This window comes from Microtus oregoni, unplaced genomic scaffold (genome assembly GCF_018167655.1).
Source record: "Microtus oregoni isolate MIOR12 unplaced genomic scaffold, Mior012 000022F_ref0000154, whole genome shotgun sequence".
NCBI classification, from domain to species: domain Eukaryota; kingdom Metazoa; phylum Chordata; class Mammalia; order Rodentia; family Cricetidae; genus Microtus; species Microtus oregoni.
Genome location: NW_024543081.1, coordinates 28,938,425 through 29,218,080, shown reverse-complemented (window position 1 = coordinate 29,218,080; position 279,656 = coordinate 28,938,425). Strand labels below are relative to the sequence as shown.

The following is a 279,656-nucleotide window of genomic DNA, read 5'->3' as shown; positions in this document are numbered from 1 at the left end:
CACACACTCCTGGTCCAAGGCTCGTTTTCAGCCAGTGTTGTTCCTTAGCTGCACATTTTGTTCTTGCACTATCTTCAGCTAGGGTTCGTGTGTCCTGAAGGTTCTCCCACAGACACAGCTGATGGTGGGTGGTCTGGGCCTGATAGGGTCTTGACTTCTGCTTCAGTTTTTGCTCCCACTGTCTAGAAGTTTACTTCAAACCCAAATAAGCTTTTAACAGTTCAAACACAGTTCTTGTTCAAGCTTTTTAGACTCCTGCTTGAGAAATCCGTATTTTGTGGCCAAGATTGCACTAAGGTACTTTCTGTATGTTGGTTTGTTTGGTTTGGGGGGTTGGGGGGAGTTTGCATGAATCATCATCATCTTAGCAATTCTATGGATTGCACAATTTGATTAGTTTAATCGCATTCGTGAGGGGAAAAAATGGTCTTCAGAATTAGGGTGGTTGTTCTTCAAATGCCAAGGTCACATTGCTAATGACCTCATAGAATCCCAGCTTTGGCTGACACCAGAAACCTGCTTTCAGATCCCAGGCCTGCACCGCCTGGAAAAGTCTCAGTGACATCCAATTCCAAGGGTTCTCAAATAACAGAACACCCCTGAGATGGGAAGGCTGAAAAAACAGAATCATGGGAAAAATTTTTCCTTGAAATATATGTTATAATTTCAACACCATAAAGTAACAAGTAAACAACAGCCTCACCTCTTTTGACCACAAACAAGGACATCATTGAAAGTAAAAGGGGTTGTTTTAAACAACTAGGTCTTGTCTTCCTAGATAAACCAGGGTGTAGGTTCACCATTTCACAGGGGAAGGGACCCCGGCTCAGGAATATGCAAACCACAGGGCAAGCACTGGGAAGGGTACTGAAACTCTCGCAACACTAGAGAGACCTGAGAATTCCATGGATCTCCCTGTTTATGCCTCCCAGTACTGAGTTGGAAATTAAGAGCAACACATCCAACACTTTTACATGTCTTAGACATAAGGCTCAAGTCCTTATGGCGTGAAGCTTCAAGCACTTTACTTACCGGCTGAGCTATTTCCCCAGCTGAGACCCCTCTTTTATTGCGAGGCTCTATCCATCAGACCTAGGATCCACCCTCATCTAGTATGACCCCATTTTAACAAATGACATCTGCAAAGATGTGGTTTCTAATAACATAGTGTTCTGAAGTTCCTGGTGGACATGATTCGGGGAGGACAGCTCCGTCCTGGGCAGATGGAAGAGCCTGCATTCATGCAATATAAATCTGCATTGGGTCTCGTGTTAGAACTCAGAACAATTCTACGATCAACTTCTAATGGGAAAGTGCAACATAGCAATAATCCATATTGGAAGCTGAGAATGCTCACACACACACACACACACACACACACACACACACACACACCTGAAATTCACCCATTTAGAAACTGGAGGTAGGAGGATCTTGGGAGCTCAAGGTCAGTCCAGATTATTTAGTGAGTACCAGGCCAGTGAGGACTCTGCCGCAAGACTCTGACTCCAAAGCAAATAATCGTCACCACTGCTGCCTCCCCTCCCACCATCATCATCATCATTATCCTCATCTAGGTTAAACTTCTTCACGAGGGTAAAATGAGCTCAGATTGTTGGAAGAAATTTCTTTCCTGCATGAGGTCCTTTGCACATCCAACCACACCCCTTCCTTCCCTTTTTGACTTCACTTTCTCTTCCCACTCTCTGCCCACCAACACCTCCTCTCTTCTTTGGCTCCTCCTAGCAGCCTTGAATGTCTGGCTTGACAGCAGCTCAGAGGCCTGCCCCATATCTCTCTCCCTTGTGTGTGTGTGTGTGTGTGTGTGTGTGTGTGTGTGTGTGTGTACTTCCCACCAGCGGAGAGCACTCTCTTTTCCTTGTCCCATAACTCTGTGCCTTCAAGGTCCCCAGAAAGCTGAACTAAATCTGCAACCCTTGTCAAATATCTTAGCCACATGCCCTTCAGACTGTTTTCTCCGCAAGTCTCGAGCTTCCTCATCTCAACTCCTCGCTCTTGGGCCTTCCTCTTTTTTGGTTTTGGATGTCAACTTATTTCGGGTGAAAAACTGGCTGCCATCAGATCGGCTCTCCTATGTGCCAGACATCTGTGTGCCATACCCTTCTCATGCGAATGTCACCCACGTTCTCTAGGGTTCTCTTCATGGTTTGTCGAAAGTCATGCAGCTAATTCAAAATGGAGTCACACATCAAAGCTGGGTCCATCAGATCCCAGCACACATTTTCTTCTTCCCTCTGCTGCAGTATTAGGAAAATGGCCCTCAGAACTTTTGATTCTTCAACAGGCTCCCCAGTCAATCTTTCTCAAAATACACACAGGGCCACTCACTGGGTATGTTCTGTTCTTTTCTCTTCTCCTTTTGAAAATGCTGTTTTAAATTTGTTTTGCTTTGGTTTTTTTTTGTTTTTGTTTTTCAAGACAGGGTTTCTCTGTGTAACAGTCCTAGCTGTCCTGGAACTAGCTCATATAGACTAGGCTGGCCTCGAACTCATAGAGATCCACCTGCCTCTGCCTCTGCCTCCCAATGCTGGGATTAAAGGCATGCACCACTACCGCCCAGCTTTAAATCTTATTCTTTGTCAGGATTTCATTGTTGGCTATATGCTGGCTTTGAACTCAGGGCAATTCTCTTGCCTCAGTCTCCCAAATACTGGAATTACCTGGGTAGGCCATCCCACTTGGCTTATTCTGCTATTTTCTTGATGCTCCATAGACTCCCTGAATTTTCCCTAAAATCACTGGGGTGGCTATTGGTAAGGACTGCTGGCAAAGAGGAATGCATTATCAACCTGTCAATCACTTCCAAGTCATTTTTTTCTCATGGTAGCTGCTTTGAGTTTCTAGACATGACCATTTAAGTCTGAAAGTGCAAACTCTTCAAAATTGGAAACTACTCTTGGTTGGCAGATTTCCACAAGGCTTGATTCAGCATGTTCTGCATGCTGAGGACAAGCTGCAAAACACCCTCAAACCACTCGCTAAAGAGCCTCACATACTGACCCCCCCACACACATATTCATGAAAACTTCTTGAATTTTCATGAACAAACCTGTTCTTTTCTGCTTCTTTGTACCCGCTGCTCCTTCTGCCAGACACCTCTTAAATGCACCTATTGACCTGTTAGCTCATTCTCCAAAATATCTGAGCTTCAAGGAAGGCACTCTATCTTCCTCTGTTCGAGGGCGGGGTGGGGGGACATCTGAACCCTAAAGTAGCCCTGGTTATCTCACATAAAAAGTGAGGGGAAGATGTTAAAACCTGGGCCTTTCCCCAAATCTACTAGGTTGAATTCTCTAGGGTGGAGCCTGGGAAAGGCTCACCTTAACAAGTTCCCTGGGTGCTTGGGAAGATCCTGGGCTGAGCTTCCCAGAATTGAGTCATCGCTTCTTCATCTTCACAACTTCTATCCTGCCTGAAAGCCAAGTGAACAAATGTTTCAGGGATGCTTGCTATGCGCTCAGCCCCACGTGCATAACACAGAGTCAGCTCATGCAATGGTTACCATAACTCAGACTATATGGAGACTCTTCCTAGCACTATGTTGTTAAAGGCGAAACCGAGGCACGGAAAGATTAAGAAACTGGTTCAAAGTCACCCATCAAATAAGAGCTGAACTCCCGATTACCCCCAGTATTTCCTGACTTGGTGATGTTTGTGGATTTCTTTCCTTAAATCACCTTGCTTTAGCATGTATATATTTCAAATCCAGTGCAAAAATCTGTGAAAAGGGAGACTTTGGGATGTTTGCACACTGTTGGCTACCCAGGAACTGGGCAATGTGAGAAAGGATCACAGTGAGTCCGTATCTGTGAAATGAATGAATGAACCCAATATAGAGGTTGGGTGCTGGTTCCACTTATCCCTCATACTCACTAAAATGATACTGACATTAACATTTAAAAGTGTATGTGCCACTTGGTACCTGTATATCCCAGGTATGAAAACCTCTGAGCTGGAATTGACATCTCATTGTGCTGACTATAATTAACTGGAAATTTTCTATCAAGGGTATTAAGTTCCTGTGCACAGGGACTAGAATGATTCCTCTTGTTATTGGATCAAAGCCAGCTGAGTAGCATTCTTGCCTCTTGCCAGAGAGCAGGCTACCGGGTTCATTCCAATGCATGCTATAGAGTGTTCTTTCAAAACCTTTGAGATCTAAAAGGTAGTGGCTAGATTTAATGGATGGTAAATAATAAAAATAAGGGTAAGGGACCTGGATTAGTGCAAAAGGAGGAGTTTTTGGCTTGCCTCTTAGAATGGGAAGATCTCAGGCTCCCCTTTGCCCGGCACTGTGCACAGGTGACCTTTCTCAAGCTGAACAGAGAAAGATTATGTCATCATTGTTCACCAATGTATCCTTAGGATTTTTCTGGTGCCCAAAAGAAAGAAGATACTCAATAAAAGAAACCATAGGTTGCTGGGAGTTGTAGCACATGTGTATAGTCTCAGCCATTCTGGAGACAGAGGCATGAGTCTACTGCAAATTTATGGATTTGAGGCAAGCTTGAGCAATATAGCAAAATCACAGTTTCAATAAGTCTATGCACATGTTTTCTAGAATGCAGACTGAGATGGGAGTGGGCTGTCGAGCCGGGAAAAGGCAGCCACACAAATTCCTAGTGTTTTGAAGCTGTTGTTTTGTAGCCAAAGCTGACCTCAAGCTCATGATCCTCTTGCCTTGACCTCCAGAGTAGCTGGAATTATAGTCATGTGACCATGCCCTAATTATCTCTCTCTCTCTCTCTCTCTCTCTCTCTCTCTCTCTCTCTTTCTCTCTCTCTCTCTCTCTCACACACACACACACACACACATTTGAAATGTTGTATCATGTAGTCCAGGCTAATCTCATACTTAGTGTGTAGGTAAAGCTGGCCTTGAATTCCTTATCTCCCTACCTCCACCTCCAACAATTTTAGATGATAGGTACTCACCATCATACTTAGTCTCCTGCTCAAGAATTTTTAAAATATGTTCACCTATTCACTATTTAAACACTTTCACTTACTCCTAGAAGGGGAAATTTGCATAGCAATAGACAACTGATATACCCATTTAAACAAATTGTTCTATCGAGGTAGCAGGTTCTGTGCTATTGGACATGCCTAGCTTGCTTAGGCCCTGGGCTTGATTCACCAGCACTATGTTAGATCATAAAGGATACGTTGATAGGTAGCTAAGTAGATAATAGGGAAATAGAAAGATGATGGATAGACAGTGAGATGGGGGAGAATAGACAGTTCCCTAAGTATAGTCATACGGTGTGTATTTTAAAGACTTGTATCTCATCACACTGTTGGAATATGGTAGGGTTACCTCTCCTATCCCCCTTTGTTAGGTTTGCCCTCTGAGCAGCTTTGGTCAAAACAAGGTGAGTAGACCTGAGATTTGATGTTTGGAGGCAAATATTTTCAGATGCAGTACATGTACCACCATGAATGTACCACTTATTTCCTGTCTGATAGTCCTGGAAATCTTGCAGCAGCATCATTGTGTTCCTGGCTCAAGAGGACATAAAACAGACACCGAGTTAGCCCAATGGAAATAGACATTACAAGGAGGAAATGAAACTTTTTTGTGTGTCAAGAAGATTCCAGAGTTGTTTGTTACGGTAACATTGCTTTCCTTTTTTTTTTCCTTCAAGACAGGGGTTCTCTGTAGCTTTGGAGCCTGTCCTGGAACTCACTCTGTAGAACATGCTGGCCTTGAACTCACAGAGATGCACCCATCTCTGCCTCCTGAGTGCTGGGATTAAAGATGTGCACCACCATTGCCCAGCAGCTTTCCTTGTCTTCACTGATACAAACCACTAAGTCTCTTTGACTGCTAATATTGCTGATTTTGTTGTTATCATAGTTCTTGTGTTTAAATCCATGACCTTGTACATACTAGGTAAGTGCTCTACTGCTGAGCTACATTCCCAACCCTCAGTTAAACTCAAATCACAATTAATCTCAGCCTTTAGCTATCAGTTATTAGCTATCGTCATTGTTTTCCTACATGATTAGTAATTTTTACATATAGTCTAAAATAAACCTTTCGATATATGCTACTGCATACTAAGGATATTCATCAAGGACCATCAATTCTTTAAAGTTAGCTTTACGGCGGTTCATGACAAAACTTCTGTCTCATCGCCAAATAGCTCTGTCTTAGAGCACGGAGGCTGCAATTATTGTATTATTCTTAATACATTGATTTTATTTTAAGCTCCAGAGGTGTTAAGAACAAATAACTGAAAATGTTATTTTCTTTCCCTGGCAGCTGGAAAGCTTGGAGGCAAGTTTCATCCCATCTACAGCAGGCACGCAAGACTTCATGACTCCTTTTTCAGTATTAATTTTGTCCTTGGCTTTGTGGTATTTTCCTTACCCCTTTTTCTCTTCTTTCCTTACCATTGCTTCTGATTTTAAATAAGTTCTTTTACATGTATTTTTTTTTATTCAGTAGATGGGTGTGTGCCTGTGCCACAGCATGGTGTAAAGATCACAGGAAAACTTCTGGAGTCAATTCTTTCCTTCTGCTACATCTGTCCCAGGAATCACATTCAGACGGTCGGGTTTGATAGTATGCTCCTTCAGCGCCAGAGCCATTTCATCGGCCCCATAGGCTCATGTGCTTGAATGCTTGAACTCTGTAGGTGGAACTATTTTGGGAAGGATTAGGAGGTGTGGCCTTGTGGGAGGAGGTGTGGCCTTGTGGGAGGAGGTGTGGCCTTGTGGGAGGAGGTATGGCCTTCTTGGAGGTCTGTTACTAGAGGTGGGCTTTGAGGTTTTAAAAGCCCTGCCAAAGACGCGATAGTTCTGCTCTCTGAGGCAGACGCAATCAAGCTCTGGCCCAGGATGGACTTAGGCTAGAATCTTCCCGGTAAGCGCACCTCAGTGCTACACACTTTATTAGAAATGGGCTAGTCCAGGTGCGAGAGTTAGCTGAGTAGAGGCTATATATAATGGGCCAAGCAGTGTTTAAAAGAAAAAATAAATAAAAAATAAAAGCCCTGCCAACTCCAGTCTTTCCCCCTCTGCTTACTGCCTGCAGATCGGGATGTAAAGCTCTCAGTTACAGCTCCAGGGCCCCTCTAAACAGTCAGCAAGCCTCCAATTAAATGCTTTCTTTATAAGATTTAATTTGGTTATGGTGTCTCTTCACAGCAGAACAGTAAACAAGATACCCCTTCATTCTGATATCTTAACTCACACCTCACAGCCATTTTAATAAGAGGAGAAAAGTAAGGAGGTTCTAGATAGACATAATGTCAAAGTGCCTCCAGTATATTATGTTAAGGCCAGCAAAATGGCTCATTCTAGTAAGGGCATTTGCTGTAAAGCCCGAGGACCTGAGTCTTGGCCTTACCACACCATAAATAAATAAATTTCATGAAATAAAAATATTTGCTAATGCCATAGATTAGTGCTCATCTGAGTCCTAACTAGAGACACCGCTGTATGTAGTGGATGATGATCAATACAGAAACTCATAACTAATCAAAGCTCTGGGAACAGTGAGTGCTGGGTGCTAAGATTTAAAAATGGGACATCTGTGTCACCCCCCTCAAGGCTCAGAGAACATTGGAGTGGAAGCAGAAGGGAAATGAGAGCCAGAGAAAGCAGGGAAGGGTGCCATGAAATACTGTCTTCTTCCGGACATGACATATTCATTGTTCTCGTGAACTCCCCGGAGCAGTGCCTACCTGCGCAGGCATGCCTACCAACATCCCGTCATGGATCAGGGAGAAGCTCAGCCCTTTCGCCTCCTTGAGACATTTAATGATTGCTGGCAAGAAGAGGTGCAGTTATATTCCTCAGTGATGTGGCCATTGCTTAAGTAAATACCCACACACACGCTCACACACCTTCTTTTGATAATGAATGAAACTAGAGAATAGGAAGATAAAGAGGAAGAAGAAGGCAGCAAAGGGAATAGGCCTTAATCCCTCAGACCAATAAGGTTGGAGAGAAGAACTCTTTGCAAAGGACAGAGGGGTCAAAAGGATGAGCTATATAATTCACAGGGCCCAATACAAAATGGAAACAGCCTATTGCTTGTTCATAGAGTAATAATCTTCAGGTGTCTACCTCAGAGCATTAAGCTAGATGACAGTCTTTCTGTGTGGGGATCCTACCTATGTGTGACCACCTCCTGAGGACAAGTGATATGCTGTCATAGACCAGGGGAATGAAGTCTTTCTCAGCCCACATGCTGGATCATGATGGCTAGCAGGAGCCAGGTATTTTCTAGTAGCTGAAGCCTGTTTCTTGGAAGTAAACAGAGCCCAATTGTGTACAGTTTTCCAGTCTGCATTAAGAGTAAGCAGCTGTGAAAGCTAAGGTAGCTCAGCCTAAGTTCTCAGAGGAATGCGCCTCATGGCTTCAGCAAGCCTCAAAGAAAGCATAGCCTGCTCTCAGAAGGCAGAGAGGCCTCAGATCCTCTAATGGGTTTGTTCCGAGTCTGGTCAAGGCGGCTTCCGCTGTGTACCTGGGAACGTAGCAATTTGTTATCAGCCCGTAAATGCTTCCTGATCCTAGCTCTAGGTAAACCCTACAATTTCCAGGCTATCTTCGGGGATAAGCTTAATTAGGATGTACATGTTTTGTATCCTGCCGCTGTGATGATCTCAGCCATCAGCTCAACTATATCAACTATATTTAATTTTTTTTTAACATTTGATTTATTTGTTTGTATGTTTAGTGTGTGTGAATATGTGCAGGCAGACACACTGGCATGTGTGTGGTCAGAGGACAACTCAAGGCAGTTGGCTCTCTTCTTGCATCTTGTGGGTCTCGGGAATCCAACGTAGGTCATCGGGTTGGCAGAAGGCACCTTTACTCACTGAGTCGTCTCACTGGTCCAGCTCAATTACATGTAAATGGCACCTGTTCATGGACAGTTTACTGGGGAAAACCCTTGCTGATTGTAATTTTACATGTGACGGAAAGGTATGAGCATGTGTGTATGTACGTGTATGCATGTGTGTGTACATGTGCATGTTTGCATGCATTTGTGTATGTGTATGTGCCTGTATGCATGCATGTGAGTGTATATGTGTGTGCATGCGTATTTACTCATGCTCACATACTAGCCCTTTTATGAGAATTGTCCATGTATGGATATGAAAAGGAAAATCCCTCTTTTCATCATCTTCTGTACATATCTGTTAATTGTACACGCACCCCTTTGGAAGTTACTTTCCCCCAGTGGAAACCAGCCTGTTCTAAAGGATCGTCTTCCAGAAAAGAGAGAAGAGGAAGAAACATCTCTTTGCCTGGACACTGCCTTATCATGTCGGGCTCTGTGATGTCCATGCGAACTCCTCCTGAGAACCTGAGCGCGAGTCGGGGACTGTGATAGGGAGACAGCGAAGGCTGTGTGTCACCTGCTGCCATCACAGGCTGCTTGCAGAGTTAACCATACCGTAACTTCTGGGTGGACTGAGGCTGCCTCAGGAAGGCAGGAGCTACAGCAGCTCCATCCCCTTCTGTTGATTTTCAAATGCCAAGAGGAAAGGCCAGGCTGCTCTCTTGCCCGTCTGCAGCTCAAGAAGGGCAGCAGGAAACCCAGGAGAGTCCTTGACCTTCCTGGATTACCTCTCTGGGTAGACATCCTGTAGCTTGTCCTGACACTTGGTACAGCTGAGCAAGCAATGACAGTCGTGTCGGAAGATGAATTCTGCCACGTAGCAGCTGTGTGGCTTGGAGAAGTCATTTAACTACTCAGAGTCTTACTTTGTAAATCGAGACAGTTGTAACCAAAGCATTTCCAATGCTGGGGCTGAGAGAATTTTTAAATGCATGAACTTTGTCTTAACAATTAGATGTCGAGATGTTTATCTACAGGAAGTGCAGACACAAGGACAGAAGGACAGAAGATGAAAATACGGATCCAGGGAAACTCTCTGATGGCCCTGTTATACTATCCCAATTATTATAATGCTAAAATAACTTAGTGTCTGAGTGTATGGAATTTGTTAGATATTTTTTTGTCCCTCGTGTAATAATGTGCACAGGCATTTAAAATGGATCCCAAGATCTCTGCTTGTTGAGTTAACTCTGTGATACTTTACCTTCTATATGATACTAATGGGCCATCTCTGGTGAACTGTATTTCAGGGGCTATAATGACACTGGTTATCTTTGGTATCTTTTGAGATTTTTTATCCAGGAGTATTTGTAATCCCAACACTTGATAGTCTGAGGTAAGAGGATCAGGGTTTTGAAGCCAGACCAAACTATTTCAAAGCTAAACTATCTCACATACAAAAAAGACAAACAAAAGTCAAGTTTTTACTTTGTGCTTGGTTTGACTAAGTAATGCTTGTTTCCTATGAATCACAACAAAATGACCAGCATGGCATAAGATCCTAAAAGGGCAATAGTGGCTCTCATTCATGGTGGTAACCAACGGCTCCCTAATTAAACTTAGGGTCCACTTAACAGGTGGGAAATCATGCCTGGTGCTGGAAACCCAGCCGACTCCCTAGGGCTAATGAGGTTATGGGCCTTAGGGGCAAACCTACTACTGCCACTTTACTAAACCAGCAGAATTCCTACCTGCATTCTCAACCTTTTACTAATAGCCATAGATACATGGAGCTCTCACCCTTCATCAAAGAAGCTTTGCTCTGCAGTGGATGGAAACCATTGTAGAACTCTACAGCTAGTTAAAATCAGATACCAACTGATCACGGACTATGCAGCCCCAATGGATATATCTACAATGCAACTCCCACACATAAGGCTCAGGGAACACGACAGAAGAGAGGGTGAAAAGATTTCAACGGCTAGAGGTGTTGTATGGAGGAGCGGCGGGCTGTGTCCCGCTGCCTGGCTAGCTCATACCTGAAATATCCACACAGAAATTGTATTAATTAAATTACTGCCTGACCCATTATCTCTAGCCTCTTATTGGCTAACTCTCACATCTTAATTTAACCGATTTCTAATAATCTGTATCGCCACTTGACTGTGGCTTACCGGCATGAGTCTAGCCAGCATCCTTCTGGAACAAGAGAACCATGGCATCTGCCTGTCTCTGCTTTCTTCCTCCAAGAATTCTGTTCTGTCTTCCCCGCCTACCTGAGTTCTGCCCTATCAACTAGGCCAAGGCAGTTTCTTTTATAACCAATGAAAGCAACACAAATACAGAAGGGCCTCCTACACCATAGAGGACAGGAAATGACAACAAAACTACACCCTGCAACATCCCAACAACGTGGCTACCTAAACAATGACAGCACCAAAAGACATGCCCATGTGGAAGAGGGACAGCTCACAGGATCCCAGCCTTCGACCATAAACCGCAGGCGGCTAATGGCAACTGAGAGAGGAGAATCAGTCTTCCCTAGGAATAAATTCTGACTGGTTATCTAATACAAAATGGTCAGTACTGAAATCATATACACAAGCAACACTAAATGGACTCAGCGGGTTGTATTGATATACTTATGCATATATGTATACATAAAAATAACCAAATAAAAAGAGACCATGAATTTGAAAGGGACTGAGGGGAGGGATATTGGAGGTGCTAGAAGAAAGGGACATTGGAGCAGCTGGAGGAAGAGGATAGAGAAAATGATGCAATTATATTTTAATTCATTTTTTTAATTAAAGTGTAAAAAAGTTTCTTGGTTACTGAAAATCTACAAATAAACAAAATGTGCATTATTATATAGTTGAAGACATGGCACATGATGGTCTTCCTAAAACGACACCTGACCTCTACCACAACAAGTAATCCAAGAGATAGTAAGGTAGAAACCACAATACTTTTCTGATCAAACCCCCAGAAGCCACACTCATCACTTCTGCCATAGGTTGTTGATACATACACCTTTCTCATCTTGCATCAGAGAGAATACAGAAATGAATGAGGACATGAAAGCAGCCATCTTTGGGGCTGGATATTCCATATTTCATGTATATGCCATAACCATACACATGAAAAGTCTTCTGAAAACCATTGATTGTTGTCCAAATGAGAGGGACCTTAAATTTTCCCCTTCATTTTCCTCAGGACTCTATGTCCAGCTATTGCTACTTGGACTGACCCATACTGTATCTGATATCAGAGCATTGCTTACTGGGGCTAGGAAGTGTTGTTAGCTTGCCAGGATGTAGACTCACTTAGGAGCTGGGCTTCTGGGCATGGCTGTGAAGAACCATCTTGATTACCTTAATTGAGGTGAAAAGACCCAACCACTATGGATGACGTCATTTCCTGACTGGGTCCTGGATGGTGCAAAAGGAGAGGCAAAACTGAGCAACAGCAAGCATTGATTTTCTCTGCTACCTGAATGTGGATACAGTATGTGACTGGCTGCTTCACATTCCCTGTGGTAGACTTTCCTCCATGATAGACTGTGAATTAAAATAAACACTTTCTCTAAATTGCTTCTTTTGGAGTATTTTATCACAGTAATAGGAAATAAACTCAGACCTTTATTATTGATTTATTATTATTGCTTGTTATTTATTATTTATTAATTATTGTTGACCTTCACTCCTTTTGCTTCTGTCCTTTGATGTCTTGAAGTGATCCCAGAGAAAAGGACAGAGGGCTTACCACACTCACCAATCCAGGAAGTCCCTTAGGCTAGAATCTCTGTGTGTTCTTCTTTGTACCTCAAGGGTTTAGCACTGGCCTGCTTAGCAGCTGTTAAATACTTGCTTGCTGTCTTCACTGAAGACAGGGAAACCCATGACATGGAGTTGAATCTAAGTCCACACCATGAAATGGAAACTATACCTGACCCTTGCTAAAGAGCCAAGAACCTGAAATTAGAAAGATCATGGTTCTAGAGGAAACCCTACTGCTGTTATTCTGAGAAAGGAACGGGCTAATCAAATGGCTCCTGATAATACTGAGAGTTCGGTGTGTTGTGCAATCCTCATCAGAGAAGAGTGATTTCAGTGGATGGTAATTATCACAGAGACATGCATGATGGGCAGAGAGTGAGACTTTGGAGCACTCGGCTCTTAATGGGATATCTCCCTCCAACCCCTCCCCTCAAGGATCAGACAGGGATAGGGGTAGGGGGCAAGTGGAAAGATTGTAAGAGCCAGAAGCGGTAGGTGATTGCTGTCCAGGCACGGCAGGCCTGATGCATATATGAACTCACTGAGACTCTAACAGCATACACAGGTGCAAGCCAGACACCATCCCACCACCGGGAAGGAGGAGTAGACCCAGAGTCCCATCCCCAGCCTCAGAGCTATTTGCAGTTGATGTCTGCTGGGAAAGGGAAACTAGTTTCTCCAATGGAGTGTCACTGGGTCTATCAACCACATTCTATAACAGGCCCCATGCCCAGATTTCCTGCTTATTTGTTTGTTTCTTTGTGGGCTTTGTGTTTCATTTTGTTTTATTTTGGCATTTCTTGTGTTACTGTTTTGTTGTTTTGATTGTTTTTTCTTTGTTTTGAGAGAGAGAGAGAACATGCAATTGGATAGGTAGGGAGGTAAGAAGGATCTGTGGGAGGGGAAAACATGATTAAAATATATTAAATATATTAAAAATATATTAAAAGAATTTTTAAATTAAAAAAGGTAAACCTGCTTCTGCTTAAAGAGGTGAAAGTGACCAATGGCCAAAGTCATCTCCCAACCTCATCAGAGCTTGTAGTACAATTAATAAAAACCCAGAGGCAGAAATTGGGGTTTAATCTGAAGAACGGAAAAGCAAAACAGCCAGCCACTGGCTCTTATCTCTACCTCAGCCTAAAATGGCAATCCTGCCTCCAGGAATCTCAGAATGAGACTGTGTATGAGAGCTGTCTCCTCCTGTTTTATATTCCTCTCTTGTTCTGGGATTAAATGTGTGCACCACAAACGCCCAGTTTCTATGGCAAACTAGTGTGGCTACTGAGATTAAAAGTGTATGCCACTACTGCCTGGTCTGTAAAATAGATCAGTGCAGCTGTTATAGTCTCTGAACTTCAGGCAAGTTTATCTATTAAAATACAAATGAAAAAAAATAAAATATAAAAAAAAACCAAAAAAATAAAATAAAATAAAATAAATACAAATGAAATATCACGACAAGAGTTTATGTCCTTTGTTCTGTCTGCTGTCAGTCCTGCCTGAATTTGCTTCTTGCCAGTTCCTCTGGAATTTTTCTTCTTGGTTTCCTGGAGCAGATATGCTTGAGCTAATTGATTTGGGACAAGTCCCTTAATATTTCTGGACCTCAATTCTCCTACGTCAAACAGATAGCAATACTTCCTTCTAGCATTAGTAAAAGCTGAAATTAAGGCTGTCAAGATAATGCACCTGCTCCCAAGCCTACTAACGAGAGCTCAATCTCCAGGCCGTACGTAGTGGAAGGTAAGAAATTATCCCTGGGCCTCAAGTATGCCATGCAAGCAGTCTGCCAACTGAGCTTCAGCCTCAGCTTCCTGTTCAAAGGCTTTGATGTTACATATTGTACTTTCCCATGAAGCAGCTTCCAGGATTAATGTTGTTGTTGTCGAAGACCAATAGGAATTCTGAATCTGAATTTCATTTTGTTTTATTGATGTGTAAAGTTTAGGGGTCTACTTTCCCCCACCTCAGCTTAATTTTTCTTATTGTGAAGGCTCACACAGTCTACTCAGTAGGCAGTGGTGTATAGAGGTTAAGGATACAAGTTTTGGAACCAGAAAGACTGGAGTTTGAATGGTTTTGCCAATGAAATTCAAAGTTTTCAAGTATAAACTGAGTATAGAAATATGCACACATTGACAGCAATATCAGTTACATAGTGTTCCGTTACAAATCATCCCAGAACTGGAGGATGCCATGGCAACTGTTATTTGTGTTGCTCATGTGTCTACAGTCCGTGCTCCTCATGGATGGCTCTGCCGTGGAGCTGGGAGGCCACCTGGAACTGGGTGCTGATGTCTTTGGCCTTCTCTGTTGGGTTCCTGGGTTTCTCAGGACCTGATGACTTGGTTCCAGAGCTCCAGGTGGACACTGAGCTGGTTTTTGTGACCTTGCCTAAGAGCATGCAGTGCTGCTGCTCTTGGGATTATAGGTACATCTAGATTTCAGAAGTGCCCACTAGTCTGGGTGTTTGGGGGTTTTAGACAGGGGATCTCTATGGAGTTTGGGCTGGGCTCACACTTAGAGGGTTCAGCCTGTCTTAGCTTCATGCATACTAGGCTTAGAGGGTTATATCATACTCAGCAAAAGAGCCTTCTGATTTCTATCATTCCTTTAGTTTTATTTTATTAATTCTTTCTTTCTTCCTTTTCCCCTTTCTTTCTTGCTGATTTATCTTATGTCTCTCTGTGTGCACGCCTTATTGCTATGTGTGTGTGTGTGTGTGTGTGTGTGTGTATACGTGTGTGTGTGTCTGTGTGTGTAGTGGAAACACTACTTGACAGAAGAAATTGTATGCCAGATATAGCTAATTTCTGTGACCAGTTTGGAGAAGGGCAGTTTGCCACAGAGTTATAAGAATTTAAAAACTAAATGAATTCTAAGTGTTTATGTGCATAGTCAAGCATCTGATTACTTGTAGGTTGGTTGCCATGGGCACATAAAACCAACATTCTCAGGGACTGTGTATTGTTGTTTCTCTCTCTCTCTCTTCCCTTCTCCCTCTCTCCCTTCCCTACTCTCTTTACATTCCAGTACTGAGAGTTGAACCCAAGACATCAGTCATGCTAGACATGATGTCTACCACTGATTTATAGTCTCCCCAATCAGAAGGATTCTGATGACCTATTCTGCTAGTATCTGAACCACCCCTTTGTTCACTTCCCAAGAATAATAAGAGTGTGTCTGTGCTGACATTTTCCTTTCCCAACCTTTCTCCTCTTTCACTACTTTTTAACTAATCATGAAAGTTGCCAGTGACAGGCAATATTGGGTGGCATTGTTTAACCACACACCATTGGTCTCATCGCTGAGATAAACAAACTCCCCTGAATGGTTTGGCCCAACAAAGGTTATCTATATCAAGTGAAAGAGGATATTAAAGATAAAACAGAAAAAAAATAAAAAAAAAATAAAATGAAAATAAAGATAAAACAGATAAGCCCTGCTGCTCAAGCTCAAGGTTTGGCAAGGCATCTTCCGAAATCAGTCTGTTCCCACTGCAGAGATGCCAAGCAACAAGTAGAGTTTACTTTTTTCTACTTGGTTAGAGCTAGAAATAATCCTCCAGAAAGTCTCAGAGGCAACATGGCGCTCACTGAGGTCACTGAGCAAGCTGGATGCTAGATCCTACATGAAAAGGTACTCAGTGTCCACACTCTTGCCATTTGGGACCAAACACATCTGACTTCTGCAGTGTAGCAATACCTTGACCAGCACCCACCAGATTCTAAAGCATCACCATTGTGAGTTTATGGCTCCTAAAATGCCTCCAGTCTTGGTAAATGTGGAGATACAAATCCCCAGCAAAGAATTACTAGACTTAGATACAGGTCCTCTAGTTATCTACAAATCTATCCAGCATTTTGGCAGGGGCTAAGATAATTTATAAATATTAAGTTTAAGTTTAGCAGTTGAACTAGTAGGTCTTTAGTCATGTTTTTTGTTTGTTTGTTTGTTTATTTGTTTTAAAGTCAGTAAAGCCAGGCAGTGGTGGGAAACATGTTTAGTCCCAGCACTCAGAAGGCAGAGACAGACAGATTAATGTGAGTTTGAGGCCAGCCTGGTCTAAAGAGTTCCAGGACAGCTTCCAAAGCTACAGAGAAACCCTGTCTTGAAAACCAACACACACACACACAAGTGCCAGTAAAAAGACAAGTGTAGAATGTAGAACATTTTTTTAATGTAACAGGTCTGAGTCATTAAAGTCAATGTCATTAAAGAAAAGACATAGAGGTGAGTTTATAATTTCAAAAAAGAAGCGGGCGGTGGTGGCGCATGCCTTTAATCCCAGCACTTGGGAGGCAGAGGCAGGCGGATCTCTGTGAGTTCAAGACCAGCCTGGTCTACAAGAGCTAGTTCCAGGACAGGCTCCAAAACCACAGAGAAACCCTGTCTCAAAAAACCAAAAAAAAAAAAAAAAAAAAAAAAAAAACACTTCCAGTGTTGCCTCTGACTGGGCCTATCAGAGAAAAGCATGATTATGGAAGATATTTGAAGAATTATTCGGAAAATCGAACTACTCCATGATGGTTCTAATTTAAGTATGAATATAATGCCGGGGTAAAATAATGTCCTAGGGTTCTTTGTGTGGTTGTGGTGGCTTGATTGTAGGTTGGTTGGCTTGTTCATCTTTTTTTAAAAAGTATTTTTATGAGAGAGGGTCTCACGTAAGCCAGGCTGGAATCAAACTTTCTATGCAGCCAAGGATAACCTTGAGCTCCTTTTTCCCTTTCTTCAATCTCCAGAGATTTGGGTGTACAGGCATGCACCACCATGGCCAGCTCAAAACAGTGTGCATGTTTAGAAGACACGCACATCTGAAAAAAGTCATACCCCATGCATAATTCTCTGGCTGCTTAGTCAGGAAAAGCGAGCAGAAAGAGCAAGTGTTCTTTAATGATGACTCTGCACAATACATTTGTGTGTGTATGTGTTTATATGCGTGTGTCTGTGAGTGCACATGTCTGTGTTTATATGCATATACATGCTCATGCGCATATGTGGAGGACAGAGGTCAATATCCAGTGTCTCCCTCAGTCATTCTCCACCTATTTATTATTATTATTATTGGTTTTTTGGAGACAGAGTTTCTCTGTAGCTTTGGAGCCTGTCCTGGAACTAGCTCTTGTAGTCCAGGCTGGCCTCGAACTCACAAAGATCCACCTGCCTCTGCTTCCTGAGTGCTGGGCTTAAAGGCCTGCACCACCACTGCCCAGCTAAAATTTTATTATTACTAATTATACACATGTCTATGTGTGGATGTGTGCACAAAGCACCCATGGAGGGTAAAAGGATGGGATCCTTCTGGAATACAGGCACTTGGGAGTTGAATGATGTGGGTTCTGGAAACTGGACTTGGGTCCTTTGTAAGAACAATTTGAGTTCTTACCGCTGAGCCAGCTCTCTAGCTCTAGTCCCTCCACTGAATGCTTGCTTGCTTTTTTTTCTTCTTCCTTTTTTATCTTTTTATTTTAAAGTGATTTTTTGAGACACAGTTTCTCTGTGTAGCCCTGGCTGTGCTGAACTGTGTAGATCCCACAGAGATTGGCCTGCCTCTTCCTCTAGAGTGCTGGAGTTAAAGGTGTGTGCCCGCTACCACCCAGCCTCACCTAATGCTTTTAGAGATAGGATCGCTCACTGAATTTGAAACTCCTTGACTCAGTCAGGCTGGCTGGTAAGTCTCTCACACCTCCTCTCTCTGGCTCACAAGTGTCTGCCACCACACTCAGCTGCTCATTCGGATGTTGAAGATCTAAGTGCCACTCCTCCTGTTTGTATGGCAAGCATTTTGCCAGCTGAGCCATCCCCCCTTCCTCGAATCTGTACTCTCTTTTTTTCTTGCTCTTCTCTGCATTTGAGGATGGTATTAATTAAATTGATGTGGAAGAGAAAATGATTGGAAAGTTTCCTGGAATGTGTACATGAACCTCACAGCATTTTGTCCACTAGGAAAAAACATTAGCACCAACTCAATTATCTGACCCTAAGCAAAAGCCATGTGTGGTGATCATTTAGATAACACACACAGCTTCTAGCCAACCTTCTGCTGACAACCCCAAATCTGCCCACTGGATTGAAAATATCCTCAGTCAATCAAGAACAAAGGCATGATGGCACATGCCTTTGTTATCTCAGCTCGTGAGAGACTGAAACAGGCGGATTGTGAGCTTGGAAACAGCTTGGGGAACCTAGTGAGACTCTGTCTCTAAAAATGAGGAACAACGGCCGGAGAGTTGTCTCAGAGGTTACTCTAGAGGACCCACGTTTGAGTCTCGACACCCACATGACAGATCACAGTTACCTATAGCTCCAGTTTTAGGGGTTTCAGTGCCTTCTCCTAAACTCCGTGAGCTCCAGGCACACATGTGATGCACATACAAACATGCAGGCACAGGCACAATAATCACTAACTTAAAACAAGTAAACAATCTTTAAAGTTTAAAAAGAATGCTGATGGAGGAGGAGGATGGTGATACTGTTGAGCATCACCAACATCCTGCAGTCATAGTTTCCATAAACCACTGGCTGACTCCAAATCCCAGATATCTCTCTTTTCTTGTTTAGCCTAAAGCCCTGAACCGTGTGATCATGCTCGTTTAAATGGAGAGGGAAGAATCAGACAGACTTTCCAGCCTGCATTCATTGCTGAGTCAGTATGGATGTATACATACACCACTGCAAACATGAGCCACAGGCCAGGGCACGTATGGACCGTTATGAGAAAAGCGCACACAGAAAGAACAAATCTATATGCTTTTGTAAAAGCCTGCATTGTTTTAAATGATAGGAAATGAGCTTGGCCTACTACAGTCGCTAGCACCTGTAATCACAGGAGGCAGAGAACGGAGACGAGAAGATTGCTTAAAAAGTTCAAAGCCAGCTGGATGGTGATGGCACATGCCTTTAATCCCAGCACTCAGGAGGCAAAGGCAGGTGGCTCTCAGTGAGTTCGAGGCCAGCCTGGTCTACAAGAGCTAGTTCCAGGACAGGCTCCAAAGCTACAGAGAAACCCTGTCTCGAAAAACAAACAAACAAACAAAAACAACAACAACAAAAAGAAGTTCGAAGCCAGTCTGTTGTATATAATGAGATCCAGGCCAGGCAAGGCTATCAATATGACCCTGAACTTAAAAAAAATAAAAGGTACAACCCAAGTGGATGTATCAGCCACCTGCCTTTGTGGATACAGGAGCTGTAGTAAATGTCAAGATCCACTGATCCTATTGGCCTTTCTGACCACAACATCCATTGCCCTGGCTGCCAGAGATGCCTGCTGCCTCCTTTTCTGAGCTCCCTCCTCCAGGGTCACGGCCCCTCTCCCAGAGTTGCCCACATCTAAGAATGGCAAGACACAGTCTGTTGGCCTGAGCTCATCTTCTCTGACGAATGGCCATCTTACAGAGCGTTCCTTTATCCCTATCTTCCCTTATCCCCAAGATTCAGACTAATGAGCCTGAGAACGTGCACCAGGGAGTCTGCTTCCCAGAACCTGAAGGCAGCAAGGGTACTCTAGTGAAGGCTGCTCAGCCGACCCGCAGCCTGAACCGCACAGGTACCTTCGGTGTCCTGAGACAGGCTGACTTTGAACTTCGGATTCCGTCCTCAACCCTTGAGTCCTGATACTAGAGGAGTGTGCCCCACACTCAGCCTCCCTTCCACTTCTTTTTTAACTGAAAGAACAGCTTTCTGAATCATTCGTGATAATTACAGTCACTATCTACAAGTGAATGCTTTTGATATAAGACCCACCTCAATGTGGGAGTTCAAAGTTGTGTAACCACTAAGGATGTCGGTATGGCGAGCCTCAGAAAAATGTAAATCAGTTTCCCTCAAAACCCAGCTATACATTCTTGGGCCTATACCCAAGCTCAGTCTGACTCATTTGCCTGCCCTTGGGACCCTTTTCTCTTATTGGGTTGCCTTGCCCAGTCCTGATATGAGGGTATGTGCCTACTCTTATTATGGTGTGCTTGGTTGATATCCCCAAAAGGTCCTGTTCTTTTCTAAAGGGAACCAGAGGAAGAGTGGACTGGGGGAGAGGGAAGGGCTGGGGATGGGAGGACTGGGAGGAGTGGAGGAAGGGGAAACTTCTGTGGGGATGTATGGGAGAAGAGTAAAAATAAGAAGCAGAAAGATGCCCAGCAATGCTCCGTAACTTGATCCTTTCTTCCAGCCTCCACTGACATCTTCTCTGGACGATGTTAAAATGACTGAATCACTGCTTCGGTTTTTTACTTCTGGCATCCCATTCATCTAGCAGCTGAGTTATCCCTTTAGATGCTAGCATAGCCTACTTACAATTACTTAATGGCCTGCATCTTAATTATTACTGCCTGCATCTTACATCTCTAACTACACTCTGGGAGGCTTAAGCAATGTAAAAATATTGCTGCAGAAGAAAAATGTTATAGCTGGGTGGTGGCGGTGCACACCTTTAATTCCAGCACTTGGGTGGCAGAGACAAGAGGATCTCAGTGAGTTCAAGGCCAGCCTGGTCTATGAAGAGAGTTTCAGGACAGCCAGGGCCATCACACAGAGAAACTCTGTCTCGAAAAACCAAAAAATGAAAATTAAAATATTAAAAAAATCTTTGCTGCCTTTTGAAGGCTACAAGTCCAAGGTGAAGGGGATAGCACAGCAGTTCTCTCTAAGTCCCTGAAGTCCCGTCATTTTCTCTCAGCTCTTGGGGTCTTTAACATGTCCTGATTTGCAGATGTACCCACCTGGTCTCCACCTGCATGTTCAAGTAGCATTTTTTAAAAAAATATTTTAGCATTAATTATGTGTATCTGTGTAAGTGTCTGTGGGGGGTATGCACAAGCATGGGTACAATGCTCTTGAGGGCAGAAGAGGGAGTTATAGGCAACTGTGAGTCTACAGATGTGGGTGCTAGGGGTTGAACTTGGGTATTTACAAGGATGATATGCACCGTGCGATGATGGTGCACACCTTTAATCCCAGCCCTCGAGAGGAAGAGACAGACAGATCTCTGTGAGTTTGAGGCCAGCCTGGTCTACATGAGCTAGTTCCAGGACAGCTAGGACTGTTACACAAAGAAAACCTGTCTCAAAAAAATTAAAAAATAAAAAATAATATGCTTGCTCCCTTAATATCTGATGTCTCTCTACAGCACAAGCCTCCAGTGGCATTCTTCCTCTGCTTCTCTCATGTCTGTACCCCTACCCTCTGTGTGTGTGACCAGTTTCCCTCTTTTTATGAGGACACCAATCATACTGGAGTAGGACCTACCTTTTACCACTATGACCTCAGCTCAGGTAATTACATCTGCAGTGACTCCTACCAAATAAGGTCTCCTTCTGAGGTACCGAGGGTGAGGACTTCAATACTTCAATATATGAACGGGGTGTGGGGGGCATGATTCAACCCAATAAATCCTCATCTCTGCTTTATTTTCTCCACAGCCGTCACCGCCTTCTAATGGATGGCATGGCTCCTTTGCTTACTAAAGTATCTACCCTTCTCCATGAAAGGTAAGCATCAAGACAGCAGAAATGTTTTTCGGGGGTTGTGCCCATTTGTCTAGTTTTGAGAACGTATTATACAGTCCAGGTTGGCCTCTAACTCATTGTGGATCCCGGGGATGACCTTAACCGTCTGCTCCTCCCATCAGCAACCACCCAAGTGCTGGGGCTGGGGCTGCAACTTGTGTGTCATGACGCTGTGTGGTGCTCGGTAGCGACTCCAGTACCTCATAGATGGTAGGAAAGCCCTTCAGCAAGGGAAGCACATTGCCGGGCCTATTGGTTGGTTTTGCTCATGATTGTATCCTCCGTGCCTAAAGTTAACCCCAGCAAAAGACAGTTCAGAGAGACATATTTGCAGACCAAATACCAAGAAAGAAAGAAAATGTACATTTCTTACCTCCTCCTTCGCAGCTCGGGCCTGTGGCAGGAGCTCCAGGCTAAATAAATCCGTGGACTCTGAGACCTTTTGAGCTTTTGCGAACATCAAGAACAACCACGTGCAGTCCTTTTCCTATCGCTCATGGAAACTGAGACCCAAGGGGCCAGGGTTTAATTCAAGTACATGGGAGGAGCAGCAATCAGTTCTCTTTCCTGTCCCCGCTCTGCACAACTGCTGACTTTAGTATATGTAATTTTCTCAGGAGTCCAAAAGGGCTGCAATGACAATTTGAAAGCAATCAGGTCCTTTGTGTTTGACCAGTGACAGATGGGCGCAGGCTATTTGCTCTAGATAAACCGAGTTAATCAAGACATCAAAGACTTCCTACTTGATGGGCTAGTCCAACCAGATTATGATATTCGGGGCTGATGGGAATGCATTATAAAGGCAACAAACCAACCCAATGGGTCTTAGCTATTTATAAGGAAATGATCCTGCTTGGGAGAACCTGCACTTCTGGTTTGGGACCAAGAATTGCTCAATATAGACCTTACCTTGGGGCGAGAACTCAGAACATCTTCCACCTGGCTCAGGTTACTGGAAAGGTAGTGAAAAAAAAGTCCCACTACTCTCCAGTAACAGCTCGAAACAACACAGTGCCCATACCAAAGAAGCCCCAAAGACATCATCTGAAGAAAAAAAAAAAACCCACAAAAAAAGAAAAAAAAAAACAGCTTCCAAAACATTTTACCTCCTTTTCTTTCTATAGAGTGAATTTAATTATAGACTCTGCAGCTGACTGAGTGACCTTGAGCTAACCGCTGAAGCTTTTGGTGTCTCACTATCCCTTCTATAAAAATAGGGTTAATGATAGTGTTTACTTTATCAATTTGTTGTGAGATTTCAGTGTGGTTACACACAAAAAGCACTTGGACATGTGCTCAGCCAGTAATAAGCTCAGTTCGTGTTGCTATAGTGTCTTCATCTAGTCATTTACTCGGCCAACCTAGGCTAAGGATTTACTTTTGAGTTCTAAGCTCTGTGCTGGCTTACGCGGATACAAAAAGGCAAAGAAATTGTTCCTACATCGGGGCATGCAACAGCCGAAAGAAGATATTGGCAACCAGAGACTTATAGATCACTGAAATGACAGGCGTGTGCAGGTGTAGGTAATTTCAGTGCAAAGGGTCCATGGTGATTATTATTCCCTGAAGGGAATGAAAGACTCACCTCTCTCTCTCTCTCTCTCTCTCTCTCTCTCTCTCAAGCAGCAGGGAAAAGAATGCTTATTTTAGTGTTCAGCAGACCTGGGATGGAACCTTGACTTTGATAACTGCTGAGACTATGAGGGTCAGATTTTAAACATCTCCGAAATTTAATATTGTCATATATAACTTGGTATTTATGAAAACTGCTTATTGTGTCTTTCATATAGGGTCTGACGAGGCAAACATGGTAAGCAGTATTGGTTTTTTTTTTTTCAGTATCATATATTTTCTCTCTATATTTAGCTTCTCTGTGGGTAGAATCTATTTTTAGGTCTACTGACTTTGAACTTAGGGGTGACCATTATTTTGATCAATTGTGAATATGTGTGAGCAGCACCCAAGTGTGAAGCACACCGGAGCACCATCTTTAAATACATGGATGGGTGTTCTCAGCACCCCTCCTGCTTTTATAGCCTGCTGTGAGAGCTTGTCCTCAATGGGCGTGTCCATCAAACCAGATCTGGCAAATAGGAAGGCTTAGCTGAAGAGAGCCTCAGCTGAAATGTACATCTGCAAAAAAAGAAACAAATCAGCCAGGCGGTGGTGGTGCACGCCTGTAATCCCAGCACTTAGGAGGCAGAGGCAGACGGATCTCTGTGAGTTTGAGGCCAGCCTGATCTACAAGGGCTAGTTCCAGGACAGTCTCCAAAGCTACAGACAAACCCTGTCTCGATAAACCGAAAAGAAAAGAAAAGAAAAGAAAAGAAAAGAAAAGAAAAGAAAAGAAACAAATCACCAATGACTCTCTGGGATTTTTTTTTTCTGCAGAGAACTTTCTAGTACATTCATATATAACTTGTATTCAGTGACATATTTCCCCTATCTCTTACTCATCACAGACAAAAGGAAAAAAGCAGGAGAGCCACTTGAAGATGTTGAGGTGGTAACATTTAAACTGTTAGAAAATTCTTCAAGTGTAAAGACAAGAAAGTTAGATAGGATGCAGGTTAATTGGAATACGCAGCCATCTGAACAACAGATTCATTCACATTGCACACGCAAGTATTCCCTGAGTTCTAGTGAAAGGCATGTGGATGAATGAATTCGAACCTCCCAGAGCTGGCCAGTAACCTTCACCCTGTACTCACGCTCACTCCTTTGTGATTAGATTGATGACCTCCAGGTTAACTTGGGCGTCACATCCTGAAGATTCTGAGAAGTCCTCAGCCTTGTACATGCCAGAATGACTGTCTGAAAGAGCCGTCCTACCTCATGAGCTTCACTATGTAGCAATGGTTGGCCTTGCATATCTGATCATTTTGTCTCTACCTTACGAGTGTTAGGGTCACAAGTGTGTACTACCATGCCAGCCTTGCTGAAATTTTCATTCCTCAGATATATAGCAGTGAGTTCAATCTTAGCATGGGCAACAGAAGACCCTTCTCAACTGGTCTGGGCAGGAGTGGGAGGAATCAACTTCCTCCTTCCCAGAATTCTCCTGTTCTCATTACATCATTTCTATTTCCTGTCTGGTTTTTCTGCCTATACTTCCTGCCTGGTTTTCCCGCCTATACTTCCTGCCTGGCCAATCAGTGTTTATTTAAAACATGATTGACAGAATACAGAAAATTCTCCCACACCACAGATATATAACAGTGAGTTCAATCTTAGCATGGGCAACAGAAGACCCATCTCAAAAAGGAAAGAAAGAAAAATGTCAAGAAAAAAAAAAAAGAATTGGAAGAGGGCTGGCCCGCATGACTAAAACTGGTTTATAGAGGCTGTGTCGTTAGGTGTTGGCTAGAATAATAGTACTTTTGGGAGCATTTAACGGGGCTTAGGATCATCCTGGGGTTATATCCTTGTGCTACTAGACACAGTGGTGTGTGTTCAACTCCATTTAGACTGAGGCTGAGGCCTAGCATGAGGGCCCAGAAAGGCCTGACTGGACTTGAAGCCAGAAGAGGTTCTGTTATCATCTCTGTTAGGTTTACAAATCAAACTCAGGAAATACTGTTGCAGATGGACACAAGCCAAGGGGTTAAGTACTGACAGTTCCAATCAAATGTTTACTAGACAGTTACTGTATACCAAACACCACACACACACATCTCTAACTACAGAGCCTGTAATGCAAGAACTCAGTGAACGATGTCCTTGGTCCCGTATTTGAAGCACATAGCTATGAGCAAGCTGAGGGTCTGTGTGCTCAGTAACTCAATTGTAATAATGTGTGCGGAGAAGCAGAAACAGATTGCAAGCCGGTGATTTTTGGATTCCAAACTGGTGCTGTGACCACAAAAGCATTGATTTCTTTTTTTTTTTTTTTTTTTTTTTTTTTTTGGTTTTTCGAGACAGGGTTTCTCTGTGGCTTTGGAGCCTGTCCTGGAACTAGCTCTGTAGACCAGGCTGGTCTCGAACTCACAGAGATCCGCCTGCCTCTGCCTCCCGAGTGCTGGGATTAAAGGCGTGCGCCACCACCGCCCGGCTAAAGCATTGATTTCTTGTGTTAGCAAAATTTCAAAGATATGTAGGTGGTAGCTAATGTGCTTTAACCTGAGATTCAGAACGTTAAGGGACAGATTCTGTCTCTTCATGGGGTTCTAGAAACTTTGGGGAATAGAAATGGAGTGGTGTTCTAATTTAATTTGTTGCTGCTATGACAAAACACTGACCAAAACCACCTTGGGCAAGGACAAGGTTCCTTTAACTTATACTATTGTGTTTTAGGCCTTCACTAAAGGAGTCAGGGCAGGAACTGGGTGGTCAGAATGGGAGCAGAGGCAAAACTCCTCTGGCTTGTCCAGCTGGGAAAAGCCAGGTCTACCTGCCCAGGGCTAACACCACCTACAGTGGGCTAGGCCCTCCTGCATTAATTGTCAGTCAAGAAAAGATCTCAACACCCGGCGGTGGGGGCACACGCCTTTAATCCCAGCACTCGGGAGGCAGAGGCAGGCAGATCTCTGGGAGTTCGAGGCCAGCCTGGTCTATAAGAGCTAGTTCCGGGACAAACACCAAAGCTACAGAGAAACCCTGTCTCAAAAAAAAAAAAAAAAAAAAAAGGAAAGAAAGAAAAACGAAAAGCAAAAAAAGAAAAAAAAAATCTCACAGACTTGCCCATGGGCCAGCTTAACGGAGGCAGGTCTTTACCTGTGACTCCCTCTTCTTAGGCATGTCACATTGACAACCAAGCTTAGCCACTATCAGTGGATAGAGTGACAACCAAGCTTAGCCACTCATTGGTGGATAGAGTGTAGAAAAGCCAAGAAAGACAGGAAGGTGGTGATCATCAGAGCTAATCAAGCAGCCAAGAAAATTTGGTGGGAACAGGGAGCACGTGTCTAGAAGGGCCTGGTTAGAAATAGTTAATCATGAATAAGCGGTAAGATTCATCAAGAACATTTACCAAACTTTCCATGGCTGTGTACAGGTGGAACACCCGTCGGTTTTCCAAAAATACAGAAGGAATGAGAGTGCTGAGTCTACTGTCTGGGAGAAGGGCATGTATGTGTTCAGAAAGTGGAGAAAGGTCCTTCTAGACGTCCATCATGCAACAAAAAGACAGCGTGGGCAGGAAACCTAGATCCAGTCTTGACTGAGCCTGTAATTAATATGTGGTATTGGATAGGTCAGTTTTGCTCCCAGAGACCATGTGCAAAGAAAGGCCTCATCTGGTCAGAATCTGAGACCTTGTTTAGCTCTATCCGTCTGGTCATTGGGAATAGTTCATCCAAGCCAGGCCTCCAGGAGGTAGATATTCCAGTCTGTTTCTTTGTTGCTGTGATAAGACACTGAAAACAAGTCGTGGGCAGAAAGAGTCTATTGGCTTGTATTCCCCATTAGGATCCATCGCTGAGCGAGGGTCAGGCAGGAAAGTGGAAGCAAAGACTGAAGCAGAGAATCGTGGAGGGGTGTTGCTTACTGACTCCCTCCCTCCTGCTCAGCCAGCTCCTTCTACAACCCAGGGGTGGCACGGCCCACAGTAGTGGGTAGTGGGAGGCCCTCTTCCATTGATTAACAATTCAGAAAATGCCCCCAGACATGCTCACAGGCCAATCTGATGGAGGTGGTTTGTCAACTGAGGTTCCCTCTCCCCAGGTATGTCCATATTTCTGTCTAATTGACAAAACCTAAGACAGTAGATCTTTATATTAAGTATGGAGATCTTGACACTCTTGGAACTGTGATGGACCTCCTCTCTCTTCTTTCTCCCTCCCTCCCTCCTTCCCTCCCTCCCTTTCTCCCTCCCTCCTTCTTTTCATCTGTTTGTTTATTTAAGACAAAGTCTCATTTCCACAGCACCAGGAGAGCTTAGGTACAAACCCTTTTGGTGGCGAGGGAACTGCATATGTCCCTTACTTCACATCAGCCCACTGTGTAGCTGCTAAGGGAAGAGTCAGTAACACTGAAAATCGACTGTTTACTGGGTGTCAGACCCCTCCTTAGGGTCTGCACTCAACCTATGAACACTTATCAGTTTAATTGAGAACCTACTATATGCCAGGCTCTGGAGATGCAGAATGAACAGGACAGTCAGACCTCTTCTGAATATGGAGCCCCAGCTGGTTGCTAACTTTCAGAAGACTCAGGCTCCCTGAGTTTATCTCATCTCACGCTCTCAAACAAGGTGCGAAGTGGATGGTATCATTTTCTTTGCTCAGAGGAAGAAACTGAGACTTCTGTGACTGGCGGAAGGTACTAGGCCATCCCAGCTCAAAGCTTTCTGGCATGGAGCCCATGCTGACTTCATCCTATCCTGCAGTTTCTCAAAGTGAAAGCCTACATCCACAGAGAAGATGCCCAGAGAACTGTAGCTGATGGAGATATTGTCTGCGATCCCCAGTCGCTACCTTTTTCCTTGCAGCTGTCTCTGTCTTTTGATGTCTTTGGTATCTCAGGAGTCAGGTGTTCTTTGAAGTGCCTCTCTGATGTGGAAGACACCTGCCTTGGTGTGGGTGGAGACAGCAGCCAGGTGACAGTCTTCCCAGGAGTGAGCACCTGAACACTTACTAAGGTCAGGGTTGTGGGGTGGAACCTCCAACTGAGGACTCAGGAGCATAGTGCTCAGATCTAAATCATATGGTCCTAGTTCCAGTCAGTCATGGGTCCTTCTCATTACTCCTGCGCTGGCCAGTGAGACCAGAGATATAGAATTCAGCACTGGTGTCCCAACACCAGCATTTGGGCTGCTTCATAGGATCTGCTAAAACAACTGTGCATTCCATCTTCATAGTGCTGAGGACATACTTACAATCTCCCAGGAGAAACACGGCAGCATTTTATAGCCCAATAAAGCTAATCTTCAGGTTTTATTTTCAGAGGGGAAAAAGGGAACTATCAAAAACAACTTATGAAAAGAAAAAGAAAAAAAATCAAATCTTGTTTAGAGGTTATTCTTCAAATGACAGAAAGCTCAACTTCAGCTGACCAAACAGATGCTGGTCGCTAATTGGTACTTCCTCAGTCCCTTTGCTACAGAGAGTGAGAAGTCCCAGCTTCCCTTGCAGCTAGCAGATGCTTTGGGAAATTTAATCTTGAGACTGCTGTGCTGTAGGTTGGCTTTGAACTCCTAATCCACTTGCCTCTGTCCCCGAACTGCTACATCATAGGTGCCAACAGGGCAGGTGACCAAAGCTCCAGACATGGCTGAGGTTTTTCCTCTTCCTTTAGCCATGAGTGTGATGCCTATGCCCATAGCAGATACCTTCTAGCTGCAAGGAATCTGCTGCTCTGATCATAAGAAACCACTGAACCCAGAAGCCTCCATACTTCCAAGTAATGAGAATATAAACCATTATTTGCTGAAGCCACCTAGGAAAGATTTCATGCTATCTAGGTGCAAGAGCATTCCTAAGGGTAACCACTATCTTGAATAACAAAATCATTACTTTTTCTCTTTTGAAGGGGAGACATGATCCTTCTCTGTTCAGGATCCTGTACATTTTCCCTGGACCAGTTCAATTGCTTTCCTCTGATAAGTACTGGTCAAAATAAATCAGTCCATTCCTGAACTGATACCTAGCAAAGGAAATGGGATTCTATGCTACTCTTAGTCTAATCTCTAGCTAGAACAGATACGGGGGCATTGAGTTAGTCACATGGTTATTAACACCTTTCTGAATGTAAAAACAACAGGAATAAATCACTAATGAAAGGGCTGTTAGAGGTGAGCGTACCAAAATTAAGCATAATTTTTAAAACTTTCATCATAAGTACAGGGAAAACACAAATAAGACACGGGGGAATAATAGCTGCATACCATACACAATTTATATGGCAAATGAAGTGTTAATATTCCATAAACCACTTCTGAGAATTTACCCTAAGGACATCACTAAGGACATATGCAAAGATGGGGTCTCAAAGATGTGTGTGACAGTGCTGAATTTAATAATAAAATTTGCAAGCAAAATGAATTTCCAGCCATAGGGACCTGCTGAAGTAAAAATGTATTACGAACTTAAGGAGGAACGCTGTAGGCCTGCTAAAGACCAGTGATGCCACAATGTAGCTGTTGTCATGGAAACATGATCACCATGTATTATTAAGTGACAAAGCCGAGTGTAAATAATGTATATGACTTGCTTCCACTTTCCCGAAGGAAAGAAAAGCAGATGTGTGGGGTCTGTATGCATATGTAAGAGTCTAGGAGGGTGAACTAAGCATTCATAGTAAACATGGTCTCTTCTTAGCAGAGGGCCTATTTTTAAAGTTTCTTTAAAATTCTTTCTGCTTTGCTTTTGTATTAAAAAAAAAAAACAATAAATAAAGGCGCTTTTATCTGGGAACAGATACCAAAAAGTAAAGGAAAACTTAAACCAAAAAATAATGAGCAAAATATGTTCATTAAAAATGTCTAATCAGGCCGGGCAGTGGTGGCACTCACCTGTAATCCCAGTGCTCAGAAGGCAGAGGCAGAGGCAGGTGAATCTCTGTGAGTTTGAGGCCAGCCTGGTCTATGGAGTGAATTCCAGAACAGCTAGGACTGTTACACAGAGAAACCATGTCTCAAAAAAACAAAACAAAAATTATGTATATAGATAATCAGCTATTTGTACTAGCTCATGCAGGCCATTCTAGCATTTGGGAGGCTAAAGCAGAAAAATCAGGCATTCAAGACAAACCTGGGCTTTATATCTAGTCATAGGTCCACCTGATCTACACAGGAAAACCTTGTTTTAGCCAAAAGTAAATATGGTGTAATGAACCAATGCGCAAATGTATGAATGTCCCTTTTTTGTTATAAGTCAACAAGAAGTGCTAGATATGGTAGAACAGGCCTATAATTCCAGGATTTAGGAGGCAGAGGCAGGGAGTTTACGCAGTTGTGAGGTCAATCTAGTCTGTGTAGAAAATTCCAGGCTGATCAGGGTACTGTGTGATAGCCTGTCTCAGAAAGCAAAATGAGGTGCACCACATATGCATACACACATTATATTGGAGGACCTCCAAGTCCATTAAAAAAAAAAAAAAGGATACCATCATTGGGAACCCTGAGAGAGCCTTTATGAAGACAGGTCACCCACGGGCGGAATTTTAAAACTCCTGTTTTCATTAGTCAGGGGAATGAATTCTTTAATATCTTTCCAAAATATAGGCAACAAAAGTAAATTTAGACACATGGAATTAAGTCAAAGGTATAGCATAGTGGGAAACAGGGTCAAAAGATGGGGGATACATATGGATGAGAGAAAATAAAAAAAAATTATGTATGCCACCCCTTCAGTAAGACTTGTGCGTAAAATATGTGAGAAAGTCTCCTCAATAGCAAGAAGACAGCCCAATGCAAAATGGGCAAAGAACCTAAATACACAGTTTCCAAAAGAAGATTCTAACAGCTGTACAAAAAGGCACTCAGGGTCACTGCTCATCAAGGACTACAAATTAAAACCACAAATTAAAATTAAGACTTACGTTAAATGATCACTAACCCAAAAGATACAAGATATTAAGAAAGTTGAGGTGGGTGGTGGTGATGCATGCCTTTAATCCTAGCACTCAGGTGGCAGGGCCAAGTGGATCTCTTTGAGTTCGAGGCCAGCCTGGACTACAGAGCTAGTTCTAGGACAGTCAAGTCTACACAGAGAAAAAAATGTGAAGAGAGACTTTCTCATACTGCTGGGAATGATAATTAGGACAGCTTTTTATGAAAAATAACAGGGGTGTGCCTACAAAATTAAAAATAAAAAAATTTTAAAATTAAAAACAGAACTTTCCTAAGATTGAGCAATTCCACTTCTAGGTACGCATTTAAAAGCACTGAATCAGGAGGAGCTCACTAATTTGACATAGCTGGTTGGTAAGTGAGCTCCAGGGGTCCTCCTGTCTCTGCACCCTGCCCCACACTGAGGCCAACAGACAGGCAGGCACTACCATCTCTAACTTTTATGTAGGTGCTGGGACTCTAAACTCAGGTTTCCAGGCTTGTGCGGCAGGCACTCTGCTGACTGAACCAGTTCGGTAGTCCCCGGTTTCAGTTCGATAAAATGAAGAGTTTTGCAAATGGATCATGATGAATTCCCAACAGTGTGAAAAGGCTTCATGTACGGAGCTCACACGACATGTAACAGACACCAAATAATAAATTTTATGTTACATGTACCTGACTACAGCGAAACAAATAAAAAAGCGAGACTTGGTGCAATTCATCCAGAGCCATACGGTAGCAACAGGGTATAATGATTTTGCCTGACATCCGCCCAGTACATTATGTCCCTCCGAATTGGAGGTTAGAATGGCAAGTGCTCCCTGTAAGAGTCATTTTGGAGAGCTGGCTCTCTGACTGGCCTGGCCTTGCTTCATCAGTAGGCAGTTGTGTTACCACCAAGCACAGGGGTAGCAAGACAGGTGATAACACTCTGTAGGTGTTTGACCTTCGCCAAGACCAGTGATTTCTGGGAGCTGCAGCTGGCCTCTTTGATGTGAAGACTGAGAACTGAATGAATCTCAGCCCGAGGGCCCTTCAGGAACCAAAGAACCAAAGAGGAAGTGGAGGCTTAGTCAGAAAAGAGCTGTAGGTTGCCAAGCAGCACTGGGGCAAACATGACTACGGGTCATTCAAGGAGAAGATGGCCTAAGAAGAGGGTGGGGGAAGAACCACCGGAGGGAGTAGAGTTTGGCCTTAAATTGGACATTCTGGGTGAAAAGAAGCACGTGTTTTGTGTAGACCACAGTGTCTATAGCACCTCCTCCACAGATATCAACTACTTAGAAGCCGTTACTGGGAAGAGGATTGAATTTGGAGGTCTGCTGCAGAATCCAGAAGGAAGAGAGGCAAGGCTTTTGTTCTAGAGCCGTGACTGTTAGTATAAGAAGGACAAGGGGGTGACTCCAAGGGACCTAGTCACCAGACATTGGTCAGAAGGCTGTGCCATAAACACTCCTGAGATGTTCTAGAACAAAGATAGAAAACTAAACCCCAGAACTTTGCTGAGTATTTTCTATTTATTTATTTTATTGTTTTGAGATAGTGTCTTGCTGGGTGGCAAATGCTTTTAATCCCAGCACTCGGGAGGACAGGCTCCAAAGCGATAGAGAAACCCTGTCTCTAAAAACCAAAAAAAGAATTTTTCCTCCTTTCACTTCAAACACTCTTCTGAGCTGGGTGTGCTAACTACTGCTCAACGTGTAAACTACTACTGAATGAGTATCTTGCTTGAAATGGTGTCGCATGACTATAATCCCAGCACTGTGGAGGCTGAGGCAGGAGCGTGAAGAGTTCAATGACAGTTTATGGTCACACAACCCCGAACACACCAACCTCATCTGATGTTGGAAGCTTAGCAGGGTGGCATCTCGTTAGTACCTGGAAAGGGAGTTCTAGGCTAACCTGTGCTAGATAACAAGATTGCCCAAACTAGAAAGATTATATTTTCTCCTGAGACTCCTCCCATGCACTAGGGACACTGAGGCTAGCTACCTGATGATATGCTATCAACTATTAATAGCTCAGAGACAAGGACTCCCACTGTCTACTCACAGATGCATTTTCCTCTCTTGTTTCACCTCTAAATGACCAGTCCCAATCCCTGGTTGCTGAGATGCAGAACCTGGTTCTAATCCCTGCTCCTCCCTTCACTTCCTTATCCTTGTTTATCCGGTAGTTCTGTTCTCCACTCCACGTCCAGTACTTCTCTCTATCCCCAAGGTGCCCTTTCTAGTCCAGCCATCTACCGCTACCTCCTGGCTGGACTCTTCTGATCAGACTGTATTGAAATTCATTCATTCCTTGCAAGACAAGCTGGACAATGTCTCTAATGGGCAGGATACCTCCTGTCCCAGGACTTCTCATAAGAGCTACAAGGCAAAGGTGAAACACTGAGCATGGAATACAAGGCCTCTTGGATCCAGCTTAACCTTCTCTCCTCTGACCTTTCCTAGGGACTCTGTACTCTAGTTTACGATTCTTGACAGTTTGTTCTCTTTGCTCAAATGCCTCTCTGGCAAACAGACAAACTCAATTTCATTTTCCAGGTTTCAGCACAGGCCCCTCCCCTCTTTTCAGCTTTTGCCAAGTGCAGGCCTCCCTGACTGCTTCCACATCTGGTCCCAAGCCGTTCCTTTCTGATCTCCCATGAGTCATTCACCCGCTCATGGAGCCACCCAGGTTCATGGAGCTGGTGCGGGAGACGGGTGGGCAGCTCACGAAGCATGGTTCTCGGCCTAGCAGAAAATTGCCTGCAACTGTTGGCCTGTCTTGTTCAGTGAGCCTTGACTGAATGCTGGATCACCTTGTTCTTACGCACCTGCACTGCCAGGCCTTTCCCCTGCTCTTCTCCTCAGAGTCAGATTAACTGGAGTCTAATCCCTTCTGGCTCCATCCCCCTCTATCTCTTGACCTGGATTTGTTGTCTCATAAGAGAGGAGGAGCTCAGTCTTGTTTGAAGGTGGAACATAGGTTTTACACAGAGAAGCAGATGTAGAAAAAGGAAGGACTGGTCCCGAGCTGGGATCTTTCACTGTAGGCCCAATCATTACAGCCACAGAAGTTATAGTATGGAATGGAGGGGGGGGGGGGGGGAGCAACTTGGAGACAGCATTACAGCTCACAGGCAGCTGAGGAGCAAAGCAGAAAAGAGCTAATGCCATGGGGGAGACTGCCTGTTCTCTCCATGGGAAAGGGGGCTCCAGTCTCCCCTTCTGCACATTTCTGAACCCCTGGAAGATTATTTAAGAAACTAATCTTAATGTCATGAAGAGATATTTAAGATGTAGCCATTCCTTTGGCTTCACGTTAGTGTACTTACCTTCTAAAAAGATTTTAACTGATAGAGCCCCTGTCCAGCCTGCATGAAGTCCTGACTTTAAACCCTAATAAACACTAATGAAGGAAGAAAGGGAGCGAGGGAGGGAGGGAGGAAGGGAGGGAGGAAGGAAGGAAGGAAGGAAAGGGAATGGCTGAGGTGGCTCAGCAGGTTAAGTACGCGCTACCAAGTCTAATGAGTTCAATCACAGGGACCCACATGCTGGAACGAGAGCTCCAACTCCTACAAGCCGCCCTCTCACCTTCACATATGTTCTGTGGCCTGTGTACATAAATAAATATATAAATATAATCAAAAATTTTCTTCTTCATTTTTTGTTTGTTTGTTTTCTTCAAGACAGAGTTTCCCTGTATAGCCCTGTCCTGGAACTCACTCTGTAGATCAGGCTGGCCTTAAACTCAGAGATCTACCTGATTAAAGGTGTGCGCCACCACACCCAGTTTTAAAACCTTCACTTTGTAGCTAAATGAAATTCTACGGTGGTGCACACCTTTAATCCCAGCACTCGGGAGGATCTCCTATGAGTATGAGGTGAGCCTGGTCTACACAGAGAAACCCTGTCTCAAAAACAAATAAATGGCCGGGCGATGGTGGTGCACGCCTTTAATCCCAGCACTCGGGAGGCAGAGGCAGGCGGATCTCTGTGAGTTCGAGACCAGCCTGGTCTACAGAGCGAGTTCCAGGACAGGCTCCAAAGCCACAGAGAAACCCTGTCTCAAAAAAAAAAAAAAAAAAAACATGATGATGCTATTTAAAAAAAAAAGAAAGAAAGAAAAAAATTGATAGGCTGATTCAGAACATGAAAGGCAATCTGAAACCAGGGACCTACCCACATGAAGGGATGAGAGAACATTCCCTCCGCAAAGTTGTTCTCTCACCTCCAGACCAGAACATCTGCATGCATCTACACACACACACACACACACAAATATGTGTTTAAAAATTCAATTCGAACCAGGCGGTGGTGGCGCACGCCTTTAATCCCAGCACTTGGGAGGCAGAGGCAGGCGAATCTCTGCAAATTCAAGGCCAGCCTGGTTTACTACAAGAGCTAGTTCCAGGACAAGCTCCAAAGCAACACAGAAACCCTGTCTCAAAAAAAAAAAAAATTAAAGTCGAATAATATAAACACCGCATTTAAAAATAGTTTGAGAAAATGACATGAAAGAGAAAGATAAAGTTATTTTTGCCTTATCTGTCTCATCCATGCATCAGTTCATATGTCTACATCGTCTGTCTGTGCCTGAACTAATTTCTAGAATTTGTTAAATGTTCTGAAAGCTACCCCCAGCTAATAGTTTACTTTTTCTGTATTTTTGTGTAATTTAAATATTTTAGTATATATATAGCATCACTATTGTAAGAAGAAAATTTCCTTTAAAATTTTTATTTATTCATTCGTTTGTTTTAGAGACAGGACCTGATGTATACAAGCCCGGCCTCCAAGTCCACGTAGCTAAAGACAACCTTGAACTCCTGATCTTCCTGTCTCCGCAGGGTCTTCAGGTCTGTGCCACCACACCTGGGTTTATATGGTGCTTGGGATCAAACTCAGGGTTTGAGCATGCTATGGCTCCATCTCTGTCCTGAAAGTGACTTTAGAACAAAATTAGAAGCAGATACATTACAGCTTTTGTTCTGGATAGTAGTGTTATTAAAAATACTTTCTTCTGTGAAATTCTACTAGGAAAAAAAATTTAAGATAAAGTTCCATAAAAGGAACTTTATAAAAGACAAAAAATAGGAGTCTAAGATTAGCACAGCAGAATTCAGTCTAGAGAAGAGCAAATGGGTTCAAGATCAAAGGTGAATCAGCCTGGGTGAAGGTCTTCAGTCCTGAGGGTCTCTAGTGTACAGGACTAACGGAAGGTCCAGGCAGCATCTGCAGGATTTGGTACTGACATTGCCTTTGAAAACTGGGCCTCAGAGCCTGTGGTTACAGCTTCCCAACGTCGCAGCAGGTTGCTTGGTAAATGCTGGAAGCATTGAAAGTGCCTACAGCAAGCACCCTGTGTAGACACTGAATTTCAGGACCATCTTCGTTCTCTAGCGGATGCAGTGGATAACCTTAACCCAGGGATCTGTTCAGCCGCGCAGAGTTGAAATGAAGCCGTCCCAGCGCGATTATTCGCGCATATCGCGCTGGGGCACGCGAGAACGATGAATTTTCTTTTCAACGGACAAATGTTCGTGTGGCTAAGAAGCCACGAAAAGAGAGGAGATTGAAGGCATCCTAGAGGAGCAGAGGCGACAAAGACTCTCTAAGAGGTTGGAGTAATGTGAAATGTTCTGTACTGGGTGGAGAGTGGGCCCTTATTCCTTTCCACAGCTAATGGTATCATATAGTCACGCTTACCGCTTTTCACTGGACTCAGGTTTCCGTCTACGGTCTGCATCTATCTCATGTGTCATTCCCCTCCCCGGTTGTAGCAGGGTACCATTCTGGGCTGAATGGTAGTAGTATCTTGTACCCGTTCAGTCCCAGATTTAATAAAGAGAAAACAAAGTACATGCGTGCCACCCACACCAGCCTTCTTTCTTTGGAGAGGCGTTTGGGCATCCCAGAGGTTAGTTTAATGCCCTGTGTGGGCAAAGAGTGGAGGATGCTGCATAGACAAGTGGTCCTCTCTCAGCTCAGGTTCGCTTAGTACGTGAGTGCGTCCTTCTCGACAGACCTGCGGATGGTGGTTCCCAGGGTTGCTCGCAGGTTATGGGATAGAACAGATTCAGGGGTCTTCTATTGGAACTGGTAACTTCATTTCCAAGCAACTTGGTCCTTTTAATTAACAGGAATTTCCTTTTCTATCTGAAAAGTAGGAAGATTGCTAGTGGTCAAGGTGAAGGGGGATGGGGTGTCTGCTCTAGAGAGGAACAGTGGGAGGGAAGCCGCCTGACATCGCCTGAAAGTACCCGCTGGCTGCGTGAGACCAGGGTATGAGTGTGGCCAGAACCCCCAGAACCCCCAGCCCAGGGCGGACAGAGTGTGTTCTCTATTAGAGCCATCTGGGCACTAGGCAGCCTTAGTGGCATGCCGCCTCGGTTGGGTCCTCCTTTCAGGCGTGGTGCCTTCGTTTTCTGGGATAGCAAGCAGAGGGGTGAGCAGGACCCCGCAGGCCGGGGACCTTCAGGCACCAGAAGACCCAGGACACACGCGGCTCGCCCGGTGGCGGTGGCGCGCGCTTCTCCCCCTCCCCCGCGGTCGGGAGCGAGCCGCCGTGACGTCACGGGCCACCCGCCAGCCCCGCGCTCCACCGGGCAGAGCGCGTGCGGCCGCCGAGCACATGGACCCGCTGGTCGAGCGGGCTCGGCAAGGCCGGGATGAAGAGGAGCTGCGAACCAGGATCCGACCCAGTACCCCCAAAGCCCCTCGAGTGGATATCCACGCGGAAAGGATGTTGGCAGTCCGGGTGACCTGGGAGTCATGGCTGAATCCACCCTCCCGTAAGTTCCAAGTTTATCCCCAGGAAACTCTCGAGCCTGGGGATGTACAGTCTGGATAGAAGAAAAGGGCTTTTGGATTCACTTTTCCTCATCACTAGACTCGAGACCGCCAGAGAGTTTGGGTTGGGGTGAGGGGTGTGGGTGCGGGGGAGGTTACACAGAATGGCCCTTGCATAGAGATAGTTCTGGATTTATGCACTTGATCAAAAGCCCATTTCCTCATGGCTAAAAAGAGACGCCCCCCTGCAATCAGCGCTGATTTGGGGCCGCTGATGTGGTTTGAAGGCCTCATTTGCGAAACTGGAAGTCTGAGTGATGCTCCCTCCATCCTTGGCCAGCCCTCCTCCGAGACAGCCCCTCAGGGCAGAAAGAAGGTGATCTAAAACTCCCAAACTGCGTCAGGAAACTTTCCCTGTGTTTGTACTTCATTCCTGTGTCTGTTCAAGACCCCTACACCCTCAGCATGCTAATTCTCTCTGGATGGGCAGCTGATTTAACTAGATGGGCCCTTCCTTGGCTACTATTTTATGCTCTGCACCCACAGTGTGGTGTGGGAGAGCGGCGCAGACTTCCAGGAAGCGCAGCCATGAAGCTACATGTGCCCTTGTGTGGACATATCATGGATTTTTTTTTCTAGGTTTCAAGCCTGCCTTAGTCTATTCTTTTAAGCTCTTGACTTCAGGATATTCTAGAAGATTAAGGAGAGAAAAACCACTTAAGAGGGTGTAGGGACAAGAGAGTGAGGTTTCTGTTTTCTTTCTGCTCTTGTGTTTTTGAGGGGCTGTTGTCAATTGGCCTAGAGAAAGCCATGGCAGAGTGTGTGCCTGTGTGTGTGTTTGGAAGGGCCAAGGATCCAGTCTTCTGTATGTTGCCCTGCATGTGGTAGGATGTTGCACGCCTGTTTTGCATATGGGCAGTGACAAGTTGGGGCTTGTTCACTTGCCACGGTCCTGTGGTCATAGCTAGTCCTTCTACAGCTCCAGCCAGTCGGTGGGAACGGGTTTGTGTTCCATCCTTGGAACTCGGAACTCCGAGTGGGATTTCCTCCAAGATTTATCAGGAGCCAAACTGTCATGAAAGCAGAAGGACAAATGGAATCCATGACTGGGGAAAACCTCGTGGCCTGCTCTCCAAGGTTGGAAATATGGTGGTTACATCTTGGAGGTGAAGATGTTGCTTGTGCCTTCCAGGCTCCACTGGGTTCATGGTGGATTTGGTGAGACGTCAGGACTGGGTTAGGGCATTGTGGGCTATCATGCTGGGGACCACCCTCCTCCCCCAACTGTCTGGGAATAACGGGTAATGGGACTGCCTTGTTCTGCCTGGTTCAGGGTGGTTGCATTCTCCTGCTGTCCCTGCCTTGAGTGCAGAATTTTGCATAAACCAGTTGCTCTTGAAAAGTAGAAAAAAAGGAATCGATTTCATTCTTTCTTTGGTTTATTTTCTTCTCTTTTTAACAACCACCACTCCACTGACTCATCTTGCTCTGCTCCTGTGGCAGCAGCTTTCAGAGCTGGAAGGGTCCTCTCTTGTTTCTGACGTTTCTGGGGATTTGTGGGACTGGTCCTCTGAAAGTCTGCAGAATTCTGAGCATCTCCATGGATTCTGGTCTTGTCTTCTTTTAACGTGGATGGCTGGCAGGCAGCCTGTCTGGTTTCTGAGGCCTATGCTTGCCATGCCTGGGACCTGTAGTCTGCCTGATCTAGGTGCTGTCCTTAGGTACCTCAGCTGTTGACTCTCTTGGAACACAATTCCCTTCCCTTCCATGTGAGTAGCCCTGAATTTGTTCATATCAGGGCTTTTCTGGGGATATTGAGGGCTTGTACACACTCTCTCTCGTTCTTTCTCTCTCTATATATATACATCCCTAGCTCCCTCTTAAATGCATAAATTTTAAAAATTATCTATCTATCTATCTATCTATCTATATATATATATATGTACACACACATATAAATATAGCCTGCAGAGTCCCTATAATATTGCTTGTGTGCACATGTGTTTAGAGCTGACTTCGTGGGATTGGGTAACCTAGTAGGGACTCATCCATGGAGAAAACCAATTCTTCCTCCGTCAGCAGCCATTAACTCCCCATCTCAGGGTAAGGTTTTGTGATGTTTGCCCCATTCACATGGGCATGCAAATGGGCAGTGTGGTCCCTGTTCCTTAGACTAACTGAAAGCCAGCAAATGGCTATACTTGGATGTGTTTTAATACCACATGGCCTTTTCCTTCTCTAGTTAAGTGAAGATATAACATTCTCCACCCTGCTGAACCCCCAACCCCTGCCCCATCTTCCTTCCTAATGTCAGTTTGGGAGGTCACGAAGAGACTGAGATTTATCTTCCATGGTATGTCTCACATCTGTGTTGGCATATTGACTCACAAACGGGAGCAGAACAATCTGAAATAAGAGTACCCAGGCAGTGGAACCAGCTCTATGGGTACAAGTGCTTTCCTGGCAAGTTGGATGACCTACTGAAACCCACGGTGGAAGAAGAGAACAGACTTCCCGGCCTTGTCCTTTGACCTTTCCAGGCATGCTTCGGCATATTCTCTAAATCATGCGGTCTCTCTACATACATACACACACATACATTTTTAAAAGACTAGCCTTTGAAGCCAGGTGTGGTGACTCGTGCCTATAATCCTAGCATATGAGAAATTGAAGCAGGAGGATTACTATGAGTTCAAAGCCAGCTTTGGCTATAGGCCTGCTTGAATTCCAGTGTGAAGCTTGTCCGGGAATTTAAGTATCAGAAAATGAAAACAAAATAAAAACAGATTAGTGTCCGTGAAGTCCTGGTGACAAATCATGCTGGCATCTTTCTAGAAAGTATCCGAAGTTCCATGTCTTGTAGAAGGCTGCTACAGAGTTCTTTGTTCTGCTAGCAGGGTACTACCCATACCTAGCCACGTGGAACAACTTTGGAGATCAGGTCGTAGGTGGGTGGGATTTGGGGCTGTATGGCTGGAGAGCACCTGAGTTCTTTGGTAGTGACCTGGCTGTCTGATTTGCTTTTCTGACACCAAGTGATCTCAGGAACAATATGTAGTCATAGTAACGAATAGGAACAAGGACAATAGCGTGGCAGTGACTTTCAGTTTCTTTAGTATGCTAAACTTATTCTTTGACTTTGTGTTGTCCACAACTTTGCAAAGTAGTGACGAGAGTGTGCAGCCCTCGTGGAGTTCTTTTTATGGGTAAGGTTGTGTGTGTGTTTGTGTTAGCTTAGGCTGGCCTTGAACTAGCATCTTGTCTGCCTCGGCCTCCTACCACTGGAATCATACCAATGTGTATCTCACCATATTCAGGCTGCTTTTAAATGCAATCATGTTAAATAGGATTATTACCATCATCAGTTTTTAGAATCGGAACACAGCTGGGGGCTAACGGTGTCACCCTAGACCTTGCCGCTAGGCGATAGCAAAACAAATGGGATTTAGATCAGGGCCATTTGGCTCCTTTCAGGAAGTCAGAAAATAGTGATGTGAAGAGTAATCTAAAAGCTGGCCCTTGGCCTTGAGCGGGAAGCCCAGTGTGCCCTGCCTGCACACCCGGCTCGGGTACCTGCAGAAGCAGTTGCTTTTGAGGAGATACCTCTGTTCAGCTGCCTGTCTTTGCTGTCACGCACAGCCGGCTGAGATAAGAAAAAGGGTTCAATGCCAGAAGAGTTCTCTTGGAAGGGGTCCATTGGGGCCTCTCCCCTTGGATGGGGAGAGGTTGGAAGGGGCGAGGTGGGAAGGGGTGAGGTGGGAAGGTGCAGGCAGAGTCTATGATCATTAGCAAACCGGCTTTATCCATGCATCCTGCTTGGCTTTGTGACCAGAATCATTCTAGCACTGTGTCCTGAATTGAATTACTGGTGACTTTACAGCAGGAGGAAGCTGGAGCTCCCTTCATATTCCTAATGTGTCTCTCGGTATCACTAATGCTTCTCTCTTCTAGGTGCTCTCGCTCTGAGCACCAGCCTCTCCGTTAGGGGTGTTCAGGGCAGGAGCTTCAGCAGGACAAAGATGGTGATGGGCCTTCCCTGCACCTATTTTTAAGAGAAAAAACACTGGCTTGGAGCCCACGTGTCCCTTCCTTCTAGCCGGCTCTCCCTCCTTCCTCCCCTCTTTCCATCCTTTTCTTTTTTTCTTTCCCTACTGTTCTGGGGAATCCAGCCCAGGGAATCAGGCATGCTAGCCAAATGCTCTCCCCTGCCCGATCTACACTCTTAGCCTATGGCCTTATTAAGTCTTTTACTTTTCTGTTTATTTTATTTTATTTTGTTAGATAGTGTCTTTCTGTAGCCCTGGCTGTCCTCGGTCTCTATGTATAATTGATTGGCTTCACGCTGGCAAAAATCTACCTGTCTGTTCCTCCCAAGTGCTAGATTCAGGGCCTGGGTTACCACACCCAGACTTTTTTTTTTCTTTTTTCTTCTTTCTTTTCTTTTCTTTTTTTTTGTTTTTGAACCAGGGTTTCCTATATTCCCCATCCTTCTTTCTCTTTCCAGAGTGCTGGAATAACCAATGTTTGTCACCACATTCAACTCATTCTTTTTCCATGCTAGAATTCTGTTACTTTGGTTTGTTGCTTATAGGCTGTTCTTTTTTTTTTTAAAAAAAATGATTTATTATTTTTATGTGTATGAGTGTTTTGTCCTCAGGTGTGTGTGTGCAACATGTGTACCAGGTGCTTGAAGAGTTACAGACAATTGTCAGTTGTCATAGGGTTGCTGGGAATCGAACCCCGGTCCTCTGGAAGAACAGGCCTTACTCTTAACGACCAAGTTGTCTCTCCAGTGCCAGTTTGTTTATGTGAAGCCAGGGCTCTGCATATACCAGGCAAGCGAGCTGTAGCACTGGCGATTGACCGCCTCCTGTTTTGATCGATGGGGAAGCTGTTTCATTTGCCTGCCTCTCTTCCATCACTGACCTTAAACTTCTCATGAGTAGGCTGCCTGGTGCTTACACAGCCCTGGGCCTTTTGGGAGTCAGGTTGCACTTAAGAACTGCTTTTTCGTCAAGGAAAAGGGCACCTGCTGCCTCTACTGATACTGCCTTTTAGGTGTGAAATGATTTGACAGGGTGCCAAGGGAAGCCTTTTCTCTAAGGAAAGGACACTTCAAAAAGGAGGAAGCCAGATAGAGCTGCAAGAGGCAGCCTGGGCTATATAAAGGAGTAGAGTGTAGGACAAGTATGTCACCTTGGTTTCCGTGTTTGTAAAATGGGGTGACGAAGCGTTGAGCTGCTGGGAGGCAGAAATAATAATCAGAAAGAGGCCTTAAAGGGCAGAGGACCTGGGGTCAGCACCCTCTCCAATCAAAGCTAGCAAATGATATTACTCTCACGGGGATGGAACTCTATGACATCATGACTATGAGTGCGTTTGAATGTTCAACTGGACCATTCTGGGTCTGAGTCCAGATCATGATGTCGGTGGCTGCACCCATCGGCATTGGAAACACGTTCTGGCTGGAATAACATAGGAGAAGAAGCCAGCTGCACGGGTGTTAGTTCAGAGATTGGAGGGTGCACCCTCAGAGGCTCGATTGCCTTGCGCACAGCCGAAGAAAGCTCGCTGTGCCACCGTTTATTTCAATGCGGCACAGGGTGGTTATGCCCACGAGGAACAGTGCCCAGCACTCAGCGCAGATGTAAGCCCTTGAGTAAAGGCCATCCCTATTGTTTATTATTCTTCAGGGCTGTTTGCCTGGTGATTCACCCCTGCTGTTTGCTGCTCTTTCTAGCATGGCTGGAGTGACTCATTCATTTACTGAGCACTTGCTGGGTGCCAGGCACAGTCAAGCTGCTGGAGAACCAGCAAGTGTAAATAAGACAAAAGTACGTACCATCCTATGGCTTCCATTTTCATAAAGGTCACACAAGAGAACACGGGGGAGGGAGGGAACGAGGGAGGGGGAAGGCATGACGTCAGTGCCACGTCGGCCTAGTACCCTCTACTAAGAGCTGGTGGGTGCTCAGCGTGTGTCCTCTCGGGCCTGGCACACAGAGGGTATCACGTAAGCACTACCTGCTGTGTTTATCATCATTATCCTGCCCCTTTGGAGGCTGCCTTGTAAAATGTCAGTCTTCCTTTCTCCCAGTTCCTCTGAGTTTTCCTTCCCTTCATAACAGTTGCCTGCCTGCGCCCCCCCCCCACCCCACCCCCGCCCGGTGGACTGCATATGTGTCTGTCTTTTCCCAGTAAATGGTTAAACCCTTTGAGGCCGAAGACTCACACCCACTCAATCTCAGGCACTTGGGATATGTTCACTGCAGGCCTGTTCCATTCCAGCGTGTTTCTGTGCTAGCCAAATGTTATAGCAAGATGAGGCAGTCGGAATTTTGCGCACGGTAGTGACACTTGATGTGTTTGTGAGGGGCGCGATTCCACGGAGCCCAGCAGAGGAACGTTAGCATCTGGAGGACTATCGGGGTGGGCTGCGGACGGATGCTGTCTGGATAGCGCGGTTCCAGGGAGAAGCTGATGCTGCTGAGCTGTCCTGCAGGCTGAGGAGCTAGGGTGCTCGTGGGGGGTCTGTGTGCTTTAGGCCCCAGGGAGAGAAGTCAGACAGGCCAAGGCCAGGATGGAAAGTGAGACCTGGGTACAGCAAGAAGAAGAAGGAAGGGCCCAAGGAGAGCCAGGTGACAGTAACAGAAACGGAAACCAGAGCCACGTGCTACCGCGCTTTTCGGGAACTCTGTAAAAGGTTTCATTGTTTGTTTGTGTATGTTGGGGTGTCTGAATATAAGTGTGTCTCTGCGCATGTGTGTGCACGGTACGTGTGCAAGCCAGGGGACATTCCTCAGCTGAAATTCACCTTTTTTATTTGTCGGTGGGTTTTAAGGCAGGATCTCTCATTGGCCTGGAGTTCATTGAATGGGCTAGGCTGTGAACATGTCTTTTTAATATGGGTTCTGAGGATCTAACTCAAGTTATTATGATTGCAAGGCAAGCGCCTTATTGGTTGAACTCTCTCTGTAATTGTCTTAGTTGGGGTTTTATAGCTGTGAAGAGACACCATGATCACGGCATCTTTTAAAAAGGAAAGCTTTTAATTGGGGCTGGCTCACAGCTTCAGAGGTTTAGCCTATTATTGTCATGGCGAGAAACATGGCGGCACCCAAGCAGACGTGGTGCTGGAGAAGGAGTTGAGAGTTCTACCTCTGGATCCTCAGGCAGCAGGAGACTGTGAGCCACATTGAACGTAGCTAGTGTCACTCCCTATGAGCTAAGCCCTCAAACATGAGTCTATGGGGGCCATTTCTATTCAAACCACCATACTAATGCTCTTTTTTTTTTCTTCTGAGACCAGGTCTCTGTGTATAGTTGAGGCTATAGATCACTGTGTTACCCAAGGTGGCTCCGACCTTGTAGGAAGCCTCCTTCCTCAACGTACCAAGCGCTGGGATTACACACATGCACCAGGGCTCCTAACTGAATGCTGTTACTTTTTACCCAGTGAAAGAGGGATTCACTGAAAAATGCTCCTAGGCAGCCAAGCGATTTTGTCCAATTTAGCTTTTTAAATCAATGCGCTGGCTTTGGTGGAAGAAAGGAAATCGAGGTTGGAAGTGGAGTGTGCGGAGCCAGTAGACAAGCATTGTGAATACTTCTCTAGGCTGTGAACTATTAACGAGGCTGCAGGAATGGGCTGCTGGGGAAGACCTCAGCATGTGTAAAATTCCACCGTCCAGTCCGGGAGCCTTATGTGTCCTGAATGTTTGACATGAGTTTGAGATGTGCTCTCTGTTAAATACATAGAAGGTTTTTGAAAGCACAACCAAAACGGATGTAAATTCTGACCAGTACAGTTGGAAATGTTGATTGGATACCGATAGGTAACAAATGTAGATGTCTTGGGTTAAATGTAATATGTTAGTAAAGTTCATTTAATCTGTTTCTTAACTTACTTTTTGTGGCTACTGGGAAGACTGAAATTATACTTGGCTTGGGTGGTATTTCCATGAGACAGGTCTGAGGTCTGGGAAGCATTCAGTGAATGGTATGAATGGCAGACATGGGATTCTGCAAAAGGAAAAACCTTACCTTACTTCAAGATGCTCTCAGGAGGCTTGATGTAGCTCCATTACAGATTGTTTATTAGGCAGGCAGGAGGTCCTGGGCTTGATTCCTAACACTGTGTACAGAGCCAAGCACACCTCTAATCCCAGAACCCAGGAAGTAGAGGCAGGAAGATTACTGTCATGCTCAAGTAGTTCATTGAATAAGAGTTCATTGACCGACCGGGCGATGGTGGCTCACGCCTTTAATCCCAGCACTCGGGAGTTCGAGACCAGCCTGGTCTACAGAGCTAGTTCCAGGATAGGCTCCAAAGCCACAGAGAAACCCTGTCTCGAAAAACCAAAAAAAAAAAAAAAAAAAAATTCATTGACCAGGCTAGGCTCTGAACACCAGAAAGCAGAAGGATCTACTGTCCTGCTCACAGTCATACTCAGCTGCATACTAGATTTTGGCCAGTCTGGGATACTCCAAAAATAAAATAAATCATCCAGGGAAGAGAAGGAGGACAAAGGTAACTGCCGATGCATTCGAGGGGAGAAGGCAGGCAGGTGAATGAGATCATCACCATGGATCTGCTGAAGCAGAGAAGCCTGGCCCGGGGCAGGAAGGGATGGGATGTCTTGAGTCTTAGCTGGATCCTTTCCGGCAGGAAGCAGTGATCTGACCGCTAAGCAGCCTGGGTCATGATGTACTAAATGGAGATAGGAAGTGAGATGTCTGGAGAGAGGTAAGAAAGTGGAGCACAATCTAGGTCAGCAGTGGTCAGGCCGATTGCGGTGAGGCCATCGAAACGGGATCTTTAAAAAACAGTGTCTCGGCAAGGGACAGTTTCCCAGGTTCACATTCAGAAAGGTGCTTGGGAACATGTGGAAGGTGGGCTTCAGGAACAAACACCAGACTTGGGGATTCCGGACTCTTGGTGGACACAGCTGTGATTATTGGAATTGAAATTCTCTTCCTCAAAGAAATATGAATTGACCTGTAAAACCCTGAAGGAGGGCTGGGATTCGCTCAGTGGAAGAACATTCTCCTAACATTCCTAAGACCCCAAGTTCGAGCTCCAAGAAACACCCACCCCCACCCCCACCCATGGAGGGCAGGGAGGGAAAGAGGAAAACGCTCTTTTAAAAAATCATTTCTGGGGGGGCTGGAGAGATGGCTCAGAGGGTAAGAGCACTGGCTGCTCTTCCAGAGGTCCCGAGTTCAATTCCCAGCAACCACATGGTGGCTCACAACCATCTGTAATGAGACCTGGTGCCTTCCTTGCCAGCAGTACATTGTATACTTAATAAATAAATCTTAAAAAAAAAAAAGATAAAAATCATTTCTGGAGTTAGGAGTTTGGCGCAGCAGGAGAGCACTTGTTTGTCCTGGGCAAGGCTCCGTATGGATTCGATTACCAGCACTCACAGCGCATGCACAGAGATAGATACACACACACACACACACACACACACACACACTCACAAAAGAAGTAAAACTGAAGATTTCTTCAGTTGCGTACGATCAATATTATCACGGTTTTGTCTTCTTGCTGTTGCTTCTTTCTTAGATAGCTGCAGTTACCCCATGCGTGCTTAGCTGCTGACTTCTGCTCTGTCATATGCATGGCTGAATATTATTTATGTACTGTTCATTTAACATTATAGGTTGAATAACATCTCTGTTCAGTGACTACTGCGTTGCTTAATATCTTCTTTGATTTGGTTCCATTTGCTTGGACACTAAGCTTTATAAACACCGTTAGGCAGATGGATTTTTTTTTTTCTGTCTTTGACCAATCACTTGACTAGGGTTTTTGTATTCGAACATCTTAAGTATGTTTAGAATTTTAGGTAACTTTGCTGTGTTCTGGGGACATATTGCTCCTATCGGGGGTCCACTAACTTGTCTTAAACATGTTTTGTGAGCTATGTACTAGAAACATCTTTATCTCTAGCCCATGAATCTATAAATCTCTCTTTCAGATAAGTTTTTCTTACGAATCCCAGGCTAGCCTCAAACTCATTATGAATTCTAGACTAGCCATACACTCCCATTCTTCCTGCCTCATCCTCTCGGCTGCAGACACTGTAGATTGCACCATCGTTCACCTAGTCTACGGAATTTTCTTCACCTCTCTTCGGCAACGGATGTTTATGGACACCTGTTGTATCCTGGCTGAGTGCTGGGCTCCACCTTGGGTGTTCAGGAGTCCCCAAAGACAGTGTGGTACTGATACCGAAGGGACTTATTGCACGTGAGGGAGACAGGCAAGAAAGCACAGACACGAAGGTAACATTGTTGTAAAGAACATATAATAATGTAATATAAGCAGGAGGGCTGTTGGCAAATAAAGGCACCGATACTGAAGTGCTGTTTGAGGAATTGGTGGCGGGGAGGCACAGAGCATACAGTTCCCAGAGAGACAGAACACAGGAGACAAGCCTGATAAAAAATCGCAAACTATGATAATATAAAAAGTTAGTAAAGGCTCGGAAGATGGCCATCTTGATGACCTGACTTTAATCCTTGACCCCAGAGGCCACGAGAGGGAAAGCAAGAAGTGATTCCTGCAAGATGTCCTCTGACCTCTACAAAAATGCCATGGTCCATGATCTCGTCCCGTTAATAACTAAATGTGAATAAAATGTAACAAAGGCTTGAAAGATATTTGAATTGTCTGCAATATATTACAAAGTACTGGGATCTAGTATGTATATATAGTATGTATATGTATACATATATATATATATATATATATATATATATATATATATATATAGAACACCCCTAAAGTCAATAATGAAAGGCAGACAGTCTCTACAGCCAAGTGAGCAATAGATTTTAAAGCTAGTCACAAAAGCAGGAAGCAAAAGGATGATTAATATGAAGAGATTCTGCAATTCACTTCTAAAATCAGGTTTATGGAAGGGGGGTGTTAAGAGGAGAGTTCTCCTTTGTGTGTGTGTGTGTGTGTGTGTGTGTGTGTGTGTGTGTGTGTACACTACCCTGTGTTTTGGCAAATGCAGACAGTTCTGTAACACTGTCAAGTCCTATGTCACTATCAAGACCTTGGCCACATCTGTCATCCTCAAAACCCCTTCCTATTTCTTCACTGTGACTCTCCTTTGCTCCAGCTCCGGCTCCGACAAGCACGACTGTGCTCGTGACCTTTCCGTGTTGCCCTTTTCAGAATAGCATGCTAATGGAGCTGCATAGGCTGTGGTCTGCCCAGATTGGCTCCTTTCACCCAGGCACCGTGCGTCTGGGGAGCGTCCATGTGGTTCCCTACCTAGCGGGTTGGCAGTTTGAACTCGGAGGAGCAGCATAGTGCTGCGTGGATGTCCCATATTGTGTGAACCCCTCCTCTAGGGGTACGTACTTGCAAGAGCTATGTATTATGTATTTCACGTTTTAAAAGGTCCCCAAAATAGAAAGTCTGACTCAAGCCTTGCTGTGCCTGTGTGGCCCAGGATCCTGGAGCCCAGCTAGTGAGTGTGTGAGGTCACTTCAGAGATCAGTTTAGCTGCATGTCATGAAATTGAAAGCACATGTACAGCCCCACTCAGAGGTAACTAAGGATTCCCAGTGTGGATTGCAGTACTATTTAGAGATACGTGGAAAAGGATGTGAATGTGGGCTGGAAGGGTCTAGAATCCAGAACAAGTCTGCTGTCAAGATCTAGGGTGAGAGGGTGGGGCTGGGAGTGAGCACCAAAGCCTCCTTGAATGTATTTTAAATGTGCTCTTTTCTTTTCCTTGTTCCTTCCCCCAAATCCCTTCCTTGTTTTCTTGCTCTCTTTTGGGGAAGATTTTTAAATTTTTCTTATAATTTTCTGATTATAATCATTTCTTCCTTCCTGTCTCTCTTTCTAAGAATCCCTTGTACACCATGCCTTGCTCTCTTTCAAATTCGTTGGCTCTTTTTTTTTTATTAATTGTTGTTACATGCTTATGGGTATATGTATGGTTTGTGTGTGTGTGTGTGTGTGTGTGTGTGTGTATTCCTAAATATAAAAAAGATCTCTGTTTGACCTGTATAATGTTGCTTTTCTGTGTCTATTTTCAGGGCTGACCTCTTGGTATTGGATAACCAGATGGTGTGTTATGGAAAACAGATATGGAAAAGACTGTTTCTCCCACTCACCATTCCTTAGTTACCTGTATTTCTTTTATGTAGGGTTGGGGCCTCTGCGCTTCCTCCCATCCATGTTAATCTGTCTATTGTCCTTATTCAGCCCATGCTTGGGTAGTCCTGTCAGTGAATGGACATTCCTAGGAGATACATCTCACAGGAAACTTCTTTCTCCAGCTCTTATTATATTTTTTCCTACCCTCTCTTCCACAGTGAACCCTATTTTTAGTTTTTTTGAGACAAGGTTTCTCTGTAGCTTTGGAGCCTATCCTGGAACTCACTCTATAGACCAGGCTGGCCTCAAACTCACAGAGATCTGCCTGCCTCTGCCTCCCGATTGCTGAGATTAAAGGCATGTGCTTCCACTGCCTAGTTTATAGCTTTGTATTTTGACTGTGTTTTTCTTTTATTTTGGCTCTTTGAGATAGGGTTCCTTTGTGTAGCCTTAACTGACCTAGAACCAATTCTGTAGATCATGCTGGCCTTGAACTCACAGAAATCCACCTGTCTCCGCCTCCCAAGTGCTCAGATTAAAGGCAAGCACCATCACCGCTGTGCAGTGGTTGTGGAAGTTCCCTTGACGGAGGTGTGGACTATATTTATCTGTGGATATAGGGACAAATGATTAAGGATTATGATGGTTTAGTAAAGTGGCAGTTATAGGTCCTCTAACAGGATCGATGACGTCACTAACCCTGGGTAGTTGGCTAGTTTTCCGGTATCAGGCACGAGTTCCTCTTGTCGAGCAGGTCTTAAGTCTGATTAAAGTGGTTACCACTATGGTATGTATTCCACTATTGCCCCTTTAGGGTTATTGGGCCATGCCAGTTGCTGTTGTGGTTCAGAGGGGTCATAGCTGGATAGGACTGTTGGTTGCTTTCTCCTTTGGAAGCTTCCATAATGCCGTCTGCTACCATGAAAGCTTGTCTTCAGGGAGGAGGGTTTCAGGTCAATTCGAGCTAAGAGGCGTCTAGACCTGAGTCTGACGTGTATGGTATCCTCACTTGGGACATAATCTTGCACTATGGCTCAGGCTCTCCGAAATTCCCTCTGTAGGCTTTGAACTAGCAGAAATCTCCCCACCTCAGCCTTTCAAGTGCTGGGGTTATCGGTGTGCATTTCCAGTGTGTCAACTTGACACAAACTAGAGATACCTCAGAAAAGGGAACCTTAATGCAGAAACTGCCTTTAGCATATTGGCTTGTAAAAATATCTGTGGAGTATTTCCACAACTATTAATTGGTGAAGGAGAGCCCAGCCCACTATTGTCTGTACCATCCCTAGGTCCTGGTTTGTATAAGAAAGGTAGCTGAGCAAGACATGGATGATAAGCCAGGAATCACTCTTCCCTATGGACTCTGCTTCGGTTCCTGCCTCTTCCTATCTTGTAGGGGCTCTAGCTTCTCCCAAGATCCCTGGCTTCCCTTGAAATCTGGAAGCCAAATTAGTCTTCTTTGTTTTAGTCAGGTTTCTGTCACAGAAACAGAAACCAAACTAGAACAGGTGCATGTCTTAAAAAGCTGTGTCTTTAGCTGGGTGGTGCACACCTGCAATCCCAGCACTTGGGGAGAGGCAGGCGAATCTCAGTGAATTCAAGGTCAGTCTGGTTTACAAAGTGAGTCCCAGGATAGCCAGAACTGTTACACAGAGAAACTCTATCTTGAAAAGCGAAAATAAAATAAAATAAAATAAAAAAATATATTTTTAATTGGCACAAAAATTATGCTTATTTATTGTGCGCCATATGGTATTTCAGCAGGTATTGACATGTTTGACTCTAAGTAGGTGTTTCTCCTTAGAGATTGATCCATTCTTTGTGGGAAAACATTTTTCTTCTAACTGTTCTGAAATACATCGTACATTGTTGTTACCTATAGTTCCCCTCTGAGCCACAGCACACAGAACACATTTCTTCGATCTACTGTGGTGCCCACAGACTTGGCTACCCTCTCTCCCCAATGCTCCCCAGCCTCAAGAGACTACCACTCAAACTCAAGGACATTGGCAGAAGAGTAAGGTCATTCAGTATCTGCCTGTGCCTGTCTTATTTTACGTAACACCTTGTTTCCTTCAGTTCTGTTGAATGGAAGATTGTAAATGGGTATGAGGGCATATACCTGGAATTTCAGCACTTGGGAAATGGAGACAGGAGCTTCAGGGTTGCAAGCTCGGCTTCAACTACATAGAGAGTTCAAGGCCAATCTGAGCTAGGTGAAACTTTATCTTAATTTAAGAATAAAAATATAGCCAGGCAGTGGTGGCTCACGCCTTTAATCCTAGCACTTGGGAGGCAGGGCAGGTGAACTGTGAGTTCGAGGTCCACCTGGTCTACAGAGCAAGTTTCAGGACGGGTTCCTAAAAAGAGAAACAAACAAACAAACAAACAAAAACACAAACAAACAAACAAAAATGAAGAGTATAGACACATACATACATATGCACAGACAGGCTCCTTTTTCATTGCTGGATTGGGAATAGACTGGCCAGTCAACAGTAGAAACCAGACAATTTGAGGGTTGTGAAGAAGCACCCAGCTTGGGGGTGCGGGCGTGTGGGGATCAGTGTGCTGTGTAGTGGAAGAAGGGAAGAAGATGAATTCAGCATTCATTCTGGAGTCAAGAAGAACTTCTGCTTGCATGGTGACATTTGAGAGATTCTAGATGGGCCTGGACTGGAACCAGAGAGAGGCCCTCTAAAACGACCTGTGGTACTCCAGTCTTGTCCTGAGGACTTTGGGCAGGAGTGAGATTAGAATGGATTGTCAAATCCCGTCTGCCTACACGGCCAGCCCAAGGTGCATATTCTTGTTTCTGTGCCTGGGAGAGCATTGGTTACTCTCTGGCTAGATGTTTTGACTTTTCCCAGTTCCAAAAGGAAATAGGAGCCGGGCGTTGGTGGCGCACGCCTTTAATCCCAGCACTCGGGAGGCAGAGGCAGGCGGATCTCTGTGAGTTCGAGACCAGCCTGGTCTACAGAGCGAGTTCCAGGACAGGCTCCAAAACCACAGAGAAACCCTGTCTCGAAAAACCAAAAAAAAAAAAAAAAAAAAAAAAAAAAAAAAAAAAAAAGAAACAAAAAGAAATAGGAAAAGGAAAAGGCCGGTGTGTGGAAAGTCCCCTGGAGTTTATGGAGAGCACTGGAGAGCGCTGGTGGAGAGTGTGGCTTTTGTTGCCACCGGTTTTGTTCCACAGCCCTGTCCTACTTAAATTGTGACTCAGGGTTTGGCCCGTGCCTTGCCGTTGGGATCCCTGCAGTCAGTCTTGAGCTTTTAAAGAGACCAACCACTCCTGCCTTTAGAGAAGCCCCTGAGGCTGAGGCCAGACTTCCTTACCTAGCCTGACTGGTACCTGGAGGACATAGCCCAAGGGCACCCAGGCTTCCTCCAGCTGCTGAATCTCCCTCAAGGGCTGCCTTCCCTTAGCCTTCTTGGGGTGGTCAGCTTTTCCAGAAGTGTGCACTGGGGTGAGGTTGGGGGGCCAGGAGGAGGCTGCAGGCCTTGATTGCTGTTGCCTGATCTGAGCTCTGTACGCGCTTAGCTGGCTGAGTCTGGCTTTGGCTTCTGTCCTTCCGGTAGGGGCCAAAGGCTATATTTCTTCCCTATCGCAACTCCAAACATTCCTTACGTGTTTGCTCTGTTACAAAGACATTCCCTGCATGCTTATTCCTTTAAAAAGGAAAACCAAAGATTTTTTTTTTTTCAACTAAAGTCTGTGAGTGCGAAGGAGAGAGATGTGTTTTAGTATTTGTGCCTTATGGATGTGTGGCGCCATGTGAGGGGGTTTTGAAGAGAGCATTTGAAACCTTCCTGACACCTATGACTTTGACAGCTCATTGATGGCACACACACACACACACACACACACACACACACACACACGAAAACTCTGGCTAGCAAACTCTAAAGCCCCTACTCTGCTCCCCAGCTGCCTCAGGGAGGGGCATCTTCCTGTGTCCCTGCTCGCTTCCCACCCTTCCCCTTGGAGCAAACTGCACCCTGAGGTCGCTCACTTAAAGGTTTTTAATGACTTCTTGCTGTTAGTTGGGTGCCTGCTCACACTGACTATTTATTGAACCCCTGAATGAATGGTTTATAACCCAGGCCACCCCAGTTGAACTTTGGAGGCCAAGTACTTTTGTCCTGAGGATGTCCTTGGCTGAGGTCACAGCAGAAGCGGCCAGACAGTGTAGGTTTGAACCATTAGGAAGTTTTGGAATGATGGGATTCTTCCCGAAGATTTATCTCTGTGCATACTTCCGAGTTTCACTTCTCACAATTGCACAAGAAGTAGCCAGTCTGGGACTTGGGGGCTAAGACTCGGTCCTTTTTCCACTTCTGCAACAGGGGAACTCCTGGTTTCGCTTTATGACCCTGTTTAAGGGTCACCTCCTCCAGGAAGCATGCAGCCTCTCTTTAACCTTAGCAGCTTCTAAGTGCAACCCTTCCTAAGGCCTTAGTATGAGCTGCAGAAGCATCACGTCCCTGCAGGGCTTCAAGTCCACTCAGGAAAGCGAGCAGATTAGATACAGGTGTCCCAGGTGAGCCCGTAGTGTACGGCGCAATGGGAGACACTGACGGTGGAGCCTACTCCAGAAAGAGCAGCTGCCGACTGACTAGAACTCCTTCTACCTGCCCTTGCCAACCAAGAGGTCAAAGTAGAGCTTCTGCTTCTCAGGGCTGGGAGTTAGCACCGGGGTGCAGTGCTTGCTGAGAGTATGTGATGATTTGGGTTTACTCTTCAACAACCCCACCCCACCAAGGAAAACAATGAGATGGAAGGGGGCTTTAAAGTATGAGAACCTCTTGGGTTCAGCTGGGTGTGGTATACTGGGGAGGCAGAAGCAGGGAGCATGTGGGCACAGTCCACCACGAGGAGCATGTGGCATTTGCAGTCACGAAGCAGACAGGGCTAGTAAATACTGGTCCTCAGTGCACTGTCTCCATTTTACTCAGTTCAAGACTTCAGCCCATTGGTAGTCTTCCCAATCTCCCATCCAGTCTAGAGACTCCTTCATAGACTTTTTCAAAGGCCTGTCTCCTGGACGTTTCTCGATGTTGTCAAGGTGACGATCAACATTAACTGTCACACTAAATGAGCTACAACAAACCCCTCCTGATTTCAAGTATGTTCAACTGAGACTTTAAGGGAAATCATAGACCAAGCGAACAGCTGTTGTGGGCCAGAAGGTTTGCATCCTTTCAGACAATGGCTGTCCCCTTAGGTTGGCTGAGCCCCTTCTGATAGGCCATGATTCTACTGTCTGCACCCCCAGACCGCTTCAGCCAACAAGCTCCTGGTGGGTGCGCCCTACTTTGGGGACTGTGTACTTGAATGTTAACTCCCGTCCGGCACCTCTTGACGCAGAATTAACATGTCTTCCTTTAGAGTTATTTACCTGAGTGGGGCCACTCCTTCAGTTCCTTCCACACTTCCAGGCCAGGTAGAGATAGCCGGGAAGGCCACCACTTCCTACACTCTAGATAGCTCTGTTCATTTCTCTTCCATCACCACCTCCTCAACCCGTGCTGGGCTGTTTCTGCTGTGTGGGGTGTGGGTTGCTGTGAGTTTCCTGATGGCTCGGTGACCTTTCCCTTGCTGTCTGCTTAGCCACTGCGGATTTGACCTGCGGACCAGAATGATTTCATTTCTCTTCCCCCCGACAGGAAGAGATGACAGCAGGATCTCTTGAAGATGCAAACCAACCCCATGTCCTGAGGAAAACAGCCCTATGCCATTTTATGTGAGTTTTTATCATCTGTCATTTTATGGAGCTTTTTATCATCTTCCTGTGAGTTGTAAGAGGAAATTGGACAGGGAGACAGGAGGGAGCTTGACGCGCCTGCATCTGGAGGTATTTGAGATTGTCAGGGGGATAGTGAAGAGGAATCTGGACTGTTCCTGGAAGGTCTAGCCCTGGTCTTTAAGAAAGGTGGAGTGATAGAAAGGGTCAAGAGGAGGAAATTGTGTCATTAAGATAGTCACAAGTTGGGGGCTGCAGAGGTAGCTCAGCGGTTAAGAATGTTTGGCATGCTTGCAGAAGACCAAAGTTCTGTCTCCCAACACCTACATCTGGCAGATCAGAACTGCCAGTAACCCCACCTTCGGTGGCATCCAACACCTTCTGGCCTCTGTGCGCATAGCGCACATTCACACAGACACACAAGTACACGTGGTTTAAAAAGTAAAAATATATCTTAGCTAAGACAACAATAATCTGTTGTTAATTAGTATTGCTAACAACTTGAATACAAAGGCATGTAGATGTTAGCCATGTTTGCCAGCACTATTGCATTCTCACAAATGGTTGAGACTAGGGTCCCTACGCCGTGGTGGCAGTTTTCAATCTGAGCTGTTTGGGAGGTGAGGAAAGAAAATTTTGAGGCTAACCTCAGGTACAAAGTGAGCACAAGGCCACGTTGGGTATCATAGCAAAAGTCTGTTGTCTATTGTTCCCCCTCTTCACTCACTTCCCCTCTCTTCCTTTTGTTCCTTCTTCCTGTAGAGTACAATTCAATGGCTTTAGGTATACTCATTGCATAACCGTCCCTACTAAATATTACTATAGCCTTCTTCATTATCTGAAACTGAAGCTCTCTATCTATTAAGCACTTTCACTTCCCCACCAGCCCTGAAAACTGCTCTTCAGCTTTGTTTGAGTCCTTGACTCTGACTGCTCTCCTACGTCATCTCTGTGTCAATCACCATTTGTCCGTGACTGGCTTTGTTCACTTAGCGCAGTGTGCACCGTGCACCCTGTAGCGTGTACATCACATTGGTTCTTTGTGGAGACTGCCCAAGTATTTTGTGTGTATGTAGCACGCTTATTTGTTCAACTGTTGATGTGTGTTTAGGTTGCTTCTACCTTTCAAATATTGTGAATGATAGTGCCTTGAGCATGGATGTGTATACGAATTTTATGATCAACTATTAGGGGAATGATATTGTTTTTGATGATGATTACACCACGCTACATTCCCACCGCCAATACTCACGAGTTTATATTTTCCTTCCTGTCTCTATGCTTGGTACTTTTATTTATTCTTTCACTAATAGTCATCCTAATAAGTATAACCAGTGTCCTTTATCCATTTATAGTTTTGAGACTGGGCCTCACTATGTAGCCCAGGCTGGTCCCTGCCATTGCTGTCCTCCTACCCCATCATCCTGAGTGCTGAGATTATAGATGGAAACTGTAATCTCACTGTGGTTTTGATTTGTATTTTTCTAATGACCACTGAATGTCTTTTCCTGGCTCTGCTGGGTACCAGAAGAGCTTCTGAGAAACTTTTCTTGCTATTGTGGTTGTTGTTTTTTGGTGTCAGTTCCTTCCCAGATGCATGATTCTTGATAGTTCCATCCCATTTTGTGGGCTGTCCTTCCACTCTCTTGAGAGTATCCCACAGTGCAAAATCATTTCTGTCTTTTTTGTTTCTTTCTAGGGCATCGTACGTCCTAAACTGGCCTCAAATTTACTATGTAACCAAGGAAAAGCATGAACTTCTGATCCTCCTACCTCTACCTCTAAGTGCTGAGATAATAGGTACACGTCGTCATCCCTGGTTTCATATAGTACTGGGGATCAAACCCAGGGTTTTGAAAATACTAAATAGGCACATGAACTATATCTTCAGCCCTTCATTTCTAGTTTTGATAATCTTGCTTAATTTTGGTTGATTTTGATGTTAGGAACCTAGTTAAGGCTGTCTGTCTAACTTAGGGTGAGGGTCCAGATCTTGACCATTTAGCTGTGTTATCCTCTAAGGTTTTAGCCTCCTGTCTTTAATGTCAGATATTCTCACTAAACTAAGTACTATGTAGTTGTGCAGTCCAGGCTGGCCTTGAATTTAACTCTCCTGGCTTCAGCTGCTTCATTGTTGGTGTGGGCTACCAAACCTAGTTTGGCCTGTGTATCTTGTCCATCCTCCAAGCACCTCTTTACTGGATGCTCTTGGTCCATTTTGCATATTTACAGGAGGGATTCGATTTGAGCAGCTGTTACCCTGGACACTTACTCTGTGTGTGAAATTATCAGCCGAAGGCCTTTCCAGGGTTGTACTGGAGTTCTTGGATTCACAGATTCTCTAAGTTGGAAGGAATTTTTTTGGCTCAGGTGTTGGCCCTCATAGATAACCTACAGGAACACCCCTGGTGGGATGGTTTAGACTACAGTTCTTTGGTTGAGAGCCACAGAACCTCTCGTATTTTCCTTATTGCCTGTGTCTCAGTATCTACCACCAAACTGAAGATAATATTAGGTCCTTTTGGCTTTAGAGTGTTTTGTTTGTTTGTTTTTTTTTTTAAGATCTTGAAGTCACAGATCCGTGGGCCTCTGCCAACTGAGGGCTAGGATTAAAGGCCTGCACCACCGCACCCAGCTAGTTTTAGATTTAAATGTGTGGAGCCTACAAAGCCTTTAACTTCGAGACCAGCAGAGTAGTCTGCTACTGTCTCAAGGTCACTTTCAGATGCCATTTAAAGACACAGTAAAGACCCAAGGTTCACAGTAGGGCCAGGGGATCCTAGAGGCTTGGCCCTGGCAGTTTCTCCTCAAGGTAGGCTCAAGATGGCCTGCAGATTCCCAGTTCATCTAGACTCTGCTCTCTGCTGACCTGGATGGCATTTTTCCCTCCTCTGAGATTCTCCCATTTTAGGCAGGGATTTGGAGCTGTTAGTTGTCTCGCTCCCGCTCCCCACTCTCCAGGAAGATTACTTTGCTGAGCTCTGAGCTTGGCTCACTCCCCTCAGGATAACAGATCAATTGAGAAACAGATGTCTACTTGTGCCCTAATAGAGTTGCTTCAGGAATCCCTACCCTTTCCCCCATCCCCTTGATGGCCCTGCTCAGGTCCTGTGCTACCACCTGCCTGACATTCCACACTGGGGGCCCAAATTACCACCCACCTATCTTCCAGAGAGGGACCCAGTTTGTCCCCCGGGGAATTAATCATTTGGCTATTGCTTCAGGTCTGGAGCCTGGATTTCTTACACCTGGGGTCCTGCCTGGAGATCTGCATCTTCAGCCAGATGTCAGTAATTGCCCCCATGTGTTTAAGGCCAGAGAGCATCATGGGTGAGGCGCTGACTCCCGTTCACTCAGGCTTGCTCCGAGTGTTCCTAATATCCCTTCAAATTTCAGCTATAGTTACTTGTCTTTTACAGGCTCAGTTTGCCCGTCAGTAAAACTAGGAAATGAAGACGAGCCTTGCAGTGAGCTGCATGAGATTCCAAGCCCTTGGCACTTGTCTGTTGCCACCCAGAACTGAAATGTTCAATGAGCATTGACCATTGTCACCCTTCTTGTCTCCGCTGACTGGGTCCGTGCTGGTGGTAAAGAGAATTTACTTTATCTTTGTTGGATAAGGAAGTACATTCAAAACTTAATACCCTGCGAATCCCACTCTTTAACTTCCGGTTTCCCCTTCTTCGCCTGGGAGTCCAGTTCCAGGAAGTCGAGATTTGTGTGTAGAATGAGATCAAGCACTTTCTTCCCCTTTGACCTCTATGTCCTCACTATCAACTCTGGTCAGTCTTGGCTGTTGGAAGGTTCTGCTCTTAGCACTTCATTAAATCTGTAGGTCCATCCTTACAGCCATTAATCGGGTAGGTGTTGATTCCCGTTTCCCATTCTAAAGGCAGGGAAATGGAGGCAGGGCAGCTAGATAACATCCCAGCATGAGAAGCAAATCACCAGTGGTGCCAGAGCCCGCATTTGCAGCCAGCTGCCTCTTGTTAGAGCTTCTGTGTCTCCACCGGTGGTCTGCCCTTCCGCCTAAAGGCCATCTCTATCTCTGGGGCTCGAGTACTTAGTCGCCAGCACTGAAGACCTCTGGGCATCAGAGTCTTTATCAGGGCGCCTACGGCAGGTGTGCTGTGCAATCAAGGAGGCCTCTCTGAGGTGAGCTGAGACCTGGAGACTCAATTGGAAGGCTGCAGATCCTATCAGGCATCCTCTGGCAGCTCCTAGTGCCTGTTCTTCATTCTTGTGGAGAGACACAGGACGATCATAGTGCAAAGGGCAGAGCTTGTTTGGGATTTGGGACTGTTGGCCTTTCATAGAGGTTTCGGTGGCTCCAATGGATTCTGCTCTCCTCCTTTTCAGATTCCGGCGCATGGGTCTACCTTTAGAAGGGAAGTGCAGGTGAACCACTCATACCCAACTTTGTCCTGGTCCGAAATGACAAACAGATGCCTTTTTGCTGGTTGGGCCTTTAGGTAGAGGGAATGGATTGGCGGGAGACTCATTCCAGTAACTACATTCCAGTGTAGGCCATGCACAAGGGAAACTTCTATGCAATACTTCTGATAGTAAAATTACATCCTTCTGTCCCCACATACGCAGTAGAGTTTTTGTGGAAAGTTGCTTACAAGCGCAAAGCCTGGAACAAATCCCATTAAGAAGAGTTTGTAATCTTGGTCTAGAAATCCCACAGCCCTAGCTCCCTAGGACCCGAGCCTACGACTAAGACCAAATTGTGACCAACCAGGACAGTACAGGGTTGCATGGACCTTATTTACATGACAGGGCTTCACACTAACCTCGCAGAACTGCACCCTGGTGAATTTTCGGTACTCCGGTCATTGTCCAGTGCCCTGCCCTGTTGCCGGGCTTGATACACTGATAAAGGGTTCTTCCTGTTCTTGTTGAAGGATTAATTAACTAAACCACCACCTGCCAGCCACCCTTCCTTTCTATCCTGGTGGGCATGACTGTTCCCCTGCAAGTTCCCACTGCTGAGATCATAAATCAGGCTTTTTAAGGATAAGCAGCCCGCCCAGCTGTGAGGAGTAGAAGCTTCCAGATGTTCCAGTGCTGGGCAGCAGAGAAAGGTACACGATAGAGTCTCCTGGAAAGCTACTCTGCAAGATGGGCAATTAAGTTTCAGTGGGTTGCCAGTCTTTCCCAGGAGGCCTAGCTCTTGGATCTCGCTGCAGGCAAGGAGGCAATATTTCAAATAGAGGCTTTTTGGAGAACTTGAAGAAGCATCCTAGGTATTCTGAAGGGGCTGAGCAAATGTTAGGTCTGTTGGTTTCTTGATGCAGGTTGCCTTGAACCCAACGGTAGACAGACCAAGTTCACTGTCATGCCAGTGTCCAGAGACACAAGGACCAGGGAAGTTGGGTTAATTTAACTGTAGGTAAAATTGTGCTGCCCAACAAGGTAAAACACAGTCTTGTGTGGCTGTGGATGATCTAAGGTATTTCCTAGTTTAGGTCTGGATTGGACAATACTATGCATATAAACTAACTATATTTTGTAGACTTAGAAAACGATAGACGGGCGTTGGTGGTGCATGCCTTTAATCCCAGCACTCGGGAGGCAAAGACAGGCGGATCTCTGTGAGTTTGAAGCCAGCCTGGTCTACAGGAGTTAGTTCCAGGACAAATACCAAAGCTACAAAGAAACCCTGTCTTGGAAAACCGAGAGAGAGAGAGAGAGAGAGAGAGAGAGAGAGAGAGAGGGAGGGAGAGAGAGAGAGAGAGAGGGAGAAACGGCTGCCTTGATGATTTGTTTTTCATATTGATTACATGTTGAAATGAGATGTTAGTGTGTTCCGGCAAAGGGGAAATAAATAAATTGATACTGTGGATTTCACCTGTATATTTATTGATATTTTTAGTGTGACTGTTAGAACAAATTTAAATTACATATGTGGCATGCATTATCTTTTCACTGGATACTGACAAGCAAGTCGGATACCCACGCAAATGTCAGTTTTGCTGGCTACACCCTGCACAACCCTATCTAGCCGACCTCCTAGTTCCACATCAAATTGCCTGGGTTTGAGTCATGGCTCTGACGGTATTCAGGGGTGGTATTGGTTCAGATGTTTCCATTTCACTTGTCCACCTGCAAAGTTAGTACGGCACTAGTACCTGCTGCATAGACATAGGAAGATTAAATGGCACAGTTCAGGTAAAGTACTTAGAGTTGGGCCAGCCTGTGAGCTCCGTGGGTCTTAGCTGACACAGCTGTTTTTGTGCCGGTTGATTTAGAAGCTGAAGACACCTAGGTGGGAAGATCTAATATATGGGAACCAGACAAGGGAAGAAACAAGAAACCAATGTAGTGGCGAACGAGGTAGCTCATACTCAGAGTACTAGCTCTTGGAAGGTGGAGGCTGGAAGATTAGGAGTTCAAAACCAGCGGCAGGCACATAGTAAGTGCAGAGCTATGCGGGTCAAGAGAAACTGTCTCAAAGAATGAAACAAAACAAACAAAACTCAAAAACAGCAAAGCAATGCGGCCACTTCTCCAGGGATAATGGTTGTTAGACGGAGGAATGCTGAGCCTATCGGGCCAAGTAGGGAATTTGGATAGCATCTTCAGGGTTCATTTGGGTGGTGTCTGGCCCACTCTCCTATCGCAATGCCGTGTGCCAGGAACCTTTGATTTACTTAATAATGGCCCTGGAGTAGAACCATGGTGTTGCAATTTGGATGTGCCACAGATAGCTGGGAAGGGCTTATTTTTAGAGCAAAGGTGAAAAGACAATGGCACCCCTTGGTCTCTGAGATCTGGTGTGGTTCTTGTTGATCTCCCATCAGGCCTGATGGATGTATTTATTAGCCCTTATCACGCGGTATGAATGTAAACACAGCACGCATAGTGCTCTGCACCGTCTGAGATGTCATGTATGCACTGGGGTGTGTGTGGATCCCTCGGGGCTTGCTTGCCTGCTCCTTTCATTAAGGTTTCCTCATCTCGTTCTCCTTTTTCAGAGTTCCCGCTGCTTGCCTGTCCTGCGGACCTGCCCCAGTGTACAGAGATTCTATGGTTTGCTTCCTTGTTCCCTCTATTCTGCCAGGTCAGGATACTTTTTTTTTTGGTTGTTGTTGTTGCTCTTTTGCTTTTCAAGACAGGGTTTCTCTGTGAAGCTTTAGTTGCTCTTAGCTGTCCTGAACTTGCTCTGTAGACCAGGCCTGCCTCTGCCTTCTAAGCGCTGGGATTAAAGACAGTATGCCATCACCACCCACCACTGCCTTCTTGTGTCATTCTGATTTTTGTTTTGTAGGATCATAATCTGAAAATGTAAGAGCAAATGAGTAAATTCTTCGGTCGATGTCCTATCTTACATGTTGCTTGTTTTATCCAGGGTTGAGTCATTGGGATTTTGTTTGTTTATTTTGTTTTTCCAAGTAGTGCTTATATTTACTGCATCTTTTTTTCTTTAATCTTGTTTTTGGTAGGAACACGGGAAATGTTAAACACTTAAGGAAAAAAAAATGACTTTACGCACACTTTGTTGCATTTTGTGTTTTTGTGCGTATTTCTTGTGAGCTTGCTCACACTGATAGTGACCAGTTGCCTTGGGTTGTTCTCCTAGTGCAATGTACAGGGCTTCTGGTGTCCTTTGAATGCAATGCTATGTTGCACGAAGCCACAGCGCCTTGTGTAGCCCAGGCTGCTCGCAATCTCCTGATACCCTCCTGTTTCAGCTATTTTAGGCCTAGGATGACAAGCGTGAGCCACCAAGTCCAGCTCTGGGTTTAGACATTTTTGGAGAGTCTGCCTGAGATGAAGCTGATGACTCCTTGGAGCTGGCCACTGCTTCTAATATTCAGTATTATGAGAGTAGTTCCGGGGAGCCAGAGAAGTTTTCTATCCTAAGTCAATGGTGTTGAGTGGGAAGACCCCTGGCCCAGACCCAATGTGTCTTCAAGTGAATTTCGGAAAGCCACTTAGCTTCTGTTAGCCTTGTTTGCTCATGGGGAGGAAAGGAGGTGACACCATTTTCTTCAGGATGACTGGGCGAGGGGAAGGTGAGACCGTGCACATCTGAGTTCCGGGTTGGGTTCTACCATAAAATTCGATTTCAAATGTGTTAATAGACACAGTAGCATAGGTCATAGACGCCAAGCCAAAGAGAAAGTTAGATGTTTTTGACCCTTTCTAAAGGGTCAGTCGGTTTCCCATTAGTGTGACGAAACACCAGAAATAATCTACTTGAGAAAGAGAAACAGCTTAAAAGCTTGACAAAGTGGTGTGCACCTGTACGGGGTTGCTCCGGCAATTGAGGGAGGAGAGTCGTGTTTTTGAGGCTACCCTCAGCTGTGTAATGAGACTTTTATTTTTAAAAGAAAGACGTGGTGGGGGAGGGGTGGCTGGTATCTCAGGATTATTTCTTCAAGCCAATCCCTCCTTTCAAGGGCTTGCTGCTCCCTAACTTCTGAGTAGGCCCCGCCCACTATCTAATGGTTACCCTGCCTTGTAGTAATGCCTTCCTGGGTTGTGTGGAGCTGAGGGCCCAGGCCCTTCGGAGGGCAGGGCCACATGCAAAGAGCATACTAGTATTTCCTGCAGCTTCCCAACCTTGCTGGCGTGAAGACTAATGTCTCTTCTCCCGCTGTGCCCGCACCTAAAATGATGAGTGCTGGAGAGATGTACCCAGGTCCCCTCGGGCTGCTCCTTCTAGTGAATTGACCTGGGGCTAATTGCTTTGCTGAGACTTTGAGAAAACAAAAGCTTTCCATGGAACACACATTACTACAACTCCCAGACTCCTGGTGAGCGCATGTGTTGATCAGGATGCTGCCTGTGGCTTGCGTGGCCCAGTGCGCAGCCCTGGAGACTCTTGGTTGAGGTCGGTCACCTCCCATGGACCCAGAAGCCTCTACTTCCCCTTACTGAGTCCACCTGGGCTGCATTTTAACTTCTCAAGCTGCCTCGTGCCTGGCTTCTGGCTGGATTTTTTGATAGTTAGGAATCGTCCAACGTCAGAAGGGACCCATCCAGGCTTGTCATTAGACAGACAACAAAGTGAGGGTCCGGATGGGGAGGGACTATTTTGGAAGCTCTTACCGTTCCCATGTGTATGCAAAGGACAAGCGCGCACACACATGCACATGCACACAAATTTATACCCAAACATGCATACATACATGTACATGGCAATCTGGAAGGATGTATATGGAGGTGATTGTGATCGTGGTGGCTTGCAGTAGGAGACTTCAGAGACAGCAAGGATATTTCTGCTTTACTGTGTAACTTTGCATGTCTTTCTCCTGTTGGAAAACGTTGCCATTTGTATTTTTTTTTTAGTTTTTCAATGTGAGGAAGCATGACTTTTTTAGGGGTGTGGGGATGGGGAGTCTCACATAGCCAGCCCTATGTAGCCAAGGACGCTTCTGTCTCCACCTCCTTCATGCTGGAATAAAAGGCAGGAACCACATCCCTGGGTTTGTGCATTTCCGGGCATCAAATCAAGGGCCTAGTACATGCCAAGCAAGCCCTGTACTGCACTCCATTCCCAGACATGGGACACAAGTTTTTAGAAGTTCACCAGGTAATAAAGGATAACATCTTACTAATTCAGGCTTTTATGGAAGTCCTAAGAATTAAAAAAAAAATGTATCTATTCTAAAACTGCCTCTCTGAACCCAGGTCACCTGGCTTCTTGGTCTGAAGGCTTGGTAGCACTAATTTACACAACCTTTGACCCTTTGCTGACTGCTCATCTTCTCCCCAAAGCTGCCGGCCTACACTGCAGTCCTTTGGTATTGCTGGACGGTCTGAGTTCAGACCTCCTCCCCAGCCCGGCTCCCTTGTATGGCAATAGTGCTAAAGGAAGGTGCTCAGTATGCTCCTTTTCCTCCGTGGAACCCAGATCTGTTCCAAAAATCCAGGGCTTCTCTGCCAGCACGCCGGTGCTCAGCTGCTTCCAGAGGCCCCATGCAGTATCGGAAGCTTCTTGGAAGTATTTTCCTGTTCAATTCTGGCACCTAGCATAACCCCCCTTTTTAACCTCTGACACTGAATGTCAGGGCCCATTTGAGTTCAACCCTTGGTGGCCCTTTCAGGGACAGGAACAGAAAGCCTGAGCCCCCTACCCCCTTCCTTCCTCCTGAAGGCCTTTGATCTTCATCTTGGCACAAAACTCCATCCCTCTCCCACACCCCCAGCTCCATTGTTGCTTTTGGTAGGCCAGGCTGTTAGGGACCCGTTACTGCGCTGTGGAAGCCATCTAGTTCAATAGCGAGCAATATTTCACTGCCCAATAGCCAATTCAGGAAGCATAAATGGGTTTATGGGCTCCCTTTCCACTTCTCCATTTAACATAGAAAGACCATATTGATCCGCAGTGGGGGAAGGGATGGGGCGGTGGGTTCCACCCTTTCTTGGCCGAGACCATCCCTGTGTTGTACTGAAGGCCGTTTTGAAGCCTGCCCATTCTTTTCACGCTCAAAGAGAACCGATGCACAGCGTGGCAACGGCGTTTGAGGGGCTCTGCAAAAAGCTCAAAACAGTCTTGTCTGAGAATAACAATGGCGAAGAGAACAAGAGTAAGCAAAGGTTATGGCAGCAATCACGGACAAGAGCCACCGCTGTAAAGTGGGGTCCTCTGCCGCCTGGGCTGGGGAGCCTGGAAGCCTCTCTTTCTTCCTCCTCTTCATGGCACCAGCCTTGGTGATGGTTGTGTTTCGACTTGGCCAGAGGTCTATTTTGAAATCGAAACGAGAAAACAGACAAGCCTTGCTTTTATAATTGCATCAGAAAGCTTACGTTTATCCTCTGCGCACTGTTTTGAGAGCCCAGACAGGCCGAGTTTTTCTTTAGACAAGGGGGCATGGGGGACGGACACTTGCGCACGCGCACAGAGAGAATGACTACACTCATGTGGATAGAACTGGCAAACCAGCGATGGGGTGATGTGTCCCGCACCCTGTGTTTTACCCGCTCTCTTGTGACCAGTGTGTGATCCTTGGAAATGAAAAACAAACCGAGAAGATGGGTTGTTTATTCCTGTTAAAAATAATGGCCTACCAGATGCCGTTCCAGGATCTGCACCTCCATCAGCCGCTCAAGGCTTTTGGATCTTCTGCCCAGAATGCCGCTTTACAAGTGGAACTTGTTGGCATTGGAGCCAAGTATAATAATAATGAGTCAGGTCCGGACTACAAAGGGCCCTGTGATGAGCAGAAAGTAATTATTGCACACTGCAGATAATAAAACCTTTAATAGATACTTAGAAATAGATACATATACATACATATTTTAATGGGTGGTCTCAACAACCCAAAAAACCACATATCACCAATGCAGAATCCAGCCTCCATTGCCTGGAGGTTGTTCGGAGAGGATTGGAAGCCTGTTGGAGGAACTCCCTGGTAAGCAGTACTTCCCAGACACCTATCCCACAGGAGCTGCCAGAGGTCTTGCAAGCACGCAGGCTTCCAGGCACTACCTCTCAAGACTCTTCACTCTGCGTCTGGTCTCCTAAGAGAGTGGCTTCTCACCCGGAATAGACTTGGCTTTCTTGGAGCTAAATGAGGTCTGTATCTCAGCTCACCATTTACCAGCTTTGAGAAAGGACTAGCTCCTCTCCTGCCCCCATCTGTAACCTGAGAGCGAGAATGCTGCCTTAGCTGGGCTAGGACCTCAGCCTCTAAGGAGGTACCGTGGCGTCTTAGGGCTGCCACCTCCAATGGCCCCAGACTGCTCAGTGATGCTCAGTGCATATATTTTTCTTTTCCACAGTAGTAGACCCCACTCTAACTAATTGCATAGGGACTCTATTTTCTGAATGTGACCATAGCCTAAATTCTGTTTACATAAGGAAATTAATGGGACTGGCCTTAACTCCCCCCCCCCCCCTTATCTTTTGGTTTTTTCTAATCAGGGTTTCTCTGTGAAATAGTCCTGACTTTCCTGGAACTCACTCTGTAGACCAGGTTGGCCTCGAATTTACAGAGATCCGTTGCCTGTCTCTGCCTCCTCAGTGCTGGGATTAAAGGTGTGAGATACCACCTGCCTACTTTGCCTTGAGCTCTTAATCTTCCTACCTCAGCTTCCTGAGTTCTGAGATTACGGACAGGTATTCCTAAACCTGGCCTGTTTTCTTCTTTATGCTTTTATTTCTTTATGGTTTGGATTGTGCGCCTCATAAAGAGAGGTATTGGATGATATCTGTGTTCCCAAGGAGCACTCCACACTGGCCATCTCCCTGCACTCAGTGCAGACATCACTAGTTGATCATGACCTCCTTTGCCTTCGATTCTGGGCCCAACCCCAGGATTGCATTTTAGGAAGGCCAGAATCCAGTTGACATGAATGCATTCTAGCTGCAGGGTTAAGTAGGTTCCTGGACCATGATCCGGGTTCAGCAAGGGATATCTGGAATGATCCAGTCACTTGTAGTCCCTGAAAACACTTGAGTGAAGGCCTTGTTCACTGTAGTCAGTCTTGATTTGACTTACACTTGAATGCAGTGAATAGAGTCCCTACGTTAGCTAGACTAAGTCTAGGGCGGTTTAATATTCATGGAGTGAGCGGAGAGTGTTTGGGGTACAAAAATATGGTACTGTGCTGGGTGGTGGTGGCACACCTCTTTAATTCCAGCACTCAGGAGGCAGAGGCAGGTAGATCTCTGAGTTTGAGGCCAGCCTGGTCTGCAGAGTGAGCTTCAGGACAACCAGAGCTACACGGAGAAAGAAACAACCCAGGAACAACAACTATAGCAACAGCACTGCTGACCAGAACCTGGCAGGAGGTGCAGAGCAACAACCAAGTTGCCCCCTTCATCTTTTGGTCGGCTGTGGGCCAAGCTCTTGGCCTTCTTGGGTTGGGATGATGGCTCCTTTAGCAGGGAATGACAGGGAGTGGTCGCAGCCTCTAGGGAAGGCGCAGTCCTAACCAGCATCCTGCTTAAGTGGCCTTTGCACGTGGAATCCTGGTATCGCGGGCGCCCAAGGGCATGGATGAGACAGCTCAGGTAAGGGCTGATTTACTGAGATTGTGCCTTCAGTTTTGCTCAACAAGCAAAGCCTTCCATCATCTTCTCTACCTCCCTCGGCCCTGCCCTGGGTATCTTTAGAAGCTGCCCGCTTTTCTCTTGTGGAATGTGACAGGCTCCAGGGACCAGCCAGCTGTTCCTACCTCTGCTGTTCAGTCCAGCCCAGTGATGAAGTAATATCAATTCCCCTCTTTTTCCTCCCTTTTCTTCCTTTGTCTCGTTAGAGCTCAAATCCAAAGCCTTGGACATCCTAGACAGTGCCTTACTGCTGAGCTTATGCCCCAGGCTCGGATCTTTCAGCTTTAGTACGGTCCTTCCCATCTTAATCCTGGCCTGTCAAGCCCCAGTGCAGGAAGTGGAGTGGATCCTGCAGACATACCCTTTTCTAGAAGCTATATTGCAGCTCTCTCCATGTTGACTGGGCCTGGCCCTGGGCAGAGGTGAAGTCTTACCTGGGGGACACACCTGGGTGTTAGTAATGCAGGTAGTCACCCAGTCCAATGATTCTCAAATGGAGTGGCCGTTGCTGTGACCTGGAGGGCTCATGCAACCTTGGAGCCTCATCCTTTGGATGAGAGGACTGGTCTTCTACAAGCTTATGGGTGACCATGGAACCAAGAACCTCTTACTTCACTGCAAGTGTGATCTAGAATATTCTCCCTCTAAATAAGCCCCCCTCCTGCCTCCACCCTGCTTAAATCTCACTGCCCAGGTGCAACTGCCTACCTGGAATACTTCCACTTTGGCCTCCTCACGACCTAACCACTCGAAAATTGCTAACAAGCCCCTTCCAGTCTCTTCAAACTATCTGTTTCCTTGGAGTACAATTCAGTGATGGACCCTTGCCTAGCTTGTGTAAGGCCTGGGACTCTATCTCAAGAACTGGAAAAAACAAAAAAACAAAACTCCGGGAATGAGTTTTATCCTTAGCACTAAAAAAGAAACGATTCCTGAAACCGGCAAAGCTAAGCCCTCTCCAGAAGTCCTCTTGCCAGCTCTCCTCTCTTGAAACGCAGAGCTGAGTGGTTCTGTGGGTCTCCAGTCTCATGTCATTGTCCCTTTTCTTGTGACTCAGCACTTTGGACTTTGGTTAGCTCACCTGCCCATTTCTACCTATTCCAGGACCTTTGCACTTACTAAGAACACGCTTCCCCTCGCTCTGAAGAAGGCTAACGTTTCCCCTTCCTCTCCTTATCTTCCTCCTCCTAGAGGAATTATTACCTCCTCATCATCCCCATAGGCCTATTCACTAACCTCCATCATTTTCGGCCATCTGACGCTGTTGATTTCAAACCTGCATCACGGACAGCGTGGCGGCTCTAACCAGTGGAAAGAGTAAGCCTGTGCAGCTTACTTTGCCTCTTGTTTTGAACAGGATTCCTCCCCCACAAGGCTGAAAGCTGACTGTTCCTCCTTCTCTAAGGTGGGCATTTACGGGGTGATTTGTAAATCACTGAATGAGTGGAGCTGGAAAGGGCCCCACGTTAGTGAACATAGCTTCTCTCAGCCAGAAGTAAGGCCTTCTGAGGGCTGGTTGCTTGCAGGGCAAATGCCAGGGCTCTTGGGGATCTTGCGCCCTTTCACCACCAACTGACAGCCCTGCTTCCCTCCAGCCATCACCTGAATGAATGCCTGGGCTTCTGGGTGGGGGCAGCAAGTGAGCACAAAGAAGCCTCAGGCTGTCTTCCAGCTGTGCCTGAGATTCCACAACTGCAGCTTGCTTCCTCACCAGCTGCTCACAGGCTTGCTTGATCCCTCCCCGCCCCCCCCCCCACCTCATTTCTTTGCTTCTGTTTTTTTCTTTTTGAGACAAAGTCCAGGCTGGCCTTGAAGGCAGGGTGAGTCTTCTGCCTCCGCCTCCTAACTGGCGGAATTGCAAGTGTGGGCTGCAAGTGTGGGCTAGAATGCTTTAGTAAAAATGAGTTTTGATCTTTAAAGGGAAAAAGAAAGTCTTCAAGATAGACCTCAGCTGCTGCTGTCACTTATACGGGGACTTTAGTTTTCTTCTCTTGTTGGGAACTGATCCTGCATTATCATGTATGCTAATCGTGAGTTCTACTGAGCTCTTTAAAAACTGCTTTAAAGTTTTCTGGGTTGATATTTTGGAGAGGTTGTGATATAGTGTATATTGTTCCCTATTGGTTCCTGGGATCCCTACACCGATTCTTATTATATTATTTCTTTAAACAATTATTTTAGTTTAAAGAGAAGGGAAATCCAGCCCTGGTGGAACATACCTGTAACCCCAGAACTTGAAAGGCAAAGGCGACAGGAGGTTTGCCATCCTGGACCACAGTGTGAGACTCTGTCTCCAGAAGCCAAAGACAAAGGAAAGATAAGGGAAGGAAGGAAGGGGGGGAAGGAAGGATAGAGGATAGAGAGAGAGAGAGAGAGAGAGAGAGAGAGAGAGAGAGAGAGAATGATTGTGAACATGAGCTTTCACTAAAACCTTGAATGTCAGGTGGAAGATCTTCCTTCTTTTTTTTTTTTTTTTTTTTTTTTAGGTGAGGTCACATGTAGCCAGGTTAGCTCATATAGCCAAGAATGGCTTTGAATTTCTGATCCTTTACCCTGCAGCCAAACCTTTCCGTTTTTCTGGTCTCTTCTGGGCTGATCCTGAGGTGGGAGGCCGAATCCAGTTAGAGGAGGATCTCTTCGCAGGCCATTGTTGGGATTCTCACTGTGTTCGAGCCCTCGTTCCTGACCTTCCTTGGGCCTTCTTGGCTCTGCTTTGTGCTGGGTTGTGAACTTGTGATGCAGTTCTAAAGGGCTCTGGCTGAGTGTGGAGACAAGGCGCATGCACATGCGTTCCTTAGGAATTTTGGGCAAACTCTGGTTGCCTTTTCCAAAGCACTTGTCTGGGGAGACTGAGCACGCTAGCAGCAACGTGATTCTGGCACACGTCCTTTGAAGGCCTGTCACCGGGGACTGCTGGGAGGTAAAGTGATTGGTCCAGCCGATGACACGTGGAACAAAGCCATGTTGTGAGCCCAGTGACAGTGATAAAGGTAGCTTCTGCTTTCCCTGCATCATGTGCTAGGTTCTGCTTTCTGTCAGCTAAGTCATCTCTTACAGTCGTCCTATCCATCTAGCTATGCTCCATTCTAAATATTATCATTTCATTCTACAGATGAAAAAAAAGAAACCAAAACACCAAACTCATCCAGCCCAGAGAGATTGAGTAACTCGGCCTGAGGTGGCCCAGTTAATAAAAGACGGAGATTCAAACCCAGATAGTGAGACCAGCAGAGAGTTCAAGGAAGCACTCAGATCACTCACAGAGCTGTGGGTGACTCAGGTTTCTCAGGAATCAGTTAAGGAGGGCTTAGTGATAGATGAAGATTTAGTAGCGGATACAGGGGATAGTGGAGCTTGAACTGGGAGGAAGGATTGCTTTTGGGGTTGAAATGAGGATGAACCTGTCATTGTTACATGAAAGGATCCCCCCAAATCCCACTCTGTCCTCTGATCTTTTGCTGGTGCTTCCCAGTACACCAGAGCCCAGATATAGGCCCCACCTGCGTGGCCTCTGGAAAGGATGGCCTAGATGAAGTGATTCTCGGCCTTCCTAATGCTGCAACCCCTTAATACAGTTCCTCGTGTTGTGGTGACTCCCCTCCCCTGCAACCATAACATTATTTTAATTAGTACTTCATAACTGTAATTTTGCTACTGTTATGAATCCTAGTGTAAATATCTGATACTCAACCCCCTCTGAAAGGGCCAGGTTATTCAACCCCAAATGGGTCCACTACCCACAGATTAAGAACCACTGTGAAGAGGGTTCCTTGGCTGTAGAGGAGTTAACAGGATGGTGGGAGGGGTCAGGATGAGTCAGAGAAAGAAGAGGGTCACTCTACTTATGGCCTTGGGCTGAATGTGGAAGAAGTCCCTGGGTGCAGGCTGGGACTGTTGTTACCCTCTTTTCTGTGGGATGGGAACCTGTGCCTGCCCAAGAGATCCCTCTTTGGAGGAAAGGGCTACTTCAGGCCAACTGCCTAGATGAGCCCCTGCCGGGCCTGCCTTTATATGCCTGCCAGCCTGTAACTGGCAGGAAAGAGAAAGGAGCTGTCTGTCTCTAGGGAGGATATTCTGGAAGGCTCGATTATCAGACCTCATTGTAATGCCACGTTTTGAGTTTTATAAATCGCTGTTGGAGTGGAAAACATTTGCAGGCTGTCCCCTGTGAATAGCAAATCCTGCCCAGAGCTCTGAGAGCCTTAAAACAGTGTAGAATGTGAGGAGATGAGACAGGGGCGTGGCTGCTTGCGCTGGATGTAGCCCATGCCAGGGACACTGAGGCTCTCAGCTTTAAGAGTGTTTTTTTTTTTGTTGTTTTGTTTTGTTTTTGTTTTTGTTTTTCGAGACAGGGTTTCTCTGTGGTTTTGGAGCCTGTCTTGGAACTAGCTCTTGTAGACCAGGCTGGTCTCGAACTCACAGAGATCCGCCTGCCTCTGCCTCCCGAGTGCTGGGATTAAAGGTGTGCGCCACCACCGCCCGGCGTTTAAGAGTGTTTTAACAGAAGGGTCCCACAGGGTGTGGTTGGCGCACACCTTTAATCCCAGCACTTGGGGGGAAGAGGCAGGCAGAGCACTGGGATTTTGAGGCAGCCAGCCTGGTTTAGAAAGCGAGTTCCAGGACAGCTAGAACTAGGACTGTTAAACAGAGAAACTCTGAAAAAGAAAAGGGGGGGTGGTCCCTAAGTGATCTTTAAAACCTAAGATGCTGCTACCCAGAGAAAGACAAATTGAAATGACTGTTCTTCCCCACTGAGACTACACTATACACAAGTCAGTAATGGACTCTTCTGCAATCCACGGGACAGTAGACACTCTGATGCATACCAGGAGGAGGGAATGTGAACTGCCTCTCAGATATGGTACTTTTTTTTTTCCTGTCCATATTACAAAAGCATGCATCCTTTGGCCTTCTTCTAATTTCCCACTGGTACCCTGAGCTATTTCCCCAGCAGATGTACCTGTAGATATCTGTACAAAATGACCTGTGCCCAAGCTGATTCATGGTTACATTTTCACAGCAGCAGAAGATGGGGAGCAATTTTGTGAATGGAAGATAGATTCAGGAAACGATGACACATGTTCCAGCTGGCTAGACGTGGGAAGGAAAGAGGAGCCCCCCGTGTGTGTGCGCAGGTGGATCCAGGGGTTATACTGTTGAGACCCAAGCAAGTGCAAAATCACGCCATTGTTTGCCTGAATAGAGGAGGGGGAACAGACAAGCACACATTTGCCCAAACTCCTTAGCCACTAAGAAGTTTATATAAGTGACGGTCTTTGTAGGCCAGCTCTGTGAGGATGTCAGAGGCTTCAAGAGTGGATAGGGTTTGTGGAGAGATACTCACAGGCCATGTGCAGCCCTTGCTTGTCACAGCCTGCCAAGAGGCTGAACTGTTAGGACCTCTTAAACAAATTCTGCAAGGAGTACACCTACAAAGTGTTTCGCCTACGCCAACAAGGTGGCTCAGGCTTCTCCCGTGTAGTGGCCCGAGCTCCATGTCTGAGTCTACACAAAGACAGAAGGAAAGAATTAACGTCACAGAGTTGTCCTCTGACCCCTACTTACATGCTGAGGCACATGTGTCCCCACCCACACGCACGAACATAGACACGCAATCACTAGTAATGAATAAAAATGCTGGGCCAGCACCCACCACAACCGTCCCCATGAAAGCCCTACCTAGGGCTGTAGTGGAAAGAAGGGGACCAACTGCCCGTGGCACAGCAGTGTGGAAAGGGCCTTGGGATGCCAAAGGGGAGAGAATGTCAGGTCCGGGGACAAGTAAAGTTGTCACCCAGGGTGTGGGTGCGGGTGTGGGCTATAGGGCAGGTCCCAGGGGTCCCGGTGTGTGATTAGAAGCTACTGGGAAGATGGCAGAGAGTCATTCCTTGTTGGTGGCAGCTGAGATCAGAGCTGAGGAGATGGGGTCTATCTGGGGAGGGAATGAGAAACAAGAACAGGATGTTTGGAAGAGCAGGTGTTACTGACTTTTGGGTCTGCTGATCTACGGCAGTGCCAAGGAAAGCCTGCATGCAGGGGTTTTTTTCCCCCCTCAAACCTCTGAGGACTTTTTCTGTTCTGGATCCCCAGAGTGGGCTGCGGTGTTCACTAACAGTGTAGGAAGAACTACTGTCCTCTTCCCCCTAGTCTTCCCGGCTTGCTGTTGTTGAGGCTGAAATGCAACTTGGAGCCAGCTGCCTTCAGAACAAGGTGTTCCCAGGAGGTGGAAGGACTGGTTTGTAATCAGATTAAAGCTGGATCCCTCAGAAACTTCTAGGTCCCCCTTCAGTCAGCTGCCATTATACTGTCTCTGCCATCGAGGTGAAAGGGGCTGGAAGAAGAAACAAGAATTTAGGAAGAAAGAAGGGAGATTGTGTATGTGTAGGGTGGGATACAGTCCCCCGAATGGGTACCTGAGCAAGGGCTGTGAGGGAAGGCAGCTAGGAATCAAGGTCAGGGCTAGATTCTAGCTGACTTTGCCACTACCCAAGAAAGCGCTGGCTTCTAAAAGCAGGTAATGTTGTCGGTATGGGAAAGAAACCCTTGTCATATCTGTGGCCTTCCTAATATAACATCAGAAACCTTTGCTCTTGGCTTGTCTGTCCTTGCGCTTTTGGTTATGGTGCCACCGTTCTTGGTTCAGAAACCCTGGAAAAGATGGTTAATGATAAAAATAACCGAGCACCCCCATGGTGGCTCGCGACCATCTGCACCTCCAGGCGAAACTAACTGCTCTTCTGGCCTCCTCAGGCACCAGGCTAAACATGCCCACAAATCAGGTAAATTAACAAGCAAACAAAGGAATGAATAAATAAATTTAATCTGGGCATGGTGACAAATAAATAAATAATAATAGCTGATATTTTTACAGTACAGACCTCTGTAGTTTGATACGAATATACAGCAACTGTGTGGACCTGAGTGTCAGCTTAGCGGATGTTTTCACTCACTGGGTTTGGTTTTGTGATGGGGTCGCTCTGTGTTGCCTATGTTTAGAACTTGTGGTCTCAAGTGATCCTCTTGCCTCTGTCGGAGCACAAGTATGTTTGTGCCTGGGTTTGTCTTCGCAGACAGGAAGAATGAGATAGATTTTCAAGATTTTTTTTTTCAACTTTTATTTCTGTGTATGTGCACATGCACGCAATGCCTTGGGAGGCCAGCAGGGGGCATCAGATCCGCTGGCGCTGGAGTTAAAGGTGGTTGTGAGCTGCCACGCCTGGATGTTGGGAACTGAACTCTGGTTTTAATCACTGAGCCATCTCTCCAGCCTCCAAGAAGAGACTTTACTTGATTTCTGTGAAGCACATGATGGTTTTCAGAGCACAAAATTAGTGTATGTGTGGTTTTATACAATACAAGACAGCTATGGGTATTCACTCCCTTAGGGTCATTTAAATTTATTTACTTACTATCTATTTGTTTATCTTTTGTATTTATGTGTGGGAGTGAGTGCCAGAGCACACATGTGAAGAGTACCACTCTGGGGAATTGCTTCTCTCTGTCTACCATGTAGGTTTTGGGGTTTTTAGGCTCTATGGCAAGTGTCTTTACACAATGAATTATGTGATCATCTTTTGCCAAAGAAATGTTCATGCAATTCCAGATATACAAGTAGCAAAATAAGTATATGAAGCAAAGATTTATTGTTAAGCCTAAAGAAACCGATTTTAGAGCAGTTTTTTGGTGTGCTTGTGATCTTATCATATATTGAAGTTGAAACTTTCATAGAATGCACTTATTTATTGTTTGCATAAAGTATGGCAGCTGTGTGTTTGGTCCTGCAGAATACAGCATCGTTAATGTTTTGTAGTTATTGCTAATATTTCACTTCACATAAATACACAGCAGGAAATATTAAAAGTATTTACTTACTATTTTTTTCAAGACGGCTTCTCTGTAGGCCTGGCTATCCTGAAATTCACTCTGTAAACCACACAGGCCTCGAACGCACAGATTCCCCTGCCTCTTCCAGGGATTAAAGGCATGAGCGCTGGGATTAAAAGTCTGCGCCGCTACCTCCCAGATAGTAAAAGTATTTTTAATGCCATTGTAAAAGTTGCTGGAAATCCCATCCTATGCTCATCCCAAACTTGTAATTCCTTCAAAATATATGTGAATGTGAGTGTGTGTGTGGTGGGGGGCGGGTGATAGGGAGGATAATCTAGGAGGATTTGGGAGGGGAAAGAATATGATCAAAAATATTTTTTAAGATTTATTTCTTTAATATATATATATATATACACACACACACACACACACACACACACACACACACACACACAGTGTTCTGCCTACATCTGTACCTGCATAACAAAAGATCTCATTTCAGGTGGTTGTGAGCCACCATGTAGGTGCTGGGAATTGAACTCAGGACCTCTGGAAGAGCAGCCAGTGCTCTTAACCTCTGGGCCATTTCTCAGCCCAAAATATATTGTTTAAAAAAAACAAAACTAAGACTGCAACTCAAACTTCAGTTTTCAAAGCTGTCAGTTTTAACCCAAAGCATGGAAAGATAAATGAATTTGATACTTTTATGTTGGTGACTAATGATAGAAGAAAACATATCTGTTTCCTATATTTTAACTACTGTGTTTCTAAAAGAATGGAAAGAGGCCGGGCGGTGGTGGCGCACGCCTTTAATCCCAGCACTCGGGAGGCAGAGGCAGGCGGATCTCTGTGAGTTCGAGAACAGCCTGGTCTACAAGAGCTAGTGCCAGGACAGGCTCCAAAGCCACGGAAAAACCCTGTCTCAAAAAACCAAAAAAGAAAAACATATAGGCATCCTCCTGAATATTAACCTTCAGCAAGCGATGAAAGGAGACAGAGACAGAGACCCACATTGGAGCACAGGACTGAATTCTCAAGGTCCAAATCAGGAGCAGAAGGAGAGAGTGCACGAGCAAGGAACTCAGGGCCATGAGGGGTGCACCCACACACTGAGACAATGGGGATGTTCTACTGGGAACTCACCAAGACCAGCTGGCCTGCGTCTGGAAAAGCCTGGGATAAAACCGGACTCTCTGAACATAACGGACAATGAGGACTACTGAGAACTCGAGAACAATGGCACTGGGTTTCTGATCCTATTGCACGTACTGGCTTTGTGGGAGCCTAGGCAGTTTGGATGCTCAACTTACTAGACCTGGATGGAGGTGGGGGGTTCCTTGGACTTCCCACAGGACAGGGAACCCTGATTGCTTTTCGGGCTGAGGGGGGGGGGACTTAATTAGGGGAGGGGGAGGGAAATGGGAGGCGGTGGCTGGGAAGAGACAGAAATCTTTAATAAATAAATAAATTAAAAAAAAAAAACCACCCACAAAGTATGGAAAACTTTGTATGTTTGGTAAAACACTGTACTTTTTAACATGGAGTATTCCCGAGTCTGAGGTCAGGTACTTCAGGTATGTTCATGGATGCTGACAAAACGTGTGGGCCAAAGTGCATGTGTGTTCAGGCTGCCCTGAAGTCATGTGATGCCCCCTGGGTGCGCCCTGCCAGAAACACTCTGGTCTTCCTGCTTTTGTTTTGAAGTAAGTGCTGGCTCTCGCATGGTCAAAACCCTTTTGCTTTTGATGACCGTTTTGTATCCACGTTTGGTTCTATGATCTCTCACGATTTGAGGAGCCGGAGTCTCGGGGCTGCTCGGAGTCTGTCTGATTTGGAAGGCCTGAAGCAAATAGGAAGTGAGGTGCAGAGGTTAGTACACGCATGTGGCCAAGAACCTAGCTAGGTTCGAATCTCCTTGTGAATGTAATTAACCTCCCCGGCCCTCCGCTCAAGTCCCTCCTCTAAAAATAAGAAACCATAGGATGTCTGTTTCACGGGATTGAGCTCTTTTATGAGTTAATGTGTAACAGTCAAATGGTTCCCTTTGTAGCCTCTCAGCAGGACTGTAACCAGGGTTTAGGGAGGGAAAGCCTGGAGTGCCAAAGCAGGGCTGAGCAAATTGAGATGTTGCTGGTAGCCATTTCTTACTATCAAGAAGGCCCTCCTTGCCATCCTAGGACTTGCTATGTAGACCAGGCTAGCCTCTAACTCAAAGATCCTCTGGTCTCTGCCTCCCATGTGCTGGGATCAAAGCTGTGTGCCATCATGCCCATCTTTCAGTGAATGACCTGGATGCTCTTTAGTGGTGATCCCACGAGGGGCTTGGCCCTCCCTTCTCTGGCACAGAGTACAATGTCTGTCTTGCACAGCCAAGCCCCTTTGACTTTGCCAATCTAGAGGATGCTGGGGAAAAAAGCAAGTTTCTTAGGCTTCTCTTGGTAGCCTGTATGGAAGAGATGCAGCAGAACCTTTAGAGGTCCCATTGGGAAGGGATGGAGGGGTAGATTAACTAAAAGGTTGCTGCTGCAGAGGGTTCCACAGTATTTCTCAGGGGTGTCTCGGCTCAGACTGGTTGTGGCAAAAGCTTTCTGTTAGGGTGCATTTGCTAGGGAAAGTGACCAAAGTTGAGTTCTCATAAATAAAGAAAGAAGGAAAAGTGGGAGGCGGGGAGAGGGGTGGGAGAGATGCAAGATGCTCTTCTCTTTGACTCTCTGTATATCATTCAGAATAATTCACACTGGAGCTTCCATCATGCCCTCTATTTTGCCCCTTTGTTTCCTGTTCTAGTATTGGCTCTTCTCTTCCTAGTTCCAAAAGGCTGGCAGACAGGCTTGCTGACTTCCTGGCTATCCCCACCCCTTCCCGGGTCCTGGATTCCGCATCCTTTCTCTCCCCGTGCAATGACCTCATCCCAGCTGGAAAGTGGGCCTCTTGTGGCCCCTGCCTATTTGCCCTGGTCCATCACATGGCCCTGCTGGGATGCCAGGTGTATGAATCGCAGGCAGTGGGCAAGTTAGGCAAGGGAGGGCATTCCTCTGGACTGAGCTGTGCGGGTACCTTGGCACAGGAGCCCCTGCTTCTAAAACCAGCTGAAAAGCCTGCCTATATGCCCTTCCAGTGGGCTGCTGAGTCATTGCCTGAGTCACACGCAGTACAGCTGGGTACTCAACAGCGAGCCCTTTGTGGAACCCAGATGGACTTTCCTGATTCTTGGGATATTGAAAGGGAAGTACGGCTTGGTGTTTGATCTCTGCTATCCTCAACGGCTCTTCCACCCGAATTCCTTTCCTGGCTTGTGCCTGTGGGCTGGGGAGTGATACACACCTCCACCTGGGGCTGCCAGCTAGGATTCAGAATCCAAAAGTTCAAATCAAGTCAGCGGCTGGGTGACAGGCACAGAGCCAGGGAAGGCAGGGATTAAGCGAGTTGGGGCAGGAGCGAATAGGGGCAGATTCCTGGGCCCTCGGCGTGGCCCAGAAAGATCAGCCAACTTTCTTGTGTCTTGTGTATTTTGGAAGCATCCAGAACCTACCTTGAGAATTCAGTCGTGTTATCTGGGGGGAACAGGTGCAAGAATTCTTGTGTGTTGGCATCTTAGAGCCTGCTTAATCCCACTGTCCTTACACACATTTGGTGGTTGAAAAGGGGTGGAGCAGGAGATGATACTGGTTCAGAGCAGAACCAGAAGCGGAAGACATCAGAAAATGTAGAATTTGATTGATGCTCAGACTTGCCTGACTCAGTTTAGCCCTTTCCCACTTTGTCTGGCTGCTGGAGTCTTCTTCCTAAGCAGCTGTCTTATAGGGCAGCAAGCCAAGTACTAAGGTAGAATAAAAATGACATTAGATGTCCTGGACTCTCTATGGTTGAGCTTGTGTGTGGAGCCCCAAGCTTGTCTCTGGTAGCGGATGGTGTCCTACTAGGGGAGGGGACAGCTAGGGATTGGCAGTGAGGACTTTCTTAAGGGCTATTGTATCTGTTTGGTTGACACTGGAGTTGGGGTCCCTAGATGACCCTTTGTGAAAAGGTGTTTGCTTGCGTGATTGTGCTAGCTTAGAAAATGCCTCTCGGGCTTGTGTTCTGCAAATATCCCTCTGCTTATGTGGCTTTGGCCAAGTCACCTCTGCTGGGAGTGCAGGTTCTAAAGCCTAAGTCCTTCCTGTGGGAAGGACTCTGTTATAGTTTCGCAGGTGAAGCTGATGAACCCACGTGCCAGTGTGGATGCAACCCACTTGCGGATGGATCCCAGTCTTTAGTGTTATGATGGACTGGGCCAGAGCCTCTGCCAGGAAACAACCCCTCACGCCCTGCCATGGGTACCAGATGGGCTAGACCTCAAAGATGTGTAGGGACATGTTTGAAGACATTCATCCTTTGAATTCACCTAGAATGCCAAATGCATCACTAGCAAGATGATTAAGAGACCATTGTTCCCTTCTACGGAAGGCGGTGAGTGAGCTGGAAAGAGTTTTGGGTATGGACGCTTTTGAAGGTGAGTACTTTAAATATTAGCACAGAGGCAGAAGGCGATGAGCAGTTTCTCTGACAGGGTGTTGCTGGCTGTAGACCTAGGCTGCTTCCAAACTTCTGATCCTCCTACCCCGTCTCCCTAGTACAGGTATAGGCCGCATGACCATGATTGCCCAGATTTCTGTTTTTGATAGAAGCTTTCAAAACTGGCATTGTGGCTGTCCAAGGACGGTGGACACATGAGTAATTTCTCATGAAATGTAATGTACAACAGTTAATTCTGTGGCCTGGACCTACCTCTTTGATCCTTTCTTTTTTCTTCTCTACCAGGGGACCTGTTTTTAGTGACGCTTTAGAGATTTTTTCTATTATTTATTTTATCTGTGCGTGTGCTTGAGAGTGTGGGTGCATGTGTGTGAGCATGTGTTTATGCCACCGTGCGCATGTGTAGATCAGAGGACAACTCTCAGGAATTGGTTCTCTCCTTGCATCATGCAGAATCAAGGGATTGAACTCAGGCTATTGGCCAGGATTGGCAACTGGAAAATAATTCTCAATGCTGCACTAAAGGAATATATTAACAAATATTATTTTTCATCCTCTTGGTAGAAACTCAACTTCACAATCTGATGTGATTGGCTGATCAGTGTGAACAGGATGGAGGGGGTCCAGGAGATCTGGACCTTTGTTGATGGAGGAGGTCTAGGGGATCTGGACCTTTGTTGAGGGATATGGACCATTGTTGATGGAGGAGGTCCAGGGGATATGGACCATTGTTGATGGAGGAGATTCAGGGGATCTGGACCTTTGTTGATAGAAGAAACAAACATTTTTCACAGCAGCGAGCACCTTTACCCATCAAGCCATACCCTTTAATGACACATTTAAATGAGAGACGGACAATTTCCCCCTAGTTTTGTAGTAGGTTTACTCATGTTGGACTATTTAAGATTGACCATTCAATCCCCTGATTTCATTACTGTGTCCGAAGAAGACACAGAACAGCTATGAATGGGGTTCTTTCCTTGTTGGTAGAAGGAAGACTGGGGACCAATTATTCTCTGTTTGTTCCACTTCATACCGGGCACAGTGGCACTCTGGCATGAGTTCCCAGGGCAAAAGCCTGGACCTTTGTGAATGCCTACATTTAGAGGCAACCCCAGTAGACTATGTTTGGCCATTGACCCCCCAATCCACCCCCTTAAGGAGATAACCAATGGTGCAAAAGTAGAGAGAGGACATTTATTAGTGTGGCCACACTGGAAAGAGGAACAAATAAAGGGTTCTAGTGACCCCCAAGACAGTCTTCTGGGACACTGATATAAACTTCAGGTTTTATTGAGGAAATATGGTAGTAAGGAGCAAGATAACCATACTATTAAGCAATCCTGGTCAAAGGATGGTGTGTTTGGTCATTGGCTCGCTCCAGTTCTGCAAGGTGGCCCATGGGAAGGCCTTACTGCTGTCGTTGCTGGAGGGAATCAATCTGATTCTTAGAAAAGATGATCACTTCTGCTTCAGTGTGTAGCCTTGGCATCATAAATAATCGCCCTTATCTTGTTTTTCTTTTTTTTTGGGGGGGGGATCCAAAGTAACTGCAGGTTTTAGACAATGACCTATATCTTATTTTTTAAAATATTTATTTATTTATTTATTATGTATACAATATTCTGTCTGTGTGTATGTCTGCAGGCCAGAAGAGGGCATCAGACCTCATTACAGATGGTTGTGAGCCACCATGTGATTGCCGGGAATTGAACTCAGGACCTTTGGAAGAGCAGGCAATGCTCTTAACCACTGAGCCATCTCTCCAGCCCCGACCTATATCTTATTAATCTTGAAAGAGTATGAGATCGCAAGACACATTCCCTGAACTGCACACACATCTATGGGTAGTATTAAGCAGATGACCCACACTAGACGAGATGGACAGATCAAAAATGAAGCAAGGGTTGAGCAGTGGTGGCACGTGCCTTTAATCCCAGCACTTGGGAGGCAGAGGCAGGCAGATCTCAGAGAGTTCAAGGTCCGCCTGGTCTACAAAGTGAGTTCTAGGACAGCCAGGGCTGTTACAGAGTATCCTAACCCTGTCTCTCAAAAAACAAACAAAAAGAAGAAGGAAGAGGGGGAGGAGGAGGAGGAGGAGGAGGGAAGGAAGAAAGGAAGGAAGGAAGGAAGGAGGAAGGAAGGAAGGAAGGAAGGATGCTAGGCTGTTTGTTATTCTGTGGCTAGTTTGTGGACCAAAGTGAACTGTCAATGCTTTTTATTTGTTTGTTTGTTTTTTTGTTTTTTGAGACAGGGTTTCTCTGCGGCTTTGAAGCCTGTCCTGGCACTAGCTCTTGTAGACCAGGCTGTTCTCGAACTCACAGAGATCCGCCTGCCTCTGCCTCCCGAGTGCTGGGATTAAAGGCGTGCGCCACTACTGCCTGGCCTGTCAATGCTTTTTAGCAAAGCATCATCTAAGTGGTTGTTTTAGCTCTGGACTGGAATAGCTTACTCACGGTCACAAGGTAACAGAGATGGAATGTGAAATCCGGTATGCTTTTGAGCTTGCTCATCTCCGTGCTAGTAAGCACCACTTCGCTTCACCTGAATAATTGGGAACCTTACAGGCAGGTGTACCGAAGAAGCTGTACAGTTCCCACAGAGATAGGCACCCCAGGCCTCCTGTATGCTCTGCACAGGTCTGTATCCTACCAGGATCCCCACTGGGCCATCTGGTGTCTAAGTGTTCCGTCTTTATACTGAAGCAGGAACAGGGCAATGCTGAGTGGAAGAAATCAGTGCACAAGTGAGATCTGGGTTTATCGACGTCTGGGGTTGAATCTTGGGTTTGCTATTCAGGTAACCTATTGTGACATCAATTTCCTTGTCTGTCAAATGAAGGTGACATATCATCTAGGTCAGAGATAAGAGTGAGGTTCTCATGCTTGAAATGACTGGGACCCAGAGGCCCTTGCAATCCTTTGCTTCTTTGTCTCTACAAGTAGACAAGCTGAGTCACAAGTCCTGAAGGAGATTGCTTCTTCTCCTCTCTTTACCTGTGCTATCTTGCCCTTGTATTATCTGGGTGCGGTGAGCCTCGGGAAGAATAATGTTCTGCCAAGAGATGGGTGACATCAAACCCTGTGAACACCAACTTTGACCTTGAACCCTAGGATTGGCTCACAGCTGCCAGTGGTGACGGGAACCAGGGATGCTCCAGGGGATATAGGGAAGGCAGTGTGTGAATCTGGGCAGGGCCATTTTCCGGAACTGTCAGGGAACTGGGTGAGCCTGTGTAGGTGAGAAGCAGGTTTGGTGGTGGAGGTGGTGCTGTCAGAAGCAGGGCTTTCCTTGGCAGAGCTCAGTTGCCAGTTGTGGGCGCTGGGGTACTGCATGGGATCAAGATAGTCTGTTCCGGGGCCAGCCCAAAGTCAGCTTGGTTGTGCCCAAATGTAATTCCAGCATGCAGGAGGCTTCAGGCATAAGGATTGTGAGTTTCAGGCTGGCCTGGGCTACCATCTCCACAATGAAATCTTCAGAAAACCAAGAGATGGCTAGGTTTCTGATGGTCTGTTTTTGGAAAAGATACTTGGGAACCTTGAAGCTGGGCAGACACCATAACAGACTGGGCAGGTAAACTACCGCTGGGTTTTCTTGCAGAGAAAGAGGTCCACCGCGAGGAGTTCTTTGTTCCTGCCCACTCAGTCACCTTGACAGAGTCATTTCTACCTTGCCATGTGACCATCTAATGGTTCGGGAACTTCTCACAGTGTTCATTACATAAAAACACATATCTGCTGCTGTTGCTGCCCACAGTCAAGAGTGCATGACGGGATTTCATAATGAATTTGCCACTTTGCTTATCTTCTTCTGGATCTATACCCATCAGGGTGTTTGCGAAAGTCATGGCTCTTCCTGAGAGTTTTCCTTCGGAGCCTTGTTTCTCCTGTGCTTATACACGTTATACTTGTACTTCCATGCTTGTGTCCTCACACAGTCCAAGTTCATTTTCCTCCAGCAGTTCTACTACAGCTTATTCTATTCCGCCACCTTTCTACCCACTCAGCCTTGTATCCAGCCACTCTTGCATGTAAGAGCACTTCTAATGACCCAGCCCTAGGGACAGAGACACCAGATGCCTTTCCTTAGCTGTTGTAAGGATCGTAGCTGACATGTTCACAATAAAACATGCATTAACAGGAGCAAAGCATAACATTTTTCTTCTTTTTCTCTTCCTTCCTCCCTCCCTCCCTCCCTTCCTTCTTTCCTTCTTTCCTGTCTTTCTTTGTTGTCGTTGCATTGGGATTGAACCCAGGGCTTCACATCTGCTAGGCTCTATCACTGAGCCACACTCCCAATAAAAACAAATGTGTTTAATTAAACTTGTGTATTATTTGGGGAGCCTTCAGAAATAGCCAAGGAAGCAAAAAGTTCAGAGGAAACTACTTTTACCCTTTGGTATGCACATTGTTGCAGAGATGTGATTGGATAGAAGTGTCTGATCTGATGACCACAGACCACAGGGTGCAACCGAGCAGCACATCTGCTCAGATCCCTTAGGCGGCTCTGCATGTGTCTTAGTGTTTCTATTACTGTGAAGGACACCATGACCATGGTAGCTCCTATAAAGGAAAACATTAATTGGGGCTGACTTACAGTTCAGAAGTGTAGTCTACTGTCATGGCAGGGAGCAAAGGCAGGCATCCATTGGTGCCGTAGCAGTAGCTGGGAGTTTTCAGCAGGCAGCAGGAAGAACCAGCCACTGGGCTTGGCTTGAGCTTCTGAAACCTTAAAGACCACCCTGATGACACACTTCCTCAAGCAAGGCCACAGGTCTTCATCCTTAGAAAGAAGGCTACTTGCAGTGAGCCAGTGGATGCTAGTTTCATTCAAAGCACCACAGCATCCATTGCTGCTTTCTAGATGTGAGCTGGACACCCCTGAAACGAGGGTGAGTGAGAAAGTTCATGGTCGTTCACAAGACAGTCCACATATGAAGTTAGAGGGGCATGCCTTGTTTTACGGCTTGCTTTTAGGAACAGGGACTCCTTGGGGAACAGGAATCCTGTGAATTTCTATGACTAAAACTGGGAGAATGAAAGGGAGACAGAATCAACAGGCAAGAAAAGGTCTGTAAGATCTTGTGTCTAAGTCTTTCTAAATACCTATAGTTGAAAGTATTCAGTCTCTCAAAGCATTCTATTTTGAAATGTGATTTTTCTAAACCCCTAAACACCCTTCTACTTAAATCCCTTCTCACCTAGCCACTGTTCCGTCTAGCTACCATTCCACACAGCTACCTATCCACCCAAATATCCTTGCACAAAACCACTTCCAGTTGGCATCCACACACTTGGCATTGACTAAGAGCCCATAAGGTCTCTCTGCTTATAGGGGCTGGAGACACAAGTTTAAAACTGAGCCATTGCAGTATTTCATTGTATTCAAAGGGTTCGTGAGGGTGAGTATTCAGCTTGGGGTGGGGGTGGCTAGGACAATTCCTTGAATGGAATCTTACATGATGAATTGGTTCAGTGTGACTGTGTGGGCAAGGGCCAGGAGGCGTCACTCCATGAGTAACCGGAGGGCCAGGCCACAGGCCTCTCAAAGGACCCTTGTTTAATTGTCAGCTGGTCAACCCAGTGGTCCATGTTCTTTCCTAGTTTCCTGGTGTAAGTTCCCCAAATGCGTTTCTGTTGTTGGACCTGTGGCTCTGTCCATCACAGTGTGGCAGATCACAGCTCCATCCCAGCTATGTGCCCAGTGGTGCACAATTTTGAGTGTTTTTCAAGACCATCATCCCGTACCTCACAATGGAGGATTCTGTAACAGGCAACCACACTTCTCTTTTGACCAGGCTTGTAGAAACTGAAAATGATTGAAGTGTCTAGAGCAAGTACCAATCTGTGGCTGCCTTTCATCTTTCACATCCTGCCATCTTGCTTCTAGATGGCCTCATATTTTATGCCAGTGCTCTCCCATGAGCTGCTGCATCCCCAACTCTGGTCTCCTATTTTAGAAAATTACTGTTACTCTTACTTTTATTAGTGTATGTATGTCTAGGCATGCTTGTTGTGGGGGTCAGGGGACAACTTTGTGGTTTCACTTCTCCCCTCTCACCTTTATGTGTATCCCAGAAACTGCGTTCCCACCTTCATGCTTGAGCAGCAAGAACCTTTACTCCGCTGAGCCATCTTGCCAGCCTCAGATAGCATATTGTGGTGTTTTAGCATGGTATCATGACAATATCCTAATGCTGGTCCCAGTTTTAGGGACATGAGCTGTGTGTCTACCATGTTCTCTATGCACCTATACAGAAATGGTGCTCCAAACCTAGTGGGTTTTTTGTTGGTTTGTTTGTTTTTTCCTATGAGTCAGGAGGATGAGCAGGTGAGCATCCTCCTGACTCCTTACCTGGGACCAGCCCCACAGCAGGTATTGTGTGCTCCCTGCTGCTGCTGACTCTTCAGTACCAGCTGCTGTGCTGCCGGGCTGTGAATCTTCCTTCTGCCTTGTAACACACACACACACACACACACACACACACACACACACACACAATGCATACTATTCCCCAAATGGCAGGATTGTTTTAAGAGGATATCTTCCCGCTGCCTGATTCTGTTGGAGCCCCTCTTTGTTTGTTTGTATGTGGTGGTGGGTGTATGTTGGGGACACTTGCTAAGTGTGAGCATTCTAAGAATGGTAGGGAGGTTCACTAAAGGAGTAGCTGAGTTAGAGAGTACAGGACAGCCCTTTTACCTAGTTATAAAGTGGCCAGCTGTGGCTGTAGCTTTTCCTGTTTATCACCTGTGCATGTTTTGCAAACTCTTCACGCCTCTCAGTGGTGTTAATGCCCCCCCTTAATCCGCCATCCCCCTTCCCCGCATTGGTTTCTAAGATCCCTCTGATTAATTTATGCTGTTGTTAGGGACTTGTCCCCAAGTCCTCTTTGTTAGGCATGCTTTTTCAGGAACCAATGCCTCCATTTCTATGGCGGCTCTATCTTTACAATTCTGCATCTAATTGTGGGGCCAAAGACTGTGCTTTGCAAGTGAATATGAGGACCTACCCATCCACAGCCTCCTTCCCGTTTTCCCCCCACCCCTACCCATCTTTCTTATCCATCTTCCTACCCACCCTGGAGCTGTCAATTAAAAATCCTCAGATCAATGGCCTTTTTCCCCCTTCCCTGTCTTCAGGCACACCAAATCCTGCTCACTTTAAAAAGCAAACAGACAAACCAACAAACAAAACCAAATTCCTGGGAACACTACCTCCAAGCTCTACTGTAGCTCAAAGCATCGCTCGAGCTTTCTCTGGCGATTGTGCCAGTGTTTGTACCATTGTCCAGACCCCCTTCGAGGCTCCTGTCTGTCTGCTTCCTGTGTAAGGCCAGCTGCTAGCACCGAGACTCAGAATGGAAAATGACCTGCCTGAGGCCATGGAGCCTGCAGGTAGTGCAGGTGTCTGGGCCCATATTTAATCTCCAGCTCTCCAGCCCTTTGCACCTGGGCGCAGGACTTTTCCCTGGTGCCTCAGGAGAATGGACTAAAGGTTGTCCAGCCAACAGGGGCTTATTTTCTGTGGTCTGTAATCATTGGCCATTCTGGGTTAATGAGAGTGTGGAGAGAACTAGGGGAAGGTTGGGGCAGGCTTCCAGGTGAGAACCTAGTGACAGCTGGCTTCAGCGTCCTTTGGGCCATGCCTGTCCCCTGAGAACCGTGTGGCTTCTCTAGGTGTCCATGGAATGCCACATCTGTTACCATACACTGAGCCACAAAACCAAACTACCGAACACTCTGCCCTGTGGGCCTAGAGAGAGTAGGCAGGAAAGACAGGTTCCAGGCTGGGGGGCTGGGGGAGCTGGCAGGTGACTTCAGGGGAGGATTAGAATTCTTGAGGGAAGAGGGCAGTGGAAGCTTGGTACAGGGAAGAAAGCCAGCCAGCTGGAGTTAGAAACAGGATCACTGACAACCCCCTGTTCCAAGAGTTTGGGCATGCTTTCTATCACTTGGAGTGAGAGCCTCGGTCTCTTTCTTGCTCCTCAGATGGAACTAGTGAGATATGTCCCCAGGTTTGTGACCGAGACTCAGCGATGGATGCTTCTTTTGGGGCCTTGCCAATGTCTCTTGAATGTTGATTGCTTTCCCTGCTTCTCTATAGAACAGACCAGAGCTGGACAAGTCTCACCCTTCCTCCCCCCCTCCCTCTCTTCCTCCTTGGCTCTCTCCTTCCCTCCCTCCCTTCCTTTTTAGTGCATAGTCATTGTGTACAGTAGCTAGTTTCCTGAGGACATTTTCATTTTCTTAGTAGTAGGGACTGATGCTAGAGTTGCATACAGGTTAGTAGCACTCTAGTGCTGAATTTACCCCACCACTCCTTCCCCTTTTGTTTGGAACAGTTGTGCTTGTGACTTTGTACCCCCGGCCTCTGAGTATCTGGGCTTACGGGCCTTGTGCTTCCAGACCTGGCTCCTTAGAAGCTTTTCATACAAGTGTGTAATGTACTTTGCCGATGCTCTCCCCACCCGCTGTGGGCACAGTATTTCCACAATGGGAACATTCCCAGTAGAGACTCTGTGACTTGAAAACATGGGACCTCTTATCCCTCAGAGTACCAGGTGTCTGTGGTGTAGTACCCGTGTGCTGGAAAGGACCCTTCTATGAAGCTCAATGCATCAACATGGACTAGATGGTTCCCCTGTGGTCCAAATGGAACCATGGAGCCTATGATCTATCCAGAAGTGAGCACCAGGTCACTGCACCCCAGGATAAGTTAGGCTCTTGCAAATGAAGAGGGGGTTGGAACTACCCAAAATTTGATGGGATAAAGGTGGGCCTTGTTTTCACACTGAGAGTTGTAGGTCCCAGTCTGGATCCTGATATTGAACAATAGCCTGAAATAGATGTGAATGACTGACAGAATTTTGTTTTTCTTGAAAGGTTTATTTATGTCCATGTTTCTGGAACGTTCCATGGCAAAGGGGTATTCAGTATGTGGTTGCATTTACAGGTAACCTTGAATAAGAGGTTATTTTGGGTTATTTAGTGGGCTCTGGATAATGACAAGAGTTTTAGGAAGTTGGCAAGGGTGAACCTAGAGAAAAGCCTTAGCAGTTAAGAGCACTTATCGCTCATGCAGAAAGTCGGAATTGATGTCCAAGCACCCACGTGGGGCATCTCACAACCCCACCTTCTAGAATCCCAGGTCCTCTTCTGGCTTTGCAGACCGCTGCACACATGGACATACTCTCACACAGACATAAACTGTTTTCAAAGCAATAAGTGGACAAGGGAAGTTTGAGGATATGACTGAGTTGGTAGAGTAGCTGCCTAGTATTCAGAAGACTCTATGTTCAGTCACCAGCACTATACAGAACAAGTACAGTGGTATATCCCTGTAATCGCAGCACTTAGGAATTCCAACTCATCCTTGGCTACGCACTAAGTTTGAGGCCAGCCGGGGCTATACAGACTGTCCTTAAAGAGAGAGGGGGGAGGAGGGAGAGGGAGAGGGAGAGGCAGACAAGCAGGCAGAAATGGGTCTGAGTACTGCAGTGTGTCAAGTTTGCTGGTTTAGAAGATGAGGGGATATTGAGCAGCCTCTAGAAGTTAGAAACGACAAAGAAACAGGGAAACAGAAATTGCCCCGCAGCCTCCAGAAAACAGTACTCATCATGCAGCTCCTGTTGAAAGGTAGGGAACATGTATCTTGGACTTTCCACTTTCTAAACTGTACACTAATAGGTTTGTATGGCTATAATTATCAAAACATCTGGTGGTCACCTTGGCATTATCCCACCGGAAGTGGATGCTGAAGCACCTGGCAGGAAGGTTCTTAGGGTATGGCAGCATCAGGTGTTATTTGAGTGTTATCACTGAGGCTCATGCGGCCAGTTTGATGGCCTGGTAGGATTTCCGAATAACCAGGTGTTGTGGATAGGTAAGATAAAAGGCCATGTGTGCGCATTACCTTTGCTATGATAGCCTACTCAGCCCTCACCTGGGCACCTGGCTCAGATGACCTCACCTAAAGCTGCTGGAAGTGTCAGTCCCTTCCCACCCTGCCTTATTTTCTTGCTCTCTACCACCTGTGCACTATTTCTTTGAGCATCTTGGCCATGCTTGGTAGGTGTGTTTTAGATCTGATGGACAAGCAGCTTTGGTTCATGGTCCCAAAATTGCCTTCTCCTTCCAGTAACTATGTCAAGTATGGCCCAGCTGTTGCCTTATCTTCCTCGGCTTCCTGTGTGGAGAAGGTGGCTGCCACCTTATCGCTACCCTTTCTTGCCCCTGACTTAAAGGATGCTCTAGGGCAGTCTGGGGGCGGTGGTATGGATCTAGGTGGCCCTGGTCCCGAAGGAGAACTCTGTGCTCCCTGAATTGATTTTGTGCTGCCAGTCTAATCTATCAAGCTCTCAGCCTTTACTGTCCTGGTGTTTGCACAGCAGGTCCTGCTGCTTCCTGTCTTTACTCCGTGTCCCCATGCAGCCCCCTGCCCCCATTCAGTGTCTGGTGGGAGCCTCCAAGCTTAGATGTGAAGTGGAAGATGAATGAAGAAGATCCCATGTCACAGAGCCAGTAGTGGGCTGGGCAAAGCTGAAAGAGGAGCACCGATTTGGCGTGCCCAGGGGAGAGGGGGAGCAGGGTGAAGTTCAGCTTGTGCTACAACCCTTCTGGGGGTGTCCTCTGCTGTTCTTCGGAGGTGTGGGTACAAACAGAGCACCTTGCCTGCCTCTAGCTCACCCAAACTGCCCATTAGGTTGGCTCCACTTGCCGTGAGTGATGAAGCCTTGGGCTTTGATAGAAGGAAGACCTCGTGGCATTTTCAGGACCACTGTATGTGAGGTTTGGGTTCTCCTCCTCCTGGGAGGACACGAAACACCCCTGCAAAGCCAAGCTCACCTGTCACCTGTACCGGGGCCTGGATTGCTTACCTTGAGGAAAGACACAGCAGCCCACATGCCCTTCTCAGACCTCTCAGGCTCGCTCACCAGAATGCTAGGAATGGCCAAATGCTGCCCAGGCTTGTGTTTGGCCTTAGCCAAGGTCAGCTTGTCTGGGAGGAAGAAGGGAAGGGGGCACTCTTGCTTAGTAAGGAGCAGGAGGAAGGGCCCCAGCAAAGCAGCCCGGTGAGATCTTTTATGTGCAAGCCGGACCCATCAGAAATTCTGCTAGGAGCCACCCTCATCCCTCATTTCCTCCTACTCCAGGAAGGGGTGCTGGGCCATTGATGGGGGCATAGCTTCCGGTCTCTTGTGAGGCTTACATTCCTCTGCAGTACCCTGGGGTTGCTTGCCTGCAGACACCTGGTTGGAATAACAAAGAGTGGGAAGCTCAGTGGCGGCTGCGGCCTGCCTCCTCCTCAGATCGGAGGATGCTCTGCTGGGAGGGGCTGGTTCTGCTGAGCTAGCATTTTTTCCTTGTCTTTCCTCCTAGGCCCTGCCTGTGTCTTTGACTAGAGCTGGGCTCCTGGAGAAACGTATATGCTGAGAACAATCCTTGAGGCTGTGCAACCTCATTGTTTATGCATGTGTTGTGGGGGTGGCAGGCAATTGATATGGGGACTGGCGAGACCAGGAGAAATGGACTAAAACCTCTGAGACTTGAAACTAAAATCATTGGAGATGTCACCTTTTATCCAGCGTTTCTTTTGTTGTGAGTGTCCCACAGGCTTGGGTCATGGGAGCCCTTCACGGCCCCATAATATAGTTAGGCTTGGCTGAGGGATGGGAAGGCCACTCTAAACCATCACAAGACATCATTAAAGGCTCCTTATGATGCTGTCTCAGATCCCCTCTGTCTTTGGCTACCTTTTTTCCCCCCTTGACCTTTGCAATATTTTCTTATTATAACATAAAAAATTATTCTGTCTAGCACAGAACAGCATTTCTACAGCTAGGTTGCTATTCTAAGCCTTTAGCAAATATTAACTCATTTAGTTCCAAGACGGCCTGGATGCTGGTATTAGGAGAGAAGTTAGTCCATGGTCCGAGGCCACACAGCAAATCCTAGAAAAGCCAGTATGGTAAACATAGAGGGTCTGGCATTCTTCACTCCTGGAAGAGAAGAAAACTTAGAAATAAGCACCGTGAGTATTTTTAGATCCCAGTGGGAAGTCACGAAGCTACCCTGGGAGAGTTTCACTGGATCTTTGTGTAGAACGATCAGTTTCCTCCGTTCCAGTGAGCCATGCATTTTTAATGGTCCCACATCCTTTCCTTCTTCTGAACACAGGTAACTTTATCATACCGTCCTTTTTACTTTGGAGCAAACCCCCATATTCTCTATGTGGCTAAGAGACACTGTTTTATGGAGGAGCTCCACCCGTCAGGTGAAGTCAGTAATGTGTCCAGCCCAGGACTCTGCTGATGGCAAAGATGCTGTGTGACTCGTGACTGGAGGGTTGAGCCAGGGGTTGCAATTAGGCTCCAGCGAATTGCAGGTTGAATATTACAGGTTTATGCTTTGAATATTGCCGACTGCCATGCAATGTTTAACCAGTCATTAGGAAGACATGAAGCTGCCATTCTTATCCGTTGTTATTAAATAATAATGGCGCTAATGCCATCGGGTCTTAATTAATTTTCATTCTCTAGTTTTAAGCTTTGCAGTATTTGCCTAAAATCAAAAGCCAAGTGGTAAAAAGATGTCAGAAAACATCACCAGCTTCCAACAAGCTCTCTCCTCTCTGTTCCCTTCCCCTTAACTTCAGGGCCCAGATGTTACCATTGCCGGCAGCTTCATGCCCTTGATTTGGAGAATGCTTGTCATCTGCGAGTTTTATTTTATTTTGTATTTTAGGGATTTATTTATTTTTATTTTACGTGCTCTGGTGTTTTGCTTGCCTGTATGTCTGTGTCAGCACCCTCGTGCTGGATCTCCTGACACTGGATTTACAGACAGTTATGAGCTGCCACGTGGGTGCTGGAAATTGAACCTGAGTCCTCTGGAAGAGCAGTCGGCACTCCTAACCATTGAGCCATTGGCTAGTCCATCTATCAGTTTTCTACAGTAAGAAACTGAGGCAGAGTACCCCAGTCCCAGGAACAAAGAGCTTCTCTCCCTCCCTTCCCCACTCTTCTTCTCTCTTCCTCCTTTTTCTGTTTTTCAGGCTAACTTCCTTTTTGTTTTGTTCTCTGTTTTTCAAGACAAGGGTTCTCTGTGTAGCCCTCAATGCTCTGGAACTCACTCTGTAGACCAAGCTGGCCCGGACCTCGGAGATCCACTGCCTCTACTTCCTGAGTGCTGGGACCACTGGCTAGTGCAGGGTAACTTTTAATTAACTGCTATCCTTCTGCCTCACGCAGTGTCTTGAGTGCTGGGTTTAAAAGAGGCTCTACCACATTCAGCCATTACTCTTCCCTTATGAGAAAAGGACACAGTTGGCCACAAATCTTACTTTGCATGAAGAACAATGGAAGGTTATTCTTGGTTGACAGGGCCCCTCCCACACTGGTAACCGAATTAGCCCCAGAATGTGCCATTATTTGGACAGGGGATCTACATACACGCATGTAGGGGGTAAGATAGGAATACAGCTCCACCCTGCCACCTCCATGAGCACAGTCAGAGATCTTGACTCAGGCCAAACTTAGGTTTATGGCTTCCATACTGAAAAGAATTTTTGGAGGAGTTTAAGTGAACCAGTATCATTAGTGTTATTAAAGATATCTTAATACAGGTTTAGGCCTGAGGGTTAAGAGAAAAAGAGGTGCTAGAGACAGAAGCAGGTAGATCTGAGTTCCAGGTCAGCTAGGTCTACAGAGGGAGTTCCAGTACAGCTAGGACTATAAACACACATACATACACACAGACACACACAGAGACACATACATGTACAGAGAGAGAGAGAGAGAGAGAGAGAGAGAGAGAGAGGAGCTAAGAAGAAAGTAAGACATACCCAAGAGAAAACATAGAAAAACAAGACACATCGCAGTGTGGTGCTGACTCTTCCAAGAGGGAGAACCCCCCCCCCCCCCACCTTCTCTCTTGATAAGGGAGATATGTGAACTGGCTCCAGAGATGCTGTGGGTGCAATTAGAGTCTGATAAAGTAAAACCAGGAGCCACCAGGGTTGCACAAGAAGCTGTGTACATGTCCTGTCCCAGTAACGGAGGTCCTTGTGAGATTCCTAGGAGATTGCAGTTGGGTGACTGGGAAGGGAGAAAAGCATCAAGGGGTTGCTAATAGCTCTGAAGTTCTTATTCCTCTGCTAACAAAGGCTGGGTTCCAGATTCAGGGGCTTCTTTTTTAGATCGTCATATCCCCAAGGTTTTCTTTGACTTTCTAGCGTGCCCTAGAATTGGATTACGGGTAATTCTGTAGCTAGGGAGATTGGTGTTGGATAAGGACAAAAGGAGAGAGGCAGTCTTCGGGATTCCGAGGAAAGGCCAGGTGATAAGAGCAGGTAGAGATAGGAGAGATGGTGCCACAGCTAGTGAATGGCAAGGCATGAAGGCTCTATGTAGGAAGATTGCTCCATAGAGCCTCCAGGAGAGAAGAGCCCACTCTTTCTGAGATGTAGCCTTCTCATCTCCAGAACCAACGGGATAATATGTTTCTCGTGGTGTGAGGTACCTACTACAGAGTGACTCTTTTGTTAAAAGAAACCGGCAGCAGTCCTTGCAGAATGCGAATCTCCTTGGGTGTGGAGAGTGGAATGAGAAAGTGGCAGGACCCTTCCCGCTTTGACCCACGCGCTTTATGCAGATACTTGTTAATGACTATGAAGCTCACAGCAAGACAGGTCATTTTGTTCCACATCCTCTGCTGGAGTTCTGAGAGCAATTGAAAAGACTAGACAACCTTCCTCTCCTGCTAGTGGAGCCATCTCCCACTGCTCACTGAGGGATGGATCTCGAGTAGGTGGTAAAACTGAGGGCTCCAGGTCAGAGAGCCTTGCCTGTGAAGTGCAAAATGGTTTGAGTCATGGCGATGGCCAAATGCTGCGATGCCTGTGTGGCCATAGTGCACAGTGGGGAATTTCAGCTGTGCTTGGTTGTTGTTTTGTCAACTTGACACAAGCTAGTGGTATCTGGGAAGAGGGAACCTCTGTGGGAGCATTTTCCTGATTAATGCTTGATGTAGGAGGGCCCAGCTCACTATGGACAGTGACATTCCTGGGTAGATGGTGCTAGAAGGTATAAGAAGGCAAGCCAAGAACCAACATTCTTCCATGGCCTCTGCCTCTGTTCCTGCTTCAGGTATCTTGGCCTCAGTTTCTGCCCTGACTTCCTCAAAGATGCACCGAGATTGAGAGCTGTAAAATGAAATAAATCCTCCCTTCCCCAGGTTGCTTTTGGGCAGTGGTTCATCATAGCAACAGAAAACAAACTAGGCCAGGCAGTGGTGGTGCCTTTAATCCCAGTGCTCGGGAGGCAGAGGCAGCTGGATCTCTGAGTTCAAGGCCAGCCTGTTCTACAAAGTGAGTTCCAGGACAGCCAAGGCTGTTTGTTATACAGAGATAAAAGAAAGGAGGGAAGGAAGGAAGGAAGGAAGGAAGGAAGGACACAACTAGAACATTAGTCTTTACTATTTAAGAAAAAAATTAAATTTATTTTTATTTATGTGTGTATGTATGCTTGTCTGTGTGTGTATACCACATACATACAACCACCCAAGGAGGTGAGTATTGAACACAGTTTCCTGCCCTGCAACAACAGCCTTGCTTTTCAGGGTAGGAAATCTGGCCTCTGAGAGATTATTTCAGTTCTGTGGCTATTTCCTAAATGGAAAAACACATACTTTCCCTCCTTCACCTGATTCTTGCTGCCTTATCATTTTGGGGTGTATATGCCTGCCAGGGGTACCCTGACTGGGTGGGCTTCTGCAAGTCTGATTTTGTTTTGTTGTTTTTGAAACTGGCCCTCATTGAACCTGAGCTGCTGGAGTATAGTCAGGGGTCTCCTTGACCTTCTGATCTACCTGCCTCCGCCTCCCCTGCATTGGTATTGCTGGTGTGCGTCCCACCTCTGGTTTACTCTGTGCCAAGAATGGTACCTGGTACCTGGGGCTTTGTACGTGCAGTATACCCAAGTCCTTGCCTTGTTGAGCTCTAAGCTGTTGGATTCCTGGTGCCTAGGATCCCATGCTTACTTCCCATCTGTTTGGAGTATGTGATTGCTTCTCAGTGTGTGTTAGTCATCTGTAAGAATGATAATTGGTATACATATTTTGGGGACCTTACATCTTACAAATATTTATTTGTCTCTCTGTGTGTGTACACATATCACAGTGCATATGTGGAAGTCAGGACAAATTGTGAAAGTCGGTTCTCTTCTACTATGTGGGTTCCAGAAATGGCACTCAGGTCATTTGGCTTGGTGACTAGCACCTTTAAATGCTGAGTCATCTTGCTGTCTCTTTTCAGTGCTTTTTGACCAACAGCCAGGAACTGTTCTTATGTACTCAGAGAAGAGTTTCTGCACAGTTTAGCTCTGGGTGCTTATGGAAAACCAAAACCATTCACAGTATCTGTAGCTTCTTTTCTGGTTGCATTAGAAGTATGTGCTCATCACAAGCAACCGCAGACACTACAGGGGTGTGGAAAGTACTATCCTCGTCTTTGGGAAAGAAATGGAAGGAGTCAGAGAACCTTGCATAGGAATCTTAGCCTGATGTCTACATTCTACATCTTCCTTCAGGTTGTAGCGGGGACAGGTCTGCCACCAGAGGAGATGGCGGAGTGACAAGGATGCATTTGTTGAAGTTGCTTCATTTGTGGGTTCAGTAGGGCCCCCGTCTTCTGTATTCCTGTCTGGGAATACAGCTGCAGGAGAGAGGAAGGATTGGAGATTGATCTCCTCTAACTGCTACTGCCTTGTGCCTGAAGTAACTGCTTTCCTCCTGGCTCCCGTTCTTCCCAGCCCTCACGCTTGCTAGAGTTGGCTGTCACAGCTATCCTGCCTGGGTTAGGTGAGGACACAAGGCAGCAGGCCTTCAGCCTGTGGTGCTGGTGGCATCCCAGGCCCTGGTCCCACCTCTAGCTTCTGGTGCATTCTTCTCATAGCTTCCAAGCAATTCTGGGCAGCCTCAGCTCCAGCGCAGGCGCAGGCCTCTTCCCAGATGTGCAGCCCTTCCCAGGGGACACTCACCTTGAGCCTAATTACCTGTTCAGCAGGCCTTGCGCAAGTCCCTTGAAGCCCCTGAGGGAATGACTTTTGCTTCTCCTTAACTTACTTGGAAGGTGAGCAGCCAGGAGACTCTAAAGACATCTTTCCTGAAGGTGCATCGTGGCTGCTGAGCAACCGTCATGACTAGTATTCATCTTGCGGATGAACCGCTTGCGGCTAACGGTAATAAACGCTTACGGTCTCTGTGCGGAAGGGGCCTGCTGTGCACACTTGCTCCTCCCTGCAGCCCTGTGAGAAAAGTTCATCCCATATCTGCAGGCAATGCTGCTGCAAGACCCTCAGTGGCTACCTAAAACTACGGCTGGTCCTATGACCTTTAGACACGGTTTTCCTCCGTAGCCATATCTAGGACAAAGTTTAATTTGTAAGTTAACTGTAACAAGAAATTAGTGTCAGTAGCTTATAATAGAGTCATTATAATAATAATAAATGCTCTTTAGGTGGGCAAGTTGCTTATTTCTAGAAATTTTCATTTTATTCGGCCATGAGTGACTTAAACCATGGAAAGGGCAGCTGTAGGTGAGTGGGGAGGGCGCAGGAAAGAGGCTGGACTTAGGAACACCCAACAGTCTTGCTGCTGTGCACAGTGAGCAATGGTGTAGACAACAGGATGCTCTTCACTGGGGTCTGTTGGCCTCTTTCCCAGTGGGATCTTCTGTCTCATCACTGAATAACCTGCATTGGTACAGTCATGTACATGGTAGCTATGTACAAATGTCTAGTTCTTCAACTAGACATCTGTGAGTGTGAGATTTTTTCCTTTATGGGGGGGGGGACTGGATCTAGGGTTCTGTACATTCAAAGTAAACGCTCTACCATTGAGTTCTATCTTTTGCCTAAAAAACAATTGTAGCACATTTGTTTATTTTATATGTGTGATTGTTTTGCCTGCATATGTACATGTACCATATGCATGCCTGGCACCTTTGGAAGTCGTAAGAAGGTATCAGATGTCCCCTCAACTGGACCTGTGAATGGCTGAGTCACCATGTGGATATGGGAACCACACCTAGGCCTTACAAAAGCAGTATGTTCACCAACTGAAGCATAATATGTTTCTTATGAGTATATTTGTTTCCTAGGGATGCTGTTATTGATGGCCAGAAACTTAACTAGTCATTCTCCAAGCACCCCCTCCCACACACACACACAAACACACACAAACACACAAAAAGGTCATGTAGCTCAGACTAGACCTGAACTCCCTATAGCTAACTCACCATGTGATGTGGGAGTGTCATATATCAATCTGTTGATTTCATTGGTTAAGCAATAAAGAAACTGCCTGGCCCTCATAGGTTAAAACATAGGTGGGTGGAGTAAACAGAACAGGATGCTGGGAGAAAGAAGCTGAGTCAAGGAGTCTCCATGATTCTCGCACTCCAGGCAGAGCAGGTTAAGATCATTCCTGGTAAGCCAGCTCGTGGGCTACACAGATTATAAGAAATGGGCTAGTCCAGGTGCGAGAGTTAGCCGAGAAAAGGCTGGATATAATGGGCCAAGCGGTGTTTAAAAGAATACAGTTTCCGTGTAATTATTTCTGGGCATGAGCTAGAGCTAGCCATGTGGGCGACTGGGTGCCGGGGATGCAGCCCCGCTGCTCCTATTACAACAACCATGGAATGGAGAAGGCCCATTAACTTCTGATCACTTTGCCTGGGTCACAGAAGTGCCAGGAAGACAACCATGTACGGCTCTGACCTGTTTTATGCAGGGCTATAGGTTGACCTCAAGGTCTTTATTCATGGTCAACAAGCACTCTTTTCTAAAATTTATTTTTATTTTATGTGCACTGGTGTATTGCCTGTATGTTGTCTGTATGTACACTGGTGTATGTCCGTGAGGTTGTCGGATGCCCTGGAACTGGAGTTTACACACAGTTATAAGCTGCCATGTGGTGCTGGAAATTGAACCCTGGGTCCTCTGGAAGACCAGCTAATGCTCTTAGCTGCTGAGCCATCTCTCCATCCCCTCAAGACTCTTACAATGAAGCTACCATCCTCACCTGAGCTCTTTAAGATTAAAAAGAAAAAGAAAGAAATCAAGATAGAATATTGATTAATCACTATCTCTGAACTATTTCAATAGACCAGCCTGAGCTTAAATTTGTGGTTTCCCTGCTTCAGCACTAAAGCATCTGAGGGTCCAGGCATTCCAAGTGTGTGCCAGCATGTCTGGTCTCATGATGTTCCCTGAACACTGAGCAGCTGCCAGGGAGCATCAGATGATGTAGACAGGAGGCTTTGTCATGGTCCTAGCTGCCCACAGCTTTAAGATGTGCGAAGCAACATGGGGCTCAGGATGAAGAGGGTACCTCTGAGTCCCCAGTGTTTTTAGAACATCCTACTTCTAGATATTGAATGAAGTTCATACTAAACCGATGGACCAGAGATGACAGTAGGCTTGGGGTTTAAAATGGATCATGTCATGCTGTAGGGGCACTGGGAAGGGACAGTGATGGATTCATTTTGGAGTCATTCACAAGGGATTATGGGAAGATTGAGCAAAGGCTTTGTTGGATGAGAAGTCCCTGTGGGGATGAATAGGTCCAGAAGAAGGTTATGGTGTGGAATGTGCTGTGTAGTGCTTGCTGGAATGGAAGGTCTAAGGGGCTGGGACATGGAGCCTTCATTCAATTCATCTGAGTATCATTCCTGTGACTCATTCTGCTTGTATTATCTGTAGTACAGAAATGGGACTGTTCCTGCCTGGTAGAGGAGTTAGGAGGTTTCCCTGTGATGGGGCGGTTGGTGTGCAAGGCCTCCAGTCTCCACGATGCTCTATGAATATGAGCTTGGGGAGTAGTGATCACTGTGGCCTGGATGCTGAGCAGGTTAGAAGCAGATGAGACAACTGGCCGTGTCCTGTGGTATAAAGGAAAGTCCTCCTCCTCGCTGCAGACCAACCCTTTCCTTTCTTGACCTTCCTGTGGTCTTCCAGCCTGCAGGGATCTGACTACTTTCTCTTTCAACTTCCTGTGGCCCAGAGGCTGCCCCTTTGACTCCTTCTCATACTCAAGGATATCCCGAGGTATCCTTGAGGTCCTGAAGAGAACGCCTTATACTTAGTGTTCTTAGTGGTTGGGGGAGAGCTGATAAACTTAGGTTTATCTCAACTTCTTTACCAGCTTCTCCAGTGGCAGTCGGAAATCCTTAACTAGCCTGGATCTGTTCTCCCAGCCAAGGGCTTAGAGGGCCCCCCAGGAGCTGCTGGGCCTGCCTGCTCTGTTCTGAGCAGTCCTGTAAATAAGGAAATCAAACCCTTTGTGTGAGACAGTTTTATTATATCTATGAACAAATTCTGAGGAAAAAAAAACAACTTAAAAGAAGGATCATGGTTTTTTAGAGGAACAGAACAGGTGTGTGTGTGTACATACATACACACATAAAGAATATATTATGCATTTAATAAATGCCATCAGAATGGCTTACTGGCTATGGTCCAACTAGTCCAACAATGGTTCTCTACCAGTGGAAAGTTCAAGAATCCAGTAATTATTCAGTTCATGAGACTAGGTGTCTCAGCTACTCTTTAGTATACACCAGAATCCTGAACAAGTAGGTCGTGATGCCACTGAAAGAGTGGACTTGCTAGCACGAGCAAGCTTCCTTCTTTCATGACCTGTATAGAGGCTGTCAGCAGAAGGTGTGGTCCAAATTAAAGGTGGGTCTTCCAAATGCAAAAGATCTGGATTTTGGGTGTATTTTCTCACTCCAAAGATCTGGATTAAAAGTGGATCTTCCCAATTCAAATGATTTCATTAATTAAAAAAAATCTTTCAGGCTGGACCTTGTAGCACAGAAACACCTTTTAATCCCAGCCATTGGGAGGCAGATGCACATGGATCTCTATGAGTTTGAGGCCAGCCCAGTCCACATAGTGAGTTCCAGGACAGCCAAGAAACCCTGTCTCAAACCCAACCAACCAACCAATCAACCAAAGCAAATAAATAAGTAAATAAATAGAAAATAAAAAAAATTAAAAAAAAAGAAAGAAAGAAAAAGAAAGTCCCTCACAGATGTGCGCAGTCATTTGGGTTTTGGTTAATTCCAAATGTAGTCAAGCTGAGAACGGAGAGTACCCATCACAGATTTAGCTCACTGTTTCAGAGGGCTAAGATCTTTGTGGGAGGAAAATGGGTCTCTTACAGCAACCAGGAAAAGGCAGATACCTGCTAGAGGCTGCCTGTCCCTTTTTTTTTTCCATACAGTCTGGAGCCTATGGGATGGAAATGCCTACATTCAAAGCAGATCCGACCCCCTTAGTTAATCCCACCTGCAAACACCCTCCCAGGCACACCTTAGTGGAGCTCTGCTGATCACTTCCCGTGCTTCTCCCTCCCTCTTTCCCTCCCTCCCTTTCTTTTTTCCTCCTTCCTTTCCCTTCCTCTTCCCCTCTCCCTCTCTCCCTTTCTTCTCTTTCTCTCTTTTTTTTTTTTCCAAGGCAAGATAGCCCTGGCTGTCCTAGAACTCCCTCTGTAGACCAGGCTGGCCTGGAACTCACTGAGATCCACTTGCCTCTGCCTTCCAAGTGCTGGGATTAAAGGTTTGCACCACCACTGCCTGGCTGTCTTTCTTTTCAAAGATTTGGTTGTAATACTCATCAGGTATGAGTGTTTCGTATGCATGTATGTATGTATGTGCGCCATGTGTGTGTCTGGTGCCAGTGAAGGTCAGAAAAGGGTGTCGCATCTCCTAGAACAGATAACTGTGAGCCACCATGTAGGTGTTGAGAACTGTACCCAGTTCTGAATCTCTATAGGAACAGCATCTCCCCGGTACCTCTAAGAGCTACTTTCAAAGGATGTGCCAGAGGTCACAAAGCCATGACCACACGTGAGGGGGACTCACATTCTGGCTTACTGCACCCAATTCTGCTTATTGGGTCACTTCATGTTCCATTCCATGAATGCGTAAGTGGGATCCTGAAGCAGCTGATCCCTGTTAATCCAGCACCTCGGGGAAGAAAGCAAATAAATCAAAAACGGAGTCTGTCTGCAGGAGGATAGTTACAGCATTGTCTGGGAACAGATGCTGATGTGTCTTCCCAGGGTGGGCGAGACCTGGTCCTCGCAATGCAAATGTCTTGGTGGCTGCTGCTTCTGAACTCCAGTGAGGGAGGGAAGATGTCTTCTTTGCTGTGTTTAAGAAATCTTAATTTTCCCAGTGAGAGACGGGGTGGAGGGCAGGGAGACTGATTGAACCTGACCTCCTAGGACGGTTTTCCAGCCCCTGCAGTCAGTACCGTGGTCCTTTGGCTGTGATGCCTGGGCAATAGAATTGACATCTACTGATATTAACAACACAGTGGAGAGTTCTAGAAGACAGAAAAGGGGAATGAGAAACTCAGATGTGTGTGCATACATATATTCAGTGTCAAGACATCCTCGGGGAAGAGAGGGGAGAACACTAAGTCATAAACACCGGGACACAAAATGAACCCCAGGGATTCCGTCCCTCCCTCTCTGGGGACTGCACCTGGGGCTGACCCTGTAGCTTGCAAAGCATTCCTCAGCTCACCTGTGTTCAAGGGGGTTGATCCACATAGGTCTTTCCTCTGCTGGTGTTGGGTAGGCCGGCACTTCTTACCAGTGTCTGCTTGCAGGGGTCAGCGAGGGGTGGGGTATCCAGGAGGGAGGGTCAAGAAGGAAGTGACACATTTGGACCTGATAGTCCGGGAGACAGAGAGGAAAGAGACTCAGCCAAGAGAAAGGACCTGAGGCTGTATTTTCTAGTGGAGGCAATTTCTGTGTCACAAAGTTAGAGCACGCTTCCTGATGGGCCTCCTCCTGGCTGCCTTCCAGGCCTGGCCAGCTGACTGCAGCAGGCTGTGAGCAGGCGATGTGAAAGGGCAGGGAGCCCCGGAAACGGCCGATTCTCAAGCCGGAGGGCCCGGTCCACATCTTTGATGACTCCTCAGCACGCTTGCCCAGAAAAGTCTTAAAAAGTTTAAACCCCCTCTGTACAGAGCCAGAGCACATGCACAGAAGTGGCCACAAAGAGCAGCTCAGTGGTTGTGGATTAGCCAGCAATGCCCTGTCTCACACCAGCTGCTTAGCGTCACTTTGTTTTGACTTCTTTCCCTCTGGTTATTTTAATTAACCATCGCTATTGATTTGGTTGCGCATAGCCTGGTGATGTTGGTGCACACTTGGCTGGGCAGTGGTGGTGCATGCGGAGGCAGGGGCATCTCTGAAATGGAAGCCAGCCTGGTTTAGAGGACAGCAGGGGTCTGCACAGAAAACCTGCCTGGGGTGGGGGAAACAAACAGAAAACAAAACAACAACAACGAAATGTGGCGGTTCGGGGTGGGTGGAGAGATGGCTCAGCCCTTAAAGGCTAGGGTCACAACTAAGAGTACTTTTTGCTTGTGCATCTGAAGATAACTTTGCAGGCTTGCCTCTTCCCTCGAAGGTTTTACATGGGATGTAGGGATTGAAGATTACCAGGCTTGTGGTCCTGGCTTCTAAGAGCACAGAGAGCTTTAACTCTTTTGTGTCCTTATCCATAGGCTTTCCTCTGCTGTCTTCCCTCACCCTCGGCTCTCTCGCCTAGTCCCAGTTACCTTTGTGATATGTGTTGTACGTATGACTGGAACGTGGTTTGTGCTCCTTGGATTCTGGGTGACCTTTTAAAGTCCATCCTGGAGCTGACACGCATTTCTGGAGTTTTCCTAGCATTGCTGGGAAGATCTTGGCCTTGTCTCCTGCTGGTCCTATGCACACATTGCCATGCACTTAGGACTGGGGAGCCTAGATCCAAAGGGCATGCCTCTACTCCATATAACTAGATGGTACATGACACTGTCCCTGTGTATTTCTCTTAAGCAGTTGTCTTCTGCAGAATGCCTGTCTGCTCCATTAAGTGGCTGGTCCTTGGGGGTCTCTCCTCTATATTTTAGCTCCATGACATGTAAGCAGTCGGTAATATGAGAGAAGCATTTGGGTTTGAGGACACCCGAAGCTCTCATGTAGCGAGCCTTATTCCCATGATATTTTCTGGCAGGTGAGGTCCTTTTTCTGGTGTGGTATCTTTTCTCCTGAGCATCCACGCTGCCTCTGCCCTTGGTCAGGAACTGCCACTTGACTATAGTAACGCTCACCTGGCCGTGTGATAATCCTTCCTCAGGTGACAGAACTTTAATGGACTTGACCACAACAAAACAAACCTGGTTTCAGATTTGCCTGTGGCCCTCAGTAAATATTTAATAATGTACTTTCCCTCTTTCTCCCTTACTGTTAACTGAGGCTATGGTGTTAATCACCCCACAACCTCCCCCTACCCTCGCTTCCTCCATATTTCTTCCCCTCTGATAGGCTGAATGGATTACAGGTTCCTCCCAGATGCTGCCCGGGACCTCAAGTTTCTTATCTTGGCAACCAAACAATGACAGTTTGTCACTCATAGCTTTTTGTGCGTGTGGAGGTGAAATGAGATTGTCCATGTGTAAAACGTCTCGGTTTTTAGTTCTAGCCATCTTGTGTGGGTACTCCTCACAGGGTAATGCAGACACTGGGTTGAGGCTCAGGCTTGGAAGACAGACTAGACTGCCTTGCTTCTGGCTGCTCTCTTACTGGTGTGAATCACCCGCAACTGTCTGTACCTCCAAGTATTATTCTGTAAACTTAGTTGGCAAATTCCAGATGGTCGCGGCATTTTACGGGATGTGGTAGGCCAAGGCTCCTAGCAGGATGAATGACGCATGCTCCTTGAAGGGCCATTAGTGCTCTCGGGTGGCTGGGGACGTCCAGGCCCCACATTCTGTGATTTCTGGGATAATGTGAATGCATTGGGTTGAGGAGACACAGATATAGTAGCTGGACCAGTCTGGAAGGACCTGGAAATTGCTGAATGAATAAGAGTAGTAACCCGCCCCAGGCACTGTCCTGGAGAAGCAGCTCACAGAGCCTGGCAGGACCTGGAACCAGGCCAGCCTTTTGTGGTTGCCTTTAAAAAGAAACAAAACAAAGACTGACTTCCGACCAGCTGACCCTAAGCCTCTAATCCTAGTAGGTTCCCTATTGGGACCTTTCAGACCTGCAGAGGAGCCTGGCTAGGTGCCAGGTCTGATCTTTAGTGAGCCCAGGCAAGCCAATAACTTGCCCCTCATCAACACCATGGGCACAGTCAGGTCCTAGTCTTCTCCCAGGCAGCTCTGTGGATCCTCCTGCAGCTAAAATGTCCTTGCCTGTGGGGGGGGAGGGTAGCAAACCACTTAGTGGCATTCCCTGAAGGTTTTTCTCCCGCCTCACCTTTTTTCCCCAGGCCTTCCGCTCACCTGTATTTGCTTGCCAGTGTCACAGGGACTATTTTTATCTTAGCACTTTTTGTTCCTGTGTCAAATATAAGAGAGGAGTGATGATTGCTCCTGTCGCCTGTGATTGTGCCAACACTGTTTCCTTCTCCCTCGTCTCAGGCATGACCTTAGCATGACTATGGTAAGAAGATGCCCTCCAGAAGACTGTGCTTGTGGACGACATGGAGCCCCACTTGGGGATTTTCTGAACCCTGTGGATTTTACAGTGAAATGCACTTGTGTGATGCTGGTGGATGTGGATTCCGGAAGAACTCACCTGGCTTGCCTTGGGATGCTACAAGTGGCCTAATGGATTCTTTCAGGCTGGATGCCCACTGGATGACAAGGACAGTAGCTGAGAAGACTGTATCTTAACCCTTGACTCAATGCGAATATTTGCTCTGATCTCCCGGACAACCTGGAGCTCCCTCAAAAATGTAAGTCCCCAAGACCCATTTCCTTTTCAGTGTCCCTGTGTTTTAGGCCAGGCTGTCCTGGATGGTAGTTGAGAGTTCTCTGTTGATGGGGCTGTTAGGAGAAGAGCTGCTGTCTTCTGTGTCCATTTATGTATCTGGCGTGATGCCAGGACCTTATGGGAGAAAGACAAAAAGTAAGTCTTTTTAAATTAAAGAAAATAACAACCATCGAGGTAGTGGTGCATGCCTTTAATCCCAGCAGGCGGATCTCTGTGAGTTCAAGGCTAACCTTAGAGCAAGTTCCAGGACAACCGGGACTGATACACAATGAAAACAAACAAACAAATCATTATTATCATAATCATCCATCATTATCATATCATAATGATAATAATAATAGTAAGGAGAATCCTTCCTGGAGCTACCCTTCTTCCCCGTGTTGATGGATATTTGTTGATTGAAGGTTCTTATTTCTCTTTTTGTCCTCTAGACTATAAATGTCTCAAAGGCCAAGGCTTGAGGAGGTTATCTCTGTCTCTGAGACTCAGTGGGTACCTGGCAGGTGGTCTCTCACACTGCAAAAAGGGTAAATGAAGACGTGGTGGTAAAGGCATCAAGACTGGCAACTCCACAGGAAAGGCAAACACAATAGACTCATTTCTTGGCTCTATGTATAGAGCTGAGAACAGCATGAGACCAGATGGTTAGTACCGTGAGACAGGTGCTGTTCTGGGTTTAAATTCCTACCACCCTGTGTGACTCAGAACTAGTGATAGTTGGGTGCCCCTCTTCAGCGTGGCTGAAGTTAGTAGTATTCTCTTCTATCATAGCGTTGGAATTGAGGCTCCCAAAGCAGGCATTTACGTGCAAGGCATGTGCCCGAAGCTTGACCCAGGGTCAAGGGCAGTGCCAGTGCAGGGTAGCTTCTGGGGAGGGTGCTGTTGCTCGGCCCTGAAAATATTCTGAGCACAGCAATGTAAACAGTGCTAGACTTTGCACCAGACACTGTGGGTTGTCCTGCACAGTCCATTAAGGGTCTTGTTTTGAAGCCTGGAGGAGGGCTGAGCTTTAGACCTGCAATAGGCAAGGAGAAGGAACCTTCTGCCAGCTGGAAGGAGGGAGGAGTGGACTTGACAACTGAGGTTCATGCCTCTGCAGTTCACTGGTTTGACCCCTGAGGTGTTGCAAAGTTGGTAGAACCTAGGGTTGTTCACTGGAGTGCCAGGCTACCCAAGAAAGAGTGAGTGGTAGCTCCAGTAGGAAGGGGCGGTGCTCGGGTCACCATTTGGCTGCCAGAGTGGCACTTGAGATAGAGGCTGCTTGGCATGGGCTTCTAGGTCCATCATGACAACAATAAACTCTTAGGCAGCCCTGCTTGAACTGCTCCTGCAGGCAGAGTCCACTGGTTATGCTATGTTGCTATTCACAGTTTCTGGATGTGCACCGACTCTCTGCTGGAGGAGTCTGAGAGCCTTGCTGTCTTGCTTAGAGGCCAGACACATGGTGCATTGCTGCAGCAGAGCTGGTCTGATGAGGTGGTGACCCCCATTGTGGATTTCTTGCAGCTCCACAAAGAATAGGCACGTGGTCCTTTGAAACAACTGTGTCATTTAGACCAGCAGTCCCTCAGGTACGTAGTGTGTCTCCACTCTGTATTTGCAAACCTTGAGGGTCATAACTTGCATAGGTGTATGCTTAGGAGAAGGCCAAGCTGGAAGCTAGAAGCCTGGCTGCTTGGTTTGTGCAGGACCAGTCGGGTCAGCTAAAGAGGAAAGATGTCCTTCTAAGTCCGAAGGGGCAAGTGTTGGGACTTAACTCCTGTGGTTGCTCTTAGGCCCTTAAAAGCTAGCGTCCTCTTCTCTCCACCTGAGAAAACCAGGCTTTGGGGACTCCTGCAGGCGTTAGGCACCAGGGCAGGGATGAGGCAGAAGTTGCATCAAGCTGGGAGAACAGCACTCAGTTTTTCTCTCATGGTCTTGGGGGGTTGGGGGTGGGGGGTGGTCTGTGCTTTTGGTAAGGGAAGCCCTGTTAGATAGGGTGTTTGGAGCATGGCTATGGATCTGCCTGACCTGAGGTGGTGAGTGGAGTCATTTCAGGGCGTGGCTGTTGAGACTCTTAGCCTCTTTGTGTCTCCATACCATCCCCCCATGACAGCTACACCTCACTTATCACATGGCCCCCAGCTCCCTTTCTCTTCTTGGATTGGTTACTCCCTAGCATAACCCTTTTGTGGTGGTTCTCTTTATCTCCTTCTTCTCACAAGAGGCTGAGTACCGGTAGACTCAGGCTGCAAAGAAACATGGAACCAAAATCCTGAGAAGTAAGACAGGGATTCGAGGCTCCATCCTGCGGACACGGATATAGCAAATATCACCATTTATCAGGCCAGCCTCTGTGCAGGATGCTTGGCCAACACTGAGGCAATATGTGTCAGAACAGAGCCGTGGGGTAGACACTGTTAGACGTCTGGGTCTGTAGTAAAATGGGCGGCGGGGCTGCGTTCCCAGGAAGATTCTAGCCCACGTCCATCCTGGGTCGGAGCTTCATTGCGTGTGTCTGCCCAGGAGCCGGGAGCATGGTGTCTCTCTCTCTGAGGTGTCTGCTCCCGAGAGGAGAGCTGTGGAGTCTGAGCTCACTTCCTCTTCCTCCCAGCGTTCTATTCTGTTTACTCCTCCCACCTATCTTCTAACCAATGAGGGCCAAGCAGTTTCTTTTTATTTAACCAATGACCTTCCTCCATCATGGGTCTGGGTCACTGTTGGAGGGATGAGTACAGAAAGGCCAAGTAGGTGTCCCCAGGGAACACCGTGCTGCCTGACTCCGCAGCCATGGAGACCGCCTGGAGCTGAGGATGTGACTTCTGCTCCCTTCTTATCCCCGCTAGAGACCATAATCTGGGGCAGGTCACCTTTTTTCTTTTGGTCTACATCCTCATTAGTAGGAAACTTGTGTCATTTTTCTCCTAAACCAAGGTGTTTGGGAATGAAAGGTCATCGTGTTTACGGGAATGGTCCTGTGACTGTGGGGAGCTCACGACATCGCAGAAGCAGAGTCTCAGAGTCTGTGCCATGGGTAGTTATGGGTCCTGCTTAGCATCTGGTGAGACTGTGGGCCATGGTGCTTCTCTCTGAGTCTGCAAGATTCCTTATGAGACGGATGCTTACCTTGATCGGCAGCAACACGCACACACAGACAACAGAAAGCCCACCCTACCAAGAGCATCTCATTTATACATCTTTCTTTTATGCGTCTGGGTGTTTTGCCTGCAGGTATGTCTGTGCTGCATGTACAAGCACTGCCTGCAGACCAGATACCCTGAAACTAGAGTTATAGGCAGTTGTGAGCTGCCCTGTGAGTGCTGGGAATTGAACCGCGGTCCGCTGGAAGAACGACCAGTCCTCTTAAACCACTGGTCCATCTTTCCAGTGCCTGGGAGCATCTTATAATCATGAGAGGCACTGATTGTAGGCACTGTGTGGGCCCTGTCCATTCTCTCGTGCACACTGGGCACCCAGAGTGTTCCTGTCAGCCCCTCTATTACAATAGGTTGAATCACATAGTAAATACTCCCCCTGTGCAGTCAGCGGCTGACTTCATCTCATTCACTCACTTCTCAGTGATCGGAGGCTGCTATCTCCCCCACAGCTTTATAGTGAGAATTAAATATAAGCACACATTTGGGCGTTTGAGTCAGTGTTTTTTGGCATATGACATGTACTCAGGGAATATTAGTTATTTTTAAGTAAAATGTTGAACTAGATTTGGAAGATCGAAAACACACAGACACAGAGAAATAAGAAAATGCTGAGGATGTGTCACGCCTCTCGGAAATTTGATGTTCAATCCCGGCTCTGGGTTTCCTAGTTAGCGCAGCCTGCTGAGTGGGTTATATTTGTGTCTAAATTAAGGTTTGGCAAACTTTTCCTATCCTGGGCTAGAGAGTAAATATTTTCAGTTTTGGGAGCCCTGCCGTTCCCTACCACTCATTGCAGCACTGCTTCTCCTTCTGGAAAGCCGCCAGTGGCAGTATGTAAATGAGTGGGTGTAGCTGTGTGCCAATAAAACTTTATTTACAAGAACTGGCCAAGAGCCCATCAGCTGTCATTTGTCCTTGGTTTAAATAAGGAAACCTGTTTGTCTTTGAAAGAGACTGCTCCTGGATCATAAACACTGGAGGGCAGCTTGTTATGAGATGTAATATTTGTGTGAAGCTGTGGCCACAGCAGATGGGCAGCCTATTTATTGTGTTTCACAGGAAATGTAAAAAAGGCCCTTACATGGGTAGTTCGTGTCGGCTGTGTCTTAAGCTGTGATGCTGACAGATAGTTCTTTTGATAATTCTGAGAAGTTATGTTAGAGTGTACATTCTTGTTTTTTTTTTTTTCTGCCCCCCCTGAGTTAAGAGTTTTTCTGTATAGTCCTGGCTATCTTAAACTCACTCTGTAGACCAAGACCAAGCTGGCCTTGTATTTACAGAGATCCACCTGCCTCTGCCTCCTGAGTGCTGGGATTAAAGGCACGTGCCACTGTCTCCCAGTTCGTTCTTAAGTGGACACCCAGTCCCTGGATCACTCAAGTCTCAATGCTCAAAGATTACCTTTGGAGCAAACTCGACTAGGGTTTTGCAGCTTTGCTGTTTCGGGGCCGGTTGATCTTTCTCCACTGATCTCTGCTTTGGGTGGGCTTTTCTAGCCACAGCCTGTAGGTATGAGGATCCCAGAGTCCTCTCTTCCTGTGAGTGCTCAGAGTTAACCAAGGGGGCAGATTTTAGGCATCATCTCTGTGACCGCCCACCCTGTCCCCAGGCCCTTGGATTCCCCAGTGAGCGAGGAGGCAGGCAAGGCTTATAGTCACGGGAAGCCTAAGATGTCGCCTGCAGTGGAGCAGGAATAGGCGGTGGCCACAGGAACCCTGGGTCAGAATGGGTGAGTAGGGTCTCTTCTTCCTGGTGCTTGGCTCGCTGGAGCAGGACAGGGCTCTGGGCTATTTAGCAAGACCTGCTGATTTGGAAGAATAAACATCCAGCCACAAGCTCTCAGCTTTCTTTCATCCCCAGCCATCAGAAACTTGTTGTTGCATGTTTAGGACACGTGAAAAGACTTATAATAGTAAAAAGAATTCTTCAGATGGAGAAATGCTCCGAGAAGCAGTCTGAATATCAGAAATTTTGGGCCCAACGAAGTGCAACAGCTTTTTGGTGGTGTGACCTCCAACAGATCAGTTGGCCTCTCTGGGCCTTCGTCTCCTCTCTCCTGAAGTTGGCTGTGGTAAAATTCGATGCACTGAATAAGCCAGGTGGAACTCTCTTCTTCAAGCTTGATGCGTAGCAAAACCCTACTCCGGCGCCACTTTGCCAGGTTCTGAGTTCAAGTCAGCTAAGGCAGCTCTTAGGACTTCTGGGGAGACTCTGACTTGGGATGACTGGCCAGGTGTTGTGATACTTGGGTAGTGTTCTGGTAGAGGCTCCACTCCAGCCCCTGGCATTCATATACCCAGAGTCTGGGGTGTTTTGGTAAAAGCTCCACCCCCAATCTCCCTCTCCCATCTCACTCTAAACCCTGCTGCATCTCAGAAAGCCGGCCAGTTGATGAGGCCTCCCCAAGATCTGCTCAAGATCATCCCCACAGGGTATTTAAACTGCCTCCCTCGCCAGAAAACAGACACACGGTTTTTCAGTCTCTCTTCCCTGTCTCCTCTCTGGGGGGTATGGAAGATCATCAGGCAACATCGTATCATTAAACCTGGATCTTTTCTAATTTGGTTTGATTTGATCTGATTTGGGTTGCTGCATAGGCGGAGAGGCTTATCGGAGTGCAGAAAGTGTTTGGGTAGGTGCCAGGGGGACAACTGAGTCATGGATGTGAAAGTGTGGGAGCCTGACAGTGCGTGAAGGGAGGACAGAGAGTTAGGGAGGAGCCTGGGGCGGCAGAGAAGGTGACTTGGCGGATTCCTTACAGGCCACGTAGCCCTTGCCCACCTCAGAGCTGGTGCCACACAGTGGCTCTGAGTGCCAATACCGCGCAGCCTTGTCCTTTCCTGCTACACTGGGAATCCTCCGGAGCGCTCTGGGCTCCTCCGTCTTCCGGTGGCTCCCAGAAAGTTTATCCTCATTCAGGAATTTGCTGTGGAATTTGGAGGACGGTTCTCTGTGTAATGTGAGTTATCTAGACCGTGGAAGTCACAAAGGGCCACTTAACAAATGCACTGTTCCCACCGACAGGATTAACACACGCCTAGGATGTGGCTTGTTTGCCTTGGGCCAGGGCCTTTGAAGAAATAAATGAAAACAAAACCCGAGACAGTGAGAAACCAGCCCGCTTGTGCTCACAGGAGCTCCGCTCTTGGACTTGGGTCCAGCGGGTCAAGCTTTGCTCTTCTGTTTCAGATCCACGTGGGGACCTTTGTGGACACCGACCGTGTCTTATGTTTCTGCAGTTCTTAGGCAGGTGGCACAGTGTTGATGGCTCCTGTAAAATCTGTCACTCAGCATTGGGCTCGGCTACATGGTGCTGTTGTCCGTTCATCCCAGGCTTTGGAGCTCACTTGCGGGATCCCACTTTTGTAAGCAGGCCTGCAGTGAGTGTCTAGGCACACAGCAGAATGTGTCCCCAGGGGTCCAGCATGTAGGGCACAACATATTTGTCATCTTCCTACATGTGACCACCTGGCTTTCCAGGCAAAAGGTCATCAGCTTCCTGAGTTCTTCTTCTCCCTGGCATCAGGAAACTTCTTAAGTGGGGAGGAGTGGGTAGTGCGTCTTCTGTGTTCCTGTGCTCATCAGTAGGGTCTGGTACCTGATCCTGCTCAGGATATGACTGTGTGGGCTAAATTCTGGAAGGAGACTAGGTAAATCCCCAGAGACACTCTGGAGCCTGGGCATGCAAGGAGCAGCATGTTGGGTCCTTCTGCAAGAACAGGAAAGGAGAGAGCAGCAGCAGTGGCGAGGAAGGGCAGGGAAGCAGTCAGTTTGCTGATGTCACCTATCCAGGCATGAAGGTTACAGGCACTGTTTCAGATCTGGTGTGCAGGATACCCAGGGCATGTGGAGAAAGGAGTGCCGCATCGGGCAGAGAGGTGAGGTTGCCATGGTGCAAATAAGAACTGCCAATCTGGGCAGGGTACACCCACCACACTGCAATCCCAGAGGAGCCATCCCAGTGGGAAATGAGGACTCCAGGACACTCCCCTGCTTGCCCCAGCCCAGGAACATTGGGGAAAAAAATGACTGAGGTTCCCCCTTGCAGGACATCTCAGAGGCTGTCAGCACAGCTGCTTGTAGAAAGTCAGGGTTGGAAATTGCTGGAAGGAAGTTCCATGCTGTGGAGAATTGAAGATAAAAAGGAAAATCAAGTATGGAAAACCAGAGAGGTGGTGGTGGTGGTGGTGGTGGTGGTGGTGGTGGTGGTGGTGGTGGTGGTGGTAGTGGTGTGTGTGTGTAATAATTAGAAATGGGGCTAATGTGATGTCTTCTCTTGCAATCTGAAGTGTCCTCCACAATTAAAAATAACATCATAGACCCTGGCCCAGTTGGACTGGACCAGTTTTGATGTCTCATGCTGCTTTGAGGCACAGGGCTGAGTTGCTTTATAGGCATCCCCCTACCCCTTGCTCTATTTGGTACATTCATAGATGGCATTGGCAAGGCCCTCTTGGCTTCTCTTCTGTTTGCTGAGCTTTACAGTCTCTGCTGGGGTGGGATGGCTACTGAGGATGTACCATTCACATGATGTACTAGCACCATGCCTGGGAGACTCCCCCCTAGAGGGGAGCCTTTCCTTCTGGACCCGCATTTCTTGTCCATGAGTACTGGCATTGTTCCATTGTTGTGGTCACTGTGTAAGCCTAGCTGCCTTTGAACTCGTGTTGATAGGCCTGCCTCAGCCTTTCAAGGGCTGGGATTGCAGTGTGGTGGGCGTACCCTGCCTGGATTGGCAGTTCTTATTTGCGCCATTGTTGTGTGACCAGTCAACCTAACTGTTAGTGGCAGCAGCCCAGCCTTTCACCTCATCCTAGATGCAGAAGATGAGCAGTTCTGTCCCCAGATGTGCTTTCCTGGAGCCTATCCTAGAGCTTGGGGGGCAAGCCCACTGCTCTCTGAAGGAACAAAGAGGAAAAGTTACCTAGTCATCCCGGGAGCTGTTAGAGCTAGGCCCTCTGCCTCCTGGGGTGGGGGTGGGACTGCAAGCGTGCAAAGAAGCAGGTGTCTTAGACAGGACAATCCCAGAGTGCTGATATTGCAGAAAAATGCTTCTCCATAAGACGGAAAACGTTCTTGAGAAGTCCTTCCTTAATTCTTCCGAGAACTCTCCGAGGTCGGCCCAGCCAGTGGTTAGCTCTCCAGATGGGCTGAATGATTAAGGAGCACCTACTAGTGCAGGGCAGGGGGCTGAGAAAACACTTTGTCCTACTGTTCAGGTACTTTTCAGTCTTAAATGTTTTACTGGCTTTATCTCATTGATTCATTGTTGCAGCCTCCAGAAGTGGTTTCTGTCTACATCTCACAAGTGAGGATACTGAAGTCCAGCCAGTCTCTCCCTCTGGGCTTCCTCAGCATCGCCAACTTGAATATTTTCTGTCTCATTAACCTAGGGTTGTGACTTGAGGAGGTGTGATCTGGGTTGCCCTGGTTGAATATCAACATGGTGTATTCAGATCGGGTCTCAGGCAAGTTACTCATCTGCTTGGCCTCTGTTTCTCCACCTGTAAAATGGGTTGTAAGAGTTTCTTTTCGGCGGGGAAGGGTTTGGGGTTAAATAGAATACAGTTTGGACAGCCACCACACAAACCAAGGGCTTGACAAAGCCTGATCATTATTCTTCTGGCTACCAATTTAACAAATGACCTATCAGGAGGGTCAGGAGCTTGCCAATGATCACAGTCTAGGACAGCTCTTGGGATGAGCCAGGCCAGTCTCCTTCCAGACAGGAGCTCCTTCCTCGCCCTTCCGCCCTTCCGTCACCACGAGATCAAGACCATAGTAGTAACTATCTGGGCTGTGTTTCCATAGATTCCCTGTCTTCATTGATTAACAGCGAGATAGGGGATGGGGTGGGGGAAAAATACCCAGCTGACGCTCGCGGACTTAATTAAGACTTTCCTGGGTTTCATTTGTTCTCTAGTTAGCACCAAGATAAATCCTCCAAATGGCTGGGAGGGTTTCATTGACAGTCCATTGTGAATTAACATAGCATTTGCATCTTCCTGGGGATGATAAATGCTTAGATAACAGCACACAACAGAGGGAAGGGAAAACTGGGGCAAAGTCAGGCTAGGCTGATCAGATCAGCCCCTTTGGTATGGTGAAGCAGCGATAAATGGCTTAAACAACGTCTCTGAGACCCTCTGCTTCCCCTGGTAGGCTGAGGGGGAGACTGAGGGAATGGGCTCTTTTGATGCTTGGTGAAGCCAATATCCTCCCGAGGCTTCTGTGGGCTGCTGTAAGCCTGTTTCTCATGCGTGGACCCAATGTCAAAGCCATGACTGTAGTGGTTGAAGGGGTAGGTGCGTGGGCCCCAATGGCCAGGATTTTACACGATTCTTCTATTTTATTGAACACCCCAATGTCCTGGGGTTCGATTTATTTTTCTAGCAGTTCCCAAAGTTGGAGGTTCTGTGATCTTCACATTACAAGTGTTGAACTGGAGTTGGGGTGGGGCTCAGCCCCCACCTAGCAAGGACTCGAAGCTGACACTTCTTCCCTGGAGCTCCTGCGCACACTTTTCTACATTGCTGCTTGCTACCACAAGTGTTTCCATTCAGTGCTTAAATGGCAGGCTGCTGCCTCTAGGTGGGCAAGCCTCAGGGGCCTCAGAAGACACTTCTCTGTAAGAGGCTGGGCCCTTGCTGCCTATGGAAGTGACTGGAACCTTTCTGTTTACAGTCCCTGTTCTCCTGGAGTCTCTAGACGTGATAAACTTAAGCCAGCCAGTGCTCAGGAGGGTGACGGGAAGTTGCACCTCAGCTCTTTGGGTCTGCTGGGAGACAGTGAATGCAGCCATGGCTGTCAGGGCTAGTGGAAGAGGAAGCTTGCTCCTCGCTCCACAGTTCAGGCTGCTTTTCCTGGATTCCTAGCTGATTACTCTGCCTCCGAGGACGAGGACGAACAGATCGAGGTCAGGAAGCCAGAAAACGCTGGACTTTCCCATCAAGTCCTCACCAGTTTAAACCGTCCCTCTTTCTTTTCCCTCCCCCTCCTTCTCCTCCACAGTCACCCCATCTCTACTTCAGACAAGGTGTCATGCATCCCCACTGGCCTTAGACTCAGTAGAGAGCAGAGAATGATCCTGAACTTCAGCCTTTACCTCCTAGATTGCTTTGGTTACAGGCAGGTACCACCATCCATACCTGGTTTCACGAAGCACTATGCATCAAATCCAGTTCTTCATACAACCTAGGCAAGCATTTCAGCAACGAAATTACACCCCCTGCCCCAAAGGACATCGTTTTCTCGATAGTCACCTTAGTGATTCTGTGTGTGGCCACGAGTTTACTGAGGATGTAAAGAGGGGCACACTTGGCGGGGTGGGGGAAGGGCGATAGCTGAAGAAAGGGAAAAGTACACATTCCACACCCAGCCTCTTCCTGACTCTGGATCCCGGGAACTGCAAACAAGGGGCTGATTCACGTGGCTGACTTCAGGGCCCCCCCTCACTGGAGTTGAGGTTCTGTGCCTTCCAGTGACGGGGAGGAAATTCCATTTTAGTTATTCCATGCTATGAGTTGTTCATGGCATTCTCTATCTTGATTTTAGGGCTGCCTCATCTTTTTGGAATTTGCCTTTCCCCCCCCTATTTTTCTTTCATTGGGTGATAAATTGAGGTGAATGCTTAGTACAATTCTACAGCACACAGTCATTCTTGGCATCCCAGGCTTCATGCTTTCAGGATGCTGGGCTGTTAGAGGCATGGATGACTTTGCCCTCTCCCTCATTCCGTGTTAGCTTCTTAACCCTTCGTGGGATTGCTGGTTGGGAGCTCTGTCATTTGGAGAGCTTGGATCTGTTACAACCCTTGGAGAGACTCCTTGGGGTTTAGTGGAAGAGCCATCGTAGAGTGTGAACTCATGAAGTGGTATGGAACGTTGTCTCAGAGGTACATTGACCCCATCACCTAAGGTAAATGTGTCTGCCATCAGTTAGACTATGTGGGGAACTTTCCTGACTCTGCCACCTTCTACTCTCCATCTGATCTTTCTTTCAAACCCAGCTATAGGGTCTGTAAAGCCCCCTGTGGCTTCCCTAGCAGAGTTCTGCTCTGGCCTCTTAACTCATAGTCCCTGGGCCTTTTTCTTCAAGGTGTCCAGTCTCTCCCATGAGATGGTGACCATTTCTTGGGAGAAGTAGTAGGTTTGGGTCTACTGTATATTCACAGTTCTTTATTTGGGGTCACTTCATGGTTGCTGAACAAATCTCAAGAGCACTGTTTGACACTTTTAAATGTGTATGAAAAGCTGGGTGGTGGTAGGTGCACACCTGTAATCCCAGCACTTGGGAGGCTCAGACCGGTGAATCACCAAGTTCAAGGCCAGCCTGATCTAGGGAGTGAGTTCCAGGACAGCCAGGGCTATGCAGAGAAAACCCTGTCTTGAGAAACAAAACCCTGTCTGTCCTGGACCACACAGGCCACTTTCCCATCTTACTGTTACTGTCTGTGAATCAGAGCACCACTGAGAAAATAAGTGACTGCCACCATGTTCCCAGGGGCCTTTCCATAAAGGCCTGCCTCCTGTTCCTCAAATTCAGCGAAACAGCAGCAATGTAGCATGGAGGTATTCATAGTGATGCATGGGGTTGGAGGCATTGAATTTCATGACCAATGAGCCTAGGAGCCTCGATTCTTTTTCTTCTCAAAGCCCCCTTTTCCCATTTAGAGAGTATGGGGTGATGGAAGTACCTTTCCTGGGAGATTGTTCCAAGGACCTTGGAGGTGATATAGGCACAATGTTCAGTACAGGCAAGGGTGTCTGTGGGGTGAGGGACAACTGATCATCGTAGCCCTCAGTGGGTGGATGGGATTTTTCAGAACCACTGTAGTGCTGGGCATGGAGATGTGTTTGTAATCTAGCTCTTGCAACTGAGGATCAGTCCAACCTGTGCTACATAGGAGGTTCAAGGCCACCTTGGACACATTGACAGCTGTAGTTGTTGTTGGGTTTTTTTGTTTGTTTGTTTTTTCTTCCCCTTACTCTTTATTCTTTGTTCTTTGGGGAGCCGGCCACCCAGCTCCCAGATAAATACATGGAGATGTATTCTTTCTTATGAATGTCTGGCCTTAGCTTGTTTCTTGCAAGCTTTTCATAATTAAATTGTACTGTCTATCTTTTACCTCTGGACTTTGACCTTTCTCTATTCTGTATACCTTTCTTAAATTTTTTCTTCTTCCAGACAGCTTTGAAGACTGTCCTGGAACTTCAGGTGAGCCTCGAACTCACAGAGATCTGCCTGTCTCTGCCTCCCAAGTGCTGGAAATAAAGGCATGCACCACCACTGAGGGTCTCCTTTACTTTAACTCCGTGACTTGCTGGCCCGATGTTCTCTGCTCCTCTCCCTTTTCCACTTCTCTCTCTTTCTTCCCAGATTTCTCCTCCTATTTATTCTCTCTGCCTTTCCACCCTGCCTGTCCTTTCTCCTGACTAGCTATTGGCCATTCAGTTTTTTATTAGACCAATCAGGTGTTTTAAACAGATGAAGTAACACAGTTTCACAGAATTAAACAAATGCAGCATAAAAGAATGCAGCACATCTTTGTATCTTTAAATAGTCCACAGCATAAACGAATGTAACACATCTTCAAGTAGTATTCTACAACAGACACCTGGGCTTAGTAAAACAAAACTGGAGGGAGGGAGGGAGGGAGGGAGGGAGGGAGGGAGGGAGGAAGGAAGGAAGGAAGGAAAGAAAGAAGGAAGGAAGGAAGGAAGGAAGGAAGCTGGAGGAGGCTGTGTGAGAACATTCATGACTCCTCTCCGGGACACAGAGACCAATTGAAGGGACAGGAGTATGATGAAAATATCGGGCCTAAAACTAAGAGTTTTACAGCCAGAGGGACACCCAGAGAGGGTGCTGGGGTTAGTTGTCAGGTTCCTGTGTATCTGCAGTACCCGGGAGGTGGGTAGATGGGTTCTTTAAAGACTAACTTTAGAGACCACAAGGCTCCTCTGAGCAGTAGTAAGGAGGAGGTTCAGATTTGGGGTCAGAATCCCTGCTTTTGCAGAATAGAGCAGAATCCTGGCCTGAAGCATTCTACAGTAAACTTTAAAGACTGCAAATTTCCTATCTGCCTTCTTTCTGTTTCTCTTTTTATTACTGTCTTCCCTCTCCTCGTGCCTGTGCCCCCCCCCCCCACCAGTCCTGAGGTTCCAGGGGCTGCTCCTGAACACTAGTCCATTGTTGCATCAGCGACTCACACTCTTGTCCCCTGCTCCTTCCTTCCTTCCTTCCTTCCTTCCTTCCTTCCTTCCTTCCTTTCTTCTTTCCTCCTTCCTTCCTTCTTTAACTTTTCTTTCTTCTTTTTTTTTTTTTGTAACTGTAGTGTTATTTTGTCCCTTTGGTATTTATTTCAAGAACCAAAGCAAAGATCTTTTGGTTAAAAATTACAAAACAAAACAAAACAGCACTCCTGAATTATCAGTCAAATCTCTTTGAACAGAAACCCCAGGTCTAAGAGGTGGCCAGGCTGTATATGAGTATGACTTTGTGTACAGCAGAGGAATCCCTTCCTGCCTTCCTGTCTGGTTCTTCCCATCCTGTTTGTCTTGTTGACCGCCTTATGCTGCTGAATCTCCTACCCATTGATCCAAGAAGCCCTCACCAGTGTGATCTGTTCTCTTAAATGGTTTCCTGAAAGTGTTAATTAGCTTCGTAAGAAATAATCATAGCTGACATTTATCTAGTGCTTATTAACTTCGAGGCAATTGAAATTAAGCCTCTTCTGTTATATATAATTTAACTCCTATAATAACCGTAGGAGATACAGTGTTAAAATTAATTAGTGCCATTTTTACAATGAGAGAAAAAAAAAAGAAGACCAGAGAGGCTAAGTGTAGTGTTTGAGGCACACAGCTGAAAATGGCCAAGCTGGTGTTCTAGCTCCAATGCCGGGCTCTAAACCTTGTGCTCTTGACTGTGGTATCAGAGTACCCGAAAGGTGGGGTTGCCAACATCAATTGGATGGTGGATGGGTTGACATTTGCGCTTGGTAAAACCCAACAGGAACCACTACAAACCATTTCTAGAATTCAGGCAGGTTTGCTCTCAGGAGCTTGGAGAACTGACAGAGATGTGGGTTTTGAGTCCCCCACAGTTTGTCCGTCCCAGAGCCAGGACCTAGAACCTGGAGCTGCTGCACCTTGAACGTCTAGCTCCTCTGTCCTGGTCTGACCTTCCAGAATGGGGGTAGAGCAGGACTTGGAATTAATTGAAGAGTAGCTTGCAGGCAGCTCTGGTCCAGTGCACTGTGAAACTTCTGCTCTGTGGCCAATTCTTGGTTCTGGACAGTGATCTCCTGGGCTGTGTCAGATGTGTGAAGGCCGAGGCATCTGTATTGGAAATTGTACTGGGGAATATACGTGTAGGGATTCATCAAAGACCCAGTTTTGGAGACAGATCTGAAGCAGCATTGATGGCACCCCTTTCCTGCACTGCCCCCCTTCTGGGCTTCTCAGGCTGTCAGGAAAGTTGAGAGCCTCCCTCTGTCCTTGCTAGGCGCTAGGCGATGGTGGTGCCGTTGGTGACACTTAAGCTCCCCTGGCTTCGAGTTCCCCTTATCTTAGGCTAAAGAAGGACAGAAAGAACAGCTTTGTGTCCGAGCAACTGTTTCAACTGAATCCTACCGCAGGTTCTGGGTGGGACATGGTTAGTGGTGGATAAAGATTGGGCGCGGCTCTTGTGGGGAGGTTGGTGGATGAGGCAGGGGTCCAGGGAAACTGCCTTTCAGAGAAGCACTGGCTTTGAATGCCCAAACTAGATGAGCTTCGGGGCCTCCCTCTCTCTGTACGAGAGACGTCACGCTGCAGCTGTTTTGTAGCCCGCATTCAGCGCACAGTGCAGTCGGTGACCTCCACCCCACAGAACCCTTATTTATGGAGGAAGTGTTTGTTTTGTTTCAAGTCATGTAACAAGAGCGAGGTGAGCGTCCAAGCGCTTCCCAGGCATCCCCAAGTGCTTTCCGTGTGCCAATGCGTGCCTGACCGGGATCTGTGCTGTTGTCTTTGCGCACGCATGCAAACCGGTGCTCAGAGGAGCTGAGTAACATACCCAAGGTCCACAGCAACCAGGGCAGGCAGCAGAGAACAAACCAGCAAGATTTACATCTCACAGACTTCTACCAAGGGAGCACAGCATCCTTTGGGGAGCTGCATCATCTATGGCTTGCCCAGAATGCTCAAGGAGAAGTTAAGTTCCCTTAACTCCAGCGTGAAGGAGGAGCTGCCTGAGAGTTTGCTGGTAATGGATTGAGCCCTAAATATGAGATCACTTTTACAGTTTCTCTTTCTTTCTGATTATATTGAGGAGCAGCTCCTATTCCCTCGTTGGTCAGCTTTCTCATCAAGGTGGCCCTAGGTAGTACCCGTGTCTTAGTCTAGCTTGCCATGAGGGGTTTTCCTGATACCCTGCCAGCAACGAACTCCTCAAGGGCAGTGACCGCCACCCAGCACCTTCTTCTGCAGCTGTCTAACCTACTGCACTAGGCCAAGGTGTGTCTTCAGGCATAGTGTAACAGTCTCTGTGCAAGGGCTGGAAGCTCCTGCCAGGGCGAATTTTCCTTCACAGCTCTTTCTGGGCAGCTGTTTCTTGATTGTGTGAGGTTTTTTTTTGGTCTATGGAGGAAATGGGAAACAGCTGACCACTGAGCTCTTGAAGTCACCCAGCAGGTTCCCTTAATCTCCATGCTCTATGTCTTCCAGAAGCCTTTTCTCTTTTTTACTTCCTCTCTACTCTGCCCTGGATGACCCTCTGTGCCTCAGTTTCCCCAAATGTACACAGGGGAGCATAAAAACACTCATCAGTGTCTTCCTTGGGTTGCTTGTCATGGTTAAACATGTCAGGTCCCTTGGTGGCACATGCCTTTAATCCCAGCACTCAGGAGGCAGAGAAAAGTTCGAGGTCAACCTGGTCTACAGAGTGAGTTCCAGGACAGGCTTCAAAGCTACAGAGAAACCCTGTCTCACCCGTCCCCCCGAAAATCCTATCCTGAAAGTGCTTGTATGCTGGACTAGCTGCAGGCTGCCATGACTGTTGGGGTGGTGGGGGCCTTGTTAGCTGTTCCCCTTTCAAAACAAGTCCAAACATTTCGCATATTCTGCAGAGAGCAGATCTAAACTCCAGAATCTCAACACCTCCAAGCATCCCCGTAACCTCTTGGTGAGGTGTGTGATCTGGGACGGAAGCCAAACGAACTGACATTCCTTTCATTCCTGGTGGGAAGTTGTGGGCCATCACTAGTAAAAACAGCAAGCCTCCTTTCTTGGACCCCTTCCTTTGGACTCTGCCAGGTTTTTAAGTGCATTTAGCAGACCTATGGATTGTACCCCTCAGTGTACAAGCTGTCGTGCTTTGTATTGACTGTGTGACGGACTGTCATTTATCCTATCAGACTGAAGCCCTAGGTGTTCCTGTGGATTTTTTTTAGCATGTGACTGTAGACAGAACAGTCTTGTTTTGGAGTTTTGCATAGTGGTGGTGGTGGTGGTAGGGGATTTGAGATCTAAAGTCCCGCTGATTGTAGAGCGAGCATGTTTGACAACCTTTAATTGCAAATCTTTTCTCTCTCTTTTTGTACCTGTTCATTCTTTTCTGCTCATATGTACATCCATCTATCTGTCCGTCTCTCCATCTGTACATCAGCTTATCTTACCCACCTATCTCTCCTTCTATTCTACCCATCCATCTTAACACTCACTCCTGTCATCCATTTACCCTTCTGTCCATCCTACCGTTTCATCCATACTTCTGTCAATTCACATACTCACCCATCTTATTTCTGCATTAATCTGTGCACCCACTCAAAAACTCATGGGTCTATCCATCTACCAACCCATTAGCTGCCCTTCTAACTCATCCGCGTGCTTACCCACTAAATTATCTGTTACTTCATTCGCCTGTCTGTCCACTTACCCACCCATATATTCCTTATCTGTCAATCCATCTGTGCACACATTCATCTATGAACCCGTCCATCCCTCTTATCTACACACTGGCCTATGAGACACTCACCTGTCCATCCTCCCACCTACACTTACTAGACTAGCCCTCTAGACTGGGCCTCTGGACCAGTCCTGAAAAAACAGAAAAGAGGAAGATGGATGCAGGTCTCAAAGATTCGGGTATGAGTAGGAGATAGATATTTGGATAAAAGAGGAAGCCCATATGTAGCAAGTACTGTGATTTAAAATGGTACAGGCTGTTCTAATGATGACAGAGGAGGCCGACAACCTCTGAGATCCCTTTACCAAGGATGAGGCCTCTCTTGCAAGAACCCCAGGCTTGTCTTCCTGAGGAGGGGCCCTCCGTTTCTACAACCTCAAGAGGTCCTTTTGAGCCACAGGAATCTGTGCTGGAGAGTTCCTAATTGCCGGCTTTGCTGCAGAAAAAGTGAGAAGGGAAGAAAGGAAGAAAGAGAAAGGCGGATCAGCCTTGCTGCTGTACGTTGAGTTTGTGGTTCCAGACCTCCGTTTTCTGGACCTGATTTGTGTGGGAGGCACGTAATTGCCCTCCTGCAGCCAGTGCTAGCTACAGCGTCTTCTGGCCGTGCTGACTCTATGCGGTGGTGGCGTCTGGCCCAAACAGACCTCCTCTCTGTCTCCTTGGTTAGTTTTCGGTGGCCAAGGGCAGAGCGGAGCCTGTGTTTCCACTGGGTAGCCACCTCGCACAGTGAAGCAGTTCAGTGAGTCTGAAGGTGTGCTGGATTAGGGCTCCTCAGCCCTGCTCCCCACAAGGGAGAGCACAGACCAGCAGACTTTCTAATGAGCAGCTCTGCTTGGCCCAGGGAAGCTGGAATATTGTGTGCCAGCGTGGGCAGTCAGATAGCTGACCGATGAAGGCATTGGCATTCGCCTTCAGACCTCGTGTTCCCTGCCGCTCTGCCTTTTGCCCCTGCTCTCAACACCATCAATGCTTCACCCGTCTGTGTTGGCCAGCCCAGGACAGCAAGAGCCATTGGATTCATTCAGACAGAGCCAATGGTAGAGAGAAAAGAACAGACGGCCCTGGAAGCAGCTTGTGGAGTGGGATGGCAAAGCCCAGTCATGGCCTTCCTGGGGTAGGGATCTGGATTAGTGTGTGAGCACACATGCTCCCCCTTCCAAAAGAGTCACAGGGAAAAGGCCTTTTGGAATTGGCACTGCCAGCTTCTCTGATTGCTCAGCAAACAGGAACTCGTTCATCCTCTCTGGTCTGCAGTCTCGGTGCAGATAACAGAATCATACTGCCATCAATGTCTATGCCTTTTCAGGTAGCTTCATGTGCTGCCTGAAGGACCCTGGGTCCTCAAGACAACAGAAAGAACCTGGGGACCAGGTTCCCATGACCTTTGGGGAGCTGCCTGGCTCCTTTGCAGGGCCTTTCTCTCAAGGCCTTACCAGGCCCACTATCCAAAAGCCTGGGCCTCTTATGGATTTGGCATGTTCAGGAATGGGAGGGAACCCCCAAGTTTTTACCCTATGGCCCACCATCCCTCTTCTAATTTTATTATTATTATTATTATTATTATTATTATTATTCTCCTGCCAGCTTGTGGGGATTTCACAAGTCAGGTGCCACTTGTTACGTGTCCCCAGCCAGACAGGGAGCATGTTTCTCCTTGTGACTAAACAGAGAGAGACACATCCACAGATGGGCGATTAACTCCACCCCCACCCCAAGGAAAACCATTTCTCTACCTCACACCCACCCACAGTGCATGCTCTGGTTACCCAGACACTGTGAGGGTCATTTACATCTGTGATTCTGAGATCATTCATTGCCCAGGGAATTGCACAGTAAAGCCTGAGTCACGGCCACATGAAAACCCGCACTCATGAACTCACTGCGAATGTCCAGTCCAGCCACATGGACACTCATCAGTCATGTACTGATTGCCAGCCCTTGTAAACAAGTGTCAGGAAGAGGATGAATAGCTAGAACTCGGAACTGACCTCCGTTTGGCTCACTCTCTGTATTAAGTGATACAGCAAATCCCCTTTGCCAAGCGAACTGAGTAAGTGCTGGGAAGGATCTGGGCTGGGTAGCTGCTACTCAGAAGCCCATTTTTCCACATTAAAAGATTTATTTTGTTACTTAAAAATTATTATCATGTATTAATTATTCACAGTAACACGTCTCAGTGTGTTTTGTACAACTATACTATTTTGATCACTTCGTTCCCTATGCCCTCTTTTGTTCCCCCTTCATTCCTGCTCAGCCTGATAAACTCAGTGGACCCTGATTATTCTCCTGTTCTTACTGTGGTGTGTGTCTGTTTATTTCCATGAATTTACTTGACATTGCTGTTACCTGGGCGTTTCTGCGCCTGTATATTCATTAGCCTCTCTGTTCCTCTTTGTTCCATTGATAATCCCTGACCACATGCCTATTTTCTAGAGAGGTGAATGAGTTAATACACAGGAAGGCTTAGAACAGTGCTTCCTGGCGGATGTATGGTAAACACTCGTTAAATGTTAACTATTGATACTGGTGTGCCTGGAACGCCAGCCGTCCCCAGCTGATTTGTGTGCTTGCCAAAAGTTAGTTGTGTTGGTAATTGCATATTACATAAACGGGGGAAGCTGGAGTTTCCCACGAGGTGGTCCCTGAAAAGCAAGCATAGTTCTTTGGAGAGAGTGGATAACATTACCAAATAACTTGGAGGCAAAACAGTTGGGAAAGAAAGAAGGCAGGACAAAGCTGTAGGGAGCCTACATTCCATACGTTACAGACGACTAGGCTTTGTGTTCCTGGGAGGAAACGGAAACCTGGTATTGCAGGTACCCACACCTGAGTTTGTTTTTTTTTTCTGGGAAAGGGAATTTGTACCTATAGTCAGTGGACCAGAGGAAATTCCTTCCCTTCCATTGGCTGGCTGACATGCAGCCCTCAGACAGCGGTAAGTCTTGGTGCTTTTCAGGGTCATCTACTCTTTAAACAGAACAGCAGTGGTGAAGTTGGGTAAGGACTTGTTTTCTCCAAGGCTGTTCAACTGCTAGAAACTGCCTACCAACAACCCAGATTTATGGGGTGGTTGCAGGGTTGGCAGGACTCTGTAATAAGATGGGGTACTGGTTGTGTTATGACGGGGTATAAAGAAGGCTGTTTGGGGGACCTTGTGTCCTAATGTGGGGAGGAAGAGCACCATCAATGGCACATGTTAAAATGTGGAGATAACCCAATTAGTGCTGCCTTGCAAACCTGAGGACCTGAGTTCAATCCCCAGGATCCATGCAAAGACGCTGAGCATAGCGTTGCATGCTCACCATTCCAGTGATGGAGAAACAAGAACTAAGGAAGATCACTGGGACAGCCTACAGACTACATGTTGAATTATAGGACATTGAAAAATCATTTCTCAGAAAAGATAAAAAAAAGGTAGATTGCATTGAGGAATAATACCCATGGTCCACTGGCCTCCATTTGCATCCATGCATATGTGCATGGGCACACACGCACAGCCATGCATGCATACATACACACATACATACAAATGTGCACTTGATGGACTCTCCACATGCATCCATGCATATGTGCATGGGCACACGTGCATACATAGTCATGCATACATACATACAAATGTGCACTTGATGGACTCTCCACATGCATCCATGCATATGTGCATGGGCACACGTGCATACATAGTCATGCATACATACATACAAATGTGCACTTGATGGACTCTCCACATGCATCATGCATATGTGCAGGGGTACACGTGCACACATAGTCACACATACATACATACAAATGTACACTGATGGGCTCACTATCCACAGAGAGAGAAGTGGTCAGGGACCTAGAGGAGCAACTGGAAAGAGGCCTGAGGGGTCCTTGCAGTATCACACTCAGCAGCAGAGCAGAAAGACAACAGCTCGTGGCAGATTTAGAGAGCGGCTTAACAAGCAGAGAAATTAAGAACAGGCCTTGGAGAACTGAGGAAGCCTGAAAGGTTTTCTGAAGAAGGGAAGGAAGTTTGCACGCTGTGAGGGACTGTGTGCAGAGCAAAGCCCCCACAGGCAGGAGAGTGGCTCCTGCACCGCCTCACAGCGAGAGCCCTGAGAAAGGGGCTTCGGCTTCGTGTAGTAACTGCAAACATCAGGTGTGAAGTCTGAGGCGGAGCTCACTTCATGGTTTGGACAGATTTAGAATACGTCATAGAACGCTCCTCCATGGCACCCCGCTAGGATGAGAGACAGGGGTCACTCGAGGTCACAGCCAGTGAGGGGCAGAGCTAGAAACAGCTGTTGGTGGTTAGTTTTTTTTTTTTTCTTTCAGAGTCGGAGTATCCTCCACCCCTCCCACACTTGTCCTACTTACTCTAAATATCTGGCCCTTATTTGAAGTGGCTTCTCTTTCAGTGGCATTTTTCTGAGGATAACAAGAGCTTCACCCTGGAGCTCCATTTGCTCTTCTTTCCTGGAGCATAGAGGACTGAACCCAGAGCTGCACATAATCGAGCAAATACTAGCTCTACTACTGAGCTCGACCCACCCATGTATTCCTTTGGTTTCTATGGTTTCCTCTGCCTAGATTTCTCCTCTCCACCTCTTCTACACCTCTCTGTGTCCTTCCGAGGCTTGCTTTATTCTCTTTCTCCCTCTCTCTCCCTCCACCCCTCTCTTTCTTTCTTACTGTTTTGTTTTTCATTTCTTTAAATGGCGACAACATCTCACAATGGACTTCAGGTTAGCCTTGAGGCCAAGATCCTCCTGTCTCAGCCCTCTGAGTGCTAGGATGATAATCATGCCCAGAACACCTGACTTTGAGGGGGACATTTCTACGTAGCTGTGAAGTCCCTGAGGATGAAAGACCTTGCTCGTCAGCAGTATCTTGCTAGCTCTGCTGCTCACACCTGTAGAGAAACCCAGGGTGGCCAGTGCACAGAGAGGTCTTACAGGGCTGGCCTCTCGTCTTTATTAGCTCCGGGCACTATTGTGTGCCTGGACTGCTGGCCCCTCCTGGTGCAAAGAGAGTCGGTGGGGATGCTTAACAGAACAGGAGTGACTTGTAGATGCTGGGAAAGCTGTTCCCTAACACAGCTGGTGGCATGACTGGTCACTGCATGCTAGCCACTTTAAGAGGTCACCAGGCCCCAAAGGGCGTCATGGGGTCATGGAACTGTTGGAATGCATCAGCCACCAAGCCTCTTCCCTGAGTTTTGCTATTCCATGTTTTGGGTAAAGTTTTGTAGTTTCAGGGGAAATTTTCTCACCTTGCCTCAGTTGTCGCTCAGACTGTTGTAATCTTATCAGATGACTCAGCCAATGAAGAGGGCCAGCGAATGGAAATGCCCAGCCTCACTCCCTGGTACGATTGAGAGCGGAGGCATACCTGGGCAACCATTGTCGCTGTGCCCACATGACACTTCTGACCCCAAACAGCCTCTTATAGTTTTGCATGGAAAGAAGTCAGAATGGTAGATGGGATGTTCAGTGTTTGATGAGATTGGTTCCTGTAGGCTCATATGTTTGGTTTCCAGTTGGTGGAACTGGTTGGGAAGGACTAGGAGGCCTTATTGGAAATAAGTCATTTTTGGGAGCAGGCTTTGAAATTTCAAAAGATTTGCTCCCTTTCTCTCTGCGTCCTACTGTGGGTCAAGAGGAGAGCTCTTAACGGCTATTCCAGCCCCTCACCAGCAGGACTCTTGCTCCTTGTAACCCAATTAACCTCTTTCTTTTGTTAATAATGGCGTTTGTCATGACAATAGAAAACTAAGACTGGAGCCCAGCACACCACCCACCTTTAATCCCAACATTCAAAGAGCAGAGACAGGTGGATCTCTTTGAGTTTAAGGGCCAACCTGGCCTACCAAGTAGTGAGTTCCAGGACAGGCTCCAAAGCTAGAGAGAAACCTGTCTCAGAAAAAAAAAGGGGGGGGGGTGGCCATCCGGTTGTTTTACAATAAGTGAAACTGAGCCCAAAATGTTCATAACCCAGCTGATAGAAGCAAGGATAAGATGTAGGGGATCAGCAAAGACCCTTGCTCCTCGAATCCGGGTGACCCGAGTTTGTTCTCTGAAACCCATGTAAAATGAAAGGAAAGCACTGATTCTACAAAGTTACACTTGCGTACAGTGACATGCACACACACATTCCATACACGCGCGCGCACACATACATCATGCTCATACATACAATGATAGGTTTTTAACATGCTGGGCCATCAGGCTGGTGAGTTTGTTCAGCTCAGTGCCCTCCCTGAGCCCGGGCACCCAATACGATGTAAGAATGTGGAGCGCTCGCTGCGCGTGCCCTGTCTCTGTATCTCTCACCGTCTGGACTACACTCATCATATACATAGCTTGTGAGGGCTTCCGTGGAAAGTGTCCTCCTCATGCCCCGTCCACTTCCTTCGTCCCGGAAATTGTTCCTGGCACATGCCGATCCAGTAGCTTTTGGTGACAAAGACTGTCTCCTCTTGGCCCGTGGAATCTGGGGTATACAAGTTCAGGAATCTCCAGAGCCTGGGGCACAGCGCGAGGCAGGAAGCCACTTCTACAGAGCTCCGAGGAGGAGACAGGCCATCCTGGTAACTGTCAGGCTCCCCGGTGTACCAGGCTCCTCCTGTTGTATAAGCAGCTGTCACCTCAGCGATTCTCAGCATCAGGCTTCCCAAGACCAGATTGAACATTAAACAAACAGTGACTGCTTTATAAATATTTAACTCCCACTGTTTAGGAATTGCTCGGGGCAGGAGACAAAATAAGAGTTCCTGACCGTCTGCCGCATGACTCTGTCGTGGTGTTGGACGGTGGGGGTCAGAGCTGGGGGTGGGTGGCTCAGAGGCAGAAGCACAGTTTCCCATGTTTGGGGGGGGGGTATGCATGGGGGATAAGTGTGTATGCACTCATCAAATTGTTTAAATCTATTCTAGAACCACCCTCTCAGTCAGCTGGGACCTGCCATTTCTGGTGCTATTGCTATAGCCCAGTGATGGCAGTCCTTATCCGAACCTCACCCTTTCCCCTTCTCCCTTTCTCCCCTCCCCAGCCCCATCCATCACGGAGGATCAAACCTAAGGCCTGGAGATTCAAGACACCACCCTGTTGTATATCTCCAGCTCCTTCATTTTTAAATATGTCAGTTTTATTGAGATATAATTCATATACACCCCAACCCATCCATATAATAGGATGCTTTCTATATATTCGTGGAACTTGAAGTTGTTACCACATTCGATTTTAGAACATTCCTGTCAATCATAGTCACTTTTCACATCTTGTCTCCCTATCACCTCTTATTGACACCCCTACCCCCACCCCCAGTTTTCTGAGTCCTAGGAAGTCATGGATCTACTTCCTGTCTGTTCTGAAAATGTCATAAATGGGGTCATCTGTCATATTCTGCTATGACTGGCTTCTTCTATTTTCAGAAATTCTCTCTCTCAAGGTTCTTCATGTCCCATCTGTCAGTCCGTCCTCTACTCTTTTTTCATGGGTGAATAATGTTCCACATGTGAGCATCACACACTTTGTTGACCTTGCCTCTGTGATGGACCTTTGGGGACAGCCACACTCTAGCTGAAGGATTACGACAGAGTTGACCCAGTATTGTGTGATGAAGGCAAAGCTGACCTGGAAAGATCTAGAAGGTCATGCTGAGGTGCGTGGTGGACATAATAAGGTCTCTTCGGTGGATAAGATGTGAGCTTTACTTGGCACTAACTGTATTCAGAGAGAGGCCCAGCTAACTCACAGTATTATATAATCCTGCTGAAGGGCTGCCTCCCAGAGGCTGCTCTGCTTTTCAGTTGCTTGGATGGGAGACTAGGAGATGTCAGTGTCCTTGGCTGATGGATTTGGTTTAGGAGAAAGGCGGGAGGAGGCACGGCTTCTTGTCCTCCTTACCTCCTGCAGGCTGCTGGCTGCAGGCACCGGGTCCCTGGCACTCACAAAGAGACAGGCAGCGTCTGGAGGGAAAGTCAAGAGTTTAAGCTAGTGTGCCTCCCGATCACCTCAGTCATTTAGCCATACTTCAGAGTGAGATGCTGTGAAGGCCTGCATTGGATGCCCCATGCTGGGCAGCACACGATGCCCAGATACCAAAAGTCCCAACATCCATCTTCTCTGAAGATAAGCTTTGTTTGGGAAGTTGCGTATTGCAGCTGACTCAGGGCCAAAAAGGCTGCCCTCTCCGACATCCACTGCATCCTATCCCAGAGCCTGCCTCGCTGCTTCCCAGCTTCAAACACTCTGCAGACAGATCCCCCCTTCTTGGTCCCCTCTGATGACTCTGTCTGGAGATCCTTGACCCTCCATCTGCGCTTCTCACTCCTAGGCCCAAGAGCTTCCTGGGTTGCCCTGGTGAGTGTTTCATTTTTGTTGGTTTTGATTTCCTCCTTTTCAGGCTAATCAGACACCAGGAAAGGTCTGCACTGAATCACAGTCGTGGCTGTTCCCCTGCTTCCTCTGTTCCTCCCTGCCTTCCCACTGAGCATCCTTTCCTGGGCCAGCAATGACCTCAGCAGCAGGCAGCCCAGCTGTGGGGACAAGCACCGTCCTGCTCTTCAGAAGCCAGGGACTGCCCATGTTAACTTGGGCCTTCCACTTCCCAGACTAGTCAGTCCACTGAGGCCTCCTTCTCAGCACTGATGGGAAGAGCCAGAGTGACACAGGCGGTGACACCGTGGAGTGATCACCTCTGCACAGAGGCTGGGACGATGTCCCAAAGGACTACTAGACTCTGCCTTTACAACCTTTGCCAGCTGGGAGATGCCATTTTGCCATCACTGCCCCTGTTTCCCTGGTACCTTCTTCCTTTTCCCTCTGACCTGTTGAAAGCCTTGTTAAAGGCCATGTTAAAATGCCACCTTCTCTTGGAAGCCCTCCTGAAGTGCCTGTGAGTGACACTGAAGCTTCTCAGCAGAGCCCTGAGGAGGAGGAGGAGGAGCTATGGGGTTGTTCTTACGCTGCTGCAGGGTGTAGAGGGAGATACACTGCAGGAGGAAAGCATGTTCGAGGGTCAGGTGGGGACTTTGCAATCAGTCACCTCCCCTTACTTGCTGGGTGACTTCAAGCAAGCGGCAGCTTCTCTAGATGTTGTGAGCAAGCCATAGGGCCACCCCGTGCATGCCAGGGCCTTTGTATGTGCTCAAGCAGGAGCAGTCTCTCACTGCAGACATGGGTCATTCTGCTGGAGGAGCTTCATGAAGCAGAGAGATGGGAGATAGCATATGGCTGGCAGGTGAAGGACATCTCCTGCTGCTATCGACTCTGTTGGGTCAGTTTTAGTGATGGTCCCTTCCCCACTCCTAGGGTGACGATGCCTGCTCCCCTAACCTGTCTTCAAGAGGAACCCCATTTGATCACTTAGCCCAGAATACCCTTCACCACTGGCATTTCTTCCTCTGAATTATCAACATCCTGACCCAGCCTGCCCTCTGGCTGTCAAGCATCCTTGTCTGTGCTATATATATATTCTGAGAGGGAGACCAGTTTCTTCTCAGGACCGTTCATCAGCACTGTTAACTGAATTGAAAAACACTGAAGAGTTAGTAAAGCTCAGGCTTGGGGTGTCTGTGAGGGTGTTTTCAGAGAAGACAAAACCCACATTGAATATAGTCAGTACTGTCCTCTAGGCTTTGGGCCTAGACTCAATAGAACAGGAAGGGTACGAGGCAACTAACTTATTCTCTGTCTCTCTTTCTTTCTGCTTCCTGGTTGCCACAATGTGAGTTGTTCTCCGTTACACTCTTGCTGTGATGGATCGACCATAAGCCAAGATAACACTTTCCCCCTAAAGTTGTTCCAGGTACTATTTGGCAGCAAGAACAATTGACCCCCCCCCCCCCCCCCCCCCCCGCAAAACTCTGTTGTGCCGGTCTGAAGAAATAGTCAGTACTAGCCTGCTTTCGCAAGCATCTCTTGAGTCACTGTCTGGCGTATCTCTACACCCCACCAAAGCCTAGATCCAGAGAGCTGAGCCTACAGGGCCAAAAGATTACTATGCCCTGGACACGGGGACCTCGGCTCAGTTTTGAGATTTGTCCACAGTAGAATTCAGCTTTCTCATTACCATCATCCCATCCTCCTGCCCCTCCCAGGCAGGGCACATAGGTGAGAGGGAGGTGACCAGTCACTTTCCACCTCCTGTCCCCCCCCCCCACCACCACCACTGTGTCCTTTGATGGGACACACTGCTTCTCCTAGCCTGCCTGGCTGTGGTGGCTGTGGAACGAGGCTGAGAATAAGCCTGTGTCCGAGGCAGCCCTCCAAATACAGCAAGGCTAGCCTGACCTTTAAATAGATGGGCTCCGAGCCACTCAGTTCCTGGAAGTTTGAAGAAAGTCAGCCTTTAAAGAGATGCGCCTTGCAACCTCAGGAAAGATCTGTGTGTTTGCAGAGGCCGTAATTTACTGCTGCTTTTGCAATTCATGATATGTGGCTGTGTAGCCGCTGGGAGCCAACATGCCAGTGTTAGGAGGGGGAAATCCTCAAGTATTTTAATATACCCCTGCTTGAAGCAAGATAAACATATGTATTGTGCTTCGTGAGAGAGGCGTGGTGGGGAGAAGGCAGAGGCCTGGCAAGGCTTGAAAGGTCCTTTTAAGCCGAACTCTGAGGGTTTTCTTTCCTCCTTTTTATTTGTAAGCAAAGCTGGCATGAGTAGATGATGCTGGGATCTACTTGGCTGCTTTGAAACTAGTGGCTCCCGAGACAGGCAGACTGCTCCGTCCCCTCCCTAAGCCATAAACCACCGCCCGCCATCTTGCCTCGTCCCACTAAAAAAATGAAGAAGCAAAGGCTGTCGTTACCCTTGACTGAGATGGCTGACTTTCTCGCAGGAAACTTTCCCTGTCACATCTCTCCCTTTGCCCCTTTGCCATCATGTCAAGGGAAGAAGGCTAATAAAGGTGGATGGCGGGAATTTGTCACATGGGAGTAGCTGACAGCTCGCATCGGGGAGATATGCTTCCATAAAACTGGCTGTTAAGCCTAGAAGTAGCAAGGTCACAAGAGGAGGGTGTTGGAATAGGACCAGAAGGAAGGAGATGAAGGGACGGGATATGACCCTGAAATCTGGACAGTTAGGATAGCTCGAGTGGGCAGTTGACAGATGTTAGTTACATGGCAGGCTCAACTTTAGGTTGTACCTTGAAGTCGATTTCCAGGGCCCTCGAGGTGGGGAGTCCAGGTGACAGCGTAGGGAAAAATGACTTGTCCCGCACCCCCAGATTTTCTGAAAATTTCTAAATTTGTTCTATCGATTAAAAAAAAAATAAAATCAACCAATCAGAAGAGGAGTTAATTCCCTTTCATGAAATCTCAAACAAACCTAGCTTTTGATTCTGATTCTTCAAACTTCATGGAGGATTGAGTTCAACCAGAGACCTTAAGCCCACTGTGCCTTGGCTTTTTGAAGAGAAGGTGTATGTGTTTTTGTGTGCGTGCATGTGCATTCTGTAGAGCTGGATGTGTTTGCAGACTCCATAAAGAATCCCCTTGCAGCCAATTCTCTCTTCCCTTCTGTACTACGTCATAGACTGCAACCATGTGAATTGACTCCATTAAATTTTTAGAATTTGCTCAATCCGGCTAGTGCCTTCTGGTGTGTGCAGGGTGATAGTTGTGTTTCTGACTGTCTCTTCTGCTTGCTGCTTGTGAGAGACACCCCTGTTCATGATCATTTTCAGAGTCCCTGGTGGACTTGAGCACTTTATTTCCCCTTGGCATTGCCAGGGACCCCCGTGCAAACTTTACAGCAGGCTCAGGACACTATGTCTTTCTTGTGCTTTGATTATCTGTCTTGGATGGGATGGGACCATGTTTCCCATTAGGACCCAGACTGGCATGTATTGAAGGTGTGTTTTGTACAGATGGAGACTGGTATTCTGTCTCCAGAGTGGTAGCCTAACCAGTGTGTACCAGGGCATGAGGGCATGTGAGTCACTTTCCACCTTGCATTGAGCCAAGGAGAATCCCCACCCAGACCTCCGTCCACCACTCTAATGCAGCTTGTGTTTACACAGTCCTGAGGTTCTCCTTCTCCTGTTTTTGCCAATCCCCAAATACGGCCATGGCCAGAAAGTGAGAAGGTGCCTCTTATGTAAGGCCCTGTGTGCTGGTCCCCAGACAATGCCATTTCCTTGCCTGGCCATGTGTGACTGCATAACACCGCTTGACTCATTTCCTTTGGAAAACTTGGCAGGGCCACGTTGCCCTGTTTCCTGCTTCTGTCACACAGATTCCTGGGAATACCACCCCTCACTGTGTTGCTGCTCTGGGGGTCTGAGATAGGAATGACAAGGAGGCTGTGCCACTGGATCCTTGAAATGGGTCTGCTAGAGATTTAGAGAGACAGCCAGAACTATGTTCAGAGTTAGGGTACCAGAAGAGGAATGGCAGACTCTCCCAACCTTTGTACTGAGAAATTTGGACATTTGTGACATTTAGAAGCCCTTACATGCTTCCTAAAACTATGGGGACCCCATTTTTGTGAGGCAGAATGGAATATCTGAAGGGGTTTGGGGAAGGTGAAAGAACTTTGCAACTCATTTTATATTTTTGAGACACTGTCTCATGTCACCCAGGCTGGCCTCAAATTCATTCTGTATAGTTGAGGATAGTCTTGAACTCCTGATCCTCATCCCTTCTTCACGGCCTGAGAGCTGGGGTTTGTAGGCATGCACCATGCAGACTGCTGGATTCATGATGATTACCCCACCAGCTGCTCAGTGGGGAAGCAGTGCTGGAGCAGGGTCAACAGTCACAGCTGAGGCAGGCGGGGCTGGGGTTAAAACAACATTGGAGGATTGTTTTGTTCTGCCTGAGCGGCTGTACCTGCATATGCTGGGGTCCAACCAGGCCCTATTCAAATTTTCTTTTCTTCATTTAAGCTTTTCTTCATTGAGATGAAGACAGCAGTACTCTTACCTGCTGGTTGTTCCCATGAACAACAGTATGCCCCTTTCGTCTCTGTCTTTTCTCTAGAGCAGCGGTTCTCAACCTTCTCGATGCTGTGACATTTTAATACAGTTTCTCCTGTTGTGGTGACCCCCTAACCCCAACCATAACATTATTTTTTGTTACTACTTCATAACAGTAATTTTGCTACTGTTATGAATCATAATGTAAATATTTTGGAAATAGAGGCTTGCCAAACAGGTCGTGACACTGTCCTAGAGGTTAATTTGATGCCTATTCAGAGAGGCCAGGTAGGTATATATTTCTCAGTCTCTCTGTCTGTCTCTGTCTGTCTGTCTGTCTGTCTATGAATGCATGCATGCATATATCTGTCTTTCCTATACACTAATCAGACAGATCACTCACTAGACAGTGTCTATTTTGTGCTTGGCCCTGGGATAGGTGCTTCCATTGAATTCTCAACATGAATTCATCCTGCATGTGGCAGGCTATTTATTTTTTGTCATAAAGGAATAAACGAAGTTTCAAAGAGATAAAATGCCATGTGTCTAGACATATAGCTAGTATGCATCAGAATCACACATAAGTCTACTGTCTGGCCTTTAGCCCATGGAAGGTGAAACAAAGGTGACCCAGTGACATGAGCAGGACCTCTGGCTGTGTGACAAGGGGAAGTTCTGAAGCTTGCCGAACTTCAGTTTCTTACCCAGAAAGCATCATGACCATGGCACTTACTTCATACCATAGCTGAGAATATACGCTAAAGCCAGGTTCCTCCTATAGATTAAAATGTATCTAGCATGGGTGCTAGGACCATCCCTAGTCTGGGTAGACTTGACCGAGAGTTCTACAGTCTGATGCTTCTGAAAGGGGTTGGCGAGGGCTGTGGACACAAGACAGGGTATGCTGTGAGATGTGGGCTGTTGGAGTTTTCAGGGTGTTGGGGGCTAAGTGAGGAGTGGCCCCGAGACAAGTTTTCTCCAGGCAAAAGTGCTTCCAGCTAGGACTCTGCCTAGTTGCACATATCCTGGCAATGCCCCGCTTTGCTCATAAACGATGAGGTTGTGGCTTCTGTGACTGCCTGGATGCTGACTGGTTGCCATCTCAATCTGGATGATTCTTGTATGAATGCTCCTTTCATGCCTTGTGCTGGTCTAAGAGACAGTGCTCCTTCCCCAGAGAGTCCATCCTCAAAGACCAGTAAGGAGAGGGGGCGGGGTGTGTCATAGCATCCTTTAGGACCAGTTGTGTTTTGTCATGAATCCGGTGTACAAGAACCAGACCACATTGCAAAGGGAACCTTTCAGAACCTTTTCAGATTCTTGCGCAGGACCACGCCCACTGTGTCACCTGGCTTGGCTCCACCTCTGCCTAGCCAGCTGTTCTATCTAGTAACCTCTTCTTCTCGGGGACCCTAGTGGCCATGGGTGTTCTTAATGACAGAGCCCCAGAAAAAAGGCGCCTCTGTGTACACAATCATTTGACCCTTTGGGGAGTTGACACAGAAGGTAGCTTTCAGGTAGAGGGGGAATAAAATACACGACTTTATTATTTGTGGAATAAAGTCGACAGACCCAACTACTACGCCACTGAGTTTTGCCTCCTGCATCCTCCTCATGTGATTATCTTACATTATTTGATTCCATTTCTTTTCTTCCCATGCTTATCTTCCATCCACAAATGCATGGCACCTGCTTGCCCACCTGTGATTCATGAGACCACTGGCCGCATCGTCTAGTTAAATCTTTATGTATGCAAGACAGGTCATTATCATTAATAGCTATCCAGAGGTCAAACTCAAGGTTCGGGAAGGCAAGATACTTTTGAGTCTCAGTAAGTGACGGAGGTAGAATTTGAATCCCAGATTCTTCATTACCCCAAATCATGACCTTTTACATGGCTGTGTCTGGCTGACGGCTCTGTGGACATCTGTACCTGGGTCTCTTTAGTTTCTTCTCACCCTGTTCTTGATTTGGTTCTTCCAAAGCAGCCTCGTTCTCCTCAAGACTGGAGCCAGCTGGACATCACTGGGTTTGTGTCCTCTGTATATGACCTCCTTGATTGTGTGCTCAAGGAATGAAGCCATGTGGAGAATAAGAATGTCCTCTTATAGGGGAGGGGTGAGGGGAATCCATTGACCCATCTTGGCCCCTCACATTGTTCTGGAAACAGTGCCCTTCACCTTTAGCAGGTTCAGACTGCCAGATGTGACAGATGTAGTTACCTGTGAGAGAAACTGGAAATAATTTGTTTCCAGAGAGGCAGTGCAGCCTAGAGGGCTACAGGTCCCTGAGGATGTCCCATCCTAGGATGGCGCAAGCCAACCTGGATTTCTTCTAAAGCACAGATGAAATCCCACCGCTTCCAAAGGCTGTACGGTCGACCACTCGAACACGGCTGTGTGACTTGACCACGGGACGTGCTCCTGAGAACAGGCAGGTTGGGGGTGTGAAGGAAAAGCCTTACCTTGCGCTTACATCCCGTGGTTTTACAAATGTATGCATTTGAAAGCTCCTAGCGAGACAGATGGCATGAACTCCAGCTGAAGATCCCTTTGGGCTTCTGACATTTGTTTTCTTTCGAGTGTTTAGAGGAAAATGACACCTTCAAAAAGTGATGCCATTTGTTCTGAGAGCTGCAAAACCATACTGCACTGAACAGAAAGATTTGCACTCTGCTGGACATGAGCTAAATTCCAACTGCATTTTTATTGCTTTGGCCTAGGGTCCTGCTGTGACAGGTGCATTGCTCTGTTAGGGATGATGTCAAGGATGGAGCCATGGGGGTGTGTGTGATGTAGAAATGCTGCTTTCTTTCTCTCTGTGATATTAGATAAGGGGCTGGAGGTGACTGCTTTCTCTCTGGAGGCCAATGCTTTATGATTGCTGAGGAGGAAAGAGCGCCTGTTCGGTGGTGCTCCCCCCCCCCCCCCAACTCGGCCTTCATTCTATTCAACAGTCATTAATGAAGGGTCCTCAATGTAATCTCAGCCTCGGCCTCCATGTTTGGAGCCACCCCCCCCCCCCAACGTGTCCCTCCAACCTTGACCCCCTCCGCATGAAAGGTCAACACCACTCCCAGATTCTATTTAAACTGCTCCCCAGAAAATAAACACGTGGTTTTTCCTCTTCCTCTCTGGTCACGTTGGCAGTCCTGTTGGCGGTTTCCCATTTCTCCTCAGGGCCACCTGGGAGCGCAGGTGTCTAATTAAACCTGGATATCTTTTAATTTGGTCTGATTCGGTTTGATTGGGATTATTTTGCATTGGCCTAGTGTCTTGGTTAGAGAATGTTCCTAACACATGCGGGGACTAAGTTAGGGTTCTTTGCCCTGATATGGTATGAATGGGGCATAGACGCTTTGTGGAGTGGGAGGAGCTGAGACATCAGAAGAACAGGTTAGATAGGATATGGCTCGAGGTGACTGGACAAAAGACACATTAAAATCATCTCAGACAGGTGCAGGATACACCGGAACTCCATGATCTTGGGCATTGTGTTCCACAAAACCTGCATTTTGTTCTCAAGGGCCTACTTGGCCTTTACTCTTTTGGCCACTTGTACTTCCTAGAGCCACCTCCTGCTACTGTCTGACACACACACACACACACACACACACACACACACACACACACACACAGTTATTGTGATGGTGCTTGTCGAGTTAGGCGAGGCTGAGAGTTGAAGAAAGTCTTACCCAAAGGCCTATTAGGACTAAGCGATGCCAGAAACAAACCTGAGGCCACATTGGAGGGGTTCTGCATTTCTGTACACTTCTCAGGTCCCCAGAGTCTGGAGGGAGATGGAGGGACGAGGTTTCCGTGTGGAAAGTTCCCTTCCCACTGGACCCTGCTCTTTCTTCACAGTCAATGATGGAGTATTATTGATCTTGTTAGCTATTTAAAAAGCTTTACAATAATAGTTACATAGATGATCACTTACTTAGTTTGCCTTCTGAGTGAAAGGTAGGCATTAGTCTGCCACCATGCCTTATTAGGGTTGCTGTGAAAATTCAGTCTATCAGTGCATGGAGAACACTCAGAATATTAGGTTAGACCCTTTGATATGGTCAGCATTCAACTTCCATGTATCCTCATTGTATCTGGTCAGTAGTACACACTCAGTGTATGTCTGCTGTCTTTGGGTGGAAATGATGTCCCTTATTCCGTGGGCACGCTAGGATCTCAACTTCCTGCTGAAGAATACACCTCTGTAATGCCATCTTTGTCCTGTAAGTGTTTATTTGAATGTTCTGACCATGAGCATCATGCCTCCGACGAATCATGGTTTCCGGATATGGGAGAATCCACATCTCTTCCCCATTGTGCTCAGTCTGTGGGCTCACGTTCCCATCGTCAAGCCCTGTTAGGTTACTTGTCTTCTAGCTGATGTAAAACACTCTCCACGAAGCAAACCTGAAGGAAGAAGACTGAATGACTTTGGCTCACAGTTCAAGAGTAACCCATCATCATAGGGAACTATGGTGACAGCTTGCCAGCTGCTCACAGTTCATCCTCAGTCAGGAATGGGATGCTGGTGCTCACCCTTCTTTCTCCTTTTTTTTGTGCTGTCTAGAACCCCAGTGTTGTGTGGTATTTTGACTGTGCTCTGACAAATAAAACTTGCTTGGAGTCAGAGAGCAGACCAGCCACCAGTTGCTTCCTACCTCTACTGAAGTTCCTTGATCCTCTTACTTACTACTTCCTGTTTCCTCTCTATCTCCAGTTCTCCAAACCTCTAGTCAGCTAGTGGCGAGCTCCAACCTCTAGCTCCAAACACAATCAAAACTTCACACATCAGTGACACTATCAAAATATCAGACAACACTCCAGTCCGTGGGGTAGCATGGCCAATATTCAGGGAGAGTTTGCTCACCTCATTTAACCTAAAAGAGATAATCCTTCACAGGTGTGCCCAGAGGCTCATCTTTTCAGTGATTTTAGATCCTGTCAGGTTGGCAGTCAGTACTAAGCATTGCAAGTTCCCAGCCTGGCCCTGAACTTGGGTCTTTTTCCAAAGATCATCCTACCGTGAGGTGTTCTGTGGGGCCTTTTGCCTATGGACCCATATTTGGGGTCAGAGTCATGACTCCCTTGCCACAGTCATCCCAAGCCCTAGTCTCCTCCCACCTTGGCAGACTTTCAGTTGGAGTGTAGTCCCGCCTTTCCCAGTTATTCCTAAACACACCAGTGTGCCTTATATGCCCCTCCCCCAACCACTTGTGAGGTATTGTTTTTCCGCATTGTGTTTGGAAGGGAATCTTTTTAAATTGCATTTCTTATCTAAACTTAACCCGGGTCTGTTTGCCTGGGACAAAGGAAAGAAATCAGTGCAGTTTGGTGCTGGCGAGCTCACAGCTGCCTCTCATTAACATATCATCTCATTTGCATTTTTGATCCGGCCCGGAAACTGCTGCTACTACGTCTCTCCCCTTTGACCTGTGATGGCCTCTTGAGGCTGGGAGGGGGGCAGGGTGTGCAGCCACCCATTCTACAGCTGTTGAACTAGACCCAGCGAGAGCCCAGGGCTTTCCTGTGAGTGATAGTTCCGGCGTGACTATGAAATCTCCATCTACCGTAGAGCTGACTCATCCTGGCAGCTGGCGTGTTTGTCATTTCAGGTACCCGAGCCTCCAGCTTCAGCATCTTTCAGGAGAAAGCAAAGTCCATAGTTCTGTGTCAGTCCTGCCCTGAAGCTGAGCATCAGCTCTTACCCATGGAAATAGTGGCTGTTCTGAAACTGTTAGGTCTGTCTGTGAGATTTTATGAGGCACCATTTTAACTCAGATTGCCATCCTATCTTGGGCCTTTCTTCTAAGAAAGAATAGAATGCTAGATGGGGCTTGGGGATTGGGGCCTGGGCATGCTCTCTAGGCCACATGGAGATGGTGAGATGACAAAGGTGACTCCATTTCTGCATTTGAGAAAGTAGTGCTTGATGTTGGTATCAGTGCTCATCCTAGCATGGGGTCTGACTCCTTGTAGGTCTTCAGGAATACTGCATGAAAGGACAGATTTCTCGAGCTTCCAGAATCATCTCACGGGATGAATTTCAACCCAGCTCTTCTCTGTGTTTGAACTTTTGTGAGGCTCTGCCTGTGCTAGCTGTAAAAATGGAGTGTGTTAAGTCTAATGCAAATTAGGAAGCAGTGTTGTAGTGAGTGGTAGAGACGCTTTCCTTGTTTGGCCTAAGGATGATCAAGTTGTAGTGACCTGTGCGAGATCTAAACTAAGGTGTCTCTGTCTCCTACTGTTGACATCTTGGATCTGATGGTTCAACACTTGGCTGTCTTGTGCAGTTTAATAGTCCCCACCCCCCTTTTCCTACTTCGTACCAGCAGCTCCACAAAAAACCAACCCTAGTTTTGACAACTCAACGTGGTTCCAGATATCAACTGTTCCCTAGTGGAAAGTGGAGAGTGCAAAGTCTCTTATTTATTGGAGACAGTGGGTTTGCAGATCTTGTGTCTCTTTAAACCTAGTAGTGCTGGCATAGACCCATCTAGAGAGCTTTGTGTCTAAGGACAAGTTGACACGTAACTTGGTGTACTATTTTCCCCTTGCTGTTACTAAAGGAACCTTTTATTGTGGCTCACTGTTTGATGGGTACAATTTATCATGGTGTGAGAGCAGTTGTAGTTCTGGCATCAGGAGCTTGACGTGGCTGGTTGCATGGCATCATAGTCAAGAAACAGAGACAGGTGAATGCTGGTTCTCATCTGGAGTCCTCATTTTTTCCCCCCTTTTTTAAAACTCAATACTAGACCCCAGTCCATGGAATGCTGCTGGTCAGGTTCATGGGGTTGGGATTTCATGCCTCAGATTTCTTTCTGTCAACGCCCTCACAGAACACCTAGAAGTCACCTACAAAGAGGACCCAAAATCTAGTCAAGTTAACAATTAAGATTAACCCCCATGCTTGGTCATGGAACATTTTCAGTGTTGGAAGCGAAGTTCATGCCTGTTGTATGAGAGGAACATACTTCTGTTTTCCTGATTGTGTGACCTTGAACATTTACTCAGCTTCCCGGATGGAAAGCCATCCCGTGTTCTCAGAGCTCAGACTTACATGTGACAGGAAAACAAAGTGGTGAAATGTTTCGTTTTCTATCGGTGCTCTAGAAAATGCTGGCAGTCTCTTTATGACTGACACAAACATCTTCAGGAAAAGGGCTCTCAGTTCTTGTGTGAGGTTCAGTTGACATTTTCTGTGTAGCCGTAGAGAAGAGATTCAGGTCCTGAGATCTGCGTCTGCATAAAACCAGCTTGGTTCAGGGCCTGAGCTCTGACTGTGGTTTCTATATCTACCACTTGCTAGCCAGCCTGAGACCTTGCCTGGCTTTCACCATCTCAGTCTGTTCAGCTATAAAATGAGGCCTAATAAGCATGCTAACACCACACAGTTAAACAGTTAGGGATTCAGAGGGAGCAAAAGGTCTCTCTGTGGCTTGTCCATTGGTCCTCCTTGATTCTAATCTAATAGTTGTTTCAATTGTATAGTTCTATTCTGGAGGTTCAGACATTTAGGGGAAACACAGTCAGCTTGTTCCTCTGTCCCCAGTGCTATGGAAAAATGATATTGGCAGTAGGAATGGTGGTCACAGGGACAGCTGGATGTCTCATTGGTAACGGTCAACCGGGTCCCTTTGAAGTGGTTTTAAGACCAATTTGGTAACTTGATTTGGAAAGTGGTATTGATGACTGGGAGGGCCCGGGCTGCCCATTAGCTGCTGTCTGGGTTGGCAAATTGGTTTAAATGGAATGAACGCGGTTTCTTCCTCCCCAGGGCTCATGGCTAAGGGCCAGGCTCTTTGTCAGGGAAAAAAATCTCCTGGGCAAAAAGACAAGTGAAAAGGTTCCCTGGAGCCTGCTGCTGTTTTTCATATGTGAATTCTGCTGTCCTCTGTGGGCAAGGCCAGGAGCTGATAACACTGGACAATGAGCTGGCCTGGGTGGGTGGGTGAGGGGCAAAGTAGTTCAAAGGGAATGGACAGTGACCAATGCTAGGCACTGCTTTTCCAAGGACTGCTTATCTGTCACCTCCCGATGAATGACATTATGCTTGATGACACCCTGGTTTCTTTTTCATTTCTTGTGTTTCTATACCAGCCAGTGTTACTGGGGTGAACTTTCCGGTGTTCCCTATGGGAGGCAAGTGTTGAAGCTTCTTGGGGGTTTACACAGGGGGGCCAGCAACACTGCTGCCTATGAGTCTGCTGAATATTTTCTATTCCCCACGATGTCAAGCTGTTTCCAGAACAGTCCTCCCAGTTTGTACCCCTACTCACTGGGTGCGGAGCCCCATTTCCCACATTATTGCACCCCTCTGTTGGGTCACAAGCTTGCCAGTTTGATGGGTTAGGTGCACATCTGCTTGGTTTTCTCATTGCCAGCGGTTAGGTGTCCTGTGTGTGGGCACTCACTATGTGTGAGGAAGGAGCGCAGAGGCAGCTTGTCTACTCATGGCCTTCCTGCCCCCACCTGCACGTCACTATTCACTGTACTTGCCAAGCGATTATTAGGTACCACGTATTCTAATGATTATATTAGGTACCTGCTATAGATGACATGTGCCTGGTGCCAGGGATATAGAGAGTAGCACGTGAACATGGCTCTGTTGTGGTGGGTGTAGAGGCAAAGGGGAACGGTATTAAGTATTTTTTAAATTTATTTTTATTTTATGTGTATTGATGTTTTGCCAAGGGTGTCGGGTCCCCTGGAACAGGAATAACAGACAGTTGTGAGGTGCCAGGTGGATGCTGAGAGGTGAACCCAGGGCCTCCGGAAGGACAGACAATGTTCTTAACCATTAAGCCATCTCTCCAGTGCCAGTATTAAGTATTTGTAAGCGGAAGAAGCTAATGCTTAGAAAACATCTTCTGTTCTCCTGAATGGTTTTAAGTAGCCTTGCCACTCAGCACAGAAAGGAAACCATGGTCTTGTCCCTCCTCTCTCTAGGAGAAAGTGGTGTTTCCCAAGGAGAGGAGAACAGAGAAACAGGGGAAACATAAGGGCAATGCTTTTTAAGAATGAAGAGAAGAGCTCTTGGTTGGTAAGGGCTCACTGTGTGCTCGACCCCCTGGGAAGAGCTCAGCCTATGGCCAGGCCACAGTGAACCTCCGGAGCTCACAAGGCAAACCTCGGTTCCCTTGATTCTTTAGTGGTCACTATGTCAACCGCTCAGCTTCTGTATGGAAGAGCTGGGCAGAACCGCGCTGCATACCCCTGTTCCTCTGAGAAGCTTTCGCAAGAGCAGCGGGCCCTGTGTGAACACCACGTGGTATATCCTACCTCCACAAGCATAGAGGCTTTGAATGGAATGCCGAAGAAAAGGAGCTGGAGTAGTTAAGTGACACATTTTCCGTGTTTCCTCATCCCTTGTAGAGAGCCGAGTTCTGTCACCATGGACGCTGGCAGTGGCATGTTCATGCCCGTGGCAAGCAGTCAGTCCTGAGGTGGAAGAATTACCTGTGAGATCCGGCTTGTAAACAGCACAGGTGAGATGGAGTTGTTTCAAGATGGGGGAGACCCATTCTTGGTCTCATGAGCCTGTTGGTCTCTCTGAGGAGACACATAGACCTGTCCCACAGTGGGAATGTGACTCTGGCTGGACCGAAGTCAAGGTTTTTTCAGAAACACTGGTAAGGTAATATATATCTATCAGGAAAGTTTTGGGAGAAGGTGATGGTTGCTACCTCCAGCCTAGTCTAATCGTGACCCTTAGAGTGTATGATGACGTCCTAGCCTTCCATCTCAGAATATGACTGTGATCCCAAACAGGGTCTTTGAAGAGGTGATTTTTTTTTTCAGTGAGGCCTCAAGTGTGGGTCCTCAGCCTGTGTGACTGGTGTGAGAAGAGGGTATTGAGACACACATGCCTTCCACAGAAGATATAGCTGAGGCTTTTGAGAGAGACGGCCACAGCCCAGGCAAGGGAAGAGGTCTCAGGTGAAGTGGACCTGGCTGAGTCCTGGTCTTGTGTAGATTGGTAACTTGAGAGCTATGAGGAAATGACTTTCCCAGCCTGCGATAATTTGTCGCTTCTGTTCTCTGAGAAAACTACAGTGACAGAGTGAGTCATTTTGCCTTTGTAGCCGTCTTTTGGTCTCAGGTATAAAAAGGTGCCTTGGACTGTCTGCCTCAGGCTGTGGGATCTAGAGCTGGCTTGAAGAGCTCCCAGTAACTGCTTAGGACCTTACCACAGGCCAGGCCCTCTTTGAAACCCTTTTGGAAGCTGAACACAGGACATCTTTTTGTGGGCCTTTTTGGGAGGAGATGCTTCCATTCCCCTTTACAGCTGAGTGAGGGGACCCCAGAACCCTTGACTGTCTTACCTGATGGTGTTCAGCCAGGAAGGGGTTCAGCATCTTAAGAACTATTATGTTGTTCTTTGGAGCCCCTATGCCCAACCCCTCCCTAGTACCTAGATTATAGGACACACACTGAAGACAGATTCCCAGAGATAAGACAAGATCCTGTATGTTATGTTTGGTGCACTGTAGACATCAGAAGCTGTGTGTGTGTGTGCACGTGCACGTGCCTGTGAGTGTGTGTGTGTGTGTGCACGCGCGTGCCTGTGAGTGCTCACTCTAGCACTCCTGTACTCTCACTGCTCCATCAGGCCCCTTTGCTTCTGTTCTCTCTCCTCAGACCTCATCTTCATTGACATTGGCTTTCATCCCAGAACTCAGCCTGGCATGCAGACCTGCCCTGTAATCTTCACACCTCACAGGGCTAAATCAACAGGGGGTGGCTTTTGGGAAATGACTTGTCCCTATGAATCTGTCCTTTCCTCCCCAGCTCCCTCTAATCTTTCTTTCCATGTGCAGTTTCCAGGGCCCCGGCCGGCATTCTCTGCCTCTTTTTAAAGAAGCACCTCTCATCGTTGACCAGTGTCCGACTCCAGGGAAGGGAGGGCAGCGCTAGCCCTGGACTTACACAGAACTTACGGGAAAATGCATCACCCTGAGCGTGGGCCTGCCAAGGCACCCACCCAAGCCAGCCCTGCCCGGGTTGGATGCACTGACCGCCTTAGTCACTGGCCAGAGACACTGTGCTTGCTGGAGCCTTAGTCTACTCCACCTCTCTGATGGCTGAGTTCCTGGAAAAGCTTTACGCCATGGGACGTGGGTTTTTCCCTCCTGCCATATAAGTGGAGCTCTCATCCGCTGGGCTCTTATTCAGTTCAGGGATTGTATTGAACCTTTCAGACATGGCTTGTGAGTGTGTGTGAACACATATGCATGCATGTGCCCATATGGGCGCCCGTTTGCATGCGGAGGTTAGAGGTCTGTGTTGAGTATCTTCTGCAATCTTTCTTTCTTTTTAAAAGATTTATTCTTCAGACCTTTAATTCCAGCACTTGGGTGGCCGAGGCAAATGGATCTGTTTTATGTTCAAGGTCAGCCTTGTCTACATAGGGAGTTCCACAAAGACCCTGTCTCAAAATAAATAAATAAGTAAATAAATAAATAAAATAAAAAGCCACAAACAAAAAAAATCCCTAAAACTCAAAGATCTGTTTTTAATATTTTTAATTTTGTTTATGTATTTTGTCTGTGTGTATGAGTGCAGGTACCCACAGAAGCCAGAGACTTTGGATCCCCTGGGGCTAGAGTTCTAGGCGATCCTGGTGGCTGATGACCTGGGGTCATCTAAAAGGACAGTGAGTTCACTGGACAGCTGAGTCAGTTCTCTATCCATAAGCCCCTCCCTCGCCACTCTTTATCTTTTAGAAAAGAGTATCTTGCTGAACCTGGCTGCTCCTGTCTCCATCCTTCAACCCAGACATTATAAGCATAGACTGCCATGCCTGGCTTTTTATGTGTGTGCTGGACATTCAAACTCTCGGATCCTCATGCTTGCCTAGAAAAAACACTTTACAAACAGAACCATCTCTTCCACAAGCCCAGCTTTTTATCGGATGCTCCTACTAATCTGATCTGGTCTCCTGACTAATTGGGGTGCCAGCTCTCAGCTTGGAAGCATGAGGACTCACAGGAGAAAGTACCTGGGGTAACTGAGTCAACCCAGGGTGGCACGCTGTCCTTGTTGGCTCCTTGTACACAGGGGAAGACATGGCTCATGAGTGCACGCAACAATAGACTTTGTAGCCACAAAGCTATGCTATTGTGCCTTCTGGGGAAGCTAAGCAGGGCTTCCTAGTGAAGCTAAACTTTGAGCCTTAGACTCCAGCCTGTGAGCTCCTGTTACCTCCACGCTGTCTCCACTAATAAAGCCTGGAGTGAGCTCCAGGGGACAGATTGGGGTCACCATGCATGCACAGGGAATTTACTTAAGGAGCCCGGCAGAAAGGAACTGCTTGCCGCAGGAGGCGGAGGTGACAGGGGATAGTCACTCAGGATGAGAGGACTGGAGGTGGATTAGGAAAAGACAGACATCAATCAGCCAATGGGAGCCCGCCCTGGGAGACCTCCTTCTAGTTATCACAGCTGTTTGTCTATAAGCCGTCAGGACTTCACCCTGGCTTTCTAGTCCCTCTCCCTATACACGGGCACAGGGGAGCAACATTTTGAGGGGCTGTGGAGCCAGGATGGTTCCCACCCACTCAGCACTTAAACAGTGACTATAGTACCCCCAAAGACATGATCTCACTCCATTGAGCAATGGCTTGGGAATCTAAGCCCCACTAGGCTGAAGGGGGAACTAGAACTTCCTGAGAGAGAGGAAGTATCAACCAAGAATGGTTCTACTTTACCTTCTACCCTGTCATGCGTTCTGAAATCCCACAGGTCTCCCTTCACAGAGATTTTCACAAGGGCGTCCATGTCATTCCAAAACCTGGTATTCATCTCAGGGGTAGACCCCCAGAACCCTGGGTAGGAAACCCAGAGTAGGCCCAGTGCCTGGAGCTCATGCAGGCCTTAGATTGGGAAAAAAAAAAAAAAGTGTCACTCCAGGTGTAATGGAGAGCACGGAACCCCAGCGTGGTCTGGAGGTGGGAACTGAATGCATATTCTCAGAAGGGTACTCCAAAAGGCATTGAGCAAGAATTTGGGTATAGCTCAGTGGGAGAGCACTTACCTAGCACGCAGGAGGCCCCGGGTTCAATCCCCAGCACTGAAACAAAACTAATGAAATAGAAAGCATTTAATAGAGGAACTCAATGACAACAGCACCCACCCTGCCCTTAGCTGTCACTTCCCTCTGCTATGCATGACCCTGCCTTGCTTTTTTTCTTGGCCAAGGGCTCTCTAGAGGAATACTGTTTACCCATCACTAGTCTGGGATACACAACCCGGAAACGGTTGGACTGGCGGGTAAGCCCAAAGTGTCCCTTCTTCTTATTTTGCACTGTTCCTTAGGGAAACAAAAAAGGATCCATTTAGTGTTGCTGTAGCAAATTTATTATTATTATTGTTGTTGTTTGTTTATTTATTTTTAAGGAAGGCAGCATTTCCACCTGTGCTGCCTGGCTTGGGAGGGAGCTCAGATAAAAAACAGATTGTGGCACATGCTGTGTAAGCAGCTCAGACAAAGCAGCCCAGCCTCAGTGTGCCCAGGGAGGCCGCAAGCCTGCAGTTTCCCTGTCTCAGCAGAGAGGCAGGAACCTGTTAACCTGTCTCAGGCGCTAAGAAAAAGATCGCAGTGAGATCACGTCTGTTGAAGCCCGCTGAGTTCCTGCAGCTCCCGTGCCGTGTTTCCTTATTGCTTACTCATCAAAATGATCAACCGGGCTCAGAACTGCTTTCTTCCCCTCTTCCGGTTCCTGGGTTCCTTAAGCATGTCAGTCGATGCTTCCTTTGCAGTTTGAAAATGAAGTGGTTAATCTAAACATTCTGTCTCAGAGTGACCTGGCACACCGTAGAAGCTTATTTGGGCTGTGTCTCCATCGAGACTGTGCCTTTCTGATGGCAGGTAGGCCACTGAAGTTCAGGCTTGAGGAACCCAGAGAGGTCACGTGACTGTGTGCAGTCAGTTGTATTTGCCTCCAAGTCAGGCCTTTTAGTAATCAGACTTGCAATTTCTAGATTATTCTGTTCAGTAGCAGAGCAGCAAATCTGCATTTCCTCAATGAGTGAAGGGAAGGTCTGCCCAAAAATTGGCCTTGTGAGGTCTTTAAGACTCAACATTAATTTTTTTAAATGCAAAAATCCCCAACCAGGCTACTTCTGTTTTTTTTTTTTGTTTTTTTTTTTTTTTTAAATTTTGACAGTCTGTGCACAGACCCAGTGGGAGGCCACCACACCAGAGAGAGGTGAAACTGCTCTATAAAAACCTCCACAGCACTGTTTGCAGGGAGTGGGTGGACACGCCGACCTGTGACCAGAACACAGTCCCGAATCTTCCATTACACTTCCAGAAACCTAGCCCTTTATATGCCTGGCTGGGAGATGAATGGAAGAACAGATAAGGACAGCTGACTCTGACAGACCAGGGCCTATGGGCCAACCACTTCTCTGGAACTATTCGAGTGCTGGATCTGTGCAGGGTCAGCGGCTCAGCCCAAATGCCTCCCCAACTCTCTCCTCCCCTTTCCAGTAGGAAGTTGAAGCTCAAACTCAGAGCTGTAGACCTGGGACTGAAACCTAAAGCTCTTGAGTTGAGAGGCTTCGACCTTCTCTTTGTCTGACTTGAATAAAAAGAAAACATACAAACAAAAAACCCAAAAAGAATTCTAGGTACACACCTTTAATTCCCGCACTCAGTAGGCAGAGGCAGGTGGACTTCTATGAATGAGTATGAGGCCAGCCTGGTCTACATAAAAGTCTAGACCAATAAGGGCTACATGGTGAAACCCTTTCTCAAAAGCAAATAAATAAATTGCTTGATTAATTAACAAACGTTCTGTCATAAGCCCATATCTACATGAACTTCTAAATGTCCTCTCTCTTTTCTAGATTGGGATTTATACTTTGGCCAGAAGGGTCAAAAGCTGCTGGACACATATCTTCTCCTTCCTGTAGATTTCTGGCAGTTGGAGATGCATGTAGAAATAGGCAAGGTTTGTCAAGAAGGTTGCCTGCAAAACTGTAGAGAAAATACAAAGCCTGAAATTATAATGGCCTTGAATACGCTTAGGGGCTGGCAGCAAGACCACTGATGCATGCAGCATGAAAACAAAGCAGAAAACAGGGCATTCACTATGTCTCTGCAAGGGCTGGAAGACTTGCTTTACGGTCATGCTGACCCTCTGTTGCCTTCCTCGTGGGCTTTAGAATCTTTTCTGAGACTCATTCCTGGGAGTGTGAGGAGCCAGGTAATGCCCATATTCGAATCATCTTAGGGTTTGCTGAAACAGTATGTAATCATGCCTGGGGCTGGCTCAGGCTTCACACCCAATCTGCCTGATCTTCCTCTTCCTCTCCTCCCTCTTTCTTCCCTTTCACCTCCTCTCCCTTCTTCCTTCCTTCCTTCCTTCCTTCCTTCCTCCCTTCCTTCCTTTTCTGCAGGGTCTTTTTATGCAGTTTTGACTGTCCTGGAGTATATTATATAGATCAGGCTGACCTCAAACTTGGAGATCCTGCTATCTTTGCCTCCCAAATGCTGGGCTCAAAGGTGTACCCCATCATACCTGACAGCATGTATTTGCTTCTCTGTTGTGTTTTCCATTACTTCTCCAAGAGGGGAGTGACCTGCCTCAACAGGTAACCAAACAGGGCCAGGATACTGATGCTGGTCATGCCTCTCTCTGCGTGTCTCTCTTTCTCATATTGTTTGTTGAGCCAGAGTCTTGCTACTTAGCCAGACAGACCTTGATCCTCCTTCTTCAGGTACAGGAATACTAGTATTACAGTTAGGTACCACAATTCCCAGCTAAGGAGTAAGGATTCAGACCCCTGATGAGCATCCCAGTTCCTTCACACAGCAGTGACTGAGCTTCTGTTTCTGCCTGGGGTGTAGCTTCTTCCTGGGAATTTTCATATGCCTGGGGTTTTATATGTGTTATCTCTTTTCTCTGATGCCACCGTGGGGACAGTTCTTCTGTTTTACACTCAGAATGACTGGCACAAGATGTGCAGGAATTTATGATGCTTCCAGAATTTAGTGAGGTGGCATGGTGCTGTGTCCAGACTGAACTGTATGATGTTTTTGAACAAGTGTGGAATTGGAGTTAGTGTTTTTAAGGCAGTCATCTAGGTGTAGTGAAATCATTAGGATGGGCCCATCTGGTCTGACCAGTGTTCTTGTTAGTTGAACAGTTGAGAAACTAGAGATGCTTGAACATGAAAAAGATAGTGCAGGGACAGTGAGAAGTGCCACGTGCAGGCAGGTCAAGGGGAGAGACCCTACTGCCACCTCGGGCTTAGCATTGTGAGATCTTAGATCTCTGCTGCTGAAGCCCGGCCTCTGGTGCTATGATATGGTGCCCCGGGTCAACAATGATACTTAGTCAATATCAGTGATTAAAACCATGATCTCTATTGGAAATGTTTTTATTTCCATTGTAAGTGACATAAACAAAATCTACGAACAACAACAGGCCATTCGGCTAGGGCTCCAAGTTACTAAGCTCATTGGCTTTGGGAGCATCTCAAGCTTGGTGTTGTACCTCTGAGTCTTTATCAGCATTGTTTCTATTTGGCAGGAGTCACACTTAGTTCAAGGACACCAAAACCAGGGACTTAGGTATTTCATACAAGGACTGCATTTGAAGCCATTTCTCAGGCTGTGAATTTACTCACTGTATTTATACCATCTTCTGTCAGAGCTAGTCTGGGTGATTGATCTTGTTTATGACCACAGCATACCACAGAAATGAAAAAAAGGCATCCATCTACACCCAAACTGGAAGCCTTGCCTTTAGCGGGCAGCTTCAGGTCGAAAACTCCGCTTACCACCCTCCCAACTCCTGAAGGAGGATCCTCAGTTATACTTGTTAAGGCTGTAGGTATAGCTGTGGCTGTGCAACCTCTATTCATTGCCGTCAAAGCCCATGTCTAGACCAGCCCAGTCGTAGCACTGGGCTACGCTATGCTTGTCCTGTATATGGCTACTCTGCCTCCCATGCTGTGATGGTGAGAGAAGGCATTGTAGCATAGTGAGGACGTCACCACCACTTCATGTTCTCTGTCAAAAAGGGAAAACTCTGCCCTGCGGGTCATTTCTTAACAAAACCTCTGCAAAAGATGAAAACAGGTCTACCCACACAATGCAGGGATGAGGGAGCAGCAAACAGATAACCCTTGTGGTACAAACCCCCTTCTCTCTCTTGGTTTTCAGAGGTCTCTTTTATAGACCAGGGCTCCCATGTGTCTATTCTATAGGAAAAGAGATTATGACTCCGGCAATGATGCATCCCATAACCCATTATTCCCCTCTGCAGGTGAGGGAGGGTGTGCCCTGACTCCTGTGACTCTGCCAGGTGTTCCTGTGACTGGAAGTTTGCACACACAGGTGCACTCCCAGGCAGCTTCCCCGAGACTTTCAGGAAAGTGGGGCATGGAGCAATCCCCAGGTGCTCTGCTGTTCCTGCTTCCTCAGGCTGAAACCTCAGGGCAGGGGACAGCTTGTGCAACCTAAGGACAGATGCATTCTCAGGTCTTGGCCCTGGTGTCTAATTTCCTGGCACCAAAGTTCCAGCTGCCTGGCCAAAGCTGAGTGTCCCAAACAGAAGCAAGGCCACATGTAAACCGGAGTGGCTGGGAGTGTATGGGGGTACGTACATGCAAAGTACCACATGGGGACACAGAGTGGCGTGACGGTCAGCTGATCTGAGTGAGGGTCATGGGGGCTGTAATTTGTGTAAATATAATCATTTAGTACCTTTGCTTACCAACCTTAAGGAGCTTCCTGCTTTCTGCTTTGTTTGATGCAGGCTTTGGGGAAGGCACAATTTTTCCACACTGACAAGCCTGGGGCTCTGCATAGGGAATTAAGATACAGACCAAGGATGATGACCAAAGGCCTGAGGACCCCAATCGCAAAGTGCAAAGTATCCTTGGACTTTCGGGATGGTGAGCGCATGTCTTTGTAGTCACGTGTATCTCGTTTCCCTGGTAGGAACACCAATTAGCTAGCAGGTGTGGGTACCATGGAGCCGCGCTCAGACTTAAGCACCTTATGCCATCCTCATGACTCACTCCGAGTTGGGTACCATGGAAACAGGCTCTTGGAGGGCATCAGTGAATACTCTGGGGCTGCATAGCTTGCGTAACGTGGCAGAGAACAGAATGTAGCACGTGGCCAGCATTCTCGTGGTATTCCCTTCCCACATATACTTTCAAGGCCGAAGATTGGGAGGAGTAAGGTGAAGTGAGCGAGCCTAGGCCTGGGTGTCTCTCTGGGCTCTGAAGGAGGAGGGAAATAGAGGAGATGTACATATCCACGTGAGCACATCTATCCATGGCAATCAGTGATCCTGCAGACTGTCTCTGACTGCTTGCTCCCCTCCTGGCATTTTCAGCCCCGTTCATGCGTGAAGTGGGTGTTTATGAAGCCACTCCTGAACCTCAGTTCTACGCTCAAGGCACACGGCCCTGAAGGTGCCAGGACTTTCTCTCAGAGAAGCCCTTGGTACCATAAACCCCTCAGGGAAGGAGGCAGGAAGTGCCACTTTGACTTCCATACATGTCTGTTAAGCTGCTTGACACTTGGAGGGAAATGATAGGATGGGAGGACTTTTGTCTGTGCTTGGGCCATCTTGTCAAGCCCTGGCAGCCCCCGCTCAGCCTCCAGAGAAGATTCCCCACTGAGTTTATTTCCAGGCCAGGAATGGCTTTCACCACACTGTGCCACACGCTTGCCTCTGTGAGCTCCTGCTGGCTCCTATCCTCCCCCACACGCCTGAGTAGTTCTCAGAATGCTCTCCTGTGTTCTGCAGTGTGCGCCTTGCAGGACAGGGTGCTTCCTGGAAATCTTCCTCATTCTTTCCTGATCCGCAGCTCTGCTTTCACTACGAGGAATCCTTATAGGCAGACATTCTGGCGTCCTCTCTCTTGTCCATCTCAAACCTAATTGCTGCAGTTCGCGAGTTGGAGGAGCCTGATTCCATGAAAGGGGGCCGTATTTGTCCCGAGGCCTCAGCTGAAGAGCAGTAGCCAAGGCTCCAGCCTCTGGTGGCCAGGCTTCTATGGCCCTTCTGGTCTTCTGCCTCCTGGAGGGCTACAGATAGGAGACACCCTTCCTGGAAAGACAACAGCTTGGGGACACTACAGATAAGGCCAGGCGGGTGTGCCTGGTCGGCCCCAGAATAAAAGGCTTACCAGGAGAGGTTTCTTAGGATTCCACCTTCCTTGAGGTGGGTCCTGCCGATAAAGATGCCTTTGAAGTTCCGTTGGTGGTAGATAGGATCTCTGTGGCAGAGCCTGTCACAGGGAGCCTTCTGGATGGCTGTCCCCAGATAGCCAGATCAGCAGGCCGAAGATAGAGAGAAAGACTTATCTGGAAGGGCCTCTGCAGGACTGGCTTTGAGGTACTTCCTTCCTGTCAGCCCATTTCTGGAGTCATTCTCTTCTCTGCAGATGCAGAAACTGAGGCATAGGTCACCATTAGAAAGTCCAGACGAGAGCGTTGATGTTTGTAGTGAATGTGGGTTCCACACTGTGGACGTTCAGTACATACTAAAGCTGATGAACACAAGCATTGTACCACATTTTGGGAGCCCAGGAATAGATCCCATACCCTTTCCCAGAGAAAATTCTGGGTCTCCTGCCTGGAAAGAGCTTAGATGGCCATCGCGGGCAAGGTGTGCTGGGGAACAGGGAAGCACGCAGCAGAACCTGCAGCTGGACTTGAGGGGCTAAGAAAGAGGTAGAAGGAAGGCAGAGCAAAGCGAGCAGGAACCAGACTCTGGTGGAGCCATTTGCATTTTGGCTGAGGGCAGAGAGTCATAAGGATTTTAAGTCAAGGCAGAGAAGGAAGAGAGTGGCCTCTTCCAAACCTGAGACTCTGCATTCCGGGGACAACATTGAGAAGGATGAAAGGTGGCCGTGAAGGCGAAAGTGAAGGTGTAATTTTGTAGTAGAGCACACAGTCCTGGTTTGATCCCTGAAGAAACACACACGTGAAGGGGTTTGGGGGTGATCTGGGGGGCATCTGGAGGGGCTGGAGGAGGAGGACCTATCCTGGGACAGACATGGGTGAATTGGAAATCCCTGACACAGAGATTCCACACAGTGCCTTCAGACATCATTACTTTCATTCCAGAGGCTGGGGTACTCACTGGCATAGGTGGCCAGCCTTTGAGAGTTCCAGCGTGCCCCTTTGTTCCTGCCCTAGAAATGACGTCCTCCACAGGTTCTAGAAGAGCGTCCTTGGAGGGGGCGAGGTCTGGAAATCTTTAGGGTAAGCTGTGCTTGTTCCTCGAGACTGCATATGGGGCTGGTTGCAGGCGGGATTCTTTTTTTGTAGGAAGGACTGTTCTCCTACTGTTGATAAACGCACAGGCAGAAACAGGGAAGGGTCTTCTCCTGAATAGAAAGCTGGACCTGAGGGCCTCTCACAGAAGGAAACCCATCCATGATTCGGCCTGTGGAGTGGAGGCAAGGTTTAGCTGCTAGTGTCTTGAAGAGAACAGATGAGGACAGGATCTTGGGATTAGACCTGCAAACATTAGTTCTTGGACTGCTGAGTTTCCCAGATCCTGGCCTCAGTCCCAGTACTGGGCACAAAGGGGTTAGGTCAGCCCTGAGGAGGGTGTGAGCTTCACTGTGTGCATTCCACACAGAACCCCAAAGTCTGCTCCTGTTGAAGCAGCTGTCACGAGGCTCAGGCATCTGCATAGGCACTCTGGGAAGAGTGTCCTCCATGTCCCCACGCTCAGATGGAGGTACCTCCTAAGGGCAGCACAATGGTAGCACCTCCCTTCCTTTAAAGATGGAAAGGTAGAAAATTCTAAGTTCTCCACTATTCCTTCCATCCCAGCTTTATCTATGAAGATGGGAGATAAGTTCAGGGTAGTTCTCAATTGCCCCAAGGCTACAAAGCTGCCTTATTGTAAAGTAGACAGGAAAAGTCTGCCTTTCCCTGGCCCTCAAAATGCAAAGTTATTGGTATAGTAAGGTCCAAGTATTCTAGAAGGGATCAAAAGGAAAAGCAAAGAGCAGTTTCTCAGCTCCCTTACAGTATGACCCGTCTTGCCACTTCCACCAGCATGGAGATCAGAACGCTAGCAGGCCTCCTGCTTTAGAAGTAAAGTTTTATTAGGATACAACCATTCCCATTCTGTATTTTGTCTATGTTGATTTGTTGCTTCAAGGGCAGATTCTAGTCATGGCAGCAAGCTTGTGTCCTATAGGGACAGAAGGAAAGGCCAGCCCTGTTGTAACTGCAGTTAAGACTCTAAGACTGAGTTCTTCTTTGTAGAGCATCAAGTACTTTGTAGGCTATTTCACGTTTATTATGATCGCCTTGAATTTCAGACTGGGATGGTAAGACGGTGAGTTGCCACTCACCCAGGCCTCCCTTCTCCCACAGGCTAAGTTTACCCTGCATTTCTTCCCTCCATCCCTCCCTTCTTCCCTTCCTCCTTTCCTCCCTCCCTCCCTTCCTCCCTCCCTCCCTTCCTTCCTTCCTTTCATTTTTCCCATTGCCCAAAAGCAGCTTCTTTATTAACCAAAGACAATAAAACATATTCATAGCATACAGAGGGGAATCCCACATCAGTCTACCCTTGGACTTCTACTCAGAGGCTGAGAAACCAGGATCATGAGTACAAATGTCTCCCAGACTGTTTACTGGAGTCCAACCTCGGCTGGATAACAAACCACATCTTAAGGGAATTTGTCAAAATATCAAAAACGAAATGAAAACAACAACCCCCCACCCTTTCCCTGCCAACCTTACTTGAAAAGAATGACCACACATTGCCTGATATTTAAAGGAACCACGGGCTGTTGAGACGGTGGGCATCCCACTTAGCACGTGGCAGCAGAAAGTACCCATCTCTAAGTGAAGTATGGCCCATCTAGTTAGTCAACTTCAATTTGTGGTCCTTATATTCCTTCTGTGGTCCTTGTTCATCTTCGATTACCCTGCACTGCTACGCCACTGCCGCAGCCAGACACAGCAGCTCCAGCCCACCCACCCTGCTTGGCTAGGTTTTCCTGTAGATGTCATTGTTTGGGGACTGCTGGGTGAGCCTTAGGGTTTGGAGAGCGTGGAACATGTCTCTACCCTTGGAATATCTGCAGCCTCTGCCTGGCCTGCTATATAAGTTACTTATATAAGTTACTTACTTTATGTTTTATATTGTATTACTGTGACAGCACACCCACCAAAAGCGAAGCACAGCAGGAAGGGTTTCTCTGGCTCGCCATGGGGAAGAAAGCATGATGGCAGGACCACAAGGCAGCTGGTCGCGCTGTATGTGTGACGAATACTGGTCCTCTTTATCCTATTCATTTAGTCCAGAATTCTGGCCTGCAGCCTGGTTCTGCTCATATTAGGGTGGGTCTTCCCCACCTCACTTAACCCAGTCTTAGAGACTCTCCCACAGCCCTTCTGGAGGCTTGTCTCCTAGGAGATCTAGATCCTGTTATATCAGCAATCGATATGAACCATTATTTCTGGCATCCAGCAGGATTTCAGTAGTGCTTTATGACTGGGAGAAGGATTCTAGCAAAGGAGAAAGTTGGGAGTCTTCGTGGTTGAATACAAGAGCCCAACTTCTGGAAACCATGCTAGCCTGCTTTGTGACCTTGGACAGGGAGCTGACTTTCTCTCTGTGCCTTCAATTTCCTCATGTGAAAAGTGGGGTAAACCTAGCACTGATAATACCGTGAGAGATACAGGCATGGCAGTGGGTCACGTGCAGGAAAGATTCTTGACACGTTGCCAGATTGACAAGAAACAGGCTATTACAGGCTCAGGGGCATTTGCGGCAGACTCCCTAGAGACAGAGGAGGAAAGAAGAAGCAGTGTGATTCTTTGATAGTCTTGACAAAGGAAATTCCCAGCAGGTGAGGGTGTTAGAGATGGAATAGCCAGCCTCCCCTCACCTCTTCTGCTCCTGAGAGAGCCAGTCTCCAAGCGGTTATCCTCTGTGGAATGTTGGGAGAGGCACGTTCTCTTCTGCTGATTCCTCAGCAGCTGCCACAGCAGCACCCAGCATGGCAGTGGCTCCAGCCAGACTTGGAAGCTTCACGATGGGGCGCCAAGTTCTATCATTGTCACCCCCCCCACCCCAACACTGGTCAGGTGCTTCCTTTGTCCTTTGTTGGGAAGTTACTTCCTCTGGCCAGCTCTGCTACTTTGGGAGAAGTCACTGAACTGAATAGGAGAGCAGGAGCCAGGGAACCCCTTGCCACTCGCCAGTTACCCACAGAGCGCTCTGCCTCTGTCCAAAAGCAGCTATTGAACTGTGGCCTAAACAAATTAAGGAGGACTCCTGCCTGCCTCCTGCTCTCTTGGCCCTGGAGATTTGGAGAGAAAGCCCTGTTGTTTTGTACGATTTGAAGCTGCCCAGTCCAGCCACACGGTTTAATCAGCCTTGAAATGGACCTTTATCAGGGTATCAGCCTGAGAATCAGATACCTGTCTGTGAGGAAGGCCAAGAAGCTGTTGCCTCTGGAAGGCCCAAGGTGACTTTGATGTCAGAAGGGTGGAGCACTTGCCTGTGTGTCTGCCCTTGCTGTACCTGTCTTTCCTCTATGTTATATGTGCATGGTCTGGAAAAGTCTGGATGAAAAAAATCAGGCCCTCCAAGAGACCTGAGACGGGAGAGTGGTAGGGAAAGCTACCAAAGAGGGAGAAGGCTCCAGCATAGTGCTGGCCTCTATGTTTACCCCCTCCACATTCCAGGAGAAAAGGTTCCAGACGGTCCCCATTTATGGATGTGAAAACAGTAGAGGTTTATGAGATAAATTGAATACGTCCGTAGGCTCAGAACTATTCTGCTTAGAGGTAGGACAGGAGTTAGGCGCAGGTGGAAAGTGCTTACCCCTGGCTTGGTTGTCTGCCTGGAGTTTGTGCAGATGACAGTCTTCTGGGATTCTAGCAAGAGCTGGAATTCCACTTGAGCCCCACCTCATAGGAAACCGAAATTCTCTACGCTCTTCAGCACCCCGGCAAAGGCCAGTCTTAGTTACCTTTCTGAAAACGGCTTCGCTTTGCGCAGGTCAGTGTGGAATAGAGATTTTCTGCAAACATTTGTGAGACTCAGTTAACATTTGATTACATACAGGGTTGGCTTTTTCTACAACCATTTGAATAGTGTGGGAAGGAAGGAGAGGCCTGGACCTCTCAAAGCTGAGGCTGTCAGAGACCGTTAGTGTCTCTGAGCACGGCAGGGCTCAGCAGGCTGACAGGGCCCATAGACGTCTCCTTTCTCACCCACATTCAGCTTTCTCTCTCTAGAGACCACTTTCCTGGCTCTGTGTGGAGGCTGGAGGACAACCTAGTTGTCATCTTGGGGAAAGCCATCAATTTCTTTGAGGCAGGATCTCTCATCGGTCTGAAGCTCACCAGTTCTGTTAGACTGGCTGGCCAGGGAACCCATACGATGCCCCAGTCTCTGCCTCCCTGGGGTAGGGGTTATATGTTCGCAGCACCATGCCCCGCAAGATGACTTTCTTTGACTTGCTCTTGGATGCTTTCTGAATTTGTCCATTTCTGGTATCCTGATGTTGCCAAGGCTCTGCGGTTGAGTCTCACATCGTATTCATATATTTTTAAAAATTTATTCCATTCTTTTAGGCATATGAGTGTTTTTGCCTACATGTATGTCTGTGTACCACGTGTGCCTGGTGCTTGTCTAGGTTAGAAGAGGTCATCCGATCCCCTGGGACTGGAGGCATAGATGGCTGTGAGCCAGTGCGTCAATGGTGAAAATCAAACCCAGGTCGCCTGTAAGAGCAACACACGGTTGGGTCAGAACCACTAAGCCAGCTCTCTAGCTCATCTTTTTTGTGTTTTTGAGATTTTTAGCAGTAAAGTATTGTCACTGCCGCCATCACCACCGTCGTCGTCGTCGTCATCATCATCATCATCATCATCATCATCATCATCATCATCATTTATTGAGTCAACAGTGTTGGCAAAGGCATCACCCTCCAAAGAAAGAAAAATGCTGGGAAAAGGAACTCCATAGCCACCCCTCTGGGCTAACTGGGTTATTTCAAATATCCACTGTGTTCCTTCCACACCTAATTAATAGTTTAATATAGGTACGGTGGTAGAGAATCGTTTGTGGTGTGTTCTGCATCTGGTAACGTTTGTATCTTAAACTCTGCTTATTCGCCTTAAAGCGTTTTGCAAATACTCATGGCTATCCGTGTGTTGCGGTTGGTTACACTGATAGATATATTTAAAATCAGTTGACAATCAAGGGACATCAATTGGCTCTTAGACCCCAGGGGACTGTGCACATCTTTGCATGTAACTTTTCTCTTCTTGGAAACCATTTGAGCACATTCTCAGTAGAAAGCTTATTGAGTCAAAGGTCACTGTTTTATGACTCTTGACCCATATTGCCAAATTGCTTTCGAATCGAACTGTTTACACTGCCTCTGTTAATAGGCGGACATGCCAGTTTTGCCACTTGTTCACGCCGACTATTATTAGCTTTTTTAAAAATGTAGTTTAATAGGCGTAAGATGGTCTCTTTTTAATTTGTATATATTTTTATCTAGAGAGGAGCTACTCTCCCCACCCCCCATCTGCTTGTTTACCAACTCTCTTTGGGAATGCTGACGCTGGCTGCTTCCAGAAACAAGTTCATTATTTTCCATGTGAATCCTTCCAGGCAAGCCAATGGCAACGCAGCCTTGACTTCAAGCGCATGAACTTCAACACTGAGCCTTCACGTATTTTTTTTTTTTTTTGGACGGATTTCAGGAGCTTAAAGGCCAGGACCAAAACAGCCTACTCCTATTGAGAGTTCTGCGTGAGGTCTTCCAACTGGCCCTCAGTCTCGGTGACTTTCAACTTAGCGCTTGATTCCTTTCTTTCTGCTCCCTGCTTCATCTGACGAGCAAGACAGAATTTTTCTGCAGAAAATCTTTAAGATACACCTCCTCCACTATTTCTGGTTTTCTTACTTTGGGAGAGAGAGGGGTGTGTCTCATGTCTTCCTGTTAAGCCTCTCTTTCTCTTTTTTTTTAATTTGAGCATCTGTTTGCGTTTCTAGACAGCTTTCTTTGATTTTTTTTCTCTCACTGTTTCACCCACAACATCCTGTGGGCTAGAAGCTTCTTCAGCACCTCGTCTCTGCTCTCTCTGCCCTGAAGCAACCTGGAGCACCCTTGCCTCTCTAGCTAGAGTCCCTGTCACAGAAGGAAGGCCCACACTAGTTGAAAGTAGCCCAGATAGCATTTCCGGACCTCTGTTGCCCCACAGGAAGAGTGGAGCCTGCCTGGGTGGTGTAGCGATGCCTGCATTCACCTGACTGGACTTGAGAGGAACTGGAATTTCAGCTAAGATTTGCAGTTTTCCTCGGGTACTATTATGGCTAGTCCTTAGCTGCAAAACATCTCTCTTTGGATTCCTCATGAGTGCTTTTTCTTGGATTCACTCCTGGGCTTCAGCATTTATGCCTTTGTTTTACTTTGTTTGAGGGAGAGTCTCAGGAACTGTACCCAAGGCTTTCCTTGAGCTGCTGATCCTCCTGCCTCCACCCCTCTAGCATTATGCATGCTTTTCACTTGAGATGTATATTACACACATGTGTATTCCTTCATGGTGAACCAATGGCAGTGCGACCTTGATTTCAAACGTGTGAACTTCAACATTGAGCCTTTGTGTGAAATGGTGTTTTTTTTTTTTTTTGACTGATGGTGATTGAAAAGACACATGAAAATCAAGAGGGACTTAGGGATCACTGCATAGTATAAGTCCTACCGTGATCACATGACATCTGTAGTGCATGCTCAAATCTGCCCTGCACACACTCCTTCGGTCTCATTTTTCTCTGCCATAGGAGCTAAAGTAGCTTCTTTCTTTGTAACCAGCGATCATGTGGTGAAGGCCAAGCTGGAGGCTGAGTGGCTCCAATGAGTGATTGCTCGCGGAGTGATCTCTTCTGTGATGAGAGGCATGCCTGGCTTCCTTCCTTCCTTGCCTGGGCTGATTCATAGGTTGATAGTTGACCCAGGGTCACTGAGAGCATTTGCATTTTCTAGAACCCATTTTCATCCTTTTTCCTCTCTTTCCTTCCTCATTTCCCCCACCCCACCCCAGTGTGTGTGTGTGTGTGTGTGTGTGTGTGTGTGTGTGTGTGTATTAGGGTGTCATAAAACTACTTAGAGGAGGCTGTTTGTGGGGCACAGGTTAGAACGCACAAAGCAGCTTTGGAAACAAAACAAAAAACAAAACAAAACCTGCCAGTAAGTTCTTATCTGTGTTGCTTAGACATGTGAACCTGGGCTGGATTCCCCCTTCACCGCAGCGCAGCCCTGGTAATGTGAGTCTAGGAGATTCTGTTCTTAGGGGAGCAGTTTGTTGGGGTTCCCTCTCCCTCTGCTGTGGATTAGACCCTGCACTTTGCATCCTTTGTGCTCTGTTCAGAGGGCTTTAAGGATGAAGACCTAAAGAACTTTCTTTGTATGGCGAAATCCTCATTGCCTGGAGTGTGAGTCTTTTCTCTAGGGCTTAGGCTTCCATAGGCCAAGGCTGACCTGTGGCTTCAGCTTCATCTTCTTTCCCCTGCCAAGTGAGTGTTCATGATATCCTAGCTTTCGTGAATCTTTTTTTTTCAAATATTTATTTATTTATTTATTATGTATACAATATTCTGTCTGTGTGTATGTCTGCAGGCCAGAAGAGGGCACCAGACCTCACTACAGATGGTTGTGAGCCACCATGTGGTTGCCGGGAATTGAACTCAGGACTCTTGGAAGAACAGACAATGCTCTTAACCACTGAGCCATCTCTGCAGCCCCTTCGTGAATCTTTAGTCAAAGGGAGGATGACCATTTGAAGTTCATGCTTTCCTAAAGCCCTCGGCCCTCTGATAGAAATGTAGGCCTTATCCACACAACTTATCTGGCCAAATGAAGGATGCTTTGGTTACAATGAGATGCTGCCCCATGCTTGCTTCATCTGCCTTGAATCTCCAGGAAAACCTCATGGAGAGTATGCGGACCCCTAGGGATTTGTGGCATATGATTGGAAAATGCAGCAGGAGAGACCTGTGACCTGGTGACCCGGGGTTCGTCCTTCCTTCCTTCCTTCCTTCCTTCCTTCCTTCCTTCCTTCCTTCCTTCCTGTTATTTGAAACAGAGTTTCTCTGTGTAGCCTTGACTGTCCCAGAACTCTCTCTGTGGACCAGGCTGGCCTCAAACTCACACATCTGCTTCTGCATCCCAACTGCTGGGATTAAAAGGCATGTGCCACCACCACCTGGCATGACCTGGGTGGCATCTTAATGACACTGGTGTCCACTTACCGCATCACGTGTAAGGCGATTACCGTGCACACAGATTCCTCTACGTTCCGTCCCTACAAACAATTTAAGGCACCTGAGTCCTTGCCCCGTGTTGCTGAGAAGCCCCAGGCTCAGAGAGGTGCACTCTGCTCTGTGCACCTGATGTCACACAGGAAGGAAGTAGTGAGGACTCTGCTGAAAGTCGGAGCTGCACTGCCTCCCCGCGACATGTGTCACCTGCTACCTAACACTGACATCAAAGTTTGCCCTGGACTTTGGTTCTTTGAGCTCTCATCCCTGCCTGCCACCTCTAGTGGCCCCAGCATTTGGCTGTTAAGGTACGTTCAGTGCAGGGACATGCAATAATAAGCCAAAGGCGGCAGTGTATTCTGGAATACCCTGTACTTTTTAGCTCCGTGACATCACCTGTTTCATAATGGCCTCAAGCAAACACCGCTCTTTTCTCACTGTCCTCCCCCACTCTTGTTTGCCCAAATCCCCAGCTTCTCACCGTTTCCCTTTCTCAACAGCTCCAAAGTGTCATCCTCAGAAAGGAGGTCACTCAGAGAGTCTGGGGTCTTGACGATCCATACCTTTTCAGCAGGGAGACTGAGGTCAGGGTCTGGATTTTCCCAAGGCTGGTCCTGCTCCTATAGTAGCTCTCTTCTCAGAATAAAGGCTCATGGTTACTCCCTCCCAAAGCCCCATCTGCTTCAGGACCATGGAAACCTAGGTACCCAAAGCAACAGTGGATGGCTCAAGGGGTGGCTTTGTCATCGCCTTCATTCTAGGAGCTTGATCGTTTCCTCTCACTGTAGGATCAAGTCTCCAAAGCGGAGTGATCTGCGGATTGGCTTCTGTGAGCTGTCCACATGGACCGCAGGAGCATCACGGTTTGCATTCTTAGTAACGGAGGCTATGGGTCTGAAATGCTGCCAATCTTTGCATTTTTAGACAGTCACGTGAAGCCAGTGTTTTGGTTCACAGGCTAGGCTTCCCACAGGTCAGGGAACCCTGATTGCTCTTCGAGCAGATGAGGGGGGGGGACTTGATCGGGGGAGGGGGAGGGAAATGGGAAGCGGTTGTGGGGACGAGGCAGAAATCCTTAATAAATAAATAAATTTAAAAAATAAAAGAAAAAAAAAAAAGAAAGGACCAAGATGACTAATACAAATGCCTTATACATCTTCCTCTATTCTTCCCCTTCTTTCAAGCCATATAAATCATAGTTGCCTCTTCCAGGAAGTTTTCCATGAGTATTTTAGTTGTTATCTTCACCGTTTAAGCATTACACAGCCAGATGTCCACTAAGCATCATGCATCAAGTATCAGATCATCCTGGCCAGGCATCTAAGCTATAGCAGGTATATAGCAGATATGAGTCCCCTGCATGTCATTACAATTATTCATCTGTCCATCCTGTCATCATCTAATCACACAGGGCAAGTTTTGCTTTTGTTTTCTTTTGAATTGGGCACGCGGGGAACAAAGGCGGACCATGTGGGTCTCTAATGGCCTAGGAGTTACACACACACTTAAATAAACAAGCGTTTGCACACTTCTCCTAGCTCCTGCTCACTGATGGTAGTTTTGCACCTTGAATCCTGAACCCTTGTTGAGGTCTTGCTCCCCCACCTAGGAATGGACGCCTACCCTACTGGGCTTAGAGCCTTTATTTGGTGGCAGAGGGCCTTGAGCACCCATCATTAATTTTTTTAAAAAAACAAACCAGCATTAAAAACCCTGGTTGGCCTGTAACTTGCTGTATAACCCAGGCTGGCCTGAACCTCTTAGTTTCTTACCTCATCCTTCTGAGTATCTGGCTCATAAGAACCTTTCTCCTGTATGCAGAAATTCTTCAGAGGCAGATTTGAGTGTGTAGATTAATAAGCAGGATGCTTATTCTGGGGCACATTAGGATCAACAATGGCAAAATTCAAGGAAGGAATCAGGATTGGAGGGAGAGATCAAGGTGTTGGCGGCGATAGAACAAAGCACAGCCTCGGAGCAGGGCACAGACCTGACGAGAATGCTCCTTGATAACTGTCCTGAATTGTGATGGCATGTGACTCTGTGGCCTTGCCTGGAAGGGTACTTGAGTTTGTCCAAGGATTCTTTATTCAGCTAAAGCTGTCTTCAAAGAAGCTGATAGCTCAGTGTCAACTAACTGCTTGGATGGATGGATGGATGGATGGATGGATGCATGCATGGGTGCATGAATGATACTTAACACATAAAAAGCATCCAGGATTTGGGGAAATATACTCATCTAAGCTTTATGGAAACACAGCGTGTAATTCATTCAGCAGGTGCTTACTTTTTGGGCAATGATGTACTGAACTCCTTATACGTGTCACGCATCATGGCTGCTCCTAGGAGGTCTATAATCAAGGTTTTTGTGGTTCAACATTGACTTCCTGGAAAAGTCAGCCTTTAGTTCAGAGATGTGATTTCCTGGACCATGTTCTCTGATCCAGCACTGGACTCAGTGTTTCCTTGGCCATCTAGGGGACAATTTCTTGAGATGAGGTGTAAATGGGTAGGTGAGGTCTCTCCGGGGTGGGAATCTCCATCATGACCCACCTGATGGTGCACCTGTGCACCATGGGGAACTCCCTGCTAAACTTACATTGACTGTTGTTTGACTTCCCAGTAGCCTGGAACTTCCCCCAGGGGTCCCATTGGCTAGGTGACTTTCCATCACTCGAGTGAGTGGAGGATGGAGCTGAATGGAAATAGTCTACACACTTTCTTCTGTGAGTCACCAAAAACTACAGCCTAGTGTGTGTGCCGCTGCTTGACTTACTTTTCCTGTATGTAAATGAGCTGTCATTATTACAGTTCAGTAGGCAGAGAGCCTACAGAGTGAATATGAGATCACTGACGTTTCCATGTGAAAAAGTCATAGAGAGAGCCGGGGTCTGTCTTCCTTTGTGAGAGCCCCGATGGGGAGTGCTTGGACCTGTGACTCTTTGGGAAGTGTTTTGTGGGTACGCTGTGCCCCATTTTCTAGCTCTTGCCTTTGCCCAGACATAGCAGGAAGTAGCCCATGTCTAGTGCGGGGTGGGTTGTTTTTATCTGTACAAGTCACCCAGGTGATCGGAAAAGCTTTACGGGAAAGCAATGGCTTTGATGTTCTGGGTGACAAGCCTCAAGTGTGATGGCAGGAAGGGAGGGTTTGAGGTTGGAGAAATGAAACGACTTGGTCGTGACTTCATCATTTAACACCCGTACGGTAGGAAGGTGCTTACAAAGGAAAGGTGAATGCAAGTGTAGGTATGAAAAGGAAAGTTTGAGGTGGACAGCTATGAGATGACATGGTTCTGATGGCTCAGGAAAATCTCCCAGCACCGTCGACCTTCCAGAAGCCTTCTTCCTCCCACACCCCCACCACATCCTTTGCTTCACTAGTGAGAAACTACCTTGCAGTCATGTTTATACCTGTTATCTCTTCTATCTTTCACACATGATATTGCCCTGACCTATGATGCCTGCTCAGGGAACGTGGCTCAGAAACGGGAGGTCTTGTACCACATAGGCTTTCTTCATAGGACGGTGGTGGTCCTCAGTGACCCCTTTGAGGGTGTCCTGTCTTTCAAATCTCAGTTTCTAGAAGGTACACCTTCCTCTGCCCCTCCCAGCCTCTCCTCTGTGGAAACCTGAGGTGCTGTTCCTGAAACTGCTGGGTCTTGGCTTCTTGAGCTCTAAAGTGGAAATGGTAGCAGCCCCTGCCATTCTCTTTGGGTTCCTGTGTGGAGTGAGGTGCTCACATACTGCCTGAGTTGAGTATCTTGGGGGTGACTTTCCTTGATGGCTTTTCCAGCTGTGCTGAGGTGTCAGGGACAGATGAAGTCACCTCTCAGTGATCAGATTTTTAACACCCTCTGGTGTTATCCAGAATGCTAGTTTAGTTGTTTGGAACCAGGTGTGCCCCACTTGTGGCCTCCAGGCCGTCTGAGTCTCGGGTTGGCTGTTAATGCAGACCGTCATCTTTGTAGATGGCAGCATCATATCGCAATATCAAAAGGTTAGACAGCTCTGTCAGATTTAGACCGTCCACCTTCCAAAAACAGGGAGATGTGCGGTGAGTGACGGTTGTGTTAGGGAAGAAGCCCGATGCTGTATGGGATTGATCACGGCTTAATGCTCAACGCTGCTTCTCACAGTGATGCATTCATCTTTTGTATTTGAAACAACGCAAATAGCTCGGTCCATTTGTTTTTCAGATCCCTTTTCTGTAAGTATCTAAGTCTCAGAATACTTGAGGCTTAGGAATTTATCAAAGAAAGATGTTTGCTTAGCCCCGTGTTTCTGGGCTTTGGGAAGTCCACGGTTGAGCAACTGCATCTGCCTTCCAATATGGGAGAAGTTGCTGGGTGAAACAGGTGCACTTGGGAGAGATCGGGGAGTAGGGGCAGCCTTGCTCCTGAAACAGCTGACACCGGAATAGCAACCACTCACTCGCCTTTGTGAGAATCAACCCATTTCTCTAAGAAATCTGCTTAGTAGGCAGTAGGAATAAATGAGTGAAGGCAGTTAGACCCTGAGAATAACAAAGTGCTTAGCAAACCTCTCCCGAGAGTCAGGCAGTGCGCCATCCTGCATGTTACTCAGCACACAAGAAGGTAACTGCTCTCTGTCTTTGAATACAAGGTAGGGCCAGAGAAGTTCTAATTTCGACCCTGGCAACCAGTGTCCTGTTGCTTTCACCTTCAGCTCTGCTGGATTTTGTAGAATTCCGCAAGCATGGGAGCCAGTGTTGGCCAACGCTCCTGGTACCATCCGTCAGTGTCTGGATTTGACCTTTTTCAGGAACTTCTTTGGGGAAAGCAATACATTCCAATATTTTTTTTAATTTATTTATTTATTAAGGATTTCTGCCTCCTCCCCGCAACCGCTTCCCAATACATTCCAATATTAAGCCCGCGCTCAGGAACTTCTTAGGCACACAGCCAATTATTAGCTTTCCTCGGCTGCTACAGGTGCCCCAGCCCACCACACTGATCCGTTTGCAGTGGTGTTTGGATGGACTCCTGGTCAGAAATCCACCCGTGGTCACTTATTTTCTAACTGGCTCACTGTTTCCCGCTAAGGGTGTAAGACCCGCTACCCATGGCTAGCAGGTGCTGGCAACCATCTGTGCAGCCCACTGGCCGCACAGTCCAAGCAAACAGCCAGTTGCCCCAGATGATGGAGCAAGTGCTGGGAGTAGAACTGGTGTCTCTGATGTGATGGATTGTATCTATGTTTTTGTCTCCATCCTTATCCCTGGACCCCTGCCTTACTCAGGCGTTTCCTTCCCATCTCTAAGTTAATTAGCCATTGTGTACCTTCCCTTTTCCTTGCACAAATTACATGTCAGTCTTTGGGCTCAGGATGAGGAGGAGAGGACGAGGGACCTGGCACATGCTTAGAATCCTGCTGCAGGTCCCAGAGCAGGAGGGCTAAAGATCGGGCACCTGATCAGCCCTCTGCCTCTTAACTCTTGAGGGTCTTGAGTGGCCTGGATCTGCTTGTCATGGACGCTGAGCTTTCTTTCTGCCTAGTCACAGAAAGTAGGGCATAGACTTTGGGGTCCAGTAGCTGATTGACCTTTTGCAATACCAAAAGGACTTTAGCAGACCCATGGCTTGCTTGGCCATGTCAGGTATGAGGAAGTATGCTAATGTCCTATTCTTGGGGACAGTGTTGGCAGGGATATGACAGGAAAGTGAGCAGCGGTGCCTGCTGCATGCTGGGTCTCTCCCCACCCTCCAGGTCCCCTCAACGTGGACAAAGGAGTCTTGTCTTCCTGCGTGCGTGCGTTCTTATCCCTGGCTCATTTCTGTAGGGGGTGTGCGACTCTCTAAGTTCTGTTTGTGAAGGCAAGAGTGAGACTTTTCTACTCTGTGTCCTGAGGCTTTGAACCCCCAGGACTCCATGCTTCCCCGCTGAAGCTCCCAGGAGAAACTTAAAGACTTTAGTTCCTTAATTTTTATAGATCATCACGCTTTGTATGTGGTTAAAAACTTGATTCAAAACACTCATCAATTTGACTGCCCTGGGAAGAGGTCCCTGTTTTTTTCAGCAGGAGCTAGTGCGCCATGTGATTTTTGTGTTCTTGTCCGTGTCCTGTTACCAAAGAGAGAGCCCACTTAGAAGCCAACAACTCAGCCAGCCACACCTATTTATTGTTCAGGGTTGGATGGCCTCTTTCAAACGCTGTCTGTTTGGTCCTGCCATTGCATATTGCTGTCCCCCACCCCACCTCAGCGTTGAGCAAACCAGGGCTGTGTGTTCCCTTAAGCCACACACCAGTTTGTCCTCCCTGGATAACTGTAGTGCCGTAAGAAGCGGGGAGACCTTTCATGTTGTCATCCTGTTAGGGGCCACCTAAGAAGTTAAGTCTCAAACATGCGCTTGGAAGCATCAATAACACCGGGCATGTCGAAGTATTCTGAACTCAGCTAGGACTCTCTCATTTTACACCAAGACAGAGCGGCTCAGAGAGCTGAAGTTCTTGCTGAAGCTCCCCAGAAGGACTTGCAAAACGGTAGCGGTAGGCTGTCCCCAGCCTGGTCTGATAAGAGCCCACCAACATCCAGGAAACTATGCTCCTGCCCTTTTAGGGTCACAAAGCGATTGCAGCTTGACACTAAGGCTAAAAGTACTTTCCTGGTAGAAATGCCAAGGCTGCGTGGGTGGCTGGCTGCTTGCTGAGTGCAGAGGTGCTAGGGACAAAAGGGTATCTTTCTGAGTCCGCTGCTAGTCAGCAGGACATTTCTGGGGAGGGGAATTCACCTCCATCTGCTGGTAACTGAACTCTGAGCACTGGCTGAATTAAACCACCCCTCCTTGTTTGGGAGGTGGGAAGTCACTCAGCCTTGCAGGCCTGTGGTACTAGCACATTCAAAGGAAGAATATGACTGACAGCCAGAGGGCCTCAGATGAGCAGATTACGGGTACCGTGTCTCTGGAAGAAAGAGGGGGAGGTTTTTTTAAGAGAAATATAAGCTACAAACCATGCCTGCTGCTCCCAGCTCCATGGCAAGGCCAGTTGGCCCGTTGCTCCTATTGTGAGGGCAAATTCCCCATGGAACTTTCCAGTGTCTTTTTTGCTGAGTCAGCGCTGACTAAGTCCAATCTCATTAGAGTCCTTACTGCCAATGTCCTGGGTAGTTTGCAGGAAGGGGAAAGTTTGCTCTACAGGAAAGGGGTCTCCCATAGCACATGGAATTGTGTAATGTGTCTTTCTCTGGGCACCACACTTTGATGTCATTATCCCTGGAAGGGCAGTAGAAGGCCTGTCAGAGTTCACTGGGCCAGACACCAGGGCCTGCTTGGGACTTTGCAGGTAACTAGGAAAGTTCTCACTTGGCTCCTAGGACCTAGCCCTTCCATGCTTTGTTCTGGACACTACTCTGTCCCTTCTGGCTACCTCCTGTAGCTGTTTCTACAATCATTGAGGTTAGGATTCTCTGTAGAGTGTAGGTGAAGTTTTCCTATCCTAGCAGCTGTTTCCCAAATAACCCACACTGAGACTTAATATTACTTATAAATTCTTGACCTGTAGCTCAGGCTTGTTACTAGCTAACTTGTACATTTAAATTAACCTGTGTTTCTTATCTACACTCTACCATGTGGATTAGTACCTTTTCTCAGTACTGCATGCTCGTCTCACTTCTCCCTGGGTCTGCTGGTGACTCCTCAGACTCCGCCCCTCTTCACTCCAGCATTCTCTCTGTCTCAGGCTGTCTCACCCAATCTCTTGCCCAGCTGTCCACCAATCAGCTTTTCTATTCACAGAGCAATGCATATTTATGATGTACAGAAGGATTATCCCACAGCAGTAGAGGGTATTCTTTGTTGTCGTTTGCATAAGTCACGATGCCTACAAATCCCATGATGCTAGATGAGTGCTTTGGCACCAGTGAATGAGTCCATCTGATGCAGCTTCCACGGCCCACAGCATTCCATTGCATACACAAGGGGCTAGGCACTGGACACAGGCTGTTATCAGAAAGAGGATAGGGTTCATTTTCCTCATCTCCTAGAACTCGTGCAGCCAGAGGAGTGAAAATGCCAGTAGGGAGGGGAACATGATTGATGGGTGATGACCTGGCAATCAGTGAGACCAGCCATCAGCTGTGGCCTTGTTGCCTATGAGACTTAGGAACATAAAGAGATCAAAACAGGAGGGAAAAAGGCCTCACATGGGCTTGGCACTAAGAATTGCTCACTGATCACTTTTTTTTCTAAGAGGGTCTACAACATGGCTCATTGGTAAAGACACCTGTTGCTAAGCCTGATAACGTGAATTTGAGCCCTAGAACCTAAATGGTGGAAGGAGAGAACTGACTCTCAGCCATTGTCTTCTGGTTTCCACATGTGTACGCCCATACTTGTGTATGCTCCAAGAAAAAGGAAAAAGGAAAAAAAAAAAACAATTGGTCAATAAATGCCTTTTTTTCTTTGCTTCTTGATTTTTTTTATTATGGCACTGACTGGACACAAATATACGGTTCAGACTAGCTTCAACTCAAGGAAGTCCTTAACTTTGTCTCCCAAGTATAGGATTATAGGCTCTTTCTATCATAGTGGGCCCAGCTTTTCCTTCCCTTGCTTTATTTATTTACTTAATTAATGAACCTATTGTTATTTTGTGTGTGTGTGTGTGTGTGTCTGTGTGTCTATGTATGTTGGTGTGTGCATGGAGGTCAGAGGATAACCCATTAGAGTTAGCTCTCTTGCTTTACTATGGGGGTTGTATCATTGAATTCAAGTTGTCTGGCTTGGGCAACACCTGTCTTTACCGCTGAGCCATTTTGCCAGCTCTTAGTTTTTATTTTTTTAAATGAATGAGATACTGCCTTCCCCAATCTGTTCAGCACGATACTAACCCATCTCTTCCCTCTTCTTGCTTATCCTAGCATACCTGTTCAGCATTCCAGAAGGATTTGAGGATCATCCTGTTCTAAAATAAAGCCGGAGTATTTGGGGGATTTGGAAAATTGAGGTAAGTGAGGAATGGTCTCTTTCTGAGCCTTGTGGAAACAAAATTTAACTCTGGGAATGGATAGTCTCTGTGGCAGAATTTGGTTTTAGTGTTCTTTATAGGTCTTCCTGTAGCAATTAAAAGAGCTTGAGAAGCTGGCTTCCCATTCATCTATGCCTTGCTCTCTCTCTCTCAGCATTTCTTCCATTTATTTGGCCAGTGTCTAGCACATGCTCTCTGCTTCAAACAGGAGAGCCCACTGCCTCCTAGGAGAATCAGTTGTGTTGATTTGCTGTGGACGACTGCCCTGGGAGAGCAACAGAAAGTGGGAGGGTCCTGTAATGAGGTCAGAACACACTTGGGGCACCCAGACTGTGAGATCTTCCTTTTTGCCTCGCATCATCTGTGTTTTCTCCTCTACCTCCATCCTGTGTTGGAATCCCACTAAGTCTGTGGCTACTCAGGTAAGGCTAAGACATAAAGCCCAAGGGCTTCCTACCAACCTATGTTTTCCCATCCTACCTGTCTGGGCTCCATTGAGTCTTGTTGAGCTCAGAGTATTATTTGGTAGAACTATGTATCCCATGAGTTTCTTCCAACTCGGGTGCTATGGACACTGGATGAAAAGAAGGATCAAGCTTAGTGAGTTATCAGCTATGCCAGAGGAAATGCCTCAGAAACAGAAGAGGATTTTTCTTGATTAATGACTTACAATTTATCAATGACAGCATGCCTTTATATGTCAGACCATTAAAAGTTTTGGTCTGCTGTTGTCTCTGTCTTTTTCTTAGCACCAAGCCTGTTTGGGCAATAACCTGTGAATCAATCTCCAGTGAATCTTAAGCAGATCTGAGCGCTCCCTAAACCGGACCACAGCAAGCAGTGTAAGGAATGAGCAGTCATACTGTGGCTTCTGCAGTCTGGTGTAACTTCCATCTCTCCTCTGGCCACTCCTCATCACCAGAGAGCTTTATCAGAGTTAGGGTAGTCTTGTTTATTCCACTACTCACACAGTCCCTGGTCCAGGGTAGGTCTCTCAATGGATGTGGAAATGATGAAACGCAGCAGGGGAGGGTGCTAGACGTTCATACATACATAGCAACGTGCTAGCCTTTTGTGTTCATCACTATTCTCTGCTGCTCCTCGAAGGCTGACCTATTCTCGAATGGGAGAGAAGGGCAGAGGGAGTCCAGTCAGCAGGGCAGAGACCCCTGAGAGCTGAGCAGCTGCCCCTTGCTGCCATGGCCATGGAAATAAATGTTGTCACCTACTTTCGGTGAACAGAGGAATGCCGTGGCAAGTCTGTGTGCTGGTGGAAAGGGAAGCATTTTCCTAGAATTAAGTTGCTAGGTGCAGGAAGACAGAGCAGGGATTGGGGTTCTCAGGCTCACGGTCCTGGGGCAGAGGTGCTCTGTATGAGTCCCAGTGCCCATATTAGTATTCATGCACCTAGTTCTGTTTGTGTTGAAAACGCTGCTGTTGCACCATGAGCCTGTCTGCCTATGGCTTGCTTCTGCCAGTAGGACAGCCATCCTTTCCTACCCATGCACCTGGCCTCTGTGAAATAGAAGGGCCAGGACCATGGAGTCCTTCTTGCTTGAAAAATAGACCAGTGCCCACTGGGTATAGAGAGCCACGAGGATCACAAAACCTGGCTGGAAGAATAGCTTCAAATGGGAAGACTTATTTCTTGAGACTCTTTCTGATGGCTTGCTTGTCTGGCTTCAGACCTCCGTATTTTTCTCTCTCACCCCACCCCACCCCACTAGTATCACTTTGGGCATGCCAGAGGATGGGCTCCTCCCCTTCTGGTTGGTGCTCTGGATGAGTATGTCCCTTAAGAGTTTGTGAGTTGGGACATTAAGTCCATGATGTACATACATGATGTATTAGAGAGAGCAACACCCAGGTGAAGTGTGAAGCCCTCATGAATAGTCCCCTCCCATTAACATAGAATGGGTCAGCTATTATGGCTCTTGACTCATCCCTCTCCTCTTCTTCTTGTGGATGAATTCACATCCCTTCTGTCTCAGTTAGGGTTTCTGTTGCCCAAAAAGCAAGTTGGCGAGGAAAGGGTTGATTAGGCTTATACTTCAGCATTGCTGTTCATCACTGAAGGAAGGCAGGACAGGAACTCAGACAGGGCAGGATCCTGGAGGCAGGAGCTGATGGAGAAGCCATGGAGGGGAACTGCTTAGTGGCTTGCTTCCCATGGCTTGCTCAGCCCATCTTCTTATAGAACCCAGGACCAGCAGTCCAGGGATGGCACCACCCACCATGGACAGGGCCCTCTCCCATTGATCACTAAATGAGAAAATGCCTTACCGCTGGATCTCAAGAAGGCATTTCCTCAACTGGGGCGCCTTTCTCTGATTACTGTAGCTTGTATCAAGCTGACACACAAAACCAGTCAGTACACCTTTGTACCCTAAGATACGTTCCAGACACCAACCAGATATAGTTATCTGGTCTTATGCTTTCCTTTTAGAATCATGAGCTAAGATGGATCCCTTTTTTATTAATAAACGATCAGAACTAAAGGCGCTGTATAGAAAATAGACAAAAGACACAGCTGAGTGACTTGTTGGCCTTTCCCCTGCCCTTTTGCCCCCAGCCCCCTCCAGCTTCTCTTTCCCCATCTACTATTCTTAGTTCTGTGCCTACTATGCCCTTATTGACCTCCTTTGGCTCTCGTGCTAGGACGTCTGTGGGCTTCTGTCTTCCTGCCTTTAGACATGAGCCCACAGTACTCATTAGCCACACGGTACACATGGAAAGAGTGTGTCCTTTGTTCTGTGTTCACAGTCGGAAGAACTCCTGGCCCTCCTGTGCTCTACCCTTGTCAGCATGACTTTTCGAGCCACCCCCAGGATTGGCCCATTTGTCTATTGCTATTTCTTGTGGTTTCATATTGAGGTTTTGGTGCATTGCATTTGACCCGGAGTATATTTTTAGTACTAAAGGCAGAGTTCAATGAACGTCAAAACACGAAGGCAAATGAAGAGGAAAGATTTGTATGTCTAGGGAAAAGAAACATGCCTAATTTTATCTCTTCTGATGATATCTGCCTCTGATTATGCCTGGTCACCGGCTTTTCTCCGTGATGCCCATCACTGTGGGTTCTGTAGAGGTGGGAGCAGCAGCTGGTCCTGCCCCTAAAGACAGTGTCACAAAGCGTTTGTGGGTGTCGGTCCAGCAGCTGGCCACACAGAGGACCATGCATCCCAGCTGTAACTAAAGCAGGAATTAGTACCAGAGTGAAGGCCTGACTGTGGGATTTGCAGGGCCTGTTACTGTATCTGCAAGCTCTGATCTGCCTTGCAGAAGCAGGCTCGTTTTTCTTGGTCTTCAGCCCTTCTTCCAGGATAATACATATTTAGTAAAGCTTCTAGATCTTCTCTCACTAACCTGACCCTTTGGCATCAGCACAAGCTCAAAGTACATGCCTGGGGACTTTTGGGTTGACAGAATTTTAGAATTCTGACTTTGGCCTTCAAAGTAAAGATTATACCCCTTTCCAAGCAATAGCTTTCCTGTCTGCTTCCAGAGGCAAAGCAAGCCTTGCCATCTGCTTAGGACTTCATAGTTCATAAAGTTTTTTTTTCCCCTCTATCCTGTCTGCTTTCTTTTATTGCACAAGTCTTTATTTTTTTATGGCTCTGTATTTACTGAGATGCCGTAGCATGCCACTGTGCAGGGTGCCACTGTGCAGGGTGCCACTGTGCAGGGTGTCTGCAGGTCTGGAGGAAGAGCTGCTGTTCCTGTACCTAGGGATTTCCCAAGAGCATGGCTACCATTTCCCCAGGCTGGAGTCTGGGGGAGATTGCATGGCCTGAGATCAAGCTGCTAGTTATGACCTTCACATGAAAACACAGGGCTTCTGAACCTAGCCCTGAAACCGACCAGGACCAGCCTGGTGCCCTATCTGTCTCCTGTCTTCTTCTCCAGCTGTGTGCCACATCTTTTCCTCTCCCCTCACTTCTCCTGCCCTCCTTTTCTGCCTCCTCTTTCCCTCTGCTCCCAGTTCGGTTTCTTCTGAAGATGAACAGCTTTCTCTCTCTACAATGCTTTTGTAGGAAGTGATCCAGTCATAAAGAGCTGGGCTTGGTACTTGTGTGACTTGCCTTGAGATCTTAGCCTCAGCTCTTATTTTGTCTGTTAGTACCTTTTGTGTTGATGGCAGGATGTTCCGGTTCTTTCCTTGTCCTGCTCACCCTTCCTGTGACAACTCAGCGGCTGTCGCAGGTTGAGGTGCTAACAGCAGATGACCTGTTTTCTCTATCATTGAAATATACCAGGTGTATTATTCAGGATGCACTGGTGAAATCAAACCAGTGGACAGTGAAGAGAGATGTGTATCTCTGTATCTCTGTCTCTATGGAGAAGAGTTTGTCTTTCATTTAAGCATTGACTCAAGCCATAGAGGTGGTGTTTTATCTATGATCTGCAGTGTGTATCTGGAGACTAGGCAACCGGTGATATGCATAGAGGAGCCAAGTTATACATCGTCTCTGTTCAGGTACCCAGGCAGAGATAAAAGGCAGCTCAATCTACCTGCCTCCTTATTCAGCTTTCTTGTCACCACTGGGTTCTGATTCTGGGTGAGCTGGGTGATGCCCACCCATGGCAGTCTCTCTTCTTCCCTCCTTGTTTGGAAACACCATCACCAAGCCTCCTTAGAAGTACCATTAATGGTTTCTCCTAGTATCTCCTGGCCCAGCCAAATTGACACACTGGGTAGACACAATGTATCTAACTATCCAAGTATCTTCTGGCCCAGCCAAATTGATACACTGAGTAGATACAATGTATCTAACTATCCAAGTATCTCCTGGCCCAGCCAAATTGATACACTGGGTAGACACAATGTATCTAACTATCCAAGCATCTCCTGGCCCAGCCAAATTGAAACACTGGGTAGCTACAATGTATCTAACTATCCAAGTATCTCCTGGCCCAGCCAAATTGAAACACTGGGTAGATACAATGTATCTAACTATCCAAGTTTCTCCTGGCCCAGCCAAATTAAAACACTGGGTAGACACAATGTATCTAACTAACCGTCTGGACCAGCTGGCTGACATCCATGTCAGGCCACAGGCTGAGGGCCCTCAGACTGCTGTGGACCCTAAGGCAGCCCTTTGCAATCCAAATTTTACATCGAGGAGACCAAGTTGAATCATCATGAGCTAGTATTGTCCTTATCTGGCTATGTCCCCGCTTTGATGTTTACCCAACACGGAGCCCCTACTGAGTGACGATATTTGTCTCATATGCACTCAGATGTCAGCTAGATGTTTAATGAGCATGGCTGTGTTCACAGCATTGGACTGTGGGGACTAGAAGGAGGGAGCTTTGGCTCTGGTCTTTTTTTTTTTAAATTTTTTTATTTTATTATTATTATTTTTGTTTTTGGTTTTTCAAGACAGGGTTTCTCTGTGGTTTTGGTGCCTATTCTGGAACTAGCTCTTGTAGACCAGGCTGGTCTCGAACTTACAGAGATCCACCTGCCTCTGCCTCCCGTAGTGCTGGGATTAAAGGCGTGCGCCATCACCCCCTGGCCTTGGCTCTAGTCTTAACCCTTGTGACCCATCGGATGCCTCACTTTTCCAACCTGTGAGCTCAAGGTGATGGAAGTTCATCTAAAGCTTTGGTCCTTCCTTCAAACGTGGGTGTGTAGTATCAGTCACTTAGCGCCTTCTCTGGAGACACACTGGCCATCAGCAGTCCCGCTGCAGTGTTGGATCCACTAATGAGCTGCTCTCTGTGCTGCTGGTGGAGGAGTCTGTGGCGCCAGGAACTGCTGATGGCGGTGAAGACAGTACTAGGGGCATTGCTTCTTGTACTAGTAAGACTACCTCAGCGGTATTATTTTGGGTGTCCCAAGCGCTCATCTCATCAACTCTTCAATCCTTATGCTGCCTATGCCAGATGACTTATTCAGGAATGTCTCGGCTATTGGACTTGTAGATGTTCCTTCCAGTGGCTCCACTGAAGCAAATGACTGGCTCCAAAGGACTGTAAGCCAAGTGGCCAGATATGGTCATTCAAAAGAAGATTGGAAGCTCCTATTTGCCTGTCCCTGATAGTGTCACTGCGGCAATACTTTACCCTGGCAGCACTCTCTCGCTCACAGATGTTCCTCTGTGTCCCACACTTGCATCAAGCTTCATCCCACCCCTAGTAGACACGATGTCCCGGAAGGGTTCTGGTACCTACTGCTCTGCCTCCCATTCTGAGAAGGTGTATTTGCTTTAATGTTTACTGTCCATCTGTCCCCTGCCCTTCCCACCATTTTCCTTCTTACCCTCTCCTATGTTCAATTCTTTCTTTCTTTTATTTGTTATATATACAGTGCTCTGTCTGCATGCTTTCCTGCAGTTAGAAGAGGGCATCAGATCTCATTATGGATGGTTGGGAGTCAGCATGTGGTTGCTAGGAATAGAACTCAGGACCTCTAGAGGAACAGTCAATACTTTCAACCTCTGAGCCATTTCTCCAACCCCACATGTTCAATTCTTGTCTTGCCCTTTCTTATCACTCCAAGGTAGTCCTGCAAAACTCCCCTTGATGATCCTGCTGTGTCTCCAGAGCGCCAATCATTTCTTTTAGTCACTTGAGATGGAATCCATATTCTGATTGGTCATTTGGAGACCCAAGAGTGTTTATTGCTACTCTCATTGTTAAACTACAACCCCCACAACTCCGTGCATTCCCAGCTTCCCCTGCAACACCCACTCCCTCTGCAGCCCATGCCAGGAAGTGCTGTTTCCCAGCTGCAGCCTATTATGTTCCGGTCCACAGGCTGGGGGGCGGGGGGTAGGGCTCACAGTCAGCCCCCATATTTGTAGCCTTCTGCACATAGTGGCAAGGCTTTGGGTTTTCCACTTCGCTGATCAGTCCCCAGGGTGGGCAGGGCTCCCGGTATGGAAGGGCATAGGAAATAGCATTGTCAAAATAGACCAAGGGCAGTCCTGACAGGGGAAATGAAGCCGGCTTGGGGAGAAGAGGAGGGCAGGTGCTTCTTGAGGGGGTTTCCTCTGCTCAGAGGCCCGCTTGCTAAAGGGCCCCCAGCAGGCTGACTGATACACTTCCTGTGACCCCATAGACCTACACAAGTCCTCCATCAGACACAAGAACTTCCTGTTCCCTGTTCACGTTCCAATATATACGGAGCAGAAAGGGTTTGCTGGCTTCTGCTTCCTCTTTGCCCCATGGCTTCTGTCTTAGTGCCATAATCAGTGCCCTCAGCCGTGTCACTGCTGAAAAATGGAGGGTGATTTCTCATGGTTTTGGAGATTGGACTTCCCAGATCATAGCATTCACATAAGACAAGGGCCCGCTTTCTGGCTCATGGCCAGCTCGCCTTCCAATTCTCACCCCGTGGGTTGGGTGAGGCTACTCTCTGGTGTGTTTTTCTAAGGACACTTATTGTGTGTTCCACGCTCATAACTTGATCCCCTCCCGAAGGCCCCATCTCTAAATGCCATCACCTTGGCATTGAGGGGGTCAACATTGAATTTGATGAGGTCATAGATACTCAGCCCACCGTAGCCCCCTTTGAAATGTCCCTTGAATGCGTTCTCCTTCCTAACCAGATATGTCAACAAAAGTTTTGTCACTCTAAAGCTGCAAGAATTTGAGTTAGTACAGCTCATCTAGTGACTCAGGCCTCTCCTTCAGCATGGTTGAATTGCATGACTTTGCATGCGTGACCTCGCCTTTGTCCATGTGTTAAATTTTTCCTACATGGCTTTATACCCTCCATCCATCTTATTCAATGAAGTGTGAAGATTCACTGGGGGCATACTGTAGTGAGGATTTTTGTTGCTGTGATAACACCATGGCCAAAAGCAAACTTGTAGGTTTATTTCCCCGCTTACAGCTTTGTAGACGTCATCCAGGGAAGACATGGCATGAACCTGGAGACAGAAACTGATTCCGAGGCCATGCAGGAGTGCAGCTTGCTTATTGGCTTGTTCCTCGTGGCTTATACAGTCTTCTTTCTTCCAGCACTTGAGACCAACAATCCAAGGGTGGCACTACTCCCAGTGAGCTGGGCCCTGCCACATCAATCATCAGCCAAGAAAATGCACAATAACCTTTTGCCATCCGCTAGAAGCATTTTCCCAATTGAGATCTCTCTCTTCCGAAATGACTCCAGCTTGTGTCAAGTTGACGTAAAACTAACCAGCACAGGGTGTATGCTAGTTTTCTAGGGGTACTTAACAACCCAAAACAAGCGAGATTGCTCAAGTCCTCTGGGATGCATTCCCATAGCTGTGGAGGCAACGAGCCTGATATGGCAATGTCCTTATGGTCCATGGGAAGAACTCGCTCTTTTCCTGTGGACTTCTGATGGCTGCTGGAAATGCTAGGCCTTCCTCAGCTTGCAGGCACGTTTCCCTAGCTGTTCGCCCCTGGTCCACTCTTCTATGTCTATGCTTCTCTTCTTATATGGATCAACTTTCCATCCACATCTCAAATACCACTTCTAACTTTGATCATGTCTGCAAAGACCCATTCCCAAGTAACACTGCAAGGAGTTCAGCTAAAATGTTAACTGGAAGTGGTACACGCTGCTCAACCCAGCACTTGGGACACGGGAACAGAAAGATCAGGGGTTCAAAGCTAGCCTCAATTACATGATGAGTTTAAGACTAGCTTGGGCTATCCAACACCTTGTCTAAACACTTCCATTTGGGAGTAGAAAAAGAAAACAAGATCTGTTTTTTTTTTTTGTTATTGTTGTTGTTGTTTTTTATAAAATATCTTTGGTTTTATATTTACAATGATGTAGACAGTCATATCTTCTTAGTCACTGTTGCATTGCTGGAAAGAGACACCATGACCAAGGCACTCTAACAGAATGAAGCATTTAATTGGGGGCTTGCTGACAGTTCCAGAGGTTAGTCGCTTATTGTTATGGTGGAGAGCATGGCAGCATGCAAACAGACTTGATGCTGGAGAAGTCCCTGAGAGTTCCATATCTCGACCCACCGGCAGGAGAGAGAGAGAGAGAGAGAGAGAGAGAGAGAGAGAGAGAGAGAGAGCCTGGGTTTGGCATGGACCTTTGAAACCTCAAAGTCTACCCCCAGGGACACACTTCCTCCAGCAAGGAAGTGTTCTAATCTTCCTCAAGTAGTTTCATCCTGTGATGACTAAGTATTCAAATATATGAGCCTATGAGTGCCATTCTTATTTAAACAACCCCACATATATAGGATTTAAAGCATAGATTGGGGGCTATGAGTGAAAAGGAAAGCAATCTTGGCCCTAATTTGGTTTATGGAGATGTCCTGTCTTGGTCTCTCCTCATTGCCGTGGCAAAATTCCCATTTTGGATGGCTGCAGCCTGAAATTTTCTCGGAGTTATGGATACTGAGAAGTCCAAGGACAAGGTATGAGCAGTTCAGTGTCTGGGGAGGGTATCATCTTAGCTTATGGATGTCTGCCTCCTTGTGTCTTCACAGCGGGGCCGAGGGCTCAGGTCTGGAACTATCTGGTATTTCTTACTCTCCTTTAAGGAAGAAATATTCATTTGCTTTCCATGCATGCATGTGCGAGAGTGCGTGTCGGGACATATATGGTGGTCAGAACACAGCTTGTTGGTCGGTCTTAGTTCTTTCCTGCCACCATGGCATTTCCTGGGATGGAACTTGGGTCCTCAGGCTAGGCTGCAGGCTCCTGCACCTGGAAAACTATCTTGCCAGCTCCATTTCATGTCTCTTCTTACAGGGATGCTTATCCTATGAGATCAGACCTCTGTCAAAGTGACCTCATGTCCTCTTCCTAACCTCTGTGGATATCTCGTCTCTCATAGAGTCTTACAGAGGTGGGGTGTCGTGTCAGTCAGGGTTCACTAGAGGAAAAGAACTGATAGGATGGATATATACTAAAGAAGGATTTGTTCGAGTGGCTTATAGGCTGTGGTCCCATAGTCCAACAACGCTGTCTCCTGACAGAAAGTCCGAGAACCTAGTAGTTGTTCAGTAGACCAGCTTTCTATCTTTATTTTAAATTTATTTATTATGTATACAATATTATGTCTGTGTGTATGACTGCAGGCCAGAATAGGGAACCAGACCCCATTACAGATGGTTGTGAGCCGCCATGTGGTTTCTGGGAATTGAACTCAGGACCTTTGAAAGAGCAGGCAATGCTCTTAACCTCTGAGCCATCTCTCCAGCCCCCCCCCCCCCCCCCCCCAGCTTTCTATCTTACCGGGACTCAAGTATATGTTGGGATCCCAAAGACATAGGCTCTCATATCAGAGGGAATGGCTCAGCTTCAGGACAGATGAACTTGCCAGTGAGCAGGAAGGCAGGCAGGCAAAAAGTAAGCTTCCTTTTTCACTGTGCTTTTATGTAGGCGGCCACCAGAAGATGTGGCCCTGATTTAGGGTAGATCCTCAGACTTCAGATGTTCCAAATCAAGAAAAATCCCTCGTAAGTAGGCCCAGATGCCTGGGTTTTAGTTAACACCAGATGTAGTCAAGTTGACAGCTAAGATTAGCCATCACAAGTTCAACCCAGGAATCGGCCCCTACTCCCACTTCTAGGAGTCTGTTTTCTGGAGATGGTGCTGGAAACTTTCATCCATTTTTTTTTTCTTTCAATTCTACAGCACACCAGAGCCTTGAGGATGGCTTAACTGGTCAATACCAAGTGCACAGCAGTGGCTACAGGGCAAACGTCATCATGTCTTCCTAGTCCAGGAGCCATAGGGGCTGTGCATCTATTCTGGTTGCTTGGATAAGTGGGACGTGCCGGGTTTCTCTTCGTAAAACGCTGTTCTTCTGACTTTCGATGTCTTGTTGGGAGGCTCTTCAGAGCCATGTTTTTATCTTATTTCTGATTGCATTTCCCCGTAACTAACTTTAGTGTTATCAAGAATTCTTTTGAGTCAGTTATTGTTATGTTGTTTGCCAATGAGTGTCTCTCATTGTGACTTCTGCATTTGCTAGCCAGAAGTCTACTATAAGGCAGAACTTCATTTTTCATTATAAATGCCTCTTATCAGGCAGATCTCTGTGAGTTTGAGGCCAACCTGGTCTACAAGAGCTAGTTCTAGGACAGGGTCCAAAGCTGCAGAGAAATCCTGTCTCGGAAAAATAAATAAATACATACTTCTTATTTATTGGAGTATGTACTTGTGGATTTTTGCTAAACTTTTAAAATCCATGAATAAACCTACATTGTTACCCAGATTTTCCTAAATTTGATCATTTGTATGTCCTTAAAGTTGGCTTCTGTAGCCTGTTTTGGTATTTCACCAACGTTTTGAGCTCTTTCTTACATTTTTGTCTAGTCTTACAGTATGCTTTGCCTGACCCAGCCTTGGAATCAGCCATGACTTCTACGATATTCTTACCTTCCCTAAACTAGGTAAGAAATAATTATAAGACAAACCTAAATTGAGAGACATTCTATGAAGCCATCCTTCTGAAGGCAAAGACTGACTGAAGAACAGTTTCATAGTAAAGCGACTAAGGAGGCAGGGAAATGGCTCATTTTACTGTGAGGACTTGAGTTCAATCCCCAGGGCCCATGTGAAAACATTGGGTTTGGTGGCACATGTCCGCAATCCTAGTGATGGTAAGATGGGGAGGGGAGTGGAGGGTGGATCCCTGGAATTTCCAGCTGACCTAGATTACCTGGAGGATATATAAGCCAATGAGAGATCCTATTTCAAACAAAAGGAGGGGAGGCACCTTTCATCTGAACACCAAGGTTGCCATGTGATCTCCACATTCATAGATGCCCGTTCCCCCCCCCACACACACACACATGCACATACTCCTCCCACACACAGAAGAGTTACTAAGGAGACAAGCATGATGACACTTGCCTGAAATCCTAGCACTTAGAAGGACAAGACGGGGGATTGCCATGAGTTCATAAATTCAAAGTCAAACTGGGCTCCATAGACTAGTCAAGGTCTCATTACATAATATTGTCTCAAAACTAAACAATAAAAAGATAAAACAATGAACAAAGCCACCCCCTATACCCCCTCCCACACAAAAGACTAGGAGACTCATCAGTTTGTGACTTAGGTCAGATTCCGTCCTTGGAAAAACCATTATTGCTAAATTTAAATGAAGGTTTTTAATTAGCCAAAAGAACTAATTTCCACACAAATTTATACCATCAATTTTTTTCTTTATTTATTTATACTTTTTTTTTTTGGGGGGGGGGAGAAAGGGCTTCTCTGTGCAATAGCTCTGGCTGTCCTAGAACTTGCTCTGGAGACCATGCTGGCCTTAGACTTACAGAGACCTGCCTCCCAAATGCTGGGATTAAAGGCTTATGCCACCATTTCTGGGTTTCACATAAAACTTTATAATTGTATTGTGATAATAATATAAGTAAGATAACAATATTTGTGAAGGTCTAATGCTATACAGAAATTTTCTGTACTCTTAAACATACCTTATAAGTATGACATTATTTCAAACTGAAAATTGAAAATTATAAGACACAGTGAGATCTGTGTGTTTAAGGGTAAATATATTCATCAATCAATTAATTAAAAAAGACAAGCTGTTGTACTGTTTGTCCTGAGTTAGCCTATTTTTTTTTTATAAAAGCAAGACAGGTCCATATAGTACATATTCATGTTTACCTAGAGAAATTTTAAGAAAAGCATGTGTTTCCTCTTAGGACACATTTCTGGGAAGTGTGATTGAAGGTGTGAGACAATGGAAGCTTTTCCTTTTTGAAAACGTTTTAAAACAAGCAGGTGCTGTTATTTGGGGGAATCATCAGCACCTGGGTTACATGGGTGTACACGCATGTATGTGTGCTAGGCTCTGATGCCCAGCTCCTCCCTCGAATGTATTTTCCTATATGCACCTACTATGCAAACACAGTTGCCAGAGGGATGCTCACACCTTTTCATTCTGTAAACTGGTTTCTCACATTCTGGTCCTTCTGTGGGTATTTTTATTCAAAGGTTGGGTGCAGTCCATGCTGGCACAGTGACACCAGCTCCCTTTATGTTTCTCAGGAGCCTGGCAAAGGTTAGACTTTACAAACTTTGTTCTTAACTCAGTATCATTTTATTCTCCCCAGAGGAGTGTACAAATTATAATTTGCTGTGTTAAGGAACTATGAGTCATTCAGTGCTTTGGATCTCAACTCAAAAAAAAAAAAAATTAGTGAATCGCTATAGTTCCTTTTGGATTAAAAAAGTTGCTACGTTTTTTGGTACTTACCCTGTGTCTCTGGGTGCATGTGTGTGTCTGTTTGTCTCCATGTGTGTGCATGCAGACAGGTACATGCATGCACCACAATTCAAGTGGAGGTCAGAGGACACCTCTTTGGACATGAGTTCTTGATGTGGGAGGATCTTCTGTTTTGTGTTGATTTCATTGGTTAAATAAAGAAAACTGCTTGGCCTGATAGGTCAGAGCATAGGTGGGTGGAGTAGACAGAACAGAATGCTGGGAAGAAGGGAAGTGAGGCAGATGTGATGAAGCTCTGACCCAAGATGGACGTAGGCTAGAATCTTCCCGGTAAGCTACCACCTCATGGTGCTACACACAGTAATAGAAATGGGCTAATCAAGATATGAAAGTTAGCTAAGAAGAGGATAGATAAAATGGGCCAGGCAGTGTTTAAATGCATACAATTTGTGTGTTCTTATTTCGGGTGTAAAGCTAGCCTTGTGGGAGCCGGGCGGGACGAAAAGCAACCTGCTCGCCTCATCACTACAAGTTCTCTCCTTCTATCCTGTGCTTAAGGCAGTCTCTCCTGTTACTTCATCCACTGAGCTAGTATGTGAGCTTTGAGTCTCCCGACTCTGCCTCCATCTCTGCTTGACTGGAATTAGACAAGAGTCACTGCTTGAGCTCATTAAATGTGGGGACGGAACTCAGGCTGTGCATCAAGCCCTTTTACCTCTGAGCCATCTCTCCAGCTTGAGCCTCTCAGGGTGTTTTAATGACCATGAGACCATGAGACTGCAGTTTCTGCAAAACTGCTTTCCTTTTATGTGTGAGGCAGGGTCTTGCCGGTAGTCCTGGCTGGCCTAGAACCTAATGTGCTGCTCAAGGTGGCCTTGAGCTTGAAGCTATCCTTAGGGAGTCTGCAATAACTGCACCACCTTTGTCCTGCGGTCGTTGTACTAGGTGGATTTAGTTCATAGACAAACTAATTTTTCTAAAGTGGGGTATTCGTGAGTGGAAGCAATGTCTCTAGAATGAGGGTTCTAATGTGCCTTGAGCTATTGCAGATGATGGCCACTGTAGCCTTTTGCTACTGTATGATGAAGAAACTCTATGAGCCACAGGCCCTGGATGCTCATCGTGTTAGCTCCAAATGAGCTGTCATTCTTGCCAGATCCTTTCCCCATTCAGGGGTCATTCTCTCTAGAACACTCTCTGCCACTCCTTGCAGCCTTCCAGACTGCCTATCACCCTTTGTAGTTCTGAGATGTGAGCTCCATTGTTTGCTTTCCTGGATCTTGCCTTGCACGGTGTCTCCATGGATGGGACTGTGAGCAGTGACTATACAGGTGGTTAGAATGGTAGCTGAGGAATCCCTGAGAATCTTCATCAAGCACACACTGTGCTGGAGGAATGTTCACTGTGTCATTGCTTCTCCCAATAAGCCCTTGATGTAGGGCTCGCTGTGGCCTGGTACCTCCAATTCACAGTCAACCTGACTAGGAAGCAGAAGGAAAGATGGATGACAGTCTTTCCAAAGAAGTGTTCACTTAGGTGTTTAAACTCTCCCAGTAGATTTTTGCAGAGTGGGACAAATTATTATCTCACAGAATTATGGCTATATTTCTGAGACATTCCAAATAGATGTTTGAACCATCATCAATGCCCATTACTCCGACCTCACTCTTGACATTATGAAACTATTCATGAAGTATGTGATTGTTGCTATCCACATTAAAAACCAGAAATATTAGATATCCACTTAATTCAGTAGCAGAAACCATTTGGGGAACCAAAGGTAAGGAAAGAAGTGGAGAAGCCAACTTTTCAACAAAAGCTAGCATTTGTCCCTTAAGTTTAGTCAAAGAAATGACAAGATGCTCAGAGATACTGTGATTGGAAGTTATTCTAGTACCACATAGTAAAGCAGCTCTATTTTTTTTTAAAACATTGATGCCATAAAGGGTCTGCTTCTGTGTGGTCTGCATAAGACATGGGTGCCAGGATAGGGACTTGTTTGCAGTTCCTTTCTCGGCTCCCATCCCCTCCCCCAGTGAAGTTGCCTCTGTGGGAGAAATAGTGGAAGAACAGTAAAGTCCCTTTAATTTAGAAGTCATTAAGAGCATACTTGTTGTTAAATGGACCTCTCACTAGAGCTCTGTGACTTTTCCGAATTTATTTTTGAGAAAATGACAGCATAGTGTGAGACCTTGGGAACCCCACTAAGGAACCCCCGAAAGCTTGGTAAGTGCAGCGGCCATGCCAACCTTTATGTTTGCTTTGTGCGAAAGTGAACAAAGACAGATTCACAGGTTATTGGGCAAATTACCATCCAGTGCACTTTCTGTCTTCAGTCCTCACCGTGACCTTGGGTGAACTGTATCCTGTTGAAGTCAGAATGCGATTTCTCTTTGAATTAAAAGTATGTGTGGTCGCCTGGTAAGCACGCTGCTGCAAGGTTCTGACACTGAATGTCGATGCGAGTTCGAACCACAGTGCAGTAAGACATACTTTGGGAAAGTCAACTGTTTAAAAGCCAGAAAAGAAGAAGGGAAAGATGCCAGTATTTACAAGGCTGGGCAGCAAGGATCATTTTCTAAGTATTGAATAGATTGACAAGAACACAAAGGGAAGCGGCAGTAGAGCTCAGCTAGTTTCCAAAGCACATGTCATTGGACTTACTGCTTACCATGCCTCCTGTGTGTGACTGCTGTGTTTCTTGTATGTTCTGTCTCAAGTTTGTGCCTCTACAGCAAGTAATTTAGGTGATTGATTTCTCTTTCTTTTCTTTCTTTCTCTCCCTTCCCTTCCCTTCCCTTCCCTTCCCTTCCCTTCCCTTCCCTTCCCTTCCCTTCCTTTCCTTTCCTTTCCTGACCTTGAACTCCCAATCCTCCTTTTCCCTCGGATTACAAATATTTGTCTCCACACCCAAACACATTTAAATGAGTGCAGTATTATCTCAGTGGCCAGTGGAGTGCAGTGTATTGTGTTCCTGCCCATTAAATCTATGCTAGGAACCTGGAGGGCTCTTTGCAGCATTTTATTCCACTTTCAGTTCGTGCCAGGCCTAGATTCAGTGGACCCAAGACTTGTAACCCAGTTGGTCAGCAATGTAGCAGCCAGTCTGTGCATTCGGTTTCTGTTTTACACACTGAATTTGACAGCATCCCCTGCACTTGAATGGTGAGTCATCTAATAAAGGTCGCCCTGGTTCCTAGTTACCTTTCCTACCCAAGAGGAGATTCACAGGTGGCTTTGAGGGCTGGTTTCCAGGGCCATTGAAGGCTCTTCTCAATCTGCGAGTGGGCCTCTGACATTTAGACAGCCCGTGGCCTACCTTTTAGAAAGTACTAATGTGTTTCTTCCGGAGGAGGGGCCTTGCTTTCCACCTGTGGTTTTACAAGGTATTAGTGTTGATTGACGGTTCTGGGCCACACACTACAGCTTGACCAGAGGGCTGTGAGCGATGCCTGACGACAGTCACCCTGCCTTATATCTAGTTCACTGGGTCTTATGCCTGTAGTAGAAGCAAAGGCCAGTTTCAGAAGGCTTTGTCTGCCGTGTTCATATTGCTCACTCTATTTTTTTGTTCTGTTTTTTTTTTACTATTTTTATTGTTTTTATTGAACTATACATTTTTGTCCACTTTCTTCCCTTCTTCCTCGCTCACTCTACTTAACGTAGTAAAGATGATAGACCGCTTCTGTGTCACCTTTTGTACGTCCTTTGTTATGAAATGCAGATAACCATTACCTTATAATAGGAGGGTTGTTGTAGGCTTTAACTCAGATGGCAGCTTGCTGGCACGTATTGAGGGTTCCATGATTACTTACCCACCCACCTAAACATTAAAGTACTCTCATTGCCTTGGAGTTAGGTGTTTTTTGTGTTTTTGTTTTTTTCCATTTTTGTTTTACCAGTATGATTCATTCACTCATTTGACTCAGTTCAGTGTAAAGAAGTTAACACATCCTGAAACTCTGTTCAGCACTGGAGTCCTGCCAGTGAGCAGCCCCTGGTACTGTTTCACAGTCTTCTGGGAAATGTAGAGGTATGGCTGAGGACAGGCTGGCATAGCTGAGTTGACAGTTGTCAGTGACCAGTGGGGACCCAGTGTCTGGTCCTGAAATCACCTTTAAATGGTGTTTCCAAAGTGAAAAGCTGTGTCTTTCTCGCCTACACCTCTCAAGACCAAATGCACTGTCTAAGCCAACAGGGTACACAGCCATCCACAGTGTGTGCCTGGACACAGCACAGACATTTTCTCTGGGAGGTTGTCTTCTTTAAGCAGTGTTTTAAAGTTCTTGACCAAAAGCCAGGCCTGTAGTACATGCCTTAAATCCCAGCACATGGAAGGCAGACACAGGAGAGGTTGAAGCCAGTCTGGTCTACATCTGAGATCCTGTTTCAAAGGAAAACAAAAGCTCTTGATTGAGTTTACACTCTAGAATCTTCTGATGGATGGCGGATGCCGTGCTTTGGAGTTGCCCGTGAAGGTCATGATTTTGCGATGTCCTCAGACTCTCACTGTTGCTAAAAGCTGACTAATTCGAAGCAGGGAAGTGAAGAGTTTTGTGAAATGTTCCCCCCTACACATTTGTCCCTACTGTCAAATCAAGTAGTTATTTCTGATAAGTCCTTTGGCTTCTGTGAAGCAGGCTGGCCATGCCTGGTCGTGGGTGGTGCTGATAAATGACTGAACAGACAAGGCGAATGAGGGTGGGGGTGACCTTCTCACCATTTCGAAGTAGCGAGGGGGTTGGGAGGTGGCTCGGCTAGTGAATTGCTTCTTGTATAAGCATGAAGAACCAGTGTCTTGGCGGTGTAGACAGTAGAACTTGTGTGACTCACTGGCCAGCCAATCTAATCAAATCAATGAACTCTAGGTTCAATGAGAGGCTTTGATAAAATAAACAAGATGGAAAGTGATTGAGGAACGAACCTGCTTGTAACCTCTGCCCTCCACATACACACGAGCACATATGTCATACACACACAGAACACATACACTGAAAACAGAAAAGGAAATGTTTTAAAACTCTAATAAGAAACCTTTGGGAATGTGTGGAGATGTCCATGACCACTGAAGACAGAGTTCTAGGTTGACCGACTGAGCTGATGGAGAGACAGGAACCTGGACAGCACAGCTAACTCAGAGTGCCTTGTTCTTTTCAGAATATTTTGCCCTGAACCCTTCTTCTGGACTTTGGGAATATTTGAGCTCTTGGCGTGCCAGTGCGTAGACCTTCTGGAAAAATTATGGACCCTGGAAACTTTCCAAGAGACCCATGGGCATCAACAGATTTCTAGCAGTATTTCCTTGTTGCAATTGATTGATTATGTGAACTTCAGTTTCCTCATCCGACGAAGGAAAGGAAAAGCAGACTATTTAGTTATAATGCCTGTAGATGCTATCACAAATGAACCTCAATATTGAACTGAAAATCACCTTCTTTCTTATGTAATAGTTGAAGCAAGGTGTTGCTGGTGAGCTGTTTTTCATGCAGAACCTTGGAAGTCGGGCCTCTTCATGTCACCGGCCTACCATCCCTAAAGCCTTGAAATTTACCCACCAGGCAGAGGGAGAAAGGGCCCATAGAGAAGGGCTACCCAGTTACTTTCATAAAACTTTTAAAAGACTAGTATACGAAACAAAACATAGCTAAGAGTGTGCCACACAATGCTTAAATGCACATAAATATAGCATAATGTTTCAGTCAAGGAGGTGATTCTGTTGCTAAATTCACATATCATTTTCTTTTTTTAAAATATTTATTTATTATGTATACAATATTCTGTGTGTATGCCTGCAGGCCAGAAGAGGGCACCAGACCCCATTACAGATGGTTGTGAGCCACCATGTGGTTGCTGGGAATTGAACTCAGGACCTTTGGAAGAGCAGGCAATGCTCTTAACCTCTGAGCCACCTCTCCAGCCCTCACATATCATTTTCTTGTAATTTTTTTCTTTATCTGTCTTGGTGTATATGTGCATGTGTGTATATGCACATGTGCATGCCATGTGTACATTCAGAGGACAATTTGGGCAATTGGTTCTTTTCACCACTGTGGGTTCCAAATATCCAAGTCAGCTTCTCAAGCTTGATGGCAAGCACCTTTACCCAATGAGACATCTCAATGGTCCCATTTATCATTTTTTATGGAATAAACACTCAAAGTATTTTTGCTAGCTTTTTGAAATTTGCAGCATGCTGTTACTATTGTTGCTTTGCTGTTTTTATTATCTGTACTCTTCATGCTATGCCATAGCAACAAGAACTCGTTATGCCTTCTAAGTATAGTCCAGTACACACTGCCCAGACTTTCTCTTCTTCCCACTCCACCCCCCACCCTGTGTGACTTCCAGCTCTCAAATTCTGAGATCAACCTTTTCCCGTTCTACCTATGAGTGATGCTCTTACAGCACTTGCCTTTATGTGCCTGACTTACTTTACCTATTATGATGACCAGTATCCTCTGCCTTCATCCTCCTTGTCCACAGTGTTTGTGGGTTTTTCTGTTGTTATTCATGATTAGTATAACATTGAGTACGCATGCCACATTTTCTTCATGCACTTGTATGATGGACACAGGCTTTTCTGTCTGTGGCTGTTGTAAATAAAGTGCTGCAATAAACACGGGAATGCAGATGTATGTTCCATGTGCTGATTGCATTTTATTTGGACACGTACCCTGTAGTGAGATTGTTGGATCTTATAGTCATTCTATTTTTAGCGCTTGGAGAAGCCTCCAATCTGTTTTCCATACTGTCTGTGCTAGTTTACAATCCTACCAACGTTGTGCAGTGGTAGAAAAGAATCTTTTCCTGAACACTCCTGCCCGCATTTATCTTTTCTTTTTCTGACAATAATTAGAATGAGATCAAATCATTTCGGTGTGACTTTGATTTACATCTCCTGGTCTTTGGTGGTGGAGAGTTTTTGTGTCCCTGTTGACCATTTGTTTGTTTCATTGGGGGGAACTGTTGACTTCTCAATGCATTTTTAAATTGGATTAGTTATCATCTGCTGATGGAGGAAGGAAATGATGTCTATGTGTTACTTTCATTGGTTAATAAAGAAATTGCCATGGCTCTGATGGGACAGAAAATTAGGTAGGTGGCATAGACAGAACAGAATGCTGGGAGAAAGAAGCCGAGTCAGTCAGTCGCCATGACTCTCCGCTCCAAGATGGATGCCCGTTAGACTCGTCCCGGTAAGCCACACTCAAGTGGCAATACGGATATTAGAAATGGGTTAGATCAATATGTAAGAGCTAGCCAATAAGAGGTTATAATTAATGGGCCAGGCAATGTTTAAAAGAATACAGTTTCTGTGTAATTATTTTGGGCATAAAGCTAGCTGTGCGGGCAGCCGGGTGCCAGAAACATAGCCCGCCGCTCCTTTTACAACAATCTGCCATTGTGTCTTTGATGGTCTTTATTCTGGCTGTCATTTACATTGTCAGATGCATAGTTTGCAAACATTTTCCCTCATTTTATGGGTTGTTTCTTTATTCTGGTGGGAGCTTCCTTTGTGCTTCCGTTTGAAATAATCTCTTTTGTCCACTTTTGATTTTATGTTTTATTTTTTTTTTATTATTTTTGTTTTGTTTTTGTGGTTGTATCAAACACAATTCTTGTTCCTTCTAATACCCTGAAATATGTCTCTTACAATTAAACCCTCCTTTTACTTTGAAATGACTTTATAACTGGTAAGAGACAAGAGATAGAAGTCTAGTTTCTTCCCTTGCCTGACAATGTTCACATTTATTGAGAATGTTGTCTTTTCCCTACTGGTGAGAGATCTCTACTCTTGTACTATTATTAAAATCAGTTGACTGATTAGGGATGGTGGTACCTACCTGTCATCTCAGTACTTTGGGAGGCTGAGACTGGAGGATTGCCATCACTTTGAGGCCAGCTTGGGCTATAGAGTAAGTTTTATGGTAGCAGAGTGAGATTTGGTTTCAAACCAACCAACCAAACAAACAAAAAACATCAGGCTGAAGGCATATGAATTTACTTATAGGTCATTCTTCTTTTCCCTTGACCCACATTTCTGTCTCTGTTTCCCCGTCCCTCCCGGGATATTTTGATTGTTATGACTTTGTAGTAGACTTTGAACTCAAGTATAATGTCCCCTGATTTGTGCTTTTTGTTTAAGATGGTTTTGACCTTTTGGAGATTTTTGTGCTTCCATACAAATTTGAGGGTTGTTTTCAAATTTTGTGATGAATGCACTTGAGATGTGATTGGGAATGGATTCAATCCATAGATTGGATTAACAGTTCAGCAATGTTGATTCTTCCCATTTGTGAACTTTGTCCTTTTTCTCTTTGTGTGCTTGAATTCTCAAGTGTGTGTATGTGTGTGTTTTGTTTCCTTGATTCTTTCTTTTTTCTTTATTTGCTACTGTAAATTGGATTGCTTCTTATATAACTATGTCGCATAGTTTGCTATCAGTATGTACAAGGCTTTGTGTATCGGTATTGTATCTTGCATCGTTCTTAATTTTTTTCTTAACTAACCGTTTTCAGTGCAGACTTTGGGGGTGTCTATGTGTACGTCATGCCATCTACAAATAACATAAATCTTACTTTGTATTTCACAACTTTTTTCTTCTCATTATCATTATTTTCTGGTTCTGGAAAAGACAGGACCTTGGGTATGATTAGTATGGGCTCTACCAACTGGGTTTTTACCTAAGTCCTGAACTTCCTTCATTTCTTTTTCTTGTCTCTTTATTTTTTGGGGGACTTACAGTATCATGTTGAATATAAATAATGAGTGTGGATAGCCCTGTCCTTTTCCAGATGTTGCAAAGTGTTCCGCTTTTTGTCTTTGTATTTTTTTAATGTTTGACTGATTACACATCATCTTTGTTGTGCTGAGTACATTTTTTCTATACTTAATGGTCCGAGTTTTAATGTGAACATGTGTTGAATTTTATTAAGTACCTTTCTTTGTTCGTTTGTTAAGAGAATCATGAGTTTTGTCCTTCCTACTGTGGATATGCTATCTCATGTTTATTGAATCTTCATCCTTGCTTCCCTGTAATGAGTCTTACTTGATCACAGTAGACAATCTTTAATGTGCTGTGTTAATGGCTTGCTAGTATTTTTGCACCTATGTCTTCAAGGTATCGGCCAGTAGGTTTGTTTATGTATTTGTTAGTTTTGTTAACTGGTGTAATGAGGCCTTGTAAGGTGAAGAAAATCCTTTTCTTCTTTTTTACTTTTTATTTTTTTATGAAGGGCAATAATCTCAGAAGAATTTGTAGTAGTTCTTTCTATGTTTGGGAGGTCTCAGTGGTGTAGCCGTCTTATCATTGACTTTTCTTTGGGAGATGCTATCCTATGAATTCAGTCTCATTAGTTATCGTTAGTTTGCTCTGGATTTCTGTTTCATTGGGATTCAATCACCACAAAGTGCATGTATTGAAGAATTCTCCAATTTTTTGCAATTCTCAAATTTGTTGGTAAATAGTTGTTCAGACCCACTCTTTAAATACTTCACCCTGAAAGTAGCATATAGTCATTTCCTTCCTAAAGGATAAACTAGAAGAGTTCCAGGATCAGAGGTGGTGGAGGTAGAGGTGGATTGTAGCCATTCACCATCCCACACAGTTTCCTTTTTAATGTTACATAAGAGTAAATGAGCCTGGATTGTGAACATACCCTGTTGGGGCATATTCTGCTAACTGCAGAATTCACTCCACTCTGACAGTGGATTTCCCCTCTGCTTTTTCATAATACATATTCATATTATAAGGTCATGAATTTTGTGCATGTACTTAGTAAATGAATTTGCGAATTCCTCAACTGGTGCAATTTTTTAATACTTTGGGTGGGTTTAGGGAGAGGTAAGTCTTCTTACTAGATTTATCAGTGCTTTACCAAAAATTGTAGACAGGTTTCTGACGGCTCTCACTAGGCTGCACGGGCACTTGTTCTTTATTAATAAATGTCCCTGTTCTTCGTGGACATTTACACACTAAGCAGCATCTCTGCAGCATCTGCAGAGAGTTTGACCTCAATGTTGGGAGCAGATTTCTGGTAATGAGTGTATTCAAGCACAAGGATAGGTTCCTGTAGCATAAAGGGGCTCATTCCTTTGGGAGCTTCCCTTAAATAATTAAAAGTATTTACAACACTCCCTGGGGGCCAAGGGCCAAGTAGTTGCCTGTGTGAACTTATTTTCATCCCAGCACCACCTTTAATGATACCCAGTCTATAGAGGTTCCAAAGGCAACAAAGGACAAGAGGCTCAGAGACCATGTAGCATACCTAACCATGTTAGCATACCTTGCCATGGAGATGCTGACATAGGCTCTGTCTGTGTTGCATTCTTTCTGGCCTCATCATTAGGGTCATGAAGGGATTTTTTTAAATTTATTTTATGTGCCTTGGTGTGAAGGTGTCAGATCCCCTGGAACTGGAGTTACAGACAATTGTGAGCTGCCACGTGGGTGCTGAGAATTGAACCCAGGTCCTCTGGAAGAGCAGTCAGTGCTCTTAACCGCTGAGCCATCTCTCCAGCCTCCAAAGGGATTTTTTTAAAATAGGTGTTCAAGATAAAGATATGAACAAGTCAGAGCAATTCCAAGGAACCCATTGTTTGGCGGAGGCTGAGGCGGTGTTATTTGTAGGATGAATAATGAAGGAGCATATAGTCAATTCTTCTTGTTTGTCATAGTTATGCCTTATAAAGGGGTGCCCGCACTGAGTTAGCCAGTCTGAAAGCATTGCCCCAGACGAAGCAGAGTTCTGTTCCTGCGAGCCTCTGACCCATGTGCTCGTCAGCCCTTCCACACATCACCTTGTTTGGTGCGTATCTGCTAAAGGTGCTGTGTTTTATGGATCGCATTCACCGGCGTTGAACCCCTGCCAAGCGGCAGCAGAATCGCAGGCTGAAGAGGCGTCTCTAGCACATACTTTCTTTGTGAAGCACATTGTAGCCTTCACAAGCTTGAAAACATCCGCTATCTCTCAAATACCAGGGAAGAAAATGTTCTTCAGTAGACCGTGGCAGAGATTCTTGTTTAAAGTCTAGGAAACAGGAGCAGACCAGTGAACCCGGCTCATTTTGAACTCAAAGAGAACATGTTCAGTGGCTTGAAATGTTCAGTGCGCTGTCGGTGGACACAAAGGACTGGATGATTACAAATACATTTAAATGAGTAGGTGAAATTTTAAATCCCTAATCTACAAATGAGAAGCTGAGAATATGGCTCATATGGTAGAGTGCAGGCCTAGTGAGTTAGAGTCATAGCACGGCATAAACTGTACACAGCTGTACAAGCCTGTCCTCCTAGCAGAAGCATTCAAGGTCATCCTTAGATACAAAGTGAGTTTGAGGGGAGGTGTGTTTACGTGAGACCTTGTTTCCAGAATAGGAAGTACACTCTGCGTTGTAATTAGACACTACTCCTCTCACTGCCCCCTGAGATGCAAATTTGCCAGAGCCGAAGCTGCCATGGAGGAGCTTGTCTAGAGCTGACTTTCTCCTTAAGGGGTCAGAGTGTGATGGGCATGTTAGGGTTGCCAGCCACGAAGTCTCTGTCAACTCTGCCAGTCAACTTTCCTGACTCAGCACAAAGTAGCCCCAGGGAATCTACTGTAAACACAAGCGGCGCTGCACCAAGAAAAGTTTTAGGTTTGCACACTACGTTTTTCACACTACATTTTGAATTTCACATAATTTTCCTATCACAGAATGCTGTCTTCTGAATTTTCTTCCAACTCTTTTAAAATGAAGAAACCACTCTTAGCATGTGGGCTAAAGCCTATGGTAGCCAGATTTATTCTGAAGCCTATAGTTTGTCAACTCTGATCTTCCATACTACTAGGTAGGGATGCTTGATCATTTAGACTAATCTTTTAAAAAGTATGGTGAAGTTTAAAAATTGCCGAAGTCCTACAACCTAGCATAGTTTTCCAAGATAGTACATACACACTCACGCATCAGCACATCCATCCTGTGGTCTTGGAATTGCACTTGTTCCGTTGAGAACATGTGGTCTTTTTGAGCCTTATGGATAGACAGATCTGCACCCCGAGTGTAACAGCAAACTGTGACCGGGCTACTTGTCTTTCACTAGCATCATTTAGTTCCTGTTTGGTTTTATTGCTGTTACCAGGCACATTGCACGGGTTCTTTGTGCTCAGAGATAATGCCGGTGAAGGGGGAGAAAAATAAAATGTGGTCATCAAGTTCATGCTCAACCTTGTCCTTGAAACACATAGAGCAGAGTAAGCTACACAAGCGGCTTGCATTTTGAAGTAGAGAAGACTTAGAGATGAGTGCACTGCACTTCCTGAGTTGGTAGTTGCCTTCTTTGTGTTCTTGGACCAGGAAAACTCCAGAGACCAATGGTCATCATCCTACTTATGGGTGGAAAAGCTTAGTGTCCAGGGTGGATGGCAAGGAGGGATGCAGGAGTCATACAAATCCACAAGACCTCACATCTAAGGATCTCTATGTCTTCAATTCTTTATCCTTGCATCAGGATCACCACATGCATGTTGCTGTCCCAGACTTTGTGTCTCTATGTCTCTGCATTCGAAGAACCTTCTCAAGGGCGCAAAAGAGGGATAAAAAGTGACTATGGAAGAAAATAGATGAGCGTCATCATAGACTAAGATGCCCGCTGTCAAGTTCGTGAGACAATCAGAATTGTTTTGCTCATGCAGCTCATGCAGTCAGCTGCCTCCAGTTATGAAATATGAATATGTAGCACCTGGACACCAGGTGCCTCAATTGTGTTGGCAGCCTCCCCAAGGCTGCTACACAATCCCCTATCTCTGGGAACCTCATCTTTCCCCATCAGCCGCGATGTTGTGGTATGTGACCGAGTGGCAGATTACCATCGTCATTCCTCTGTGCTCCAGGACCAGGTAGGATGCCAGCTATGATCATCTTCCTGTACTCAGGGCATTAGTTATGATCTATAACAAGGAAGATGAGTTGTAGAGAGTCTGCCCAGAATCCTGTTTTGATTATATGCAAAGACAGTAACTATGTATCTCACCATGAGAATTCAGAAATAGGTTAAGTGTGCTGGCACATACCTGGAATCCCAGCACTGGAGAGTCTAAGAGGTTTGAGGACAGCCTGGTCTATGTGGTGAAACTACATCTCAGCAAAATTAAAGAATAATTAAATATAACTTCAGTCTTATACCATAGGGGAGTGACTGAAGGCATTGTAGCATATCTAGTGATTGAATTTGTTTTCTGGGCATTTGAACATAAAAAAAAATGATGGGTTAGTGGGACTATATTATGGGGGGAAATGCTATGTAAAATTTTGAAGTGATGCGATGGTATGAAAAGCAAAGAAACATAAAACCACACCTAGGTCAGCAATAATGTCAGGCACTAGCCACAGGAGTGTTTTCCTGGGATATAGACAGCTGCGTTTTCTCATGAGTCTCCTAGAAACCACTGTGTCTAAGCTGACCCCGACCCTTCACTACATCTTCATCACTGCCTGTAATGCCATCCCTATTAAGCCATGTGATGGAATCCTCACTGCTATATAGAGTGACATCCTGGGTGCTTATTGCCCTCACCTGTCACAGAGGGCAGTCCTGGGGAAATGGTCCAGGGGAGAAAAGTCATTGCTTCAGTTGCTGACACCAATGAAATCTGGAATAGAACAAGGCGACTCTTCTAGGGGGAACCTCTGTGTGCAGTCAGCATCCTAAGGAGGAGCCTGCATTTTGGTATTAAGCTGTGTGGACTGGACAGAGTGGGTCATGGAGAGAGTTTCAAATGAGAAACCCTTGCATCCTCAGGATCAGAGGTTAATGTTGCTGTCTGGAGTCCACGCTATTTCTCTCCCACTTAAATTCCATGGATCTGACTTTGGGAAGGAAGAGCTGGTTCTGGAGAAGATATTGCTCCTTGATTCTTGGCAATCAAGTGTGATTCATGATGATGGTAGCAGATGGGTCCTGAGTTCAGCCAGCTCTTCCCTGATCTAGCCTGTGAACTAGCCTGAGCTGTCCAGTTCTTAGCAGTATGGTCAACACTGACCAGTCCTCTTGACCCGAGTGTTTCCAGTCTGAATGTGAGATTCAGGTCCACTCTTTTAGCACCAGTTGGGGGATCAGTTATAGAGGATGCTGCCACCAGCTTGCAGGAAGAGATCTGGGAAAATGAGAGGGCACAATGGGAAGGGGGCTCTCTTTTTCTTTTCTTTTTTTTTTAAATAGTTTTTATTGAGCTATATATTTTTCCCACTTCCCTTACTTCCTCCCTTCTCCCATTCCCCCTGGGAGGGGGCTCTATTTACAGTCATCTTTTATGTACATGGAAGATAAAGGAAAATATTGAAAATTCCCATAACAACACTGATTTTTAATACTTACTAGAAAGAATGACAAACACCAGGTTGAAATCCTCTTTGCTGCGTTTTGCGGTCGTTCCTCCGGCTGGCTTGGCCCTTTGTGCAAACCCACTAGTGTCCTGTTAATCTTCTCAGGAAGGGGAAACACCCTGAATGGGAGGCTCGTCTGCCTTCACAATGAAATAGTGCCATGAAAACTCATCGTTTCTCACATGCTTACACAGACTCCCAGATGTTTTTCCTCCTTTTGTGGAGGATTAGAAATCCATCATTACTTTGGTCCATCAATGTCCACTACATCAGCATGTGCAGGGCCACTTGTCTCCTTTCCCCCCTCCCTGTGATGGGCTCTGATGGAAGTTCAGCACGCTGTCCCAGGAGCATGGTTGGAAGGGCAGCATGGACTCTTCCTGGAGAGGAAAAGCAACAGCCCCTTGGTGCTAAGGGGCTACCTCCTGCTGCGCTGCCTGTGTCTGGATTTTGCTGGGTGCTCACTATAGCTCTGGCTTCTTCTAAACATGCTCTGCTAAAAACTCGCGACTTAGGCAAGTCTGCTGATGACATTGTTATTCTTGTTTAGTTCCAGTTCTCATGAGAGAATCTCACTTTTTTTGCACAGAGTTTCTCCTGATACCCTTCATTTTGTAATTGCCTCTGGATTTCCCTCTCTGCTGCGTTATTTCTTAGTGTTGCCTGTCCTTATGTAGGTGGTAGTGTCCATCACACCTTCTTGACAACAGCCTATTTTCTGTAAAGAAGCAGAGGTGTTCTGGGAAGCAAAAAACAGTTTCCCTCCTGTAGTAAGCTTTTTCATTGAGACCACCAGTCTGCAAGTAACAACACAGAGACTTACTAATTATGAAAGCTTAGCCTTAGCTTAGGCTTTTTTTCTAACTAGCTCTTATAACTTAATTAACCTGTTCCTATTAATCTACATTCTATCACACGGCTTGGGTACTTTTCCTCTGTTCCACATGTCTGACCCTTTCCACTTCCCATTTGCTGTCTCAGTTTCTCTTCTTCCCAAAGTCCTCTCATTCCCCAGAAGTTCTGCCTAACCTCTCCTGCCTAGCTACTGGCCAGTCAGTTCTTTGTTGAGCCAATCAGAAGGTGCCTTGGCAGAGACATATTTTCACCGAAAGATTATTTCACAACACCCCTCTTTCTAGTGTTTTAAGCTTATGAACAAAATATATCACACATGCCCAAAAGAACTTTGCGTACATTGTTAAGGTTACTAATCACTTTGGGCTAAGAATTAAGTTAAAGAGGTCAAATCTCTTAGCCCATCAGTAGCAGAGTTTGCTCTATTGGAAACAGCAGAGAGAAAGTATAAAGGAAGAGCTGGAGAGATTTAGGTGTGAAAGGGCTTTGATGAACTCTGCTTGGCTTCTTAATGTGAGTGCAAGCATGCATGGACTGGAGACAGGTAACAGGTCCTAGGGTCACTGACAACCTGCAGCACAGCAAGAAACTACGGCCTGCATCCTGCAATTGCAGGAAATGCACTGGACAATGACATGAACCAGCTCAGAGGAGAATTCTTCCTCAAGACTCCTGTTACAGCTAAGCCTATCTATGACTTAAACTCAGCTTTAAAGTCAGGGCCAAGAAACTCATATTTCTGCCCATAAAATGGCATGATATGTAGTTATGAACGTACATACATGCGTGTGTGTGTGTGTGTGTGTGGTTTGGCAGCTATACAAAACGTACATAGATCCTCAAGATTAAGAATGTTATAGGAGTTGTTTGGACAAAGCCTGGGCTCTGGCAGCCCTGACAAGTTAGATTCTGCCACTGGTTCTTAGGAGATAAAGAGACCCAAATGGTGAGAAATGAAATTTATTCAGTGTGGCCACATTGGGTATAATAAGTATAGCAACTGCAGCCTCTTGTACAATAGCTCTTAACTGAGTGTTCAATGGGGTTGCTTTTGCCCTACTTTAAAGTGAATGCCTCTAAGGATGTCAAGAATCTCAGTATTTTTAGCACTCTGTAGGAGTGGCTTCCAGTAAGTTTGAAGATGGGTCAAATATTGGCTAATATTTTACTGTATCTGATAGAGTATTGCTGTTCTGTTACCGGCAGTAGTTGACAAACATGGGATTTGTATGATCACAAATGTGCCGTGCAGTTAGACAGTCTCCTCATTTTCTGAATGAAGAACTTGGGGCACAGCCAGGCTAAAGGATGGTATGGTGTCCATTTGTAATGGTTCCCTAGAAGCTCACAAAGCCAAGGCGTAGGCCCAGTGCAATGATATTCAGAGATGGGATCTTTGCTGGTTGCTGCACCATCAAGGCTCTGTGCTTATCAATAGATTAACCTATTGATTCATTTAGAGCTTAATAGGGTTTGGGAGGGGGTAGAAACTTTAGGAAGTGAGGTCTAATTGGAGGAGGTGAAGGCTCTGGAAGGCCATATTTGGTCCTTAGTGCCTTATTCCCTCTCTTCCTCTCTCCTTCCTCCTCCCTCCCTCCCTCTCACCGCCTCCTGACCATGTATGTAGGGCAGTGCCTTCCTTGCCTGTGTCCCTCCATCAGGATGTTAGGTATGCTTTTTTTGTCACCAAGATGGAAAACTGACATGATGTGGTTTATTGAAGGCAGCACAAGTTAGTAACAGAGTTCAAGTTCAAACCCAGGCTCATTGATCTAGAGCCAGCAACCATGTGTCTACTGAGCTGTATGCCCAAGTCTTCTGTCCTCATGTTGGTCCATTCATCAGAGGCAAGGAAAGCTCATGACTCTTTTTAGTCTCTGTAAGGTCTCCTATGTCTCATAGGAAAGACTTCAGTTGTTGCCTAAGATAGCGTCAGGTGGGGAGTGAATAAGAGAACAACCATGGCTGGGACATGTTAAATGGAAGGTTGTAATCCAGTAATTCTCACAAATCCCACTGAACATAGAGAATTCACTCTCTCAATATGATATCGCCACCTTCCGCAGGATGTTCTGCCCTCCTGTCCAATCCCTGCTCCCAGATCTACCTCAGCACCTGAGGACTACAGCAGAGGTCACCTTGAAACCCGCCCACAGGCCTGACTTGCCAACTGTGATGTTCCCTTTGCAGTCTTAGATTTTCTCTGTGGGTTTTCCGCCGCCCATGAGTTTTTATCTTCCTTTGCGACCGTATGGTCCGTTTTCTTTCTCTGTTGCCAGGTTGAGGAGCCATGGAGTCGGGAGGGGAAAATATCTTTCCATATTCTACCCTTAAGGAGTCTTGCCAAACTCTTTCCTGAGGCTGCTGGATGGAGGCCCAATCCTGTTCTCAGAAGCCACGTCCACAATGAGCATCTACAGATGAGGAGCCAGTGCATGGCCCCAGCCACCCTGGACACAGAGTGACAGGCTCTCCCTGCCCTGGACTGTGCTTTGAAAGAGAGAGCACATCATGTCCTTGGCCCTGACAGCCCTTCTGCTGGGAAGCAGCATATTTCCCATTCTCTAGTTCTCCTCCACCCCCCACAGCATCAATTTTAATAATTACACAGGAAGTTCCTTTTCCTTCAGGAAAGATGGCTGTGGCAGTTTTCGGCTGGGTGTTCACTATTTTTTTTTTTTCTTCTTCAAATCCCCAAGAGTTATGGCATTAAGGGAATGAGTCACGTCTTCTGAGGTAGTGAGTCCAGGAACACCACAGTAGGCAGTGCTGAAGTTCAAATGTAAGGCTGGACTTCACAGCCCCCCCCCCCCCCCAAGTAAGTCCTTTAACCTTTCCATGGAGGCTGCTTCAGTTCAGGGTCAGAAGAGCTTGGTGCGGGATTTGGGAAAGAGACACACATCAGGAGGGCAACTTCCTTGGAGAGTGACTTGGTAGAAAGGGCTTAAGAAGCCTGAATGAGAAGGCATGAGGAGAAAGGGAAAGGTATCGTGACTATGCCCTATCTACTGGAAAAAGTATGAGAGCCACCGCTTGGCCCAAAATGTTGGTTAAAGATTGAGCCCACTCGTAAGGACATAGCAGTCTAAACTCCAGTCTCCCATAGCACAAAGCCATGCCCCATGCAAATTTAACACTTCCCCTACAATAGCTGAGTCCAGGCTTACACCCTCTACATCTGGGCCCCACCATGCCATAGATCCAGTGCTTCTTGTACCGAGACTTTCCCATGCTTGTTATGATTCTACATTTCTCATCTGAAAAACACTTCACCAATTAGCTCTCCTGTCTCCCAAAATTATTGTGAAGGTCAGACGAGGAGATGTGTACCCAGAGTGCGAAGTAGTGTTTTGTGTGAAATGTACATAAGACAGTTCCTGTCACTACTGATTGCGTGTGTGTGTGTGTGTGTGTGTGTATGTGTGTGTGTGTCTGTGTCCTGCAGAGGAGCAGGAATGCACGCGATAGCTTTGGGGTCTGCTTCATGCACAGAGTGATTTGAGCACCGCATTCCTTCCTCTCTCCTGGGTTCCCACTGTGACCTGAGAAACACCTGTGCTGGAGTCACCTGGGGAACCGACTGACTTGCCAGTTGTTGAGCACTGGCCCAGAACCTCTGAGTCAGAGGCTGGGTGGGTATCAGCTCTGATGGCTGCCTGCCTCCTCCTTCCTCAGCTCCACTTGCCAGCACTGCAGATTGTGTGAAGTGTTTGCTACGTGCTGTGCTGTCTCCATCCCCAGGAGAACCAGGGCATCCGGGGGTCGGAAGGGGTTGGAAATGGATCAATTAGCATGGAGTCTTTGCTTGAACTTTACCCTGGGTTTATGGAGCTTGGAGACACAGGGAAGGCTGCATTCCTCACTGCAGAGCTGCTTAATTCGTTCTCACTCTCTCACGGAATGCCATTGGCTCATTCCAGCCACTTAGCCCAGTGATATTTGCTTCCAGTCTGAGTGGGCAACCAGAGCTGTTGATGGTAAGGTGTATTAGCTCTTAACCTGAGCCAGGTGGACATTTCTTCAGCTATTCAAAACTCAGGCCATCCAAATCTAATAGCTCCCCAGTAAAGACCAAGCTTGGTGTCAAGTTCACAGTGCTGGTGTCCCTCTCCTTTGGGATCCCACTGCAATGGCAGCAAGCACAGGGTTACTCCATATAGATCAATTAGCTGAGCTCAAGACTGGAGGATTGGCTCAACTGTAAGACATATGTTTAGTGCACACAAGGTCTTGGGGTTAATCCCTAACACCCAAACTAACAGCAGTGACAAAAGCCGAAGAGCAGAAGCAGCAGCAACAGCAACAACAACAACAAAAACTCCCAAACAAACAAACATCATCAAAATTAAATTTAAGTTCAAATACCAACTATCTAATATAGTTGTTACTTCCTTCTCCTCCTCCTCCTCCTCCTTCTTCCTCTTCTTCTTCTTCTTCTTCTTCTTCTTCTTCTTCTTCTTCTTCTTCTCTCTCTCTCTCTCTCTCTCTCTCTCTCTCTCTCTCTCTCTCTCTCTCTCTCCAGTAGTTTTATGGATCTTCCTTCCTTTATATACCTGCACTATGGTTAGTTGGATGCAGGATTGCATCCATACCAGTGCTCACACATCCCTGATATCTTTTGCAGGCCCCAATCCCAGGCCTGAACTTTGCTCACTGAGCTCTTAGCAGAAGTTGCCAGATGAGCTTTGAAAAAAAGAACTTCCAATTCCACGGTTGAAACTGTGCCATCACCAGAAACAGGCTGTATGTGAGCTAGCCCTTCAGATTTTAAAAGTGCGATTAATGAAGTCGAATGTAGTCCGAGAAGTCTACCTCAATTGACAGCAAGCTAGACCAGTCACCAGCCGGTTTCCAGGCCTCTCTATGAGCCTAGTCAAAGTCAGTTCAAGCTGTCTGCCTGACTGCTTTGATGTACGGGTATCAACCTAGTGTTTATGCCATGGAGGTCTGGTTGTTAGCATCGTTTCAATGATCTATACAATGGAGATATCAGTGACTTCTCTTGAGTTCTACCAGGACAGGAGCTGGATAGGACCATGTGCATTACCTGTCCACTAAATCCTTGCTTAGTGACTGGGAAGTCCTAGAAGGGAGAGGTAGTGAACCCTTTGCATATCTGTCTGGCACTTCACCCATTCACTATGCTTAGGGTATTTCTATGCTCCATTACAGCAATTCTCCACCCACTCCCAAACCTATAATGGTAGAGATATCATTTGCTGGGCAGAGATCATGAAAAATAGCAAGGGGGTGTTGGGAAGCTAGATTTCCTTTTGGTGTATGAAGCTGAAGGCTTCGTAAGTCTTGTGCAATCTACTGATGAATTGGGTCCTCATATGAAGGCACGCTTTTTATATTTCTCAGAGTTTTACAGTCGGATGCAGGCATCTTTTTGTGAATGCAACATGGATCTACAGAAGGAATTAGGGCTCCTGGTCTATATCATCATATCTTATTCCTTCTCAGTTGACTCAGCAGGGCGGAATCACTCTCCCGCATCTTGAGGAGGGGGAACATCAACTTAGAGATGGGATATGGGTGGTGACTAGAACGGACAGCTAAGAAAGTGGCAACACAAACAGGTTTTTATGCAGAAGAAAATTTCACCTTGTGGATAGATGTCACTGCTGAATGTGACCAGGTTACCTATGACACCTTGTGTGATTGCTGAGACCTCATGGACCAATGGGTGTCACTGAAAAGCCTGGGTAATTGACCTCAAAGACATTGTGAGTTTGTAGAGCTTCTTAGAAAAACATACAGTTCCACACCCAAGGCACTGTGTGCTCTCATCTCAGGGAAGCCAAACAAAACTGAAAGGTGTGTATATGCCAGGATGTGGTGCAAGAGCTGTTTCTAGGGTGACATGCCCAGCCCACCCTTCAAAGACCTAAAGAGAAAAGCCCCCATTCCAACCACCTGCTACTGACTTTTTCCTCTTGCCTGCCAGTTCGAAGTGGGATGGGGCCAGCGCCAAGGGCATTCTTAGGCTTCTGTTCTTGCTGGCACACTAGCCAGGAAGAAACCCCGGTTGGCTGGCTGCCTTGGGCAGATGCCACCATCGTGTGTTTGCTTGGCGGGCCATGGGTAGGAAGCAGAATGCTTCTCTTAGGCCTTGGGCATTCCAGACCTCTGGGACAAGCTACTGGGACCTTCACCTCCCATCTACCTGATAGACAGGTGATAATCCTACCAACTCCTCATGTAGCCCAATGATGAAGGCAGGAGGCACGGTTGATGTCTATAGAACAGACACTGTTGTGGCTTTCAGTCCCAGTGACAAAAACTCCACACCCTCAAGAGCACACTCAAAAATTTTCTGCACATGCAGAATCGCACATCATTCAATTGGGACAAATCAGAAGGGTTTATACTGGAACACTGGGTCTGGTGGCACACCTGTCATTCCAGTGTCCAGGGAAGGTGAGGTGAGGAGACCAAGGTTCAAAACTAGCCTGGAAAACATGATGAAACCCTTTTCCAAAAACAATATTAGATCTTAGAATTCAGCGGAGGGCTTCCGCTATCACTTTGCCTACTTTTACATAGACATTACAAGCCACCTATGTATCCCAAACTGGCTTGGATGGCATATGTGACCCTGAACTTATAATATTCCTGACTTCACTTTCCAAGTGCTCAATTATATGTGTATGCCACCATGCCTCGTCTTCTATGGTATCCCCAGTTGGTTTTTTTTTTTTAAATGTTATATAGGGAATCAAGCCTAGGACTTCAGACTTGAAGGCAAGCACTCTCCTATCTGAACTGCAACCCCAGCCCTGTGAATGATTAAAACACACACAGAGTCTCAATGGAGCCCCCTTCCTATTTGAACCATACAAGGGACTAGTTCTGAGATATTTCTTAGACAGGAGGGTTTCAAGCCTGCTGAAAAAATATGGCAGTAATTAACATTCTGGGTGCTTGCTTCATGCCTGGCATGAGACCATGCCTTGAAGGGCACATTGTCAATATCCTATTTTACAGACTGGGCAACTCAAGTCCAAGAGCTAGAGTTGGTCCCTTGGTCCCTTACAAGAAGCCCTAAGGCAAAAAAGTAATGTCATTCTCTGCTTTTAAAGCCTGGCTTAATTTCTGTTTCTTTTGTTGGAAATGGTGTAAGAAACCCAAAATGACGCTTACCCTTGTGGCCTGCACTCAGAGAAGGATCTGTTGTCTCGTGTCTCCTTGAACCCCTCAAATCACTCTTTGAGGCAGGACTCTTATCATCTAACATCACACTCTATCAATCCTGGGGTAGAGGATGTGCCCCAATCTCTCTGTCTCCATCTCTGTGGATTTTTTTCCTATTCTGCCATTTGCCTCATTCTGAGACCTAACGTACCAGGACAGGCTGTGAAGGGAAAGGAGCACCCACTTTCTGGGCTAGGTGGGTACCGGAAACTGGCAGGCCTTTGTAGTTCAGTTCTAAGGCCTGGGGAGCTCCAAACTCAACCTCTTTCTTACAGCTTCCTTCATCTCTGGCTAGAACCTGGGCTTCCTGCTAGAGAAAAGATGTTAGCAGATCTGCATAGGCCCCTCATTTATATAAAATGAGTCCTAGGTCTATACCTGGCCCCATCTCTGGACCACGGAGGAGCTGATATGGCTACAGTGGGATCTAAGCCCCTCCCCAGCTCTGTGCTCTGTGCTCTGTGCTTCTTGTCTTCCTTGTTCTCATCCCTGCTCTGCTTTATTCATCCCTTTGAGCTCTCTACTAGGTACATGTTGTGACTTCATTACAAGCTCTTGCCTGGTTCCTGTAGTTACTAATATGAGTTCTCATCTCCAAGAAGAAACTAAAGTTTCCAGAGGCAGGGACCAGGTTATCACTTTGATTTTGTTCTTCTTTTTTTTAAGATTTATTTAACTATATGAAATGTTTTGCCTGCCTGCATGTATGTATCCTGTACGCATACCCGGTGCCCAACGAGTCAGAAGAAGATGGTGGATCCCCTGGAACTGGAGTTAGAAATGATGATGAGTCATCATATTGGTGCCAGAACCTGAACCCCAGTCTGTTGCTAGACTAACATGTACTTTTAACTGCTAACCCACCTCTTCAGCCCCCATGATAAGGAAAAGAGCCAGCTCTCAGTGCCTGGAATCTGGTTTCTAATCCTCTCATGTCATGTTTCATGTGACTCCTGCTTTCCCCATTGCCACAGGGGCACTCTTCAGGTGGAAGTTAGGACATAGAGGGATTGGTGCTTCACCCTGTATTGTTCCTAGGGAGAACTCAACTCCCTCTGTTCCTGGAAATGATACTGCTGGGCGTTGGAACACTGCTCTTATAGGAACACTTGGCCTCGGACAGGAGTGCTAACCTGTAACTTCATCCTACCTACCAATTGTTGTTTTTACTCTTTACTCTTTTGGCATTTTCGGGGGGGGTGTAGTAGGAGCTTTGGGCTGTGTTCCTGTCACCCGGCTCCTGGCCACCTGGCTAGCTTATGCCCCGAAATAATTACACGGAAACTGTGTTCTTTTAAACACTGCTTGGCCCATTAGTTCTAGCCTCTTAATGGCTAATTCTCACATCTTGCTTAACCCATATTTAGTAATCTGTGTAACACCAGTCTTACTGGGAAAGATTCAGCATGTCTGACCTGGTGGCTTGCTTCATCGCATCTGCCCTGGAGAGGAGAGGCATGGCATCTGCCTCACTTCCTCTTCCTCCCAACATTCTGTTCTGTTTACTCCACCCACCTATGTTCTAACCTATCAGTCCAAGCAGTTTCTTTATTAATTGACCAATGAAGGCAACAGATTGATATGACACTCCCACATTGGGGGGGGGGTCATCCAGCTTCCAAATAAATCACACATGGAGTCTTATTCTTTCTTATAAACGCCCCGGCTTTAGCTTGGCTTGTATCTAGCCAGCTTTTCTTAAATTATTCTGTCTACCTTTTGACTCTGGGCTTTTTCCTTTCTTACTTCCATTGCTGGTTGTATAGCTGGGTTGCTGCCCCCAGCGCCTTCTTTTCTTTGTTCTCTCATTCCTTCTCCTTTCTTCCAGCTTTCTCCTTTTATTTATACTCTCTGTCTGCCAGCCCCACGTACCCTTTTTCCTGCCTTGCTATTGGCTGGTCAGCTCTTTATTAGACCATAAGGTGTCTTAGACAGGCAAAGAATCATAGCTTCACAGAGTTAAACAAATGAAGCATGTACAAAAGCACACATATTTCTTTTTTTTTTTTTTCTCTCATTAAACTTGTTTTAATGGGTCTCAAAATTCTGTGACAGATTTTTGGTCAAGTTGTTTCCATTAAAAAGTACTGATTTTGAAAACTAATAACTTAAAACTGCCACACACACAAAAAAAAGCACACATATTTCTATCATGAAACAAATGTTCCATCGCATAATCAAAAGTAATACATCTTAAACTAACATTATACAACAAACAACCAATACATGATGTCCTTGACTACCTGACCCTTACTGCATGCAAGCTGCTGAGGGTAAAGTCACTTGCAGGGTCACATCCTATTGGTGGCACCAGGAGGGGAGATATTTTGTCTAACTCTTGGGTCACGGAACAAGACCCTTCCTTGTTTTTAATCCTCAACTGACAACCAGCTCTATCTACCTGGTTCTGAAAGGGATGTCTGAAGGGAGCTAGCTAAATAGGACCCAGTTCTTCAGGCTCCTATCTGGGTCCAGGGCGCTGCTACGGCGGGGGGGGGGCGGGGGGAGGGGGGGAGGATACTGAAGTCATACAGGATGGAAAAAGACCCGTGTGAGGAAATTTCTGAAATACAGTCACCAAGCAGCGTTCCTTGAATGCTTTGCAAAACAGGTTTGCTCTCGGACTGAGGATGTGGCTCTATTTGAGTGATTCAAACATGAAGTCCTGGATTTGATCCCCGGCAGCACATAAAGCCAGGTGATATCATGTGCCTATAAACCCAGATTTCAGGGAAGGGAGCAGAAGGATCAGAAGTTCACGATCATCATTTGCTACAAATCTTCCTTGGGTACCCTGAGGTATTGTTTAAAAACAAACAAATAACCCTCAGGGTTTGTTCTCTGCTGGCTTCCACCTACTGAAGCCTTCTCCAGGCCTCAGCTTCCTCAACAGCTATGACCTCCTGTTTGCATTCTGTCTCCCTTCTGTGGGCAGAGAATGTGAAATGCAAATAGCACTTTGTAACCAATAGCTCTTTGTAACCCGCACCCTCCTCCCCTGCAGCTCTTACTTTGTGCCTCTTGTTCTCCTGCTTTCTCTCCCGCCATGGGCTTCTGCCAGCTTAGCCCACAGTGGCCTCCTTTTCTTCAGTCATCTCCGTTTCAGTCAGACTTTTCCAGTTTAGCCTCGCAGCCTGCTTCACTCACCGTTAGAAGCCTCGACAGTCAACCAAACTGGCTAATCACGTAAGGTTCTGATACTGGTGCCAGTGCCCCGATGGCTGCTTCCTGTCTTGGTGGCTTCCTAGACCTGCGCACCCTGAGTCCCAGTTACAGAGGGACAGAAATGCCCAGATTCACCTTGACTGGCATGGATATCTACCACCTGGGGCTGGTGGCTGGGGCTAGTCCCACAGTCGCCATCCTTCCTCAAGCCTCTTCTTCTTTCATGGATAAGCCTTCTGCTTTTTCCCAGGCCATTCCCCAGGATCTCTGGAAGCAAGAACATAAGGCCCTGGAAGGGGCCTGTGGTTGCGAGGAAAAGCAGGGATGCTGTGTAGTGGAGAACGCAGGTTGTACCTTCCGATTCTGAGAGAGCGCCTGACTCTGCCAGCCTGTCCCTGCGATCTACCTGCTTCATGCCTCAGTTTCCTCTTCTGTCCATGGGTCTCTACCCAGTACATTGATACCAGTGAAGGGTACAGAAGTACCAGAGGCTAGCCCGGTATGCGTGTTCTGCAGACCATAGCTGCTAAGACAGTGCTATCCTATGTGAGTTATCATCCTAGCTGTTGGGCTGTTGGGTGGCATCTGGAGGTCAAGAGTCTAGAAGGCAGTCCAGGATCTTGGCTGCATCACGCAACTCCCTTGTCATGCTCCCCAGTTTTAGATCCATCTGAGGCAAAGAGAGAGGGCAAGCATCTGATTTCTGTGATCACAGGGGACCCTGTTCCCTCATATTATTTTTATTTTAAATGTGTTTCTGTCCAGCTCAGAGCTACTGAGGAACTGAATGAACACGGACTGTGTCAGTTGCTTCTCTATTCCTGTGATAAAAATACCAAGGCCACTTGCAGAAGGAAGTTTATTCGGGCTTGTGGGTCTAAAGGGTTGGAGTCCATCCATGATGGCATGGCAGCAGAAGCAGGATGTGAGGGCTCCCGTCTTGATCCACAAACACGAAGCAGAGAGAAGGGAGTAGAAATGACTCAGGCACCCTGACTCCCAAAGCATCATTCTAATGACGTGCTTCCTCCAACAAAGCTGCATTCCCTAAGTCTCCCCAAACTGTACCATCAACTGAAGACCACACATTCAAATCCCTGGGATCATAGGGAACATTTCTCATACAGCCTCTCCCAGATACGGTGAGCCCTTCCCAGTCCTGTTTCTTGCTCAGAGCCTTCATGACATACAAAATAGCTCCTCATGCTTCAGGAATGGTTAACTTTGAATTCTTTGGCCCCAGCCTGCCTTGGATGGAGTAAGTGTGGTATATGTGAACTTGGGCCTATGAGAGCCAGCTGCTCCCTCCCTTTGTGTCCCCCTGAACTCATTCATCACAGTCAGAGGTGAAGTTTCCTTGATCCACCATACTGCCCGTGATCTGTGTGCACTGCTGGTCAAGGACCTGCTTGGATGTCAGCCCCTGCCTGGCATACCTGGAATTGGCACACCTCAGCTGTTCCAGGACAGATCCTGTGACTGGGGGGTTAAGTAGCATGCGGGATGGTTACAAAGCCCAGTATGTTCTCCTTATGACTTCCCGAGCTGGGTGGCAGGTGGCTGGTGACTGGCAGCTGGCGGGTGGCTGGTAGCTGGCAGAGTATGCATGCCTGGCACACCTGCCAATTGGACCTTTGATCACGATGGGGCTGTCCAGCCAGCTTAGTGCATTATAGAATACAGAAGCTTCAAAAGGCAGCACATAACCACTGCGGAACTGCAGGGAGCTTATTTGCTATTTTCTGGCTGCAGGTCTGGAGTGTGGGAGCATCTCTGTGTGCGTGGCTGGCTGCTAGCATGGCATTTGTGCACACAACACTGACCTTGAAGTTCAGCAGAATCTTTGGTCTTTCTAAGCCCCTGCTACTCACACCTCACACTGACTTAAGGGCAAACTGAGAGTAAGTTGGTGTGGCTCAAAAACCTATGGAGCAATCGTCTCTAATAACAATAGCACTTAATAGAAGCAGCAAGGAATACTGAACGTTTGTTCTGAGCGCGAGCCCCAGAGTCCCCAGTATCTGGGCTCATTAGACTGCTTGAAACCCCAGGTTCACTTGTTGCCTGTAAAGCAAAGACAGTGGCCGTTTCCATATCATAGCGGCTGTGAACTGTGTATGACGCAACACACATGAAGAAGCGTCCAAACACTGCTACGTCTCCCTGAGGGGAGAAGACCCTGTGGCTTAGCCCACTGATATCCAGCATCTCCAAGAGTAGAAAGCCCTTTTATTGGATCCCATTTCCACCAAGGGAGTTTACCCACCGAACTTCCTGTGTTGATCACTTTTACTTATCTGCATAAATCTGACATGGGTTTTTAGGCAGATTTCCTAGCATTCTGGCCAGTACCATGTGGGGAAAATTAAACAAAAACAAAAACCGATCTTCTATTAGGAGATAACTGTGGCCTTTGTGGAAAAGAAATATAGTATTTGACAGATTGAGAAATGACCTGCACATGCCCATGAGGAAGTCTGGATGGAGTCAACCACTGGTATTGTCTGACACTGTGGATTTGACTCAAATGTCCACAGAAGCACCTTTGAGCACTGGGTTTTGCTAAGGGTCCCCACCCCATGTCCTTCCTGGAGCCTAAAAGTTATAATGCTTAACTAGTCTTGTTCTATATTTGCCACCTGCCCAGAGGTTTTCTAGTTACAAGGATGCTGCAATGGGCAATATCATGACCACTACCCCAGTGCGGCCTCGAACCACCAAGGAGAGAGAGCCCAAGGGAGTCACAATGCAGGCTCTGCTGGTATTAGGGACTAAGGAGGAGACAGCATGTTAACAGACACACGCGTAGTGATGGCAAAAGTAATTTTGCCCTGCCAATAGCTACATTGCCCTTCTGTTCGCTGTCCATACCTGACTTGCATGCATCCTGAATACGAAAGATAATAGATTTCTCTTCCACACCAAAGTCTTCAGCCACAGGCTTAGAACAGAGAGCATGGTGACCCTGATGCTTTGAGTTCAGGCCCTTCTGAGGAGGCACAGGGGAATACGTGGGTGGAGAGACGGGGATCAGCCCTGCTCGCTAGGAGTCCTGCCAGGGTACCCTGAGTCCCCATCATGGTCATGACAGTCTTTCTTCCCTTTGACCTCTGCCAACTGCATTTCTTATCTCTGCCTCTGTTGGGAGCAATTCTTCTGACCGTTGGTATATGAAATTGGAGCCAGCTCACAGCAGAGTTTGTGACAGTTCTAGGATACTTGCCAAGGTCCTTTTTGCCTCCCTCCCTTTCCAGACCTGATCATCTTTCTCTCTGATCTTTCCTTACCTGGCCACTGGTGTGGTTCAGAGAACAGTTTGCATTATCACCTGCCTTAGACACTGTCAGATTCAAAGGTACCAACCACCTTCACCAGTCCTTAATCCCTTATAGTACTCCTGCCCCTTCCATTGTCCTCAGATTACTGCCCCTCCCCAGCTCCTTTCAGGCCAGGATTATAAGCTATCTTGTGAACGGTGCTTACCTTCTAGATAGGTAGGCTTCCGGAAATGACCTGTCCGACCAAGTTAAAAGATAGGTAGATGGGGGGAGTGCACATTATAGCTCCAAAGAGCAAAAAGCAACTCAGGGAGGAGAGGGGGCAGGGTAAGGAGTCTGGCTCTACCCTCATCAAGAAGAGCCTCTTGGACACTGTTAAACAGGCTGCTGTTTTGTAGGCAGACTGGAAGCGGCTGGCTACTCCACAGGCCATTGGAAAACTCAGGCTACTGTAGCCTAACGGAGAAAAGACCCTGGGCGGTGGGAGATAGCACTGGGAGATGCCCTGAGGGTCAGAATGAATCCCCACTGTGCAGATGTCGAGTGTTAGGGAAAAAAAGAAATTTATCTTGTGCGACTATAGACCTAAGTTTCTACCTGGAATCAGAGAAGGGAATGGGGCAGTTTTTGTGTTCCAAGGAAGGTTGGAATTTTATGTCTGTTACTCCAGTGAGAAATGAATGTTGTGTGGAGGAGCAGTCACTGTGTTTGCATCTGGCGTGTGCAGGTGAATTCTGTGTCACCTCACCTGGGGTAGGGTACCAAGGTACTGGATCAAATACCAGTTTAGGTGTCATGGAGGAAGTAGGGGTTTTTTTGCTCAAGAAAGACTCTTTCTTGTCTTTCTTTTTTGGTTTTGGGACTCTCACACATGAATATGATGCGGTTTGATTATATCTACCCTTCTCTTATCCCCCCACATAGCCCCCTTTCAAATTCATATCCTCTTCTATGTTTACTATAATTGTTATGATTAGTGTTGCATGGTGTAAGGCCCATCACCAGGGTATGATCAGCCTCTCAGGGGGCTGCTTGTCCCTGAGGAGAACTGCCTTTCCCTTCCTAGGCATCAGTTGACCTCCTTTAGCTCTTCAGCTTTGGTTGGGACCTCGTGAGCTCTTTCCCGGTCCATGCCGGGATGTTGACTGGGATGGTTCTGTGCAGGTCTTACACAAGCAGCCATGGGTGTTGAGTGTCTGTGGGTGCAGCACCTCTGCCATGTTCAGAAGACGCTAGTTTTGCGGCAGTTTTCCTCGTCCTCCAGCTCTTAGAGCTTCCCTGCCCCCTCTTCTGTGATGTTCACTGAACCCTGGATGTAGGGGTTGTGTTATAGAGACCCCACAGTCACTAATTCTGCCACTTTTTTCATGAGGATTGAGATCTGCATGAAGTATTTAGGAGCCAGTTGGCTACCGTGTCGGCTTAGTGGAATTATGGTCCTGGGTTCTCCTAGGACCTATGACCATTCTTGGTTAAGTGTAGCACATTAGGCAAGAGTTCTACTGAGTGGATCTTAAGTCCAATGAGAGAGTTGTTTCTGGTCATCCCTAAGATGAAGATGCCTTATTGCACCATTGGGTACGTCTTATTGGGCCAGTAATGATTGTAATTCATAGGATTTACAGCTGAGTAGGCCTATTGATAACTTTTTTCTCCTGGCAGCTTGCATAGCACGTCCTAACACTATAAGAGCTATCCAGCAGGGAGGAGGCTGCCAGGTCAGCACCAGCTCTATCTCTTCAAGTCCTTGACTGAAGTGTGTGGTGTCTTTAGCAATAGTATCTACAAGTTATGAAAGCAACCAAGAGCAATGTAATAGACTATATCATTTGGGAGGTCTCTTGGACCCCCTTAATGGTTGTTGCTGTTTTGTGGAAAGATCTTGATGCATGGGCTGACCTCAAACTCATAATCTTCTTGGCTCTGGAGTGCTGCTGGGATTACAGGCATGTCCCCAAACTAAGGTATTTTCAATGGAGTTAGCATTGGAATTAATATAGGCTGACTAAAGTGTGTTACTCTTCGTGATGTGGGTGGGCCTCCTCCAGACAGTTGGAGGCTTCAAGAGAACAGACTGGAGTTTTCTATGGCCGTAGGAAGTGGGGATTCTGACTCCATGCTGCCTGTGGATTTGAACTGCAAACTTAGTCTCTGTTTGCTGGCTCGTCCTGCAGACTCTGGGCATGAATATGTGAGCCAACATGCCTCCCCCTTTCTCTTCCTCTCTCCTCTGTCTCTCTCACACAAACTCACCCTCTGGGAAATATTGAATCCCAGGAACAAAGCGATCAACTGGGATGTCTGAAATGTGTACAGAAACGAATATGTTTTGATTTGCATGTAGAAGCCCCCAACTTAAATTCTCCAGGCTGGGTCTGATCATCCTGCAGGCAAGAAGCTATCTTGCTAGTTCTTTGTGCTTTTATGCCTCCCTCTCTCCCCTTGCACCCCACCCCGTGTGCGCACACGCCTGCATGCGCAAACACTCATGCATGCGTGTGAACTTCAGAGGTATTTGCTGCTCACTTACTATGCTCCAGGCACACCCTTGCTCATTACTCAGTGCTGCCTTTTCTCGAAGCCAGGGCCATTTATCTTCTTTCATTCTTTCCTGGCACTTTGGGATGTGATCCCAGAAGGGTTTTCCTATTTGTTGGATGCTCTGTGGTCTCCTCATCAAAGTCCCTCAGGGTCCCGGGCAGCAGCAAAACATCCAGTAGTTCTCTCCTGTGTCGGGCATTGATTGTTCCAGCGTCTTCCTTCCAGGCCATTTGCAGTTCCTTTACCCCCGAAGCCTCTGGAAGTCACTTAGTGTCTCTTTGTACTGAGTAATCCCGTTTATTACACACGTGCAACTTCCTTATTGGCAAGTGTTGGCAAAAATAGTCCTGCAGCCCCGAGGGACAGGGTCATTTGAACTTGGCTACTAAAAACATTTGGTGTGAATAATGAAAAGCGCAGCCAGCAGTGGTGGATTCCTCTCACCCCCTTTGTTCCCTGTTTGCTTTGTGAAGCAGAACGTTTAACCCATATTTTCCAAGAACTGAGTAGGTGGATTGCTGGGGACAATTGATTTTTTTTTTTTTTAAAGAGAAGTATTGTTCTCTTGCATGTGGAAACCATGAGGCAAAGAATAACATTGAGCAAGAGTCATCCTGATGACCAGGCCTGGCTAATTGTGGAAGTGGTGTTGCAATATGTTTGGGCCTTCATGTGCTGCAGGTTGAATGGTCCTATCTGAAATGCTTGGGGCCACCAGTGTTTGTTTTCAGGTTTCTTTTCTCAATGCGGTGGGTACATAGAAATGTCTTAGAACTGGGGTTCAAGTCCTTTTTATGTTTCATGTTTTCCTGATCTACATGGCCTGAAGGGGAGTTGATGCAACATTTCTATGATTTGTGGCAGGGATGAAGTTTATGGTGTGGGCTGTTTTCCCATTTGTGCCATCATGTTGGCCCTCAACACATTTCAGATTTTGGAACGTTTTAGGTTTGGGATTTAGGGGTCAGGAATACTGGGCTTCTATAGTGTATCATGTCTCCGTATAACTGGACTTTAGACCCAGGATAACCCTTAAGGCTTTGCTCTAGTTCAAGGTCACATAGACCATTTCTTTCTTAGATTGTCGTTGTTTAGAATGGGCAATGGTGGCAGCTCAGCAGGTGGTAGAGACCCCAGTCATCTTAAGTAATATGGAATTCTGCTTCAGGTTATGGGGTGACAGAGGCAGGTGTCTAGCCTTCTCAGCAGGAGAAGTTTGGCTAGGCAGATCCTAGGACACGGGGCTGTGGATGTTAGCAGATGTCTGTCTTTTTTGGAAGAGCCTGCCCTTCCTCTGCATTCTACTCTCTCTTGTGTTGCGAAATACTTTTTGGATTTTGTAATTCAACAAAATGTCCTATGGATGAGCAGTATAAGTGGCCTATGCCCTGTGACCTTAACTGTGACCCGGTTGACCCTCACAGGTCACCACCAACTAGAACCGGGGATAAGGGAAGTTTCTTTGACTCATCGGGTTTTGAAAGCAGAACAAGGGTTTTCAAGGAAGCAAGGGAAGCACAGTCAGCTTGGCAGCCTCATCACAAGATGCACTGAGAGCTGGAAGAAGGGCATGGCTGGCGTCCCTGCATAGATGTAGACCTAGGCCTGAGAAGGGACTCAGAGCTCATTTCCTACAGACTGGTCCCCAAGCCCACTCTAGTGCTGAGGATGACTTCCAAGACTCTATAGCACTTACAATTGGAAGGAACAGATGCTTCACTATGCTCATTCTTCCTGTCAGTCATGATTCTTGGGTGTGTGTGTGTGTCCATATGTCTCGTTCTTTCTCATTTGCTGTCTAGTGCTTTATTCTGTTTCTTTCTAGATCCTATAAATGCCCATTCTTGTTGATTCATTTTCCCCTTTTATTTCTACTTCTGCCTTTACTCAGGTCATAAGAGTTCTATTTTTAGGAGCCTAAACTCTTGAACTACTCTACTCCTTTCTCTCCCTTCTTACCTTGCATCTATCCATCCATCTATCCCTCTAGGAAGACAGCTGTCCATATAGATGCTGGTATATGGTCCCAAGGCATAAGGTTGTGTCTCTGTGTTCTATGTGCAAGAGACAAAGTGAAGCTCCAGAAGGGATTCCTTGGCACTGGTCCCTTCTGTTGCCTGTTTGGAGTGTAGGAGAGCTACTAAGGCAGGTGATTAGAGAGTCAGTCCTTGGGCCACTGGGTCCTCTTCTGTCTCTTGGGGACTTTCTAAGGACATCACTGGCTGTTAAACCTTCCCTCCCGTCCCATTCCATTGTTTGTTCTTTGGTCAGAAAGCAGGAGGATGTGTTCTGGTATGAGGTTGGTAAAATGGGTGAGGGGATGCTCAAGGGCCTGTATGGGGGTCTTCTTTCTTGGACCTAGGGAGAGCTGGATTTTAGCAATGTTGCAAAGAAGAAGTCTTCAAAGAGGACCTGCACCTTCAGGCTATTCTCCCTAGAGAAAACTGATCAGAAATAAATCATAGAGTATTCATTTCTTCCAGACACCAGAGAAGAGGTTGCCATCTTCCTTATTTTTCAGACAGGACAAAGCATTTTGGTGCGCCCATGCCTCCATCTAGATCCGCTTAAGCTTTGCGTTCTAGTGAGGGTGCTTATGATAACCGTGAGATCTACAGAGTGCCACACTAAGCCCAGAGGCGTCCTCAGCGAACCGAGTTTGGGCTGCAGAACCTGACAGCCACTTTGCTTTGAACCCGGTGAGTTTCCACTACTCTGGTGAACCAGGAGAGCTTCTGGCCCCCTTTTGTTTGGTGGGGACAGTATTTCAGTTTTCCTTCCAGGGATATTAGTGAGGGAAAATGAACTATGCCTTGCACCAACAACTTCACCTTTAAATGGTGCCTGGCAAGTAGGAAGTGGTTAGCAAATAGCTCAGGCACCTGGGCACACATGTGTGCACACCCAGAGCTTAGGAGACATCTTCTTACAACAAGACCTTCCCAAAATATTTTGTTACTTTTTTTTTAATCGCTCGATTCTCTCGACCATGGTAGATGACTTATAAATTTCTGCTCAATAAATGGAGCAATGCCAAATCTGTTTTAGGGATGACCTCCAGGCTCAGTCTTAGGAGCAGAGAGGCAAAGTAACTGACCCAGCTTCTGATAGGCAAGTCTGGGCCCAGGCTGTATACTAATCTAAATCACTAATAGGTTTCTGTTGGAAGGGCAGAGAGCCCAGCTGAGCGAGCCCCTTGCCTCAGCACAGATCCCAGCAACTGTAGCACATCAACTGTTGTTGTCCCCAGGCATGTCCTGCAACCTCCCGCCCAGCTTCAAGCCTCTGTTGTCATATGGAGTGCACATTCTCACGGTGATAGGGCCGCTTTGAGACGGCAAATAGGAAATAGCAAGCACCCCATCTTTGTGACTGGGTTTGCTATTCTCATTGTATTCTGGCTATGCTAACAGATCTTCATTAGCCATTCTTATCTTTGTGCCTCCTGAGAGTCTTCATTCACCGTCACATCCCCACCTTCTAACGCAATTCTTGGTATGTGCTTGATACACACTGTAAGGAGCATGAATGAACGCCAAAAATGAAACAACAGGCAGCCTTGGGCTGGTGTGTTGAGGCCACCCTAGGCAGTTATCTGGGGTTGGGTTTCCGGGGGGTCTTATCCCCTCTTGTCAGATTCAGGTCCAGGACAACGGTTCCATTGTTCCTAGATAGCATAGCCTATCTGAACGTATCCACGGGCAGTCCTCTGTCACACCCTGAGCTCCTGCCCTATCACTAGCCCCACCTGGACCCCTTGCTGCTACCCGTGTGGTGGGCCCGAGGACAGCTTTCATGTGGCCGGCATGACTGCTCCTTAATCTCTCTCTCCCGTGGTGTAAAAATTCATGGAAGTCTATGGCTGATTCTCTTTCACTTTCCAGCAGTTCCTGGAGGCCCGGATAACAGTTTAAGTAAGTCTTCAGTATGGCCTTCAAACTTGCAGCTTGACCTCCAAAAGGGACCTTGTCTGAAAGCCTCATTCTTATTCTCCTTTGCCATTCCATAAGCTGAGGTCCCCAAATTGTATGACATCTAGGTTACATGACTGTAGTATAAGAGACTGAAATTAGAATCAGCTGCTATCCCTAACCCATGCTAGTGATTTTTACCATAAGTGACCCACCCATGACACTTAATCTGTTGCTCTTTTCTGCCTCTTCTTACTTCCAAATGGACAACAGGGAGACGTTACATAAGTGATAATCCAGGGCTTTTTTGAGTCTGTTAATGTCTTGTGTCTTCCAGGTTTCCCGGAGGAAGTCTTGGGTGTGAACACCTTAAGGAACTGAGGGAGCTCCTGGGGATAGTAACTTCCCTCGTCAGTTTTTATTAGCTGTAGTTGTAAAATTGGGGTACCTTTATAAAATGGGATACTATATAGCTTCTTAAAAGAATATGCTGGAAAAGATATGTCTATGCGTTTATATATATAGTAATTCGATTTAGAATTCGATAAGGTATATATGTAATATATACCAAAAACATATAGTTTTTATCCATCAATTATAATTGTTCAAGTATAGTTACTAATGGGGTTATGCACCAATGGGGAGCGTTGTTGAAGTATTTCTCTCAAAGAACAACATCAACCCTAGCAATGTTGACCTTTCTTTTTTAAAGCAGGGTGTCCAGTGACAGATATGAAGTTAACTAACAGTTGCTCATTAACACACAGCCACGGCCCCCATATCAGCCCTGGGATCTCCTGCAGGCCTAAGTCCCCTTGGCATGTTCTGTTATCTCTGCCTCTTTGCCGACCTGTCAATCACCCCTAGCTCACCAATCATGCCATGAAGTCTAATCCAGCACTGCTTACAGATGCAGTGATATTACTGGGGCCGAGCCAAAAGAGACACATAGTAGATTGTCCAGCGATGCTGATGAATGAAGAATGAATGAATGAGCAGAGGAGACAGGATTTCCCCGCAGTTTCCCTCTGCCTTTCACTCCTGAATCCTTGAAGCCGGCTGGTGGCCAAGTCCTTTCTCCCTCTTCTGGTCCCATCCCTGACCTCCCCTCCTCTCCTTGAGTATCTTGCCTTGGCAAGGCTTCCTCATCCCTCCTGAGCTGCAGAGAACCCAGGAGCAAGGAATGAGCTGAAATGGACCTTTGAGATTCCAGTTTGGCGCTGACATTGCTAGTTAAGTCAGGCAGATCTGACTTAATTGATTAATTTCGTCATTGGAGCAGAGCCAACTCAGAAGCTGGGATTAACCTCCCCATCTGACAGTGTGCTGCTGGGTCAGACCTGTTGGGGTCTGAGACTGTGCTCTGTTAACGGCTGCTTGGGTGACCTTGGCCGTGTTACTTACCCTTGTGGAATCTCTCTTTCCTAATCTGTGAAAGAAAGCAGAAATGCATCATCTTTGGAGGGCCTGGTGAGGATAAGCTAAGATAGCACCAATGCAGGTGCCCTTCAGAGACAGAGGGAGGTGAAAGTGTTGATTGTGTCTGGAGCAGAGGAGGTTCCTATCTTTCTCAGGGAGGAATCCCAAGGCCGGGTCAGAAGAGGTTATAATTTGGCGCTTCTTCTGTTCAATGTGCCTCTCGGACTGCCCAGGGTGTGCAGCTTAAGCAAATAAATTATCCTGCTCCTGCAGGCCCTGTGCTGTGTAGCTAGCCATATGCTGGAGGAGATAGAGATCCTTATCTGGCAGAGTAATATTACCCAGCAAGGGATGACATTTCTTATCAGAGGCTCTGAGGAGTCAGAGATAGGCACTTTTCTTTTCATTGGCTGCCAGACCTCTGTGTGCTGGACTGGCATGGAGGGTGGGAAGGGCTTGCCGCCCAGGGGTGGCCAGCTGATGCTGTTGCAGGCATCAGCTGGCCCTCATCTCTTACAACAACCAGGCCTGATAGGCGGCCTTGTCAGAACTGGGTCCTTTAGAGATTTTTGCCTTTTGAAAGAGACAAGGCAACGGGGAATGAGGAAGGAAGAAGCGAGTGTGTGGTGGTGCTGGCCACCTTTGGGTGGAGGCAGGGCTCTGGCCTTTGTGGGGCCTTCCCCTTCTAGGAAAAAGCAGGCAATCCTCTGGCACACAGACAAAGCCTGGGTTCTGGGGTATGGGTGTGGGAGGAGAGCTGCTTGTTTGTCCCGGCGGCCCAAAACCAAAATAATCACACATAAACTATATTAATTAAAACACTGCTTAGCCCATTAGCTCTAGCTTCTTATTGGCTAACTCTTACATCTTACTTTAACCCATTTTTATTAATCTGTATATCGCCAAGTGGGAGTGGCTTACTGGCAAAGATTTGGCGTGTCTGACTCTGGTGGCTCCATGGCATTTCTTCCTGACTCTGCCTTCTTCCTCCCAGCATTCAGTTTAGTTTTCCCTGCCTACCTAAGTTCTGCCCTATCAATAGGCCAAGGCAGTTTTTTTATTTATTAATGGTAATCACAGTACACAGAGGGGACTCCCGCATCATAGGGGTCTGTAGGGTAAGATAGTTCAGACCCTTGTACGTACTGAAACCAAGCTATTGGAGTACTTCTATGTGCTCCCCAACTCAGCTTCCCAGAGCTCTCTGCCTTGGGTTTTGTCCTAGAAGGGGAGCTGTATGGACGCATCTGCAGCCTACCTGAACCATGGAGTTCTATGCTCTTTTGTCAGGGGAGATACTGACAGGATAAGAGGGCAGAAATGGACTTTATTCTTTCTCTGACCTCTGCTGGTCCTTTTCTAATTTAGGCGGCATCTACACAGAAGGCCCTGGCTTTGAAATCTGGCTTTCATTCCTAGTGATATTTGCCAAATGGGTAGCCTCAGTTTGTCTATAGTCTGATGAGGCAACATCACATCTTTCCATGTCTCCTGTAACTAGATTTGGAGCTCTCAGTATCAGGTTCTGGCTTTCTGAAAGAGAAGACTTTATGGGGTCCCCAGAGACCTGTTCTGAGGAAAAGCCCATGCAGATTGGATATCATCATGGGCCTATTCAACCTCATGCTCTGGGACTGTGACTTCTATTGTAGACACACGCTCAGAGTTCTTCCCTTCCTGGTTTTCGGAAGTCTTGTCTTGTCCAGCTCTGCTCTCAAGTAATAATCTTGCTTCATCGAAAGGAAGGAGAAGTGGTTTTCTGTCTTCCGGGACCCCTTCATCAGCAGTTACTGCCTCCACTTCTTTCCTGGTGGCCCCACATTTCCATTTCCTTCAATCTCTTCTTTCTCCCTTCCTGGACCTTATCTCGGGCATTGAGTTTTCTTGTCTTATTTGATTTTGACATCTCTCACTTCCTTTTCCAATGACCAAATCCAGATACTAAAAACCCAGGTCTGACCATGCCTCTCTTCATCTTAAATGTAACCAGGAGCTCCCTGTCAGTTTCAGGATTATAACCACCCCTCTTGATATGGTATTTATAGCTCCCATCAGCATCAATCCATCCATGAATCCAATCTGATCACCTTTGACACCCCCACTCCACCCCCAGTGTCAGGTATGAGTCCTCAAAAACAGGTTTCACGTGTTCAGCTCTCCCTTTCTCTCTTTGACGTCTGGGGTTTGATCCTGTCATTTTGTGTTTATGCCTAAAACGTCTGTGTGCTCTGTTCTGAGTCTAACTTTACCTCTGTCCAGCTCTGTGGCTGTGAACGTACCTCTCCCCTCTGTGCCAGTTTTTGGTCAGTATTTAATCACTTTTCAGCCTCTCTGTGTCTTTAATGATCATCTTTTTTCCTTCTTCTTCTTTTAAAATAATTGTGTTTTTGAGATAGAGTCTTACTCTTTAGCCCAGGTTGACTTCTTCCTTCAGTTCAGGAATGCTTGGATTACAGGTTTGAACCACCACGTCTGGCCAAGGTAGTCTTATAGATAGCATAACTGGATCTTGTTCTTTTTTTTTTTTTTTAAAAAAACCATTCATCTACGCTTTATTTGATTAGACAATTTAATGTATTTCTATCTAACATCATCACTGATCGGCAGGACTTACTGTTGCAATTTTGCTGTTTTTTTCTGGATCCTTTGTGGTTCCATTGCTCCCTGTTTCTTGCACATTCTTCTTTGTAATTTTATAACTTGATCTATGTGTGTGGTTTGCTTTTAATCTCTCCCTCTCGGAGGATCTTGCCACTGTGGAATTTTTCTTTGTGTTTTCCATAAAGTTTACACAGAGCATCTTATCAGAAAGTCTGTTCTAAGCTCATGACAGCTTCAATTGCACACAGTAAAGCTGCTCTCTTTTCAAAGCACGTTTGGCGTTATTGGTGCTACGCTCTCTGCCATTGCATATCCACTGACAAATAATTAACGCTAGAGTTATGTCATATTTTGGTCTTGCAAATTGTATCCTTGAGTTGAAAGTGACTTTAGTACCACCAGTGCAGTATGTTTCTGAACTTGACCATTTCTGCACTTTTATTGCGAGTTCTGCATGTGTGTGTCTCTGTACCGTTAGTTAGTGTCCCTTGATTTCAACTTGAGGGGCTTCCTTTAGTGCTTCTTGTAAGACAAGCCTCGTGCTGAACAGCCCCCTCGTCTTTTCTCTGTCTGAGAAAGCTTTTCTGTGCCCTCCATCTCTGAGAGATAGCTTCCAGGCATTTGATTGGCAGTTATTCTTCCAGTGCTCTGAATCTATCATCCCACTCTCTTTTAATTTTCAGGATTTCTGCTGATAAATCTGCAGACGTTTCTGTGACAGTTCACCTGTATATGACAAGTTAGATTTCTCTTGTTGCTGTCAGACTTCTATGTCTTTGCTTCTGATCGTTTGATTATAACGTGTCTCAGTAAAGCTCTCTTCACAATAACCAGACTGGGATTCTTTGGGACTCAACTTGATGTTTATTTCCCTTTCCAGTTATGAAATGTTTTCTATGATTTTTTTTCTTTCTTTCAACAAGCTGTTATCAGCCTTTCTTCTCTTTCATCTGATGGTGTACTAGAAGGTTTTTGTACTCGATTCTTTTATTGTTTTGCTCCCAACTAATTTCAAATGACCTGTCTTTGAGCTCATTGGTTCCCTTTCAAGTCTGCTGTGGAAGTTACCTACTGAATTTTTAGTTAGGCCATTGTGAATTGGCATCAAAGTTTTTGTTTGGTTCTTTTTTTTTTCTTTTAATGGTTTTTGTCTTTGTTTACTTTTGCTCATGTGCTGTTTTCTGATGTCAAGTGTGTCTGTAAGGTTGTGTGGTTCACAGAACTTCTTCAAGACAGATGTTTTGGATTCTTCATCAGGCAGTTCATGGCTATCCATTTCCTTGAAATTTGTTTCTTCAGTGGTATCCCTGGCTCTTCATGATCCTTGTGTTGATGTGAGTCCATCTGAAGAAGTAAGCACGCTTATATTCTTTATAGATTAGCTTTAGCAAAGAAAGTCACCCACTGGTCAGCTCATTCACACGCGGAATTTGGCAGGCTGGTTGATAAAGTCTGTGGATAGGATTACTGCTGGAACCGTGAATATGACAGGATGCCCTGGTGTCTAGATCATTGTGTAGACAGGTTGGTGTCTTGGGTGTGTAGGGGCCATCCTGAAGCCTGGAATCATTTGGATAAGCCCAGAACTTAGGTCTCTGGATCAGTGGGTGGAGTCTAAGACCTGGGTCCCTGAGTGTAAGCTAAATCTTGAGTCGGTGAGTGTTCATTCTATGCTGAACTTCTCCAGGGGATTTTCATTAACTATACCCTAGGTCCTACATTTGTAGAACTTGACTCTGGAGTGGAGTTCATTAGGGTAGGCCTGGTGTTGGGGTCTGTGTCAAACACAGGGTTCTTTACTCTCTGTCTTTCACATGAAGGGGAACTCTTTCCAGGGTCATTAGGAGGAAGGCTGATATGGGATAATGTAGAGCTCTCTCTCACACCTTTGAAAACGTGTCATCTTACTTTTCTGTTCCTTTCAATATGCTGTAACCTTTCTCTTGATTCCTTAGCCTCTGTGGTTAAATGCTGTTCAAATTGGTCTTCCTATGATAAACAGGTGCTGAAATTCCTCATCTTCATCTTGATGGTGCCACTTCTGTCTTCACAGCCCGATTTACCAGGATACATTCATTTGTTTTTGTTTCATTCCTGTCTTCCTCCACTACATTTAAACCTTGGAAAGGATGAAGTCAATTTTAACTGCTACAGTCCTAGCAACAAAACACAACACATCAGCACTCTTTTCAGACTATGTGCTGGGCACTGTTGTAAATTCTTCATGTTCACCCAATTATTTTATCCTTGTAAGACCATAGCAGTAGAGTTACTACTGCAGCATTCATTTCACAGATGAACAAACATAGCAAGGGAAGTTAACTGTTGTGTCCCATTTTCCACTCTCGATGGGAAACTGTGAAAGCATGGTTTAGAACCTCAAGTTGGCTCCAGGGTGCTCGCTCTTAAGCCCTCTACTATGTTCTAGTGACTTCTCAGCAGCAGAGACTTTGCAAGTGGCTGATACATGAGTCAAAGGGACATCTCTTCTTTGCACTCGATCCAGAGTTTGGGGGCCTGGTAAAACGTAAGGAGCCAGCGTTTGGGGATCTAGCATATCTGACTTGAACTCTGGGCTCTGTAGCTGGTGACTGGAAGCAAACTAACTTCACTGAGCTTTGGCCAGCAGGGGAACAAATGCTCTCTATCCTGTGCAGGATGTTTGTGAGCTGAACTGATGGGCTACAGTAGGTGAGCAAAGAGTGCCAACTGCCTTTTAGGAGTTCTCATTTTTAAGTAGAATGATACTACATCCTTCACTGGTAAGAGTAGATGGAAGGGAGAGGACTTCCTGGGCTGGGCTGGAATGGGATGGTCTTCACTCAGGTTGACAAGGAGCAAGAATAGGGTCCAGTTGCTGTAGGACTCAGGGGCTTCCCTGATGTAAGCCCCAAGGCTTAAGTCAGAGTAGCCACTGACTCTTTTTTCTGCACCAAGTATGTAGAGATTTTGGTGATTCCCTGAACACAGCATTAAAGGTCTCTAGGTGTTTTTGCATCTATGACCATTCAGAGCACCCAGAACGGCTACTTTCTCCTACCCTTGGCTTTCCTGCCATGCAGGCTTTCTAAGGAAGTCCCGGATATGCTTTTTGATCCTTTCCAGGAAGTCCAACTAGGTGTTCTGCAATCCCATTTCTCAGTAGCGCTTGCTTCTGAGGACTACTTCCTTCCAGTCTTCGTTTCTTTCCACATCTGCTTTCCAGCGCTCAGGGACAGCTCTGCTTCTTTCCATCACTCTTCATTTTCTTCCTCAGCTTTTCCGTCCCTCAGTCCCTCATTCTGCCCTCCAGCTCTCCAAAAAACAGAGGTGCGGGCCTCTTAAAAAGCAGGCGACCTTAGCAGCAGATTCAGTCCCCCGAGATGGGGAAAAAGGACATTTGGCCTTGTGACAGCCGCGGCGCTGACTCAGCCTGGGCGCTGGACTTGCTGTTCAGTCATCCCTGGAAAGCCACAGAACCGTCTTGGCCCCAGGCCTGTAAAAGAGAATGTGGCCTCACTGAAAGCTACAGCTCAAGCTGGCCGCCTTTCCACTGGTTTTCTCCCTCCTGGAGTATCGCTCCTTTGCTTCTGAGAACATTCGCAGTCCAGAGCGATCCACCAGATACAGTAGCGTGTAGTGTCCTACATATTGAACTCATTAGCGGGGGTCAGTTCTCAACCTTCATCCTAAAGCTACCTACTTGCTTCTCTATTAGTTTCTTTCTTTCTTTTTTTTTTTGTCACTTGGGTGAAAATGCTCCAGCAAAAGGAATTTCCTAGAGAGGGTTTATTTCAGATCACAGTCTAGGGCCCCAGTCCTTCAAAGGAGGGAAGTCACAGCAATGAGAGCTTAAGGCAGCTGGTTACGTTGCATCTGCAGTGAAGAAATAGAGTGGAGATGGCCTCATTTAGCTTGTGGTGTCTCCTTTTTATCTGGTCCAGGATTCTAACCCACTATAACCCACCCTTACAGCGCCACCCACAATGGATGGATCTCCCCACCTGAGTCTAATCAAGATAACTCCCTGTAGGTATGTATGCCCAGAGGCCTATTTTCTTGGTGATTCTGGGTCTCCCGAAGTTGACAGTTAAGACGGACCCCATCAGAACTTCTGGTCCTCGCTCCCTTGTGTATGATTTGTGTGACATTCTAAGTGATTCTGTTCTGGCTTGTTTATCTATAATGTGGGATACTGATTGCTGGTTGCCTTTGGTAACTTGAACTGCTCATTACAATTCTGCAACCCTCCCTTACAAAACTCCACATTCACGCCTTTGCCGTGATGGCATAGCATAGTTTGGATAGGATGCAGGGCTTGGCCTTGTGACTTCTTGTGCCCTATGGGAAGTTCTTGGTCTTATCACCCAAGTGGAGGACGGAATGTGCGGAAACTTTCTCTTGTAACTTTCACGGTCGTGGCAACAATGTGCCTTTGGGGATGGGAGTGTGATATAGATGCAGAACAATGTTTCCACAAGCCCTGCTTACATCAGCCAACACCTAGCAAACCAGCTGATGGGAGACTGAAGAATAAGCGCTTGTTATCATATGCCCTTGAACTTCTTATTCCCCTGTTCCCACCCCCCTAGTGCTGGGTACGGCTATGCTCAGTGTACCACTCTGTGTACCACTATGCCCAGTTATTTGGCTCTGGGGACAAAGTTTAGGGCTCTGTGCATTGTAAGGAAGCTTTCTTTCTTTCTTTCTTTCTTTCTTTCTTTCTTTCAAAGCCCTTCTGATGGTAACTGGGGCCACCAAAACAATCTAGAATCAGCTCTTTATTTTAAACAAATCAACAAGGCTAATTCAATTTGCAGCTTCAGTTCCCTTCTGCCGTGTAACCTGATTGTCACAGGTTTGAGGGGTTAGAGCTTGGGCATCTGTGTCATGTGACCCTCATCGACTACAACCCACATTAGGCACACACTACTAGATTTCTATTGGTCCTTACTGGTATTATAAGCCCTAGTGTTTTACCTGTGACATAGAGGTAAAGTGTCCTCTGATGTTGCCACCACTTCCTCTTTTAGAAAGGTTTGTTGTACTGGGAATATTGCTCTGGGAAACAGGTGCTGTTCCTTGCTGCTGGACAGCAAACAGTGGGTTTATGAGACAGAACAAAGTAGTGAAAGACTCTTAGGCGCCTTTGATAAGAGCTGAGACTCTTTTGGTTGATGATAATTGTCCTGAGTAATTGTGATGGGTGTCCTGCTGTTCCTGTTCTCGCTTGGTAGGTAGAACACAAGGACTGTTTGAGGCACCTCAGAGGGGTCACACAGGACAAGGCTAGGACAGCCAGCTTCTGTCTCCCAGGCCAATCTGACTCTGTCCTTGTAGCCACAGGACTCTCTGATCTTCCCACACACAATGGATTGCAGGGAAAAAGAAACTTCCTGACCTGACTGATACCTACTTGAAAAAAATAGCTAGCTTGCATGGGCCAAGGAAACCAAATCCGGCAAGCATGATAACCTTTCGCGGGGCTGAGTTCTGCTGAGTAGCTAGCGGGAGTGGGCTTGCAGAAGACATTGAGATTGGGGCAAGGATGTGAATTCCAGGGTGCTATGCTAGCCACTCATGAGTGAAGAAAGGCTTTAAATTTCTTCTTGTTAGCCTTTTAGAAAGAAGTTCAGAGCTAGATACTCAAGTCTTCCCATCTGGTGTACGCAGAAGGATGCAGTTTCTGGTACATCGTCACAGGTTACCCATATTCAGCAACTAGTGGTAACACCCTTCACATTTCTCCAGTGTCTGTGCAGCCCTTGAAGATGAATGAAACCTCAGTGCTGTGGTAAACTGGTTATTCTCTTAGCTGCCAGAGACAGGGTGACGTTTAAGTGAGATGGGATGCACAAAGGGTATGTTACATGACTCAGCTCACAGTGAGTACTCACCAGTTAGAGGGCATGGCATTGACTGCGAGCCAGGTCATATAAGCTTCCATGAGCTGCCAGTCACAAACTAGACCATGCCCATCACCTGATTTGCACACTAGGGTTACACGTGTGCACCACCTCACAAGGCTTACATATTTAAATTGTGGGGCAAAAAAAAAAAAAGGATAGTGTTTTGTATGCCTTTAATCCCAACACTCGGGAGGTAGAGGAAGGTGGATCTATTTGAGTTTGAGGCCAACCTGGCCTACAGAATGAGTTCCTGGAAAGAAAAGGCTACAGAAAAAAAATATAATGTATGTATTATACACACATATGCAAATATATACATATATGTAAATTACATGAATTGGAAATGGAAGGTTCAGTATCTATAAATAGCGAGCTATTGGAATGCAACATGGCCTTTTTAAAGTCTGCTGGCTGCTGTATGACACAAATGACAGAATAGGGTGCCCCAAATACTCTCAGCCCTTTTTATAATAAATCTGCACATATGAACTTATCCGCTCCTGTACCATGTAGATGCTAACACATTCTCTGGAACACAGACGAGTGGGGCTTAGACAGGACAGAATACTAACTAAAATCAATCCAATGAAAAGGATAGCCCTTGGATATATTCCCAGGGCTGGCTTTTAGATCCTTGGATTGTAGGTCAGGACGTTGTTCTTTTGAGGTAAGGCAGAAAGAGATGAAGTCCTCCATTAGTATGAGGGGAATCCAGCTTTAGACCTCTTCCCTTCTAGGGCTACAGATATAGCACAAGGTGGTAGAACCTTTGCCTAACATACTGAAGCCGTTGGAGCCCCAGTACCAAATAAACCAGACACAAACCAAAAAGTCCCAGCATTCTGAGATGGATGTAGGAGGACCAGAAGTTCAAGGTCATCCTGAGCTATGTGAGAACCTATCTCAAAACAGAGAAAAATAACATCACCACCAACAACTCAAAATTGTCTGTACCACAGAGTTCTTGACCTTTTTTTCTGATGGACTCTTCCCACCCCCACATTCTACTAGTATATTCTGCTAAACACAATGCCACACCCAAGCTTGACCTTACACACACACACACACACACACACACACACACACACACACCAGCTTGTCCTTATAAAGGACTCTGAGCACAGAAGACAAGGGGACAGAGCTAGCTGAGTTCTGGATTTTAGACTCCAGAGAGAGGGAAGAGCCTCTGGGAAAGGCAACAGATCCCAGGCCTTCTCATGGGAAAGAGACCTTACTGGAGCCAGCTCTGTCTCCTGGGGATATGGAGTTCTTAGGCCATAATATCAAGCAATTGTCTCATTAAATCTCCTCTGCAGGGACACTGCTATGGCTTTCCACCTATTAGGGCTGTCTTCACATGGGTGGATTCTAAGCATGTTCTTTTAGAACAGCTTTATTTAGACAGACGTCACATAACATGGAATTTACCAATCCTAGAGCGTATTCTTTTCCTCAAAAAGAAAGTCTGGGTCCTTTAGCTCCCAAGTTCCCGTACCTCTGTCCATCCCAGTCACCAGAACTCATTAGGGCACTTTCTGTTGCTGTGATTGGCTCGCTGGAGCCCCTTTCTGTAAATGGAATCCTACCCTTGTAGGACTGGCCTTTTCCACTTAGTATAGCTTTTCAAGGCTTGTTCACGTTGTTCACCTTGATCTCATGCTTTTTATATAATGGCAGAAGATTCCCTTTGATGACTTTATCTCATTTTATTCTGTCATTTGTCAATCAACTTTGAGCTATTTCCTTTTTCTAGAATAGATTACTCTGGAGGTTCAGATGCACGTTTTCTCATGCACCTACATTCATCACAGTATATACATACCTAGGAGTGCAATTGCTAGGCCACAGGGTATGTCTCTGTGGCTTTTTTAAGGACCTGTCATCCTTTCTCAGAATGCCCTTGATATTTTACTGTCCTTCTCAACCTGCCTGCTCTCATTCCTTATTTCTGCTCAGCTTAAACATAAAACATGCACCAAATTTTGGTTTTGTTCTTTTTTTTTTTTCAAAACAGGGTTTCTCTGTAGCTTTGGAACTAGCTCTCGTAGACTAGGCTGGCCTCAAACTCACAGAGATCCACCTGCCTCTGCCTCCCAAGTGCTGGGATTAAAGGCATGCGCTGCTACCACCTGGTGAAACATGCTTCTATTTTGTATGAATTTTAAACTCATGCCAAATTAATAAATGTAACTAGAAATAGGTGTGTGTAATGTTGTCTCTTCGGGTGGGGGCAATATCAACTAGGAGAAAAAAACTGCCTTATGGGTAGAGAATGTTCTATCTTGTGCTTTGATGCATTTGGGTAATTTCGTATTTTATCAAACATATTTTTTTTATAAACTAAAAAATATGATAAAAATGTACATGCATTTAATCATCTTGAGACACAACTGGCTATTTATCTACCTACCTTCCCATAGACATAGGGCCTGCATCTTGCAGTGAAGGCCAAGTGTAAATAGGCTCCTAATTGACATGATTAACTGTGTCTCAATGGAAGCCTTACTAATGCAAGTGGGGAGCAAACAAGGCTGTTTTCTACTCTCTGAACCTGGCTGAGGTCATGGGGTAGCTGGAGGGCTACTTTGCAGTGGGGATGGGACCTTCCTTGAGTCCAACTGCATTTCCTTTGAACAAAGTTTAGAAAGACTTTTCATCTTTTTCTATTATTGGGTATAAAACGCATCCTTCATCTTCACTCAGAAGAGCAGGAAAGCCAATTCCATTCTGCCTGTGTGTTTTCCAAGGCCCAACTGTGTACTGAAGAGAGGGAAAGCTTCCACAGAGCACAATAACTCTAAATGTCTGCATGGCAGAGAAATAGAAACAAACATAAGTGGGAGCTCTCATAAAATATGCAGAAATATAAAAATGGACATAAATCCACAGATTAGGACCAAGCAAGCACTACTAGTTAGCCACATCTTAAAAATTGGTATGCAATTTTTGATAGAATTATATTAACTGCGTCATCTTATTTTTAGGCTAGAAAAAAAATTCATTTGACTAGCAGAAAGTATCAATATATTCAGTACCATATTTTGCTGGAAGGAAGTACCAAACATTTTTTTTTTTGTACCTTTATTCTTCTCCGATAGTTGATATCTTTTTCCCTGGAGATCACGTCTGTACAGCTTATGAATTCACTTATTAAGAAATTATTTGGATTGTTCTCTTTGATTGAGGGTCCAGTTTAATTAACCCCCCCTTCTCTTTAGAGTAGACTTATTCTCACCTGTCTGTGCTCTGTCCTTGGAGCTGGTATACTTTAGGACCCCTCCCTATGTGGCATTGAACATGAGGAGGTCAGTCTTGGGGTTTGATTTCCTAGGATCTGAGCAAATGATAGGTCTTCTGTCTTGGTTTCCTCATTAGAAGAATGGGACCTAAAACACCTTCTCCAATGGACTTACCTTTGAGATATGTGTGGGAACACCTTAGACCCATCTGTCAGTTCATTTTTCTTTTCCAACTAACCTTGAGTTCACTGTCTGCCTACCTTGGAAAACAGTGCTTAGCAAGTAGTACAGGATATATGATCCTGGTCACTGACATCTCTAACCTCTACAGAGACTTAGAAGGATATGCTCATGATGAGTGTGTGTGTACGTGTGTGCATGCGCACACATACATACACAATGCTGCCTGTGTGAATGTTTATTTGTATCCTGTACCAGGTACAAAAAACACTTGTTTTTAGGCACATATTTAATAGGAATGAATTGGTCTCTTAGAAGTAGAAAATAGACTGGTGTTTTCCAGGGGTGGGCTTCTTGGAAGAGTGAGAGATCTTTGAGGTATTGACAAAAAAGATAACAACACTTCAGCCCAATAGGAGGAATATGTTTTGGAGTTTTATGGGTTATGGTGGCTATAATTCTTAGTGTCTCATAGTCTTGAACAGTGCTTAGAAAAGGGATACTATATTCTTTCCACAAACATGAGAGCCCTATGAGGTGACAGGTATGTTAACTAGCTGGATTTCATCATTCATAATGAATGTATGTAGGTGCTGAATGCTTGTTCATTTCCCAACTGCTCAGACCCAAATGATCATGCAGAAACTGTATTAATTACAACACTGTTCTGTTTATTAGCTCAGGCTTCTTGTTAAGTAACTCTTACATCTTAAATTAATCCATTCGTATTAATTGTGTCTTGCCACTAGGCTGTGGCTTACTGGTGCTTGCATGTTACTCCTTTGGCAGCTACATGGCATCTCTCTAACCCCACCTACTCTCTCTCTATATCTCTTCCAGACTGGCTATATACTGCCCTACTATATGCTGAAGGAGCTTCTTTATTAGCCCATGGTAATAAAAACATATTCACAGCATACAGAAGGGACTCCTACATCAAATGTACCCTGTAGCATCATGTCATTCAAGATACAAACTATTTTACTCGTCAGATTCATTAAAAGATTTCAAAAGCCTCTGTCCTGTGCATGAATTATGATTGCTCTTGGGACCAGTGATATGGTTCACTTGACAGTCTATCTGTTCATGGTTGGAGCCCCAGCACTGCATAAAACCAAGCATGGTGGCACCTGCCTGTAATATAACACTTGGGAAGCAGAGGCAGGGCTTTCATAGTCCTTGGTCTGTATAGCAAACTCAAGGCCTGCTATGGCTACATGAGACTCAGTCTCAGACAAAACTAGCTGCTGGAGCTAGTAAGTGTCCATCCTTGATCAAGGGTCAGGCTAGTCGTGGCAAACATCTAGGCGGTATCCGTTTGTCATTTCCTCCCTCAGTTCAGGTTCCTGGCAGCAGGGCTCAGTCTTTAAGCATTGCCCAGTGCTGTGTTGGAAATTCTCCTTGCCAATCAGGATCTTGAACTTGACCTCAGGTGGAAGTGAACATTGTTTTCTGAGGATGGAGGAGGGGCTCAACAGAACATGAGTCACAGTTTTGCAATGATGTTTACCGTTTCAGAGTATGAGCCCAGTCATACTTACATAGAAGCTACACGCTGCTTGTTTTCGGCCTCCAATTTATTGGGCACCTCTATACTGAACCATCCTCCTAAACTGCCTCCCTTGGTCCCTTTGGTACTTTTGATGGCAGTAGGTTTCCTCCTTCAATTTGCCAGTGATAATTCCAGAAAGCTTGCTGGTACACAGATACCTGAGCCTACAGTAGACTTGCCAACTCCATGTAGTTGATGACAGTCAACACATTTTTCAACCACTTTGGTAGAGCCGTTTCACCATTTAGGTACTATAAACAGCCTGAAATCAATCTGTATTTAAGGCCCTCACATACAAGTTTGAAAAAGCAAACTGAAAGATGGAGATCGTTGTATATATTTACAGACCTTCAGATCGATTTATCCAGGGATGCTAGATAGGTTGAGTTGAGCTACACATCTTACTGCAGTAAGACATAGCACTTCTGACTAATGCAGCCTGCAAGGTAAGGTCGCACTTGCTGCCCAGGTCAAAGGATGGAGCTGTGGTGAGCGGGCTGCTTCCCGCCACCCAGCTCCCACACCGGCTAGCTTTACCCGAAATAATTACACGGAAACTGTATTCTTTTAAATACTACTTGGCCATTAGCTCTATCCTCTTACTGGCTAGCTCTCACATCTAGATTAACCCATTTCTAATCATCTGTGTACCACCACGAGGTGGTAGCTTACAGTAAGATCTTAACCTGCGTCTGTGTCGGGTTGGAGGATCATGGCGACTGCCTGACTAGGCTTCTTTCTCCCAGCACTCTGTTCTGTCTACTTTGCCTCCCTAATTTTCTGTCCTATTAAAGGGCCAAAGCAGTCTCTTTATTTAACCAATGAAATCAACACAAAACAGAAGACTCTACCACATCATGGAGCCTGCTTAGATCCCTGAGAGGGCAAGACTTCTAAGGTCCCATCTGGGCTTTGGTGATGGCAGCAGTGCCCACAGGTGACACCTGACTTTTCTGCTCCTTATGACTCCTTCCCTGATTTAGCTTTTGAAAAATGTTCTTTAGGTGTTGTGGGGGTGTCCTTGGGTGTTGAGGTTTAAGGGTTCCTGGATCTCTGCTAAAGCCAGTCTCTCCGCACAGCTTTTTGCAGTGTTCACTTTTCTGTTTCCCAGGTTAGAGTTCTCTGCCTGGCTTTCTGAGTCTTCATTCTCCACCCCTTCTTCCAGGGCTCCATTATTTTCTTTCTATTATAGCAGCAAGAAATGCTCGCTCTGGACACATAGAATTAGACCTCTCTCACATCAGGCACTCAACACTCCTGGCTGCTACCACTCACTCTGCAACCTACGGCTATCCTTGGAATATAGCTTTCAGAGGACTCTCCCACAAAGCCCCCAATGTGATCCTGATCTCCTGTGTCTGGACTGTACAGGGCCCACACTGTTATACTTTTGATAGTCTTATTTTTGTTGTGTTATCCTTTATTCTTCCATGGGTACCTAATTTTCTTCCTGTTAAAGTCTTGACTCCTTAACTGGATTATACACTCCAGGAATGACTTGCATTTTGCAGTCTCTTACTATGGTATTTTTAGCATTGACAGGCACTTAAGAAGCAAGTTGTCAAGGCAGGCGGGGGTGGCGTACACCTTTAATCCCAGCACTAGGGAGGCAGAGACAGGTGGATTTCTGAGAGTTCAAGGCCAGCCTGGTCTCCAAGAGCCAGTTCCAGAACAGGCTCCAAAGCTGAAGAGAAAGCCTGTTTCAGGGAAAAAGAAAGAAGAGAGGGAGGGAGGGAGGGAGGGAGGGAGGGAAAGAGAAACAATTTTTCAGGGTTGGTTAGCTTGATGGTGTGTTGATTAGGGAGTAGAAAAGGAAACCGGAAGCAGTCATCTAAGGGTCACATGTTCATCTCTTTCTGTCCAGCCCTCTCTGCCTTCCACCTTCCAAGCCAGGCCTCCTTACTCCATGACTAGCCCAGTTCAAATGTGATTTGGTACATATGTATAATACATGATGATTAAATCAGGGCAGTTGACCTTTCCAACCAAACTTCACTTGAGAAAAACCATTTATAAGTCCATGTGGACCACAGAGAATTACAGTCTGGTGTCCTCATTGTTCAGATGACTGGAATCACCTCTGAGATAATGACTGTGGGTGTATCTTTCAAAAGAATTTTATTCTTGTTGTTAATTCAATGTGTTAGCAATTAGATGCATGTATACAATGCATTCTACTTACCTCTCCCTCCACCTTCTCTTCTCCCCACCCCTGTGAACTCTCCTCCTCCCTCCTGACAGGTACTTTTCTTAAGTTCATGGGGTTTTTTGTTGTTGTTGTTGCTGTCATCGTTTCTTTTATGGCACCCCGAGTTTAATCTGGGACATCTGAGTGACCATAGGGATGGAACTCCACAGTGTGCCGCCTATGATACCAATAGGTGTTCGTTTGATGATTGTCCCCTCTCCGTGAGAATCCATCAGTCATCAGTAGTAGTTCAGCAGGGAGGGGTGGACCTCATAAGACATCTGACAGTAGCTGTTGACAGATCCCGTCTTGCACAGGCTCAGGGCAGGCAACCTCAGCTGCTGTGAGATCCTGGTTATAACGACTATGTCACACCCAGAAAATGGTATTTTATGATCCTCCTTTCATCTCTTAATGTTCTCAACACCTTGCAGCCTTACCACATGAGGGACCAAGCTTGTAACCAACGAACCATTTCAATCCATAATAATCCAGTTTGGGTGCTCTGGGTACCCTTGATTCATAGGAGACACCTACCTTGTCCTGCCATTGGCCCTAGCTTGCTTTCTTCCCCTGTCCTCTTCTATTTCCTGCTAGTAGATGCTAGGCAGACCCAGTCTGGTTTTCTGATGAACACCCTGCACCCGAGCTGGGGACTGTGGGAGAGTCTCCCTGGTGTGAACCCTGCAATGATGTGAATGAGTCATAACTCACAGGCCCATTTAGTTTCATGATTGTTGTCATATTCTTTTCCAAAATGACTGTACTTACTTACACTTCTATCAGCCATGCTCGCTGGTTTCTGTTTCCCCATGGCCTCCGCAGCACCTGGTATGATAAGATGTGTGTACTTGCTGCAGTGATCGCATTAGGGCACTGGACTGGCCCCTGTGTTAGATGCTTTGCTTTCCATAGAAAAATCTCTAGTAAGAAGAAATACCAGGTAGGCAGACTATCTTCTATTAGAGAAGACAAATCTTTCCAGAAATTCTGTATAGACTCCCCCTAAGTCTGTGTTATTGTATAGCTTGGGACAGGTGTCCTCCTAGCTAGTCCTCATCAGAGATGACAGGATTGCTGTGGCTGCTTGAAGCCCCAGTTGACGACTCTTGATGACTCTTCTGATTGACCAGTACTTCTTTTGAGCGCACGCCTGTCTGCTCTAAACTTACACAGAACTGGGTTCCTTTAAAATAGGAGAGCAGGGACTGACTGGCTACTCAGCAACCAACAGTCTACATCAGGTTTTCGTTTTGACCAATTCCGGAAGTGCACACTGCCTGTTGTGTGCAAGTAGTCTCCCCTGAATCTGTACGATTAACCATTTCCAGAGCTCAGAAGTGGTGCGTTAACCAGTACATCCCATTTCCCCGAGGAATAGATCTGTCCAGCTCATCTTAGAAACCTAGTGCTCTTTAGAAATGTTTCCTGCCCGGCAGATGTCAGACCTGTTCCCGCTCCAGCTGTTTAAGCTGGGGTTTCTGCACGCTCCCAACGAAAGGGGGTAACAGAGAGTTTCAAGGGCAGAGCACCCCAACTCTGGCCCTATGCCATAACAGGTGGAGAGGAACAGCTGTCAGGGGCCAGAATCTCTGTAGGTCGCTGCTTCCTCCTTCTCATCTACTACATGGATGCTTTAGTAATCCTTGCGGTTTTCCTTCTGACCAAAGGAGGAAAACACTAATTTTTGAATGAAACCCAATTGTTAAGAATTTGTTGACTACTTGCCCTCTATGAGGCAGCTTAGAGGGAGAATGTTTCCTTCCTGTGATCTCATAGAAGTCACCAGACAATTCTCCAAGAGCCCATCTGTGTCGTGGCACCCGCTTCCAAGCTGGGTTCTGGGTAGAGTGTTTGCTCAACACACACAAGGCCCTGGATTCAATGCCCAGTGCCCAAGTGAAAAAGAACTTTCTTCCTGGCATTTATTAGCAAGGTGCTTTTAAGCACGTAACATCCCTGAGATATCCCTCGGCATTATTTGTGCTCCGTAGATAAGTGGTATGTTTCAAATGAGTTGCTAATATAAAAGACTTTGCATGTACTCAAATATTAGATACTTTTTATAATATTAATTTAAAAAATAATGGAGAAACTAGGAGGCTCAGAGGCATCAGCTTATGAAGCTTAACAGATAGCTCTGATAAGCAGAGCCACAGCTAAAGCCCAGAGTATCTGATCCAGAGCAGAGCTTTTAAGCATCCTACTGACTCTGGGCATTAGGGGTTAGAGTGTTCCTAGAAACAATATTCTGCCTTCCTTTGCATTCCCACTCAGCCACACTTTTTACACAGAAGAATCTCTGCCACTGACTACAAAGACAGTGCAATGCTTCCAAGACCTGGTCAATATCCGGTGTTCACCTGAATCAGAGCCACACACCTAGGTGGTGACTCAAACCAGACACAGGAGTACCTATTAAACATCTCCTGTGCCAAACTGAACTCTGAAGAAGAGGCCACAAGGCAACAAGGATGCTGCTGGTTCACGGACCCATTCTGAGTGTGGAGGAAGGCCCTGGTCCCCCTGATCAACCTTTCTCACACAGCTTATATTACCTGACACTGTCTAGAGCACCAAGTGATTGTATACACGATTCAGCATCCTGAGCATTCTGGGATATGTGATGATAACAATGACCCTGTCTTATTTTTCAGATGAGAAGCTTCTACTTAGAAACACCAAGTAACTCAGCTGATAAACAGCAAACGACAGAAGTCTTCAGGCTGGAGGGAATTCTGTGAGACACTTGAGCCCTCCAGCGCTGGTAGGTAAGTTTGCACCTCCCAGAATGCAATGTGCTGGGAATGACTAAGGTATTGGATGGCCAGTGTCATTTCCTCTGGCCTCCTAATCTTATATTCTAGTTTGGTTTTCAAGATAGGGTTTCTTTTCTTTTCTGCATTCCTTCTCAGCCCTGGTTTTCCTGGAACCCCTTTGTAGACCAGGCTCGCCTTGAACTCACAGAAGTTCACCTGCCTCTGCCACCCAGTGCTGGGATTAAAGGCATGTGCCACCACACCCTGTTCCTTAATTCCTTTTTAATATTTGTTTTGCTTTTTGTAGGAGATTGATGGACTTACACAGAAGATAGATCCAGCCGTGCCGTTGGCCCTATGAGAAGGAGACACTCTTTCCAGAAGACATAGAACATTCCTGAACCTGGAAAGATGCCTGGAAACTGGGAGAAGACAGAAAAGAGCACTTGCCCCTCCTACCTGGGCATCTCCCACCATACTCAATACTTTTCACCGGGTCACTGCTGAGCTGTCCTCGTTTAGTCTTGGTTTGATGGAATATTAGTCTGAAATTTTTACTTTCAATTAAACTTACTTGTTGAACCACCTCTATCTTCAAAGGATTCTATTAGGATGGCTAATTATAGCTATTGCTACAAGGCATTATTTGCACTCAATTTCAGCTCTTAGGCAATTTGGTTTAAGTGTTTTATATTTTCACTCTTCGGAGTTATGTGTAACCATCATCCTCCTACACCACAGGCTTCAAATGAGCTATTTTTGGAAACCCAGATCAAAACAGCAATTTTGATGGTGACCATATCTGGTCTAACTTTAAGTGCTAGTCAAAACAGTCAAAGACACAATGCTATACAGAGCAAGAAAGACACCCCCTGTTTATGAGGTCAAGTGTTTGGAAAGTTCAAGCTGTCCTTTATATTACGGTATTGGTCTGAGTACTATCTAAAGCCAAAGGCAATGTAAATTCCTCCTAAATTGCAGAGATTTCTTCTTCTGCTAACTGTTGGCCATAATTAATGTGTTTCAAGATGGCAGCCATGGAAGAGTTTAGCAGGGACCCTGCATTTCCCGTGAAGTGGAAATTATTTTCTATTTATGGTTATTTATGTGTACGTGAGTGTGTGTATGTTGTATGTAGGTGGTTATAAGTATTTGTATGTTATAGCACAGCTTTCTGGAGTTGGTTTGTTTCTTCCTCTGTGAGTTCTCTAATGCAGCTCAGGCCATTAGGTGTTCACGGCAAGCACTGACCCTGTAAGCCATCTTTGGGCCGAAAGCACTCTCTTTGTGTTCATAACGCTGCCCTCATTTCTTCTTGTGCCCGCAGACATGTAGCCTAATTCTTGTTTGCTAACCTGCTCTCCCTCCCCAAAAGTTCAGTTCTCAGCTTGTGAACCAGGACCATGCTCTCTCCTGTCACATGCCTGCCTCATAATAAGTACTTGCATGATGAACTGACGGATGGGTGAATGAATCCTAAAAGTACAACTTTTATTTTGTTTTTGAGAAAGTCAATATTTTATTATGTAAACATTAAATGATTACATTCATCTTTAAAAACAAACAAGCAGAAAACAACCCCCTAGAACTTTTCCAAGAAGGCTGAGAATCTTCTAATGTGTCTTTGCTATTCTTTACTTCTTTACTTATCTCTGCAGAGGGAATAATTTGTCATCATTTTGGAGCACTTTTTTTTTTTTAAAAAAAACTAGTCTTTTTTTAAACAATCTTATTTTTATTTTACCTACCAATTCCAGTTCTCTTCCTCTCCCCTCCTCCTGCTCCCCCCCCTTTCTTCTACACCCCCCCCCTTCCACTCCACAGAGAGGGTGAGACCTCCTAGGGGGAGTCAACAAAGTCTGTCACATCACGTGAGGCAGGATCAAGCCCCCTCCCACCCCCAGACAATGGGCTCTAAAAGGACTGTTCTAAATACTGACTCCACTGCCCATGGTGCCAGAAACTGCCCAAGCCACACACATTCAGATGGCCTAGTTTGGTCCTATGCAGTTTTTCTAGCTGTCAGTTTGGAGACAGTGAGCTCCCAGTAACTTGAATCAGCTGTTTCTGTGGGTTTCCACATCATGGTGTGTACCCCTTTATTGGAGCACATTTTTTTATAAAGTGTTATCATGCTAAGTAGATATACCACCTTTGATTTGAACCAAATGAATTTGTGTGTTTTCATATATGCATGCAGATATGTGCAATGTAAAAATTAAAAAAAAAAGAATGACTTGTCTTAAATCTAGGACATTGTGTCCCCAGTGAAGGAGTGACCTAAGATAATTTCCTCTCCCTGGACCTTATATTCTTTTCAGCACAGTGGGTTCAGAGGGCCTTTTGAAAGTATTAGGCAAAATGATAGAACTTCCATAGTACCACTGGGATTCAGATGCAGATTATACCAATAGCTGTCCTCCACTATGCATTGGGATGGGAGAAGGCCCCCAGCCCAGTGCTTAGCTGACACAGCACCACAAATCATCCCCACTAAGCCCAAAACTATTGGCTCTAGATTTTACTCTTCTTTCTAAATACTGTGTTATCATTTACAAAGATTTTTTTTGTTTGATCAAATATTACATGTTGCATCCTGACGGCTCTCATCTGCACCATATCCTATATGCCTCCCACTCTCGCCAACCTCCTTCCTTCCTGCAACTCCTTTCTCAAATCCCTGTGTTTTCCTTTATTTCGTGACCCACTCTGTCTAACCAGGTCTGCTTGTGTGGCCACAAGGTTCCAACTATCCACTGGAGCCTAGTGGACCCACCTGTGGGTACATGACTGAACAATGTCTGGCCTTCTGGAATCTACCAGTATCCAGTAGTTCAGCAGGGTAGGATATGGTCCTTTGAGTCTCTCACCCATCTTTGAGTGACTGATGCGAGGCCCAGTTTGTAAGAGACAGGGTAGGCAACCACAGCTGCTGTGCAGTCAGGATTGCAATGGCTGTGTCATGTCCAAATGATCACATTTACGGCCCTTTTTCTTATCATCTAGCTCTTATATTCTTTCTACTCCATCTTCTGTGACATTCCCTGAGCTATAACTCTCCTGCACACTCAACCATCACATATGGTCATCACCCTCTGAACCCAAGAATCTCTGTATTTTCCACAGCTCATTGCAAAGAGAAGCTTCTTTGATTAATACCTAGCATAACATTTGTTTATTATACAAATACAGATAAATATTTAGAAAGTAGCTGGATTCCATATCACTTACATTAAGCATCTGTGGTCAGGGTCTCTATAGCCTAAGACCCAATTCAAAGATTTTTGACCTAGTTTATGCTATCAGATATGGACCTTCTATGAAGCAGGTCTCAAATCCAGTAAGGTTGGTTACCACCCAAACATTCATGCCACTATTTCCCAAGTGGGAGTATCTTAACTGGCAGACTGATATTGCAGTTTATAGGGTTCACTGATGGGTGTAGAAGGTCCTCCTGTATTTGTGTTGCTTTCATTGGTTTAAAGAAACTGCCTTGGCCTTTTGATAGGAAAGAGCTTAGGTAGGCATGGAAAAAAGAACTGAATTCTGGGAGGAAGAAGGCAGTGTGGCAGATGCCATGAAGCTCCTGCCTGAGACTGATGCTGGTTAGAATCTTTCCTGGTAAGCCACGACCTCAATACAGATTGGTAGAAATGGGTTAAATCAAGATGTGAGAGTTAGCCAATAATAGGCTGCCAGGCAGTGTTTAAATGAGTACAGTTTCTGTGTGATTATTTTGGGTGTAAGCTAGCTGGGCCGGACGGAACAAAGGGACCCCCCTCATACAACAACCGATGGGTGGAAGAGTTGATAGATTTCCCCCAAGTGGCTTGCATGCCACCTTTCAGCACTGTGAAAGCCATCCAGCAGATGGCTTCTGTGGTAGAGTGTTTGCTCAACACGCACAAGGCCCTGGATTCAATGCCCAGTGCCCAAGTGAAAAAGAACCTTCTTCCTGGCATTAATTAGCAAGGTGCTTTTAAGCACGTAACTTCCCTGAGATATCCCTCGGCATTATTTGTGCTCCGTAGATAAGTGGTATGTTTCAAATGAGTTGCTAATATAAAAGACTCTGTTTATCTTTGTCTCATAACTGAGGTGTGTGGTTTCTTTCAGCAATGCTCTTATTGACTAGTTCTGGTGAGCAACCAACAGCAATGGCATGAGCTTTCTTAGGAATATACAGTGACAGATCTCACATACGGCTTTGGGCTTTTCGTTTGACAACTCATTGCTTTTAGAAGCAGCATTACGTAGCCATGTATGATATAGGCCTTCCAACCTTTTTAAACCATATTTTTAATCAACTTACAAAGTGGCAGGTTTCCATATGGTCTTTGCTTCAATCAATTCTCAACTCCCCTGCCCTTTCCCTTCTGTGCCCCAACCCTATCTCTGCTTGAACCTTTCTGTCTTCTCTATTCCCCACTTCTACTTTAATATCAGCTAGGCTTTCCTTGTAAGCATTGCATCTCAGATGGAAAGGGATCCTGGCAGTCGGGAGCCAAGGAATACCATAATGTCACCATCCCTAGCAGAAAGTGGTACAGTTCTGCTCCGCTCTACTCTACCCTGGCTGCGGAGTAGAAAGTGTTGTTGTTACTTCTCTGCTTTACTCCATTTCAGCAGGGGAAAGAAGGTCTCACCCAAACCTCATTTATTGGGAGGGACAGATCCAGGAGGCTGGCTGTCTCTGCCATAGTGGAAAGGGGGCTACAGCAAACTGAGTAGGCGTAGGGCTTCTTAGGGGCAGAGTTTTTCCAGGGTGGAGATTTTAAGGGTGGGAATTGGTCGGATTTCAATCCCTGAGCTTAGATAGACTCAGAGATGGATTTCCTACTCATAGATTGGTTGGTTTTTGTGCTGAGTTGGTCAGGGACAGAGAATGTTCTTTTGGCTCTGGTTTTAGGGCCAAGGTGTGTTTCTTTGACTGACCCTTTTACTCTACACTGCTAGTCTCCCTCCCTTAAGTCATTCTTCACCCTGATGGCCCCTTCTAGTTTCCTGACTTTTGTATTAACTTCCATTTAAACACACAAATGTAAAGATTCAAGGACAGGACCCATATACGACAGAGAACATGTACCTGGTGTGGTGAAGGAGACAATAACTAATAAAATACAAGAGGCTGAAAACCACACCCACTGGGAATATTTCACCTGGTGTTTCAAGTCTTCCCTCACCTGCTGATAGGTCATCTCATGAGTCTATGAAAAGACTTGAGAAACCAGCAAAGTACAGGAGGTCTTGTTTCACAAAGGAGTCTTCAGGTCTTCTAGGCCCTTATGACACATGCCAGACCTTTCAGGGAGCCGCAAGAATGGCTCAGAGGGGGGTTTTAAACCACTGTGATTCATGGGTAGGCTTTGCTCGCTGAGACCTGAGCCATGGGGTATTCCCCATTGATGAAGCTCAGGACCACAGGGGTCACTGGCTTCATATGCCTGAGGTGGGTTTGCCTTGCCATATGGCAGGGAAACTCTGGCCCTTAGTCTGTACATGATGTGGTTGCGCGAGAGGTCATAATTAATAGGTGTGAAAGGTGCTAGCAGCTGTACCCCAACAGTATCTGAGGGTGCTGTGTGCCTCCACTCCTGAATGCTTTGCTTACATGTTCCATGGGTTGAGCAGAGTTTTATAAGAATAAGCCCAGACTCCACCATACATTTCTTTTTTTGGAGATGCTAAGAACATGCAGCTACACCTCTTCCACTCTTTGCTTCCTACCAGCTGGGTCTTTTGGTGACATGGCGCTATGCAATAGACATTCGACCCATTCCTTTCCCTATTTATGGAAAAGGCATAATTTTTCTGGGTGTGATAGTGCACACGTGTCATTCCAGTTCTTAGAAAACTGAGGCAGGAAGATCAAGAATTCCAGACAAGCCTGGGTTGTAGTGCAAAACCCCATCTCAGAACAACAAAAACATAATTGTAGAGGCTGTGAACTCCAAGTGAATATCTAGACGACACACTCATACAATGGGCGTAAAGAGAATGGAGAAGATTTTATTGGCAAAGTGTACCTGGCCAACTGATGATATGAATCAGTAAGTAAGTCATGGGGATCGTGCTGTGGTTAATAGCTGACTTTCTTGATTGCATGTGTTAGAATCTCTTGTAGATCAATGCAGATCAATCCAAGTTGCCTCCTCCCTCCCCATATTTTGTGTTCCTGGCCCTTCCACCACATATATTCATAACTAGTAAACTTTCAAGAGTATGTCAACCTACCTTACGATTCCTAGATCCTTGAGGAAAAGCATAATGTGGGGAAGACTCGGACACAAATCCCTTGGCCTCTTATATTCAGCTTATGGAAACTCCCTTCTTCCGGGGGCTTCTCTGAGGAGCCAGGCTGGGGGTACGCACACTCCCCAGAGAACTGATTGAGTTCTGATTATACCAGCTGTTCCATTACCCTTCTGTGATTGGCACACCTCTCCTTCATCAGAAATGCACCAACTGAGAAGACTTCGGGTTCAGGATAAGTGGCACTGGGAGGTCTTAAAGACAGAGATATAATTTTCTCCCATGTATTTCCCTACTGCAGTTCCCCAGAAAGGAATTAGGAAGTAGAGGTTTGTAGGTTGAGTAAGCCAGTAAGGACATTATTAACCTTTCCCGCTCACGCAATTAATATCCATTTCCTATTGATCTTAGCACGCTGGAAGCACATCTGGTGATGTTGCTGTGTCCCCAGCAAACATCTGAGCTTCAGGTGTGTTCACTTTGGTTTCACATAAGCAGTCCTCTGCCGTCTAGCTTCCGGCTGTGACTAATTTCCCCCCAGTATTTTAAACTTAGAGAAGTATGAAGAACATTGACTCCCTACCCTCATCACTTAAAACTGGGTGTGAGCCATTCCCCCAATCCATCAGCACCTGAAGCAGGTGGGCAAGCTGGTCCTGGGGTTGTAAGAGTGGGACCACTGCCCCTGTCCCTCACCGGCTGCAGCACTTAGCAGAGCAGGCCCTGCACTTCATCTGGGCAGCACAATAGAATCGTTCCTGTTGAGGTGTGGGTGAGCCATCCCCAAAGTTGTGAGCTTAGGAGAGCTGTTCCCATTACTCGCCTGTCATGTGGCAGCGTGGGTGGGGAAGAGAGGCCCACCCAGTCAATGCCTGAGGCAGGTGGTAGACCTAGTCCCTGAGGTCATAAGAAGGAGAGCTGTCTCTGACCCTCATCAACTACCGTACTTGGGAGAGTGGCCAGGGCAACACAGCAGAGCTGGCCCTCAAGGTGTAGGGGTGGGAGAACCTACCCTGAGGACATGAAAGCCTGAGAAACAGCCCTGCCCCTTGCTCATTACTGCAATGGATGAGCTAGCCAGGGCAATGCTGGAGAGCTCACCCTGGTGGTGAAGACAGAGGAGAGCTGATGGGCTGACCAATCCTACAACTATATGCCCAGACTCAGAACCAGGGCTATATGTTGGTCCATCCCAACAGCCACCCAATCTGTGGTCTGCTGGAGCCAGGTGGGGTATGGTATTAGTCCTGTGGACCCTGGGCTGCAGAATCTCCATGACTCACGGTCACACTGGGATGTCCATAAAGAATCCCAATGAGGACCCAGTGTCAGTGATATAGCAGAGACTAGGGCCGCAAGCCAGACCAGTGATTGTTTGCAATGGATGCCTGCGTGGAAAAGTAGGGATGAAGGGGTTTGTTGTGTGACTCACTGTGTCACACTGCAGTTCCCATGACAAGACTGATTTTTCTTTTCTTCCTCTCTTAAGTTTTATTTTATTTTATTTTGGAGGGGAGGTTTTAAGGGCAAAGGGCAGATATGAAGGGACAGGAAAATGAATTGGATAGAAAAATATAAGAGCAATTGTTCTATATAACTCTGTCATTCTGCAGCCCTCCACACCCACAGGGTTGTCACTTTAAGGTGCCTTCCATTTTTCCCACCCATGATTTTCTGCCGGTGACACCTGGGCTGTTTCATAACTTTTCAATTAAATGTTGACATTTCCTTTTCTCTAAATCATTATTAACAAACAAAAAAAAAGATAACTTCCTAACTTTTTCCTTCCGGTAAGTAAAGTTTTCCTTCTAGCATGTTCTGTCTCCAGAAACAATGACAGAAGTAGAACCACTGTATTAAAGGATATGGATGCTGTCAAGCTGTGTGTGTATTTGTGTTTAGATTAATAGACGCTTTTCCTGGGTAGGTATGGCTTTGTCAGGAAATCCACTGAGTTCCCTGGTTCCCTTTTCCCTCACACTACCTTATTACTAATATCTTGCACTGCTGTGCTCTATTTGTTAGAATTTATATGGCAATATTGGTGCCAAAGTTCATTACATTGGGAGTAAGTATGCTTAATTAATGCATAGTGTTACATAAATCTACCATCACTGGATCATAAGGGAACTTTCACTACCTTAGAAATACACCATACTCCAGGTGTCCATCCTTCTCTTCCTTTTATTTTTTTGTTTATTCGTTCGTTCTTTCCTTCTCTTTCTCTCTCTCTTTGTTGTTGTTGTTTTGTTTTTGGAAACAGATTTTCTCTGTGTAGCCCTGGCTGTCCTGAAACTTACTCTGGTTTCGAACTCAGAGATCTGCTTGCCTCTGCATTCCAAGTGCTGGGATTAGAGGTGTGCACCCCCATGCCCAGCATCCCTTTTAACTCTTATCAAGGACTGGGCCTTTCACTATCTCTTGAACAGGTTTGAGACTATCACATGGTTGGAGCCACATAATAGGTAGCCTTTTCCTATCTGCTTTTTGCATGTGACTAAACTGTTGATTGATGTTCTAGAGTCTAGATGAGCTAGAGTTGCCCCATCTTGTCTGCCTTCAAATCTGTGCATCAAGGAATGGAGCTACTATAAACATCTATGCTGAGTAACGTTTTCAGCTCATTTGTGGAAATACTAAGGAGGACAGAATCTTAGGTAAAGACAATGTTGAGTTTAAAGGTTACTGCCAGACCCTCTTCCAAACTGTTGTACGGTCCCCACTAGCTGTGAACTGAGAGCCTCAGTAACGTGCACTGGAGAGGTAACTCAGTATTATGCCACTCATGCAGCATTCTCAAAGTCCTAGGTTTGACCTTAGAAGCAAATCAATAAAATTTCACTGAGTCTGGTGGTGCAGACCTGAAATCCCATCTGTCCGAGCAGCTGTGGCAGCGGGATCACAGTTTCAAGTCCATCTTGGGTACAGGAAACTCCTGTAGCTCCTGCCAATGTTCTAGATTTGGGCTATATTGATGGGTGTGTAGTGGCATCTCCATAATGTTTTAGTTTGTGTTTCCATGGCAACAGATAATGTGGAGCATCTTTCATGTTTTATTTGCCTTCCACCTATCAGTGAAGTATCTGCTCAGATCTTTTGCCTGGTTTTTGTTTGTTTTAATTTAGGTGCTCATTTTCTTGTTCCTAAATTTTGTGCTTTTTTTTTTAATTTATGTGTTCATTTTCTTGTTCCTAAGTTTTAAGAAGACCATTCTTGTATATTAAACATACATTTTTTTTTTTGCATTGACTAATTGTGTATGTGTGTGGGCATGTGCAAGCCATTGCATGTATTTAGAGTTGCAGGAATTGATTCTCTCCTTCCACTATGTGGGTTTCAAGGTTCAAGCTTAGTCGTCAGACTTAGAGGTAAGTAAGCAACTTTACCTACTGAGCCATCTTACTGGCCTTCTACATTTCAAAATGCATTTTTAGTTTCAATGTAAACATACTTAGAAATAAGCATAACAATGTATGAATTTTGGGGGGTACATTTTGATTTTTGAAACATATGCAGGGTGCCTGGGGGGTGCAGCAGCTATGGTAGGCCTACGAGGTGATGAGCCATGAGAAGAAGAGAGGAGACAGAGTTTCTTTAAGTTGGGCTGACTCTGCTGAGGAGTGGTGGTGCATACCTTTACATACAGTACTTGGGGGGCAGAGGCAGGTGGATCTCTGTGCTGTTGAGGCCATCCTGGTCTGCAGAGTGAGTTACAGGACAGACAAGGCTACATGGAGAAACCCTGTCTCAAACAATAAAAGTAAAAAACCAAACAAAGTTGGCTATCTCTTACTTGCAGCCGAAAGCATTCCTAACATATATTCAGATTACCTGCACTGTGAGGGGCAGCCTGAGCTCCTGGGTTTCAGCACAGAGTCGCCCATGTGACCTTGGATAAGTCTCTTCGCTTCTCCACAAATTCTTTGCTCATCAGTATGATGCTGAACGAGTGTGCCATGAGCACTGCATGAGGGACAATGGTACCATTTATGTCACGAGTGCCAATCTCGTTAAATGACGAAATGCTTATAAAAAGGCTGGAACCTTGCCTGACACACAGCAAGCGGCTGTGGAAAGGCTTGCCAAATGGAAGGAAAAGAAAAGCAGTTATGGTTTTAGGCTTTGTTGTGCACCTTGATCCATCATCAAGGGGAACCTGGACCCCATTCACTACTGAGGCCCTCAGAGCATGAAAGCCCCCCAAAACTCTGTCTCAAAACACCCACACTAGCAGTTTCTTTTTGACACAAAAGACTCCTTAGAGAACACTGGCTTGTAAAAAAGAAGGGCTGTGACCACCAAGTCATGTCCCTAGATGACCAAGATAACCAAACTTGCTCATGCAAATGGATTCAAGTTTCTCCTGGCAACCCTTCTGGAAGGCTCTAGAAGTTTTGAAACTCCTTTTTGAAAGGGTCTTTCCATTCTAGTGGCCTTTTTTCTTCTCCTCCCATCTTAAGATTTCTTGTCAGAGGTAGAGTGGGAGGAGGATTAGTGCCCGCGTTCTCTGCCCTTTGTGTGCAGTGAGGGATCAAGCTGCTGGTCATGTGTGAAGGAGCTGACGTGACCTGGAATGTCCCTTTCTGTTACCCCAATGGCCAGCCTTCAGAGAGCATTATTTTAAAATAGTTCTAGAACAGGAGGTTAAAAATTCAGCTAGTAGGTGTGCCCATTAAAAATCTTTTGGAAAGTGCCTACAGAATGTTTGCCTTTCCCTCTTGCTTCTTACCTTTTCTGTCAGAAACATCCCAGAAAAAGGGGCACCACCTTTGGGCCAGTCTCCTTCCTACCCAGCCTTCCTGCTTCTGCCTGGCCTACCTTCCTTTTTCAGCAGCATAACCACCTGCTTCCGTCCTCACTTTATTCTCACTTGTATTTCAATGCCATCTTCCAGAATGGCGTTCTCTGCCTGCCCTCTAAAGTGTGTTCCTCTTCTTCCTTGCAGTCATCTGGAGGACTCTAAGTTATTGATCTCATTACAGACTAATTTGTTAGCATTGTTCCATTGTCAAGAGTATCTACAGAAGCCAGGATGTTCTGTATTGGGTGCTTATTAAGCAGTAAAACTTGGAGACCTCTTCTTGGAAAGTTCCTGATATGTTCTGAACAAAGGTACCAAAGATGGAGGAATTCCCCCAAATGACTGCAGCTGCGGTGATGTGTAGGTGATTGAATGAACTTTGATTCAATTAGAAATCAATCGCACCACACTCCGATAATCCCCCTTCCTCTGTTCCTGGGTATCTTTGGGCAGCCCTAGTCTAAACAGCATTCTCATCTGTGGTAGTTTATGGACAAAACCAGCTTGTTGTTTGTGTACTTCCTATTGGAACATGGGATTTCTGCCTCTTCCTTAAAGTGTGTGTGGACTGGTGACCGTTGCCTGCAGCACCTGTCTACTGCCCTTGGAGCACAAGTACTGGGGGAACATCGTACTGTAAGGTTGAAAAGCAGGTCTTGTCCCAGTCATGGCCTCAGACTGGTTTCCAGCCAGCGATGGCCATCTTGGCTGTTTAGGCCTTTTGCACGTTTGGACAACCACAGTCTAAGTGACATCTGAATACACGGGCATGAGAAACCCCAGTGGGCACCACCCCGCCAAGTTTTTCCTGAATTCCTCACTGAAATCACTACAAGCATTACTAAATGACTGGTGTCTTAAAAACACAACGTTCTGCAATAATACATACTCAGCAATGAAACAAGAACCCCACTGTCATTCCTGCGCCTGCACACTGCGCTGCTGAGTAAATGATTTTCCAGTGTTTAGTGCATCAAATCTCTCACTTCTATGTTAGGAGTACTCGTGCGGGTGTTGCCGTTGATTGGAGCAAAAGCAAATCTTGTTTAAATGCAATGGGCTTTGCAGCAGCTGCAATATTTCTTCCAACCTAGATGCCATCCACTGTGTAACTCACCATTTATGTGTACCAAGAACGAAACAAATCTTCCTAGTGGAGTTGCAGCGTGCCTCTGATTGCAGGCTATCCATCATTGGAAAAGACTTCTGAGTTGAAGGTGGGTGAGCACAAAGACAAGTCTGAATCCAGATGCCAAACAAGACCCCAAAGACTCGAATTTGTGAGAAAGAGAGAGCTTGGAGCAAATATGCCTTCGTATCAGAGTCTCTAACCCAATGTCCCATTTTACACAGTAAAACACAGAGGTCTAATACTGCTCTGTGGTCTGGGGCAGAGAGTAATTTCATTGGACCCCTGGCAATTAGAAAGAGTCAACTGGCATTGCTTCATGGCTGTTCAGCACCACTATGCTCTGTGAGAAGGATGAAGTCAGATTCCAAGACCAGGTTGTGCTGATGAGCTGTTGTTAGCAAGAATGTGTCTGTGCCAACAATGATCAGTCAAGCCCCATTTCCTTTGGTTCTTGTGACATTCCTTTTTGATGACATGAGCTAGCATTTCCTTGTGAGATGCCAACAAGATGGCAGAAGAGACTCTAGGCACAGCTAATGGAGCAGAGACATCGTCAGAATCCTGGGTGTTCAGTACAACACAGCAGTTAGTTGTGTTGCAAGGGTCATTATTATGCTGACTCTACTGCAAAGTTTATCCTGGAACCAGAGACGTTGATTCTCTTTCCCAGGTCACACTGCTGAATAATGGGAATTTTCTTCATTGGACAACAGAGCTTTTTCTCCAGAGCACTGTGCCATGCCTGCCATGGTTAGGAGAAAAAGTTCTTCAGCAACTGCTTTTAATGCAAGTCTCTCTCCATCACAGCCCTGTGGGCAGACCACCCTAAAGAGTTCTCCATTCAACATCTCACACTCAACCATGGAGGCTTTCCACCAATACTGGCAAAACAGGAAAGCCTTAAAGGCTCATCTCAGACGGGACATTCTAGATCCGTATTCCTGTATAGTGGCCACTGGCATTGGCTCGCTGAGGCGATGTGAAAGGTGGCTTCTGTTGGCCATTCCCAACCTCCTTGAAGCGTTAGGCTTCTGGGCAGCTTCAATGCCTGGGCATAGTTCTCTTTTCTGGGTTACAAAAGAGCTTTAGTATCTACCCCTTCCACAGACAGTCATAATGAAGTGTGTGTGTTTAGATTGCATGTCAGACACTCAGTGATGCTATGTAAAAGGCACTTACCGAGGGTCTCCACCAACTATCTCCTGTGGCCTGTGGTCCTCATCACAGCCCTCTTTGGTGACTCATCAAACAGTTTTACAGATGAGGAAATGTGCAGAGGTTCTTGCCATAGCCCCACGGCTAGGATATGACAAAAACGGCCTGTTATCTGACCTCTTTAAACAGACTTTAGTGTCCGTGAGCTGGAAGCTAATAAAGTGTTTTGTCCACTTCTTGTGGTGCAAGAATTTTCCTCTTTTACCCCATGTAATAGCTACATTTATTTATAAGGTACAGGGTGAGGATTTGAGATCTATGTTCATTGTACAGTAATCAACTCTGGGCACCATCCATCACCTCAAACGTGTCATTTCTCAATAAGGAGAATGTTCCAAAGCCTGTCTCCCAGCTATGTTGAACTACGGTGGCATGCTGTGAACTGTGATCACCCTTCCGTGTCACAGTGTGCCAAGCTTGCAACTTGTTCCTCCTGATAAACAGCAAGTACATGGACACTGTGGAACACTTTGCCCACATAAAGGATAAACACTTGCCATTTGTGCTAACGTTGATGAAGTTGGAGGTCACAATGTTAAGTGAAATTAGTCAGACACAGAAAGACAAGCATTCCAGGATCTCGCTCACATGGGGATGCCCATAGATCAACATAGAGGCTGCTAGAGGCTGGGGGCAGTAGAGAATAGAGAAAGAGGGACAAGATTGGCTAATGGGTTCAGGAATGTCATACGTTTTCCATTTCTTCTTGTCTCCGTGAAATCTTCCTTCATGCAGAAATTATCCTGCTGCCATTGCTGTGTCAGTAGACTGTTGCTCTTATATTTCCCATGTCTGTTCATGCCATGTGCCTCCTTTTGGGGGTTCTGAAAAGAGTGGTAGGTCCTTGTCGCTACAAATTGTCCACTTATATAATGAGCCAAACCCAGACCAGATCATCTGCTTTGAAAAGTTCAAGGAAACTCTTAAGTCCAAATTCTTATTCCTTTTCATTTCTCAAACCAAGGAGTATTGCCCATGTGGCTGCCATTACCTTGAGCAGTTTGGTTTGCAGAGTCTCTGAATAACCTTGTTGCTACTCTCATGGGTGCTCCCTAGCATGGAAGACATAGGAAAGCAAGCCTTCCTGGCTATCACTTGGGTCTTTGGGACCACGTTCAGGTAAGCAGAATGAGACTCAACATTGTGTCAAGCCCCCTCCTCTATTGGGTAGTGTAGTCAAAGTTGATACTCTTTACAAGAGAGGGTAGAGTGGAACTCCACTACGACAGGTGCCTGAGATCTTCTCACCCAGGTATGGATCTGGTAAAAATCTGGGAAGTTTTTGGCTCAGATTGACAATGGGTGACATAGTCAAGACTTTAGTCATGCCCTTTACCTTCAAAGGCTACAGCCTTGACTGTCAACCATCCAGAAGGTGAAGCTACTAATATCGAAGGTCTACTTTGTGCCAAGCACTGAGTGGAATTCTTCATTTACAAACAAATGGGAATTGTATGAGTTATTTTTCATCAGTCTGATAAATTTCTAAGAGAACTACCTTCAAGGTGGAAAGACTTCTTTTGGCTATGGCTTTGCGGGCTTCAGTCCACAGTTGCCTGGCTCTGTAGTCATGGTCTGGTCTTGTGGAACATCACGGTAGCAAGAGTATGTTATAGAGTGAAATTGCTCTCCCCATGATGCCCAGGAACTAGAAAGGGAATGTCAGTAATAACTGACTTCTCTCTTTGTGTTCCATCAGGGCTTCCAGCCCATGGGATGGTACCCCTCCAACTCAGGACTGGGCTCCCCCTGAATCAATGGTCTCTAAAAGTAGCTTCACAAGCAAGTGCAGTGGTGTGCCTTATTAACCTTCCTAGGCATCTTAATCCAATCAAGTTACGACCAAGATGAATCCTCTGGGGAGGTCCTGTATATGTTCTACTGGTAATTTCGTATGTATTTTCACAGAATGCAGAAGACACTGTGCTTGAATTTGGCTCCTTCAGAGTTAAGGCTGCCATCCTGAATAGCTCAGCATGTGGTACACCATGCTGAATGTTACATGTGCACTTGAAAGAATGTTTCCTCTGCAATTTGGGGTGGAGTGTTCCATAAATATCCATCATGAGAGCCTGGGTACCGCACTGAAGAAAATTTGCTAGTGAAGGAAAGCTTCTGTGTTCTTTTATTGCTGTGATACTCAAATAAACTCACACTAGGAAGCAGGGCTTTTGTCCCCTCCCCCCCCCCCCCCCCCCCGGGTATGAGTGTGGGTATGCCACCAGTTTCTTAGAATGTCATCATCCATAATTTGCCCACAGCAGGAGAGAAGGCCAACATCCAAGTGGGTGAAAAGTCAGGGCCAAGAGGCTGACTTTGTACCAATGCATCCACCATGTGACCCAAGTAAGGAGAAAATGCCAGGGACTCTAAACAGACAGCTGGAGCCAAGAGAAAAGAGCTAGGGATTTGCTTGAGGAAGAGTCACCCACAGAAATGAAGAAAGACGCTATGCTATGACTCCCCAATGCATTCACGTGACGTTTCTCCAAGGCCTGTTGTCTTAACTTCTATAGATGCTGTGACAGAGAGCCGTGAACTGGTAGCTCACACATGATGGGAATTTCTTTCTCACAGTTCTGTGATCAAGGCACTGTCTTCTGAAAACATCTTCTCTTTTATAGATGAACATCTAGTGCCCTCTGCCCTGTAGTAGAATGATTAAGGAGTGTCTTTTTAGAAATATACATCCTATTCACAAGCACTTCAACTCCACGTTCTAGTTACCCGTGATGGTTTGAATGAGAAATGCCACAGTTTACCCCCTACCCCTGAGTTTGTACAAGGAAGTATAGATAGTTTAACACTCAATTATGCAGAATAAGGTGGCAAAAAACCCAGAAGGCCTAAAATGCCAGAATAGGAGGGGGAAATGTGGAACTGAGCATGTACGCCTAATGAGACCAAGGAGGGATTGCTAGGCTTCGAGGTTTCACCAAATTGAAAGCTCCGCCCAGAGTGAGGGTGGATCCTCCTAGGAGCCAAGGGGAATTAAGAGGTCCTAGTTAGATTAATCCCACAGTCTGGGAAGTGTCAGTGGTGGTAAGCCTGAGATCACACACACTTTACACAGAAACTACAGGCAGCTGCCAGATGCTTCTCAGGTATGAACAGCTGTATCACCATTCTCAATACCAACCTAGGACCTGGGGTCACCACTTTACCAATGAAATAAAGATCCCAGATATCACACTTATGTAAGGTCTCTCTGTGTGGATATGTTTATTTTGCCAAGGCCAACAACCCAACAACATGTGACAGCCACAGAAGCTGCCTTGATCGGTGGTCTTCAACCTGTGGGTTCTGGCCCCTTTGGTGGTCAAACAACCCTTTCATGGGAATTGTAGATCAGATAGCCTGCAAATCAAATATTTACATTATGATTCATAGGAGTAGAAAATTACAGTTATGAAGTAGCAACAGAAAGAATTTGTATGATTGGGGGGGTCACCACAACATGAGGAACTGTTGTAAAGGGTTGCAGCATCAGGAAGGTTCAGAACCCCTGACCAAGATGCTTACTTTTTGCTTCACTCTTAAATAGTTTAAGGATCCCACATAAGCTGCAAATCCTCAAGTTTTTTCACTTGTAAAATGGATAATTTTATCACTTGCCACCTATGATAGTAATTGTATATATTTATTGGTATAGTTGAGGTACCTCAATACATGCCAATAACGTGCAACAAACAGTCAAGCTAACTGATTTGTCAATCATTTCAAAACCCATTTCTTAGTTCTTGGGACAGTTAAAAACCTGGCTATTTTGTGATGTGTTATCTCTCCTACTTCTATTTTACTGGAAACTGTCTTTCCTGTCTACCCACACCAAAGGCTTTCTGAGGGTTAAAAAGATGCATACAAACCCCTGAGCGCATTTGCCTGACCCATTAATATACTGTGCATGTTGGCTACTGAGATTATTATTAGCCCAGCAGGACAGGGAGGAGTATTGGGGGTCCCTGGGGTGTGATCACTCCTGTTTACTGTTTGGATGGTGCTTGTCTGGCCAGGGATCATGAGTTTGTTTTTCTGGTAGGGAGGTTGCCCTGGTGTTCTGGAGTGACCCCACAGGGCTGACTGAGCTCATTATCCAAAGCTGTGTGCTGGGTCCTGTCCAGCTCCATCCAGCCCCACCCCCTTGCCTGCTAAGCCTGTGTGCCCGAGATCCACAGGCTAGGACTGTCACTAGCTAGCATTGTTTTCACTCGGCAAATGCGTGACCTTTATTCCGAACCATGTCCCAATCTCCTGGCAAAGGCTTTTCTCCCCAATACACCTTTTCTTTCTGCTTCTGGGGAGGCGAGAGGACGTCAGTGCCTCCAAGGCAATTGTTTTGCCTTCCCCACTTTCTTACAGACTCTGCTTTCTGCTGTGCTTTTGCAACGTGAGTCAGATGTTTGAAGGACGTGAGGGTATTGAGGAAAAGATGGGTGGTGTTAGCCAGTCCCATGTCATCATCCTTGCTGTGCTCTCTGCCTCGAGAACAAGAAGAGCCCTAGAATCAAGCTCTCACCAGGGTCACACCTAAACACTGACTACATGGGAATATATATTACACTACACATCATGACTGTGTTGTCTGCTTGTTTTTTTGTGTTTGTTTGTCAACTTGGCATTAACTGAGACCCCTGGGAAAAAGAAATCTCAGTTGAGAAATTACCTCCACCAGGTTGGCCTGTAGGCATGTCTGCGAGGCATTTTCATGATCGTTAATTGGTGGAGGAAGGTTTAGCCTCCTGTGGGTGGGGCCGTTCCTGGGTAGGTGGTCTTGGCTTGTGTAAGAAAGGAAGTTAAACAGGAGCACAGGGGCAAGCCAGTAAGCAGATTTCCTCTGTGGTTGTCCTTGGTATCTGCTTCTGCTTGCGTTCCTGCCCTGACTCTCACAGGGAAGGACTGTGATCCAAGCACGTAAGCTAAACCCTTCTTTCCTCCCTGTTGTTGTTAGTTATGGTGTTTATCAAAGCAATAGAAAAAAAAAAGCAAAACCTTTGGACAATAACCCTTGGACAATGACATGTAACAGGCCGCTGTGCCATTGTGAGGGGTCACTATCCTTAGTTGCCTACAGAAAAAGCTTAGCATGATACCTGGAACATTGCAGGTTTCTAGCATGAGCTACCGGCTGTTTGCAGGAATCCTTAGGAGCTTCTGGAACTCAGTTGCCCTATTTTCATACCGTCTATATGATATAAGCATCGTGTCCAGAGCTTTTGCTCAGTAGTGACTCAACTGAGCAGTTATAATTCATGAATGACTCGTCCACAACCCCAAGACATGTCCTTCCTGTCCTGGCTTGTAGCGGGGCCCAGAAAAAGGAGCATGGCTGCCTACTGTGTGTGGCACAGTGTGCGTAAAACTCCTAGAGGCCCCTAGCCACTCTGTACTTTTTGTAACTGAATTCCCGTTGACAAGTCTGAGTCACCCAGAAATATACAAAGGCCAAGGCGTCAAGCAGGGCTATGTCGATCAGCTCGGAATCTACAGCTAAGGGCCTCGCTGGGTTTTCAGACCCTCCTATCCTCTGGATGTCATTTATACAGGAGATAGGCTTTCTCTGGAGAGCAGCTTCTTTTGGGCTTCTCCAAGGTTGCAGGTTTCCTCTACCTTATTCTTGATGGGCAAAGCATGGGCCCATGCAGCTCAAGAAGAGGTTGCAATAGAAGGCCATGTGCTTTGGCTGGAGGTAGAGACACAATCTTCATACGGGTGGTGAGGGTCTTGATTCTGCTCTGAGACATGGCCTGGAGTTCTGCAATTTCAGGTTTGCGGGTCCTCTCTTGAACCCCTGCTCTGTCCTCAGGAGCTGTGGTGTGTTTCTTACCAGCATCTCCATTTGTCCTCTGCAGAGTGTGGATGAAACATCTCTTGGTGAGAGATGGGAGTGGAATCCCTGCTTGTGTTCAACCTGTTGAACCCCAGAGCCTAGAATTGGACCTGCTGGGCTGTGATGATTGGCAAACACTTGTGTTGGAAGAAATACTAAAATCTGTGGAATTCCTGGCACAACTGTCTTGAATAGTTGCCTGCACCTGTTCTAAACAAGGATCTGACCAATTATAATTTCTCCACCCTTGGTCGCCATTAAAGTCTTATTGGAACAGGGGTATGTTCATCTTTTCTGTGGTGTTGTTGGGCTGCTTTGCCTCTGGACTGGAAGAATTTAATAGTCATGGGACAGATGTGGCCACAGAGCCTAAAATAAAGGCAGTTTGGCACCAAACTCGGGCTCCTGTTCTGAATATCCAGGGCACGGGTTTTGTCTTCTGAAAGTGATCACAGATTTTGTTTTCCCATTTGCAGATGTTTAGGGCAATTGGAAATCAGAAACCAGCAGTGAGCTGGTCAGCTTGAGGTATGTCTTCTCTACAATATTGAGAGTTTTTGCCTCCACTCCATTTTGCCCCTTTCATTCTGCCCCGAAGAGACCAATTTCTGTGCCCGCCTGTTTTCCAGGGTAAGGTGTTACTTTCATTTCTGTGTAAAAAGAAACCAAACCCACCTGTTAGCTCCTGGTCTTTTCTTTAGGGCCAGACTCTGTGTCCTACAAGAGGTTTAGAGCCAGGGAGCCACACTGGACGTGATGCCTTCAGGATAGGCCACTTTCAATGGCTGGCGTGCTGGCAGATCCAGGACAGAGCCCATGAACAGGCAAAGAGTGCATAGCTTGCATTCTTTCCCAACATTCCAAATGGCATGATCTTAGCTTCCTTAGTCTTCTTTGATTCAATTCACCAATCTGTAAAATGGTCACAGTGATGTCTATCAAGCCTCTTGTCATTGAGACTGAGGCACGCGGTGTCTATTATCCAAATCACAATAGACTTGTTAAATACACCTATAATCTCTGTTAGTGTTTAGTTATGAGCTGTGTAAAAATCTCTGCTCTGTGCTGTCACTCTTTCTAATGCTTAGATGTCACCCCTGAGAGTTTGTTGGGTGGGACCTTGTTTTCTGACCTTGTGAGGGGAAGCTTCTTAGGCATCTGTGAACTCCTGGGAGTTCTAGAGCTGAATTAACCAAAGGAGTTTTGTCCTGGTATCAAGCAATCCTGTGGGTCCCAGTCATGGAGCACAGTATGACTATCAGACAATTTTCTTGCTTTCCTCCCAGAACAGAACAGCAGGCTCTTTCGTCTCTCCCTCCCTCCCTCCCTCCCTCCCTCCCTCCTTCCTTCCCTCCCTCCCTCCCCTCTTTCTTTTCTTTCTTCTAGCAGACCTGAGCTTTGGGAATGGATTTCCACAGGACTTTTACTGCTGGTGTTTGTGAGTGCTTACTGTCTAGAGAAGAACACCTTCACTCTTGTCCTCATACAGGAATGAAGCAGAGAGAGAGAGAGAATCAGACCTCCGGTTTACATGCAGCTAGAGTTCTGAGGTGCAGTGACTCACTCAGGGCCACCCAGCGAAGAGCAGCTTGGCTGTCCTCCCAGGCTCGATCCCTCTGGTCATCCAAATATGGAAGCACATGGTGACACAGAGCCACATGCTTTTCCTGGGCCTTCTGAGGCAGAATGCTTCCAAGGACACTTCGGAATGAAGGGAGTAGAGTCCAAGAGGCCTTTGTCAAGGTCCACCAGAAGAAGTCTCCCAAGGATCCTTGTGGAATCCTGCAGTTCTCTTTCTCTGAAAGGGGTGGGGTCTTGGAATACTGTCCAAGTCACTGTTGACATGGCAACGGAAATGTCCTTCCAGACTGTGGGGATAACCTTATTCCAAACCTTCCTCTGGAAGTCTTCTTTACCCATTGCCTGCCCCTTTGACAACCATCTCCAGACTAACCTTGAAACTTAATTCGGGTTTCTCTTATGCATAAATACAATGTCAGTCATTCTTTTCTTCCTCTGAAAGTGACAGATAATCACCAAAGAATATTCAAATAAGCAAAAATGCCCTCCTTTCTTTTCTTCTGTTCCCTCTTCCCTCTCTTCTTTTCCCCACCTCCCTGTCCTTTCTTCTTCCTGTATAACTTTTTTGACTTATTTCTTCTTTCCTTTCCTTCTTTCCTTGCTTTCTTTTTCCCTTTCTTCTCTTCTTTTAAAAAGTCTTATTACATATCTTACATATTTATGAAAATATGCATTTATTGAAATACCACCTGGATACCTGTTCCTGGTTAACTACCAGCTTGGTTCTGGTGATATACAAAATGGCACAAGATGGACAAGGCTCTGCTCTGTGGAGCATGTGCCCAGTAGGGGACATGCACCTGAATCAGATTTTAGATGAAGCATAAGTAGATAACTAACTTTTGCTTAAGTAGCACAAAAATAAACAACGAAGGGAAATAGAATTAAAGGGGAACACACACATTTGACATGAGATCCAAACTAGTTCTTTCCGGAACTAGGATACTAAGATAGTCAAGCTGTGACCTGAAGGAGCTAGAGCTGCTGCAGGGAAGTGAGAGGTGGTCCCATAGGTGTTAGAGACAGGGACCTTCTATCTGTCTGTCTGTCTGTCTGTCTATCTATCTATCTATCTATCTATACATCAGTCTATCCATTCTTCTCTCATATATTGCATTCCTAGGGCAGTTTTTTCCCCTTCATCCCTCCCTATCCCTTTCCAACCTCTTCCCTCTTCCCCAGATCCACTCCTCTGTTTCCTTTCAGAAAAAAAAATGATCAGACTTCCCAGGGATATCAACCAAATGCAACATAAAAAATTGCAATAAGACTAGGCACAAACCCTCATATCAAGGCTGGATAAAAACAACCCAGTAGTAGGTAAAGGTTCCCAAAAGCAAGCAAAAAAGTCAGAGAGAGCCCCCACACCCACTGTTAAGAGTCCCACAAGAACACCAAGCTACATAACCATAACATACATGCAGAGGACCTAGCTTAGACCCATAAAGGCTCCCTGATTGGAGCTTCCATATCTGTGAGCCCCTATGCACCCTGCTTAGTTCATTCTGTGGGCCAGGTTCTTGTGATGTCATTGACCCTTCTGGCTTTTATTTTGAAATGACTCTGGCTTCTTAGAAGAGAGTGGTCTGAAGGAGGACCAGGAGCAGGATTGATGGTGTGTGCCCTAGGACTGGGAACTCAAGCCAGACGACCAAGGATCTTGGTGCAATGCAATATGGTAGAGAAAAAGAGACAATCCATAGAGGGCATTGGGTTCTAGAAAGAGCTCCAAGGCGTGACCTGTCTTGAGTGGAATCCTCCTAGCCAGCAGCAGTAGGATCTTAAAAGTCAGTGGAATTGAATGAAATGGGAGATGTTGAGATTTGTCCTGTTATTTCGAGCACTAGGGGAAATCTGAGGATAAGAACAGGGAGTCAATCTACTTAAAATCCCAGCCAAAGCATGGTGGGAAGGAAGACAACTTCTCAAGACCCAAGCCTTCACTGTTTTTCAGATTGTTCCTATCCAGGACTTTGTTCCATAGGATGCTGGCTTTCATCTCACCCCCTGGGAAGCACACTGTATTGTGTGTGTGTGTGTGTGTGTGTGTGTGTGTGTGTGTGTGTGTGTGATGTCCTTGACAGCTGCCTTAAGAGTGTCTCATGGAAGTTCCCAGGTGGTACTTATGGCCTCACAGTCAAGAGTGACATCAAACCCCACCCTAAGTCTTCCTTGCAATAGCCTGGAGGCCTATACAGCTACCACCTTCTGCTAGCTGGTTTCAGGTAGGCAGCTCTGTAGGAGTCTACATCTGGCTTGAGTAGTTCTCTCTGCAGTTCGTTGTTGCTCTCTTCCACCTCTCTGATCCAGGTTGGTGAAGAGACTCAGGGTCCTAGTCAAGAACTCTAACATGCAATCCCTGGTACAGTGGAATCCTCAGCATCCTTCTTCCTTCACATTCTTCATGGTCCAGCATTACCCTGGAGAGATGGCAATGACTTTTATCCCACCTCCTTCCTACCACTGGCTACCAATGAGTAGCAGATCTAAAGTCCCACTTTTCTATTCTGGACTATTCATTTTCCTCCACTCCTCTGAGCTACTTTGCTGAGAAGCTTCTGGGGGAAATTACTCTGATAGCTTTGCCTAACTCTTGGTTTAAAATTTTCCTAAAATGAGGACTTCCATGATAGAACACCAAATGATCATATTTAATAACAGAAATTCTCATTCTAAGGTAGACACATAGCTTCCTGGAATCAGATTCAAAATTTGAAGCTTCCCTTGCAGCTATGTGTGGCCACGTGACTTATCTTTTTGTTTTGTTTTGAGACTGGGTTTCTTTGTGTAGCTTTGGATCCTGTCCTTGACCTTTCTCTGTAGATCAGGCTGGCCTTGATCTCATAGGGATCCACCTGTCTCTGCCTCCCGAATCCTGGGATTAATGGTGTATGCCACCACTGCCCCAATTGCTTCTAAAGCACTGAGGGTCTCACATTTTGCGGAGTAAAGACAATGAGCCTGCAATAGTTCACAGAGCCCATGGGCTCTGGTTCACCACCTCCCTGATCCCAACTTACTCTTGCCCTCCTGACTGTAACTCAGGACAGGCTTCTACACCAAGATCTTTGTAAATGCTGACTCCTCTCTTTCTCTATTACTCAGTTCCCCTTCTGGTTCTAGCAGCAACATCTCACAGAGACCTTTCCTGATCCCCATGTTAAACAGTCAGACTCCCCTGTGTTGGCCATGAGTCCCCTGGCTAGCTTTGCTGACCTCCAATAAGCTTAGTGCTTTCCTATGTGCCTCACGTATTTGAGTGACTTACCCACTCCTTCTGTCCACTTTACAATAATCTCCAGAAAGACAGATTTTGCTTCTTCTCTGTCCTAGAGAAGTATCCATGATGAGAACACCTTCTGCAGCTATTTGGGAATGAATAGTGCGTAGCTTCAGATGGAAAAGCATGTATATTTGGCATAACCCTTTGATCCTGTACATATCCCAGGATACCCCACTTCCTTTTTTTGTAAAGAAAGATGCTCTCTAGCCTCCTCTCTTGCCTTCCAGGATGTCACAGAGAAGATTGATTCTCAGAGACTGTGCTACTACTAGAAGCAGTTTTGTCTCATCTGTCAGTCACAAGTGGGAAGTGCCGGGTAGGAGGAGGCTCCCTGTCAAAACAGCCTCCTCTCTGAGGCACATACCAATATGGTCTGGGACCAATGGTTTGTTTTGTCAGAAAAGGAAGCACTGGTTGCTTCCTCAGTCACTCTCTTCTCTGTCTCCTGACACAGCATGATCTGCCTGCTGCCTCCCCTAGCCAGGAACATGTTAGCTTCTTGCTACCAGGTCTGGAATTTGCCATTGCCCACGTTCCTTTGTTGCTCTGTGTGTAGTGCATAGAACTGGTTTTCCTGTCTGACATAGCGTTTGTGACTAAACCTTGACAGAAACAACTTCAAGGAGCAAGGCATGATTCTAGTGCATGATTTTAGAGGAGTGAGTCCACACTGCAGGCATGCTGAATGAGAACAATTTACATCAAGCTGAAGAGCAGTGGAGAAAGGCAAAACTCAGCACTGCACTGCCTTGGTCTTCTCCCATGTTCTGTTCCCTCCAGCACCCCTGACAGTTGGATAGGGCACACACATTTGGAGGCTGGCCCCTCACATAATCTTCAATGACCCTTAGATGCCCCCAGAGTGTGTTTCTGCCTCCGAGGGATTTAAAATCCAGTCAATATAAAGATGAAGATCAACTGTTGCCCTCTTGAAGATAAGTTAAAGTCTACCTTCAGACCCTGTGAATGGGACCTTTGTAGGCGTTAAGATCAGCCCGGCTTGCACTGAAGAACTCATAAGGGGAGAAGGTCATAGGAAGAGGGAGGCAGAGATGGCAATGATGCTTCCACAAGCCAAGGACTACAGGATCCAGCAGGTATCAAGAAGAGGTGTCCCCCGTGGATTCAGAGGGAACAAGCCTTTGCTGACAACTTACTCTCAGAGTCTAGCTATTGTCTAAAGTCCCCCAGACTTTGGCACATTGTGATGACAGTTATGAGACACCACTTGCTCCCATTCAGGTATTCCCTGGATATTTTGCTATCCCCAGAAGGGTTCGTTTTTAATGACCAGTCCTTACCAGCCCAGAGGGATCACCTTCAGTTCCTGTATCTATGGCCCTTCCTGGGTTCTGCCTTGAATGCTGGATGGTTCCCCTGGCCAAGCACAAGCCTCAGTGTATCCTAGAGGGGTGGGGCAGCAGCGTAAAGTAGCCCAAGTAGAACCTTCTGGACTCTGTGTGTCACAAGACCCAGCAGCCGTCAGAGGCTGCCCTTGGTGTTTCCCCTGGAAATCCTCAAACTGCTTTTATTCAAATCAAGGCACTCAGTCTGTGAGCCCAGGCAAGAGACATGCTACCCAGTGGACTTTCCGTGCAGTCTGGTTCTTACTGGACATGGGTTCCTACTAAGAACAGGGACCGGAAATGGGTTTCACCAAACAGAGAGCAAGTCATTACACAGAAAAGTATAAAACATCCAAAAATGGAAATCCTCTCATATTTACTCTTCCTCCTCCACTTCCCCTCCCTGCCTCCCATGTTTTGCCTCCCAGTCCAGTTTCTTGGGTCACAGTGGGAAGTGACCCCCTTCTCAAAATTCCCCACATGTGGTTGTTTTCCCTCCTTGGGCTTTAGACAGATGTGTAAATGCTCCTGCCAACATGACCCTTGCCCAAGACCTATCTGCCTCATATTGTGTAGACTTGATTGCTGATTGATTCAAAGGCCTTTGGAGAGGACCTACTGTGTGCCCCCTTGTCCTTGAGAAATGCTCCTTCTCTGGAACTTCCTTTTTATTTAATCTGTTCCAGAAACATAGATGATCTCATGGTCAAGCTTCTTTGCTAGTGAGGAAATGGTATCCCAGAGAAGTTAAGTAATTTGCCTATTTGATGGAGACATTTTCAAATGTAGTTTGGATTTTAAAGTCAGTGTTTTGTTCTTTTTTTTTTAATTTAAATTTTGTAACTCAGAATCTTACCTTAACTGTTGAAAAGAGCATCATTGTAAAGGTTTAGGTCAAGCAAGATTGATGGCTGTCCCATAACATGCCAGGAAGGACTGAGTAGGTTAATGTATAAATATGGCAATGTTAGCATTCATTTAGCAAGACTTAACCATTTCACTATTTCCAGGGCTGTCTGATCTCCAAGTCATACTTTCTCATTGAGAGACATTAGGCTAGCCACCCCCATCCCATAGCTTTGGTTTTCCCACTTTCAACTGAGAATTTCATTCCATGTCCAAGCTGACATCCTGTCTGGCTAATCTAGCATCCCAGGGTCACAACTGTTGCCATGTCCGTGTGTCTTAAAGCTAAGCCTTTGCATTCTAGCTGAAACTGTGAACTACGTCCAGACTTTCAAGATAGCTATCTATTCAGAACCTACCTTGCAATGTATCTATCCGTGTCACAAGGCCCTGGCTGCCCAACTCTCTGCGTCTCACAGCCCAGATACACTCCTCTCTAGGGCTCAGTTCCTGCAAAGGGTGGAGGATGAAAGTAAAAGACTGGGCAGATTCCTTTGAGTCCCCGCATCCTCTATCTAAAATAATCTCAGAGGTACCCAGTGGGAGGTCCAACGTCTTTGGTCTATTTTAAGAATGAACTCAAAGGAAAGCCTTGCTCACTCCTTCTGTGCTTCACACTGTGCAGAGCATTTGGCCAGGTAAGTGAACTCTATGGGTGAATGGGTCTGAGTCCCAGCCTGTGATGGCCCTACTGATGAGCCGAGCCAGCTGAGGGGGTGTGAGCTGATGAGGTGAGCATAGAGTTTGCTCTGTGTCTCCATGCCTCTGCTTGTCCTCTCATCATGTGGGAACGTACTGACCTCCTTCCAGGCTGTGTGAGATTAAGTGCACTCTTGCATAGCACATGAGACTTGAGGGACACACGAAACACGGCAAGAGTCAGTGGTTGCCACGCAGCTTGCCCAGTCAGCAGCATGTGGTCTGAAGGCCATGCTGCCTGGATAGCTTGGCCAAAGTCCGAGAGCCAAGACCTTGGACCTGGGATGTTGGAGACAATTTAAAGGCAGGCTCACAACATTTAGTAAAACTGCCACTAGAAACGAGAAGACACTATGCTTGGCTTGATTGATCTGAAGCAGCCATTTTACTGAGACATTATTGATTTTCTTTGTTATCTGTGCTTCATGACTGAAGTTCTATTTTTTCCACATTCCTGCCTCCCCCAGATGGGTTCCCACATCGCCCATGCTACCTAGGCCCCAGCCAGAACCTGCCCTCTGCTCCTGAGCCCTGAGGGATCAGAACTGGTCCACAAGTACCTGTCTGGGGACAGGACTATGCACATCCCTGAGGTCCTATATCTATCCCAAAATGTCTTCCAGTCTGTGAGAGGGCCCAGCATTTAGTTTTTAAGCCAGAAAACAAAAACAAACAAACAAAAGCAAAAAAACCCTTAAAACATTGTAACAAGTCAAGAGAGAGTCAAGGAGGAAGCGACTGTTTTCTCCCCTTTGAACAAACATGTTCATTTGACATGGGCCTTGCTAATTGTGTCGCTGCACCTGGGATGCTGACAGGCCGCAGTGAGAATGAAACAGTGGGTCCTTTCCCCTTCAGAGAAATACAAATGCTGTTCCATGTACAGTAATTCAGAGCTGTGTTCTCTGACCACGGGGCCTCCTACACGTCAGCTCCCACTGTCTGACTGAGATCCCTACATCTCAGCCCTGCTCTGCCTTCTGACTCTCAGGCAGAGAGAAAGGACAGGAGAACGGGTCTTCCTCTTTCTCCTGGAGCCTACTGAAGCACCCATAAGCTCTAGAATGTGGGCCCTTTGCCACCTCAGTCTGCTTGCTCCTATCTGAGGGGGAAATTGTTATTATTTTGTGGTTTTATCTTGTCATTCTAACCCTGAACTGCACAGTATTCTCTTTAAAAGAAGCCATGGGCAGCTACTTCATGCAAATGTAAATATACTGTTACTTTTCTGTGGGCGTGCCAAAAGACCATGACGAAGAAACTTGTTGAAGGAAGAGTTTATTTGAGCCGATGGTTCCAGATGGCTAAGAGTTTATTGTGGTGGGGATGCATTGCCCCAGCAGACATGGCTGCTGGAGTGGTAAGCTAAGGGATCATATTTCAACCCCAAGCGCAAAGAAGAGTGAGTGTTGGGCACAGAGCGAGGCTGTATAATCTCACAACCTTCTCTCTCCTTGACGTACTTCCTCCAACAAGGGTTGAACCTTGTTGATCCTTGAACCTCCCCAAACAACACCATCAACTGGCAAACAAGTCTTCAAACACCTGAGCCAATGGGAAACGTGTCTCATCCAAACCCTTGTAATAAACAGTCTCTATAAGCCCAGCTAGGATGGAGCTTAGCAGGGAGGCTTCCTAAAATACCACCAAACAATTTTTAAGTCCCAATTTATGTCCTGGTATGGTGGCTTTCATTGTGAGTCCAGCACTTCAGAAACTAGAGCAGGAGGGTCCAAAGTATATAACGTATTGAGTTTTACAACTATATGCATTCATGTCCTGTCATCCCAAACAGGTCCATAGGGCTTGTTCTTTAACTCACACAAGTCCCTTATTGCTGTTCCTACGTTCTCTTTCCCTGCTTTCAGACGAAGACTGGCATGCTCTAATTTCTGCCACTGGCACCTCACTTACTCAGTCCTAACCCTTCTTAGAACTGGGGTCATTTTTACTGTTCTGTGTCTGACATAGTGTTTCTGAGATTCTCCTACGTGTATGCATCATCAGCTCGTTCTTCGTGGCTGTTTAGTGTTCCACCGCCTGTGTCCCCTGCACTGTCTACTCCTACCTGATAAAAAGATACTGCAGTTGTTTGTTGAGTGTGCTGGAAACTAAGAAGACTTTCATGAGCTTCCAAGCACAAGCCTTTTTCTGGACATATGTGCTGGGGAAATATCTAGAAATGGAAATATTAGGTCATATGCAAAATGTAACTTTAACTCTGTGAGCAAGAACCGAACAGTTTCTCCAAGTGAATGTATTTATTTTCCACTGTTCCATATCTGAGACCTCCAGTTGCCCTGTGTCTTCATCTGCACTAGGTTTTCACAGTCTTCTTGCCTTGGTCCATCTCCTGTGTGTGGCATGGCCTTTCATTGCGGTGGTAATCTCCATCGCTCTCGTGGCTAGTTGCTGCTTGCAGTCTTCTGGCGTTGAGTGCATACATCCTCTCTCTAGATGGGCCCAAGTGTCTCCACATTGGAAACGGACTTCTCCTTCAGTAAGTATAAGAAGGTTTTATGTTATCTAGGCTAACACTAGTTGTTAGTGCTGCAAAGATTTTCTTCCAGTCTGTGCTGCAAGATCCTAAGAAGCCTAGTGTTGGACTTATTGCTTCACACTTTTGCTTAGACTCATAGGAATGCCCTGCATTCCGACCTTGCAAGGCATTATCTATGAAGTTCATGGGCAAGAACTGTGCTTGATGGAGTTACTCATGCCCCCACCCCTCCCAACAAGGCCCACAACTCTCTAGCAGCACAAGGCCGGTTCTCAGGCTATATGGCTTGAGTTCCTAGAACATTTTAGGCCATGCAGCAATACAATCATCTCCACCTGGCTGGGAGTAGTCTCAGGAGTGCTTGACTCTGCACTATGTGGAGACGAATCTGAACAAAGGTGTTTCTATTTTCATGAGGCTGTCAGGAACACCCCCATGGAAGGTTGACAACGAGGGAGGGGCTTACGCAAGCTTGCAGACAGTCCTGTTCTCGGAGCATTGAGGGAGGAGAAAAGGCAGACGGTGGAAGACAGGACTGTGGTACTTCCTCTGCATCTGCTTCAAAGAAGGGCCTCTCCAAACTCTAGGGTATCCCCCTACCTTTGCCCTCTCTGAGCAGTGGAAGGGTCTCCAAGGTGACCAGAGCTTTGGGAGGTTATGGTGGCCAAAGCCAGCCACAGCTTATAATGGTGAATCTTTCTGAGCCCTGGTTGTGTACTGTAATTTGCCGCCCCATTGAGTCCCAGGCACTGAGTAGGTGCTTTTCCCTCAGAGCTGGGTCCTGAAAATCCCCATGAGATAGGGATGAGGTTCAGAGAGGTTGAGTCATTTGCCTAACATCACACATTTGTAAGTGGTTGACGTTTGAATTGGGTTTAGCTAATTCTAAAGCCCCGTGGCTTAACCGTTACACACTACTGACTTTCTATTCAAAAATCTCATGTCAAATCCCTACATTGGGTCATGCATGGGAGGAGTTGCCCTGGTCAGTTGGGGTAGATGAAGTTGAATATGGCTCATCTCTGGTTTCCGACCCTTTATTGCTTCAAATGGTGACCCTCCACAAGCCATGTCTATATCCCAGAAATCAGGACCATGGCAAGTAACACTTTCACAGCTGGAATTAGGGCTCTTGAGATGAGATCACCCTGGATTGTCATGCTGGCACAATCTGGGGGCACATGCCCTTCCAAAAGAGACAAAAACAAGAGGAGAAGCAAGAACAGGTCACAGGCTAGAGTGATGTGACCACAGGCCAAGGAGTACCAGGGCTCTGCCAGGAGCTCAGAGTCAAAGATTTCTCCTCAAAGGTAACATGGTCTTACATATTCCACTCACTGAGAGCACCTGAAGGATTGCCCCCCTCCTCAGGGGGAGGAGATTAGACAAGGGCAGGAGCCCCTGATGTGTCACTCTTCCCACAAGCAGATATGTTGTCCTACCTACTACTTTTCTGGTAGTCCTGTGACATGCCACTCCCAGTTCCTGACTGAACACTCATTAGGAGTTAACAGTGACTGATCTCGGACTTTTGGCTACCAGTTGATTCTTCGCTGGTATCACACCACATAATACTGTTCAGCCACCCACAGATGATGAGTAGGGTGGCAAGGTTATCTCTATTAGATGGAAGGGGAAACCGAGGCTCTCCTTAAGCCACTGGATGCCATGTTCTGGCCTCATCAGTCATTTGAAGGCACTGCTGAGCCTGTGTGTGGTTTCTGCTGCTGCAGCTTTGGGTAGGACATTGCGCGTCAGACAAGCGCTTAGGTGAGGTGGATGCTTTCTTGTTGTGGACTGCTTTTAGCTACCCTGGAGGACCACACCTGTTGCAACAAAAGTCAGACCCCAGAGTTTCAGTGGGTTAGCACAGCAACTGTCTCATGCTTACCGCATTGTGGTCCTTTGGGTGCTCAGCAGCCCCCATCATGCAACATCACCACGTGAAGCCGATGGCCTCCCAAGGTCACCAGGGGAGAGAGAAGACAGGACATAGAGCCGTGGGCTTCCTTACAGCGCTACGTTTGGAAGGAAATCTCCACTGGCCTCAACTTAAATACAGCACCCTCAAAACCTTTCCAGGGAAGCTGGGAGCTGTAGTCTTCCCAGAAGGACACGGTGTGACAGGCATGCAGATGGCCAGCAGCAGGCTGGGTTGTGTCCAGGTGCTTTCCCCCGTTCATCCTTCACTTCTTCCATGGTCCAGGGGCTTTCCCGGGCCTTCTCATCTAGGTCAGTGTTCATATAGGTTTGTGTGTGAGTGTGAAAGTGAGAAAAGCAAGATGGAGCAAGACATCTCTTGGGTCCCTCCGTTCCTTCTCTGGCAGTGAGCCTTTTCCTCTCAGGCGCGTAGGTACCACCTCTTTCCAAATGACAGGCGCTTGGAACTTCCCACCATGTGTGTAGGGTTTTGCCCATACCACTTTCAGCAATGCAAGGCCACAGCATTCCATCCTTTAAGAAGATCTTGGGCTCTAGACTCCAGGACTCAGATAAACTCTGGCTAGAGAACCACCCATCCCTTGCTGTTCTAGGTGCTCCAGTGAAGCTGCCTGAAGCCTCTGTTTTTTGTAGCTGTTATGCTTCTATATACAAGGTGACTTTGCCCACTAGGCCCTGGATGACCTCCTAAAGAGTAACCTGTCTTCTCTTCTCCATCATCCAGGACCCAAGGCCTGTTACTTACTGTCTATCTGCCTGAGGGCCAGATTGTGTGATGGTCAGTACAGACGCTGAGATGTCTGTCCAGGCCCAGGCCCATCTTTCTTAATTGACTGTGTCAGTTCAAAAGCTTCAACTTTATGGTCTTGTTTTTTCCCTAACATGTTCATTGCCTGCAAGACTGAATCTAGAGTCTTCCTGTGACCCACAAAGAACCTCTGCCTGCTAGGACTGAAAGGGGCAGATTCTAGCTCTGTCACTTTGAAGACTGAGTTTTGAATGACCATCCCCCTTTTTTTGGCTAGATTTTTTAGCTCGAATTTTCTTGAAAATAGATGTTTTTCTTTTCAGCTAAGCAAGGTGCACATGAATTCAGAGACCAAAGCAAAAAGCAACAAGGCCTACACAGGCCTGCACTTGGTTCTCTGTGAATGCATTATGGGTCCAAGCTGAGTATTTTTCTGGGACTCGAGTGTGTCAATGAGCAGGTCTCTGATTGTTGTGCCTGTTCTTGGGCCTTGGCGTGTGGAATAATTCTTGTTGCTATCATGCCTCAGTTTTCTTATCTATAAAATTGAGCTGATGGGGCTGTACATATTCAGTGAAAGACTGCATGCGCTCACCGCTCTTTGCTCTGTGTCAAGTGCCTAGGAAACACCTGAGAACTGACCACTGTGCAGCCCTCACCACTGCTGTTGCTACTCGCTGGACTCTTGAACATGTGCAGACCATAGAATGCTGCTCATGTGTGGCAACTGGGGTGCTCTTACATACATATCTCTTTGCTCCCCCATTTTGTGTCCCTTCTGCTCCAACACCCCTAACTTGGACCCATTGATTCATTCAATCATTTAGCAGCCTTCGCTAAGCTCATCCTGTCGACATATCTTAGTCCTTCCTGTTCATTCTCACTGGGCTTGCGACATCTATGTGGGAAGTCTATTTACATTTCTGAATCTCTCTGACTAAGTTGAACTGGAAAACAATGCCCTTTTTCTCCACTGAATTACTGACCATGAAGCCGGTTCGTAATATCAAGACTGACCCATGCATAAGCTAAATGAGCATTTATCGAATGAATGATGCTCATCTCTAACTCTGATTCTATCTCTACTGCTCACACTAGAAATCTGCTGTTTCTTTTGCTTGAAACTAAACCAGTGTGAGCTCATATCACCTAATGTTCCAACTCTAGAAAACCGCTGTTAATTACTGTGCCTAGATTGTTCCCGGTCCAGTTTCCTTTAGACCAGCTGAACGGTCTAAGATGACCAAAGGAGCTGTCCTCTGACCAGTCAGAAAGGATGCCATTTACATCTGTGTTTCTAGAAACATCCGTAGGTTCATCAAAGACTTTTCACAGCTGCTAAAGTTGTTGATCCATTAAGCTGTGTTTGATCCGCCATCTATTGGATGTGCTTATATCAGGGCCTAGGACAGCAGTTCTCAACCTGTAGACTGCAATCCCTTTGAGGTTCAAATGACCCTTTCCCAGGGGTCACCTGAGACCATCAGAAGACACAGATATTTCCATTATGATTCAAAACTGCAGCAAAATGACAGTTATGAAGGAGAAATGAAAATCACTTTATTGTTTGGGGGTTACAACATGAGAAATGGTTTTAGTGGGTTGTCGCATGAGAAAGGTTGAGAACCACTGGCCTAGTAGCAAAAGACACAAGGAGGCGGGAGCATTTCTCACACTGACCAATGTCTCAGAGAGGAAGGCACATGATAAAAGTGCTTTTCCCATTATTCTAAGTTTGTGAATGCTCAGCTTTGGCCAAACAGCCCTCTTTTCACCAATTCTCTGATTGCTTTGGCAGCTGAAGTCTCGCTGTGGTTTGTAAGTGTGCTGTATCGGTTGACCTGCCCTTTTCCATGCCCTCTTCTTCAATCTCTTGGCTTGGCTCTGGGTAGAATGGGCATTATGATGGCCATGCTGACGCTGGGCTTATGCAGAGGGAACATAGAGAATAGGCTTTGGGTAAACCTCGTGTCTTAAGCAGTCTTCTTATGCTCTTGGCTCTTTGTGTCATAGAGGACCTGCATATGATTTTATAGACAGTCTACCCTTGCTTCTGACAATGTAGAAGGTTGTTCTGATTTCCCAGTTTTCACTCCTTCCTGTCGGTTTTCATGCTAAGCCTATGCTGCTTTCTGAGCAGATCTTTCTTCCCTGCAATGTAAAGGAAAGGTCATGGAAGCCTTAATGTGTGGTAGAGGTTCTAACAGGTTTTTTTTTTTGTTTGTTTGTTCTCACATCTGCTGTCTCATTCATTCATTCTTTACAGCCATCTGATGGGGAAGATGTTCCTAGCTCCATGCTGTTAGTGGGGAATTTGTAGTGTAAAGATTTCAATTTTACCTCGCCAATATCTCCTTGTTACAGAGAATCTTTCTGTCACTATCTCCATCTTGTATGGGTACTCATTTCTGGGCTCTTTCTTGGGAGTTTTGCCTTGTGGTTTTATCTGCATTGTGTACCATGCTTTCTGTGTGATTATGCCTGCAGCTCATGAGTTATTTTGTAGCAAGTGCTCAAGAATCTGGACAAGTGCTAATTTGTTTGTAGTTATTTCCTAAAACGAAAAAAAAAATAGTCCATTTATGCTTTCTTTTCTTTTATCTTTCCAGACCCTTAGGGTCTCATTCTCTATGGCATTTTTTGGAGCAAATGTAACCAAGAAATCAATATCACTGTTAGATTTTGTCCATGGCAACCGTAATGCTACTGCATTCCCCTGCCCTGTAATGTTGACAGAAATGGCAGAGCCGGGGATGGGTGAAAATACTCAGAAGAGGGGATGGGGACCTCCAAAGGGAGGGGTGGAAATTAAAACCCCATGGAGCCTCACTCAGCAAATGAAAAACTGTCAGCTGTGCCCTGTGGCATAATCAGGTCTCCTTTCAGAGAGTGTAATGGCTTGATGTCAGGCATGGCAGGGGCATCAGCAGCATGCAGGTATCAGGAGGCCCTTCAGGAAGATTAAATTGGCAGCTGCAAAGACAGCAGGCTGCTCCACGGCCTTACCTTTCTCTTTAAGTACCAGGAGCTCAGCAGCTCCAGGGCCCCAGTGGGGGTGGGAGGGCACAAGGAATTCCCTGACTTCAGTGCATCTGGGCTTTTGTTGCCATCACTGTTACTATTATTGGTCTTATTATTAGATCCTGCCACAAGGAAAGAAGGCATTGTGTCTAAGACCAGTGCCTGGGTGCCTGGAAAGCCCTGGAGGGGTGTCTAAATGGTGTTAGCCTTGTCTACACAGCACACTCAGCTGGCTAGCAGTGATTTATGTGTCCAGTACTTTCTATATGGCACGAGCTGCTCCGGGTGAAAGGCCGGGGGTTCTGCAGGAAACAGAATGTATCAAAGCTCTGCGTTCAAGCAGCTCATGTTGTGCAGGGACCAAGTACGGAACAATGCTCTTGGCTTGGTTTTCACCTCATGCTGCCGCCAAGAATCTCTTCCCCTTTTCCTTGATTTAGTATTTAAGCGGTTCTTTTCCGAGGCAGATTTTGTTCCTTTGAAAGACTTGTCTGAAGATCTTGTTGTTGTTGTTGTTGTTATTGTCATTACAACTTGTAGTGTGTGTGTGTGTGTGTGTGTGTGTGTGTGTGTAGTTACCACCAATATTATGGGTTAGGTATCCCTAATGTGAAAATGTGAAACCCAAAATGCTCTAAAATTGGTCACTTTTTGAATGCCAACATGATCTCATCAGTGGAAAGTTCCATGCTATAAAATACTAAACAACTATTACGATGTTTCATAAGGTTATCTTCAGGCTATGTATGCAAGGTGCATAGGGTATGTATGATACATTTTTATAAATATATTTATATTTACACACACACACACACACACACACACACACATATATATATATATATATATATATATATATATATTACACAAATATATTGCTGCTCAGACTTGTATCCTATCCCCTGAAATATTTCATTAGATGAAAATACTCCCAAAGCTAAAACCAGTCTGGAATCTGAGGCACTTATGCTCCCAGATATCTTGGGTGAGGGCTCCTCAGCCTGTAGTAAGCAGAAGTTGAAGGACTACCAAACATCTTATCAAGCACTCATGGCAACCAGACAAGAAATGAACAGTCCTGCAGTTCCAATAATGCCGGCAGTGAGAAGCCCTGGTGGTAAGAGACGTCCCAGCATCCTTTGTGGCTAGGTGTGGTTCTCACCATTGGGATACAAATAAAAGTTCTGTGTCCACGTCCTACAAGAGGCAGAATAATGATCAAAGTCCCAGGTTATAGTGGGTCTACCTTGGACCACAAATCCCCATGTGGAAGAGAGCTATCTCCCAGCAAAGGGGCATACCTTGGACTGTTAAGTGAATAAAAAATAAAGCGCTGTTGTATTTTATACATTAAGGATCCCCCAACTATCACATTTTAGTGAATCTCAATTCCTGTCATTACTATGACTT

General features: G+C 46.2%; 1 long non-coding RNA gene across 3 annotated transcripts; it reads left to right on the top strand.

The window, feature by feature from the left end:
- Positions 1-38,174: 38,174 nt before the first annotated feature.
- Positions 38,175-244,669, top strand: LOC121461026. Of its 3 annotated transcripts, XR_005976143.1 has the most exons (8): positions 38,175-38,376; positions 56,172-56,248; positions 63,229-63,314; positions 107,092-107,408; positions 146,815-146,927; positions 174,604-174,689; positions 242,893-243,006; positions 243,302-244,669. It is a non-coding gene; the product is annotated as an uncharacterized LOC121461026 (long non-coding RNA). The 3 variants fall into 3 exon arrangements; XR_005976145.1 differs by lacking the exon at positions 63,229-63,314; XR_005976144.1 differs by lacking the exons at positions 56,172-56,248; positions 63,229-63,314.
- Positions 244,670-279,656: the final 34,987 nt, after the last annotated feature.